The sequence below is a fragment of the Thermobia domestica genome, chromosome 16, assembly GCF_964235325.1.
Source record: "Thermobia domestica chromosome 16, izTheDome1.hap1.1, whole genome shotgun sequence".
Classification (NCBI taxonomy): Eukaryota; Metazoa; Arthropoda; class Insecta; order Zygentoma; family Lepismatidae; genus Thermobia; species Thermobia domestica.
Window position 1 is genome coordinate 161997827 of NC_137469.1, and position 288358 is coordinate 162286184.

The following is a 288358-nucleotide window of genomic DNA, read 5'->3' on the forward strand; positions in this document are numbered from 1 at the left end:
AAACATGGATAATCATAATGAAGATCAAACCCTAGGTATCTTATTTACTTTCAGAAATTTATTTAAATATATAAAAACAACAAAATTGATGCACCACATGCATGATGTGTATTTTATATACTTTGAATATTTCAGGTAAAATTGGATGTTTTTCTGTTCAAGATTCTAATTGTTTTTGTTCATCTACATAAAGCAATCAAGAAATGTGCTTCCTTTTGTATGTGTGCATGTTATTTGTTAATTTATGCTACGTTACACAATAAGAAAAATTACATTTTGTTATAATTTGTGTAAGAAAAAAAAAAGTCTTATGGATGATTGATGCGAATTTTTCTCGTATTGTTTTGTGTATTCTTATAAATTTTAATGTCTCACACAGCTTTTGTCGCATGTACAAAAAGTGTATATTTTTTTATTCCTATTCCAAAACTTTTGTATTTAAACGTGTAGCAGCTGCATTGTAATTCAAGAAGATTTGTACTCAGTGCTGTGGGGAAGATAAAATTCCGGGCGTGTGTGTGATTTAAAAAAAAATAATTAAAAAAAAAAGACAAAAGGAAAATGTCTGGTGATATTATGACACATGCCATCACTAACGAAAGTTTAATATACAGTATATATATATATATATATATTTAAAAATAAATATAGTGGAAAGAAAGAAACTATTTAAACAAGTGTTTATAAGGTTTTCTTTTCTTCCGCGTGACAGAACAAGTCTTGGCAGTGCAAACACCATTTGTGAAGGGATGACCTGATCATATCCTTACGTTGTGATCTGAAAAGAGAACTTGCCTTGAATCAATTTCTGAAGTGGCTCAGGTGTAACCTGTTTCAACTGTAGAATGAGCTTACCTTCTTGTACTCCAAGCCTCCTTCCCCCCTTTTTGTTTGTTATTTATTTATTTATTTGATTAATTTTTTTGTATGTTTGTATTCGTTATTTCTGTCCATTATTTGTTGGATAATTAGATATAGCAAATAGTTTCCGGAAGGGCTGAAAAATGACACAATTACTGATGTCTTAATTCGTTTATCGTGCAGTATCCTAATTTCTCAAACGTGTCCGTATATAACTATTATGAGATTTTTTTTCTAAATTTTATTAAAATTGAATGATCAAGTGAAATATTAGAATTTGTGAATATCTGTTGGTATGCGTTTTTTTTTTACGAAGATTTTTTTTTGTACAGGAATTTTTTCTTCATGTACTCTAGCGTCAAGGACTCGAAACAAAAACCTCTCATCCATTAAACAACACTCATAAGATGACATGATGTACAGAAAAGTCAAAAATTGTTACATAAACGCAGAACGTTCTATTTTGCATTCTGTAGTTTCTGGGTTCGAATCTAGCGTTGATATATTCCCATATGAAGTGTAGGGTGGGACCCAAGACTCCTTTCTTCCACCTAATATTGTGTATTAAACCTAACAGTGTGTTATATATTACGAGTAGTGTGCGTTAAGAATCCCATTCGGTGTTTTCAGCGCTACTTGTTGGGATTCTTGATGGCCCTAGTCTGGACCTCGGAAAGTAGTATTCTTTAGTATTAACAGGTAAACGCGATGAAAAATATTTTTAAATATAAACGTGTTCTCACAGATAAAATTCCAAAATCCTTTTCAGGCCTCTCACTTTTCTAATGTTTTCGTGACTTTGTACCGGTTGAATCTGTTGGTAAATAAGTAGTTTATCAATTCATTGAAAAGATCAAATATATATATGGGAATAAAATCAGGAAGAAAGCTCTTACAGATACTATGTACATCTGCGTTATTTTAGTTGGAAACACTGTCTTTCTTGACTTACTTTTTAATCTTTTTGACGAATTGATATTTTATCTTTTCCCTTTATAAGGAAGTGATGAATCTAGTTGCAGTTTGCAAAACATTCATTTAACATTGCTGGTAGCTGATGAGTTACATGATTTATTATTCTGTGTTTCCTTATATGTAGTGTCATATTTCTTACCTTCCGGAATTATTAAACAACTTCTTGAATTTTCTCATAGAACTGTGATGCTGATACATTAACAGATAAAAAATTAGACTCAAATATAAGTACCTGTTGGTTTCAGTATTAGTGACATGGTAATAATTAATTTTATTATTCGCTTAACATTGCAAAAACACATTGAACAGTAGTTTTAAAGTTTTCTTCTTCTGAATTTGGTAACTCATAAGAATTAATAGGTGAAACAAGATTCAATGTAATTCTTATTTCACATAGTAACCCGTTCTTCCGTTCTATTTTGGCCGATCTTTTTGTATCACTTGGAAGATTATATATTTCCTCCAGGAAGTAGTGGAGAAATTATGACGTTTTCACGTTCGTAATTTAGAAGCAATTCGGACACAGAACTTGCTTATTTATTTACTTTAAGTTTACTTCGGAAAGAGTAATTTATATTAAATCAATTATGTAGCAACCACCAAGGTGGATACTCACCCAATAAAAGTTCTGTCAATATTTTCGAAACAATAGGATCGTAGCGCTCTTAACTCGTTCTCTCTACATAATAAATAAATAAATAAAACTGCATTCAAAGTATAAAAAGAGCACATATTGGTACTTGTGTAGTGCCGTCAAAGTATATTACTTTTCTATGACATTTCGTGAACCCCATTATTTGCTTAGTCATGTAGTCCTGTTCTGCGAGTCACGTCTTTGGACCGCCTCGTAATTCATGCTTTTGTGCTCCTGTTCAGGAAAATGTACAAATTCAGCACTTAAGATCGAAATTAAATAGATTAGTATGTCTTTTTATTTATTGTGAGAACTGGATAGCTGTGTAAAACGTTCATAATGTGCGTATGATATCGTGTTCTGTATAGTTTTTCAATTCTCAGAAGTAAAAGAAATATTCACACACTATTTGATTTCGATCTTAAGTGCTGAAGTTTACTTTTTCTTCGGAACACAGGAAGAAGGACATGAAGTAAGAAACGGTTCAAACACAGTAATCTGGAGCATGGCTACATGACTTAAGCAAATCGGATTTACGAAATATAGTAGAAAAATAAATACCCTTTGACGCACTATACAGGTAACAATATTTGCTCTTTTATATAAATTAGTGCGTTAATATGCATACATTGATGCATTCAAAATAATTAATTCGCTCGACTTGGTCGACAGAAGTCTGTAGTGAATGTTTTGATAAAATTAATTGGAAGTATTCGTGATAAACAGGTATTATTTATTGTTTTATGAATAATGTTTACAGCATCACACATTTTATGAGATTTCAGTAATACCTTGAATTTATCAAGAATTCAGTATGCAAAATGTGTGTGTAAGTTGTCATTACTTCGTTCCATTTTCTTATATCGTTTCTCAGAACAATGAAAGCAGCGTCCAAGTTCTTTTCAGTTAAAATCTTGGCATGTGTATGTTAAAAAACAATTTATGCTTGCTTGTGTTTTGATTGCGTGGCACTGGTTAAGTTCTAAAGCAAAATAATAAAATGGGAAGAAATTTGTAAACAAAATATCAAATGTACATGTGTATAGATCTCTTATATATAAATATGATTATAATAATCTAGTGATTCTGACCTTGCAACACTGTTGTGAAACTCCTCTAAAGACTCCCATGCAATTAATGACAACATTGCTTGGTCAGAATATTGTATGATAGTTTCTTTTATGCTATCTTGTGCTCACTATGTGACTGCAAGTGGCGCGTGCAGTAGTCTCCTAGCCTTGTATGCTGTCAGCAGAATCAACTCCTTTGCTGGTTAACTATATGCAAGAACCAATACCAGTGATTTTTCATATGTGAAATGTGAGTTTGTGTGTGTGCGTGTATATATACATATATACATATGGATCTGTGGGTTATGTGTGTGTGTGTGTGCGCGCGAGAGAGAGAGAGATTGAACATATGTGTAAACAACAGGATTATTCAGTTTTTCTTTTGTATAATTAGAAGAAAAATGACAGAAATAAAATGCTATTTTATTTGTATCTATGTCTTATTCTGACATATCACTATTTTCAGGAAACAATGGAATGTTGATTTTTTTCTTTAGGCATTATCATTATTATTATTTTGTACTTCTTAATTGATGCATAATATTGTAATTTTATTTGTTTTGTTTATTTTCCTCTTAGTGTAGATTTTTTTCGTTCATAAGTTTTTTTATGAGAAAAATCAAAATAATTATTTGTAATTTTGCATAGCGCTTGTGAGAAAATTTATATATAATATATATATGTAAAATTTCTTTGATTGATAATCCTTAGAATATTAAAAAAGCAAGGATATTCGATAAATTGGCATGTGCTTTTAATGTAATATAAGAAAGAATCTTCTGGTTTTGTTTTCATTGACTCAGTGTAACTAACTGATATGTTCGCAATGAAATGACGATGTAATCTCTCTTTTAAAATTTTACAATGTGTAATATGACATGCAGAAAATAAATAAGTAGCTGTATTCAAAATTGAGACGGCGAAATATTGTTAGAATTTTTGACGAAACATCAAGGAAGTTCTAATGGTAATAACTTGAATTGTTTAGTTTGTTGCTTTTTCTGTTAATTTCTTCATGATTAAAATGTGAAACAGTTGTTGGAAAGTTTCTCTAAATAAAACTGTACAAAGATGTGTGAATACTTCATACAAATTATGGTTTCAAGTGGTACCCCGGAGTATTTTTTTTTTTTTTTTTTTTTGTTTACACTTTACTTCCTAGATAGTGAGAACAGAATTCTCTGTAACGAAACATTCTTGTTCAGATATACGCATGTTCCTAAATTAGTTACAAAAGAACCTGTTTCTGTCGGGTGTGTGCTTTTGTTCGCCGTTGTACCTTCAAACATTTTTTTTTTTACAAAAAAGAAGAAAACAGAAAGAAAAAAAATATTAAACTTAAGAAAACTTTCTTGTGAGCGACTGTTTAGAATGAAAGGTATCACCAGTGGCTTCCATCTTCTTTTCAGTAAAAATGTACTTTGTCCTTAATTGCTTGTGTCATTTCAGTCAACTTTTTTTTTTTAATGTATTTTGATATTTGTTGCTGGTTTTGTTGGATGTTTGAAAACATTAAGGGGAGAAAAAAAAAGTGAGCTTGAACGTGAACTAAGAGAAACTTATACTTCATTTAATGAGCATGTCATTCCAAACTTAATTTTTTGTTTTTCTTTGTTTTTTAATGAGTTAAGAAAGCAGAAGTATCTTTTTTTGAAAAAAAAAAAGAATAATTAATTAAGAAAAGAAAAGAATATTTTTAAGTGTAGTTTTTCAGAAACGAATCATGAGAAAACTCAAGTAAAAGGCTTCCAAAAGAAAATAAGAAAAAAATAAAAACTAGCACAATGTATAGTATTTTTTGAAATTGATTGGATGACCGCAGCATTATTCTAAATCTATGTAAGTAAATATATATATATTATTTGTGGAGTTACCATAGTCAATTTCTCTTTCCCCATTCAATAAAGTTCCAGCCAGTAGGAGTTAAAATAATGTTTCCTTTGTATTTTTTTAAGTTAAAATAAGGAAGACAATGCACATTGCCATAGATATTCAGGTTGCAATATTTAAACTGTATTTATTTACATTTTTGTATCGTCAAACTAATTGTAGCTGTGTCCTCTCTGTAGATAATACAAAAGTATGTGAACGAGTTGTTGTGATATAAATATTATATTATATAAAGTTTCATAGATGTTATGATTTTTTTCTTTTTCTATTCATTTAAAACACCAAAACAGTTTTCAGTATATAGAGTAATGGATATGAAAAGAGTTAATGATTTCTGAAACTGATCTTTCTGTTCCTGGTGTCCCACAAGTCACAGAAACTGATTATTTTTTTTACCCCTCCAGTATATATACGAGGAGCAGTCAAAATGTTTCCGGAATTTTGTTGTACTTCTCTATTACCACAATATAAGTAAACATTTACGTAATGGCCTTCAAAGTAGGCACCTTCGGAACACACACACTTGTTCTGCCGCTCTTGCGATTGCTGGAAAGACGGACAAAAGGTCTCTTGTGGTATCTTCCGTAGTTAAGCTGTTGCGTTGGTTTTCATGTCTTCTACCGTGACGAAACGGGTACCGATGCTGTTTTCCTTACATCATTGTCACTACAAACTGACTTTAAGGCTATTAAAACAGGTATCTGAAGGAGATTTCTCCAATTTGTATAAAAACTTGATGTGGCGCGTTGTTCGGACTGCGACAATGCACCAACTGATCACCACATACGTCTCCGTTTAACTACTCGTAAGCTCACTGTTATGAACTGCTCACATTTGTCATATTTATAATTTGGGAACCTAAGGACTATAATGTACAAGATTCATTGTAATGGCATCAAAAATGCCAAAACTATAACATTCCAGGAATGTGATGGCATCACAAATGCTAAAACTATAACATTCCAGGAATGTGATGGCATCACAAATGCCAAAACTATAACATTCCAGGAATGTGATGGCATCACAAATGCTAAAACTATAACATTCCAGGAATGTGATGGCATCACAAATGCCAAAACTATAACATTCCAGGAATGTGATGGCATCACAAATGCCAAAACTATAACATTCCAGGAACTTTTTGACTGCCCTTCGTATATATACAGGATAGAGCAAAAAAGGTAACCGAAACTTAGTAAACTTTTGTTTATTTATGCTTATCGCACAATGACACAGTCTACACACAGTCTGTCATGGATAATTACATATCCCATGCGTTCTATGATTGCCGACAACATACGAGAACACCGTTCAGAGATTATATCCCCAATTACTGATTGAATGTTCTCAGGAAGATCTTCTATAGTTCATGAGACGGAAAATGAAAAATGAAATATTTTAGTTTAACGCCTAACGATTATGCACTTTAGGCTAAGGGAGACAATGATGAAGACAAGTGAATGATGATGCGTACTTACGAGTAGCAGTAAGGTGAAGTGAGATCTGTCATACGATTTCTACACGCCAAAGAACAGAATGCAGCTCACGTTCATCAGAAATCGTGCGCCATTTATGGACCGACAGTAATGAATGAGGGGAAGATCAGACAACAGTGCACAAAGCACTGATTACTCTGACGAACCACTTCCTATATAACTAATGGAAATTATTATTTTTTTCCCACAATGCAACGAAAGTGATTCTGCGACACTACCGGCTAGAGTTGTAACTAACTGCATCATCTGCTACTGGCAGTAGATAAGTGTATCATTGGCTAATTCTATCAGATTCAGGCGCTCTAAATGATTTGATTTATTCTTGCTTTTAGTAGTTCGTAGTACCCAACTTCCTTGAGTGGTGGCGCCACGGTCTCCATAGTTTCAGCGGGAAGAGCAGCTGAAACCTCTGATACTATATAATTACTCTATGGCAGAAAGTTCGGGAAAGCTGTTCATGATCAGTGTAGAGGAAGGCCTAGTGTTTACAGGGATGATCTGATGATTGCAGTTCACAATGACTGAATTCGTGAAAGAGTTTCCGAAAACAGTGCATCGGATTGTGACTGACAAGCTGGATTATTACCAACTGTGTGCGAAGTGGGTGCCAAAAATGCTGACTCTTTGCTGTTGCTCTTTGCTCACAAAGAGCAAAGAATGACAGCTTCACGTAGGTTTTTGCCCTCCGAGAGGAGGGTGGAGATGAAACCTGGATATCGTACGCCACTGAAGAGTCGAAGTCCTGGTTTTCCTAAAGCGAAAAAAATAAACATCATCAGTTAACAAAATCGTGGCAACAGTGTCTCGGGACAAAAAGGGTGTGATTCTTTTAGAATACTTGGAACCAGGACAAACTATTATAAGATATGTGTATTGCCAAACACTCAATAATCTGCAACGTGTTATCCAAAATCGGCGAAGAAGAATGCTACACTCCAGGGTAATTCTGATCCATGGCAACACTCGCCCGACAGCTGCTCTTACTGTTGAATTAATGCAAAGATTTCGATGGAACTATTCAGTCATTCTCTTTATAGCCCCGACCTTGCCCCCAGTCATTTCTCTCTTTCTCTTTATGTGAAAAAGTGGCTTGTATCTAAGTGTTTTAACGACAGTGAAGTGCTCAAGACATCTATTCTAGACTGGTTGCACTCGGCAGATATTTACGGCTTTTTCTCTTTCTTCAGACCTCCACTTTTGTCATCAATCATTGAAACTACAATGCTATTATGAACAGTGGGTTCTCTGTTTCTTTATATTGACAAGTGTCCACTTTCCTAAAAAGTGTAAAAGGATCATAGCTTCCTGTGAACGAATACGAACGAAATTATTCTACTTTTATTCGTTTAATGCCATTCCAAGAAGGGACAGTTTGCACCAAACATATCCTTTTCCCTATTTAAGAGTTTCAAAAACGACGCCAGGTTATCAATGTTTCTAAAGTGTTGCCCCATACCACTTACACGATTTCCTTTACTTGCGTAGATAATATGAAGGTATTCCTCTGGCACATTTGAATGACGTCACATTTCCTATTCGGCCAAATCACGATTGGAGTCCAAGTGGGTGTGACCCACCTCGGGATGCTTGTGTTCGATTGACTTGAAATAACCTATCAAAATCATGTATTGATACACACAAATGATTTTAAATATTTTATTCTGTTCATATTACAAAATTGCTTCTTCCCCACATGCCTTGACCTAGCTCTGTGGCAGTCAGTAGTAAATTTAAAACTTCCGCAAGAAACAATATCTCCTGTCCAAGTGCTTAATACAGCTGTATCCCTATCTTGAGAGATACTATGTAAACTCCAATTGTAAAACCATATTTGAATTTTATAAAATGTTTTTGAAGTACTCAGTTTTGGAAGAGGCATAGTTTGTGCAGATCCATGATAATGTATATATCGTTTGTAGACCTTGCTACTTCTCGATCACGTTTTTTGAGTATTGAAAATAACTCTGTAGAAAACATGCTTTTCGGTACGTTGTCCACCATCACAAATGTTACACGTATTGCTTTTGGGACAAGCGCAAAACAGGTTAAATTCACTAAAAGACAACTTCTTGTTGAGCAGTAGCACGAGCTAGTTACAGAATTTCATAGACTTTCTTCATCGTAGTAGTACAAAGTCAAATAATATGTACGGATGACACAAAGTAAATCGACCAGTACCGAAAAAAACGCCGAGTCGTTTAACTTAATGGAAAATCAGTCCTGTGATTTTTTTTTTTTTTTTTTTTATGAAGCTAAATAAACTAAGCGTTCGTTTTGGTTGCTTTATTTTGTGTCATCCGTATACATAATTTCTTCTGCTTACTTTTAGCTATTTAGTATTAAAATGTTATATTTACCTAAAGAAGCGTGTGATAATGTGTTTTAGCTCAAAAGTTTTCTTCTCTTCACAAAAGGGCATTGCAGACATCCCTTGAAAAAGAACAACAGAGCAGTATTTTGTCAATACCATAACGCGCTTACCTAGTTTGACATTGTATGTAGCTGGGTAAAGGTGCTATGAGCACACATTTGTTACATGACACCTTCTTCCACAAACTTGTTTATCTGTGTAACATATCCCTTTCATTGTTTCGCAATCTCTTTATTTAGAGGAGGAATCACTTACATGAGGTGTTGTAGAGCAAGAATAACATAACACTTTCATCTACCACCAGAACTCACTCCTCCTCCCCCCAAAAGGTAGGCCTATAACATGACACCTTTATACTCGAAGCACTTCAATTCATGTTAAGGTCGGCAAAAGTATTTTGTCGAAACGTTGATGGTAGGAATATATTTTGCTTGATTTTGGTCAGTAGAGCATTCGTTTATGCATAATCATGACTTTACCTACACATTTACTTTGTGCAAATTGAGTGAAATTGCATCAATAGAAAAATACTTCCATAAAATTTTCAGATTTTTAAAAAATGGTTTAGGGGTCGCTGCCATGTTTTGAAATTTCAACATAATCGAATTTTTTAAAATGAAATTTCTATTAATCACACTGGTAAACACGAAAATGACATTGATTTTCAATGAAATTACCAAAATAGGACAGTACATTTGCCCTCTACTTTCATCTCAACCAATCAGCAGTCACTCATGGACCGCACAGGTTGCATGCTTACGTGGATGGGGTGCAAAGGAATGGCGTATCATCAAAACATCACCTATTAACGAATATTTTGTTATTAAATAAATCCAGGGCGCAAAAACGTAAGTACGCACGGGTCCAAAATACATGTGGGTCCGTTTAGTTTTGTAATACTTTACAGCCTGCAATAATTCGAGTGTAACCTTTGATTCTGTGTTTCAGTATACTTTTGCTCTGTAATTCTGCTTAAATTAAAGCCATACAAGAACAGTGAGGCATAGATCAATGAAGATGTATACGCAGTATTATGCTGCTTGTGACACAAGGAAAATTTTCTTTCAAAAGTTCAACCGTGGCATTCTTGTTTTAAACAATGACAAATTTTCAATATTGTCAACAAAGGTTAATAACAATAAACACACCGCCCTACAAAGAAGTAATTATTAACGTTGGGAATGATTGGATAGTCACAGCAGCGTTTACGTTGAGACAGAAGTGTTTCCTGTCCGGACTTGCTCCGCTGACTTGTAGCAGTTTTATACAGACCAGATCTTAGAACTCAGTTCCCTATTAGCTACTGTACTTTGAAGAGTGTGCAGTTTTTTTTTTTTTTTTTTTTTTTTATTATTTATAAAGAAAAATGTTCTATGTTATTCCTACAGACAATATATTAAATTGTTTGCAAAAACATATTATTCTAGTTTACAGTAATTTGTTAAAGTCTAATTTAGCCTAGTTTAGTGCACTAAAATTAATCAAAAGATGAGTTAACCCCTTGCCATATTTTGACGCGCTGGACGCGTTGCTTTTCACTTTTCACTTCCGTATTTTGACGCGTGTCACGCGTTCCGATTTTTGAGCGGCAGTTTTCGCTTGCTGTCAATAGACGGCAGAAGCTTAGGTTTCCTGTGTTTTGTGAACATCTGTTAGTTTAAGTAAGCGCCAGAAGAGGCATAGATGTTTGTTTTTGTTATTTACAAGACAAATTAAACAAGTGAATGTGTCAAGTGGAATTTAAAGATGGCTACGCGCAAGAGAGCATACAATGAAGTATACAGCATTGCAAAGAAATTCCGAAAAAAGTCATATGTGAAGGGGTTAAGAACCGAAGAGAGTTGTATTCTTTAGGACAAAAGTGCATTGACTGTTTTGTTAAGTGAGTGAGTTTGGAATTATTTCATGCTGTTTGGTGTTTGGACTTCGAGATATTTAAGAATGACAAGTAATAGTAAGAAGACCATTGCAACGAGAACATCTACAAATATTTGGCTTTGTCAAATCTTCACATCACTGAATGATAGAAAGTTACCATCTAAATAAGAAGTTTTTAGTGTTTTCCTTCATTACAAAAAGGACTTAAATATAAAGAACTCAGCTCACTGTGCTGCTAGGATGTGATTTTCAGATTTGGTAAAAGGCTAATATTCCTACAAAATTAAAAAAAAATAAAAATAAAATTGAAAATCTGTTCAAGGAGTGGCAAATGCTGAAGAAGAACCAAGAAACAAAGCCAAGCGCTCAGAAAGTTTGAAGAAGAAAGATGATGATTGGAAGATAGCTTTGGAAGATCTTTTTGACATTGCCCACGCTAATGCTTTCAATATCATGAAAATAATTTTTTGATATATCAGAGACAAAAAGGACGACCCGGTAAAATGGGAAATATTAATATGAAATTTGTAAAGACAGAAGCAAATTCAAGAGAGAGAACGTTTGAAAAAAATGAAAGAACGTGAAGAAGAAAATACAAGATTACTTTCTGAACGAACATCAATTCCTCCAGGTGCATGTGAGCAAAACAATTCAACTGAAAATGAAAGTAGTTCGATACATGAAGAAGTGGTTTCACCACCAAAGAAAAGAGGTAGAAAGAATACTTTAGACAGTAACGTAGCTGCAAATCTTGATGCAGCAAAGTTAAGTGACAGAAAAGCAGCTGTTGTTTTGACTGGTACACTAAAAGGTTTAGATACGACCCTTCCGAGTATAATGTGAACAAATCTTCTTTTCGCCGTCTTAGAATCAAAAGCAGAGAGAAGAGAGCTCAAGACTTGAAGAGTGAATTTTCAGTTAGACATTTCAGGTAGTGAAAATGTTGATAGATTAGCAATTATTGTTTCAGGAAACGGCATTGAGCAGTTATTAGCTGTTCCAAAACTTCAATCAAGAACAGGGGAAGCAATAGCTTGTGCTGTTAATGAAACATTGGAGTCCTGGAGAGTTACAGACCAAGTGAAAGTATGTGTTTTGGTACAACATCAGCAAATACTGGGTTACGTAGAGCTAAAGCAAAAGGTGAAAAAATAAATGCTTTGTTTGGCTTGCCGACATCATATCCTTGAAATTATGCTTGGGGAAATTGTTAGTAAGTCAATTGGAAGTTCAACAGGGCCTGACATCCTTACTGTTTAAGAGATTTAAGGGTTTGTGGAACTCGATTGACCATACTGATTCCAAACCCACCACATCTGACTTTTTACTTCATAAAAATGTTACCAACAGTGCAACAAATATCATTGAGTTTGCTAAAAAAAAAAGTTTCAACCACAAGAAAATTACAAAGAACTCTTAGAGCTCACAATCATATTCCTTGGAGAAGTTGCAGAAAGAGGAATACATTTTAGAGCTCCAGGGGGAGTGCATCGAGCCCAATGGATGACAAAGGCAATTTACTCGCTAAAGATATATTTATTTAGAGATCAGTTCAAACTTTCCAAACAAGAAGAAACAGGAATTCGTAACATTTGCTCATTTGTTGTGAACGTTTACGTTAGCAGCTGGTTTCAAGCACTATTTGCTTGTACTACCCCCCAGAAATGACTTGCAACTTTTGAGAAATTTAAAGGAATATAAAGGTGTCAATGAGGAAATTTCAAAATGTGTAATGGAAAAAAAATCTTCGAAATTTGTGGTACCTATCAAAAGAGCTTGTTGTTATGGTTGCTCTGACCGGTTTTCACCGGCCTGGCCCGAAATATTGCTATTACTTTGATTAAAGCTGGTGACCGGTATAAAGTTCTTACCAGCCCCATTATGACCGTTTTTTTTTTATTATTTGTATCTAGTTCGAAGTATAGATTTTAAAGGTAACACTTTATCTACATCCAAAACTGTCACCTTTCACCACATATCAACGATTAATATATTTTGTTCATCTGTTTAGATAATTTTAAAGAGATGACAGGAACTGTATCAGGGAAAATTTGAAATTTAATTGTAAAGAATTTTATACATTTAATGAGACTGAAAAAGACCCTCTTAAAGTAATTTCCTGTAAAAGTATAAGTTTAAAGAATAAATTTCGTTTTCCAAATCTAAAATTGTCTAGTAAACATTAATACAATTTTGTTCATCTGTTTACATTATTTTAAAGAGATGACAGGGATTGTATCAGGGAAAATTTGAAATTTAATTGTAAGGAATTTTACAGTATACATTTACTAACACCAGTTACCCGCTTCGCTGGGTTAAATTAAGAAAAAATAGTAATATGTTTTGTTAGACAGTCACTTTTTACTATTACTAAAGCGCCCCTTGATATTGGTCATTTTCGGTAATTTTTATATACTTCCTCTCCTCTATATGTTGCGGGCCACGGCATCGGAAGCGCCATTCTTCATCTCAGCGACCCCGAAAAGTACGAATTCGACACTGATATTGGTCATTTTGATTGTATACATTCCCTCCCATAATTTTTGATGGGCTGAATTTGGATTTAAATAGCATCAAAAGTGTCACTGTTCTTCTCAGCGACCTCAAAAACTATAGATTTGACACTAATATCGGTCATTTTCGATCATTTGTAAATGTCTTTCCCCTCCTTTAAGTTACATTGTCAAAGTGATATGACAAAAATAATCTCTTGTTCGAATTTCATCTAGGTTGAAAATTTGATGAAGATCGGTCCAGTGGTTCAAGAATTATTAAGTTTTATTTATTTTTATATATCTCCCTCTCCTACCACCTCCCCTAAGTCTATCGTCAAAGTGAATAGATAAATACCACCCCAGGCCCGAACCTCATCTATGTTGAAAATTTGATCAAGATCGGTCACATAGTCAGTCACTTTAATTTTCATTTTTTTCACATATATCTCCTCCTCCCCTGTGTTGCACCGTCAAAGTTAAATGATAAAAATTATCCCAAGCCCGCACGTCATCTATGTTGAAAGTTTGATCGAGATCGGTTGGGTGGTTCAAGAGTTATTAAGTTTTATTTATTTTTATATATCTGTCCCCTCACTCCCCTCTGTAAAATCTACCGTCAAAGTAATATGATAAAAACCACCCCAGGTCCTAACTTCATCCATATTGAAAATTTGATTAAGATCGGTCCTGTGGTTAAAGCGCGATGAAGTCACAAAGACAGTCACTTTTATTTTTAGTCTTTTTACATATAGTCTATCTCCCCCTTCCCCTAGGTTGCACCGTAAAAGTGAAATAACGGAAACATCCCAGCCCCGAACCTTATCTATGTTGAAAGTTTGATCAAGATACACTATGTGATCAAAAGTATCCGAACACTCCCAAATATTCGTTTTTCATATTAGGTGCATTGTGCTGCCACCTACTGCCAGGTACTCATTATCAGCGACCTCAGTAGTCATTAGACATCATAAGAAAGCAAAAGGGGCGCTCCGCGGAACTCACGGACTTCGAACGTGGTCAGGTGGTTGGGTGTCACTTGTATCAGAAGTCTGTACGCGAGATTTCCACACTCCTAAACATCCCTAGGTCCGATGTGATAGTGAAGTGGAAACGTGAAGGGACACGTACAGCACAAAAGCGTACAGGCCGACCTCGTCTGTTGAGTGACAGAGACGCCGAAAGTTGAAGAGGGTCGTAAAGTGTAATACGCAGACATCTATCCAGACCATCATGCAGGAATTCCAAACTGCATCAAGATCCACTCCAAGTACTGTGATAGTGAGGCGTGAGGTGAGGAAACTTCGATTTCATGGTCGAACGGCTGCTCATAAGCCACACATCACGCAGGTAAATGCCAAACGACGCCCCGTTTGGTGTAAGGAGCGTAAACATTGGACGATTGAACAGCGGAAAAACGTTGCGTGGAGTGACGAATCACGGTACACAATGTGGCGATCCGATGGCAGGATGTGGGTATGGCGAATGCCTGGAAAACGTCATCTGTCAGCGTGTGTAGTGCCAACAGTAAAATTCGGAGGTGGTGGTGTTATGGTGTGGTCGTGTTTTTCTTGGAGGTGGCTTCCACTCATTGTTTTTCGTGGCACTCTCACAGCGCAGGCCTACATTGATGTTTTAAGCACCTTCTTGCTTTCCACTGTTGAAGAGCAATTCGGAGATGGCGATTGCATCTTTCAACACGATCGAGCAACTGTTTATACTGCACGGCCTGTGGCGGAGTGGTTACACAACCACAACATCCCTGCAATGGACTGGCCTCACAGAGCCCTGACTTGAATCCTATAGAACACCTTTCTGATCTTTTGGAACGCCGACTTCGTGCCAGGTCTCACCGACCTACGTCGATACCTCTCCTCAGTTCAGAACTTTGTGAAGAATGGGCTACCATTCCCCAAGAAACCTTCCAGCACCTGATTGAAAGTATGCCTGCAAGAGTGAAAGCTGTCATCAAGGCTAAGGGTGGGCCAAGACCATATTGAAGTGCAGCAGTACCGATGGAGGGCGCCACGAACTTGTAAGTCATTTTCAGCCAGGTGTCCGGATACTTTTGATCACATAGTGTAGGTCCGGTGGCTCGAGAGTTATTAAGTTTCATGTATTTTTTATAGATTTCTCCCCTCCCCCTTCCCTAAGTTCTACCGTTAAAGTGATATGATAAAAACCACCTAAGGTCCGAACCTCATCTATGCTGAAAATTTATTTTAGATCGGTCGGGTAGCTTAAGCGTAATGAAGTCACGAAGATAGTCACTTTTATTTTTACTTTTTTTTTTTTACGTATATCTCCCCCTCCCCTTCGTTGCACTATAAAATTGAAATTAAGAAAACATTCCAAGACCAAACCTTATCTATGTTAAAAGTTTGATCGAGATCGGTTGGTGGTTTAAGAGCTTTATTCATTTTCATATATTTCCCCTCCCCCTCCCCCTCCCCTAAGATCTACTGTCAAAATGAAATGATAAAAAACTTCCCTCGTTCAAACTTCATATATATTGAAAATTTGATTGAGATCGATCGGGTGGTTCAAAAGTAATTAATTCACGAACATAGTAACTTTTATTTTCATATTTATTGTTTATATATATCTCCCCTTCCATCCTCTCCCCTACATTGCTCCGTCAAAATGAAATGATAAAAATCATCTCAGTAACGAACCACATCTACATTGAAAATTTGATCACGATCGGTCAGGTGGTTCAAGAGTTATTAAGTTTTATTTATTTCTTTCTGTCCCCCTGCTCCCACTGCCCTAAGTTGTACCGTCAAGGTAAATAGCTGAAAACACTCCCAGGCCAGAACCACATCTACGTTGAAAATTTGATTGAGATCGGTCGGGTGGTTCGAAAGATTGAGAGTCGCAAACATAGTCACTTTCAATTTTATAATATAGACTAGCCTTTGGCTAGCAGGGGGCTCCGCCCCCAGATCCCCGGGTTTGCTCGGCCTACGGCCTCGCATTTCTTATCTATCGCCCTTTGCATCAACAGTGAATTTCGTGAACTTGATCTTCATATTTCCTGAATCTGCCCATCCGGGGGCTTCGCCCCCACGCACTATCTTTTCTCGGTCTACGGCCTCACACCTCTTGAACGCACAATTCTATCGTTTCTTTTCTTATTTCAACTATCTAAAAGATAAGATTTTGTATCTGAAAAAAACTCCCATTAAAAAAGCATAGGAATTTCTTCATTCCCCTTTACAGCCCTAAAAAATTAAAAATATTTACTTTTGGCAATTTTCCTGTCTGTTAGTCCTGGAAGGTTACAATCATGCCAAATTTCATCATTCTAATCCTGCCGGAAGTGCCTAAACATTTTGAGGTGTAGATGATGTTCCATATAACATGGGAAGGATTTTTCACTTCCCTATAAAACTACTCTAAAATTGGATTTTTTATTTTTACTGATTTACTTAGGTAGTGCTAACGAAAACGTACAAGCATACCGAATTTCAAGTTTTTATTCCAATTCTAAGTACCTAAAACATGAGATTATAGGTTTAAAAAGGCTCATTTAAATAACATGGGGAACTTCTTCATCTCCTCTTTAGACCCCCTAAAAATTAAAAATATTCACTTTTGGCAATTTTCCTGTCGGTTAGTTCCGGAAAGCTGAAATCATGCCAAATTTAATCATTGTAGCTCTATAGGAAGTGCTCAATAATTTGTCAGCTCACGTTGTTTTATATATAGTTAAGATTGAGAGTGAAAAAGGATTTCTTAAAGCAATTTCCTGTAGTTGTAGTATAAGTTTAAAAAATAAATTTCATTTTCCAAATCCAAAATTGTCACGTAAAGATTAATATACTTATGTTCATCTGTTTCGATAATTTTAAAGAAGTGACAGTTACTGGTAAATACAATAAAATGATCAATGACGATTTCAGTTTCTCATTTATAGCACAATGTATCTATTAAACTTATTAGTGAATGTACTAAGGATATGTAGAATACAGGTGTTAATGCACTTTTATTCACGATAGTACATTTGCTTCCCATGCATGGATCCGAAAAGAGGTATTTCACACTTTCACCCATATCATGAGGAAATTTGGAAGTGCCGTTTTTTTTATTTCTTATTTTCCAGAGTTGGCATCCTACTTGTTGTGCTTGGTTTTTTTTATGTTCTTGAGGGAACTAAAAGGAAAATGTTGGATGCTTTAAAAAGAATTAAGACAAGGACGAACCATTAAAACGTGCCTAAATTGATCTTGATGTCATTCTTTAAAAGAACTTGCAAGATATTGTATCCAGTAACACCACGAGGTTTTCCAAATCCTGGATCTATAATCAGAAATTTTGCAAATAAATGTAACTGCCTGGAAAGATAGCGAATCCTGCAAGAAAAGCAAGACAATAGCTAGTTCACTTAAAGTTATTAATGACGTAACTGAATGTGGGGTTGCGCTGATGGAACAGTACAGTAAACTTCATACAAAAGATGAACAAAAGCAATATATACTCTTGTTAGTTAAGCAATTTAGAAGCAAGGTATTCGGACTTGAAGAAATCAACTTTGATGTCTTAAGATGAAGTAAAAACTGAAAATGTATTTTATTAACAATTTTTTAAAAAAAATATTATACAATAGCAATGCATTTACATGTTTATTAAATAAAACTTCTCTTGTAACTAAATTTTATTATTAATTCATTCCTAGCTTTTTAATTCATGCCGACCCCTAAAAATTAGTTTAAAAATAAAAAAAATACAGTAACTCTTTTCTATGATAGATCAAAATGGCAGGGTGCCCCAAAGAGTATTGGTAAAACAAATTTTTGACTTATTTAAGGACCACCCTTATATATATATATATATATATACAGTGAAACCTCTCTAAAGCGGACAGCCGTGGGGAATCAAAAAATGTCCGCTATAGAGAGGTGTCCGCCTCTATTTCAATATTTTCTTACGTAAATTAATAAACAAGGTAATATGCAATTCGATTTTTTTTTTTTTTTGCATGAATCACGTATTTATGAATATTACCAAAATGTTACTGTACCTGTTATCTTGTGTCATCCAATTCAAGGCACAACATGGGAATAAAATGTTATAGTTCTCTGCACTTTACACTTATTGCTACTTAATACGTTTTCGGTGTCTTGCTCTAATTTCTGAGTTAATTGCAGTCCAGCAATGACTTAACGGGATGATCTACCTTTTCTCGGCACAAAAATTTTTATATTGGACCTTATGGGGAGAAATGGCTACCGAATTTCCTCAGTTTCTAAGGAACTAGGTATTTCTAATGGGAAAGAAAAATTTTGCAGCATTCTACAGAAGTTTATTAACTGATTGAAATACTTAAATTGTATATTTGTCTGCTAGTTTAGCAGAAATAAATTATTAAAAAATAAATAAATTAGTTTCTTTTTATACAAATAAAAATATGTCTAACTTTGGAACCAATTATGGTAGAAAGATCAACTTTTTTTTGTTTTATTCCTTGAGAAGAAACGGCTCTAATAGTTTTAATCACAACCATATCTGATACGCCAATTAAGAAATAGTATTTTAATATAAGTATTAAAGCCCACCTGTCAAGAAATTTGACGAGGGTAAGGAATCCGCGCCCACCCTTTTCTTTTGTTTTCGTCCCGAGAGATATGAAGGGAAGGGTCTTCACAAATCTCTTTCAGCTATGTACACAGACCGTTTTCACAGCAGGTGTCAATGCGAATGTAAACATTCTGTCCTCACGTTCAATAGCCCAAGTTCGGCCACTTTCTCTCTCTCTCTCTTTTCTCTCTCTTCCGAGGAGGTGTTTCTACCCTATAAGAAAATTATAGATATGTAGAGAAAATGGTGATCAATTATTTCTGATAGCCAGATGATAGACAAGCATTCTAAAATGCCTTCGAATTCCAAAAATGTATCGACCATAATTTTACCATCTGGTTATTTTCAGGAGGCAAAAGCTATATTATTATTATTATTATTATTATTATTATTATTATTATTATTATTATTATTATTATTATTATTATTATTATTATTATTATTATTATTTGGAGTTAGAGTGCAAAGCCACGAAGATACAAATGGCTCCATTGGCTAAACATACACATAGCTGCCCCCATTCAGAACACCCCTTTGTGCGTTAGAAAACATGCTATAACAATGCGCCCCTCGCAAAAATCTAATTCAACTCTTATTGACCTCAGTAGCGCTTACTAATAGCGTAAATGCTATAAATCAGGCGTTTGCAAGTAGGAACAGGGATTGGCCGAATCACAGAAATCTTACTGTCGTCACGGGCTGTAAAAGGTAATATATGACATTTTCCCAAGAAATAATTATCGGACCTACCGTAGTCGGGTCAAGACTCCACTTAGGAACTAACAGGTGTGCTATCCAAAAATACATGTTTCAGAATCCTAAGATACTCACGCAACAATTTTTTATAGAGGGGCTTTAGCTACGGGCATATAATTTGAAGTAGTCACCAACTACCTCTATAAAAATCATTGCGGAAGTATATCGCAGGATTCTGAAATTTCGAGTTGGTCTATACTTTTTGTCTCGACTAGCTATATACCGTATATATGCTAGTCAGTGGCGGATCCAGGGGGCAATCGCCCCCTTCCCCAGAAGAGGAAACTTTCTTATTTTATATATATAAATAAAACCCATCCCAGAGTTTGGAGCTCTTAAAAGTACATCTAAGTAGCAGTATTACAACCCACCGCCCCCCCAGAAGTCCGTCCTGGATCCGCCCCTGATGCTAGTTTAATACTCTACGTTGAAATGTATCGTAACTCTGTCATTTGAAGGAAAAAAGGAAGAAGAGCTGTTGTGCAACATAACATGGTGTTGACATACTCAACCAAAACGACCAGAATGTTTCATTCGGGTAGGTTCAAGACGATTCTTAGTGCACGTACGGATACAACAGCTGTAAATTCCTGGATATTGTAGAGAGTTGTCACAGGAAAACATAAGAGTAGAACCTCTATTTTGAATTTGGTGGAGAAGATAATAGAGCAGAAACCTAGAGCTGCAGGTCCTTCAAGAAACTCAAGAAAGTAAAAGAGAAGAGACCCTAAAAGAGGCGCTTGTTTAAATGAGAAACCTCAAACTAATTTCGTGATCAAAGGTTTGCAGTGCTATCCTAGAAATGTTGGATATTACAAGTGTCAATAGTTGAGTAATTGTGTTAGAATCATGTAATAGTCTATTACAGAAAAAAGTCGATAGAAGTTATTCAAAGAATTCTTGTAATTTGTCAACATTATTTTCAAAGACGTAGCCTTCAATGTGAATCCATTACTAGAAAATAAAGATTATACGGGGGGACAGTCAAAAAGTTCCTGGAATATTATTGTAGCTATTTATTACCACGTACAATAGTCTATTACAGAAAAAAAGTCGATAGAACATATTCAAAGAATTCTTGTAATTTGTCAACATTATTTTCAAAGACGTAGCCTTCAATGTGAATGCATTACTAAAAATAAAGATTGTACGGAAGACAGTCAAAAAGTTCCTGGAATATTATTGTAGCTATTTATTACTACGTACAATAGTCTATTATAGTCTGCATATATACATATATGTTTGTATGTATGTATGTTTGTATGTATGTATGTTTGTATGTATGTATGTGTGTGTCGTGGATGAATAGTTACGCTCATCCCGTATAATCAAGGAGTCCCTTGTTTGATTCCCATGGAGACACAAGTGGTTCGGATCCTACGTTAAGCTGTAGGTCCCACCCATAGGACGTCATCATTCTGAAAGTATGTTCTTTTCTGCGTATCCTGCTTCTTGTTTCAACTCTTTAGGATAAATCGAGACTAACTGACAGTGCGTAGTCTTAGCGGGGTAAGCGCGGAAAACGAAAAAGTCAAAGAAAACAGGGCTTTGCTCCCTTGTCCCCATATAACAATGCACAGTATGGACACCGTTCCAAATGGGTCTTATATCATGGCAACATTTTTGTATAAGACAATTGGTGTGTGTCGTCTGCATGGTTGTCTGGGGACAAAAAAGGGCAAACATGTTTTTCAATAAATAAATAAATAAATAAATAAAAGAAAACGTGCATTTTTCAATTCCCATATCCTCGTCCTAAGAAGGCGCTTAGCGCAATTAGCCTAAACTTTAAATGCTTTGAAAGTTCGTTCTTTTTTGCGTATCCTGCTTCTTGTTTCAACTCCCTAGGACAGTGATGATTTCAGGGGGGATTCTAGGGGGAAATTCTCCCAAGAGCTACGAAATTCACCCTCAGGTGCTTGAGATCTTCGCAGAAATTTCTGTGGGGCACGCAATTTTTAGTCGCTTTCCCCCTCTGTGCGTGGTGCCTCCGGAGGAAATGATCTGAAATTAAGGGTGGCGAGCACCAAACTAGTGTAAATTACTCTTGTAGTAACTCTTACTTCTTTAGTCTGGACTACTTTAGTAAATTACTTCCGTAGTAATATACTCTTTTAGTAACTGTTGGAGAGCTCAATTTCTATTTACTTCTTTAGTTGTAACTAAAGTAGTAACGCCTTTTTACTAAAGAAGTAAACCATTTCTGCCCACTGCTGGCACGTGCATTTCGTTTCCTATTGGGAGCTGAAGCTTATCAGAAGAAGTGCCCATGAAAAAAGGCGTTACATGCGATTGTGGTGAAGAACAGCAGGTTGTTGGAAAAAGCAGACGAGCTTCATTCGTTAAAAATGCGTTTAATACGAGGGAAATATAATATAAAAATGTTGTTAATTGAAAGATAAAGAGAAATCGTGGAAGACCATAACCTTAAAATGGAAGTTATGAATAAGAACGAATTCAAGAACGAAATGGAACAGACTTCAGGTTCCGGTTCTTCAGGCAATGTGCTCCAGAAATTTATGCTTTTATAAATGAATGTGAATATATTTTATATGTATGAAACATATTCTTTTTGCTTGATATATTTTCCAATGGTTAATATGTTCTTGTTTTTCACATGACATAATATTTGTGTTTAAGCATCAGTACATTTAATTTTTCTAATTGCCACATCCCCTAATTGGAAAATAAAGAAGAAAGAAAGAAAAGAAAGAAAAAGAGAGAAACATAACTAAAATTATACATAAATAAAATGGGTGACATTTCACTGCAGTAGTGACGATCCAGTGCCTTATTTATTCATTTAAGAAGGAAAAGTATTTATACTAATTTATTATTTTACTAGCAAATTAGGTATAATTTTTCTGACAGCTTGTCCTGCAGCATCTGCTTGTGGCTGAAATGCATATTGGTTCATGCCATTCACATCCACAACACCAGTGTTTCTTCTAGACATGTTTTTTTTTTGGGGGGGGATGCCCCTCGGATGTTCTGAGAGTTTTCTCCGGTAGGAGACGAAAATAATACTTCTATAATATAATAATAAATAGAATAGTACCATGTAAAAATAATATGATCCCCTTCGAATACTCCCCTCCGGGACACTTTTTCTGAAAGAAACACTGCGCAGCATCAGGGTGAAACACACCTACTTCTGTTCCAAAGTTGTGCAGAACTGCAATATCCTAAATAACATTTCCACACATGTTTTGTTTATATCTCATTGTTTTAGTGAGAATTTGGAAACGGTTCTTCCAAACACAGAATGTACGTTGTATTACACATCTTGTAACAACATGGGCTTTATTGTAGCGCCCTACGGCTCCTGTCTGAGGTCGAAACATAGGAGTCATAAAATGTTTGGAGAGAGCATATCCACTATCCCCAACAAGCAACCCATTATATTGTTCGTTTTCCAATTCTGGAGGAATTCTACTATTGTCTCAAATGCGTGCATCATGCGTGGAACTCAGCCAATGGCTTACCACGCTCAAAATCTTCATATTGGCATCATAAATGATTTGTGTATTGATAGAAAAGAAATTCTTGTAATTTCTGTAAAGTTCTGCTTGTGCTCCAAAAGGACAAAGTATGGGTATAGGTACACAATCCATTCGGGAATCAACCAATTCGATAGAATTCACTTTTTCCTTTATATATATATATATATATATATATATATATATATATATATATATATATATATATATATATATATATACAGTAAACCCCGGTTAACACGAATTCCAAGGGACTGAAAAATCAGGAGTTCGTGTTAAAAAAATTCGTGTTAACCGGGGACCCAAATTTTATTATTCGGATACATTTTCTCCATACATACGCACTACAGTATACAGACTATACATACCACTACAGTATATTATGTATGCCATAGAAAACACTAGAGATGATATCGAAACGAGACTGAGTAGTCTCGATTCCAAATTCGAGACGAGACCAAGACTCTTGTCCGTCTTGATACCATCCACAGAATTGTATCGAGACGAGGCTGAGTTTCGGTCTCGTCTCGATTTCGAAAAGCACGGCTCGGTCTCAAATTCGAGTTAAGATCGAGACTAGTTTCGGTCTCGGTACCGTCCTCTGAAAAGTGAAAACACTACAGTAAGCTTATTATCCTATCTTCGAAGATAAAAAAGAAATCCACGCAGAAAATCCAGGTCAAGTTATAAAATTGATAACTCCGCTAGCAGGTTGGGTACCGCTAGTAATGGAAAGGTATTTATGACTGCTGTCACCAGTTTGGAGTTACAGGGGAGACAAGATGTTTTGTCTCGAGCTGTCGCCAGCAGCTCGTCTGCCAAACTCCTGCATGTTCAACACTAGACGGAGGACAGAATCAACACCTCATAAGGGAGGAAAGATACCTGTTTCTAGTTTTTCTCTTATTTACAAGGCAATTTTCGTCTGTATAAATACTGTATGACAAAAACTGATCTGGAGTAAAATCTGAAATAAGAAAAATGATCTGAAAAAAACTAACAAACAAAAAAAAACAAAGGATTGAAAGTTCGTGTTAAATGAAAACCTTTACTGACTCAAGGGACTAAAACTTAGTTCGTAATTCGTGCTAACCGAAATTCGTGTTAACCGATAAAACTTCCTGTAAGATAACGTACAGCGATGCCGGGACCAAAATTTTGTTCGTCCTAACCGAGTGTTCGGCTTAAGCGAGTTCGTGTTAACGAGGTTATGCTGTATATATATATATATATATATATGTAGTGGCGGATCCAGGATATTATCAAGGGAGGGGCTAAACCATAGTTTGCCGTTTTATCCAGTGTAAAGCAGGATTGAAGCCCATTTTATCCAGTGTAAACCTGAGCGTCAAGGGGGGCTATAGCCCTTATAGCTCCCACCTTGGATCCGCCACTATATATATATATTTGTTCTGTGGCGTGGACACACACACAGTAGCTTTAAGGTAATTGAACTGTCTATCACACTGTTAAAAGCTCTTCCAGCAGTATTACGATGTATGTTAATAAGATCCCCTGCTAAGATTTGATAAGTACCAGTGCGAAGGACTCGCAATCTACAAAGAAGTTGCAGCCTAGGAGACAAAGCACGGTTCCTGTCAGAATTATGCTGCAGTAACGGCTTCAACATATCAAGCAGCAGCTCAAAAGATTTCTTAAGCAACCCAAAACGCTCTTTGAAATCAATGTCACTATACATTACAAATGGGTTTCTTTTCTCCACTAAAACTCTCATTCTTGGGATGTCTACTTCTTCCTCCATCTCCATATATACTTCGTAGTCCAGGTAATCCATAGAATTCGATATTTAACACGTAGAAACCAAAGAATTCATCTTACTCTCTAACTTTACTCTTACTACTGCTTAGGAGTAAATTTTGGCCTTATTTACTCCTCAAGTTACTAATGTAGTAGCGTACTCTTTGATGGTGCTCTCCACCAGTTTTGGAGTAAATAAATTTACTACAGTAGTAAACGAAAAATTTACTCCTGTAGTAATTTACTCCTTTAGTTCAGTACTCTCGACTGGAAGTCGCCGATTTCCTTCTCTCTTAGTAACTTACTACTTTAGTTTCACTTACTCTCGGTTGGTGCTCGCCACCCTAACACTGCTATAGGATAATTAGAGATTGGATTACAGTGCTTAGTCTTAGCGAAGTAAGCACGAGAAACCAGAAATATCACAGAAAACAGGGCTCTTGCTCCGCTGTTCCCCCGTAAAAATGCACGGTTTACACACAATACAGATTGGATCTAACAGGGCTATTTAGAGAACGTTTTATAGAGCATTTGGTGTGCAGTGTGCTCTGCGGACAAGGAGGCAAAACCGTGTTTTTCATTAAAAAATGGAGTATTTTAAATTTCTCTCGCCCCCTCAGGAGACGCTTCTTCAATGAGACCGTATCCTGCCTTCTTCTCCCATTCTCTAGGCTCTAGGCCAATTAGGACTGACAGACATTTGAATAAGTCCATTACTTGGTTGCCTAGTAATTAGCCATCACATTGGATTTTGACAAATGTTCTCTCATGTTACCATGTAAAATATGTCTTGTCGTGATGAAAGCTACCAGAAAAAGTAGGTTACACTTAGTCCTGAGGAAGTACGCTACATCCTAGAGTAATGCGTGCATATACGTATTTGTAACTTTGTACGTTAATCGTTAGACAACAGTGTTGCCAGGTTGTAAGGTTTCTAAGTGGCAATAAACAATGCCATATTTAAATTCATCGGCCTCAAAAACCTATACTTTGACACCAAAATTATCTTTCTAAGTGCCTTGGTTCACGATCTCTCTCTCTTTATATATATATATATATATATATATATATATATATATATATATATATATATATATATATATATATATATATATATATATATATATATATATATATAGAGAGAGAGAGAGAGAGAGAGAGAGAGAGATTTACGTAGAGCGGCGGCCATATTGGAAAATGACGGCTACCAGGAAAACACCTCAAATTTGAAATATATTCCCAAGACATTAGATATAAAAAAAAAACTTAGGGGACATTTTTTTTACGGACACCTATATATGGGGGCCAGGACTTTACATTGTCGGAATCCTGTGGGGGCACACCTCTGCCCCCCTTCCCTTCGCCACTACTGTATGCTATAATATTTGTCCGGAAGGGGGGAAAATCCCAAAATAACAGCGTTTTCTGATATATACTGTTCTTCCCGCGCACTATAGAATGCATCTTGAACTTCCAGAGGTAACGAGGAAAAGAGTTCACAGCACATCGTCCAGTCTCTTAGTATGGAACCATTGGGGGAGACAAACTCTATAAAGCTAACAGTATTTGGCAGCTGACAGGTAATCTCAGAAACTGGTCGAGAACCTGTTTCATTCAAACATTCACTCCCTTCCCCCTCCATTTCACCAACCCCCGCCCTTTCCGCGGCCAAGCTTAGAATGGGGCGTGACTTACCCTCGTCAAACTTTGACAGGTGGATTTTAATACTTATATTAAAATACTATTTTTTAATTGGCGTATCAGATATGGTTGTGATTAAAACTATTAGAGTCGTTTCTTCTCAAGGAATAAAACAAAAAAAAGTTGATCTTTCTACCATAATTGGTTCCAAAGTTAGACATATTATAATTTGTATAAAAAGAAACTAATTTATTTATTTTTTAATAATTTATTTCTGCTAAACTAGCAGACAAATATACAATTTAAGTATTTCAACCCGTTAATAAACTTCTGTAGAATGCTGCAAAATTTTTCTTTTCCATTAGAAATACCTAGTTCCTTAGAAACTGAGGAAATTCGGTAGCTATGTTCTCCCCATAAGATCCAATATAAACATTTTTGTGCCGAGAAAAGGTAGATCATCCCCTTAAAAAAAAAAATAGACAATATGCGTATCCGTGGTCAAAAATACCAAACTTGTCTTCTGTTTGGTTAGAGATTCCAGCGGGACAGCAGAATGATGTGTCATTCCGAACAGTGGACAACTGTCAATCACTTTTGTTTCTGAAGCAGGTTGGGTGGGGCTGGAATGCAAGCAAAGGATGTAAGTGTGTTGTGAAACAGAGACCCTTCCTCTGGGATGCTCAACAGACAGTTGTCACACCCACACTTTCTTCCTTGGTGATATACGTATGGTTTACTAAAAGTGTATTTTTACTGCACGTTATAACTTGTTTCTAGAGAAAGTGTCTGTAATACGGAGGTAAATAATACCTATAAAAGACAAGAAAGTCTGTCCGTGTCCGTAGTAGAGAGTGTCCGCTTTAGAGAGGTTTGCCAATATGTTTTTTCCTATTACAGTGTTTGGGGATTACAAAATATGTCCGTTATGGGAGGTGTCCGCTTTATAGAGGTGTCCGTTAGTAGAGGTTTCACTGTATATAATGGTGAATGTGGTTGAACAAGCCATATGTGACGGTGTCGTGACTCAAACTAGATCCTGCAGATGGCTACGTAAGACAGTGACTTAGTGTGTGCGTTGTTATTTAGCTAAGCCAAACCATAAAAGTTAGTTCACGATTCATTCTTTCAGTCACTTGTATAAATAATTAACTATACTAAACACTCGTCATGACTCCGAACCATCTAATTCTTACCCAAATGAGAATCCAACTTGGACTTGTTCTCAGGCTTGATACATACACCAACCTTTTAATGTTATATAATATATTGGGTGTTTCAACTTTATCTATCTACTTGTCTACCTAGGTGCCCACACACACATTCAATATATTTTGTCAAGGTTTAACACCACAGCTAAAATGACCATTAAAGATGTAGGTATAAACCAGAGCGACTTCCCATAATTGAAATTTCATCAAGGCATTGTTATAATCGCTCCTGGCTGTTAACGAGGTAAATCATTTTAAGTATTATAATTTACGTCTACAAATAGGTTGTCTGTCCAGCCAGTGCCACGTCGCCATCTTTCGTGTCACCAAATGTAACATGAGTCTTACCTAGGAATTGAATAGCCCAATGTCACCGATTAGGAATGCTTTATGGAATCCCCACTTTCTGTGAAGATAACACTGCTTTTTCGGTAATACCACAATGTTGAAAAATCGAAATTTCAAGCAAAATTATCTTTGATAATTATTAGCTAAAGAAAATTAGGGTAAATGAAACTACGAGTATTTAATTGAAAGAAAACTTGTCTCTTTATAAGAAATGAAAGTCTAATAACAACCATTGAACAGTCAGTTGATTAACTTGAAAATTTGTATGTTGAAAAATCTTTCCATAGTACCGAGCAAACAAGAAAACTATATTTTGCAATTAAAATTTGATTGTTCAGAATAAATAGAAACTTTGTTAGAATTATTATTACTTCCCTATTTAAAAGAAACTAATATATATATATATATATATATATATATATATATATATATATATATATATATATATATATATATATATATATATATATACATACTCGTATGTTTATTTTAAATAGGAAAGTAATTATAATTCCATTCATTTAACAAAATGTCTGGCACACCAGAAATCTAAATATCTCTGCTATAATATGGCATTCAATACAGAACACCAATAACTCAATGCTGAGAAGCAATACACTACTCTTATAACTTCGTTGTACATTTATTCACAATTCATCTTTTAGATTTTCATCGGCATAGTATTATAAAAAATAGTTAGCAACTAAAATACGACTCGCTCAAGCCAGACTACTAAAACTTAAATTTCAAATTTTGCCACCAGTGGCGCTGTAAACGATTAACAAACCGTAGCGACCAAAGCTATTACTAATACTGAATCTCTTATGATTCTCATTGAATTTTATTTTTCAATATACACAAGAAAGTCAGTACACAAAAAAGACCAAAAATTGACGCACATCAAATCGAAGCAAAATCTGCAGCGTGGTTCGTGATAGATTCTGAGTCCTCCAATTTGACCGAGAAATAAATAAAATATTAGGAGTGGAAACACCGATTGTCCCCAGTCAATAAGAAATTCAAAGTGCAAACTTCTGCCGAGAATGTATTGCCTGTGATGGCAAGCATTTTCTAGAATGCAGAAGGTGTTATTAATTATTTCCTGGACAAGGGTAGCACTATCACAAGACCGATTTTCGCAAATTTGATCAATCAACTGCGAAATGTCATTGAACACAAGATACATGGATAATTGGAGAAAGTTTCCATCATTCCATCTCTCCATTTTCCATAATAACAATGTTCCAACACACACTGCTCTTCAGGCTCTGCAGAACGCGCGTTCAACATGTTAACTCATCCACAATACTCACCAGACTTACCACCCTCCGACTTTTATATCATCACGAAGCTGAAGGAACTTGGAACTTCGAACATATTTTCCGACATATGATGCATTCTTTGATGTTATGAAACGGTGTGACGAACAGGAAATATCCTTTTATTATGAGGTCATATTAAAGGTGGGGAAACGATATGATATTTTTGTGATCATTCTTTCGTAGGTAGATCCACTATCTTCAGCTCGACCACTCATATACGAGCATCTGTGTATGTGCGTGCTTATTACAGTAAACACAGCCCTAGCAGTGATAGTTGTTCGAGAACCCAATTCTCAATCTCTTCTAGAAATTTTCCATTCACAGATTGTGGAGATTCACACATTAAACTACTTTCTGAAATATTTGCTACGTTTGATTTCTCATGAACTATTGTAACATCACTTTGATGGAATCTCATTACATTAATTATATTACAGTCACAGTGCATTGATTTGGAATTCATATATAACTGAACATTAGACTCTTGTTCTTCAATTGCAGGTTCCAAATCTCCATCATTTAAAATTATATATACTATATTATTGTTTCTAAGATCAATTTGTAGATTTTGTGACGAATATAGGAAATCAATTGTTGTGAGTTTCTTTATATTGTTACCAGATACATTAAGCAAACGAATTCCTTTCCATTGCCTCCACTTTGGATGTATTCCGGAAACATTATTGTTTGGAATTTCAAAAGTTTCTTCAATTACAAGATTAAAATTTTCATATTTGTGAATTTGGTTATTTCCAATATTAAGACTGTTTAAGTGAAGAGTTACGTCGAATAAAACATTGGCGATATAATTAAACGACAAATCAATTATTTTAATATCTTTTTGAATGTAAAAATAAGCACCCTCCTTACATCTGTGAAACGTGTCATGTATTCCTGGATAAGGACTTCTTGAAGGTAACGTAATATAAAACAAATATGGAGCTTGCATAATTTGATTGTGACTTAAATCTAAATATCTTAAATTTCTCAAAGGAGCCAATGAATACATATGCAGACAGTATATTTCATTGTTCCGTAATTCAAGCGTTTGAAGCGAAGTTAGATTAACAAATATTCTGTCGTCTATCAAAGTATATTTGTTGTAGCTTAAGGTTAGAAAACGAAGTTCTGGAAGATTAAGTGTTGTTGGATGACCTTCTGAAAGTCTGTTGTGATCAAGATAAAGGGTTTCAATATTTCTAATATTTAACAAGAAATCGTCTGGAAGATCGTAAATGAAATTTGCACCTAAATCAACATCTTTTAAATTATATGCACTTTTCAGGAATTCAGATGAAACATATTCAATTCCACAGTTTCTCATTTCTATCGTATCAAGCATACCTATGTCACTAAACTTGATGCTATTCGTAATATTGGGAGCATAATTATACGAAATAGAAAGTTCCATAACAAATCCTTCGAATGTCAGGTTGAAGAGTGATAAGTTATTATTTGATATGTTAAAAGAAATAAGATTATATTTTGGAAACATAGCTATCCAATTATCTTCGCTCAAAGATAATTGAGTAAAGCTAAGGTCTAGAATAGAGATATGCCCGGAACCACTAAGTGCATTCGCGGGAAACGTTCTAAGTGGATTATTATTTAAATACAATACTTCTAAGTATAAGAGAGAATTAAAACTTTGGTTTGGAATTGATTTTATCTCATTATGAGATAAATGTAATGTTATTAGAGAAGTTAATGTTTTGAACCAACTTGGATTAATCATTTGTAGTTTGTTTTTACTTAGATTTAAATGTGTAAGTTCAGTAACGTCTTCAAATATACGTGGCGGTAAATCTTTAAGTTGATTATGATTAGTAATCCGTAAATAATATAGGTTGGTAAGGTTGCCTAACAAATCCTCCGGTATTTCTAATAGATCTGAATCCATAAGATGTAATTCCAATGTTCCTTCAGGAAATATGCCACTGTGAAAATTTTTAATATGCGTATATGATATGCTAATTTTCTTAATTAGATAAAAATTAGTTCCGCAACTGAAGAACATAGAGAGTGTTGTATTACTAAAATCTAACAGCTCATTGTTACTACCTTCTAGATACAATTCGGGATTATGTTTTGATTCAAGAACACAATTTGTAGAATCACTGAGCTCTTTCACGAATTTACTATTTATAATACAGTTCTGAATTATTATCTTTGTTCCCAATCTAACTGTATTTCTGATATCTTTTAACGACAGAAAAATGTTTCTAGGAATGTGAAAATCAGAGTTACTTAAACATATAAATGTGAAAATCAGTTTCAAATCTTCCTCATACGCAATAGCTGTAAAGTTATGACCACAGTTAATTTTGGAGTAATCGATAGAATGCACTATAACACATTGTTGACCTTCGTTCTTCATAGTCGTAGTGGTGCTATGTGGTGAAATAGTAATTATAAAGAAGAAAACGAGCCAAACGAAGGTATTCAATGAGCTCTTCATATTGACTCTTACGTCCATGATTTAATTGATAGTCTAATTTAACTCAGTCACTCCTACGTATCTTCAGACTCTGAGAAACCATCATTATCTGAAATAAATGAAATGAGAATTAATTTACATGCTTTATAGAAATTTGCATAACTATTTTAACTAAAATGTTACACATTTTTTTAATATTGAAATAATTAGATAATTAAATTGTTTCGACCAGGCCACAAATCACTTATACAACATGAAGTAAGTATCTTTCTTATTCGAAATTCGGATGAACAACGAATATTTGTTGTTATATGTACAAAATTTCTTATACGTGTTGCAGTAGATAACACTAGTTAAAAAATTTAAACTTTTTGTTTGTTACATGAGAAAAATCACCTGATCTTAAAGGAACTTTTTGCGCTGAATTCGAATATGCACTCGGTTTCTCTCCATCACGTACAGTTTTCCCGTAACAGAGGGATTTTCGGGAAATTCCCTCAAAAATTTCCCTTTTTCAAATATTTTATTCCCCTAGCTCCTGTCCCCTTACATATAGTAACATAGAAATTATACCCAAGTATACCTTGATTTATATTTAATAAACCCTAAAAGTTTCGTAAAAATCGCTTTGTTCTTTCTAGAGAAATAAATATATTTGTAAGTATACTGTGTGCACTGTTTATTGCACCTGATAGTAATGCTTTCAGATCTCCTGAGTTGGGGTAAAAACGATTTGCTTTATTACTACAAACACAGACATAAAAATGAATATTTACAATAGTCAACAACACACTTGTATTGCTCTCTGTAAATTAGAAACGTGTATAAAAATAGAATGTACTTCCAACGTATATTTTTTTTAAACGTACAGTATATGTATATCTTAATACACATATATACAATTCTCCAAGTTTTTTCGTTTTGTTCATGAAATGGTTATCAACATTTGTTATCAAATGTAACAGAATGCAAAAGAAAGAAAGAATGGAATACAGACTCATTGTTGACAACAATGAACTAATGCAGTCTGAATTTTCCACTACGGTATCGTTTCCCCCCTCCCCCCGCGCATTTCTTTCTTTCTTGTGTTCTTGACACCTGGTGAGGGAGTTTTGTACATTTTTATATTGACGTGTGGTTTAACACTACTTCACTTTCAAAGTTGTCTTTGCTGCTAAGAGTGCTTTCATGTTTGATCTTAACGGCCCAACCGTTATTATACCCAACTAAGACCAGAAGTTTAGTTTGTGATCAGTACAATGGCGTCAAGAGGACGGCGTTCGTGTGTTAACTCACCAAATAGTTTTTGTTATGTGTGTGGCCAGTTTGTAGTTAAAGGACAGTGTAGATCCATTACGCCATCGGTGAAACTAGCATATTATATATATTTCGGATGTAGTGTGGGAGATCAGGACAAAACTTGGGCACCCAACATAATTTGTGCGTTGTGCTACGTCACTTTACTTGCATGGGCCAAAGGGAAACGGAGGTTCATGAAATTTGCTGTACCAATGGTGTGGAGAGAACCCACCAACCATCTGGATGATTGTTATTTTTGTCTCACAGTAGTTAAGGGACATTCTATAAAAAGCAAATACACAATAAGTTATCCCAACGTTAAATCCGCAATTAGACCTATTCCGCACGGGGATGAACTTCCACTTCCCGAGCCCCCTACCAACTGGGAAGAGATATGGCCAAAAGACTCTGATGATGATCATGACCTTGATGAACCATCGACATCAACATATACATCCAAGGATCCAACGTTTAGGGATGCGCTCGAGTCGAGTCGAGTCGAGATTTAAGCCTGTCTCGACTCGTCTCGAGAAAATGTTGTCTCGACTCGAAAATATGGTGCTGTCTCGACTCGACAGTCTCTGTCTCGACTCGACTCGAATTCGAGTCGAGACGTCTCGAAATTCGAGTCGAGACAAAATATACGAGTTAAAATATACACACACATCAGCAAGACCGTTATGACTACCTACCTAATTGTTAGTATGTCCAACTTTTGGCACGAATAACAACGGCAACGCGTCTTGGCATGGTCGCAAGGTTCCTCGGTGGGTCGCTGGAGAGAGTTGGCACCACATATGCACACACAGATCATCTAATTTCCGTAAATTCCGGGGAGGGGGTGATGCACCCTCACGTTACGTTCAATCACATCCCAGATGTGATCGATTGGGTTCAGATCTGGAGAGTTTGGGGGGCAGCACATCACTTGGAACTCGCTCCTGTGTTCCTCGAACCACTCCATCACACTCCTGGCCTTGTGACATGGTGCATTATTTTGTCGAAAAATTCCACTACCGATGGAAATCATGGCCGTCATGAAGGGGGTGTACGTAGTCTGCAAGCAGCGTGCGACACCTCGGCCGTCATGGTGCTTTGCTCGAGCTCCACTGGACACTTGGATACTCAACTGAATGTTCCCTAGATAATAATTAAGCCACAGCCAGTTTGTCTCCGTCCCGCAGTACAGATCTCAAGGAGCTGTTCCCTTTGAACACGACGGATTCGCACCCTCACGTCGTCATGATGAAGAAGATATCGGGATTCATCAGACAATGCAATGCTCTGCCATTGTGCCAAGCTCTAGTGGTGATGGTCACGTGTTCATTTCAGTTATAGTTGCCGATGTCGTGGTGTTAACATTCGGCATCGTTAGGAGTGTTCGGTGCACTGTGTGTTCAGACTAGTGTTGTGAAGGCCTGTGATAAAAACGGAAATTTTGGGTAAAAAACAGTTTTTTTACTGTTTTCCCAAGCTGGGGAAAAAACGGAAAATTTGGGTATGATCAGAATCATCATTCTTGTTAATCACAGAATCATTTTAGTTAATATGTTAAATCAAACATATATTTCATAGAGATATCTTCATTGTTCTATGTAAAATTCCGGAAATTTTGAAACTATTAGAAAAAATCATTTCTTCGGAAATATTGGCAAAAACAGGAAAATGTAGTTTAAAAACTATTTGTTGGCCTGATGCTAGTGATCTTACTTGCTGTAACATGTCTGCAACATATACAGTGGGAAGTGGAAAATCCGAACTAATTGGGACCACAGGTATTCGGTTTTTCAAATTGTTCGGATTTTCGAAAATGACCAAGAAAATGTCTTTTAGGCTTACATATACTGTACGGTATGTTCTTCTATCGATACAGTGGTTATTCAGTACATACAGTAATTACAATACCGTACGTAAGGCTACTTACATTTAATGTTTCTGAAGAACTTGCTTGTACTCTAAGTCACACTCAAAACTTATAGGCCTAAGAAAAAATAAAAATAAAAATACATGACAAACAATTACATATAAATGAACTTTTGTAAAAACACTGACTTCACATAACGTCGATGAACACGCTATTGTTTGTTTATCGCTAGCATTAAGACAAAATGTAAAAACCTTCTAGGGACCGCGTTCGGATTTTTGACGTTAGGATTATCGACGTCCTAGTGTATATACAATGTATTTCGCTAACGGAAAAATACTTAGAGGAACAGGTTTTAATTCTACTTTACACACATATACCGCACAAGTGAGTAAATTTGAGCAGCGAGAAATATATTAAATGAAACTTCCGTTAGTTATTACAGACTAGCAGAATATCCGTTCTTCGCACGGGGAGAATACGTTTTATCTTTGGACACAAAGGGCACCAAAACTGTCACCAATGAACTTGTGGAGCCCCAAAACTATGAATTTGACATTCATATCGATAATTTTCAATTATCTTTACATGTCACCATCCTCCTTAGAGTACTAATGGGGCTGAATTTGTGGATTTAAACGGCATCTTCTGTTCATCTTAGCGAGTATGGATTCGAGGCCATTTTCGATCATGTATATATAAATATATGTATATACAGAGGCGGATCCAAGAGGGCTATAACCTCCCCCTTCACACTCAAGTATGCACTGCATAAAATGGGCTTCAATCCTGCTTTACACTGGATAAAACTGCAAACTATGGTCTAGCCCCTCCCTTGATCATGTCCTGGATCCGCCACTATATATATATACTGTATATAATGCTCAAAAAAATAGGGGTTCAGCTGAAATATCACACAAGACCTTAAGATAGTGTATGAATAAGCTTGTGTTTGATTCATATTATCATACAAGAAGGAATGCTTTAAGATACACTAGAAAAATGGGGCACATACTGTTGTTGGGGCACGGAAAACCTTGTTCACATGGCTCATGACTCAAGACGGTTATGTGTGCACCTCTCGAACTGCTCACAAACAGGCAAGGCAACAACACTGATTGTTCCTTAATATGTCATAGCCAACAGGGCCTCGCACCTGCGTGGTATGGATTCAATCAGATTATCGATGAGTTCTTGGGGGATGTTGTGCCACTCATCCAGAAGAGCGACTTCCAGCTCTGAAATGGTTGTTGGATTTACTGGCCTAGCAGCAATTCGTCTGACAAGCATTATCCAGACATGCTCAATTGGAACGAGATCCGGAGAGCATGCTGGCCACTTCATCCGAGCGATACCCTCAGCATCCAGCATCTCATCCACTAACCGAGCTATGTGAGGACGAGTATTGTCATCCATAAAAAGGAACGAATCACCAATGGCACCAGCATAAGGAAGAACAAGAGTTTTCGTGATCTCATCCCTATATCTGAGAGCCGTCAAAGAGCCATTTCGGATTATGTGGAGCTCAGTACGCCCACCAATGCTGATTCCTGCCTACACCATCAGTACACCACCATGATACTGGGATGTTTCTCGCACAAACATGGGATTGTGTCGTGTTCCACACTCTCTCCAGATGAGAACACGTCGATTATCAGGCTCTACACTGAATCGAGATTCGTCAGAGAACAAAACATTGCCCCATTCATTGCGTCCCCACCCACGATGTTCCTCCGCCTACGCTCTTTGATCAACACAGTGTCATGCAGTTAATGGGACACACACCATAGGCCTACGTGCGTAGAGATCACCTTCTCGAAGGCGATTGCGGACCGTTTGCGTAGATACTGTGCGTCCTGTTGTTGTTCGGAAGGCTCGCGGCAGCAGAGTTGTATTCTCACGCTGGTTTCGACGGGCTGTTAACAAGAGATAACGATCGTCTCTGACTTTGGTTGCTAGTGGACGGCCTTGTCCTTGTCTTCTTTGAACACTTCCAATTGTTTGAAATCGATTCCACAATCGGGAAATCACACTCTGTGCCACTCTTATGGCATGTGCCACCTCCCGCCATGACTGACCAGCTTCCAACCTCATTGAGGGCCGCGGTGGCTCAGTGGTAGGGCGTTCACCTCTGGTGCTTGGGGTCCCGGGTTCGATGCCAGCCCCTGCCAAGTGAACTTTGTGGTGTACAAACACCGTGTGCGTGTGTTTTCTCGGGGTTCTCCCGTTTCCTCCCACTTTCTTCATTCCACCCTTTCACTCATCTCTCATCATCACCGTCTCCTTTAGCCTAACCGGCATAACCGTGGGACGCAAAGCTTATAAAGATTTTTTTCCCGGCCCGCATACAATTATAGCTTAATTTGCAAATCATCGCAAATGGAAGTGTCACCATCGATATTAGTGACCGCGAAAACTATGGATTTGACACTAATATCGGTCATTTTGGATTACTTTTACATGTCTCGGTATCCGACCCCCCCCCTCCGGTGACCACCGGCCCGAATAGGGTGAATTTGTAAGTTAATGTGATCAGAGTTTCACCATTGATTTCAGCGACCGCGAAAACTGAATTCGACAGTAATATCGGCCATTTTCTACCATTTTTACATGTCCCTGTAAGCGCACCCTGAGACCCCCTGGTTCGAATTTTGAAAAAAAAAAAGATTCGTCTTGATCTGGGGCCTGGGCCAGGGTACCCCTGACTAAAATTTGGTAACTCTCGGTTTACTCGTCTGGTCCCCAGGCTGCATACAGACAGACAAACACAAACAAACTATTTATTTTATTTATATTAGACTAGATAGATTCTTGCAAATTATGCCAGATTTTCATATTATCTTTCCGAACTAATTTTAAAGACCCGCTCCTACTTATCTTTATATATACACACAGTATATCTATATTTATATCTATCTATATCTATATATGTATATAACAAACGCAGGAATTGCACCCTAAATAACGCTCCTGGAGGACCCCTTTCTCAAAAAAATTGCTGGGGAAACACTTGTAGAAACTTCAGTTTTCGTGCCAGACCTGGTGAAAAAAAAACTCCTTTAGCGATCGAATTAAAAAAATAGTTCTCCTCAGGTTAGTATTCACTGAGAATATTGTTATAAAATTTAAATTTTATGGGTAAATCAGTAGACTTTGAATACATCCACATCGTATCCACTGAGTTGCGAAATTGTGTACCTCCAGATATGGGTTGCCGAAGAAAATTTTCTAGGGGGCATCTTCAATGTTTGCTATATTAGTCTTTCATTTAATGTGCATGGTTTGTTATATTACGTATACGTGAGCCAAGGAGGTTCATTCTTATCAAACACGGAGATTATGAAGGAGCAGATCTACTGTACAAAATATAATAAAAAAATCTCTTTCGGATTTCTATCATCCCGCAGTCCAACCCCGAGACGGAAACATAAGAGATAGGCTTTTTGTTTTTAAACAAGATAACGTGCCTAGCGAATGCTTTACATTGTGAAGATTATATTAGTGAAAATTAAACGAATATAATTTTACAACTTAATATACATATCACTAAATGTTGAGCTCCCCGTTGCTATGTGGTTAGCGTATGCGCCTTTCTCGAACGAGGTTTGATTCATGGTAAAAGCTCATGTGTTTCAAATCCGACGTTAAACTGTACGTTCACGTCTTGTAGAGCTTTGCTCCTGAAAACGACGCTAAACTATAATCTAATTTAATATTACTAAATATTAAAAAATAATGACTTACCAAGGTGACGTCAATTTGGCAGTCATCAAATCCATTTTATACTTTCACTTAATCCAGTGGATATTAATATAACAATTACAAGGCACACGCGCATATAAATACTCAGAAACAAGTACATACACACGTACACATACACAAATATGAACCCTTCAAATCTATTTACATGTGGTGGACTGCGCTGCATCAAACACTGTTATCTTCATCATCATCTTCTCATGTATCTGCATTATTTGATTCATCCACAGATTTTTTTATTTGTACGCATCATTCATTTTTCCATTTTCGGGAGGGTTCAGGGTTCTTTCTTCATTTAAAGAGTCGGTTCTCTGTATTGGAAAGAGAATCAGGGGAGGAAGGGGAATTTATACTTTAAGAATGGATAACATTTTAAGAAATATATACAAAACATGCCGCTTCCGACGCAGCACTGAAGCATTTCTTTTAGCGGTCATACCCCCTCCCCTCTCAAGTTGTAAAGTGAGAAGGGACTGAAACATCCCAGACACTCAGGGTTCAGTTGACAATAATAAAACTATGGGTAAGTAAACATCTTGTACAGAGTCACGTTTTGCTTATTTTTGAACATTTCTGTGAATTCAACAATACAACAGCGGAAATACTAACTGGTTTTATTACTCCAACCATAGCTTTAACTAAGGGATAATTCCCAACGGTCAGTGATCCATCTAAATTTTCGTTCTTTTTCTGTTCTCCAGAGGAAAGAATGAGATTTTGCCAAGATGCTAAAGTCAAGATGTTATATGCTAAATGGGAGTAAATTATGCTAGATCTAGCACCAAGATGCTAGATATGGCTTCACTGGCGGGCTTCGATATCTACAAAACTTTCTGCCAAAGCATAAAATAAAACAATAGCACAATAGTTTCGATAACATATGTGTGGTCCTTCGGTAGGCTACACATCTGGTAAGAAGCTCATCCCAAAGAGTAGTTTGGACAAAAGACTCGTAGCCGGCTTGTATAGATAATTGAATTCAAATATTCAAGTATCCATTTACTGAATGCTCATATCGTGCATGCATGCATTTGCATGCATTATTAATTAAATAAATAAAGTACACACACACTTAATTATGTCAGTGATAAACGGTGTTTATTGAAAAAACCCTCTCCAAACAATGAAAATTAATCTTAGACTGGAGAAATGGTTATCCTTCGTTTTCATTATCATTTGGCCATGAAACAAACGTCTGACAGATATACAACCCCTATATACAACTATGTGATGTTGGAATATATAACTCGTAGGGTATGATGCTTTACTTTTTCAGAAATTTCAGTACTTCTAGTGAAATGAAATCTTTAGTTTTACGTCCCACGTTTATGGCGGTTAGGCTAAAGGAGACGGTGATGATGAGAAATGAATGAAATGGTGGAATGAAGAAAGTGGAAGGAAACGGGAGAACCCCGAGAAAACCCACGAGCATGGTGTTTGTCCACCACAAAGTCCACACGGCGCGATGTGGGATCGAACCAGGGACCCCATGCACCGGAAGTGAACGCCCTACCACTGAGTCACCGCGCCCCCACAGTACTTCTTGTGTACCCCTATAAATGTAATAAAGAACTAATGGCCATGTTTTTTTAATATAAAAATATTCAATTAGAACTGGACAATTTACATAAAATTTGGAATCGACAAATGAAAACGGCACGTTTCTTGCACTTGTAGGTTCGAGATCTCATTGTTGAAAGGATTGGAGACAAACATATAAACTTTTCTGTGAGGAGAAACATATACGCCTAAATCTAGTATTTTAAAATGAAATGAAATGAAATCTTTGAGTTTTACGTCCCACGGTTATGCCGGTTAGGCTAAAGGAGACGGTGATGATGAGTGATGAATGAAATGGTGGAATGAAGAAAGTGAGAGGAAACGGGAGAACCCCGAGAAAACCCACGCACATGGTGTATCTAGTATTTTAATATATAGATAACTAGCAGCGTTCACCCCGCTTCGCTGCGGTCACCCCGGAACGCAATAAACTTTGTTACTTAGATAATTTTTACTTTTTCGCTTTCAAGTGATATGATAAAAACCATAGAAGATTGCAGTAAATGTTAACATTATATCGCCTGTCATTTATGTTAACCCGCCCCGCTTCGCTGGGGTCACCCCGGAACGCAATAAACCTTGTTAATTAGATAATTTTTACTTTTTCGCTTTCAAGTGATATGATAAAAACCATAGTAGATTGCAGTAAATGTTAACATTATATCGCCTGTCATTTATGTTAACCCGCCGAGTGACACGGTCATGCGGGTTGCATATAAATACGTTTATTTTTACCTATGATGAACTAACAAAGGATTTGTACGTTATGGACACTTGAATGGTCAATTATCTCAAGACACTGGTAATTGAAAATTAAAGTGATATGATAAAAACCATCTAGGGTCCAAATCCTAATAACCCCCCAAAAATGAAAGAAATTGGTTCAGCCGTATTAGCGTGATGAGGGAACAAAGGATTTGTACGTTCTCTTTTTAAGATAATTGGAATAGTTTTATTTTCGAGTGCTATTTTTTAATATTCGCAATATTGAAATTTTTGAACTTAAATTTTTTGCGTGTTTGAAAAAAAAAGAAATATCATTACTAGTAAAATAAACCTAATACAAACATATTTATCTTTTCAATTTTTCCGGAAAATCGAAAAAAAACGTTTAAAAAAAATAGGTTCAAAATTTCCGGAAATTTGACAACACTAGTTCAGACACACTTGTACTTTGCCCAGCATTAAACTCTGATCTTAGTTCCGACGCAGTTCGCCGCCTGTTCTGTTTTACCAGTCTGCCCAGCCTACGACGTTCGACATCTGTAATGAGGTGGGGCACCCAACCCCTCGACATTTGGACGTCTTTTCCCCTTGGTTTCGCCACTTGCTGAAGACAATCACCATAGCACTCCTCGAACACCTGACAAGTCCTGCAGTTTCCGAAATTCTCGTGCCGAGTGTTTCTGATCGAGCACTTTCTTCAAAATAATATTAAAAATTATAGAAAAATTTTCGAGACATTCGAGTCGAGTCGAGATTTTTACCAGCTGTCTCGACTCGAAAATTCGAGTCGAGAAATGCGTTTGTCTCGACTCGTCTCGAATTTTACAAAGTGTGTCTCGACTCGAATCTCGACTCGAATTCGAGTCGAGTCGAGTCGAGATTCGAGACATGTCTCGACTCGAGCGCATCCCTACCAACGTTCATCCCTGACTGTGTTCGCGAGCCACATTTCATCCGGCAATGTGAACTTAATGACCTAGTCCGTGATTTGCACCTGACAAAACAAGAGGCGAAACTTCTGGGATCAAGACTCCAGCAGTGGAACTTATTGGATGCAGAAACGAACATATCAGTGTACAGGAAAAGGCATGTTAAATTTTCAAGCTATTTCTCAATGCAAGATAATGTGTGCGTATGTACGGATATAAATGGGTTGATGGCGGAGCTAGGAATTCCTTACGTTCCAGAAGAATGGAGGTTATTTATCGACGCGTCAAAGATCAGCCTTAAAGCTGTCCTTTTACATAATGGAAATAAAAAACCTTCTATACCACTTGCGCACTCAGTGAAGATTAAGGAATCCTATGACACCATGTCAACTTTGCTAAATCTTATAAATTACAAGGACCATTGTTGGCAAATATGTTGTGATCTCAAGGTAGTTGGTATTTTATTAGGACTGCTGTGCGGTTACACGAAGTACCAATGTTTTTTATGTTTATGGGATAGCCGAGCTGATGACAAACATTATGAAGTGAAGGAATGGGAGCCTAGAGTGAATTACGTACCTGGAGAATGCAACGTCAAATACGCTCCTTTGGTAGATCCTAATAAGATATTACTACCGCCACTTCATATCAAGTTAGGACTTATGAAAAACTTTGTCAAAGCCATGGACACATCTGGTGAAGGTTTCAAGTATTTGCGAGATAAGTTCCCTAACCTGAGTGATGCTAAGATTTCAGCGGGAGTGTTTATTGGTCCCCAAATTAGGAAATTAATGCTTGATGATAGCTTTGACAGCAAGTTAAACAGTGCTGAGCTAGCTGCCTGGACAGCATTTAAGTGTGTTGTGCGCAACTTTCTGGGCAATAACAAAGCTGAGAGTTACACAGAAATCGTACAGGACATGATACAGAAATACAAAGAGTTGGGCTGTAGGATGTCTTTAAAAATCCACTTTTTGCACTCCCACCTCAGCTTCTTTCCTGCTAACCTAGGTGCTCTCAGCGACGAACAGGGGGAAAGATTCCACCAAGATATAATGGCAATGGAGAAAAGGTACCAGGGACGATGGGATCCTTCAATGATGGGGGACTATTGTTGGGGTCTTGTTAGAGAATGCAACATTTCTTACAAAAGAAGGAAGTAGTGTACGTTTTTGTAACCCAATGGAAGTTTCATATATTGTGATAGTTTTGATTGTCTTTTCATGACCTTTTGGTACATTTGTATTATTGTTTATTGTAAATTGTCACACTTGTAAATTATATTGTATTATATTTTATATATGTGTTTGTGGTAATAAAGCAAAACGTTTTACCTCAACTTAAGAGATCTGAAAGCATTACTATAAGGTGCAATAAACAGTACACACAGTATACATACAAACATATTTATTTCTCTAGAAAGAATAAATCGATTATTACGAAACTTGGAGGGTTTGTTAAATATGAATCAAAGTATACTTAGGTATAATTTCTATGTTAGTATATGCAAGGGGACAAGATCTTGGGGTGTAAAATAAACGAAAAGGGAAATTTTTGAGGGATTTTCCCGAAAATCCCTCTGTTACGGGAAAATCGTACGTGATGGAGAAAAACCGAGTGCATATTCGAATTCAGCGCAAAAAGTTCCTTTAAGAACAGGTATTTCCTTTTATGTAACAAAACCTTTGTTAACTACTGTAATTCAACAAGAACTTTGCATTTATCGTTAGGGTTTCTAGGTACGTCTAACTACACATAAACATTCTGTTCTGGATTCTCCCTTTCAGGAGATTTATAAAGGAAGTCCCGGACTTAGAGCCCTGTGGACTACGTCACTATATTTGTTTTAATTATAAATTGTTTGAAATATAAATAAATGTACTAAAATGGCACGAGCCAAGATGGCCGATTTTGGCTTTGGGTACAAAACCTCGCGGCCAGAACCTCGCCGCCCAAAATCTCGCCCGCCGAAACCTCGCCTGGCCAAAACCTCGCCGCCCAAAACCTCGCGGGCCAAAATCTCGCCTGGCCAAAACCCCGCCTGGCCAAAACCTCGCCGCCCAAAACGTCGCGGGCCAAAACCTCGCCTGGCCAAAACCTCGCCACCCAAAATCTCGCCGGGCCAAAACTTCGCCTTGCCAAAACCCCGTCTTCCAAAACCTCGCGCCCCAAAATATCGCCATACCCAAAAACTTGCCTGACCAAAATGTAAATGTTCCAACAGATTATAAGGATGACGGTATAAAAGACGCTGTTTCAGTAGAAGTATCACGGGTATTTGACCAAGTCCCGCGATACCATATGAAAATTCTATTTCTGTATTAGAGGATTTCAATGTGAATGTAGGGCGACAGGATGTTTTTAAACTGGTTATGGGGAAAGAAAGTCTGCATAAGGAAAGTAATGACAACTAACGGGGTTAGTTTCGTGAACTTTGGAACATCCAAAAACTTAAAATTTTAACAAAAATTTAATATTTATGAAAGTATGAAATGATATATGAGTTTTTACGACGTCCCTTGATTATGTCCTGTAGGTTAAAGGAGACGTAGATGACCAGGATGAAGGAAATGATCGAATAAAGAAAGTGGGAGGAAACGGGAATAACCCGAGAAAGCCCACGCAAACGATGTTTTGTATCTTCTTCTTCTTCTTCTTCTTCTTATTATTATTATTATTATTATTATTATTATTATTATTAGTATTATTATTATTATTATTTGTAATGTGGAATTGCTAAAAGTTTCATTCGCGGCGAGGTTTTGGGTGGCGAGGTTTTGGCCCGGCGAGATTTTGGGTGGCGAGGTTTTGGGCGGCGAGATTTTGGCCACGCGAGGTTTTGGCCCGGCGAGATTTTGTCCCGCGAGGTTTTGGGCGGCGAGGTTTTGGCCACGCGAGGTTTTGGTCCGGCGAGATTTTGTCCCGCGGGGTTTTGGCCGGCGAGATTTTGAGCGGCGATGTTTCGGCCGCGAGATTTTGTCCGTATCCCCCGATTTTGCCTGTTTGAAATATAATTGTTTATCACACTATTAATGTTATAACGAAGGATAAGCGGCGCATGAATATATTGAGAATGAAAAACAGTATATGAAGATTGTAATAAATAATAAAATTGTCCAAAGTAAATATTAAAAATTGAATAAAAAAATGAGAGCAAAGCTCCCCAATACTTAGTGTTTACAGTGCCATCTCTTATCCTCACATAAACATTCTCATATTTATGTAAATTGGTTATAAATCCATACTACAAACAATTCGTTATCAAAATATACCAGTGGACATGTTCTTTAATAGCATTTTGCATTCCCACATATACTGATATAAATTATAACATATATATATATATATAAAATTTAGATATAAGAACCAATACATTTTATAACTGTAAAAACTTGAAAAGCTACAATATAAACAAGCACATTATATATCCTTCTTTTTCTTCTTTTAACAATAATTTTACATTACAATGATCTGGTAAGTAATACTGCAATTAACAAATCTTTCCAATCTCCCAACATTTGTTTCTCATACTTGTAAAATATTCTTAATACAACTAGATTTCGTATTGATTTTCTACGGATATATATATATATATATATATATATATATATATATATATATATATAGAGAGAGAGAGAGAGAGAGAGAGAGAGGAAGGTTACCAGAGAGCACGCACTTAATATTCATTTTCAAATAGCTCCGAAAGTAATGAACCAAAAATTATATAAATTGTACAAAATTTTAATTGAAGTTTAGGCTACATTGTAAGAAATAGAAAAGTTTACTACTAGATGTAGAAATGGAGATATACGTTAAAAAGTTAAAAAACTCAAATGCGTACTCTTAAGGACCAGTGTCCCAAAGAGTGCGTTTTGCGGTCCCTAAGAGGACGCACTCAACACCTATCATACTTGAAACCTAAACCCCTTCGTAAACTTTAATTTACCCTAAGGTTTGCTTCCAATTGTTCGTATACAGGCGATTCTAAACTATTTTGCTTTTGCTTCCAACAATTTTTTCATTACACGTCCATGTGGTTTTAAAGAATTTATTATGAACGTACACGAAATTTAAAACATTAAAGAAAATCTTCGTTTAGTTTCACCCGCAAATTATGATTTTTATGAGTAAAATTAATGATTTTTTAAATTCTTAGTTCGTGGTTTCATTACATTATTCCACCAACTGGAAAAAATCCTGAACAACACCTTTAGTGTATGTCTTTTTTAATTCTTAGTTCGTGGTTTCATTACAATCGTAATCGAAGCCATATTTCACTCAGCATCTTCCTCCAGAACACTTCCAGAATCTTTATTTTGATCATTTCCTCACTTCTTAGGACGACGACATCATACCTTGAAAGGCAATGGCGAACTACCGTGGACCAAGGATCTTGTAAAGCAAGATCCTTGCCGTGGACCAAAGGCCTACTTCGGGCAGAACACCACATCATCATTGTAATTTAAGAAATTTTGTGAATGTAAAATACTTCTTATATATGATTTACAGTTGGTGCTTGAATCGAAGACAAACAATTACAAATAATTCTACAATCCATTCAAACATCATATTACACTCCGAGAGTAACTGATGAGAATAACCACAGTCTGTAATATGAATGCCGCTACCCACACACACTATCAACGAAATTTTCCCAAGGAGTACGTGCGCATTCTTTGATAACTCACTAACGCGCACTCTTTGGGAAACAGCAGTCAACTCGAGTAAAATTCATCCATGTGGCTGCATATGCAAGACCCCCGAAACAAAGCCATGGTAAACAATTCTATCTGCACTCATGTTTCCTACCATGCAACAAGGGTACTGTAGTTAGCTGCTATATCAGAATAATTTCTTAACTAAGAGTATTAAAATATTACATCAAGAATTCAAAAAAGTTATTTTTAGCTGTATTTTCTGTTTGCAGCGATCCGTTAACTTCCCTTTTCTTCGTATCAACTATCACACAAAGACGCATCAAACAGGGTAGCAATAACAATTCTGAGTGTTTCCACTTCAGCGTAATTGGCACTGCGCGCTCTTAGGGCGTGCGTACTCTTTGGTAACCCTCCTCTCTCTCTCTCTCTCTCTCTCTCTCTCTCTCTCTATATATATATATATATATATATATATATATATATATATATATATATATATATATATATATATATATATATATATATTATTAAGCAACTGTGTATGGAAGAATTTTCTGGTTCCCGTTCCTCAAGGATATAGTCTGTCAGAAGAAGTTTAGGTAATCGCTCGTTGAGAAAGTTTTCTACACGTAAAGTACATGAAAAACTAGAAACAAGTCTACAAATTAAGGTAAAACGTTTTCCGCTCTAGGTATGACAGAGCTACTAGAAATGCTTCATTCTTTCACAAAAGGCTATATCCCACGTACATCAATATACTGTATACTGTACTCAATGTACTGTATATTATGAATAGGGCTATACAGTATATTATTAAACGTTCTACAGTACTTTTTATTTTTATTTATTTATTTTTTTGGTTTTGCATATTCTTTATTTTATGAGTAAAAAATGTCAAAAATATATTGTTAAAAGTAACACTTGATATCGATGGGGGAAATTGAATTAGTATGAAGTGTATAGTTTGAATCCTGAGCAGGAGTACCTTGATACTGGGAGAAGTACATTTCACTCATCCTTAAAATTTTGGAATTGTCAAAAAAAAATCGTAATTGTTCTCTATGACTCTTTGTAAAATTGGGTGATTCAACTTGTGTCTTTTCATGGATAGGAAAAATGTCAAAATTAAAATTTGAATGTTGAAACTTAGGTATGACTTACAGTATAAGGTTATTGGTGTAAACATTTAGAATTTGAAACCTGATAGGAAGTGAATAACATCGATTGATATAAAACTGCACTTTGAACTTTAGTCACAACTCATAGTCTATAAGGTTATTACTCTTGGTGCAATCTGTTAGGTTAATTTATACCTCTAGCTTTAAATTTTGGATATGAAACCTGATAGATAACCTATTGATATTCATAATCATTTCACATTTTGAACCGAAAGACGACTGTTATGATACCTTAAAACATGATACTTAATATTAAATCGATTGACAGGAAAGAACACTTTGAACTGTAGTCACAGCTCACAGTTTAAGGTAATTATCCTTGGTGTTGATCACTGGAAAGTTACTCTTGATGCAATCAGATTGGTTGATCACTTTCAAGCCTTTGTTTAATTTTTCGGTCACTCTTTCAAAATATTTGAAGCTAAAGATTAAAGTTGCGACACATAGTCTAAATTCGTTATCTCTTATGGAATGTAATTGGCTGATCAGTGAAAAGTTATTCTTGATGCAATTTGATTAGATGACCACTCTCAAATCTTTTCTTCGTATTTTTAAAGTGTTTCAAAAAGGTATGCTTAACAGGTTAAATTTTTTCATCATCACATCACGTGTGTTTAGAAACCGTAGACAAGCAGCCATGATAACGTTATGATGAATATTATTTCGAACGATTCTCATATATACGGATGATATGGTGACGTTACATAATTCTGGTGACGTTACATAAACTTGTTCTGACATGTATTATTGCATCATAATCACAAAATTTTCAAACTAAAACTTCTCAAACTGTGTTGTTGAGTTGACTTAGAGTTAAACGTCCCTTTCAGCACCGAGGCTATATAAGACGGGACCTACATATTAATGTGGACTCCGAACCACATGAGCTCCCGAATCCAGTCCGAGTCTCCCACACCGAAAGCGCATACGCTAACCGCTTAGCCACGAAGGACCTCTTCTCAAACTGTGATCGAAAATATTAAGCATAATTTTTAAGCGAAGATTTGAAAGTGAGTAACCATTTCCATTGATCACCCAAATCATATTACTAACTAACTAACTAACTCTATGGCCTATGGAACCCAGAGGTTCAATGCCGCGTTCACAAAAGCTCTCCACTGACTTCTATCCTTAGCTAACTGCATCCAGTTTCTACTCTGTATTCCAATCTCTGCGAGATCCATCTTAATATTGTCCTCCCATCTGCGCCTAGGTCTTCCTAATGGTCGTTTTCCGATTGGTCTTCCAATCAAAACTTTGAAAGCGTCTCTACTTTCTTCCATTCTAGCTACATGACCCGCCCATCTAAGCCTCCTAGACTTGACGACCCTAACAATGTTGGGTAAACCATATAAATTATGTAGTTCCTCGTTATGAAGTTTCCGCCATTCCCCATTCCCGTTCCTCTTGGGTCCGAATATTCGTCTCAGGATCTTGTTCTCAAATACTTTCAGTCTATGTTCTTCCCTCAGAGTAAGTGACCATGTTTCGCAGCCATACAGAACAACAGGCATGATTATCGTTTTGTATATTTTAAGTTTCAAATTCCTCGACAGAATTCGCGACGACAAGAGATTTTGAACCGAATAGTAACACGAATTCCCTGCTTTTAGTCGACATTTAATTTCTCCGTGAATATGATTTTCCTCTGTTAATATTGATCCTAGATATTTGAAAGTATCCACTTTATCAAAAGTATTATTTAGTATTTTAACGCATCCATAATTTGCTGTATTCCGGTCCCGACGCACTTCCATGTATTTAGTTTTCTCTGCATTTACTTCTAAACCCATGTCCCTGCAAGCGTTTAATAAGATCTCTGCATTTCTTTCTATTGTTCTCTTATCATCTCCTATTAAATTTACATCATCAGCATATGCCATAACCTGGTGAATACCGTTCAACTGTAAGCCCTGGTTGCTATCTTTGATTTTCCTTATAGCGTATTCCAAAACGAAGTTAAATAATAATGGCGACAACGCATCTCCTTGTTTCAGGCCATTTTCGACGTGAAAGCTCGTGGACAAAAAATTTCCTACCCGGACTTTACTTTGGGATTCATTTAAACATATCTTAATTAATCTAATTAGCTTTCTCGGTATTCCAAGTTCTGCAAGAACGTTGTATAATGTTTCTCTCCTAACCGAGTCGTACGCCTTTTTAAAATCAATAAATAGTTGATGTACCGGGATATTGTATTCCCACTTTTTTTCGAGTATTTGGCGAATGGTAAATATTTGGTCGATAGTTGATCGATTTCGTCTAAATCCGCACTGATAATCTCCAATAATTTCATCTGCATATGGGATCAGTCTTGCTAACAGAATATTTGAAAGGATTTTATAGTATGTTGACAGAAGAGAAACGCCTCGATAATTACTACAGTCAGTTTTGTCGCCTTTCTTGTGGATTGGAACAATGATTGATTCTTTCCACTCTTGTGGCAATTCTTCCTTGTTCCAGATAAGGAGAATGAGTTTGTGTATCTTGTTCCACAATTTTTCGCCTCCAGCTAAAATTAACTCAGCCGGAATTTCATCTACACCCGGAGATTTGTGTTTCTTTAATTTCTTTATAGCGGTTTCTACTTCCATTCGGTTGGGTTCTGGAATATACGGTTCTGCGGTGTGTATCTCCTTTTCTTCACGAACACTAGTTTTTGTTTGCGTGTTAAGCAAATCGTCAAAGAAATCTTTCCATCTATTTAAGATGCTATCCGTGTCAGTGAGAACTGTACCGTCAGATTTCTTTAATATATAAGCACGAGGTTGATAGCCTTTCTTAAATTCGTTGATTCCCTTATACATGTCCCGTATGTTTTTATTTTTACTATTATCTTCAAGTTCCTTAATTTTAGCTTTCAGAAAATCGCGTTTCTTTGTTCTAAAAGTTTTGGAAGTTTCCCGCCTGATATCTGCGAAATTTTGTGTAGTCATTTCATTCGGATTTTGTAGCCAGCGTAATTATGCCTGTTTTCTCTTCTCTGCTAGTTTTATGCATTCCTGGTCGAACCATGGTTTGTTCCTACGTATTTCCGCGTGTCCCAATTTTTCTTTTGCTGAAATTTTAATGCTATCTCTAATTTCAATCCAGTTATCCTCAACACTAGTGCACTCCGAATCTTCTAAAGCCGAAAATCTATTCGAAACTTCAATCTGATATTCCTCTCTTACCTGGCTCTCTTCTAATTTCTTTAAATTGAATCTCTCCGTTTTCGGACAATGAATATTACCTTTATTCAACGATAACCTCTCTCGTATTATCGCTGCTACCAGGTAGTGGTCAGTGTCACAATCAGCCCCTCTAAATGACCGGACATCAATTATGCTAGATTGCCTTCTTCTATCTACTAAAACGTGATCAATTTGATTATGTGTTTTCCCGTCTGGTGATGTCCAAGTGTATTTATGAACGTCGCGATGTGGGAATTTTGTACTCTTCACGATTAGGTTTTTGGATGTTGCAAAGTTCACGAGTCTAACACCGTTGTCATTACTTTCCTTATGCAGACTTTCGTTCCCTATAATCGGTTTGAAAATATCCTCTCGTCCTACCTTCGCATTGAAATCCCCTAATAGAATTTTCATATGGTATCGCGGGAGTTGGTCAAATATCCGTTCCACTTCTTCGTAAAAACTGTCTTTTATATCGTCATCCTTATCTTCTGTTGGGCATGTATATTTAAAACAATAATATCACACCACCGTCCCTTAAGAGTAATAAAAGAAAGTCTGTCAGTAACAAATTCAACCCGTTTAATTGCTGGTAATATACGTTTATGAACGAAAAACCCTGTTCCTAACTGGTGATTTTTATTTCCTTCCCCGTAAAAGAACGTAAAATTTCCGGAATTCTCAGATCCATTTCCTTCCCACCTAACTTCCTGAACTCCTACTACGTCCATCCTGTATTTCTCTAACTCCCTCGTTACGGATTTTAACGCGCCTACCCTATAAAGACTCCTAATATTCCATGTTCCAAATCTCATGTCCATTTTCTTTTGCTGAGGTCGTGCCAAGTTATCAGTCCTTGTCCGAGGCTTTTGTGAATATTTCTGAACAAGTGCTTTTTTTTTACAGGATGAGGTTGTTAGCCCTACCCAAACCCCCAAGCTGGAGGACCACTCCTAGTCGGCTGTCCGCGACTGCTTATTCAGTATATTCGCAGCTAACCTCTATATCTAGAGGCCTTCTCCTCGATCCGCAACCTGAGGACGCGCCATGCCGTGGTGATAGGAACCCACGTTACAAATCATATTACACAAAGAATAACTCCACGTTTCACGGTTAACCGTCAAACGTTATTCGGTTTCCAACTATTCGATAAACCAATAAACGGTTCTTTAACCACAAAGGAGTGCAAACATTTTCAAACTAAAATCTTCAAACTAAAAGAAAATTGCTCTAAACTGTTCCGATTTTCCTCTTACATTAATAATTCCAAAACAATTTTTTCTAACTAAAATTTAAAATATTGATAAAAATATTTTAATCCAAAATTTTTAAACTAAAACACCAAAACTAAAAATTATCAAATCAAAACAAATTTTCAAAATAAAAAATGTTCAAACTAAAAATTTTTTAAAAAATTGAAAAAATTAAACCAAAATTTCTAAACTAAAATTTTTAATGAGTGCAAAAGTTTTCAAAATAAAAATTTAAACTGTTAAGCATATATTTTTGAAGCATTTAAAAATATGACGAAAAGGTTTGAAAGTGATTGAGCACCTAATCAAACTGCATCAAGAATAACTTTCCATTGATCGGTCAAATAGATTGCACAAGAAATAATGAATTTAGACTATATTCACGAATTTAGACTATTTCGTAAGTTCTATCGTTAGCTTCAAATACTTTGAAACAGTGACCGAAAAATTATAGCTACTTAAATATTAAAATATCATAAAAGCATATGAATGGGAAATATGAAAAAAAAAGTTATGAATATATACTTCACTCTTACCAGAATTTCTTATGGAATTTATAGTAATGAGCATAACAAAGAACTTACGGTAATTTGTCTGAGAGCTTTGAAATAAACAAGCTGTTTGCATAAAGAATAAAAATTCAACGAAATGAAACTTCCACTTCCAACTACAATAGCAAAACAATGAAATGAAACTTCACTTTAAGCTATTCACAGTTGTGCTAGCTAGGGTAAAAGAGGAGATAGAGAATGATGAAAATGATATGAAGGAATTGGTGGAAATAAAATGTGGGGGGAAACGAGATAACCCCAACAAAATCCACGAGCACGATGTTGTTCACCACAAACGCTGGTGGAACCTTTGGAGCCAGAGTTGAGCTTTCTATCACTACGTCACCATGCCCCCTGCGACTATCCCAGAAGGGAAAAGAAGTATGGAAGTTACGTCGTGTTAGGCACGGCATTAAATCTTGGTATAATCATCATTTGTGGTCATAATATCAGAGACACGTTTGCTCATGTTGGCTACACATTGGAACACATTGCCAAAAGCAATCGGAAATGATTCCAGAGTTCCATGACGTGAGCCTGAAGAATTCCTGGTTCCGGTCCTGTCGACATATTTCCTACTCTTGAATCTTGGAAGCAAAAAGATTTTCTATGGCGTTATGATTAGATGTGGAAGGCTAATTATGCAGATCAGTTCAGGTTGATCATCGAACCATTCCGTTGTCTATCTTGATGCATGAACAGCACTATTGTCATATATAAAAATGAATTCATCTTAAAAAACAAATGAAATCCTTAATTTTTACGTCCCACGGTTATGCCGGTCAGGCTAAAGGAGACGGTGATGATGATAAATGAATGAAATGGTGGAATGAAGAAAGTAGCAGGAAACGAGAGAACTCCGAGAAAACCCACGAGCACGGTGTTTGTCTACCACAAAGTTCACATGGCGCGAGCTGGGATCGAACCAGGGACCCCAAGCACCGAAGGTGAACGCTCTACCACTGAGGCACCGCGTCCCTGAACTGATCTTATTACGGGAAATGTCTTCGAAGGGGTGGTAGTATTCTCTAGTAATTGAATATATGTTGCACTGGTCATCCTCCCAGGAACCGGCATCAGCTCACGTGGACCCGCAGCTGTCACATACTTCAAAATTGAGCTGAAACTCGGGCAGAGTGAGAAGTTCGAACTACGTGCTCTTGCTTGATATCGTGTTCAGCGTTGTCGGTATAATATTACACTTCCGTGTTGGTCGGAACGGAATTCCGTCTCGTCGGAGCAGATGACTAGGTTCTAATAGGCTTTAGGAATATGCATATTTGCCTTGTACTCGCCTTCCTTGTGCTCTTCTGTTAGAATAGTTTTCTTTGTGGGACGTGCATGTTGATTTCAAGAGGCTTGAGTCTTTCTCGAAGTTTTTCGTGTGAACCTCCATATTCTACTGCTTTATTTCTCAAAATGGATCAATGACTCAATGGCTGATTTTGCATCTACATCCTGTTGCACTGACCTTGCACGCGGCCGGCCACCTCTACGTCCTGACTTTATCCAATCCATATTTTCTTGCTCTGCATAACAATTCAGCCACTTACGAATTGTTCGAGGATCGCAACTAAAATCTGAATTTTGAGGATCCTAAGTTCGAGTATCGTGTGACAATGCTCCACTATTTGCTGCGCGACCAATAATATCACGTCGCTGAGCAGCGATCAGTTCTACCGAACACCGATTTGTGGTATGTTCTTGAGAGTATGCCACGGAACTTTTGTGCATAATGAACTTGAGGGCAATGTTGTCGGCAAGGTTAGGCCTATGCCTTTATTTTGCATAAAACGTATAAATAAACAAATAATAGTATGAAATAAATATATTTTATTTAGTTGTCTTTATCGCATGTGCGCATTCTATTAAGCTTATCTTCATCCCTGGATAAAATGTTGGTTTAGTTTAACAAAAGCAGATTTCGCTGTCTTTCTTTTTTTAAACTTTTTTTAACGTCTAGTTTATTGTGTTTCTAGTCATGGAAATACGAAACATAAATAACACACCGTTTTATGTTTGTTTCATTTCACCAAAACACCTTAGGTCTCTCCAGAATACTTCATTCAGTCTGTAGTATCTTCTTTGACTGTCAGTAACCGTAAACATAAATACCATTGAATGATACGCGTATCTGTCTGAAGGGAATGAGTAGCAACATTTCATAGAACAACATATTTACACTCTATATCCAAAATTGTCACTTCAAATATCAAAACCTATATTAAGGCAGGTGCACTAATTTCCACACCTATTAATCACTCTTACCGATAGGAGTGCTCGCGTAAGTCCAAACATCAGAAATCACAATACTGAAGGGAAATTGTCTTATTGGTGAAAAACACCTATCAGGTTTAAGTGAAGCTAAAATATGAACAAAATGCACGAATACATGAAAAAAAGGTGTACTATGCTTGCTGTAGCTAACTGGCAAATACTTTCATATGTGGGGGTTAATTTGGATGAAATTTGACCAGGAAGAAATTGAGGTTTAGACAAACCATACAACATTTTGTGAATGCTTGTGGAGTAGAACATATAAAATAAAAAAAGAACAGTGAGTTAAAGTACGCCAAAACAGTGTCAAAAATGCATTGACATACCGTACAAAGATAAAAAAGTAGCTATAGCTCATATGGTGAAGTCATAGATTGCTACCAAGGGAGTCGTGTTCAAATTTCGTTGTGGTAATTTTTATTATTTTTCATAGGAGTGAGCCAAATTTCATCAAAATTGAACCACTCATATACGAAAACATCATCTTGTAAGTGATAACAGTTTAGAATATCATCAGAAAATATGAAACCATCGATCAAACATGGAGGGTTAATTCCGAAGGATTCAGTATTTTACAGTGGCTTAGTTGCAATTAAATTTCTGAGTGTCGCGTGAAGAAGTTGGATATGTGTGAGAAGAAATATGAGATGCTGTGAGTTCAAATCCCACGTAATCAGGAGTTCTTTTCTCGCGTCCAAAAACATCAACAGGAAATAATGAAATAAACTAAAGCATTTCTCTTTGATACATTGACGTAATACTTACGTAAATATTAAATATTATAAAAACATATGAATAGGAAATATGTTAAAGAATGTTATAGATATATACTTCACTCTTACTAGAATTTCTTGTGGAATTTATATTAACGAGCATAACGAAAACACAACAAAAATCAACATCAACAACAAAAAGGAAGCACGGTAGTACGCACACTCTACTATCTATTTTGTTTCTTGGTATCCAAGATGACAATCGAACTTCAGTGAACTTTTAAGAAGACAAAAATTGTTACTAATAAACAAAAAAATCACCACATAATATACCAGGTTTGTATCTATGAAACTGTTCATGGAAGCAGTAATGTAATAGAGAATTAATGTAATGCGCTTGACGCTTATGCCAACCGCAAACAAATTAAAGTTTATAATATACCAACCACATGATTCTAGGGTGAACTCATGCCTAGACTCTGGAAGGATGACAAATGCAACCTACATTCAATTACTAGAGAGAATGCTACTTGCATCTTTTTAAAGACATTTTGCGAAAAAAGATGAATTCATGAATTCATCAAGACAGAGAAGAAAATGATTCAATGAACAACCTGGACTGATTTCCCTATATTGGTCTTCCAAATCTCATATTAACCTCATTAGGAACTTCTTCAGTCCCACATCGTGGAACTCCGGGATCATTTCCGATTGTACCCGCCAATGTGTTCCAATGTGTAGCCAACATGAGGAAACGTCTGTCTGATGTTATGGCCATAAATAGTGATTATATTCACCATTTCTTCTTAGTTCAAACATCTTATTTCTTTCAAAGCTTTCAGACAAATTATTTTTTTCGTTATGCTCATTACTATAAATTCCACAAAAAATTCTGGTAAGAGTGAAGTATATATCCATAACATTCATTTACATATTTCCCATTGATATGTTTTTATAATATTTTAATATTTACGTAACTATTACGTCAATGTATCAAAGAAAAATGTTTTAGTTCATTTCATTATTTCCTGTTGATGTTTTTGAACGCGAGAAAAGAATTACCTGTCATGCTCATACAAATTCAAGGATGTTATCTTTAATGTATTACCATTGTTTTATTCGTCTCCTTATTAAGAGTGAGTACGATACTCCAGAGAGAATAGAGCTATTCTGGTTATTTCTTTCATTTATACTCACATTCCTAGACAGAGACAACACATCCTTCCTCTGTTTTTAGTGTTCCTTCAAACAAGTTACGTAATGAACCTTAACTTTCGTTCAGGCAAACTCCAAATTTCATGTGACACGAAAACTTGTTGATTTTTTACCTTTCTTACTTGTGTTCAAGAAATAAAAAGAGTGCGGCGTGAGTAGCATTCGATCCGAGGACCTCAAGATTACCTTGCAATCCATCAGACACGATAGATAGAGGAGGAAAACTGATTGATTTGTTTCGGGAGACATACCCACATTACTCCGGTCACGTTGGTTCGATCTCTGTCCGTGCTAAATGAGAATTTACACAACTGATTCGGTCTCAGAATTTTACTCGTAATTTCGTCAACAAATTATTATTAGCTTTAACGCTTCATACACATTCATAAAGCATTAAAGGAATGACACAAATTATAAATAGTAATCGAACTTACAACCCTAGTCACAAGAACTATTTTATTCAAAATGTCATGTCATCTTCCTACCTAGAAGAAGGGCAAAACAAAATTCATTACTTGTATCAGCTAACAAAAATATATTTATACTCTATTTCTTGTTGTCATAAAATGATAGTTCTATCTGTAAATCTATAAACGTAATAATATTATTACTTCCATGTGTAACCAAGGAAGCATCTGACATATATCCCTTCTATTCTTGTCAATAACTTCGGCTATGGGACGTTTTCTTTCCTTCTTTTGTTGTTTTAAAAATAAAAAAGAGAGTTTTTGTAGAATATAGAGCTTGTAATTTTAATATCTATAGTGTAAATCGTTGTCAGCGACAACACACTAGACACTGTTTATAAAAAAGATCGATAAACGCTATTCACTACTTCATTGTCCACGGTTTGGACTGCAATAAATGAAAATATTTTTTCGCGCTAATGTGCCTGCCAAAGTGAAATGTTGTGTTTCTAAACAATGTGTTTTTCTCGTATAACTGGATAATTTTAAGAAGCTTTTATTTTGGTCAAAAAACAAAATATATGGTTTCAGCGGGAATCGATCTGAGGACTCCATGGTCTCGAGCCCACGTTTTTATATATTACCCCATGGAGACGCTGCTTACAAAGGAAACGATACTTTGAGTGATTTTTCGAGAGATAAAGTACTTTACATCGAACCTTTCTCGTTGTTTCGTTTTATTGCGTTCACTCTGTGTTTTTCGTAGAATGCATGATAAAGCAAATACATTTTTCTCTACGGTCTACAAGAATACTGTTTTAACTGATCAAAAAGTAGGAATCTACTCGCGAAATGGTATTTGGTAATGTGTAGCATTTTATTTTCATACCACGAGGCAGACGATACTATCCCGCGAAAAATATTCATTTATTTGTTTGACAGATAGTACATTTGCCAATTGCACCACATTCAAACCCTGGTGTGATCACATAAATAGTTAATGAATCCTTCAAACGTCGATATTCTACAATGACATAATGCAATAAATCAATAAGTTTTGATCGAATGGAAATTTGAACACGATTATGTTGAAGAAAACTACATTCAGATTCCTTGATTCGCTCTAAAAATATTGACTGAAGACCACATATGGCGACAAATATTTAGTGCCGCATGTACACTTAATTTGAAATTGTATAAAGTTAACGATGTTTCCTTCTCTTGCATTTTGTGTTGTTGTGGTAAGGAAGCATGGGAACGGAGCCAGAAAGTGCAATGACAGAGTAACGTGTTGCCAATTAGGACACAAAACAGTCTCTAAGGCTGATGCAACGGCGTCAGAATAATTCTTTAAAGCATCGGGGCGTTGGAGAAACAATGCTTAAATATTCAGAGCTTTAAGATAAAACGAGAACTGTAAAGTTTTAATCTGGACTCCTAAAGATGCATCACTTTCAAACTTCTTTATTTCTCTCACAAATTCAGTAAAAACTCATAAACAATGAAAAGTGGTGCTCGTTTATAATGTAGCTTTTATTATTATTATTATTATTATTATTATTATTATTATTATTATTATTATTATTATTATTATTATTATTATTATTATTATTATTATTATTATACACTAGTTGCAATGGCAGAATTCTTTACATGGTTAAAACAGATTTATGGAAAATATTTGAACCTTTTCCGTCTCTTTGGATATGTATTTCAAAGAAAGTTTGATAATAAAACCCTACAAAAAAAAAAACTTTATTTTACAGATAAATTTTGGACCCCTATATTCTCTTAGGATGTATCCACCTCTTCCTCCTAAAACCGGAAAATTTTAATAAATGCTGGGGCATATGTCTCCCTATTTTTAACGGGAACTTTATATGCCGAATTTAATCTTCCTAACTTCACGTGCTTGTAAGATTTTTTTTTTTTTTTTAATTTTGGCATAAATTTTCAACCCTTGTACTCTCTTTAGGATACACCCTTTAAGAGTCCCTATCACTGCGAAATTAAAATACCGCTAATTTTAGAGTAATTATGTGATATCATCAAATAGATGAAAGATAATAAAAAATTGGATCAAGACCTCCCTAGACAATATTATTTTGCATGAGGTATCGTTATCACGAGTCACCTAGTAGCTTTCCGTTTGCAGTTATTTCGAAACGCGAAAATAAATGCCGATGTTCTAAAATGGCTAGAAATCGAAAGCAGATAAATGAGTCTTGATAACGGTATCTCAAGCAAAATAATATTGTCTAGGGAGGTCTTGTTCCACTTTTCGATTATCTTTTATCTATTTGAAGATATCGTATAATTACTGTAAAATTAGCGGTACTTTAATTTCGCAGTGATGAGGCCTCTAAACTTGTTGAGGTATACACTAATTAGGGATGGCTAATTCCGGAATTTTTAATTTTCGAAATCCGGAAAGTAACATCGGAAAATTCCGGAATTCGAAAAATTCCCATTTCGGGTAATTCTGGATTTCAGAATTTTTCTGAATTCCCGAATTTTTCCGAAATCCGGAAAATGAAATTTCCGAATCCAGAAAATAAATTTTCGGAATACGGGAAATTTTGGTCATCATTAATTACTATGTTGCAAAATTCATTTCAAATTGTACAACTGTTTTACCATTATGCGATCACAAACAACAAGCAACTTAAGTTTCAATATGAAGGAAAAAATTATAGAAAATGCCTATATTTTGCCCTCTTAAACCAAGAATTTTTAAAAAAACGCTGGAAAAGGGGTTCATTTGTTTTTAACAAAGAGTTAATAATATACCGAGTTCCATCTCTAACTGTACGGGTTCGTGACATACTAAATTTTTCGCATAAGTTATGAGACCTCCCTTAGGATATGCACTTTAATGAAAGTAACATGATAAGATCCTAGTTCGAGATGGTTGATAATCAAGCCTATATCCAAAAAAATCATTTCAATGGTTCAGTAGTTTATCATCCACAAGACCACTTTTATTTTTAATATACAGATGCAAAGCTAATCAAATTGCCGGGGAATAGTTACTCAATTAAATGTAAAAGCATATATAGATATTGCTAACACAGTGATTACTCATAGTGCAGATTCCATTGTGTTTTCGCTTCGACTTACTTCACATTAGCTCGCTGCAGCGTGGGTGGAAGATGAAATCAGTCATACATTTTTTTTATATATACCAAATACTACCTAAACCTGCGCTCTCTACATAGCGTCTCATTCACATATGAGCATGAATCTCCTTGTCATTTCTCACAACATCTGCACATGTCCCTTTACAGAGACAAGTTAAAGACGTCTTGATTAGTGATGGGTAAATTCCCGGGAAGATATTTTTCGGGAATATTCCCTGGGAAGATTCCCAAAATGGGAATTTATCCGGGAATTTATGTACAATCAGAAAAAAATGCATTCTATTACGATATTATGATTTCAAAGTTGAATTAATTTTTATATCACAGCATATTATTACTGTTGTCTACAGAGGATTCTTTAAAATGTATATTCTGAACGGTGCTATGTTACTTTATTATATTTAGAGAGTAAGCATAAATGTATATTTATTTACAATATGTTCTATTAATTAAATATGTGTGAAAAAATTATATAGTAAGACCTAATACTGTACTTTTAAAACACTAAACAGTTTAAATTTATATGTAAGTGGATTTGCTCAACTTGACTCAGCTATTACTGATATTATAAACACATTAAATTTATAAATGTATAAACCAATTAGATTGGGTAAATGCTAGAAGATACATGTCTCACCAATTTATCAACATTTCCGCATACAGATTTCACAAAATTTTCAAGATATTTACTTATCTTTATATTTTAGCACGTACCATTGCCATACACGACCTTTCATTCTACCTATTTCTCGAAATTCCATACGTTAATTCACATGTAAAAGAAGTCCGAGTAGGCCTACCTCTTTAAAAATTCGAGTCAGAGAGAGGAGACAGACAGACGTCTATTACTAATTGTGGTTCAGGGTTTATTAATAGTACATCATCTCTATTTCTACATAATTCTAAATTACTTTACAAAATTGATCCTTTTCATCATTTGTAAATTAGTACTTTGTTAATTTTGATTGTTCTTTAGCATTGTGGGCCAGCATTTGCGCCTACTTTTTGCTATATTCTATTCCGATGCGGTTGTTTTATGGTTTCATACGTTAAATTACGTTACCAAAATATTAAATTCAGACAGCACTGCAGAGCGAGCGTTAGCGAATGAAGGCGGGTTAGAGCCCTGCATGACACGCTGTTTTCTATCTTCGTTACCAACAATTCACTTTCTTTTCTCATATAACTCACTTCCACTTACCTTTCCTTTTTATATAAATCCCCTACTGCCCTAAAAAAATTGTGTTCAATACATTCTTGACCACTTGAACATCACTATCAACTCATTTTTTCCGTAAATCATCCTACTTTTTGCTAGTTTTGGCTCCCCAATACTAAACAATTATCTTACCTTTTAGTGCAAATGTAAATGGAACTTAAAAAAACATATTATTATAAAGTACCGTCAAATAGTTTTATCTTTCTAACCTCCAAATTCTTCAAAACCTAGAAGTAAATCATAATATATTTAAATAAAGTAATTAGTCATATGGCTCTTATAATTTGGAAGATAAAGTAGAGAAATGGGAATAAATTCCTTTCCTTGAATTTATAGGCCAGGGAAAAAACCCGGGAATATTCCCAATTTTAAATTCCTTCCCACCGGGAATATTCCCCTTGCCCATCACTAGTCTTGATACAAATCGGCAAGGGGGTACCATAAAGAGGAGATTTTTTCCAATATCTCGCACGGTTTGCAAGATTTGAACCTACTTCCGGTCGGAGTTTCTAATTCATGTATGATCAGTATTTTCTTTCTTCTTGCCTCCAATATGTAATAAGCAAATACATTACATACACAATTAATTATAATGTCAGTGATATATGGTGTTCACTGGGCAAAACATTTCAAACAATAAAGATTCATCTTAAACTGGAGAAATAGTTTTCCTTGATTTTTCGTTATCATTTGGCCATGAAACAAACGCCGGAAAGATATACTAACCCCGTATACAAGTGTGTGGTGTTGGGATGTATAGCTCGTACGATATGATGCTTTACTTTTTAAAATTTCAATAGTCTCAATGTAAATCTAAAAAATGTAATAAAGAAATAACGGCTCTTTTAAATATTCAATATTATAATTGAACAATCTACATAAAATTTGCAATCGATCAGTGAAAACGGCATTTTTCTACAGCTTGTGGTTTCCGAGATGTCAAAAAATTGGCCACAAACATATAAACCTAGCATTTTAATATTATCATATAGATTGAAGGGATAGAAGAATAATGCCGTACGTGTTGTAATTTCTCTCCGTAACTTTCTAGCAAACACAAAATACTATTTGATGAACTAACCAATGTGTCTGGGACAGTCTTCATTATTGTCCAGTTTGATGCCCGTACTCATGACCCACAATTGATTAGAAAATATATTCTTTTAGGATGAGAAAGGCATCTACAATATCTTTTTCACTCACTAGAATTTTCAAAGCACTAAATAATTACGCGCAAAAATTTCATTATTAAAAAGAATCACACTCGTAATATTTGGGAAAAAAATTGGAAAGGTTGGAAGATGGAACTGATTAGCACCATTAAGAAAAAAAAATACTAGAAAATAGACAATTTCTGTCACCGGTTTCGATTTTTCAGTTCAAAGTTAAAATTATTCCACAACTATATATAAACTTATGTGTTTTATTATGTTTATCTGTTTTCTAACTTTTCCTGGAGATAATTTTTACATGTAGGCGTCTTAAACAAGTGAGAAGAAACATCCATTTAATCTTTCTTGAAGATTGATATCTTGAAATCCTAAATCTCTGGGCATTTCTTTATTTTGCACTCAGAGAGGAAGCAGCTCTTCCGATACACATCATGTCAAATGTTCTTTTAAATGTCAAACTGAATTTGAATTTCATAACCACAATATGTTATGATTAGGATTAGGAAATAGATTTCTGGGCTTTCAGTATCTATAGCCATGTTAGCCCGTCACATGTGACGGATGACGTCATTCGATGGTCACACTGCCTGGGGAGTTACGAAGGAAAAAAGGAATCGAGAAGCGGTCTCCAATCATTATGTGAGGCATCATCCCGACATTTGTCTGGTGCGAATGAAGAAAATCTCACACAGGATGGTTGAACTGAAAAAGCTTTTAAAGTTTGGATCAAGTTTCCCCATCGGTAATCGAACCCGAGACCGCTCGCACAATAGGCGAGAGAGTTAGAGACTACGCTATGTGGAGCCAGGTTACCAGGGCGCGTATGATAAATGTTATCTTCCTTTACCTTTATATGATAAGTTTATCTTATCTGATAAATGAGATAAATAAATCTACCTTATCCGATAAAAGTTAAAAAATATTGTCTCCCTGAAGCACATCAGATTTCTTCTGTAATATCTATATATAGTGGCGGATCCAGGATATGATGAAGGGAGGGGCTAAACCATAGTTTGCAGTTTTATCCAGTGTAAAGCAGGATTGAAGCCCATTTTATGCAGTGTATACCTGAGCGTCAAGGAAGGGGAGCTATAGCCCCTATAGCCCTCCCTTTGGATCCGCCTCTGATAGTATTGCAGAAAGGATTAGTATGTTATTGACAATAGGTGTTTTGAATGTGCACAACATCCTGATCTATATTAAGTAGGTGATCATTTCCTAAGACACTTTTACGAGCCGAGAGGGAGCCATTCAGGTATGCGTATTTCGTTGTTAGATGTGCGAAAAAAGATATTCAGATCTTGAGGAGACCAATCAAACTTTGGAATGACCCACTCCCTTGAAATCGGCGCCCATGATTCCTACACATTAGCAAACTACCCAACAGTAATCAGGCAACTTTAACGAGACACAAAAACAAAAGGACATTCACTAACATTTTTTTTTGGTTTACGTCCCACGTTTATGTTTCGAGGGTAAGGGTTAGGCTATTTGAGAAAGCGTTTTTGATGCGTTACCCCCTGTAGCGAACGCGGCCAAGGTGACTATTCAGTAATTTTACTTTCACCAAGTTGTAAATCATACTGTGAGCCAGTCAGGGTTTCCGGGTCTTTTTACCACGTCCCGGTGTGTAATAGCGGAGTTCCAATACTCTGCACAAACCATCTTCCAAGCAGCTGTTTCTTGCTACAATCCCTTTGGCTGGCAACACGTCTTTCCTTTTTTCCCTTCCTTTTGAAATCTTTTAAACAGCAGGCGGTCTATTCCGAAACGCACCAAATACGCTCGAGCTGACGTTTTCTCCGCGTTTTTATTGCTTTCACGCTTGTTATTAGCTATGGTCCGCGTATTCCAAGCGTACGCATGAGCAATAAATACGCTTTGCGATCGCCTCAAATAGCCGGGTACTAAGGGAGACATCGACAATGAGACAGATATCAATGACGGAACGAAGAAAGTGGGAGAAAACAGGAGAATCCACTAACATAGTATTTGTTCACTACAAAAGTCTCTTTGACGCTTGCTGGGATTGAATCAGGCACCTTATGCACCAGAGATAAGTGCATGAGCCACTGCGGGCCCTAAGATATAGTTGATTTGGCTTCTGAGTACCGGAAGTTAAGCAGATGAGAGGCAAACGTAAGCTATCTTCAAAACATCATGCAGAAAGTATGAACTGACTCGAGAAACTAAGCACCGCTAAACACACAGACTTCAAAATTCACCATACTTCTAGACATCATCGGAAACGTTTTCGATTATAGACATGCATGACGACACTTCAGGATATGCTAATGGAATACTGAGAGATTTCCAGTCAGAAGCACACATTCATGCACTTCCTCTCTGATCAAGACAGATATTGCACTAGTAGCTATATGATGTGCCTGAAACCCTATCTGCACTTCATTATACGGAACTATTACATCATTAGCACGTACTGACCGACTGGCAAAGGAGAAATAGCAGTGTTCATCAAACGCTACCTTCTATAAGGCTAACTATAGCTACCTGGAATATGACCCGAACCATACTGAACACATTGGGAAAATTTAGCAACATATAAAGAAAACACTACTACCGTCGACTTTCCCCTAACCGGGTCATATTTTAATATTATTGAAAGACAACACTAGGGATGCGCACGAGACGAGTCGAGACAGGATTTTCGTGACAAAATTCTAGTCGAGACACGGCTCTTCCAATAGAAAAATAGACTTTTTTCGAGTCGAGACATCACTTTTACAGCACATTTCCGAGACGAGACAGCCATAAATGTTGTCTCGTGCGCATCCCTAGACAACACACTAAACGTTTGTTTGTAAATAATTTAGAACAAATTACCAAAAAAGTATTTTATTTTCCTAATGAACCTTGGATGATTAAGGCTTCTGATAAGTGGTTGAGGAGTCAAGCCGAATTTCAACTTTTTAATCGGGCCTGTCAAACTACAACCTTATATAATAAATTAATCGGATTCATCAAACTTGATAACGTAACAACCATAATGAACTTTGAGTTGGCTAAACTAGAGAAACTCATTGCACTGGGTTTGTTGGACTCACCTGCAGAGTTAACTTCCCCCTTATGGAATGTTTACTAGGAAGAAATTTTTCTTTGGTGGGCCTCAAAATTCCTGTAATCTCACGATTGGCTGCATATAAAGATCACCAATTATTATTCACCAATTATTGTTTAGAAAAGGAATTATGCATATCATATTTCAATTCGTCCCCAATTAATTATGAAACAAGAGAACGATACTCGTTTATTTACTAATGATTGTGATATACTCAAGGATTACTTTTGTCTAATACAAACGATTCCTTTAAATGATATAAATTAACTACATTGCATTCGCGCACAACTTTCGGGAATAAGCACCAATATATTAACACGCTGTAAATGGACTTGTTTCCAATTATCAGATATGTTACCTTATGGATCCTTATCAATATGTAAATTTCACAGCCCTAACCTTATTGACTGATCACAGTGCTCATTTGCGAGTGACCTGCCCAATTGTAAATCTTCTACTCTTTGCCTCCCCTTCAGTGGGATTGCTATATACGGTATCGATATGTCACGTTTCTCTGAGGTCATGTTCCGAAACGTAAGCTTGAAATCAAAATTCCCATGTCTAACCATTACAAATAAACCTGCTAGTGTCTACCATTTGATACCAGTAAGCTGGTTGAAAAATTACCCTTCTACCGTTCTCGAAGAAATTTCGAAGTACCGGTACTAATTAACATTTGTAAACGAGAATTCCTCTATGTCTAGTCATAGAATAATCACAGTTATAGGTCTCTTAGTGAGTGCTCCAAACTCCACCAATATCACGACAATTTTAATTGCACTTTACATAATTAACGAAGGCAAGGGTCTGATTCCCCCAGCGTGCTGATCCGCTTTTCACTGCAAAGTGATATGAAAGTAAAAATTTAAGAAGGAAAACTCAAATTAGCATAGACAATCTTCACCTCTCTTCTCTCCTTGAGTATACTCAACTGTAAATATCATATAATGGTGACGTTATAATAATAATAATAATAATAATAATAATAATAATAATAATAATAATAATAATAATAATAATAATAATAATAATAATAATAAAAGCATTGTTCTATATACTGAGTGTATTGTTAGGTTAAGCTTGAGATAATAAATTTTAGCGTGATTACCATATATTTCTCTGATAAGTAAACAGCTAAGATAATGGATATAAGATAGTGGATAAATAAATAAATAAGTGAATTTAAGTGCATCACAACCAATGTAGTACCAACATTGCTTTCTCTATATATGAACTCCTTCGTGGTTAGCGTACGCGCCTTTGGTGTGGGAGACCCGGATTCGTTTCCCAGCGGGAGGTCATGTCGTTCGGATTCCACCTTAATTAGTAGGTCCATGTCTCATATAGCCTCGCTGCTGAGAGAGATGTTAAACTCAAACTCAACTCAATTCAACTAAAGATAATTGGAAAAGTGATTGCTGCAGGTTCCTTATGTGAGCTAGTACAATGGTAACGTTCCAAAAAATATAACTTAGTTGCATCTTATACGGATGTGGTGAAACAAGAATCTCTGCGTCCATGCTGTCAGGCAGGAACTACTACAATCACCAAGACTGGCACAATGAGTTATAGCAAATAATCACGCTAAAATCCTGACAATCAGAGGGCCTGGCACATGGCCATGATGAAACTGGTGACACAAACTGCAGGAAAAAAGCGAAGGTTAGGTAGAATCGGGTGGTTCAGTGGTAGCCCTCTCCGTTGGTCTAGTGGCTAGTAGGCCGCCTTTGGTGTACGGGGTCCCGGACTTGATTCCCGGTGGGAGAGCCTTTGGAATTTTAACTGTCCTGGATATGTAGGTGTTCGTGTCCCTGTCGAAATAGGTAAAGGTTAAAGAAGCCTTGTATACTAGGAAACTCGGGTGCTTAGGTAACGGAGGTATGATCGGTTGATCTTTTAGAAAAAAAGTGGTAGAGCACCCGCCTCTAATGCATGGGGTCCTTGGTTCCATCCCAGCTCGCGCCAAGTAAACTTTGTTGTGAACAAACACCGAATGCCGGAATGCGTGATTTTTCTCGGAGTTCTCCCGTTTCCTCTCCTATTTTCAAATCTTACTCTAAATTCAGCTAACACCGGCCAGTAACTAAAATGCTAAATTTTGAACGCACACAGGATTCAAACTAGAGGTCTGCACGGGCTCGGGTCGAACTCGGGCCTACAAAGCATATATCATTTCGGGCTCGGGCCGTAAATTTTTAAATATAAAATCATATTTATCGGGCCTTTCTGGACCTAACTTTGTAAATATACTACACAACGATATTTATTGGACCGTTCTTTCTGGAGAACTTTTAAAGCACAACTGAAATTAAACATCTAATTGCTATACAATTAAACCTCTAATACAATTGTGCGTTAATTATTAAGTTTCTGTAATTCGGGCTTATTTCGGGCTCATTTGATTATCACAGAAGCTCGGACCGGATTCGGGTCTAAATGATAAAATATATATTTCGGATTCGGGTCGGGCCTCACATTATAAATTCACGGGCCGGGCCGGTCCCGGGCTAAGATTCCGGCCCGTGCAGACCTCTAAATCAAACATCAAAATTGTAACCTCAGATGCCAATCATGTGGTTGAATGCACAGATAGGAAAACGACACAACTCTTCACACAGAAACTGAACCAGTTTTTTTTTTTTTTTAAACTGTATTGTACTGATATATCGGAATTCTATATAATTGCTACTTGTGTATTGTTTTATTAATGACTGATCTATATTCCATTAAAATCCAGATATCAAAAGGGCAAAATGCAGTGAAGGGCCGAGTGTACGATCTATGGTGGTAAGATGCAACAAGAAATAGGTAAATACAGTGTGATAGGAGTAGTCTTCCTAAGTCCTTTTAAGACTCTCCATTTAAATTCAGCAGCGATACAATTGTCACCGTATCTCTGAGCTTAATTATTTAATTCTGTTACTAAAAGAGGATATATCGATGCATGTTTGTTCATGTCTCGATTAGTCTTTCCTTCTTTCTTTAATATGCTTCTAACATCGTGTCATAGATTTGTCTAGTTTTATATAAATACTAGCCTTTGACTACGGCCTCGCATCTCTTATGTATCAACCTTCGCCTCAAGAGCGAATTTCCTGCATTTGCTCTTAACATTTTCTGAATTTGGACAGCTGGGGGCTTCACCCCCTGACCCTCACGTTTACTTGGCCTACGGCGTCGCACCTCTTAAACCCACAATTCTACCAAATTTCAAGTTTCTTTTCGTATTTCAACTATTTAAAAGATAAGATTTTGTATCCCAAGAAAATGCCTATTTAAATAACATGGGAATTTCTTCATCGCCCCTTTAGACCTCTTAAAAACTAAAAATATTCATTTTTGGAAATTTTTCTGTGGGTTATTCCCGGGAGGCTACAATCATACCAAATTTCATCATTCTAATTCTGCAGAAGTGCCTAAACATTTTGGGGTGTAGATGTCCCATATAAATAAGATGGGAAAGATTTATCAGATCCCTATAAAACCACTTTATAGTTGGAAATCTTTATTTTTAGTGATTTACTTAGGTAATGCTAACAAAAACGTACAAGTACATCGAATTTTAAGTTTTTGTTCGAATTCTAAGTATCTAAAACATAAGATTATAGGTCTAAGAAAAGGCCCATTTAAATAACATGGGAAATTTCTTCATCCCTCCTTTGGGCCCCCTAAAATTTAAATATATTCACTTTTGGCAATTTTTCTGAGGGTTAGTCCCGGAAAGATACAATCATGCCAATTTCAACTTTCCACGTCAACCGGAAGTACCCCTGTAGTTTTATGTATAGTTAGGACTAGACTTTGGCCAGCTGGGGGCTCTGCCCCCAGACCCCTACCTTTGCTCAGCCTACGGCCTTACACCTCTTAAACCCACAATTCTACCGAATTTCAAGTTTCTTTTCGTATTTCAGCTACTTAAAAGATATGATTTTGTATCCCAAGAAAACGCCCATTTAATTAACATGGAGATTTTCATTTCCCCTTTAGACCCCCTAAAAGCTAAAAATATGCAGTTTTGGTAATTTTCCTGTGAGTTAGTCCCGGAAGTCTACAATCATTCCAAATTTTATCATTGTAGCTCTACAGGAAGTGCCTAAACATTTTGGGATGCAGATGATGTTCCATATAAATAACATGGGACAGATTTTTCAGTTCCCCATAAAACCACTCTAAAGTTGGAAATTTTCATTTTTCGTGATTTTATTAAATAATACAATGGAAAACGTACAAGCATACCGAATTTCAAGATTTTTTTCAAGTTTTACACTACCTAAAATATGAGATTATAGGTGAAAAAAAAAGTAAATTTAAATAACATGGAGAATTTCTTCACCGCCCCTTTAGATCCACTAAAAATTAAAAATATTCACTTTTGGCAATTTTCCTGTGGGTTAATCCCGAAAAGCTACAATCATGTCAAATTTAACTTTTGTAATCCTACAGGAAGTGCCCAATAATTTGAGGATGTAAAAGATGCCTCATATAAATAACATGGGAAAGATTTTTCAGTTCCCCATAAAACCACTTTACAGCAGAAAATGTTTGATTTTAGTTATTTACTTAGGTAACGCAAATGAAAATATACAAGCATACGGAATTTCAAGTTTTTGTTCCAACTCCAAGTACCTAAAATATGAGATATGTATATAAAAAAAAAAAACGCCCATTTAAATAACATGGAAAATTTCTTCATGCCTCCTTTAGACACCGTAAAACTTAAAAACATTCACTTTTGGCAATTTTTTTGTGGGTTAATCCCGGAAAGATACAATCATGCCAATTTCAACTCTCCACGTCAACCGGAAGTACCCCTTTATTTTATGTCAGTTCATGTAGTTTTATATATAGTTACGTATCAAGATTAAGATAAGATATTCAAAGATTTTGACTTATAGTTTGTTATATACTTTTTAATGTTTTTATGAATCTAATATTATTAGTTACTATTAATAGCATTATTTGAATTTCCAACTGATATTATATGAGGAATTAGGTATTTATAACACTAAGAAAAAAAAAACTATGCAACGAAGTGACATACCTTTTGCTTCCTGCCTCACGGGCCCACTGTCCCACTGTCCTTTTGCTTCCTGCCTATTCTCCAACGACGATCCCGCTAAACTGACCAGTATCAGTAATTTCATTCCAACTCGTTTCTGCCCCCTACCAGAAGAACCTTGTTCCACTTCTATATTGAAAGAAGGCACATTTCCGGTTACAACTGATAGGAACCTTCTCTTCATGATGAGAGAAGGCTGCTATCGAAAATCCTGTGGGCGGTTATCGGCTGAACAAGAATCATACCTGGCCTTGCAGGAACCAAGCTTGTCCTACTCGAGATAACTATTTTCTGGTTCATATAACCCAACATTCTAGTTTTGTTGCATTTAGTCCCCCCCCCCCCATTCTTTCACAATTCACGAGATGCGAAATAATGAATGCGCCTTGACCATAGAGGATGGCTCCAATGGGAATTCCGTAATATACAATATTTAAATAAATTGTCCCATCGCCTCTGAAATTTATTCACGACACATTTAATATTGTAATCTGAATTATACACTAGTATGAATCGTATTCATGGGCGTATTATAATTATAGGCGTACTCAATGGCTAACAACATCTCTACAGCCAGTGCCAGAGTTAGATTTGATAGGGGCCTGAGCTATTGAAAGGGGCTCTTTATACGTCAAACTTTAGGGGCCCTTTGCACGTCAAGCTTTCTTTTTCAACGACAAAATGTCGCCGTTTTTTAGGTTTGAATATATTATATATGCTAATTTATGTTCCTAATGTATATCTAAATGGAAACAAGGGTCCATTACAAGCAGGGCTGGGAAACAGGGACTCCATTATAAGCGAGGCTGGATATCAGGGGCCTCATTACAAGTGGGGCTGAGAAATAAAGTCCTAATACAAAACACCATTGTTATATATGCGTTTCATCTTATTTGTTTTTTTTCTTTTTATTTGGAAATTACATTACAATCAGTTTTTTGTTTAAAATTTTTGGGCCCCCAAGCGAGGGGGCTAAGCTATAGCTTGTTTAGCTTATACGTAAATCCGACACTGTCTACAGCTAACTTATTGCTAGTCGAATATAGTAATGGAGATATCTCTACACATTGAATTTAGTTATGTTGTTTCTGTTGATGTATATACTTACATTCACTTCCACCTGTAAATGTTGTGTCGTCTACATCAAATAATTAAAGTATATCGACTGTAAAGTCAAGTCGGGCTGTTCAAGCCCCGATTATTAGTATATATATATACTTTAATTATTTGATGTAGACGACACAACATTTACAGGTGGAAGTGAATGTAAGTATAAGAGAGAGAGAGAGAGAGAGAGAGAGAGAGAGAGAGAGAGAGAGAGAGAGAGAGAGAGAAAGCCGGCCCAGGAGGTGTGGATACGTAATTCAAATTAGCGGTATAGTTCTGCTTTGTTAGTTACTGTTCACGAATTAATGTCGCTATATTCCTTGTTATATTCTTCCCTATATCATGATACTCGTTATTTTTATTATAAAACTTTTTTTAAATAATACAGTAATTTGTTCTTAGTGCACTGTATTATATTCCTATAGGTTCTTACGTGTTGAAATATTGTATAATTATTGCTAAATCGGCAGGCCATTAATTGTGCCTGTTGCATCGACACATGTGTGTCACTATTATTATATATCATTCTGTATATCAATTCTAAAATTTATGCACTTACAATTGTTTAAAGTATCATGATGTGGGAAGGCACGATCAAGTATGAAACAACATATATTTAATAGTTGTTACTTGGTATTTCTGTTTTGTATATTCAAATAAATGTTTTTTTTTTAAAGTCAGCAAGAAATATATTTCGATAGTCGAACCAAAGGAAGGGGTAGACAACCACCTATCACCGTCATCATATCTAGTGTTACTGTCTGCTTTTCTACGCCATCCAATGATATTACACCTTATTTGTATAGTATGTCATCCAGTTGTATAAATGTTCAGTGTTGTCCTTTGTGTTAGAGAAGAAACACCTCATCTAGTTCTTTTCCATGTGGTAAGGTGCCAAGAACGACGACACGTTTCCACGTTGGATAGCAATACATAGGCGTTGAATTAGGAAAGATGTTAAACGAATATCTCCAGTAACGATAGAAATATCAATAATTATTTTGAATTTTGTAAAAATAACATCATCATTATACCTAAACATTGTCACAAGGATGTTTCCTTGTTGACCCTGCATGTATTTTAACTATCATGCAATACAATTTCTCTGATCGCTCTTCCTCTAGTTATATACAGGGTGTTCCCCTATTTCTTATTGTATAATGTTGCTTATGTACGAGGAGTGATCATAAAGTGTTTAGTAACCTTCTCGTATCCGGCGACTTTGTTTTAGTTATCCTTCGAATTGATTGCTAAACTTTGCATATATCTCTTGATAATAGCCACTTTTATTCCCCTTTCTAATGTAAGGATCTCTTCCCTCCCTTTATTTACATTTTTAATTTTATTTATTTATTTATTGTTGAAAAAGAGACTTCTTAACCATAAGTCGGGGAGTATGTAATGGATTATAATTTTTGGTATTATTTAGTTTATTCAAAAAGAAACACTAAAGGATAATTGTAGCTTTTATAAAATACGCATATCATATAACTCGGGACTTGTATTTCTTTTGATTGGTTTGCGGAACAGTACTTTTACAAGTTATCTTCAAGTTGGCAAGTGCAGGATGGTGATGCATTGAACTGTAACAATGTCAGGAATTCCAAAAATAAACCTTACTTTCACTAGGGTAAATCACAACAGGTTTGTAATAATAAAAAAACAAATAAAAAAGAAAAGAAAAAATGAAAAAAAGAAAGAGAAAAGGGAAAGGGAGGAAAGACAAAAACAGAGAAAGACAACAAAGACAGAACCCAGAAAACGGAGATATGTTATTCACATAAGATTCGAGACCTTCCTGTGCCATTCCGCCTACCTGTGACCTACTATTCTTGGCTCATCATAACTAAACACGATTAAACAAGCCGAGAGAATAATATTGACCCGCCTCCTACCTACAGTATAATTCGACTCCCCCATTGCTATTACGTCTATTCTGACATTATTCGGACATTCACTCCGGGCCAACGCCTAATTTTTATAATATGAAACTTCAAGACAATCTGAACAATAATCCTTTTTCTGGCCTGCAGGCGACTACGCTGTATCATGTAATTATAACAAAATTTCTCTGTCTATAATCTTAACCGTTGCTACGACACTTTCTTTTAATCCCCTAAACATTAAAAGGTTTAAAATTCGGAAATTACTTAAAAGTATGGGTTCTAAAATTTCGCGTTATAAACCAGAATAAAGTCGCTGCCAATCATAGTTACATGTATTTGATCTGGTAATTACAAAAATAGTTTTCTTTTCTGTTTCATTTATTGTGTAGAAGAACAATCCAATTATCTTCTCTGTATTTTTAATTTTTGATTCATATATTCGTGTTATAATAGTAATCAAGAAAGTTTTGTTGCTTTTTCGCCCTCGAACATCGACATGTCACTTAAGACATATCTGGAAGATCAAAAATAGTCCCCATCAGCATCGACGACCTTCTGCCAACATTCTGGCAGGCAATGGATTCAATCGCGGTAGAACTTGGCTGGCCGTGAAGCGAAGAAGGTATCTGCATTTTGCACCTCTACTAGGTATTTGAACTGGCGTCCTCTAAAGTGACTGTCCAAGGAATGGAACAGGTAATAATCGTACGGTCCAATGTCCGTGGAGTATAGTGGATGCAATAGTGTTTCCCATCCAAGGCGTAGAATGGTGTTCCGGGACATCCTAACTACGTGGGGCTTAGCATTGTCCTGTTTCAGGAGGACCACTTTGTGATTCAGAAGTGCTGCTCCAGAGTTTTGAGTTTTTTCTTGAACACGGCTCAACTGCTGTACACTGTTGCATTGATGCTGTGACCAGCTGGTAGCAGTTCCCGATGCACGATACCGCGAGCAATCCACCAAACACACAGGACGACCTTCTTTTGGTGTAGTGCTGGTTTCAGCTGTTTTGGAACCGGTTCATGGGATACTAGCCAATGATGACGGCGCCGTAGAGCTTCGTACAGAACCCACTTCTCATCACATGTCAATACTCTGTCCAGAAATGGCTCGTTCCTCAGACGAGACACAAAGAAACACAGGTGTCTCCTCGCATTGCCTTCTGGCCCGGAGTCAAATCATGTGGGACCCATCGATTCAACTTGTAGTGCTTCTCAAGTTAATGGAAGTGCTGCCGAATGGTTTCTCCACTCACATTGTAGTTCTAGTTCCTCACATGTCTAGCTACTGTTCGCCTCAATTGCTGCCTAAAGATCTCCATTTTGTACATGTGTTGGTCTTCCGGAACGTGGTGCGTCTTCGAGTGTTTCGTCATCGTCCATAAACTCGTTAAACTACCGCTGCACTGTCCGCGTAGTCACGACATCCTCACCAAAGGCCTGGCATATCTTCCGCCCCGCTGCAGCTGAGCTCGTAGAGCATACACGCCCTTATGACGCTCTGTGGAAGTCCCATGTTCACTCTGTTCTCACTCAAGTTCACGGTGTAACTGAACTACCACAACCAGAAACTATGTTGGATATAGCCGCACCAACAACTGACCTTCGCCTTATTTCCATCCGCATTCAACTCACGATGTGAGGGCCAATTGAACACAGTCCTCCACAAAAAGCGACAGAATTTTCTTGATTACCTTTATATTTTATTTTCTATAATAAAGATTGTACTCATATATTAGATGGCGTTCTAGTATTATTTTAAGCAGTGCAAGTCTTAATGAAGCGAATTAGTATACTTTTATTTTTATTTATTTATTTATTTATTTATTTATTTTACATTTCCGAGCAGGACCACCTGTACGGAGTCCTGCGTTCGAGACTAAATGACACAGTTTAAGGTAATTGCCACAAATTGCTCTATACTAGCAAAAGTTTTGTATTAAATTTAACGAAACCATCCGCCACACTTTTTCCGCCGCTTCACGGTCAGCAACGAATGCCGTTTACTGAAGATAAGAAAGCCGGACTTTGCTCAAATGTTCGAATAGCTATTTAGAAACAATGGAGAGCTCTTATAAGTCAACATTGTAGTACATCGTTTCCTTAGGCAACGGTAACCACAGAAGCCCTCGATCTTAAAGTCATGAATTTCCACGAGAAGTTAGCAAAATCAAGAGACACATGCCACTCAGAAATGCTGCAGCAGATCCAGATACTATTCCATCAGAAAGAGTTAAGAAGAGTCCTGTGAAATTAGCCATCAAACTCTGCAGGACCTACAATACAATTGAATCGTTGAGTTCGAAAACCTGTCATCTCCAACGAAGCTAATTTGAGAGGAGTGACAAACAAAACTAAATTAATCAATATGTATCTGACATCTGGGTTTATTTCCATTTTTGGAAAGTAGAAAAATGTCAGTTCTACGGTCCGAAAATAAAAACAGCCCTATATACCAGATGAATATTGACTAATTCAGTTTTGTTTGTCACTTCTTTCTAATTAGCTTCGATAGAGATGACCGGTTTTCGAATTCAACGATTTAATTACACACGTAAGTCAGTATCTAACTAAATGTAAGGAAGCACTTGTCATCATACTACCTAAAACAGGAAAAAAATGCAAGTTTCTATAGAGCAATCGTGCAATTAACTTGCTAAGTCACTTAAGCAAAGTTATAGAGAGGATATTGTAATGTGGACTATTCTGGTACATTACAGATAGTCAGGTACTTATTGAACATCAATTTGGCTTTAGACCAGGCTTCAGTTTAAGTTGCCCAACTGACATAAAATGTAGAAAAGATTATAATTTTATCGTCAAAGTCCATACATTAGGGGTTTTCCTAGAATTCGAAATGGCCTGTTATGCAAGATGCTTTATCAACATTTCTTAAGCAGCCAATACCAATTTATTACCATCATTGCTTTCTGGCCGTGAATTCAGAGTTAAAGTTGCCCCATCATTCTATCACAGTTGGAGTAACAAGGTTTCTGCCTTTCACCAATATCACATTCAATCTAAAAGGCACATATTTCAACATCGTGTAACACGCTCTTAGCATGTTTTGTTGACGACACTGCTATTTTCACACAACACAAGAATATTATCTTCTCATAAAGTTGGCTGCAGAGACATCTTAGCCGAATCCAAACCTGGGAAACAAATTGGCACAAAAGATCAACGCCCACAAAGTACATCTGGTCCTTCCATTCGAAAAAGGCATCAAATACCAATAACATCACTTTGGAGGAAAACCAACTGAAACCTCATCCTCATGTTTGTTACGTAGGAGTCAGCATAAAACATTTACTCAACACGTCAGAAACTCAAGCAATCTACACACTTCCGAGATTCCGCCATTTCTCGTTTAGCGTCAGATTACACCTGTAGCATGATAATACGCAGACTCTAAGAACACATAGAACCATATACTATTACGTATCCAAAAACAAGCAGCAGCACACCAAGAACACCAACTATATAGTAAATGAGTATTTGAACATCTACATTTTAATACCATCAAACAATAACCAATAACCTTTTGGAGGTGCCTACATCGTTCGAAACATGAAATTCTCCAAGATGTTGGTCATTTAGATCCTCTACACCGAATTTAAGTATTACAAACACACCGCAGGAAGCATCTCATCGTTCAATACAAGGACAATGGAATTCCGACAGTTACGTTCCTGCCCCCACATCGTTTCATCAAAGTCATCTCACGATTTCCATCGCTACGGAAAGAGGCAAAGGTTTATCAATCCGATACTTACACCAACAAATAGTCAGGACAAAGTTCAGTTCGATATGATAGCAGATATGGAATTTCAAATATCTATCTCAACCCTATCTTGATCCAAACTAGTATAATCATAATCTCAATATCCATAGAGGAATAGAATCCAAACTACAAATAATGTCAAGAACGCTACACTGCTTTCTCATTCTTCTACTGCAGATGACTTAGACAGCGCAGTTTTAATCTACTCAATTTGCTTTTCAGCAGACAATACCCGTCTACAAAGACCAATGAAATTGACGAGTTTGGTCAGGAAACTTGGCAACATTCATGCCATCCAACTTATAAGCAATAAGTTATCAATCCTACGAATTTACGTGTTAAACAGAAATCAAGCTTCCCGTTCTCGCTGCATTGAATGAGCTAGTACACTTAAGCAAAAATATACAGTTAACTTAGAAGCCAGAACATAACTTCACCAGTTAATTTCTAAACTACTGCATGAGTTAACAGCACAAAACATATACTAAGACAATACGCATCCTATAGTCCAGATGTTTTCTTCAAGGAATAGCGCCACATTGCTGGATGATTATGTGCCCCTTGACACAACTGGAGGTGTTGCAGTATGGTATGATAAAAGTTGGAATGAAGTTAAACAGCTCTCCTGACTTGTCCAATCCCCGAACCTGACAATGATTATACCGCTGTGGTCTGTTTTGGAAATACAATTTCCGCCTCCATTCTCAGGGAATTGAGTGATCCACTTCACACGAAATGGTGTAATATTCCACTTGCTATTGCTACTATTCACAACTTCTATGACTATATTCCACATCGTATCAGAGACATTCTGAGTGCGAGAAATGGTTCAATACAATATTAATCCGGCAAATTGCACTTTCTGGAGGTGTTGTTTCGTTGAAAATGAAATGTTTTTTTTTTTTTTAAGTTTAATGTCCTACGATTGTGCCATTTAGATAAGGAAGACGATGATTAAATCAAGTGAATGATTATGGAGGAATTTGTGAAATGAGAAAGTGGGAGGAAACAGGAGTATCCCGAGAAAACCCGCGGACACGATGTTGTCTACTACAAACTTACTTGGTCGGGGATCAAAGAAAGGACCTCACACACCAGAAGTAGGCGGTCTATCACTGAGCCACCGTTCCATTAAATTGATAGATATACAGGGTGGACCATTTATCTTGATATGTTTTTGTAACTTTTAAACTAATAGACGCTCAAATTTTGTACTATACAAATATTGGTAGGGGGACGTTGTTTGACATACTCTCTGATAACACCAGGTTAACAATGTTGCCAATCCCACATAAAGTTTTTTTTTTTTTCAAATAGCACAACGTCAGGTTATTGTATATTTCAAATCTACATCAAGTCAAACGAAAACTTACAATATCATATTTGTTATTCAGTGTTGCAAACACTACAATGTCAATACAAACCAAGGACACTAAAGTATTGTAAACATAAACAGCCAAATTTTTGAGCCTTCTATAGCAGTAATATCGCAAGGAGCCTAAAGGGGCAACACACATTTAAAATACTTCAGTGTCGAATACTGTGATCACGATATTGTATATTTTGACGAGTAGGGACAGAAACACGAAGGATTGAAAATTTTACTTTTTTTCAAGAACTTTTCTTTCGAAAAACTGCTTAGATAAGTACTTCATCCAATTACGTAAATGCTTTTCAATATGTAATGCAATTTACAGCAATTTGATATCTGAAATTGTTTTGAAAGTATGCTAATAATATAAAAGTTTGCCATACTACTTGAAATTATGATATTTCGAGAAGTTGTAGGCTAATTACATCTATCAAAAAGTACTGTTTTAATGTTATAGAAGCAAAGAATGTAAAATATTGTTTTAAAAATTTCCCACAAATATGCAATTTAATCAATATATCAAATTTAGTCATGTTTTTTTGTATCTCCTGAAAGGGTCGAGATATCAAATTACTGTAAACTGGATTATTATCTTTATTTCTATTAAAAGTCATCTATATAATTGGATATGATATTTGTCTAAAAATGTTTGGGAAATAAACTACTTTGAAAAAAGCCAAACTTTCAGTTTCTTCTAACTTTGTTCTTATTTGTTTTAAGTTTTACGTCCAGGCTAGGCTAAAGAAGACGATGATGATGAGAAATTAATGAAATGGTGGAAGCAAGAAAGTAGGAGGAAATGGGAGAACCCCGAGCAAACTCACGCACACGGTATTTGTCCACCACAAAGGTTCACTTGGCGCGAGCTGGGATCGAGCCAAGAATCCCATGCACCAGAGGTGAACTCTCTACCACTGAGCCACCGCAGCCCCATTACTTGTTCAAAATAAATCATATGATGGTCATAGTATTGCACACTAATGTACTTTCGATGTGTATTATCCTATTCGTGTCAATTTCGTTAGTACTATTATAGAACCCTCCAAAATTTGATCGTTTTTCTATGTTAATGATACTGTAACATCCTTGGTTTCAACACTATACATAACAAGTGTGGTATTGTAAATTTTCAGTTTACATATAGATTTGAAATGTGTAATACCATCTGAAAAAATATAATTTTATATTGGGTATGTAACATTGTTAATCTGATTGTATTGCAGAGTATGTCAAATAATGTCCCCTTGTCGCTATTTGCATGGTACTAAATTTCAACGTTTTTTATCTATTAGTTTAAAAGTTACAAGAGCGTATCAAAGTAAATGGTCTATTCTATGTATCTATATTATTCTTCCCACGGTTATGCCCTGTAGGCTAAAGGAGACGGTGGTGATGAGAAATGAAGAAAATTGTAGAATGAAGAAAGTGGGAGGAAACGGGAGAGCTTCGTGGAAACCCACGCTCAGAATGGTTGTGCACCACAAGCCCACTTGGCGCAAGCTGGGACCGAACCAGAGAGATGGAATGGGTCGTGGGTCAACATGATGTGACCCATTGTGACCCATTATCCACCGTGACCAACTCTGACCCACCAACCCACTCTGCTCAGTGCGTTGTAGACATCTTCTGAGCACTGGTGAATTTGTCGACGTTTTACTTTCATTTTTCTTCCTCTTTCATTTGTTTCTATTTACTTACCTGAGATTAACATATCAAAGTCAAAAAAGAACTTGAGGCATTTTTGGATATTGATATTTGTTATTGTAATAATGCCAATAGGACTTACTACTTGGCTTTCGAGATACAGCCTGTTTGTTTTTATAGGAACTGACTACTGGAAAAAAAATATATTTTCGAATCACCTCAAATATATGAATTATTATATATAAAATTGAATGTAGTGTCATCATCACAGCCAAATTGCAAAGTCAAATAAAATGACTTTTGATATATAGCTAGGCCCCAATCCCAATTCGGATGTTATTATAACGGTTTCATTATATTACATACTCCAAGGGGGAGTGGGGGTCCGAATTTTTGCGAAAAATTGAATATCTCATGAGCTATTCAGCTTAGGCAGCTGAAATTCAGTATATTTAACAGCCTTGTTTTAAAGTGTAAACCCTTTAATCACTGGACATGAGGAAATGGATCATGGGTCAGAGTTGATGACAATGGGTTTTGATAGGTCGGGATGGGTCACAGTCGGTCACGACGGGTGGTGGGTCAGTGGGTCAATTTTTTATTGTCCCACGCCATCTCTGCCCCACGCACCAGAAGTGAACGGTCTACCACTGAGCCGTTAAGGAAGGTTTCACTGTAGCATTATGTACGATACTTACGCTGTAAATATAAAAGTGTATCATGAATATCACTCTTTTCTTATTCATATCCTGAGTCAATTCACGAAGCGTTGAGATTTCGTGCTTCTAAAGGAATAATGTTACCATATTGTGAATGTGTGAAAAGGAGGGACACTGGTAGAGAATTCTCTGGCCTTTCATTACATCTTCATGCATGTTCTATTTGCGTGTCGTGAATATTGATCCAGGGACAAATTTTGTCGGTCTTTCTAGAAACGAAAAAAAAGTTACAAAGCTGGAAAAATGACTGTAAATATATCGTAACTTTCGTGTATAGAGAAAAGTAATCAAGTTTTAACATTCTTGAACCAATACAAATGTATCATTCACAAAAATCAATGAAAATCACCGTACAAGATATAAAAAACAAGTAGTATCTAGTTTGAAATAATTATTACACGGTAATTTGTATCAATTACTTATTATAGTTAAATTTATCTTATTGTTTATATGTGGCTTTTCGTGGCAAAGTTGCTAACGTGCAAGGTCCTTGGTTGTAGTAACGTGGGTGTTAAACTCTAACTACATGGGTGGTCTGGGGCTCAAGGACATATTGAAGACATCTTATTGATATTAATCAACAATTTCACACTTCATAGTCGTAACTGCAATAGAGTATGAGTCATTTGTAGTTACGACTCTTAATCTAAAGTAATTGACAGAAAATTAGTCTTGCTGCAATGTGATTGGCCGATCAGTTTCAAATCTTTGTTTAAAGTTTTCAAAAGTTTTGTTTAGATTTGTTTAGTCTGATTTTTTTTATCACTCTTTGAAAATTTGTTTGAACTCCAGTACGTATTGCAATTACGACTCATATTCCAAGATCATCAGTGGAAACTTATCTTCGGTGCAATCCGATTGGCTGATTACTTCAATTTTTTTCGTTTAAAATTTTTGAAAAAGGCTTAAAATCTTATCTTTAATATTCTATAGTACTATAATGCACAAAATGATGATAATACTAAAATATGTAAAATGTTATTACAATGTGTTTCCTGGATTAGAAAATATTACAAGGAAAATGAAGGACACGGTATGTTGAATCAGGCACGTAGCCAAGGGGTGGGTCCGGACTCCCCCCTTTCGGAACCAGAAATGTAAGAAATTAAGGAAGGATGAAATAAAAAGAAAGGAGAAAAAGAAGAATCGGCGTTAAAAATATAAAGCTACAGCAAGTGTTTCGTTAATCTTTCTTATGAGGAGCTTTCTGTGGAGGAAACTGGGAGGGGGGGGGATTGAAAATAGATATTATTGGAACGGAGCATTCCGAATTCCATCTAGCTCCATGCTAATTCTATGAACTAAAAATGACGATCGATAAACCAGTTCTATCAGATAGAGTCTCAGAAGAACTTAAGAAACTCGGAAGATTATATATTTTTCAATACTATTATTTGTATTCTTTAACTCGAGATTCTACATAGTTCGTTATTAAAATACTAACATATCCTCATTTTATTGTCCAAAGAAACCAATGTATGTTTCCAGTAAAATAGTTTAGAATGATCGACCCCTGGTGTGATAACCGCAGTATTTCGTCACGGACCCCCCTATTACGAAATCCTGGCTACGTGCTTGGTTGAATCTTCAATCTTCATTACTATCTGAGTTTGTTACTGGAGTGACAAGAGTGGCAGCACGCAGTTCGATTAAAATCTCTGCAGGCCGAACAACCTTAAAAAGTATGGAGCACGTGGCAGGTAATAAAGGATTGCTGCGACGTATCAACAACATCCAACTGTACGTATCCCATTTGCACATTCACAATAAATACCGGTTTAGACTAGAATATCCAATTGTACTTGGAACTTAATCAATACAACACCTGCGTGTGTTTCTACTTCTTCTTCTTTCACCTCAACCATAGGTTGGTGGGCAACATGGAAATTTTAAAACTTTTCTCTTCTTTGGGATAGCTGCTTTATTCTTTGATAAGGGCTTTTCTTTGTAACTTCATCTAGATATTGTATCCCTGGTCTTCCTCTTTCTGGTTTTCCTTATGCATTTTCCTCTATGAACACGGTGATCCAGCCGGAGTGCCGAATAAGATGGCCAAACATGCTGTTTCTTCTTTTTCCTATTATCTTCATGATCTGTCGTCCTTCATTAGCTTCCTTTAGTACGTCTTCATTCCTTTTCCTTTCGGTCCATGATATGCGCAGCATTCTGCGCCAATACCATATTTCAAATAATTTTGGCTTGGATATTTCAGCTTTTTTCAATGTTCACGTCTCTGATTCGTAAAGCGCCATGCTCCAAAGCAGAATCTTAATAAATCGTTTACGAATGTCCGACAACATATTTCTTGATGTTAGTAGTCCTCTTCTCCTGTTGAATGCTTGTTTAGCCTGCGCTATTCTGGAACTTACATCTTTTTCATTTCTTCCGTCCGAGGATATTAGACTTCCTAAATAGGGGAACGTCTTAACATTTTCGATTTTCTTTCCCTCTAGCCATACGCTTGCCCCTTGCTGTCCTGTTCTTGTGCACTTCATCACTTTGGTTTTCTTCTTATTTATCTTCATTTTGCATGTTTTATCCAGTTGGTCGTTCAACTAATTCTTGGTGTTTTTACTAAAATGTCGATATCGTACATCGATTAATTTTTTTTTTCAGAAAATGGTGATTGATGTTGTTATCTTCGTTCATAATTTCAGCCAAGTAGGAAACTACCTGAGGCATCTGATAGAAACCTGTAAAAAAAAATTGTGTCTCTGTCATCTACGGAGAGTCTAGAATGCCTGCAAATGTGACATTTACGAAAGAGCGTGTACACCTGTTCCAATCATGCTTTTCTACTTCTAATCCTAATGTGTTCTAAGCGATGTGTTGTCGTTCCAGTTACTGAACTACCTTGTCAATGAGGCCATCGTTAGAATTAAGACGACTATTTTTTTTTTTTTTTTTTTTTTTTAAGAAAGTTATCCGGCATAACAATCCAAGTTGAGGACATAATTTATTGTCCAGTTGGTGATGTAGGAGACGGTACTTTTGTTCAAGAATACTATGAACAGGCTCAACGATGCATTGAATTTTTATAACGTAGCGGAGCCCTTACTCTTCATTGTAGATATTAAATCTTCTTTCTTCCAAAAAATCAGTTGCACCTTGAAAGCCGTGATCCACACAACAAATATCACCTTATGCCATGAGACTCGTTAGCCCGTTTGGATCTTGAACCACACATTTTACTATTGCTACGTCATTTATGTTTGTAGTATATGGCCCCAGCATATCTACAATATAACTAATTGTAGTACAAATAGTAAATGGCTTACATAGAAGCAACTTTTTTGGGGGGGAGGTCTAAAGTACTGTTTTCGTTGATACTCATTATTCCAACGCTTCCCGTGTCGAATATTATGTTCCATCAAGAATTAGTACCAAATGTCAACAGTATTATGAAGTTTCGTTGCCATAATAGACAACGCGCCTCCGAACCTATAGGGTAAAATGTCTTTTTCGAAGGACGTCATGAAGATGCACACATATCCGAAACTTGCTGTTCATTTTCCAGTCTAGAATTGCAGTTCTGACAGTATTCATGCCGGCCAAAACATGTATTGCGTAACGTGGGTCGCCTATCTTGTAGGCGAACGAACAGTGTCCCTACTTGCTTTTTATTATTTTACACCAACCCACCCAACCAGGTACATTCTAGGAACGTGCCATTTAAGTTCCATATGTACCGTTTACGTACCTGGTACTTGAAAAATGTACATTTCATATGCATAGCACGTGTCGCTAGGTACGTGCCTTTCGAGGAATTTCTGACACTTGAAAGGTACTTTTACATGCTTCACTGGAATGTGAGGAATGTGAATGGCACATACCCCATGTACCATGGCATGGTTGTGCGTAAGTTGCTTCGTATTGCGACTAGGGTTGCCAATTTAGCCACTTTGTGACGAGATCTGGCCATTTTGAGAACGTCGTTAGTCACATAATTTCCAAAGAGCCAATAGTGGCTTTTTAGCCATATGCTTTTCACTTCTATAGCCACTTTCTGAGTTTAGCCACATTGTAATATATTGTGTGTGTCATTTTGCAATTTTCTGACGTTTGATGCGTTCTCTACGTTGTAACATTCTAAACCCCACTGTCAGAATTGTCCTCATAAAATTAGCATTGATGGTTATATTGTGACGTTACACAGCAGAGAATTAGTTCAAAACCTGTACGTTAAAACTAGACGTTAAATAAAATTTTCGGGAAGACGTAAGTTTAAGTATAAACTAACTCCTTAAAGAAATTCAGCCTGATAATATAGACATCCTTCAGGAAATGTCGCTTTTCAGTGGCAATAAGCTTGAAACCGGTGAAACATCTTTTACTGATTTAGCTTCTTCTTTCACCTTCTGTGGAATTTGAAGATAATATCGACAAAATTGAAAATCAGTGGCGATTATAAATCTTCGATTGAAGAATTTTTGCAAGAAACTAGCTGAACCTGCGCTCTCTACACAGCGCATTATTCGCATATGAGCATATATCGCCTTATCATTCCTTACAACATCTGTACATGTCTCTTTACAGACACAAGTTAAAGACGTATTGATTTAAAAATAGCCAAGGGGTATCATAAAGGGGGATTTTTCGATTATTTTTCTGAATATCTCGCACCGTTTGCAAGATTTGAGCCTACTTCCGGTTGGAGTTTCTAATTCATGTACGACCAGTGTTTTCTTTCTTCTTGCATGCAGTATGTAATAAGCAAATACATTACATACAAAATTAATATATTGTCAGTTATATATGGTGCTTATTGGGAAAAACACTCCCCAAAAAAGTTCATCTTAGACTGGAGAAATGGTTATCCTTCCTTTTCCATTATTATTTGGCTATGAAACAAATGCCGGAGACATATACAACCGCTATATACAACAGTGTGGTGTTGGAATGTGTAATGATTAGGATGTGATGTTTTATTTTATTTTTTTGAAATTTCAACACTTCCAATGTACCCGTAAAAATGTACTAAAGAAATAGTGCCCATGTTTGTTAAATATTCAATTAGAACTGGACAATCTACATGAAATTTGCAATCGATCAGTGAAAACGTCATCTTTCTAGAGCCTGTAGTTTCTGAGATCTCATTGTCGAGAAACATATATGTGTATTTTAAAAGAGCTCCAAAGATGGCAGCACAATTCATTTGCATGTATTTCGGAGAAGGCTTACTAAAGGCAAAGGCCTTTGAACAATAATTTAAAAGGATAAACTTTGTGAAAAATATTTATTTCAGTAATTTATTTAAACTACACTCTTTTAAAAATATTTGTCTTTGTTATAAACGTGAAATCACAAATAACCGTAAATCAAAGGTTTGAATGCTAAGATTATAGGTTAGAGCTCGGTCGCTCGTAAATGTTACTGTAGTATTTTAATAGATAGTTAAATTGCCACACAGATGCCGGAGGAGGGCATATATTTTGAGAGTTAGTTGCTTGGCTTTTTTTAAAAGTACAAGCTTCTAAATTCGAACGTAAAAATGAAGCGTTAAGGTTTTAGTATTTAAGTACTCGCACCCCCAGTTGCATAGCACTGCCCTAAGGAACATTACTGACATGCCTAGTACATTCCTGGCACATGCCAAGTAAATGTGTCAAGTACATACACGGTACGTGATATACACATAATAGATACATTCCTCGGTATGTGTCATGCACGTACTTTTGGGCGGAAGTAACCTTATTCCTTACATGTGTATTTCACATGATTGCTCTATTCACGTACCTATCATGTATGATCTGTCAGGAAAGTAAATGTACACCTATTTTTCGAGTCTGGCATTCCTGCGCTCCATCCGTGGAGAGTAGGAGAATTAAATCAATCAAATGTTTACTGAGGGGCAAAAAGAAAAGCTTAATCTGAATAAGACATTGCAGAGGGGCACAAGCTGTGAATACGAATAGTGCATTGTGTAAATAAAGGACGACACCGAAAGAGAAAGCCAGAAACAGCTGTTAAACTTACAAAAAAAGAGTAAAAATTGTCGAAGTGGGAACATAAAACACAAATACAACAAATACGCCGACAACTAAACGGTCACCATGTCATGATCTTGGTGTAGTGGTTAAGGTGCTGGCTTACAAATGCAAAGGACGCAAGTTCGAATCCTCGGCAAGGACATTTTAAAAAATTTTTGATAATAATACATACAACTCATGAGAGATGGTAAAAGAGGTCGTATTTAGTTTTTCGTAGCAATTATTATTGGTAATTTTTAGTACTGATAATACTTTTTGTCTTTGCGTATTGCTTTTGTTCTTGTCTTCATTTCGAAAGAGAAGAATATCCGAACAAATGCCACCAAAATTCCTCATATTTTGAATGTAAACGCCATTTGCAATTAGTAAAGAATAAAAATTGAACGTTCCGAAGTAGCTGCAAAAAGTAAAAGGAAAAACATGGAAGTCGACCATACTCATGGTTACTACAAATACAATTTCTACATGCCTTACACCTCCCGACCACGTTTCTACGTTAGCAAGTAAGAGGCTTGTGTTTAGGTTAGGCTCGTCAATACGTTTTGCAAAGGTGCCCGGTTTAGCTCTGACGCACCACAGGTGCGAGAAGGGAGAAAAACACTTTTTCTCTCTCCCTCTGTGTGTCTATTTATCTATCTATTTGTATATATATAACGCTATTTGTGAATGCCATAACCACCCTAATTTTCAGCGGATTGAGACGAAACTTGACCCAAACATTAATTGTTGAAATATCTTGATGAGTTCGTTAACCAGAATAATCAAATGAAAATGTTCAAAATGGTGGCCCTTCAAACTCTTAAAAAGTTCCAAGGGAACCAAATTTCGCCCATAAATAGGTATTCAGAAAGTTTGAATAAATTTTCCTCTTTTACTGAAATATTTGTGTACAGAAACTTATTGAAATATTGGACCCAATTAATCGCCTAAAGAAGGTTCACGCCCTTTCACTACGGTCAGTTTTTTTTTTTTTTAGGAGGGGGTTATTTTCCTATTGGAACAAGATGATTGTTAGTGATGATATGAAATTACACATTGAAAGTGGAGTAATTTGTGTAACGTGTTATTTGAAAGAATAATATAATAAATGTGCATTCCTCTAACACAGAGAACTGTAAATCATGTATTTCGAGTTCGGAAGCCTGAATGGCGAGGAGTGTTATTTGATTTGCTTTTTAGTAACACATTACATTGCAAATAAAGGTAGGCAACATTAGTGGTAAGTAAAATAATAATAATAATAATAATAATAATAATAATAATAATAATAATAATAATAATAATAATAATAATAGGTGTTGTTTGTGGCAAGGCAATATCTTCCTCAGTTCTCCTTCAAACGTAATGATTGTAACGCCATATCTCCCTTACAAACAAAATATTAGCAATTTATATCGAGAGAACGGGAAACTGTAGAGCGATGGGACCAACGTTGGACAGTATGCACTCATAGTACTCAGAAAAGTAAGTGATTTCAATGCAAAATGAACGAAGAGTCATTGTCATGGGTACTCATGGGGCCACGGCAGAGCCCTCTTTAGGCAAAATGTCGATAGCTTATATCGAGAAAACAGGAGGTGATACTGGGATGGGACCAACGTTGGACACCGTGGACCCATAAGGCGCATCGAAAAAATTCGGGAGGCGGGCGCCAACCAGCCTTACTTATTTCCACATAATATAAAATTATATTGTCGAAATACACACACAAGTTAGCTACTAATATTTCATATTATTATTATTATTATTATTATTATTATTATTATTATTATTATTATTATTATTATTATTATTATTATTATTATCTACAGCGTCTTTTCATTACGTGAGCATGTTTGACATGAAACCAAAGAGAAAATCCATCCTGTAGCGGAAAGAAGCAATACTTTCTCTCAAATGGATAAAATATCAAGCCGAGATTGATTCGAACTCGCATGGACGGCGCGAAAAGCCAGTGCTTTGTCCACTATTTTTTAACTGACTCACCGAACGCGTTTCAGTAACTTACTTATTGCTAATTTTACTTGCTTCACTCGTTTAACTTGCTTTTTCTAATAACTTATAACGACAGGGACACGAACACAGAAACATCGAGAACAGTTAAAAATGATAGATGCTCTCCCGCCGAGAATCGAACCCGTGACTCCATACACCCAAGGCTCACGTGCTAGCCTCTAGACCAGCGGCAATGGCAACACTCACTTCCTGTGTCGTTAGGGATTACGACCACTGTATTGCCAGCTATCACTTCTGTGGGTTGTATACTATGATCACATGTTTCTTCTTTGCTGGAAGAGTAAAACCTACATTATATGTAATACATGAGGTATTTAGACCTACATGCTCTTCATATAATGTAATAAAAGGGTCATGGTGTCGGATTTTAATACATGACGTATTGCAGTATACAACATGCTTTGGATTACTTGTTTGTTTGTAGACAGCTACTAGCTTAGTGTTCTGAAAGGTTGTGTATAAACTAGGGATAGCCCGTTCCGGAATTATTAGTTTTCGGACTCCCGAAAGTAAAGCCGGACAAATTCCGGAATTCGGAAAATTCCAATTTTGTAATAATTTCGGAATTCGAAAAAATCCGGAATTTAGAAATTTCTTATTTCGTTAACATTCCGGAATTCGGAAAATCCGGATTTTTTCGAAAGTCGGAGGTTTTCTCAATTCCGGAATTTTCTAAATTCCGGATTCTTTCCGAGTTCCGAAATTCTTCTGAATTCCGGAGTATAACTGAATTCCATAATTTTGCGAAATCCGGAAAGTGAAAGTTCCGCTTCCGAAAAATGAATTTATTTTGGTTAATATGAATCGTGGCGGAAATAAGTCTTTGACCAGGTAATGGCGACTGCTTTGAAAGAAATGGGGAGTATGAGAATTCAATCTGTCATATTTGTAGTTTCGTGTGGAGAAAGAACGAGCTTGTGAACCCGTGGTTTAAGAAAAACTCAAGTTATTAATATAAACTTTGCCGACTTCATAAAAGAAATACGAAAGACATTTTGAATCGAAAAATATAACATACAAGTTTGCAAGCGGAGACAAAGAAACCTAACGTAACCAGACTAAAGACGGATCGTTTACCGCGTAGCGATCGCGGTTCAGTATTCAAGGTGCTTCTGCAAATGCACGTTGCAATTTTTTTTTCTTACTTTAGAATTTTTGATGGCGATTGATCAGCGATAACATACGTTTTATTATATTCAGATATTTGAATACTCGGATGTTTCAATACTTGAACTATCAAATCTTCAGGAATAATAATAGTAATAATAATAATTATTATTATCTCGTAGAAGATTAAAAGCTAGAAGCTAAATTATCGCTCAGGTCATACCATTACAAGGAGAAACGTGACATTTGGAAATAATATTTCGGTTTGGTTTAATGTTGCTCACGAGAAGAGGAGTTTCTCATCTCGTTTCTAAAACAAATAAAATAACATGAGAATTAACATTTTACATTCGAGATGGGTTAGGGCTAAATCAAAATTTTCGTCTCTCTTTGGAGATGAGAATCGAGACGAGACGAAAAGTATTGTAAACATTTCCCGTCTTGTCTCGATTCTCGAAATAGTGTATGTCCATTCTTTAAGTAACAATTGCTCTGTAGACTGAATCTCATAGGCTATTTCGTTACATTGTATTTCAGAGCTCATTGAATTATGCTCTGTGTAGGTATTTTTGTAGCAAAGCTTTTATATTTACCTCTGCATATTCTAAAAATTAGTTTATTATATGCCTTACTGTCGCGTGATATTCAGTTATATTTATTACAGTTATTTTCCTCAAAACATACTTTCTACATGAAACTTCAATAAAAGGTTCTAGTTTAAAATGTTGGTAGTTGCAGAGGTGTGTCTTGAAGGTACGGAACCCTTTCCCCGAAATCTCTACTTTTAAGTAAGTTTTGCCAAATTTCAGGGCAAGTTTAAAACTATTATTATTATTATTATTATTATTATTATTATTATTATTATTATTATTATTATTATTATTATTATTATTAATATTATTATTATTATTATTATTATTATTATTATTATTATTATTATTATTATTATTATTATTATTATTATTATATCAACTCCATGTATAATCTTTAAAAGATATACGGTTTGTATCTGAATAGTAAAAGCTAATTGACTGTCGATCTCGGTCGTCTGGAAGTCTTCAGGAGGCAAGGACATCGGTCACGTTCTGGGTTTGAGTTCCGAAGGGGCAAGTATTCGGGCTCGAGCAAAAAATTGTTAAAAGTTATAGGCTTCATCCAAACATATTCAAAACAGGTGGGACCGGGTTTGGGCTTGTCAACGGCTCGAGCGGCTCGGCTTACAGCTCATTCAATATGGAACCGAATCGAGAAGTGAGCCGAGCCAACAGCTCACCACACCGAGCCGATTTGAGCCATCGGCTTAGTTGAGCTGAGTCGAAACGTGCTGATGAACTAGTTTCAACTTAGCTGGCTCGAACCGGATCACATGAGCCGAGTAGGTGACCCATCCCAACCGAGAAAGCTCGAGCCATCGGCTCAATTCAGCTGAGTCGATGGCTTGTTCCAACTAAGCCGGCTCGGGTCATCAGCTCATCCCAACCGAGCCGACTCGAGCTGTTCGCTCAGTTGATACGAGCCGAGCCGGTTGATATCACTACCCGAGTTGGTCTTCTGCTTGGGCTCAAGAATTCGACCGTGCAGATCTCAGCCTTGATTTTAAGAACTACAGTATATACTTATATTGGTGATTACGACATTTGAGGCTGTCTCGTAATAATAATAATAATAATAAACTCTTGTCTTCTCGTTATCTAGACGAGACGAGATACACTAAAATTGCCCCACGAGATGCACTAAAATTACGAGATGAGACGCACCTCTGTCGTGAGCAACAACAAAAAGTTTTCCACATTACTGCTTACATTTCTCATGGCTTTTGCTTTCCAGTCTGATCAGGCCAATATTTCAAAACGAGTTAAAACGAGCTGAACGAGCGAGAGAGCCATTATCAAACTCAACTCAACTCGAAACTCGACCTCGAAAACAGCGACTTGGCTCGGAACTCAATTCAAGAAAATTACCTTTGACTCGACTCAAATTGTACTCGAGTTGAATTGAATTTTGGCTCGACTTGTGCTCATCCCTATTCGTGTTCGTATTTTATGTTTCCACTTCAACAATGTCTACTCTTTTTTCTCCTTTTACCTATTGTTTCTGGATTTCTCTTTCGGTGTCGTCCTTTATTTACACCGTGCACTATTCTTATTCCCAGCTTGTGACCCGCTTCAATGTCTTATTCAGTTTAGGCTTTTCTTCTTACATTTACTTCACATGTGATTGATTTAATTCTCACTTTCCGCGCACGACCGATGAAAATGTTTTATTATTATTATTATTATTATTATTATTATTATTATTATTATTATTATTATTATACTATTGAACTTGCACGGCGAAATTACTGTATAATACGATATCATTTCTGTAATTTTACTCCATTGTTATTTAGTTTATTAATGGGCACTAAATTGTCTCCAGATCAACAATAAATTAACTACGGCATTCACTTTGGTGGAAATATCATTACATGAACATGTTTGGAACGAACCAATAATCTTATTGCAATGATATTTCCACCAAAGTGCATGCCGTAGTTAATTTATTCGTTGATTTGGAGACAATTTAGTGCCCATTAATAAACTAAATAACATACAATGGAGTAAAATTACAGAAATGATATCGTATTATTCAGTAATTTCGCCGTGCAAGTTCAATAGTATAATAATAATAATAATAATAATAATAATAATAATAATAATAATAATAATAATAAAACATTTTCATCGGTCGTGCGCGGAAAGTGAGAATTAAATCAATCACATGTCAAGTCAATGTAAGGAGAAAAGCCTAAACTGAATAAGACATTGAAGCGGGTCACAAGCTGGGAATAAGAATAGTGCATTGTGTTAATAAAGGACGACACCGACAGAGAAATCCAGAAACAATAGGTAAACGAGGAAAAAAAAGAGTAGAAATTGTTGAAGTGGAAACAAAATACAAATACGAATAGGGATGAGCAGGAGTCGAGCCAAAATTCGACTCGACTCGAGTTCAATCCGAGTCGACTCAAAGGTATTTTTCTTGAGTTGAGTTCCAAGCCAAGGCGCTGTTTTCGAGGTCGAGTTTCGAGTTGAGTCGAGTTTTATAATGGCTCTCTCGCTCGTTCAGCTCGTTTTAACTCGTTTTGAAATAATGGCCTGATTAGACTGGAAACCGAAAGCCATGAGAAATGTAAGCAGTAATGTGGAATACTTTTTGTTGTTGCTCACGACAGAGGTGCGTCTCATCTCGTAATTTTAGTGCATCTCGTGGGGCAATTTTAGTGTATCTCGTCTCGTCTAGATAACGAGAAGACAAGAGTTTATTATTATTATTATTATTATTATTATTACGAGACAGCCTCAAATGTCGTAATCACCAATATAAGTATATACTGTAGTTCTTAAAATTAAGGCTGAGACCTGCACGGTCGAATTCTTGAGCCCAAGCAGAAGACCAACTCGGGTAGTGATATCAACCGGCTCGGCTCGTATCAACTGAGCGAAGTTGTTGTATTACTATACATCTGCTTCCGCCCCTGTCAAATCTGGTCGATCTCGTTGACGCGACATATTTGCTTTTTTATACCCCTATCTTCGTTTACTGAACAAAACAGTAACTATTCTGAAATATACTACTGCGCATGCCTCGTAGATAAATATTTCTGATGCCAATAGTTTCCGTTTTGTCCAAGGAATGTTCTTTTTCTTATTCCCAGCATGACCCTTTTATTACATTATATGAAGAGCATGTAGGTCTAAATACCTCATGTATTACATATAATGTAGGTTTTACTCTTCCAGCAGAGAAGAAACATGTGATCATAGTATACAACCCACAGAAGTGATAGCTGGCAAGCCAGTGCTCGTAATCCCTAACGACACAGTGGTGCCCTTCCCGCTGGTCTAGTCGCTAGCACGTGCGCCTTTGGTGTATGGAGTTCCGGGTTCGATTCCCGGCGGGAGAGCATCTATGATTTTTAACTGTTCCCGATGTTTCTGTGTTCGTGTCCCTGTCGTTATAAGTTATTAGAAAAAGCAAGTTAAACGAGTGAAGCAAGTAAAATTAGCAATAAGTAAGTTACTGAAACACGTTCAGTGAGTCAGTTAAAAAAAAAAAGTGGACAAAGCACTGGCTTTTCGCGCCGTCCATGCGAGTTCGAATCAATCTCGGCTTCATTTTTTATCCATTTGAGAGAAAATATTGCTTCTTTACGCTACAGGTAGTCCACTCTTTATATTTTTTCGCTGTCGTTCACAGTTAAAGTAACTGACTATTATTCTTTCTACGAATGATGGATCTTCTCTTTGGATTCATGTCAAACACGCACAGGTAATGAAAAGACGCTGTCGATAATAATAATAATAATAATACTAATATGAAATATTAGTAGCTAACTCGTGTGTGTATTTCGACAACATAATTTTATATTATTATGTGGAAATAAGTAAGGCTGACTGGCGCCCGCCTCCCTAATTTTTTCGATGCGCCTTATGGGTCCACGGTGTCCAACGTTGGTCCCATCCCAGTATCACCTCCTGTTTTCTCGATATAAGCTATCGACATTTTGCCTAAAGAGGGCTCTGCCGTGGCCCCACGAGTACCCATGACAATGACTCTTCGTTCATTTTGCATTGAAATCGCTTACTTTTCTGAGTACTATGAGTGCATACTGTCCAACGTTGCTCCCATCGCTCTACAGTTTCTCGTTCTCTCGATATAAATTGCTAATATTTTGTTTGTAAGGGAGATATGGCGTTACAATCATTACGTTTGAAGAAGAATTGATTAAGGTATTACCTTGCCACAAACAACACCTATTATTATTATTATTATTATTATTATTATTATTATTATTATTATTATTATTATTATTATTATTATTATTATTATTATTATTTTACTTACCACTAATGTTGCCTACCTTTATTTGCAATGCAATGTGTTACTAAAAAGCAAATCAAATAACACTCCTAGCCATTCAGGCTCCCGAACTCGAAATACATGATTTACAGTTCTCTGTGTTAGAGGAATGCACATTTATTATATTATTCTTTCAAATAACACGTTTCACAAGTTACTTCACTTTCAATGTGTAATTTCACATCATCACTAACAATCATCTTGTTCCGATAGGAAAATAACCCCCTCCTGCAAAAAAAAAAAAAAAAAAACCTGACCGTAGCGAAAGGGCGTGAACCTTCTTTAGGCGATTAATCGGGTCCAATATTTCAATAAGTTTCTGTACACAAATATTTCAGTAAAAGAGGAGAATTTATTCAAACTTTCTGAATACCTATTTATGGGCGAAATTTGGTTCCCTTGGAACTTTTTAAGAGTTTGAAGGGCCACCATTTTGACATTTTCATCTGATTATTCTGGTTAACGAACTCATCAAGGTATTTCAACAATTAATGTTTGTGCCAAGTTTCGTCTCAATCCGCTGAAAATTAGGGTGGTTATGGCATTCACAAATAGCGTTATATATATACAAATAGATAGATAAGTAGACACACAGAGGGAGAGAGAGAAAGTGTTTTTCTCCCTTCTTGCACATGTGGTGCGTCAGAGCTAAACCGGGCCCCTTTGCAAAACGTATTGACCAACCTAACCTAAACACAAACGTCTAACTTGCTAACGTAGAAACGTGGTCGGGAGGTGTAAGGCATGTAGAAATTGTATTTTTAATAACCATGAGTATGGTCCACTTCCATGTTTTTCTTTTTACTTTTTGCAGCTACATCGGAACGTTCAATTTTTATTCTTCACTAATTGCAAATGGCGTTTACATTCAAAATATGAGGAATTTTGGTGGCATTTGTTCGGATATTCTTCTCTTTGGAAATAAAGAAAAGAATAAAAGCAATACGCAAAGACAAAAAGTATTATCAGTACTAAACATTACCAATAATAATTGCTACGAAAAACTAAATACGACCTCTTTTACCATCTCTCATGAGTTGTATGTATTATTATCAAAATTTTTAAAATGTCGTCGCTTAAGATTCGAACTGGCGACCTTTGCATTTGTAAGCCAGCACCTTAACCACTACACCAAGATCATGGCATGGTGATCGTTTAGTTGTCGGCGTATTTGTTGTATTTGTGTTTTATGTTTCCACTTCGACAATTTTTACTCTTTTTTTGTAAGTTTAACAGCTGTTTCTGGCTTTCTCTTTCGGTGTCGTCCTTTATTTACACAATGCACTATTCGTATTCACAGCTTGTGCCCCTCTGCAATGTCTTATTCAGATTAAGCTTTTCTTTTTGCCCCTCAGTAAACATTTGATTGATTTAATTCTCATACTCTCCACGGATGGAGCGCAGGAATGCCAGACTCGAAAAATAGGTGTACATTTACTTTCCTGACAGATCATACATTCCAATGTACCTCGAGGAACATTCTTTACACATGATCAGTATGTACTTGTGTTGGGTGGGAAGTTGCAGCACAGGTATCGAAACATGGCCAAAATATATTATAGGTGGGTTGGTGCTGCTTTTATGGTGTAAAGTAGAAGATGATCTCTCGAACATAATGCAAAAAGATTTGAATTCGAATATTTTCGACGCGTTTTAGCTAGAAATTTGAAAATGAAATGAAATGAAATCTTTGAGTTTTACGTCCCACGGTTATGCCGGTTAGGCTAAAGGAGACGGTGATGATGAGTAATGAATGAAATGATGGAATGAAGAAAGTGGGAGAAAACGGGAGAACCCCGGGAAAACCCACGCACACGAGCTAGAAATTTGAAGGGCGAAACACATCGTTTCTTGTTTCATGTAAGATCCTTCCCGCAAAGTATATTCACTCTCGTAACTCAAGTTGTTTTCGAGATATGAACATTTTTTTTTATTTTCCAATTTTCAACAATAATATTGAAATTTGAAGGAATTTGAAGTTGATTTTCGGGCCAAAGTTTTCTTTGGATATGAGGTACCTTTGGTATACATATCACAAATTCGTGTAAACACTTTTCACCACCTTATCCAGCTATACCCTTTCTCAAAGTAATTAAGTGGTCAGGAAATGTGAAATTATAGTGCTCATCCACTGCTTCCATATTTTTGTGCCGCCAACAGCGTTTGCTTATCTGAAGTACTAATGACCTACCTTGTTTTTGTTGATGTTCATCATCATCGTCTTCTTCATAATCATCATTGCTGACAAGAATTTCCACTGGTACACTATAGTCTTCTACATCCACAGTTTCGCGATCATCAGCTCCTTTCTCCAAAATCCTGCTCCCAAGAGCACCAGTCAATGCGGAGTTATCCTCTACATCATCGTCCAAATCACAATCCTCAATATCTGATACACCCTCTTCCTAGAGAACTACAATATTCTCGGATGTTACTCGCCTCGACATAATCTAAAAACGAAACAAAAAAGAGGAATTTCAAATTAACAATTAGATTGACCTTGTAAGGTCTTAATAGTATATTACAAAAGTAATGTATTACGATCATTAATTCAGTCAAAATTTCATTTAGAGGAGCGCATATTGGCATGGTTGTATAGATTACTGACTACAAAGAGTAGGTAGTAAATAATACGTGTCTAGGGAAATGCATCAAAAAACTAAAATTTTGTCTACTTACTTCTGAAAAAAAGAGGAAAGTTTCCGCGGTTTTTTTTTTGTACATTTTTGAACAAAAAAATTCTTTATTGAAAATCAATTTTAATCAAGTACATATTGACCATTATTATCTATGACTTTTTGCCATTTTTCAAGTAGCTTCATAATTCCATCGCTGTACAACTTCTGTGGTTTATCGTCGAATAACTTGCAGTGGCAGACTGGGAGTATAAGGGCCCACCCGAAGAATGATGCTTAAGGGCCTTGTTAAATACCGAGTTGGTCTGGAGTCTGGACTGCCCTTTTAGGAATGAACCCTTAGCTGGAGACTTGTATGGTCAAACTTCGCCAGGCCCGCAACCAGCCACAGAGGTTTGGGGGGGGCATTAATATCTTAGGGGAGGCAAGTCATCAAAAAATCTCTTACAAATATCTAAATTGTGCTTTTTTAATTAATAATATAATTTTGTATTGAGGTCTGGATGGACCAAGAAAAGTTTAGGGGGCCAGGCCCCAAGCCCCCCCTCTGTTTGCGGGCCTGTCTCCACGAAATGTAAAGTTGTGTATAGGTATCTATAGCAAAGTATTAGTTCGCTTTATTTCTTACAGTCTGAAAATCTTTGCAATGTTTTGCTTTCTTCTGTGCATGCGCCTTCAAAGCAGCGACTGTTTATCCCTTTGGGGATCCCATGGTACAATTTGTACCATACGGGATGTTTCATGGTACATTGCGTTATAACTCTCCTATTTGAGCTTTTTCGTCTGTTTTTTTTTTCTGTTTTTCAAGTCCAGAGGCATTGTAGAAGACATTATGTATGGTTTCACACCTTCCTGCGTCGAGACATAGGTGATGACGTCATAAGTCTAAAATTTATATTTTCCTGTAATACTTTTTGGGGGGTTTATGTAAAGTATTTTCGGCGGGCTTATTTTTGCACGTAGAAGATTGAAATTTTGCACAAACATGCAGTCCACCAAGTAGTATTTACCAGATTTTTTTCAGATTTCTGCGTTAAAACAGGGGGGGGGGGATCCAGAGGGTCAAAAAGTTGAAAAAAGGGATATTTTTACCTAAAAATCCCTTTCTTTGCGATTTTCCCGCCTTAGATACATAATGGAGACAAGTGAATGGTACCGCCTGAAAGGCAGTTCTATTCTGAAGAGAATGATGTGCGACACATGGCCCTAGGGTAATTAGGGAAGTGTCAGGGAATTTTTACCAAAATATACTTCTGTATAGGGGAATTTTGGACATTTTCGGTATTATTTTTTGCGGGCTTATTATTGCACGTAGAAGATTGAAATTGTGCCCAAACATTCAGCCCACCGAGTAGTATCTACCAGATTTTTTTCAGATTTCTGCGTTAAAACAGGGGAGTACAGAGGGGCTAAACGTTGAAAAAGGGAAATTTTTACCAAAAATCCCTTTCACGGGATTTTCCCGCCTTAGATACATGATGGGGACAAGTGAATGGTACTGCCTAAAAGGCAGTACTATTCTGAAGAGAATGATGGGCGAAACATGACCCTAGGTTAATCAGGGATGTCTCAGGGAATGTTTAAAAATGTCCCTCTGTATACGGGAATATGGAACATTGTCGGTATATATATATATATTTTTTTTTTGGCGGGCTTACTTTTGCACCTGGAAAATTGGAATTGTGCATAAACATTCAGCCCACCGAGTAGTATTTACCAGATTTTTTTCAGATCTCTGCGTTAAAACAGGGGGGTCCAGGGGGACTAAAAGTTGAAAAAAGGATATTTAGACCCAAAAAATCCCGTTTTTCCTCATTTTCCCGCCTTAGATACATGATGGAGACAGGTGAGTCATACCGCCTGAAAGAGTATGAAAGGCAGTTCTAAGCTGAAGAGAATGATGGGCGAAACATGACCCTAGGGTAATTAGGAATGTCTCAGGAATTTTTTTTTTTTTTTTTTTACCTGAGATAATGGTGTTTTACGGTAATTTGGGGCATGGTGGAAATTCTTCATAAAATTTCTCCCGCACTTGGTATTCAAGATAGAAACTTGAAATTTGGCACATACATTCAGTATACCAAGTACTAATTATCAGATTTTTTTTATATGGCTACGTTCACACAGGCCGCTCCAGAGGGGCCCAAAATACGAGAAAAAATTTTCCCTCCGAAATTTTCCATTTGACATCATTTTTCCCGCTTCTGGTATATGGTATGAGCATGCAAGTGGTATCATTTGAAAGCCAGCTCCATTCTGAAGAGAATGAGGTATGAACCATGATCCTAGGATAAATAGTGACGATGAAGTAGCTGCTTGACTGAAAGTGTAAAAAATAGCCCAAAAAACCAGGTGCCGGAAAGGGTTATATTAAAGAAAATCTAAATTTGATACCACTGTATCTTCAAAATTATGGGGAATTTAATTTTCATGAATGGTACATGCAAATGAGTGAATAAATTATAACAAAATAATTTATTGCTTAAAATAATTGTATATCTTTGTAGATTTGTTTACATAATATATAATGAAGAACATTGAGTAACCATCCATTTATAGAGGTGAGAAGAAAGAAAGTAACATTTTGAAAACACTGAGGGCCTAATCCTGAGTCGTTTTGATGTATGATTAGCGTCATACTACAGGCCTGAGTATTGCAGGAAACACATGTTAGTCGAACTCTTTAGTATGCCACTAATCACGCTTCAGAACGACTCTGCGTAAGGCCCAGAAAGTTTAGGGAGACAGTTTTAAAACAAGCTGATAAAGTACGCTGAATTTGGTAAGAAATAACTTCTTATTGACTTCTTAACATTAATCAAATTGGAACATTACTATAATATATTAGTATTGCAGCCTAAAATATTTTTTTTACTAACCCCCGGTAGGAGTCACACTCTCAAAATCAAAAAAGAAGAACGGAACGAACAGCACGAACTTTTGATTTTAAAAAATCGCATACTTATTGACTACATAGAGCTGAGTAGATTCATATACACTTTTCGCCCATATTAATGAAGCAGTTTGGCGATAATTTTGACATGGTAACAGTTTTTAATACACGGCCGGTTGACAGTTTGAAGAATGGATACACCCTTTTTCCCGCATATTAATGACACAGAAGAAATACGATAATGTATACACCTGCGGCCGGATATTGTAAATGGACTAGAGAACATGACACATAATAAATGTTTTCCGGTGAAAGAAATGTTAATTGGACAAGCAGAATACAGAAAGACCTTTCGGAAATAAAATATGCAAATCACACACGTAGGACAATCTAATATATTGTTGGATTCATTAATATGCATCACATGTAACGCGGCAGCTGATGTTGCTCGTCGGAATGAGTGAAAGGAAGCGCTGGAACGTTCGAGATCTTTTTTTAAGCTTATTATTGTTGGAATAGGGGAAAGAACACTCTCGAAACTTCTGGAAAGATTTAAGGGTATATAAATACTGATGCATTTGCATGATGTGTACATTTACAAAGACGACTGCAGGAATAACACGTGTTAAGTTTGCGAAGAAGATATTTTACTACTAGGAGAGACTGGAAGATTGGTAAGTACGAACTTTGTAGTTTTCTTGTATTATACTTGTTTATTTTTATATAGGAAAGGGACATATTGTAATTGTTGGGAGTAAAAGGGGACGGAAATGTTTGTTTTATCGGAAATTGATTGCGGATTTTCCGGCATTGAAAATGATATGATTTGGTGTACTTTTATGGAATTATAACATGACTAAGATATAGTATAATGTAATATGGAGGGTAGAGGGAATCAACATTATTGATTGCACCGGAAATCGAATGAGTATTCTCCCAGGTGGAGAACCGTACGCTAAATTTTATGCTTGCAGTGTGAACTTGTTACTTATATATATAGTTATGAATTGTGTAAGACATAACAGGAAGTTAACAGAATCCGTATTGGGAATCGAACCAGCACTCTTCCACGTGAAAAACCGTACGATAAACCTTTTGCTTAGCAGGTGTTGTTACTTGTATGTAGCTATGAATAGTGTAAGACGTATAACTGGTATTTAGAAAGTATATGGTAAGAAGGAAGTTTTATTGAGTAGGGAGCAATGACACTGCCGGAACTCGAACCAGGGTTGTCCCACATGGAGAACCGTACGCTTGCTTGCACTGTAGACTTTTCAGTTATAAATGGTATATTTTTACTGTGTATGAACAAACTTATATTGGATAGGTAGTTAGCAGAATCTGCACCGCGAATCGAACCATGGCTTTCTCACATGCAAAGCCAATATGGTTGGGAAAGTTAGTGCTACGTTGAATATCATATTTGTAATTTGAAAAGTCGTAATACGGTAACTAATTACAGTTTTTTCTTTTCTGTTTTAGGTGCTGAAGCAAATAATAAGTGATAGAACCGACAAAAAGCAGAGAGCGACGAAAGACAAAGTCGGTTCTATCACTTATTATTTGCTTTCAGTTCTGGTTCGTATGTCCTGTCCCAAAATTCATCGATGGAGCTAATTCGTGACAAGAATTGATCGCCGTCCTGTTGCCAGCGTTCAAGGTGGTCGGAGAATATTGCATAGCGCATCCACATTTGAACTTTCGTCATTGCATGCGGTACCATTGGATGCGATTTTGCGTAGTTGAAGCTCATTACTCAATTATCCTGTGGATGGTGCGTTTCTCGATGCCACTTGCCTTCGCCAACTCCAGTAGCGTCCATTGTCTTCATCCAGGAGCTGCTCGATGGGGGCATGTGCCACGTCGGTCCGCACACTTACAGGTCGTCCCGAACGTTGCTCATCACTGGTCGGCACACGCACTTGCTGAAACTTAACTACCCACCGTGCTACTGTCCGGTATAGTAGAGCATTATTCCCAAGGGCTTCCACTAATTCACTGTGACATTCCATCGCATTTCTCCCTCTGAGAATAGCTATTTTGATGTAAGGGTGCTGCTCAACATGGGTTACTTCCATCTCGCACGACACTCACCAACTGACTGATTTCACAGCCCTCGCTGTGCTACTACCAGTTATCACAGAGCCATCTGTTGTTCTGAATACACACTATGCCTGCAGAACTTTGACACGACACATAGAAGTTTGTGATCCGCTCACATATCTGCAAGAAAAAAAATAGTTGCCATGACTTTTGCCCCAACCCTCGTACAATAAAAGCTTCTGCGCATGTATAAAACACATTTTTTCCCTTACATTTAATAAAGTGTTCTATGCATTTTGCGTCTTATATTACAATCAAATATTTTATTCGAATTCTCTGTTTAATAATATGTTTCAAGGCAATACAAAATAAATCTTTTCCAAGAAACAATTCGTTAATATAACATCATGATGTATGTTCTATTATTTTTCCAAATATACTCCATAAACTTATATTCCATTATAATAAAATACATAAATGGAAAAATATATTTGTTTTATTGTTATTGGCAATATATTCTACACTCTAATTCAATATAAAAATCTTTTACTCACACTAAGGTTACTTTTAACGTACTTTCGTACATTCTTCTTGTACATTTTTTACACCATATCAGTATATTTCCCAAAATCTTTTTCTAGTAAAATTTTTAATAGAGTGGGCCTGTATTCAAAGTCACACACAAGATCTCGGAAACGTCCAATAAAGTTCCATGTAATCAAAAACAAATGTCCATGCTTTTCTCTGTAAATTGATAATAATTCTTTACGAACCTCAACTTTTGTTATGGTTTCTATAGCTTTCCGTTCAAGAGATTCCGTATCCAACATCAAACAATCATACTTTAACTGTCCACCTTCCAAAAAACCGCATGCAATACAAATACATATATCGTCTGGTTTCCAGTATATTATACATTTTTATACAATCCAATGATGTACGTTCCACAGTACACTCACATGGAAAATTCAAAAATTCTTCCAACTCCCAATTCCGCACCGAGGAATTACTCACTGTTGGTGAAGGTGTAGGTGAAGGTGAAGGTAGGATATTCTTCTATTTCGTTTTCAACATCAAATAACGGGAAAACTTCTCTTTCTACTGGCGGAGGTTGCGGGCTCACCACCGGTTGGGATAAAATCTCTGTTCCCTGCAAAGATGAGAATTCTGTAAAATCACTTTCACCTCTTGTACTAAGATCCAACGGTTTCAGTGAATCCATGTTTTTTTAACCCAATCTATAACTCCTTTTCACTAAAAACCCACTATATTTCAACAGCAAACAATTCAGGAAAATAAGGTTTGTTCTCCAGTGTTTCTATTAAGTTTTTTATTTCCTTCACCACCTAAAACAATAAAAAAATTAAGAATTAGTTATTTGCTGTATTACGACTTCCAATTACAAAATATTGTATTGTATTGTATTTATTTCTTTTGTATGAACTTACAAGTACGAGGAATGTCCTCAAGTAAGTGTAACATGCGTCATATGTACAAAAAATTTACATGAGTAAAATAAAGTAATATTACCTTGTCATGATATTTACGTACTCCTCAATCGTATAACAAGAATTTTCTAATAGAAATAATTTTAACTTTTGTCTGAACCTTTTCATATATTCTTCATACTTTATATCAATAGGCAACATGTTATACAACTTAACACCACCATAACTTACACTTTTTTGATACATTGTTGACCGGTGATTATACAAATGAAAATCATTCTTATTTCGCGTATTATGATTATGTACATCCTTATTTGTTACGAATGCCGATGAGTGTTCTTTCAAATACAAAAAGAGACGATACAAATATAAACTATCCAGAGGAAGTATATTGACCTCCTTAAACAAATGTCTACAAGAAAAATTTGGCTTCTTATCACAAAGTATTCTTATGGCTTTCTTCTGAATTTTGAAAACATTAAATCTCTGACTTGAATTTCCCCAGAACATGATACCATATTGCAAGATAGAGTTAAAACACGAATGGTACAAGGTTTTAGCTAATTTTAAATTTACCTTCTTTCTAATAATCCTTAGTGCATAACATATTCTATTTAATTTATTAATAACTGACTCTATATGAAATTCCCATGTCATGTTATGATCTATAGTAAGACCTAAAAACGAACAGTGTGTTGTATAGTTAATTTTATTTTGGTTCAGATATAGGTTAGGGTATATTGGTTTACTGCCCTTATGAAAATTTATAGCAATGGATTTTTCAACACTAACAAAGATATTATTGTTCTTCATCCAAAGAGATACTTCACTTAGTGTTTGCCTAGCATTCTGTTCCAATAATTTTTCAGTTTTTCCACTCACTAGTAGAGTGGTATCGTCAGCGAAAATGGTGACATCTGCCGAAGATACGTTTTTTTCAAAATCATTAATATATAAAAGGAAGAGCAATGGCCCTAGAATAGATCCTGTGGAATTCCGTGTTTTATGTATAATTCATCTGATAAATAGCTTTCTACAATGTTATTATTCTTATGCGTTATTTCTACGACCTGCCTACGATTTTTTAAGTACGAACTAAACCAGTCCCTTGCTTTACCACGTATTCCACACTTCTCCAGTTTGTTCAAAAGTAAACTGTGTTGTACTGTATCGAAAGCTTTAGACAAATCAAGAAAGATTCCTATACAGTTTTCTTTCTTATCTACAATATTTCTTACTTTCTCAATGAAATTAAATATTGCCGTGTTTGCAGATCGAACTTTAAGGAAGCCATGTTGTTTTGTAGAGATAACATTTTCTTTCAATAAAAAAATAATTACCCTGTTATACATAATTTTTTCCAAAACTTTTCCAACGACAGGTAGGAGAGATATTGGTCAGTAGTTATTTATGTTTTGCTTTTCACCTTTCTTAAACAAGGGCTTAACTTTCGCAATTTTTAACTTTTCTGGATACTCGCCATTTATAAGTGATATATTTGCTAAATGACAAAGTGGCTTTGTCACCTGATTGAAACATCTTTTCAATAAATTATCTGAGATTTCATCAATTCCAGCTGTATTTTTGTTTTTGAAAGATCTTATTATATTTGCTATTTCATCTTCTGATACTGGCTGTAGAAAGATTGTTTTTCACATTTATTTGAACTTTGTTTAAAATTATTTACAGTAACTACTTTGTGGCCATTCTGTTTACATTTATTTACTTTATCATCATCCATAATTTTTGCGACAACATTTATAAAAAAGTTATTAAATATTTCTGCTTTTTCCCTTGGGTCTGATACACTGTTCCCTTCATGTATTATTGTATCCACATATGGTGTCTCTTTGCCACCATTTAGTTCTTTATTTATAATGTCCCACATGGTTTTAGTTTTATTCAATGCATAAGCAAGTTTAAGTTGGTAGTAGTTCCTTTTAGTCGTTCTAATTAGTTCCTTGTACCTTTTTTTTAAATTGTTTATAGTAGGACTTTGCACAACGTGTTTTAAAAACCTTACTAACTTTATGTAAATTTATGTTTGTAGCACTTGCTTTTAGTACTTCAGGAGTAACCCATTGTCCCTTCTTCTGGGATTTTAACACGAGTTTCATTTTAGGAAAAGCTATATCAAAATAGTAAGCAAAAAATTTTATGAATTCATTATATATATATCTTTTGCGTTGTTTAATGAAAGTACACCTTCCCATGTTTCGTGACTAAGTAAATAATTGAAATAATTGATATTCTGATTACTGAATACCCTTGTAACTTTGAACGTTTTTACACTATATTTCTTACACTTTTGAGTTACAGAGAAGCGTTTATCACATATTTCAGCAATCTGAGCTTCATGATCAGAAAATCCGGTACTAATCACTTGCGCCCTTGAGCTCAAGTGGTCACAGTTTAGAATTATCTGATCTAGTGCTGATATACTGGTTGGAGTTATCCTAGTAGGTTTATTTACTAAATGTTTTAAATTAAACGTACCCAATAATGTTTTTATCTTTACATCAATATCTTTCAAAAAATCCATATTTAGATCTCCTACTACTACTGGGCTGTATTTAGTACAACTATAATGTGAGAGTATTACTTCTAAGTTACGCACAAAAATTTCCACTTCACTATCCGGTGTCCTATATATACAGATTATTACAATTTTTTCCACTGGGAGCTCCAAAATACAACATTCAAAATTTTTTTCATCGTTTATATGTTTAAACTTAGTGCATTTTTTAAATTTTAAACTATGTTTTACAAAAATGCTTGAACCACCCCTTGTTTTCTTTTCTCGACAGAAACTACTTGCTAGCTTGAAATTTGGTAAATTTATAGCTTCTATATTGTTTTGTGCACACCAATGTTCGGTTATACAAATAATATCTACATCTTTCAGAATTTCCGTCAACAAAATTTCCATCGTTAATTGTTTCCCAATGGAAAACCCATGTACATTTTGATGAAAGATACGTAAGCCTACTCGCTGTGTTAAATTTATCCTTGAACTAAAAAAGAAGTGCTCTCATCCACATTCTTCTTACTTTGAGTTACTTCCCAAGGTATTGGCAACGCTGCTTGAGACCTAGATTTATTACTCATATCACTGTTAATTACATCACAAATTTCATTGCTTAACAATTCTTTTCCCCTTTTATTTAAATGCAAACCATGCCTTGTGAACATTTCTCTACCAAATTTACTTACATCTACCATTTTCACATTTCTGAAGCGTTTACACAAAGATTGCAGCTTCATGTTAGTGACCTTAGTAGCTTGATTTATACATGATTCTTCCATAAGGTCATACCTATTTGGAATATTTACTACCACTACTTTACAAATAGTGGAGTGTTGGTGTCTGATGAAGAGGACGTTAGGTCCTTGAAACTGTAACACATTGTAAGTATAGTTTTTAATATATTTCATTCTGCTCTGGTCAGAACTGTGTTTTATTTGTTAAGCTACTTATCCAGAGCTATGGCGTTTGTTCATTACCACTACTTTACAGTAATTTAACACAGTAAGCTTACCTCTAATTTTCTTAATAACTTCACTTCCTTGGTTACAAGCCACATCATTTGTACCGGTTAACATTACAACATAGTTTTTCTCCTTATTTGCAATTTTAGGGCTAATTCCACTCTGCACTTTTTGCTCCAGGCTTAATGGTTCTTTGTGCCTTTAATTTGTGTTTTAGATTGTGTAACTGTGTTTAGATTTGTGTTAATTTGTAACTGTGTTCATTTGCTCAGCTAGATCCCTCCCATTGCTATCCGCCTATACAAAAACTTGAGGTTCTGTTCCAGGTTTATTCCTTGCACTTATTTTCTTGTCTACCGCACTGAAGGCCGGATTCGTTGTAAGTTTGGCGTTATTCAATGTATTTCTTTTACTGTTGGTTCCGTTCTGTTTCAAACACTTTGAGTTGTTCATAGTTTCACAGTCAACATTCTGTAGAACACTAAATTTATTTTCACACACTAATGGAAATTCACACACTCTGGCGTCATTCCTGTATGAAATGTAGACCCCCTTTGTCTAGTACTTACTTTTGTCCACTCAAACTTCGATGGATTTTTCTTCTCAAGGTTTAGCTCTACTGCTTTAATTCTTTAATGTAAAGTTTCATTTTCTATTTTTAGTAGTTTTAAGTCTTCCTGTAGAACACGTATAATTTCTAGCAAACTATCGGTATCGCAAGTAGAAGTATCAATGTTTACTGGTTCACCATGTTCTGTGCATGTTGGGCAAAACCACTCGAGCTGTTCCTTCATTTTATGCTTTCTGTCACCATTATTGATATTTCCACACTTGAAATGGAACCATTTGTCACATGATACACACAAAATGCCATTTTTAACATTTCTCTTACACTTACCGCAGGTTTCATCACACTTTATCTTGATTTTATCAACAGTTTGAGAATTTACACCACTACTTTTGGACGCCATCTTGTGAATATAAGTATAAAGTATCCCTTTCAACTTCACTACTACATTTTGTTCTGGCTAATATGTTCAAACAATCTCGGGTCTCTTTTTATTGCATTAGCTTTCACCATGAAAAATCCTTAAGTTCAATCTACGGTAACGTTAAACGTTCTGTCGCCATATAACCTCATTGTTACACTAGCGTTTATGAAATAAAACACAAAAGTTGACAATAATACTAATAATAATAATAATAGTAATAATAATAATAATAATAATAATAATAATAATAATAACCGAATATTAGTTTATCTCTGTTTAATTAATGATCCAATTGAAATCCACGTCTTTCGTCGCTCTCTGCTTTTTGTCGGTTCTATCACTTATTATTTGCTTCAGCACCTAAAACAGAAAAGAAAAAACTGTAATTAGTTACCGTATTACGACTTTTCAAATTACAAATATGATATTCAACGTAGCACTAACTTTCCCAACCATATTGGCTTTGCATGTGAGAAAGCCATGGTTCGATTCGCGGTGCAGATTCTGCTAACTACCTATCCAATATAAGTTTGTTCATACACAGTAAAAATATACCATTTATAACTGAAAAGTCTACATTGCAAGCAAGCGTACGGTTCTCCACGTGGGACAACCCTGGTTCGAGTTCCGGCAGTGTCATTGCTCCCTACTCAATAAAACTTCCTTCTTACCATATACTTTCTAAATACCAGTTATACGTCTTACACTATTCATAGCTACATACAAATAACAACACCTGCTAAGCAAAAGGTTTATCGTACGGTTTTTCACGTGGAAGAGTGCTGGTTCGATTCCCAATACGGATTCTGTTAACTTCCTGTTATGTCTTACACAATTCACAACTATATATAAGTAACAAGTTCACACTGCAAGCATAAAATTTAGCGTACGGTTCTCCACCTGGGAGAATACTCATTCGATTTCCGGTGCAATCAATAATGTTGATTCCCTCTACCCTCCATATTACATTATACTATATCTTAGTCATGTTATAATTCCATAAAAGTACACCAAATCATATCATTTTCAATGCCGGAAAATCCGCAATCAATTTCCGATAAAACAAACATTTCCGTCCCCTTTTACTCCCAACAATTACAATATGTCCCTTTCCTATATAAAAATAAACAAGTATAATACAAGAAAACTACAAAGTTCGTACTTACCAATCTTCCAGTCTCTCCTAGTAGTAAAATATCTTCTTCGCAAACTTAACACGTGTTATTCCTGCAGTCGTCTTTGTAAATGTACACATCATGCAAATGCATCAGTATTTATATACCCTTAAATCTTTCCAGAAGTTTCGAGAGTGTTCTTTCCCCTATTCCAACAATAATAAGCTTAAAAAAAGATCTCGAACGTTCCAGCGCTTCCTTTCACTCATTCCGACGAGCAACATCAGCTGCCGCGTTACATGTGATGCATATTAATGAATCCAACAATATATTAGATTGTCCTACGTGTGTGATTTGCATATTTTATTTCCGAAAGGTCTTTCTATATTCTGCTTGTCCAATTAACATTTCTTTCACCGGAAAACATTTATTATGTGTCATGTTCTCTAGTCCATTTACAATATCCGGCCGCAGGTGTATACATTATCGTATTTCTTCTGTGTCATTAATATGCGGGAAAAAGGGTGTATCCATTCTTCAAACTGTCAACCGGCCGTGTATTAAAAACTGTTACCATGTCAAAATTATCGCCAAACTGCTTCATTAATATGGGCGAAAAGTGTATATGAATCTACTGAGGTGATAACGCATTTATCAGTCATGTCTTTGATGCGTTTTGCAATTCTTATAAAATATGTGAGTAATGAAATTCATTTATCAAACCAACTTTTACTGCAGCATTTTTCTAAAGACAGAAGATTCGCAATTTCATCGATAATTTCATCATTAGAGATTTTTTTGCAGAACATCCCTTTCAATGGCCATAAGCATAAATGATTCCAGAATATGATTTGACAAAGACGAACGCATACAAGTTTTAATTAATTTAAGATAACTGAACGCTCGCTCCAACGATACTTAAGTAACCGAAAAAGTTACCAATATTTGTAAACAGTAAACAGAGTTTGAAAAGTGGAAACATTCATGGTATATCTTAGTACTAACATGTAACAACACAAGTAATACTGCTTACACGGATGATTTTCGTTGCACATCTTATAAGACTGGCCTTCTGAAAAAGAGGCAATCCTTTCGCCCTCTGAGGCACTACACTCAGTAGAACTGTCACACTTCTGCAACACCTATGTCAAGTTGTATGTTAGTACAGTCTTTACTATTTGCTTTATCACAGTAGTCTGGCAGAGTTTTCTGGAGTTTTTCAAAAATGTTAGCAAAATTCAACAATTCAAATTTCAAATTTTGATGCTCAACTAAACATTTTTCAGCTATCTCCTGCAAAGCACCCTCTGGAATATCCTCATTTAGTAAATGAGTAAATCGGCGAGGATCAAGAAGGACGCATCAAAGATTAATTTTTTGTTGTTTGTAAATCTATCATTTAATCTACCCTGGATTTCGTCTAGCAAAGATTGAAATATACCAACACGGCAAACTGCTGCTTCATCTGGAAATTGTGTGTCTACCACAGTTTCGCCAAAAATGACTTTGTCTTTCGAGCTCGTTTCTTCGGAAATGTGCATTCTACCTCATCATCATAGCTTAATTTTTCTAGTACTTCATTCACATACTCAGTAAACTGCTTTCCTTGATCAACAATTTCTTCAAGCACCAATTTGTTCAACTCCTTTTTGATGCCCTCTACCATGTGGAATGCAGATAGCATATACACCCCCTTTGTCTGAAGGTACTTAAAAACTGGAGAAATTATATCAAGCAAGTGAACAAAGAAAATACCAAATACCACAGACTCGAATTTCAAGCAATATGAGATCAATCCTGAAGCCACTGCTACTACTTGTGCATCAAATTTTCCAGAACTTACAATTGCACACAATATAACAATTAATCAATATACACCCCACTCTCTGGATTACCTTTACATCCAAATAATCTCTCTACACCTCAAGTCTTCGACCACCACCGAATCCCTTCCCTAGGATGAATTATTCCATATAACACACGCATAAATACAATTCTAATTATAGAGGAAGTTCGGGTATTATGGAATAGTCGGATAATATGGAATACCTCATTATCTCGCCTGTGATGTGTTGCTTATAAGCGGAGAGGAAAGAAACTACTACCTCACGTTTCTATGATGCTCTGCAGTCAGTCTCCTTGTGATTGTGACATTCGTTGTGTTGGTAGACGTAAAAATCTGATTTCTTATTCTTGAAAACTTTCACAGGTAAATGTTTTACAACCTGTATTTCTCTATTGAAATGTAATAGAACAACAATTCTTTATTTACTATGACGTTGGATATACAGAGTGGTAGTTTGATAAGCGTCATTATCCTATACGCCTTCGAATGCGTTTAACAACTCTTTCGTTTCCAAGGTGGCGTGGAGGGCAATATGGAATACCCGCAAGAAAAGCATGGTATTCCGTATTCCGTATGGTATTCCGATTATAAAAATATCTATCGGTATTGGGCAATTAAACATAAATTTATGATGACAACAATGCTAAGTGTATTTTTTATTACAGCAAATTTTCTAATGATGCAAGGGATGAGCTTTGGGTCCAGCGTTCATCATGTTTAATGTGAGTACATAATGACTGTGCCGATCCTGAAACAGAGTATTATATTTATGACTTTTGCAAGCAATCACATTCAGTTATGGCTTGGCATTCAGAAGTTTCATATATTGTCACTGTACTCATTGTATGTTCCACAGAAAACTCATATCTTTTCTATATAGAAATTTGTATTCCATATTACCCGACTATTTCATATTACCCTTCAGAGTGGTTTCTTTACAAATCATAAATTTTGCCCACCCTTGTAACGAAACTTCTTTATCAAGATACGCATAAATAAAGCCAAATATGTAAGGCGTATACTTGTTTTCCTTTTTGTTTTAATGTGCAATTATTAACTGAGTTATAAGCGAAACAAAAACGGTATTCCATAATACCCGAACTTCCTCTATTATTTTTAATGTTACTCTTAGTAGTGCAACTAAGATCGCATGACCCCAATCCCCCCGAATTATTTGCAAATCGGCCCCCCTCAATATTCGTGCACTATTGTAAGGTATACCAATTAGAAACCCTATCTTGCAATCCTTCTTCCTCCTTATCGACTTGAACTTTTGAAAAAGTATCATTGCATCAGCGATGGAGACCTCCTTCTACCCGAGTTTTGAAAACAAGTAAAACAAAATAAAAATCATAAGTTAAAAAATAAAAAAAAATACAAGAAAGGAGTGGTGCGTTTCCATTGGGGTTCATTATTTTCTGTGTACTTTATATATACGATAAAAATAAATTGTCCCAATCTAATGCCCTGTTAATTCCCACAGCTTTGTAATGTCTTCGTTTGGATAAGAACATGGAGAATATTCCATGAAAATCCTCCTACAGTAGGGAAACCGTGTTAGATATGGAGTTGGAAATGCGACTTGTGGCATTGAAAAGAACCTGGTCTCCTCAGCACAGCAGTGATATTAGAAATCGGTCCCGTGGCCCGAAACCCAAGAATTCGAGCCCCATATGTTTTGGCTCAGGTCCCTTCTATTCGATATCAAATATATTGCAGTGTCCCTTACGACATGCAGCATCACAGTATTGTCTTGTAATGTTCCATTGAATAACAGACAGGATAATAACGAAACTTACTTTTGTCAGCAAAAAGGCTGGAGAATATAGCATATACATCGTTTGGAGCTCAATTTCTTGGGCTTTGGATTGGGTTTGAGCTTGGGTCGGATTTAGGTCATCACCAGTGTGCTCAAGGGAAACCAACCCTTTCCAATGCAACCACCCTAGTCCAAAAACTCCATGCTTCATTGGGGAACAGAAGGGACTCGACCCTATAGTTTCGGGCCCCTATATCTGGGGACATCAGACTTCGGGCTCGGTTTGTGACATCACCGCTGTACTCAGGGGACCACGACCATTGTCAACTTCCACGTCCAAGAACTACATTTTCATTGGTGAATAGAAGGGACCCAAGCTCGAAATTTGAGGGCTGGATTTCTGGAGCTTTGGGCCCGTTTTCTGACATCACCGCTGTGCTTAGGGGTCCATTATTTATCAACACCACTCGCGTCCAACAAATCCATGTCTAACGCGGTTTCCTTACTGTAGGAGAATCAGCTCCATGCTCTTTATATGTAATCGATTGCACATCACATTTTTGAATAAATAAATTATGAACGAGATTACATTTTCGAGTTAATAACTTACATGTATTTTTGAAACTTTTTAAATTGTCTTATTGATTTTTCAACAAACAAGGCCACGGGTTGGGCAGAGGCCCCCTTTCCATAGTGCCCCCTTCGCTAGTACTGTAGGCCCGTTAGTTACGCCACTAGTTACTATGAAAAAGAACGAAGTTTTGAATTAGTTATAACTAATCGAGCAATATCTTCAATGATTTTGCAGAGGGCAGGGCCCACCCGGAAATTTCCGGGTATCCGGCCGGCCCAACCCGCCACTGATAACTTGGCCAAGGGATTTTCAGCGACGCTTCAGTCGGCCATTTTTTTTTTTTTTACCATCAAGAGAGTTTTGCAGAGACCGAAACAAATGGAAGTCAGACAGTGCAAGATCCGAGCTATATGGTGGATGCATCAAAACTTCCCAATCAAGTTCCGTCAATTTGTTAGTCATCAAAGAAGTGTGTGGCCGCGCATTGTGATGATGGAGTACAATTCCCTTTCTGTTGGTCAATTCTGGTCTCTTTTTCTGGATTGCTTCGTTCAAACGTTCGAGTTGTGCACAATACAGGACTGAATTAATGGTTGCAGCAGCTCATAATGAACAATTCCTTTCCAATTCCACCAAACACTCAACATAACCTTGTTTGCTGACAATCCAGGCTTTGAAGTCGTTTATGGAGAGTCATCATGACAATGCGCGGCCACACACATTTTTGATGACTCGGAACAAATTGATGGAACTTGGTTGGGAAGTTTGATGCATCCACCGTATAGCTCGGACCTTACACCGTCTGACTACCATTTGTTTCGGTCTCTGCAAAACTCTCTTGATGGCAAAAAAAAAATGGCCGACCGAAGCGCCGCCGAAAATCACTTGGCCAAGTTTTTTTGACAAACCACTTAAGTTCTACACCGATGGAATTATTAAGCTACCTAAAAAATGGTAAAAGGTCAAACATAATAACGGTCAATATGTACTTGATTAAAATTGATTTTCAATAAAGAATTTTTTTGTTCAAAAATGTACCAAAAAACAGCGGAGACTTTTTATATGACCCTATAGAACTCACATACTTCAAGTTTACTGATAGCATGGCGTCGCTAGAATTTTTCTCGGGACAACCTTTCTTGAAGGGACAAATCTACCGTAAAGTATGCTATTTTGTCCCAAAATACCTCTCAAACGAAATGAAAATTGTATAAAAATCAGTTCATAAACGCAAAAGGGCAAATACCCCTCTTCCCCCTTTTCAACACACATGACTGTTACTTATGCTATTTTCGTTACGACAAACAACACAAATGACATTTCATTTTACCCCGAAATAATACGGACACTGGTACATTACTGCTTTAATTCAGAATAATAAAGTCCAGCCTTTAAGAGAGGGGGCTACCAAGTCCTCCAACACCCCTCCTCACACTACTGTATGGTATACGTATACTTAAACATTATTTATTGACATCACCTCAAATATGTTAATTATCAACCTAACAAATAAATATTTGTCCGTGAACCTGACCCCACCCACACCCGCACTAATTTTAAAACATATGCCAAAAATTAATGCCTAATTAGTCCTTACGACCTGCAGTGTTAAAAATTTGTGCTGTAACACAAACGTCAAAAAACAAAAAAGATTCTGGTTGGGGCTAGATTCTCGCTAGCCCCACTTACTCAACCGATTGAGAGGAAACCTATGCACAAAGTTAGTATTAAATTAGTGCTGACGATACCGCATAAAAAGAAAATTAGTGCTATTATCAGAGAGAATATACTATTCGAAAATCCTTAATGGCGGCATCATCAAAGAAAACAATCGATCCCTCATATCTGTAAGAGGTGACGTGCATTTTCTCACGGTGCAATCTCGCACGGTGTTCATTATCGAGCAATTTCACACGGTCCTGGTTATCGCATTAATCAGTCAGCAGGTGTGGTGCATTTTCACACGGTCCATCTGCAATCACGTGATTCACCCTGAAACTTCTTTCACTACAAGGGGAGGGGGACAGAACAACTATGAACTAAGTAAGAACAGAGAAAGAGCAAATACAAGTTAAATACGAACAATTGCAATTAATATTAGAGAAGGAGAGCTTAGAAAATGTTTCACTTTCACAAAAAGAATAATGAAGAAAGTAAGCAGAAATTAAAATAACAAAGAACAAGATAGATCAAAGAAATCAGCAAATAAAAACAATAGTAAAGAAGAAGAGAAAAATAGCATATACAATAAGAAATTGAAATAAATGAAAAAAAATAACAGAAACTATCGGAAATTGATATTAATACATAAAGAACAGCAAATGAAAATAAGAACAAATAAAGAATAATCAAAAATTAAAATAATTAGGGACAGAAGATAGAATAATCACATATTAAAATAAATAAAGAATAAAATAAGCAGCACATCAGAGAATTCAGACAGGTAGTTCAACAATCGAAGAAAAATGTGCCCACCCTAGAGCATAGAAAAACGTTGTGATTTGTAAAACACACAATATTAGCTCCATACTCCAAGCGGTTCTAAGAAGAACCTTGTCATCTTGTTATTTTCCGAGCGAACAGCACGTCGTTAAGATGGAACCTTCTACTTTTGTACGTCGTCAACCCATTTTTACAGTTCATAGCCCATTATCTTAGCTTTTGGAGATAGCTCAAGCTTCTCAAGCAATTTTTAAGGTCTGCGCCATTTTCTAGCTTCTCCAGGACTAATTGCAATCGTTCGTCAAGACGGATGTAAGTGAATTTTCTACGAGTCTAAGCCCTGTCTCGCGAAAGCATGAAAACTAGCTGTCGCATCTGCTTTTAATACACTCACAAGCTCAAATATATGTGGTGTACTCTTAGATATGGTGCGATTTAACTTATTGTGCCAACCCTCCACTGGGTTGTTTGTTCTGTGCCTTTGACCGTTGCAGTTCCATATTTCTCTTGGAACATTTGGATTATCCATCCATTGTTCAATGAAATAATCGTTGAACATTTCGATTTTCTGGCCAGATGGACAGTCCTCCATGACGGTGAGCCAACCTTCATCGATCCTGCTTGTTGGTATTAATGCCAATGCACTACACATGCGAACATGATGGCGTACATCTTCATTGTGGAGGTATTCTTCGACGAGACCTATACTCTGAATCTTCCGCCAGATACTCTGGTTGAAATGGTAATGGCAGCCGGAAACCTGTGAATTGGGAAACACTGCACGCAACGCATTGATTGCAGCAAGTTCAAAATCTATTTTTAACACTCGAGGTTCGTTCTGGCCAGACCACGTTTTAAGAAATGTAAACAGTTGTTCGTATGTTCGCTCTGTTTTATCTGGCAACAATGCATACAAGACCGGTACAACCAGTGTCTTATCATGTGTGCTTCCTATGTCTGCATGTATGGTGTATAACTGGGAAAAATACTTAAAGGAACTCTTGAACGTTCCGTCAAAAAAACATTGTTCGCTTTCCTTCAGTGCTGGTTTCAAACCCTCGTAACCAAAACACAGAATTCGTCCGTCTCCTTCCAGTGCGTCGTACTGTAAAAACGAGGTACCATCTTCAAACCGAATCATATAATCGGGAAAGCAGATATTTCTAGGAGTCGGTGCACCTTGATGTATGCCGGGTGATTTCCTTCTAACACCATTTAAACCCCCTTTCTTCTGATCATACGATGGTATGGAGGTTACTAGGTCCAGACCTTGATTAATTGGAACAGCCATTTCTTCTTTGAAGATAACAGACACTGGTGTAAGGATCTCGTCTCTTGCTCTCTCGTATCTCTTTTTTCTGAATCGATGTCGACACGATATTACAATGTCATTATTATTATCAGATTTCTCTTAACATTTTGGTAATTGTGGGCATTTCTGCTCTGGTGATCGGTTTCTAACATTATTGGTCGTCTATAAATTAGGAATTCTTCCATCTTCTCATGCAAAAGCCCTTCAGTTGCATAGGCATGTAAATGTATTGAAAATATAAACTAAAACTGGATTTATTCCATGTTGTAAGCATACATCTGAAATAAAAACTTATAAAATGTGCTGAATATGCTCTTGAGTACTAATATATGCTCTAACCTTTGAAATATGCATTTATATGCACTACAAAGCTTCAAATTCGGACTATATTATTATTTCTAGAAACCCCTACCAAATTTAACAGAGATGCATACGAGCAAACAATGCATTTGCATAAAAATCCGATGTCTAGTCATATTATATGAAGCCTTCGCGCCCCCCCCCAAAAAAAAAGAAAAGAAATTAAGAACATAAAAAAAGGAAACATGAATTTTTACAGAAAATCCTAATTCTATTAATACGATACTTACCCATACTGTATGATCCCTGTTTTCTCTCTGCATGTAGTACTGGAACCCTGCATGAACTAAGAGACGATTACCTCTGCTAGTTGTTATAAACTCCATTTCTACGTTGAATCACTATGTTCACCCAACAACGAAAACACTAAAATTAAGGAATTAGACATCAAGGGCGCTTCTTTTATACCCTATTTATCCCCCACCCTCCAATGACATGATTCACAGGTGTACCATGGCCATACGCACCTGCAGAGATAACTAAGCAGTAACAGGAAAAGAATAATCACAAAATAAAAGTTTATTTAACTCATCTTTCTATTTTTAAACAATGGGTTCCGACTTCATTAACAAAGTGCTTATTTTATTCTTTGCTGTGGAGAATGACTTTATTGTCCATACATTATTTCCGAAAATAGAGATCTTGATCAACTTAGCCGCAGAATGCCTTGAAAGTCGACCTGCAGAGACGATATCAATTTGGAGTGGAAACCAGTAACACATTTTAGTCTGTTTTCGCAAGATTATTTGTTTTTCTGAATTTTTATTTTCATGTACTTTAATTTGCTATTATTTTCGTTATTAGTTTTATTTTATTTTTGTAATTATTTTCCTCTTCTTTATTATAACGTGTGTTTGTTAATTTTTTCTTTTTTCTAGCTTCTCTAGTATTAATTGCAATTGTTCATATTTAACTTGTATTTGCTCTTTCTCTGTTCTTACTTAGTTCATACTTGTTCTGTCCTCCCTCCCCTTGTAGTGAAAGGAGTTTCAGGGTGAATCACGTGATTGCAGATGGACCGTGTGAAAATGCACCACACCTGCTGACTGATTAATGCGATAACCAGGACCGTGTGAAATTGCTCGATAATGAGCACCGTGTGAGATTGCACTGTGTGAAAATGCACGGAATCCTGTAAGATAATATCACTAATTTTCTTCCTATACGGTATCATCAGCACTGACTTTTGGGATAGTTTACAAAATTAGTGCTGCATTATTAAAAGTGGGTGGGGCTATCTTCACGTGAACTTGGCCCCACCCACACCGGCACTAATTTTAAAACATGCCAAAAGTTAGTGCCTAATTAGTACTGACAACCTATAGAGCCTAATGTTTTAAGAAAATGTGATGTTACAAAAACGTCAAAAAACAAAAAAAGATTCTGGGTGAGGCTATAAGATGAAATTTATACGCAAAGTTAGTATTAAATTAGTACTGAGGACACCGCATAGAAAGAAAATTAATGCTTTTTATCTTATCATAAAAATAAGGGATCGATCGTTTTCTTCGATGGTGCCGCCTTAAAAATTCTCGAATATTTAGACCTGCTATTAATAGTACTAATTTTCTTTTTATGCGGCATCATCACAGTAGCGGAACTAAGCTCGTAATATTAGGGGGCAAGAGGGGAGGCAAGAAAAAATTTGGGGAGAAGAGGCAATCACACTTGTTTTGCTTTGAATATTATTATTATTATTATTATTATTATTATTATTATTATTATTATTATTATTATTATTATTATTATTATTATTCACTGATTATACATAAAAATGTGGGCGAAGGAGGGGCGACAAAAATTTTTGGGATGGCGGTCGCCCCTCCTCGCCCCCCTGTAGCGCCGCCACTGCATCGTCAACACTAATTTAACACGAACTTTGTTTATAGGTTTCACCTCAATCGTTGAGTAGGTTGGACTAGCGTGAACCTGGCCCCAGCCAGATTTTTTTTTTTTACGTTTGTGTAACAGCACAATTTTTTTTTAATACTGCAAGTCGCCGTCACTACTAATTGGGCACGAATTTTTGGCACGTTTCAAAATTAGAGCTGGTGTGGGTGGAGCCAGGTTCACGGATATTGTCTCTGACATAAACGCGTGAGTCGTTGATTCCAAGTGGAATCATTATATTTTGGTAGCAAATATTCAACTTGTGTGTGTGTACTATACTCACTCATATCAAGTACAAAAATCTATTACTATAATATTTATACGGATAATACATACCTGCAATTATTTTCACAACGTTCGAAGGTCAGCTAGGTGTGCACGGGCCATGTAACTCCAAACAATGAAAAGTGTGTTCAAACTTTTACCGATCGTGGCGAAACTGTACACAGCTGCCATCAGTTGGCAAAAATTAGAACTACGACATACTTCGCAACTTGGAATCATTCGGCACGACATTTTATGCGCTATGAAAGTCAATAAAGTTGGTGATTCCAATTGGAATCATAGGGTCAGAAAGGGTTAAAAGTAGAATTTTGGAACTCGAACTTCAACTAACTAATAATGTCAGTAATTTTATTTTCAATTTTTGATAGTTTTGCATGTATTTCACTGACTTGTTAAAAAAGGTTTTCTCGAGGGGTATATTTACTGATTTAGTAGTAGGTCACAATTTCCTACCTTCTATTTCTATTGTTCTAGCTTCCAGTTGAAAACAAATCTACTTATCAAACGCGACGAATGGACTTTTTCCTGAATTGAAAGAGATTCTATTTGTCTGGGGTCGATTCGATTTAATCGACCTGTGTAGTTGGCTACTTGCACTGACGGAAAACATCTCGCCGGTGAAAACACAAAGTGGCGTAAGCCACTTTTCTAGGAGCAAAAACAAACATGGCAGATTTTTTGTTCATACATTTCGGTGCATGTTTAAAAATGTGTATTTGCATTTATATGTAGGAATATATAATAAAAATACATTTCTAAACACGCACTGAAGTATGTGTACAAAAAGACATGTTAATTGTTTTTTCTCCTGAGAAAGTGTGAAATGTGGCTTATGCCACTTTGCGTTTTTATCGGCGATCCATAATCGTAGAAGTTCGGTGGGAGACAGCGTTGTTCAGTGCCAGTTCCAATCACAAATGCTTTGGAAGTAATATCCTCTTTTAGAAGCAATTATATATGATTTCTAGAATTAGATGGGAAAAGTGAGTGTCTATAGCACTGTGCATCAGCAGTGTCGCTCAGGTGCTATCACCATCACAGCTCGAAACAAGCATGGAGACCAGGCCGACCTATTGTAGCTGCCAGACAAGATTAAGAAAGCAATTGCTCATGTGTTCGGATGCTCATATGAATATTTTTGCTTAGAAGCACCCATACTACAATTTCCCAGAGTATTGCTATTTCCTTCTAGGATACCCTATACATATCAATTCAAGGGAGTCGTTGTTGTGGCTTCTGGGAAAATGATCTAACTTCAACTGTTACATTTAAAAGACTCGATGATTGGAAGAGGTGTAAAAATTCCCTTTTGCACCGGGGCCCCAAAGACATTTGTTATGCCACTGAGAACAACCATAATGATAGAATTTCTAGAAAGATAGAAAATAAAGAGCATGATCAAAAATGTATTAGGAGGGTATTTTTAAAAATGATATCATCATCATAGGTATTCTGCCATTATTGGCAGGTCACTTGCTGCAACTGAAAAAATTCCATGCACCATGGTCTTCCTCTAACCTCTTTGTCTTCACGTACGATTTTCCTGTTTTGAAATCTCCATCAATTGTAGCCTCTTTCGCCCCCTTCCTCTCTTTCCTGTCACCACACCCCCTAGCACGTCCCTCATGATACAGTTGCTTCTTATCTGATGTCCTAACCAGTTTCTCTCCCCCCTTTTTAATAATATCTAATATTGTTCCTTTTTCCTCTGCTATTTCTAACATCCTCTCATTCGTTTTCCGCTTAAGCCAGCTAATTCTCTCCATTCTTCTTCACACCCACATTTCGAAAGCTTTCAGTGATTTCTCACCATTTTTATGTAATGTCCATGTTTCTGACCCACACAGTACAATACTCCACACGAAGCATTTTATGAGTCTTCTTTTTTCCAACTCTATTCAAGGTCCCACACAATAGTATTTTTTAGTAATTCCTCCTAAAAGCTTCTTTGACCATTCCTATCCTTGCTTTTATTTCACGTTCACATTTCATATCATTACTAATAATTCTACCCAGGTATCGACTAGTCACCTGTTCTATTTTATCCCCTCCTATTTCTATATTTGATACGGACTCCTTCGTTCCAATCACATGGACGGTTTTTGTCTTTCTAACATTTATTTTCATCCCATAATCTTCACAGCCCTTTCTCAAGTTTTCTTAACACTTTATTGATTTTCTTTTCAGATTCTACCACAAGCGCCATATCATCTGCAAACCGTATACACCTAATCATTCTACCTCCTACTGAAATGCCGTCTTTATTGTGTAGGCTCCTTTTCACTATTTGTTCTAGATAGATATCAAATAATGTAGGCGAGAGACAGTATCCTTGCCAAACTCCTCTTTCAATTGCACTCTGATCTATCATTTCCTCACCTATCCTAACACTTATTTGGTTCATATACATGGTGTCCCAGGAGGAAAGGGCAATATTTTGAGAAATGGTAGTATGGATGATTTTAAGCAAAAAAGTTCATATGAACATGGGTCCTAATCTCAACGGTCTGAGAGCTACAGGTTGGGAACCATTTTCGAGTTCATGTTGCTTATTACTCACCCTGCAGTCTATTTACTCTACAAAGGTGAAACATAGCGCATTTGAAAAGTGTTGGAATTGCCTTTGCAACGGTGTGCAACACGTGACAGTGGTGTCTTTGGAAGGGAAGTTATTGAGGGAAAATTGGTAATCAGTGTTGCCATCCAATTATCTTACATAATCTTAATTTCCCTCAATAACCCCCTCTTCAAAGACATCACTGTCACATGTTGCATACCGTTGGAAAGGAAATTCCATCACTTTTCAAATCCGCTATGTTTCACCTTTGTGGAATAAATACAGGGTGAGTAATAACCAACATTAATTCAAAAATGGTTCGCAACCTGTATCTCTCAAACCGTTGAGATTTCGACCCATGTTGATGTGAACTTTTTTGCTTAGAATCATCCATACTACCATTTCCCAAAATATTGTCCCTTTTCCTCCTGGGACACCCTGTATAAGTTTGTTATGAGTCTTCGATCTTTTCATTCTAACCCAACTTTCTTTAGACACACTTCATACTTAAAAGGTAAAAGTACAGTTAAAGCAAGCAAGAGAAACGCCCTTAGAAAACTACTAAACGATCATGAATCCAATTTTCACATTTAGTCGAATGATGAAAATGAGAGTCCTTAGCCTCGTCTAACTGTTTTACATTTTAAACCTTAATAACAGTATTCTTAAGTTAACTTTTTAACTAACTGCACAAACTCAAGTCCACAGATATGACAAAGGCAGTGAGCGCAATTGCTCATGATCATGTATAAGAGGTTATAACTGTCGTGCGTGCATAACCGCATGAATGTTGCTTCCGTGCAGTTATGAAAATTTTGTTATTTCTGCTGTGTGTTTGTGTGTGCATGTATCGGTTAAATCATGTGGGAATATGAGGTCTTATTGGATAAATGTAAGTGTAAATGAGGTGACCACGCTCTTGCGTGTTAACGTTGTTTAGTTAGAAAATGAAGCACAAGTTTGCATTATCTCACTTTGGCACGTAGCATAAGCTTTAGATTTAAAGATTGTTAGTATGCGTGTTAAACTTAATTACTTGATTCCAAATCATGTAACATGTTCTTCAAATCAGCTACAGTAATCTTTGAATCTTGATATGCTGTACTTGATTTTTTTTAATGTGCTACACAAGTGGATTTTCTGTAATTCGAGAATGCAGGAAATGTAAGAAGTTTATATACTATATGAAATGTCCATTCTCGTACGGGAAGAATAGGAAATTTTGAAACACATGTCGGAATGTCTTTAAACAAATTGATGCGATTTAAAAACCGAGCTTGAGGTGAGTACTATGTTCCGAAAGTCATTTCAAACGGTCGACCCCGAAAGCTATGAATTCGACATTAAGCTCAGTCATTTTGGACATTTTGTTTTTATCCTGTTTCCACCCCCAATCCCGATAGGGCTGAACTTGAATTTAAACGGTTTTCGGAGCGTTAGTGTTCATTTCAGTCCCGAAAACTATGGATTGTATATACACTAATATAGCTTGTTTTAGTTTATTGTTAAGTCACCAACTTCCAAAACTTACCCCTTGCCTTACTTTACTCTCGCCGTATTTGTTTCACCCAGCTGGCGTGCCCTTTCTTGCCTAAACTTATCGGGGGGCACCTAACAGCTTAACCACCCCGAAAACTAAGGATTCGACACTAATCTCGGTCATCTTAGATATTACTTTTTATCTCTTCTCATCTCCACGTCGATTGGTGCTGAATTTGGACTTTAAAGGTATCGGAGGTGTGTCTATTTATCTCAGTGACCTCGAATACTATGGATTCGAGACTAGTATAGCTCGCGCCGTGTGGACCTTGTGGTGGACAAACACCGTGCTCGTGAGTTTTCCCGGGGTTCTCCCGTTTCCTCCCACTTTCTTTATTTCACTCATCTCTCATCATCACCGTCTCCTCTGGCGTAACCGGAATAACCGTGGGACGTAGAATTTAAAGACTGCAAATTTATATTTTTCTCTCCTTTGTAAAAAAAAAAAAAAAAAGTTAGTTCTTGAGAGGTATTAATGCATTCTTTAAGACTGCCGATTCTAGCACAAAATCCCATTTCTTCATTTTCTGCATTAGTCCTATAGCCATAGACTTCTTTTCAGAATTGGAACTTCCCTTCCCACATGTCTCAAATAAGTTCGCTAATACTGCATAGCTTTTCCAAATTGAAGTTCCAAATTGAAGTCTTACAAGAGGATGGATGCTAGCCATCGGACATCAAAGACCTTCCTTATAAGTAATAAATGCATATCTAACTCCAATGTGATTTTCTCCAATTCCTTTTTTTTTAGACTCTGAAAAAAAAACATACAGGGTATCCATAAATACCTTAAAATGACTGACTAAATTTACAGTGTTGATCACATCATGTACTGCTAATTCCAACATGTAATTCATGCAGTGAATTATTTATATAATCAAATCATTTCCTACTACATCCTTCAATCTGGCAACTGCACCTCGATATGAACCTAACATATATGATGCACCGTCTGTTGCAATTACAATAGGCTTTTGCTGTAAAACTTCTTTGGACACTCCATATTTTGAAAAAAAAAAAAAAAACATTTAACCACAACTTCTGCAATTGCACTTCCTGTTGTGTTTTCGAATTCAATGATATCAAATAATAATAATAATAATAATAATAATAATAATAATAATAATAATAATAATAATAATAATAATAATAATAATAATAATAACATTAGGTTTCATTACATTGTATCCGAACATACAATACCGCTCAAAAGTTTTCGAACACCCCGGATTTCTGTAAGCATCTACTGTGATTGGCACGGACTGTGATTGATCATTTTGGCACGAGAAGTTTACCGCCCTGCATGAGAGGTACTTCCGCCTTTAGCATCAAATTTGACTACAGTTGAATTGAGATCTGAGATATATATATATATATATATATATATATATATATATATATATATATATATATATATATATATATATATATATATATATATATATATATATATATATATCAAATTGTCTTTTTCGGTTTCAATTTTAAGAATTATAAATTGATATATGATCTGTAGTACCTCTCAGATCTCAATTCGATTGTTGTCAAATTCTATGCTTTAGGCAGGAGTATATCAGATGCAGGACGACAAAGTTCTCGTTCCACAGTAGATGCTTACAAAAAAACCGAGGTGTTCGAAAACTTTTGAGCTTTAGTGTATATAATTAAACAAGATTTCTTTGAAACTGTTGTGGTCTCATCTATCATGATGCTAAAAAGTGAAAATCCTTTTATAATACTATCAATTAATTTTGCTAAGCTATTAGAATTAAGTGTGTGGCTATGAGTTAAAATTACTTTTTTGCAATGAATTTTCTATTAACAATTTTCAAACGGATTTACGTTTAGCACATTGAACTGAATAATTTGAACGATGTAACAAATATAACTGAGGGCAGGGGAAGAAATAGCATCTCCCCCCTGCGAGCTTTTTTCTGCCTTCCAGCCAGGGATAAAAGCTTCCCAGGAGGATTTACCCTTTCCCCATCCATGACCGTAATTCACATTTTCGTAGACTATTATGAGAGAAGGACAGAAGGTACACTGGCAGGGAAAACGGAGGGGAAAGAAAAATGAAATGAAATCTTTAAGTTTTACGTCCCACGATTATGCCGGTTAGCCTAAAGGAGACGGTAATGATGAGAGATGAGTGAAATGAAGAAAGTGGAAGGAAACAGGAGAACCCGAGAAAACCCAGAAGCACGGTGTTTGTTCACCACGAAGTCCACACGGCGCAAGCTGGGATCGAACAGGGACCACAAGCACCGAAGGTGAACGCTCTACCACTGAGCCACCACGCCGTTTCAGTGGCCGTACAGTTTTATAAAAGTTACCTGAAGACCATGATGCGTGAAAGATTCTCAATTAGGCAAGTTATCTGCCAATGATGATATATTACACGTAAATTTTGAGTTTTGGATTATCATGAAGGGTAAGGGGAAAAAACGAGGAATGTCCATGTATGTGCTTTTTCGGGTGCTTTGTCCTATCTGTTAGTGACTCTTGGTACTACTTGGCTATATATGCCATGCATACGTAGATGAAAAAATGTCCATGTAAAAAGGGGCAAAAGATGTAACTAACTCTATTCTTTTTACGCGCTTTTCAATATTAAATCGCAGTTTTTCTCGAAAATGCAATTTTGTGACATTCCTTCTTTTTTCCCCTTACCCTTCAATTGAAATTTAACATCCCGTTGAGCATGAGTCTAAGTGACAGAGGACCTATTGTTTAAAGTAGAATATAAACCATTATTTAGATTTGTGCCTACAACAAGCACTTTCCCCAAAAATCGAACCTGGGATACATACATAGAAAGCACTCCGTATGCTGTGTTCATGGTTTCCTTACAGGTTACAGAAAGCCCCTATTAGAGCGGAGGAAACAGAACTACAAAAAAAAAAAAAAAAAATCAGAGAATTTGTTAATAAAATGAATAGAAATTTCTTTAATTCTAACACAAAAATAATTTTATAGGAAACCAAAGGAAAAAATAGCACAAAATGTGGAAGGGATATGCGCACAAACAAGCATTTCTCTTCGGTTGGAAGAGTGACACTGTTCCTGGAAATTGAATGCTGTACGATAAATTTCCATCAACGATTTAAGGTAGGTTTTGTTTCTGCTCTTCCTGGTAGTAAGCGGCTATATGCTTGGATTGGAGATAAGGACTGTGTGGAACGTGTCATTATAATGCACGATACGGAGTCAATTTATATCCTTCGCTCGAATTGGATTTTTTTCTTTCTTTTTTTTTTCGTCTTGCAATAGCTATATAGGATGAATGGGTGAGATTATTGATTAGACCTGTCACTGACATCTTGGTCTACCCAGAGATCGAACACTGCTACAAAATCTGTTTTATTGTCTATGGCGAATTTCTTTCGAAGTTTCTTTTCCTTATTTGTTCAGAAAATTTCTGATAGTTTAGTATTAACTCTTCTTTATTCGGAATTCTGTCAAATGGAGGCACGGTGGCTCAGTGGTAGAGCGTTCACCTCTGGTACGCAAGGTTCCTGGTTCCATTCCAGCTCGCGCCAAGTAGGCTTTGCGGTGGACAAACAAATTGTTCGTGCATTTTCTCGGTTCTTCCGTTTTCTCCCACTTTATTCATTCCACTATTGCATTCCTTTCTCATCCTTAACGTCTCCTTTAGCCTATCCAGGATTTCATTTTTTAAAATTCTATCAAAATTACGGGGAACATGGGTAGCTCAGTGGTAGCTGGTGCGGTGTAGTTGACGAGTCTGAGCAGTACCAGATTTATATATAAGCTGAACAAGCTATAGCTTAGGGCCCCACTCTGTTGGGGGTCGCAAAAATTTAAAGAAAACAAATGGATATACCTCTCCAAATTAAGATAAAAACTAAAGAAAGTAAAATCTACATACAGCAACTATTTGATTCTGTGATGTAAGTAATGAGGTATCTCCTGCTAGTCTGATCTCTTTTAAAATGTCAGTTGACAAAGGACAGCTGGACATAAAAAAGACCCAATTACTTTCAAGGGGGCGCGGTGGCTTAGTGGTAGAGCGTTCACCTTCGGTGCTTGGGGTCCCTGGTTCGATTCCAGTTCGCACCGTGTGCACTTTGTGGTAGACAAACACCATGCTCGTGGGTTTTCTCAAGGTTCTCCCGTTTCCTCCCACTTTCTTCATTCCACCATTTCACTCATTCCTCATCATCACCGTCTCCTTTAGCCTAACCAGCATAAACGTGGGACGTAAAACTTACAGATTTCATTTTATTTCCAATTACTTTCAATAGCTTAGGGCCTCATCAAACCTAAACCCGGCTCTGGGTCTGAGATGTAAGGGTGAGGATCGTGAGGTGAAACCCATTCCGGGTTCGAGTCCCTGAGAGCATGAACGTTTTTAACTGCCTGGAAGTTTCTGTGTTCGTGTCTGTCAATCTTGTATTAAATAAGTAAAAGACACATGGCGTAACAGCCCATTTAAGAGCCTGAGCCGCTCCAACGCCATCTGTCAGCGACCGGTTGAACTACGTCCAGCCTAGCGACGAGTACGTGATCAGTGCGGCTGCGTTGTCCTGTCACTAACCGGCGTGTCAGGAGCTTTCTAGGCTGTATCGTCTTTCATTCTTTCTTGACCTAGTGACTCCCCAGTTTTCCTCACGACACTCGATGGACGCCGAAAATTGGGAAGCACCGGCTGGGAATCGAACTCGGGACCACGCCCCATCAGGAAGTCGAGGTTGTAAAGAGGCAGCCGGCACCCGTCCGCGGCGGCACGACAATCTACTTATTCAAAGTTGCCGACCTTCTGCCGAGGCGGCAAGCGGTTGAAAATCGTAAAATAAAATGCCCTTTGCCGACTCTTTGCCGACTGTTGCTGACCGTTAGACTCGGCGAAACAGTCGGTAAGAGGCCTCTACCGACTCCTTATGCCGACCTCTTTTCGTCGGCGGCGCCGGCGCATTTACTACGCCTTTAGGGCTGTTTTCCGACTGCTCGGCAAGGCAACTATTCGTCTCGGTCGAAAATCGCGCGGAAAGTCGCCTGTGTCCGGCGCCGGCAATCCGACCGCGGCATGTGGTCGGCATGGACAAATTGTCCGACTATAGGCGGTATGATCCTGATGGGGCGTGGACGTGAGTCCAACGCTCTAACGTGTCCACTAGAGTGCAGTGTCCCCTTTGTTGGATTACATAGGAGTATTTAGACTATTTAGAAGACCATGAAGACAAGTTTCGGTTGGGACGAATAAAAAGAAGTAGCCTAATAGGAGTCCGTAGTTCGATTCCAGGCCATGTGACTTTCTGATGTACAACATCGTGTCCAGGGTTTTCTGAAGGTTCTGTCGTTTACTCTCATATTCTCTTTCTACCAGTAGCTTTATAATTATCCACTTTTATTAATCACCCGTCTCCTTTATCCTATAGCGCATAAACATGAGAAATAAAACTAGAAATCTCACTTCATTTCATTCTGTATTAAAATTACTAGTGTTGATGATATGTTGTGTATCATTTCCAACTAATTTGATGCACTGAAAGAAGGTATTATTTTAAATCTTGCTGTGAGACGCTTTGTAATGGAAAAATGAAATGAAATATTTAAGTGTTACGTCCCACGGTTATGCCCCATGGCTAGGCTAAACGAGACTGTGATGATGGAAAGTGAACGAAATGGTGCAATGAGGAAAGTTGGAGGAAACGGGAGAACCCCGAAAAAACCCACGCACACGATATTTGTCCTTCACAAAGCTCACTTGGCGCTAGCTCAGATCGAAGCAAGGATCCCTTGCAACAGAGGTGGACGCTCTACCACTGAGTCACCGCGGCTCCGCTTTGTAATGGAATCTGGTCTTAGAGACTAAGAACGAATAATACTAGCGTTCATTACCTTTGTTTATTAGTTTCTAGGCTGGACTTTGTTATCTTAATTACGAGTCAAGTAATTTCGCCACTACAAGTTTCAATGAAAGTGCACGGTTCCTCAAACTTAGTTACATTTAGAGCAAAATGGCCGCATGTTAGGTAAAGAAAACATCAGGCAACATATATGTTTAAGGTTTATTTTTATGGATCACACCAGTGGGCTTCATAAGATAGTAATATTACTACGCCTGTTTGACCGTTACTCCACATAAGAACGAAAGCAAATTTTTGAATTTCTTTACCAATCTGTAGCTAGAGCGATTATCTCAACCGAGCTCATTAATGGAGCTGAATCGATTAACATCTTCACTGGTAACGACGACATTAATGGTGGCCCTCTATATCCCATTCATTCATAAAAAGGTACGTTTCATGCGACGGTAATACGCACATCAAAACATGTAAGAATTGAGGGTTGCTTAAACAGCTAGGCAAAATGTTTAGATACACTTAATCCTCATTAGAAACGAAAGCCCCTTCATTCATAAATGTACGTTTCACGAGATTGCTTAGCAGAGTATATATATTTTTTATTCATCCATTAATAGATTTTTTAAAACATACACTATGTGATCAAAAGTATCCGGACACCCCCAAAAACATACGTTTTTCATATTAGGTGCATTGTGCTGCCACCTACTGCCAGGTACTCATTATCAGCGACCTCAGTAGTCATTAGACATCGTAAGAAAGCAAAAGGGGCGCTCCGCGGAACTCACGGACTTCGAACGTGGTCAGGTGGTTGGGTGTCACTTGTATCAGAAGTCTGTACGCGAGATTTCCACACTCCTAAACATCCCTAGGTCCACTGTGTCTGATGTGATAGTGAAGTGGAAACGTGAAGGGACACGTACAGCACAAAAGCGTACAGGCGGACCTCGTCTGTTGACTGACACAGACCGCCGAGAGTTGAAGAGGATCGTAAAGTGTAATAGGCACACATCTATCCAGACCGTCACACAGGAATTCCAAACTGCATCAGGATCCGCTCCAAGTACTATGGCAGTTAGGCGTGAGGTGAGAAAACTTGGATTTCATGGTCGAGCGGCTGCTCATAACCAACATATCACGCAGGTAAATACCAAACGACGCCTCGCTTGGTGTAAAGAGTGTAAACATTAGATGATTGAACAGTGGAAAAACGTTGTATGGAGTGACGAATCACGGTACACAATGTGGCGCTCTGATGGCAGGGTGTGGGTATGGCGAATGCCCGGTGAACATTATCTGTCAGCGTGTGTAGTGCCAACAGTAAAACTCGAAGGTGGTTGTGTTATGATGTGGTCGTGTATTTCTTGGAGGGGGCTTGCACGTGCACCCCTTATTGTTTTAAGTGGCACTCTCACAGCGCAGGCCTACATTGATGTTTTAAGCACCTTCTTGCTTCCCACTGTTGAAGAGCAATTCGGGGATGGCGATTGCATCTTTCAACACGATCGAGCACCTGTTCATACTGCACGGCCTGTGGCGGAGTGTTTACGCGACCATAACCTCCCTGTAATGGACTGGCTAGCACAGAGTCCTGCCTTGAATCCTATAGAACACCTTTGGAATGTTTTGGAACGCCGACTTCGTGCCAGGTCTCACTGACCTACATCGATACTTCTCTTCAGTTCAGCACTCCGTGAAGAATGAGCTGCCATTCCCCAAGAAACCTTCCAGCACCTGATTGAAAGTATGCCTGCGAGATTGGAAGCTGTCATCAAGGTTAAGGGTGGGCCAAGACCATATTAAGTTCCAGCAGTAACGATGGAGGGTGCCACGAACTTGTAAGTCATTTTCAGCCAACTGTCCGGATACTTTTGATCACACATAGTGTATAAATCAAAATTTACGTGTACTGTAATGCTTATGAGGTGCTGTTGGTGCTATAGATAGGTGTATAGTTGTACTACCGCCTATTTTTTAAACTCTAAAAAAAAGTTTTTGAAGTTTTAGATACTGTTTAAATAAAAAATAAACTTAACATCTTTACCACAAAACAATATTGATACATCACTCAAAAATTCATATTTTAAAAAAAAGTTGAAAGAAAGAGAGAAGTTCATGTTCATAGTTGCACGAGCGCTGCAACTACATCGAGTAACATTGAATATACAGCAGCGAACTTATCGCTCGTATCTTCTTGAATTATATAGACAAGTGGTTATGTCACTTGATAACTACCATCAGCTACGACTGTCCTAATTTCTTTAGTTAGTTTCACTTGACTTTTAAGTAGGAAAAGAGGAGAATGAATGATCGAGATTCTCGATGGGGGGAAAAGTCCGAGCGTGCTGGTGGTTCATATAATTGAATTCTAGTTATTTTCACGAGAAAAGAGAGAATGTTGTTTAAAAATGTTCTCACTCTGTTTTTAATCCTTCTATAATACAAAAACACAAAGTTAGGTAACATGCATTATTGTTTAGCTTTACGGTAAGATGAGGAAATTTTGATTTCTTTTTAAAAGAATAGAAAAGGGACACACTGCAAGCGGCCATAATTTGACAATTAATCTAAACCCTGTTCGGCCAAAGCTCTAAACTGCGATAAACAAAGCCACGAGACAGTATTATCAAAACACACGTGTATAATTCGCGCCTTCCCGTCGGGAGTGAGAGTGATACATCAATAGTCAATCGTATTTGTGACAAGCGGAAGGATACAAATGTTTTGTTTATCGGAGTCAGTGTTCGTAGTTTGAGGGAAATTTCCCTAATCTAGGGAAATTTCATAGGTAAATTTAGCAAAAACGGAAAAAGGGATTTTTTCGATAAAACGTGAAAAATCCAGGAAAATTCTCGCGTTGACTGATTGGCCAATATAAACGTTTAAAGTTTTCTTTGTTCTTCAGAAATAAACCAAAACAATAGCAATAATTTGTGTATGTTTCGTGCGTGTGTGTGTCTGCCTGTTCAAAGTATCATAACTTACACCCATGGGCGGCAATTAGGGGGGGCAAAGGGGGCAGTTGCCCCCCCACTTTTTTGTAATTACCCATTAATGTATATAGTTTCATTTGGAAATATAAAGTTTTGTATGTATTATTGGTTCATAGAATAAAAATGGTGACATAAAATATTTGTCGTTCCATGAGTACGTATTGGTTGTCTTCCCGTGGAATTAAGAAAGCTACAGGAATTGCGTTTGAACTGCCACTAAAAATGGACCAAAAATTAACCTATTGGAGCGCCACAATTCGAGCGTACTTTAATTTCTTCTTGCAAGGGCTCGACATGTTAGTCAGCCGGTCTGGAACTAATTGAGATAACATTTCGCAAGAAGAGAAGTCCTTCACAAGTTATTCTTTAATTGTACAAAAATCAACAGTTACTAAAATGTATTTTGTTCTTTCTAATAATAAGGAATATTTTGATTTGATTTTTTTCAGTTTAACATCCTGTTCAGCAGCGAAGTTATGTGAGACGTGGACTTAATGATCAATGTGGAGTCCGAACCACGTGAGCTCCCCCCGGGGAATCGAGCCCGGGTCTCCCACGTCAAAGACGTGTACGCTAACCGCTTAGCCACGAAGGAGCTCAGTAAGGAATACCGTATTAATTTTGCAGTGTAATATAGGAGTTTAGGGGTGTACATATACAGATTTGTATATACAATTAAATTTATCAAATTTAGTATAATTCTAGGTTTTAGAATTATTATGTATAACTGAGATGTGGAGTGACTAAGTATTGCTGAGTTTTGATATATTCCAAGAAAGTGAAAACTGTACTTAATGGCAGCGAACATGTTTCGGGAAGCTGCAAAAGTATTTCTTTAAATGTCGTAGCATATGCTTGTAGTATTCACTATCATCCTAAGAGTAATAACACATATAATAGCATGCGTGGAATTAAAAATATAAGTTGTTCATTAATTCCCAGTTTCAATATAACTTTTGCAAAACAAGCCTCATTATTCATTACTATGATTATTTGATTAATATTATCCTTTCTGTTTATTTCTTTTGCAAATTTGTTATTAAATATGCCCCTAATCTGATCACACAATTTTTCACACAGATATTCATGAGCAAGGAATCAAATCTCTTCTTACACCTTCGTTGTTTAAGAGTACAAAGGGCTAGTGTCTACTTGCGTTTCTCTTGTCAATTTACTTAATAAAATATGAAATACGATATACGGTATTTTAACTGAAAAATATAGTATCCTATTAGTTATACAACCTTTCGTGAAAGTGTTACAAGCAACCAGGAAAACTAACATTGATATACAAATATTCAGATCATGTCTTGCCCCCCCCCCCACTTTTAACGTCCAACCGCCGCCACTGCTTACACCAGTTGTAGGCTGGGCGTATTTGTATGTAATTTTTTGTTTAAAAGTAGTGAAGGAAAAGTTAAAAAAAAAAAAGCAAATAAATAAAACAAATGTAGTTGGCACTTCCTTTATTATAACTAAATTGATCTTATAAATTCTGTCATAGGAACTGGACTCTCAACAAACTAGGGAAAACTTAATAAGAAAAGGGAAATTTTTCTATCATTCGAGAGAAATTTTCTTAAGAAAACCTACGAACACTGATCGGAGTTTAGAGCTTACGCTGGACAGGGATTAGTCGTTGTTATGTCGTTACTCGTGCCAATGAGAAAAAAAAATTCATTTTTTACTTTACCTTTTAACATCAATTGGGGCGCACAAAATTTAAAATATTTCCAGACGAAGATTCAACTATGGCGTTTAAGAACGAATAAAAATTACACTTCGCACGGGCGCACACAAAAATGTTGATTGGGAGGGCTCCAAGTATGGGAGGGGGTCCAATACAAGCCACTACGTTTATGTAGTATAGAATGGATATTATTCAGCATACAAAAAGACGATAAGTAATCGTAAAATACTTCTCTTCCCCTTATATTTTCAGAAAAAAAAAATGATAGAACTAGTTTGTTTTTATGAGAGAAAGAGTACTTAGGGTGGGCCGAAAAAAAATTATTGGAATTTCGATTGGCCGGGTTGCGGAAAAGTTGCCTCGTGTTAGTGGTAATCAACACACAAAATTTGGATTTTTTTGGTCATCCCCTTCCTTTGCCTCATAGAACTTGAATATTTTATAGCCGCAGCTATGCAACCCGCACGACCCCACGTAGGAAATTGTGCTGAACAGCTATAACCTTTCGTTCTTTTTCACACTGAAGCGCTCTGAGGCCGAAAATAAAACGCAAGATAAAAGTGAGATGCGATATTGTTCCTATGTGGTTAAAAATTATAATCAATTAGACGAAGAAATTGTATTGATGTTTTCAAAACACATTATGAATATAGGACATGAAAAATTGTTGATAAACCTTCCGTCGTATCTCTTAGCTCGTCTTGGCATATACCCTCCGAAACTCCTCAGAACCCACCACGAGGAGCTGGCCGGACCTGACAAAATTGTGTTAAAATATTTCAGTAATGATCAGCAATACCTTTTGGACATTTGCCGAGCCGTTTTAGAAGGTTTGTGTCCGCTAGACCTTCTGAAGGAAAGCCTGGACCAATTGTCATGTCCCGATGGTTAATGACAGCTTCTCGCATTCTCCAATTATATACTTGTACCGAAGATCCCGAAGAAGCATTTCGTTGGCTCGCACAGTATGTCAGCAAAAGTATTTACACAAGTTTGGTTTGAAATAAAGCGAAATTCTTCTCTCTCTCACCGACGGGACGAGACACTTGCGGCTACTCGCTCGATCTACATCCTTTCTTCCAGAGGAATTAAGAAGAATCCTTTATATTGTGATTAGCTGCAGCGTTCACTTTGCCCATCCGGAAAACTTGTTGTTGACAATGATCACCGACAGGAACCAGAACCTCCAAGTTTTAGGAGGGAGAAAAATAATAATAAAAGTATCGACCAAGAAAGAGATCAGAATGAAATCTTTGAGTTTTACGTCCCACGGTTATGCCGGTTAGGCTAAAGGAGACGGTGATGATGGGTAATGAATGAAATGGTGGAATGAAGAAAGTGGGAGGAAACGGGGGAACCCCGAGAAAACCCACGCACACGATGTTTGTCCACCACAAAGTCCACTTGGCGGGGGCTGAGATCGAACCCGGGACCCCAAGCACCAAAGGTGAACGCTCTACCACTGAGCCACCGCGGCCCCCGAAAGAGATCAACTCTACGTGAATTTGTTCCGAAAGTAAACTAACGCAAGTAAATATCATGAGATGAGCGATTGTTTCTCAACGGATATCACGAAGCCACCATTAACAAGATAATTTTCTTTGAGCCAGATAGAAGAAAATATTATAACGATGGCTACAGCTTCTGAGGAAATTAAATGTTTTTCGTGTCATACGCCAGCGGTGGAGAGGATGATAGAACTAGTTACAGAAGCATTGGCGGATTAAACAAAAAGTCTTAGGGGGGCTCTTTATTGTAGAGTGGGATATGTTCCCCAAAATCCCCCCCAAAATAAAGGTTGAGTTGATTTTGAGTTTAACGTCTCTTTTCAGCAGCGAGGCTATATGAGACGTGGACCTACTGATTAACGTGGAATCCGAACCACATGAGCTCCCGCCGGGAATCGAACACGGGTCTCCAGCGCCAAACCAAAAATAAAGGTAAAACGGATTCAGGAAAAGAGGGTGAAAGATATAATTGCTACGGAATTTACAACACAATGCCCCCTCCCCGAAAAGATATCCCGCCTTATCATTTTGCGTCAACTGCAGAGTCATTTTGAAGTTATGATTAGCGTCATACTAAAAGCCTTACTACTGCAGGGAACATATGTTAGTCGAACTCTTTAGTATGGCACTAAGCACGCGTCAGAACGATTCAGTATAAGGCCCATTCTGTCTACAGGTCTGGTCGTGGCAATGCTTTACTAAATATTTCGCTAGAAAAAATATCAGGTTAAACATATTTTAGAACCTCATAATGTCTCTGTATTTTAGTAAAATGAATTCAACAAAAGGACAAAAGAACTTACAAGTTACAACGCAAAACACGCTTTTCGGCGAATACCGCACAAAGCGTATTTGTCGATATAATACTGTCGCTATCTACGACAATGTCCCTATGACATTTAAAAGTGCTGGTCCATTCAGCCGCTTTTCGCCAGAACGAGATCGCAACCACGTTTTCAGTCGGTGCAATGTGGATTAAGATCGTTCTGCACTGGCCACGCTCGAATGCAGGGTTACAAGTTGAGTTGATGTTGAGTTAAACGTCCCTTTCAGCAGCGAGGCTATATGAGACCTACTGATTAACGTGGAATCCGTACCACAGGGTTACAAGTATGCGCAGCAGTTTTCGAATAGTCACGTGAAGATCTTCGTCGCTGGTGGTCAAGGCCTCCAACGCAGTCCGTGACAGAGTTTCACCTTCTTCTTTAATTCTCTTTCATTTAGAAGTGCAGATTGCAAATTCAGAACTAAAGAGGGAAAACAGCATTTTTTCTTCAGTTCCGATAGTTTTGTAAAATCTTTCTGCTAGAACGCGGAAGTTGTTGCTCAGAGTTTAGTCAGTTGCGCGTGTTGGCAATAGAATGTTGAGTCCGTATACATTGAAAACTTCCTGCGCAAGACGAGTTTTGAGGTCTTCTACAACCGACTCTATCAACAGAATATATACAGTTCTTCAGTAGTAAGATGCCGTGTCATCTGGCCTGAAGTTCGTACAATGTGTTGTCTTTGGGTGAGATAGGAGTTTGAATCTGCACGTCGACACTGGTAACCATTCTGGATATTGCTTCGAAGGTTGCCTTGAATTCTTTGCTGTTTGAACGCTTCTTGTTTAATGCTGCGATAGTGTCCTGAATGGCATCTGACGTTGCGTTCATGTCTAAATTTGTCTTCTGCAAAAGTCGATTGAGGGAAGGGTTATCGTGAGAACATCCTGAAGACACGTAACAGTTACGATAAACTCACTATCGTGCATGGCAGAAGAAAGTGCCCATGCTTTGGCTGCTGTATCTAACTCGGATCACTTGGAACACACTGTAGAACCTCATTTATTTATTGAAATTTCACGTGAAATTATAACACCGCGTCGATCCGTTCAACTCATCTCGTTTCACACAATGTCTCCAACTGGCCACTAACCATAAGCTTAAGAACAGTATTACGTTTTGACGATGCGGTGAAAAACGTAATGATCTCTTTCGTTGTTCCCAGACAGTTCCTCACGCACTGTACTGACGAGGACCTGAAGATGGACAAGTTTAGACGGTGACTGCAATATGAACAGTGCAGCGCGTTTAAATCCTCCTTCTGGATCTCCTGCACTGTCCGGCGACTTTGAGAGGTAGTGACAGCGCAACCATCTGTACCAATACCAACGCAGTTTTTCGGGTCGAGTGAGAAGTCTCGTAGCAAAGATAGAACAATTTCTCCAATTTTCCCTCCAGTCAGTGAGAGTTCGGGCGGTTTTGCGTCTTCGGATTCCGAGCTCGAACCAATGTCCTCACCTTTCAGCTCTGCTGATCGAGGATCATTGAAACCGAAGCAGCCTTCTCTTATTTCACCCATGTGTTCGTACCTTAGAATCAAAGACAGCTGAGATGTGTGCGAAACGACCGTAGTCTCGTCAAACATAATAGAATAAAACTGATCCTCTCGCACTCGATTGACAATTTTACAGACGTGATTTCTCATCCCCAACCCTCAATGAGGGCATTTTGTGTGTTTTTATTGGCAAATATGGTCCTTTTCGATGCTTCCTTCCAGTGATTTTTTAAGAGATCGTCACTACAAGCCATTCTAAATTTGAGCAATTCTCGAAAAATGCCCTCGTTGAACTTAGTTTCTGCACTGTCACCATCTGAGGTCCAATTATTCGCACACGCACCGTCCTTGTGCAAGGGCGCCGATCCTGGGGGCCGGGCCCCCCAAATCTCATGTGGGCCTCCCTATTGTATTTATGAATATACAATATTTGACATAATTTGAATGCAATTTGTCTTAAAATTCTCATATATATAAATTCTGCATCTGAATGGTCCCCCAAATTTACGGAGAAATCGGTGCCCTTGTCCGTGTGGCCTTGAAAAGCAATGCCTTGCCTTCCAAGGAATATCACATTTCCCAACATTAATTTCAGTTTGTTGCGATTTTGGATGACTTGTGTCTTGACGAGTTGATTTGATTCTCGACTGGTTTCACTGGTTCCCAGTAGTTTTTCAGAAACGCTTTTCCGACCTCAAGAGCGTTAATGTGATATTGTGCCTTGTTGTGAGTTTCTAAAATACCGTAGAAAGTAGCGAATTTCTTCAAAGGTTTAATCTTAAGAGTTTGGAGAGGCACGTTTCTTCGATAGCCCCCCCCCCCAAACCCGTTGCAAAAAGTGAGCAATATTTACTAAAAAGATCCCTCTCCTTATGGGAAAGAACCAGCCATGGATATTTTTCCAGATGTTCTGGTCTCAAGTAACATCGTCCTTCTTCCTGAGATTTATCTGATATTATGACTCGAATTATCGTTAGACGGAGACTATTTTTAAATGGAATTTAAAGAATTAACCCTCTTTCGAAATAATGCAAGAATGATCCCAAACTTTCGTTCGTGTGGCGGTAAGTTACGAGCGGCAGTGTGTGCAATTTTAATATTTTTGAAGGCTCTTGGGGGGGGGGGGCGATCGCAAAATCGTGGCAAAATTAGTCTCGAAGAAAAAATGCAAAAATTGAACTCCCAGCGGGACTATCAAATGAAAATGAGCCAAAAAAACGAAAGCAAGTTGGTGGGTGGGTGGAACTCAATTTGCAGACACCTCCTTGTGGTGGGTTCTGGGGAGTTTCGGAGTGTATGTGCCAAGACGAGCTAAGAGATACGACGGAAGGTTTACCAACAATTTTTTATGTCCTATATTCATAATGTGTTTTGTAAACATCAATACAATTTCTTCGTCTAATTGATTATAATTTTTAACCACATAGGAACAATATCGCATCTCACTTTTGTCTTGCGTTTTATTTTCGGCCTCAGAGCGCTTCAGTGTGAAAAAGGTTATAGCTGTGCGAAAGGTTATAGTCTCGCGATGTCCGCTCAGTTATTCGATTTCTGTGGGCGAAGCAAGGTAATCGCGGCTGAAATTCACTAGCAGCTGGTAGAGGTTTACGGAGAGACTGTAATGTCTCGTCAGCATGTTGTAGAATGTTGTCGAAAGTTTGCAGCTGGTAGAGATGACGTCACCGACGAGGAATGCAGTGGCCGACCCAGCATGGCATCAACAGATTTCACACCATCGACCACTCTCCCTACAGTCTGGACCTCGCTCCAAGCGACTTTCACCTGTTCCCGCACTTGAAGGAGCACCTCAGAGGCCATCGCTTCGCTTCAGACGCGGAGGTGAAACACTTCGTGACAACGTGGCTGAACATGCAAGGGCAGGATTTTTACCAGGAGGAAATTTTCAAATTCATCCCACGATGCGATAATTGCTTCAACCGATATGAAGACTATGTCGAAAACTAACTTCATGTATCTGTTGGCTGTATTGGTTGTATGAAATAATATATACATGTTTCACTGCAGGGTTTGTAACCTTACTTTCTGATCACTTCTCGTACTTAAATAATTTACTATATGTACTATCTGTTGGCTGTATTGGTTGTATGAAAAAATATATACATGTTTCACTGCAGGCTTTGTAACCTTACTTTCTGATCATCCCTCGTATCTCGAATTTGAAGCATTTATTCTCGCGACTCCACACGTTTGAAAACACTTCCATTAGATCCAGAATCCTCAAATTAGTATAAAAAGCACAATCAGAAATTTATCAAATCGTGAGCATTTTTTACTAGCTTTTTTGTTGTTTGTTCCTTTTAAATTTAACATCAAGGCTTTCCAGCATTTAGATTAATACACAAAATGTGTATTTACAGTTTCACGTGAGACTTGAACCACATGACTTCTCACCGACAATTAAGAAGGCTTTTCCACACGAAATACGGAACATTCATGACTTCCCTTCCATGGTATGTAAGCTTTCCATGCCAGTTCTGGATTTCTGTACGAAAATCTAAACTAGGCCTCATTTATCTCTTCGCTTTTACGAGGTCCCAGCCGCTATTCCCGGTTGGAAATCATCGAACACACTACTGTATTTCTACGAGAAATATGTGCGAATTGTGCATATTCTAATCTTACGGTCTTCTAGCTGCAAGTATCCGGCGTTGCCAGGTCTTAGCTCAGAACCCGGATAAAATGACTAAGCATCCTTCGTTTCTCGGTCTTAACTCAGGACCTGAATACGAGAGACAAAGTCCATTGCCAAGTATTTATCCTCTGATGCTATGTAATCCCGCATACCCACAAAGTAATGCCGGTTGCATACAGACACGGCGTTCTTAGAAACCGCCAGATGAAGCTCCCTCGTGGCTAAGCGGTTAGCGTATGCGCCTTTGGTGTGGGAGACCTGGGTTCGATTCCCGGTGGAAGCTCATGTGATAACTTTAAGCTGTAAGTCCGCGTTTCAAATCGCCTCGTTGCTGAAAGAGACGCTAAAGTCAAATCAAATCTAAAAAGAAACCGCCACAAACGTACATACATATTCACCCGCCGCAAATTCCTCGCCCCCCGAGCCGAAAATTGAAGTAGAACCTACATCGTACACCCTTAGAACTGGTGACACATCACATAGACAAACAGATACACATACACACCCATCATCTTAGATTACTATCAAAACAGAAATAAAACATCCCTTTACAACTGTTTTGGACTATAGAGAAAGGCATTTAAGTGACGACGGTGGTCAAGTAACCATTTTTTTTTGGGGGGGGGGAGAAGGAAATGTTTTTTTTTTAATTTTTATTTTGACAGTTGCAATTTGAAAGCCATACAACAGAGGCTACTAACCTGGAAGAAAAACAGTTGTGGCTTATTTTCTTCCGTTAGTTTTCTGCGCTCAGTTGCTCCTGACTGATTATGTGCGCTCATGTGGCAATAGAATATAGGTTGAATTGAAACGACTCTGCTTTCGTTGCGAAATGAAACATTACTCCCAGTGAGTTGATTACATAGTGAGCAAAAAGTTTTCAGTGAAATGGACAACAGTTGTTTGTGTTCTGGTGATTTTATTCAACTTCTACTCATCTATAATACTACACATTATTTGTAACTATATTGTTATACTCTGATCAGGTAATGAATTTCTTCATTTCCAGTGAGTTCTGTGTGAATTCTTAAGTAAATAAGATTTTTATTATTGATTTGTGTAAAAAAAAAAAAAAAAAAAAGGTCGGTTTGTTTAAATCTGTTATATTTCATTGTGTACTGGCGGTAATAGCGTAGTGTATTGTCTTTTTAATATGCAGAAAATTGGTTTAAATAGTGCTTTCTCCCTATGCGGCAGAAATTCGTCCTTGATACAAATTTTTCTTTAGCAAACATTTATTATAAAAACACTGTTCACATGCTTTGAGCTATCGTTTAACAGCTTTATTTGTGTATTTTGTCCTAAATAGCAATTAGTTGCACCTAAGAGCGCACGCACGGGGGGCACCTGCTGCGAATCCCCACCCCAAAAAATTCGTGCAGTTTTACTATACGGATCCATAGTATAAGCAGTAATAGGAGTAGGAGTAGGGGTAGGAACGGGTTAGAAGCCCCGCAGGGATTCGTTGGATTCTGTTCTCGACATAAAATGGACAAATTAAAGACTTCCCCAAAATTTTCTGTACATTTTACAATCTGTGGATCCGTATAGTAAAACTGCACCAAAAAATTTCTAACTTAAGAGTATATTTGTACACTTTCTCAATATAAAACTATACGGGCCTTATGCAGAGTCGTTCTGACGCGTGATTAGTGCCATACTAAAGAGTTCGACTAACATATGTTTCCAGCAGTAGTCAGGCCTTTAGTATTATGCGAATCATATGTCAAAATGACTCTGCATAAGGCTCTACATGTTTAACATGGAAATGATTGATGTAGCTTGAAACTTTGATCGTACACTTTATCTTTACTCTTTCTTTCATGAAAACAATCTAGTTGCTTTCTTTCTTTCCTTTTTTCTTTCTTTCTTTCTTTTTTCTTTCTTTTTTTCTTTTTTTTCTTTCTTTTTTTTTTTTTTTGAAAATACAGTTGGAAATATTTTACAATTACGTATCGTCTTTTCGAGTGCAGAATAATACTTACATACGTAGTGGCTTGGCTTGTAGGATTGGACCTTTCCGAATCTTGGACTCCTCTCAACAAAAAATTCTGGTGTGCATCTACTTCCGTCTTCACACCCAGAAAATTGACTAAATCTAAACTCTAGCGGGGCCACGGTGGTTCAGTGATAGAGCGTTCACCTCTGGTGCTTGGAGTTCTTGGTTCGATCCCAGCTCGCGCCAAGTGAGCTTTGTGGTGGACAAATACCGTGTGTGTAGGTTTTCTCGGCGTTCTCCCGTTTCCTCCCACTTTCTTCATTCCACCATTTCACTCATTTTCATCATCACAGTCTCCTTTAGCCTAGCCGGCATAACCGCGGGACGTAAAACTTAAACATTTCATTTTCTAAACTCTAGCCTTGATGGTTTACAACTAGGAAACCAAAGTCTGAACACCATACTATTTTATTATGCATTCTAAGCTCATCAAAGTTTACCAGCATGAGTTTCCTCCATTACGTACAATAATTATGTTCTATTATTTATGGCTCTCCGTGCCTAGTCTAGTGGCTAGCACGGCTGTGTTTGGTGCATGTGGTGCCGGGTTCAATTGCTAGTGGAAGATTATTAAAATTTGAGAGGGTTACGGTGGTTCGGATTCCACCTTAAACTGTAGTTCTATATCTCATATTGCCTCAATGCTGACAAGAGACATTACATTTCAGTAGAAAACAACATGTTTTGTGATTGATTTCCTTTTTTAGAATTATCACCTGAAGGACGATAAAATAACAAGAAAAACCTGGTTGATGCCTTGACTGCTGTTATATCAAAAGTATCGCATGCGGTCACGAGGCTAAGTTCTATTTGAAATAAACGTTTCTAGGCTACCAAACCACCGTTTCAGTTCATGAAATATATCGTAGGTTTAGGCCTATCATGATTTAGGCCTATCATAATGTTTGTACTTCAGAAAGTTTTTATTTACTAGTAATTTGTGAATATTTCACCTATGTAGAACTTTAAGGGATATGGCTTTGCAGGACATTTAAAGGATGTACCCCCAAATCAGCTCCTTCCCCATCCCCAAATATCTTAGGAAACTAAATATTTACGAAATGATGAACGACATATAAGATTAGTATTTGATATATTTGAAACATCATAGAAGAAAATACAAAAACATTACGTATGAGAAAGTGTTATTTTCCCTGCTTAATTTCTTACTCTTATACCGAGAATTTGTTGTCTAAATTCGTGGAGATTTTAAAAGTGTTAATTTGCAGCCCTTATTTACTTTAATGATCCATTGATTGGTTGGTTGATTTTGCTTTCTGTTTTTTATGCATGATGATTATGAAGGACAGGATCTGTTATTTATGTAAACTGCGACCCACTCCAGGACTTGAGTTCGGTGCAGTCATTCAAAATCTCACATTGGACGCGCCTTCCCCAGTTGCATGACAGTATCCAGAGTGCGAATTACCGGGGAGGATGAGGGGAATTTCCCTCTCAATCACATTTTGTTCCTGCCAAAGAAGTCAGCTGAAGTATCCCCACCGGGGATGCTCGCTTTCCCCCCCAAACTGTGCTTAGTATATAGATTTCAATATGAGTAGAAAAATTATCATATGCTTGTGATCATGGCTATCGCTCGGGCCTAATTATTAAGTAAATGAACTTTAGAGAACTACATTTACAAGAGTGAGTACATTTAAACACGTTCAGAAAAATTTGGTGAGGTGTGTACATGTCAGGCAATATATAGTACATAGTTATTGTCAGCAGATTTACTGAATAATTAAATCTCTTATTTATTAAAGATGTCATATTTATGTGTGTGGGAGGTAATATATTACTGTCTCATTTTGAAGTATTGCACCTTTAGAATTTACGTCCTGTTGGCCTAATTTTATCCCCCCCCCCAATATAGATGATCTAATTCGCACACTGACAGTATCTCACATCTCAGCGCGTTGGATGACAAAACGATGCCACAGGTCTGATTCTGGTTTGAAGGATCGTGTTGTATCCAAATGCTTAGCAAGTTTCCTTTATGGCTGTACACTTAGGATATGCATCTTGGCACAAGAGACCCGGGTTCAAAAAATGAAATGAAATCTTTCAGGCTAAAGTCATACGATTATGCCCGTTAGGCTAAGGGAGACGATCATAAAGGAAAGCGGATGGTAATGGAAGAATTGGTGGAATGAGCATGTAGGGAAGTGACCCGAGAAAACCCAAGGACATGATGTCCACCGCAAAATTACTTGGACGGGAATCGAACCAAGGATCCTACGCACTAGAGGTAAATGTTCTACCACTTTTTTTTTTTTAAGTTAGCTGACTCACCGAACGTGCTTCAGTAACTTACTTGATCTACGTATTACTAATTTTACTTACTATACTCGTTTTAACTTGCTTTCCCAATAACCTAGAACGACAGGGACATGAACACAGAAACATCGAGGACAGTTAAAATCACAAAGGCTCTTCCACCGGAAATGAAACCCGGGACCCCGTACACCAAAGGCGCACGTCCTAGCCACTATACCACTGAGCCACCTTGTCCCCCCACCTGAGTTCGAGTCCCGGTGAGAGCTCGTATGATTCGGATCGTACGGCTTCGATGCTGAACGGCACGCTAGAATCCAAACCAACCTAGGAATTCAATTCTTAGCGTACTGCTCCGGGGTTCAGTTCTCAGAATTTTCGATGTTTATACATAGTCGTAAAGTAGTTCTATTAAGAAGTAAATCACTTAAATTAGAGAACAAAAATACTGTAGCAGGAGACTGATGACCTGACTAAGCATACCAAGATGAACATTTAACATCCAGTTAGCATTGCTGTTAGTGGCTTTCAGCAGTATGCTTTTATTGGGGGGAGGGAGAAAGGAAGGAGGACAATATTTTAATTAGTAATAATTATACTTGGCTCCATAGCTTGCAAGGGGAGCGTGGTAGTTAAATGGTAAAGCAGATGCATTGGTCCCTGGTTCGATCTCCGGTCTGTTTGTGGTGGACAACATCGTGTCCGTGGATTTTCTTAGGGTTCTCCCGTTTCCTCCCACAATCTCACCCCGCCTATTCTTCCACCATCATTCATTTACCTTACTCATCCGTCTTCCTTAGCCTAAAGGACATAATCGTGCGACGTTAAACTGAAAGATATTTCATTTTTTTCCATAGCCCTCAAAATAGGCTTTTTCTTTATTAGAGGCCGGATGTTAGGCAAAATGCCTATTCTTTAATATTAAAGATATCATCAAAAATAATGTTTTAAAGTTTATGTGGGGGGTTATAGTTTAGATTTAAGCCAATTTCATTTTGCCTATTTTGCCTATTTCGCCCCCTTACTGCCTAGATAATTGCTTTAGTGCCTAATGTTGCCTCTTCTATGCGTTTTCTTCAAAATAAGCCTACATTTGGAAAATATATAATTTATATAATATTCACACTCATACATATTAGGTGTTTGTAAATAGAAGCACGTGGTACATTACTATATATATTCCACTTAAAATATTAACAAACAGGTATCATTCTATATTCTTTGAACATTACCTATGATTTGAATCTATTTTTTAATTGTTTTGAGTATTTATCTTCATTATTTCAAGTTACATTTTAATGCCTATTTTTTTAAATTTTAAGTGCCTATTTTCCACGTTTTTAATGCCTAAACATCCGGTCTCTAATAATTATTGAATTTGCGTACACTACTTTTGAATTATTCAGTTTAATACGCTTAGTTAAAAATACGAATAAGTTTAATTAAACGTTTGGTAGAAATTTACCAAAAATATTTGTGAAGCGGCAATGTAATTGTGCATGGATATTTACAACATTGTCATTGAATTAAAAGTAGTTTTAAAACCCATAATAATAAGAAAATAATATAAAATGGATCATGGAAACATAGGTAATCATGAACGCTCTAACATTGAGCTCCGCGGTCCAATCAGGATTATGATTGGACCGCGGTGGCTCAATGGTAAAGCGTTCATCTCTGGTGTATGGGTTTTCTCGTTTCCTGTCACTTTTTCTTTTATTCCACCATTCTCATCACTGTCTCGCTTAGCTTTGCTCGGTGCATACTTGTGGGACGTTAAAGGCAATAATTATTATAATCCTGACTGACTTCTATTTATATTCAAATAAAACCACTGGTGCAAATCCCGGGGAGATGAGGGGGACATGTCTCCTCCAATCTTGAACCTGGGGGACTGTTCCCCCAATAATCCGATTTGAAATGTGTGGTTTTTTTTTTTTTTTTTTTTTTTGGGAGAATTGTGATGATTTGTGTCCGATTGCCACAAAGGAAAGTGAGATGAAATTTATGTCCCTTGCTGTGTAATATATATAAGAGATTCACCTCAGAAATCAGATTCATCTACCGTAATATGAGTCTCATTCCCTCCTTCAGAATAAGTCTCAAATCTGCCCACCTCCAAATGTTAAAGACAACTCTACTCCCCCTGATCCCCCACAACATTGTTTTTCAACTTCATAAATATTTTAAACATCGTTTAAAGAAAAAATGATTATGGAAACAGTCTTATCTGTTCCCCCAATGTTGAAGACAGATTTGCGCCGCTGAATAAGACACATGAAAAGTTAATGTTTATGCGAAGGTGAATCTTCGGATTGTTTAAATCGCAAAGTTTCTTTCTGTCCCTAACCAATATGGCTGATAAAAACCATTTCTGTGACTTCCAATGGGTACAAACAACACAAATATTATAGAATACCATACATAAGCGTTGCTCAAACTGTAGTTAGCAAGCTACAAGTTTAATTTCACAATGACTAGACAATATGACAAATTAACAAATTGAAACAATATTACAAAAGTAACATCAACTTAAATTTATGTACTAATCACATGACTTACAGAAACTGGCTCTCACACAAGCACCTGTAGATGTGAGCACTTATCTCAAACACAAATACAAATACGTTGTATTTGAATTAGTGTTGTGAATTGCATTGCCTCGTACTGGAAGATGAGACTTCTGGAAATACGAAGCCCTATTACCCTTGCAATATCGGCATGGGCGCCCGAAAGGGAGGGCAAAGTAAGGCCCGAGCCCCCCTCTGGCTCACGAAAATGTATTAAATTTCTTAATCCAAATAAAAAAAATCCAAACGTAATTTAGCAACCTGAGATTTGAGCCCCTCCCTAGAAAATTTTCTTTGGGCGCCCATGAATATCGGGTATGTTCAACAGTAGAGGAAATCTGGAACTCTGATTTCCAATGAGTAATATTTTTTCTTTGCTATGGAATTTTGTAAAAGTATTTTCATTTCATTACTAGCAGCGTTCACCCCGCTTCGCTGCGGTCACCCCGGAACGCAATAAACTTTGTTACTTAGATAATTTTTACTTTTTCGCTTTCAAGTGATATGATAAAAACCATAGAAGATTGCAGTAAATCTTAACATTATATCGCCTGTCATTTATGTTAACCCGCCCCGCTTCGCTGCGGTCATCCCGGTGCTGGCATATTGTAAAAGTGTCTGTAAAAATAAGCAAATCAATTAAAAAATTTTAAACAGAAGATTCAAGCTATTTTCCGCTGTATATCGCCTGTCATTTATGTTAACCCGCCGAGTGACACGGTCATGCGGGTTGCATATAAATACGTTTATTTTTACCTATGATGAACTAATAACAAAGGATTTGTACGTTATGGACACTTGAATGGTCAATTATCTCAAGACACTGGTAATTAAAAATTAAAGTGATATGATAAAAACCATCTAGGGTCCAAATCCTAATAACCCCCCAAAAATGAAAGAAATTGGTTCAGCCGTATTAGCGTGATGAGCGGACAAAGGATTTTGTACGTTCTCTTTTATATATATAGATATTGTTATTCGTTAATTTAGTATATAGGCCTCTTTCTAAGTTTGTATATAGGCTTATATATACTTCTATACATCTGGAATTTCCTATGTATCTTTGTAATTTCTACTATGTTTATTGTAATTGGATCACAAGATCCAATATATTTCAACTATTTTTTTCTTGTAGGCCTCATATCTGGAGAACTACATATAGTGTAGCCAAACCCAAACTATCACTTAACTCAGTAGGATATGCATATTCTGTAGAAAATAAGAAAGTTCGTTTTAAGGGCCGTTCAAAAATTTTGTGTCCTCTGAGCCAAAAAATAATTCTTGACCAAGATCGCAATCTTTTGATCATTTTCTTTATCATTCCTAAAAATCTTGTTTTTCTTTTCTTTCAATAAACAATAACAAGACCACAAACGATCCTCGAGGTATACTCCTGTGCCCTGTCAGATTGAACATTATTCCAAATACGATAATTTATCATATGGCTGGTTCCGGAGAACAACCGACTAAGTCGATATTTTTGAAAATTGAGATTTTACAGGTATAAGCTTCTTTTGATGAGTTCTACATTGTGTAGAAGCGGCTAAGACGAATACATAAAATTGAGGAAGTTACAGCATTTGGTTATGTCAAAATTAGCAAGGTAACTATTGTAAAATTTACCTTTTAACTGCCCTCCTGTAAAATTTACTTTTCCCGACTTAGCCGGTTATTCATTGGACCCAGCCATATATAACGTTAAGAATTTCAAGCAGGCAAGACTATTAGACAAATAATAGATTTTTACAAAACCTCGAAATCGGCGATTTTACCCAAAACTCTTGTTCGTGTATAACAGCGTTTCCCAACCTTTTTCAACTTGCGGCACACTATAGGTATAACTTGAATTCTCGCGGCACACCCATATATATACCGTGGTATTTTTATGTGGTTACTGATCTCCTTACAGAGAAGAAAGCTCGATCACTGATTTTCCCCCGTGGTAAATCATTATGCTTATTTTTCATTTTAACTTTAAAATAGTAAACAATTGCAATGAAATATAGGACTGGGATTTTTAAAAATAAATACACTTTCTCTTTCGAAAACTGTATCTAACCTTTAACTAAAAGGGAAGATCACTAAATAACGAATAAATAAACAAATCTCCTATACTTTTAAAACACAAATATAGGTAATTTGTATGCATATTTGCTTTGTTGAATTTATTGGAATGATATGTTAAAATTTCAAGTTACGAAATAGTCTGCAACAATAAAGAAGCAATAATGGGCATGACAATGATAAATACATTTTCCAACATTAAAAATGTACAGAAAAGTAACACAATATGAAACTTAAAATTGTAGATTTATAGTAGAGGTTCATAGTAATGTGAAATACAAATATACATTTTCCCCTATGTCTTGCAATTTGATTCCTATAGAATTAATAATTTGTTTCGATTTCCTCGCGGCACACCAGCGGCCCATTCGCGGCACACCGGTTGGGAAACGCTGGTGTATAATATGCTTACGGCAGTGCAGGCTAGTTTTCATTTTCTTCGCGGAACTTGGCTGACATGCACTGCCATGCATGTTGATTATACAATTTTATAAGGTAAAGATTACACTGTTAAATACAATATATTTTGTGAAAAGACCCCTAATCGAAGCAAATCGAACTAAAATTTGTATTGAGTCAATAGGGAGTATTTTGCTAAGAAATATTTTAATTGTATTGAGTCAATAGGGAGTATTTTGCTAAGAAATATTTCAATTGTATTGAGTCAATAGGGAGTATTTTGCTAAGAAATATTTCAATTGTATTGAGTCAATAGGGAGTATTTTGCTAAGAAATATTTCAATTGTATTGAGTCAATAGGGAGTATTTTGCTAAGAAATATTTCAATTGTATTGAGTCAATAGGGAGTATTTTGCTAAGAAATATTTTAATTGTATTGAGTCAATAGGGAGTATTTTGCTAAGAAATATTTCAATTGTATTGAGTCAATAGGGAGTATTTTGCTAAGAAATATTTCAATTGTATTGAGTCAATAGGGAGTATTTTGCTAAGAAATATTTCAATTGTATTGAGTCAATAGGGAGTATTTTGCTAAGAAATATTTCAATTGTATTGAGTCAATAGGGAGTATTTTGCTAAGAAATATTTCAATTGTATTGAGTCAATAGGGAGTATTTTGCTAAGAAATATTTCAATTGTATTGAGTCAATAGGGAGTATTTTGCTAAGAAATATTTCAATTGTATTGAGTCAATAGGGAGTATTTTGCTAAGAAATATTTCAATTGTATTGAGTCAATAGGGAGTATTTTGCTAAGAAATATTTCAATTGTATTGAGTCAATAGGGAGTATTTTGCTAAGAAATATTTCAATTGTATTGAGTCAATAGGGAGTATTTTGCTAAGAAATATTTCAATTGTATTGAGTCAATAGGGAGTATTTTGCTAAGAAATATTTCAATTGTATTGAGTCAATAGGGAGTATTTTGCTAAGAAATATTTCAATGCTGAAAGCTGCAATATACCGTTAGCAAAACTAGCGTTGAGCATTCTAGTAATTCATTTTTACTGTAGCTTCTCAGCTGAGTAATAATACATGATACTGAATGAAACTTACTGTATATTTGCAACTATCTGAATAATAAAACTGTTTTATGACTGCATTGTTTCCACCTGTCTTTGTGTTTGCTATGCGTTCATTGCTATCAAATGTTGTTTGAAGGCTATAAAACTGCGTTTGAATGCATTTAGCTTGCAATAAATGAACATCCAACTGTGATAATAAACTGAAGCAGCTACCACTCAATCACGCTGTCGTAAAATGGGGGAAGAATGGCTGAAGGAGACGAAAAGACCTTCTGATCTCATTTTATGGCTTCGAGTATCAATGTGAAGACAACGTGTAAGCAATTGAAAACAAATATTCGTACAAACGGATCCAATTATAGGTGTAAATAATTTGTAAGTAAATCTTTCTGAAATATTTCCTTTTATTTTCGTTCTTTCTTCTTTTTGAAAGTTATTCAATTTGTTTACTTAATCTTTTTTTTTCTTTTTAAGTTCTTCCTGTGCTCTAGTAGCAATGATCCGCACCATGTAATTGTAATGTTATTCTATTAAGGTTATAATTGTTCTAAGAAAGCACGAATTTCTGTTTTGTTCGATTCGAATCACAGATTAATTCTATTCATACTAGACGGATGGTCAATGATGTAACTAAGGGAGGGGGGAGGCTTATACCCCGGGCGCCGGATTGGAACGGAGCACAACTGGGCAAATAAATATTTATTTCTCTATAAGACAAGAAAAGGAGATTTAGGATACTAAAGATCATAAAAATTAACTCAGACACTTAACAGGATAACAACGACTCACCAACCTTAGGATCATATTCATAGAACATAAGTTAGCTTCAAAGCTATCTTTTGAGGACATTATAAAAACTTTTGCAGCCAAAATAGCCCGCAAAGTTAAATTTTAGTTCCAGCTTTCTGTGTTTTCATTTAACTTACATTGATTTAAGAGATTCGCAAAATGTCCGAGCATAATAGGGCCTATTGGAGACAATAGCTTGATTGTTTGTCATAATTAAATATTTTATTCTAAAGCAACAGACTGATTCATTCTACACATATGCAATTCCGATATAATTCCAAAAACAGTGCAGTTGTTATGATAAGACTGTAAGAATATGTCAAGCATGGTACTCTCAGATTATTTGGTAATCAAATACTAATTTATTTGGTGTTTTATTTTCTACTAAAAGTTAAATTATGTACTGCACTTTCGCTTGAAGAAAAAAATGCAATTGGAGAATTACTGTGTGATGCCAATATCAGGTGTAGTCGGGGAGCGTTTTGGTTCGATTGGTCAGGGGGGCGAGTTCTTGCCCCGAGCAGCAACTAGCCTACTGTAGTTGCGTCGCTGTGGACTATTGTTACAGATCTACAGTTCTATTACAGTTAACAGTTCTATTTCACTTTCTATATAAAATACAACGTATAAATGAGCCTCAATATGTCATCTCGTATTAAGTTATAGCTAAGATTTCGCAGTACAGAGCCATCAAAACACGATTAACAAGATCTAAACTGAGCATAAACCTAAAATATTAGTTTTCCAACTAGATGCATTTAGAATATTTTTTTAGAACTATAATTATGACCCATATAGTCATAGTCATTCGTTGGACATGCAAGCAAGATGCACTCATCCATTGCAACTGCACCATTTAATTCATATTTTAAAAATCTTTGTGCATTTTCAGAGAGAAATTTACAATATACAATAAACTTGTTCATAGCTAGATGGTTAACGTTCATGCCTTCCGTGCGAGAGACCTGGATTCGATTTCCAAATTAAGTTCATGTGGTTTGGATCCATATTAAGCTGTAGCTTCACTTTTCATACAGCCTTAGTATTGAAGAGGGACTTGAGATCCTGAGACGAATATTCGGACCCAAGAGGAACGGGAACGGGGAATGGCGGAAACTTCATAACGAGGAACTACATAATTTATACGGTTTACCCAACATTGTTAGGGTCGTCAAGTCTAGGAGACTGAGGTGGGCAGATTATGTAGCTAGAATGGTAGAAAGTAGAAACGCTTACAAAGTCTTGGCTGGAAGACCAATCGGAAAACGACCATTAGGAAGACCTAGGCGCAGATGGGAGGACAATATTAAGATGGATCTCGCAGAGATTGGAATACAAAGTAGAAACTGGATGCAGTTAGCTAAGGATAGAAGTCAGTGGAGAGCTTTTGTGAAAGCGGCATTGAACCTCCGGGTTCCATAGGCTATAGAGTTAGTTAGTTTTTATTGAAGGGGAACGTTGAACTAAAGAAAAAAATAGTATTTTTTCTTTCTTTTCTTGTTGTTGGAAGAGTGGTGTCAGAGGTCTTTGAATATACTTCATTTCATACATTTTGGTTTAAGTCCCTAATGTAGACAGTGTTGAATTGGTGTCTTCCCGTTGTGCCTACTTCCCGTTATGCCTACAGGCCCTCCAGCACTTTGTAGAAAATATTTTTAATGATCTTATCTGTAGGCAGAACGGTAATTCCCGTTGTGCCTACTTCCCGTTCTGCCTACTCTTTCGAGACGGGGAATTCTGTGCAGGGAGGGATCTTTTCTAGGGATTTTTTCTTTAGTAATTCTAATAGATTCTCCTACTTTCCACTATTTCATTCATTTCTCATCATCACCGTCTCCTTTAGCCTAGCCAGCATTACCGTAGGACGTAAAACTTAAAAATGTAAATACTAAATACCACATATCGTCAATATACCCAATGTAATTTAAATAAAGATCTCATAATCGTTGTTCAAAATGTAAACAGTATGCAACCACATCTATGTAAGCCATCAAGCCTATTACACGTGGTTCCAGCCTTCCTAATAATCGTAAATATCTGTGATTTTATTCTGTATGTGACCACACAAATAGCATTTTAATTTCGATTATTTTACGGTAAAAATATTCTGTGAAATGTAATGGAAATTCAGAAGGAGCCTTCTTTGCGAATTTCTCAGAGTTTTCATTCTCACCGTCGTGAGTAATCCGATTGGGTAGAGAAGCGTGATTATCTAAGCAAACTCATCACCAACAAAACGCCGAACACGTATTTCATACTTTGACCGTTTCTGATTTTGAAAACACTCCTGTGTAGACTATAAGTCATTACTAGGCACCTTGCTTATCACACTGACACTAACAAATCATATATAATAACTTTTTAACGTAATAAGTAAAAGTTTGTTGTGATTCTTATTGAAACGTTTATGTTGCGAGCGGAGCAAGCAAGAAAATTTTTATCATATCTATTTCTTTGCAAACTAACAATATTGATTTAATCGGACGCCAATACGTTTTCAGGGCGACGCGTCGTTTACTGACTTCCCATATTTTTTCTTTCTTCTTGCTTGTTCGGCGACCCCTACTATTAGCGCTCAGGGCAACAGCCCCGCTCGTTCCCCTCTAGCTACGCATCTGATTACTATAACAGTCTTATGTGTTTCGTTGGGTTTTCAGTATTTAGAAAATGTTATTTCAATAAAGTGAAGAATTATATATAACATTTTAGATGCATGGCCGCTGAAAAAAAAAAATCTCTTTATTAAACTGCAACTATGATTCTGTTCCTTGAATTTTGTCAGTTTTATCAGAAATTTTCCATGGGTTTTGTCTTGCATTCGCAATAATCTGTTTCGTAATTCTAAGAAATTATGTAAGAAGAATAACTATTTCTTCAAGTTTCATCATAAATTTTAGATGTTATTCTACTTTTTCTTCTGGGAAAAATTGCTGGGATATAGTTCTGTTATTAGCAGGGTTGTTTGCATCTACTTTAGTAAATGTAAGTAAGTCTGTTTCGTGTTCGTTTCAGATACAATGTCAAACGGGTTACTGGCAACTGAATCAATCAATTCGAGGAAAGAGATATGATGGAGACAAACACTCTTTTTAAAGGCCGCCTTATGCATCCTCTTGCGTTGTTTGTTTAATAGTTGGCCAGACATGCCTTGGGGATGTGAACTGTGGCATTTTTTAGTACTGCAAGTCTTAGCATGCTGGAGGTAAACTACTGGAAACCCAAATAAAATTTTGTTCTGAAATTGCTTGATATTAGATCTTTTTTTTTTTTTTTTTTTAATGTTTGTTTCACATACAATGTCTAACATTCTTGCAACTGAGTCAACCAATTTTCCATGTACACTGATGAAACTTGTAGAGGTGGTGGTTGTTTTTACAGAAGCTTTTAGAAATACTAAAGAAATATTCCCTACAAAAATTCCTCCCTGCACATAATTCCCCGTCTCGAAAGAGTAGGCACAACGGGAAGTAGGCACAACGGGAATTACCGTTTTGCCTAGAGATAAGATAATTAAAAATATTTTCTTTAAAGTGCTGGAGGGTCTGTAGGCAGAACGGGAAGTAGGCACAACGGGAATGAACCGTTGAATTCAGGTATGTTCAAGGGGATGCTAAGCCCCTTCTAGAATATATATGCGCCCCCCTAGAATATCTACCTACATGTATTGAAATATCTTTTTTGTTGTTGTTGTTTATTTGTTTCGGAAATAAGAAGTCTTAAAAACAAAGACTTTTTTTAAAAGAAAATTAGTTTGTTCTTTTGCCCAACCTAATTGTTCTAATTAGCAAACCGCGTTTTCATATAAAGTCCAGGTTAAATAAAAACTTGGAAATTAAATACTAACGCACACAAACGCTTTACAACATTAGTTAGGTAAAAATGGTAATATGTTGGTCATTGCAACCGAGCAGACAATAACAAGTCGCAAGTTTTGTTGCGACAGATTCCTGCTGCCCTATTGCAGTCTAGAACAGAGCCCCCTTTAAATTTTAATTGCCTCCCTTGTACAAAAGTCTGAATTAAACACTGAATGTAGATCTACTGCTTCTCACACACACTAGTTGCTTTCCTTGCAATCTGCCCAAATTTTATATTTGTTAAAATAATGGGCGGCGATTAGGGAGGCAAAGGGAGGCAGTTGCCCCCGCACTCTTTTGAAGTAACCCATTAATGTATATAGTTTCATTGGTGTCGTCCCACTTGCGACATTCCTATTAGCGACAGGAACTGTTAACTGTCCTATGAGCGACCGATTCGATCTGTTAACTGCTCTATGAGTCACCGATTCGTTCATACTAAGATAATGGAAGAAGACAAGGTTCTCTCTTCTTTAACTTGTTTCATGCCAATGCGATTTAGAACCTAACAAAATGTACTATGAAAAATTTCGCTCTACCTGAATTTAATACGTGAGACTATTCTCAATACACTAACAATATTTTATACGTTTTTTCTAATATTATATTTTTGAATTACTTTCTATGAATACACTGACTATATCAAGGGGAAAACTAACTAAATATTTAGAGTAGCTCCGCCTTTGTCTATGATTCTAATATAATTAAAAATGTCATGTTAAAATGATGCGGAGCATAAGTTTAGATTGAATATGTTTATGACATAAGAAAGAAATCAGAAAGAAGTAGGGGCGCCCGAAGAAAATTTTCTAGGGAGGGGCATCTTCATGGTTGCTGTACCATGTCTGGTATATCTGGTATTTAATATACGTGGTTTGCTATATTACGTATACATTTTCGTGAGCCAGGGGGGTTATCCCTGCCTTCCCATCGGGCGCCCATGGAAAGAGGGTGTTCACCACTTGAGGATATCAAAGAAATCTAAGAAAAAAAAAACGTATTCGAAGAAATTATTACACAAGTTACAAATCTCTCGTAGGACTTAACAGTTCGTCTAGTTATGAGATTATTTCAGATTGCTATACGACAAGCTTTTATATATAAATCAAAACAAGGAAGAACGGCAAATTAAGCAATTAGTTTACGTTTTGGTAGCTTACAATAGGGAGGAAGGTAGTTTAAAGAGTTTGTTTACCTTTTGAATTGTTTAGAGTGAACTGCGTTGTAATGTGTGAGATTGGTTGAGAATAGCCAATCAGATGTAAGGGATCTCAAAAGCTGTCTTTTATCATTGACTTTTTTTTTTTTTTATTCAGTGTCTTTGGAAGTCTAAAAAGTAGATAGTTGGCGAAACTGTTACACGTTTAAGTTTTTCAAAATAAAATATATTACTGTGTTTAGTGAGTAATTAGATTTGAATCAAATTAAGTACAGAAAACAAAGCTTTTGAAGAAAGGGAATATTACAACTGGATTTTCAATAATTACATAGGAATATACTTTTCATGGAAATGTCCCTGTTGTCTCGGTAAGTTATTTGATATGTTTTATGTCAAATCTAACTCAAAATTAAAATAAGATTTATTTGCACTCACTGTAGAGGGAAAATATATTTGATGAACTGTATTACTGGCACGTACATTTTTCGTAGCAAGGTTGTTCGGGCGTTAATAACACCAGAGGCAAACACATTTCACGAGAGGGAATCATATCATCTTCCATCATCTCCATGTAAATGAATCGGTCGCTCATAGGACAGATAACAGTTCCTATCGCTAATAGGACTGTCGCTTCTGGGACTAATTCGTTTCATTTAGAAATGTAAAGTTTTTGTATGTATTATTGGTTCATAGATAAAATGGTGCCATATATTTGCCGTTCCGTGAGTACGTATTGGTTGTCTTCCCGTGTAGTAAAGAAAACAAATGGAATCGCGTTTTAATTGCCACAGAAAATAACCCCAAAATTAACCTATTGGAGCACAACAATTTCAGCATACTTTCACTTTTTACAGCCGCTTTGAAACTAATTCAGAGAGCATTTCGCAAAACAAGAAAAAAAAAGTATTTCACAAGTTATTTTTTTAATTGCACAAAAATTGGCAGTTCCTAAAATGTCTTTTCTTCTTTCTAAAGTAAGGGAAAATAGCGTAATAAGAAACAACTTCTATCTTTTCCATTGTTTTGTAGTGTAATATATGAGTGAAGTGGGTGTTAGGGGTGTACGAGTGTATATACAATTAAATTTAGTGAATTCAACATAATTCCAGGTTTTAGTGTTATTTTGTATAATTGGAGTATAGAGTGAATCTAAGTATTGTGTTTTGATGTGCTCCAAGAAAGTGAAAACTGCACCTAATGGCAACGAATATGTTTCGGGCAGTTGTAAAAGCAAATATTTCTTTAAATGTCGTACCGTAGCATATGCTTGTAGTATTTACTGTCTTTCATTTTCTAAGAGTAATAACATACATTTAATAGCATGTGCGGAATTAAAAATTAAGTTGTTCATTAATCCCTGTTTCAATATAACTTTTGCAAAACAAGCATCATTATTTATTACTATGATTAATATTATCCTTTCTATTTATTTGTTTTGCAAATTTGTTATTCAATAATCTGATCACACAGTTTTCCAGACAGAATTTTAAAATGTTCATGAGCAAGGAATCAAACCTCTTCTTACACTTTCGTTGTTTAAGAGTACAAAGGGCTACTACCTACTGGCGTTGCTCTTGTCAATTTACGTAATAAAATATGAAATACTAAATATGGTATTTTAACTGAAAAAGATAGTATCCTATTAGTTATACAACCTTTCGTCAAACAAAATATTAGAAAAAAGCAGGAAAATTAACATTTATATGCAAATATTCAGATCATGTCTTGCCCCTCCACTTTTAACGTCCAACCGCCGCCACTGGTTAAAATAAAAGGTTTCCTGCATGGGATTTAATCTTGTGGCGCTGATTAATAATAATACAACATACGGTACTGTTTCCACAACAAAAATTATATTAAAGTATTAGAACAGTTGACTATTTCAATTTTTTTTTTTTTACTTTGCATGTATTTAGATGCATAAGGCATAGGCCTACACATACATAGACTACATAGTATTCAATCAAATTAGTAATATTTTAAATATATATTTTGAAATTAAATCTTGCAATTTTACCTTCCACAGTTTTGCTGGCTAGGCTAAAGGAGGCGGGGATGATGAAAAATGAATGCAATGGTGGAATGAAGAAAGTGGGAGGAAATGGAAGAGTCCCGAGAAAACCTACACACACGATATTTATCCACCACAAAGTCCACTTGGCACAGGCTGGGATCGAACCACTGACCTCACGCACCAGAGGTAAACGCTTTACCACTGAGCCTCCGCAGCCCCCATATTGCATATTTTATAGGGTCTACATGATTTAAATTGTCTAGCTTACTTTTTATTAATTAGATATGATTCGCTCTTCACTATAAAAAATATTTATATTACATTATTAAATAAAAGAAATAATGGTGCATCTTCCCCTTCGAATAGCTGCATCTAGAGTTCCTACTTTTTGCTTTGGAAAGCTGACAAACCGCATGAAGGGTTCTGACATTTAGCTTTGGAAAGGTGATAACACTAGTTTCCTCCTTCCATATTTTTTCTTCATCAGTTCTTTTATAATAATTTACTTTTATATTAATCCATCGTCTCTTTTTGACTACAGACATAGCCATTGGACGTAAAACTAAAAATTTCACTTAATTTTCATTTCTAGATCAATACAGTTGGAAAAAATTCACATTTACGTTATATTTCTGCCCACTCAAGCTAATCCAAGTTAATTTCTGTTTTCTATTTACTATTTTTTTTCCTTTATAAAAATTATACCAAGTTATTTCTCTTTGACATTCTGACATGCAAAGCGTCAATTCAATATATGTTGACACATGTGTTTCATTTACCACGCAAGACGCACGTAATTGAATGAAAAGAGTCCCAAGGTTAGTTCAATTCCATGCAGCGCATCAGTCACAGCTTGCTAATTTCTTAATGACACATAATTACGTCAGGGCTCATGACCTTTGTCTCGTGGTGAGGAAACATGCTATAGTTTCTGTCTCGCTCTTGTGATGAATGGGGGTTGAATTGGTCGTTGGGTATATATCACTGCTTTTGCGTCAAACAACCATCATTCAATTCATTCGAGAAAAGTTATGCGAAGAGGAAACGAGAGTTCCAATCACTGAATGGGATACGTATTTACTGTATTTATCTTCCAACTAGGGTTGGCTACGAGGCAAGAATTAAGACTGCCTCGTCTTGAAAAGAAGTCGTGAAAGTAATGTCTCGACTCGGATAATGTATCTGCTCCTATTGGATCAATTGTGTCTCGTCTCGTCTAGTAGGTAGCCCTACTTTCAAAACATTTCAGCTATTGTCTTGTATTGTTTGAGAGTCCCGGCCAAAGACAGGTTTTAGCCCACTTACCCTAACACAATTAGATGAAGTTACTAATCTAGTAGAGCAGGAATAGAATGTCCAATTACTTTCTTCTCTGTTAAAAAAAAAGTTAAAGATGGGAAATTAAGGACTGATGGGATAGTTGAAGATGAGGATTGTGGATAGTACAATTCACGGCTTAGAAATTGTTATCAAAATTTTAAGTCCAAATTAATGACAAACTCCTCCTCCATTTGCTTATGCATTCAGAAACACACGTCTAGATCGACTACTTGCTTCTGGTATTCAATCCAATTCACCCCCTCTTCCACCTCTCCTTGTCTAAAGCAGTATGTAATGTAAAACAAGCAATGGCACTGGCAATTAATTAGAGTAAAGGCGTAGGCGAATCCGGACAGGGAGCCGCGGTGGATCAGTGGTAAAGCGTTCACCTCTGGTGCATGGAATTCTCGGTTCGATCCCAGATCGTGTCAAGTGAGCTTTGTGGTGGACAAACACCGTGTATGTTGGTTTTCTCGGTGTTCTCCCGTTTCCTCCCACTTCCTTCATTCTACCATTTTATTCATTTCTCATCATCACTGTCTCTTTTAGCCTAGCCGGCATATCCGTCGGATGTAAAAAAAACTTAAAGCGAATCTGGATAGTTAAGATATTTTGTATTCTAGCCATCTTATTTCAGCGGGAGGCATTTTGTTCTGATCAAATATCCTTTGGAGTTTAGTTTACACTAGAGTTTTGAATGCCTGGGAAAAAACCGGAAACTTTGGGTAAAAAAACAGCTTTTTACCATTTTTCCCGAGCTTGCAAAAGAAACAGAAAAAATGGGAAAAATTTAAATTCTCGAATATTTTACTACATTATGCTTTTAAAATGAAAGCTATTTTATATTTACTAGTTTACAGTTAAGATCATTAAGTATTTATGTTTCTTGTATTAGAAAAGGGAAAATTTGTGGCATCAAACATATGAGCACCACTCATCCAAACACTTTAAAGTTAGCACCGTGGCAGAATGGAATTTAGGCTACAAAGATACTAAAATATAATCCTAGTTAGATAAATTAATATAGACGCATTTAAATTATCTTAAGCAATCTTGTGAAGTTCCCGTTTTATAGCAGGGAAGTATTAAAATAACGGGGCCGGAATCATTTTAGTTAATACCAGTAATACCAGTATCTAATATACAGAGTGTCTCATAAGTCCGTTTACATACGCAATCTCGGTAACTATTGAAGATACGAAAAAATGATAAGAGAGCAATGTTATTGGAAAGTATCTGTTTTCAATCTAAAATGTTGGAATTTTCCGAATTGGACCGACCATTTGGGCTCTACACTGGTATAGCGCCCAATGACAAAGAAAAATGCAACGTTGCCATATCTTTGTTGGACTACAATGAAGGAAAGATTGTGTAGTTTGACGTATCCTGGACCAAGGAGAATCGAAGGAGCGACCACAATGAAGGATATTAAGGAGGATCACAAGTGACGTCAATCCTAGGCAGTGGCACCATCAGAAGGCAGGGAGCAGGTACCAAAAATAAATTGAATAGAATTTATTCACGGCAAACTGGTATTAATGGCTACGTTATGTCAACGAAACTAGACAAGAGCAATTGAATAAAATTAGAAAGGGCAAAATTCAATTCAATTCATAACCGTGGGACGTAAAACTCAAAGATTTCATTTCATTTTTCATTTACTTGGGGAATTTCCTAGCATCAGTGTTGAGCAATGAATTCATAGTCAACGGTAGTTCCAGCTACCAAAATTTGCCTTCCCGTCTGATGAGGATGCCTATGTTGTGTGTATGCTTACAGGGTGTCCTTACAGGGTGTGATTGAAAAGTACCGGAACTTTTCCCGCCGCGCGGCTCCCTGGCGTTCGAAAAATGTGAGGGGTGGGGGAAAATGTGCGCGGGACCTTCCTCTTTCAAGCGGAACTTGGCCCAGTGCGCTGCGAGCAGCGGTTGAGAAAGCATCGCTGTCCGCGCGAACGTCGTTTTGGTCGTCGGTCACGTTTTTTGAGCGCCGAAAATGGAGTCAAAGATTGACCAACTCTACGCCATCAAGTTTTGTGTCAAACTAAAAAAGATGTTCACCGAGACCCAGGACCTGCTCAAGGAAGCCTTTGGGGAAGATGTGATGTCCCGTACTCGGATCTTTGAGTGGCACAAGGCCTTCAGGGAAGGCCGGGAGGACGCCGATGACGAACCACGCTCTGGGAGGCCGTCGACGTCGAAGACCGATGAAAACGTCGACCGAGTTCGCGAATACCTGAACCTGGACCGTCGGACAACCTTCCGGGAGATCAGCTAAGAATTTAATTTGACATACTATGCAGTGCAAAAAATTGTGACGGAAGAATTGAACATGCGGAAGGTGTGAACCAAACTGGTCTCCAAATTGTTGACCGAGGAGCAAAAAGAACTGTGAGTGAAAATGAGTCGTGAAGTGTTGGATTGTGTGGAAGCCGACGAAGAGTTATTAGACAGTGTGATCAGTGGTGATGAAACATGGTGCTACGAGTACGACCCCTCGGTGAACTTGGCGTAGCGTTGGTCAATCTTCGACTCCATTTTCGGCGCTCAAAAAACGGACCGACGACAAAAACGACGTTCGCGCGGACAGCGATGCTTTCTCAACCGCTGCTCGCAGCGCACTGGGCCAAGTTCCGCTTGAAAGAGAAAGGTCCCGCGCACATTTTCCCCCACCCCTCACATTTTTCGAACGCCAGGGAGCCGCGCGGCGGGAAAAGTTCCGGTACTTTTCAATGACACCCTGTATGTATATTTGTAGGCACCTTTTACAAAAACACAGTCTAAAACAGGATTTCTCAATCTGAGGGTCGCGAGAGGGTTTCATGTGGGTCGCGAAGATAAGTAGAAAAGATAAATATAATTAGAATCTAATACCGGATATTACTCAAAGTGGCAGACTCTCGAAAATTAAAATACTCAATAACTTCTTTAAGAATTGTCCGAGTTTTTGAAATCAAAATAGAAATCACTTTACTTTTTCATCATATGACCCAAAATTAAGGGAGTTATGAAGTTTTAGAATTTTAAAACGGCTTCCATTTTGAAACATGATGACGAATGGGATTCGATATTTGTAATACAAATGAACTGACCAAATTTGGTTTTAATCTATTCACTTTTATGAAAGTTACTGCATCCACTATATACAAGAAATGGATTCTACTATTATAGAAATAGATGGATATCGTGAGATCTGTGCAATAGGTATGTTAAAAACTCACAAAAGCTTATTACAAACCAGAAATTATAACGGGGTCGCTGGTAAGAGAGTGTGATAAAATGGGAGTCGTGATAGGTATTAGGTCGAGAACTACTGGTCTAAGCCACTTTGATCTAACAGATTTTAAATGAAAATGTCCGAAATAACTCCAATGTAAAATAGATATCCGGATCCACTTGACAGTTATTGTCCATATTCGCTCCTTTTGAGCACCGTTAACTTAATTTATCACCAGAAGGGGCGTCGAAGAGTAACTACGCTCTGACCTTGACGTAAGTAATTAGCATAAATAACTCCTTACTGACAGAATCGGGATTCTGAAAAAAATAAATTATGGGCTAGTAACACATTGAGAAAGGCTGTTCAGAAATTAGAAGCAGCAAATTTTATGGCGTTACTTACCTTCAGACTTGTTTTTCACACCGTACTGTTGCGTCACTCTCCCTTCCATGAAGTTCAACTCTACTGACTGAACGTGAAGGGAAGTACGGTGCTTCAACTGGCAAATTCGTGTTGCGCTCCGTATTTTGCTCCCAAGAAAATGTTCAGAAACCTTAGAATGCCCGGATTCGCCCACCTTTACTATATTTATTGTTTTGTGTGGATATGAAATAATAAAATATATAATTTTTATATATCAAATACATATATTACGGAAGTTGGAGAATAAATGTTTAGAGAGCTTCAAAATGTGGTGTCGGAGAAAAATGGAAGAGATGAAACGGACAGTGAAAGCAACAAACGAAGATGTTTTAAAACCGATAGGAGAGAAGAGGACACTTCTAGCCAGCATCCTTCGTAGAAAGGCCAATTGGATTGGACACATCTTGCGAAGAAAATGTCATACCGTCAAGAAGGAAAGATGGAAAGAAACCAAGAAATAGGAAGAACACAACTGATTGACGATTTGAAAAATAGAAGAAAATATTGAGAGTTAAAAGAGGAAGCTGAAGATCGAGAAACGTGGAAGGAACATTTCCAAACCCAAATCTAAAATTTTAAAAAATAAAACATTAGTAATAGGACCTGCCGAAAGGCGTACTTAATAATCAAATACGTATAACAATGAAAAGTTAGATAATGGAAAAAGTAATGACATTTTTATTGCCTAAGATGGTATCTGGTGTTAAATATGTTAACATGGGGTTTTATTATTATTATTATTATTATTATTATTATTATTATTATTATTATTATTATTATTATTATTATTATTATTATTATTATTACTAAGCCCTGAATGTATAATGTCGTCTAGAAACAGGGAATAGGTATTATGCGGGCTAGGAAGTGAACCTAAGTTTTTGACAAAAACACAGGAACTTAATTTCGGACAAGTTTTAATTTCCTAACTTGCATTGTAAGGAACTGATGTCCAGATCATCTTTGTCTTTCCATTTTTTTTTTTTAAAGTTGTAAAGCAAAGACTAATTTTCTTTCACCATGTCGGTGAAAAACAAAAGGACATAGCAAAACAATATTTGTTGGACAATGATGCACATGTGCTATTTATGTACGACTTACCCTAGAACTTAAAACTATAGCAGGACCGGATGAACCCGTCTGGAGGCACGGGATTAGAAAAAATAATGTGGCCCCTGCTGACTTCGCCTAACACTTTTCTGTGAAAGTACTGTAGGAAAGTGAAGGAAATATGTTTCATATTTTTGCTCATATTTTATTTTATAATGATGATTGTATCTTTGTGATTCTTTTTAAATAGTCAGTTGGTATTTTGATCAGAGTAGAGACCCCTGTCCATCTGGAGGCCCGGCTGCCCCCCTTTTAATCCGGCCCTGAACTATAGGACAGAGAAATGAGTTTTGCTGAAGTTTCGTGTTTTTGCTAGTTACATTATTTTCATAAAGTAAGCTGGGGTTTTGCATTTCTAAAGCACATTAAAGTTAAGCTGACCAAATATCCCGGATTTACCGAAACAGTCCCGGTTTTCTGCTAGCTATCCTGGTTGTTTGGGACATCCAAATATTCCGGGCTTTAAAAATATTTGTATGCGTAAAACTTGGTTTCAGCTTCAAGCTGCCCACCGAAACTAGATAGATGTCTCTGCTTGTCCTTGAATACCTACTTTTTCTTAGTAGAGAAATGTTCGATGATTTTGAATGATTTTTTCTCCAACCCAGCTTCTTTATTATAAAATTCAGGCTGACCAATTTGATGTGTATAACAGAACTACCGTAAAATGTAATTGCAAGCAGAAAATATATCAAAGTTTCTAGTTTAATTGGAAACCTATGTGAAAGTTTAATCAGTAGGAAAGCAAATGGTTCATAGCCTCTGTTCAAGATCCTCCAAGGTACATATGAAAAGGTTTCATCACTAACTAGTAAGACTAATAAAAAAAAATAAATACTCACTGTTTCTTTCGTTTTGATAACTGTGTTGATTATATAGGTCTATTTATTTATTTATTTTTAAAAAATATTGCCTCCTAGAGTGATATGTATCAACAGTGAAATCTCCCTCAATGACCACCTCTCAATAACGAACATTTCCACAAAATGGACACTTTTTAGTCGCGGCAAAATGTATAATTATTATTATAGTATAGGATCTTTTCTCTAGCGGACACTTTGATATGGACAGTCTTAATTTTACCCTCAACCTTTCAGTAGTGCGAACGGTCCAGGGTTCGATTCCCGGTGGGGGAACTCGGTCGACAAAATGTAAAACGCTTTTTCAGGCCAGCCACCCTGAATGAGGTTTTCCTGGGTTTTCCTCATTCACACCAGGCAAATGTCGGGGTGGTACCTAACCTATAGGTCCCAGGCTGCTTCCTTCCTTCCCTTTCCCCGGATAGTGTGCTCGCCGAGGGACGCCATCCCTCATAAAAGTTACGGGCTAAATGGTCTTAGATGCCGGAAGCCCAGAAATCGAAATCCTCCTCCTCTTCCTCAACCTTTCAGTAATCGTTTCATAATGAACAGAATTTGTATTCTCAATTCATACGTACAGTATTTAGCACAGAAAATACTTTCAACAAATTGAAAATGAAACTTTACTTGGTATCTTCATGATCCAGCAGTTAACAAGGAAATTCCTATCAGAAACTAGTATCCACACGATTACACGGCAGACACTTATTGCAGACTTTTTCCCTAACAAATTCATAAACCGTCATGGTTGGTTAGTTCTGTCTACAGGCCCGTATCCTGGGGGGTCTAGGAGGGCCGGGTCCCCCCTAAATTTTTGCTGCGCCCTAAATTTTCCACGGTAGGCTTGCAAATGAACTATGATATGGTGATGAACTATAATGTGGTTGGATCGGGCCCCCCTAACTTCAGCGTCCCCCTACATTTTTGGGCTGGCTATCGACCTGTCTGTCTATATTTTCATTTTTTTATTAATAATGACCTCATTGGGTTACTGAGGTTTTTTTAAATACAGTTCATAAGTGAATTAAGGGAGTTTACAGAGGTATGACTCATAGAAATATCAAACAATCTTTTCGTAGTTCGCGTTCATATAAACATATTCGGTGATACTATTTTTTTTTTCAAATGGAAACTTGCCCCCTCATTGCCCCTGTAATTAGAAGACTGAGTACAGTACTTCGATATTAACCTTAATATATTTAATGTATAGTGCATACAATTATCGCACGAGCTGTATTTTAAATGTGTGTTTCCTCCCTTTAACGGACAGTTGTCATTTATGGACAAATATTCATTCCACATTGGTGTCCATTATTTAGAGGTTTCACTGTATTAGGTTACTCTTTGATTATGAATCTTTGATAAGATTAAATGAAGATATGTTCTTTAAACAATTTCCAGAGGGTCCGATTTTTCAGTTTGAGAACAGGTTAGGCTGATTTAAGTGTATTATTTCCATATGTTTTAAAATGTCTAAATACACAGTCTCTTTGTCAGTTTCACAACCAGATCTCAGCAACATATGGGGCCTTATGCAGAGTCGTTCAGACGCGTGATTAGTGTCATACTAAAGAGTTCGACTAACATATGTTTCCTGCAGTTTTCAGATCCTTAATATGGCGCTAATCATATGCCAAAACGACTCTGCATAAGGCGAATGATGTCTAATCCATAATTTTGCGATGCACCTTTTCGTTTCAATCATCGGCGCAAATCTGTCTTCAACATTGGGGGGGGGGGGGGGACGGGTAAGACCGTTCTCATATTATAACGCGAAAAAAACTGACTGTAATAATTATCAAGGCATCTCTCTTCTGTCAACATCCTATAAAATCCTTTCAAACATTCTATTAGCAAGATTTACCCCATACGAAGATGAAATTATTGGGGATTATCAGTGCGGATTTAGACGAAATCGATCAACTACCGACCAAATATTTACCATTCACCAAATACTCGAAAAGAAGTGGGAATACAATACCCCGGTACATCAACTATTTATTGATTTTAGAAACACTTACGACTCGGGTTAAGAGAGAAACATTGTACAACATTCTTACAGAATTTGGAATACCGAAAAAGCTAATTAGAATTAAAGCATGTTTAAATGAATCCCAAAGTGGAGTCCGGGTAGGAAAATTTTTGTCCACGAGCTTTCACGTCGAGAATGGCCTGAAACATGGAGATGCGTTGTCGCCATTATTATTTAACTTTGTCCTGGAATACGCTATAAGGAAAATCAAAGATAGCAACCAGGGCCTACAGTTGAACGGTATTCTCCAGGTTATGGCATATGCTGATGATGTAAATTTAATAGGGGATGATAAGAGAACAATAGAAGGAAATGCAGAAATCTTATTAAACACTAACAGGGACATGGGTTTAGAAGTAAATGTAGAGAAAACTATATACATGGAAGTGCGTCGGGACCGTAATACGGCAAATTATGAATGCGTTAAAATATTAAATAATACTTTTGATAAAGTGGATAGTTTCAAATATCTAGGATCAATATTAACAGACGAAAATCATATTCACGAAGAAATTAAATGTCGACTAAAAGGAGGGAATTCGTGTTATTATTCACTTCAAAATCTCTTGTCGTCGCAAATTATGTAAAATATATAAAATGATAATCATGCCTGTTGTTCTGTATGGTTCCGAAACATTGTCGCTTACTCTGAGGGAAGAACATAGACTGAAAGTATTTGAGAACAAGGTCCTGAGACAAATGTTCGGACCCAACAGGAACGGGAATGTGGAATGGCGGAAATTTCACAACGAGGAACTACATAATTTATACATATTACCAAACATATTAGGGAAATCAAGTAGGTTAGGTTAGGTTTAGGTAGGAAGGTTATGTAGCTAGGATGGAAGAAAGTAGAAACGCTTTCAAAGTCTTGACTGAAAGACCAATCGGAAAACGACCATTAGGAAGACCTAGGCGCAGATGAGAGGACAATATTAAGATGGATCACGCATTAATAGGAATACAAAGTAGAAACTGGATCCAGTTGGCTAAGGATAGAAGTGAGTGCAGAGCTTTTGTGAACGCGGCATTGAACCTCCGGGTTCCATAGGCCATTAGTTAGCTTACGAAGCATGAGTAGATGCCTAGGCTGATACTACAAATAGATAAAATGGGCATTTACTGAAAAGATGGGTTCTACTGACATTGGATAGTCTATATACTCTTCGTGTGCTAGGGTCTAGGGGAGAGGAGGAGATAAGATTTCACATCAGATTACGTCATACACAGTCGCACACCTTCATTTTCATTAAAAATGGAAGTCAAGAGAAACCAACTACATCTCACTTTCTTTTGTGGAAGTGGGACACAAATCATCACACTTATCTGCAAAAAGCACTTTTCAAATCGAATTATTAAGAGAACCTCCAGTTCCAATGTTGGGGGGATATGTCCCCTCCATTTCCCTGAAATTTGTGCCCGTACCTACAGCTGAGACAACTTTCCAGCATGAGAAGAGGGGCATATCCTCCTCTTGCATTTGTTCAATTTGTGCCTCAGTAGCGGAAGTGGAATTAATACATATTGATGAGACTACTAAACGCACTATAGCACGAAGTTCAGTTTGAAATACTACAGAATACGATTCTTTCTTTTAAGAAAATGGAAAAGCCAAGATAAATCAATTTCATCTTACATTCCTTTGTGGCAGTCGGACACAAATCATCACACTTATCCCAAAAAGCACTCTTCACGTCAGATTATTGGAGGGGACAGTCCCCTCCAGGTCCAAGATTGGGGGGACATGTCCCCCTCGTCCCCCCTGGGATTTGCGCCAGTGGTTTCAATCGCAATTCTATCATTTTGTCTATCAAACTGTAACACGATACCGCTCTAAAAAACACTAATGGAAATAAATAAATAAATCAATCTAATTGTCAATTTCTCTCTTTATACGTACAGGATGAACCTGAAGATGTGCACAAACTCCGGAAGGTGATTCGTGACATCACAAGAGAACAAAAAGTCCTCTTACATGTTAAATTCCGCATCGTGTACGAGTGATAGGGGTGCCAACTTGGAACCGACAATCGAATCTTAACAATTGGAACGGAACAGAAACATCTCCACATACGAGGAACTGCGGGAAGTGATTCGTGACATCGAAACTAGTTAACTGTGGTAATGCAAAATGGGGAACATTAGGCAGTTGCGCAAACACAGGTAGTTTGTGCACATCTTTTTGTTCCTTTCTTATTATCAGGATTCGATTGTCGATTCCAAATTGGCACCCGTGTCACTCGTAAACGACGCGGAATTCGACAACATACAAGAGGACTTTTTGTCTTCTTTTGATGTCACGAATCACCTCCTGGAGTTTGTTTAATCATTCTGTAAACTATCTTTAGGTTAACCAACACACAAAGTATTATTATTATTAGGTGTTTATCATAGTAATAACATTCACGCACACATTTTCTTTTCTTAAAAGGTTTAATTTCAAGATTAGTGATAGTCATATTTTGAAAGTTGTTCATCTTGTTTTGGGATGGAAATGTCTTGTTCAATATTTGTCCAAACTCTATAGCTATCTCATGTAATACATTTGTTATCACTTCTATTTACTTGTTCTTATGTAGTTCTATAAGATAAACCAATGACCTCCTTATGTTCTGAAACTAGCAACAATAAACCTATTCGTATGGTGAGCTATTTAAACTGCTGATAAAAGAAACAAGAACATCAAACGTAAACAATATAGAAAAATCAACGTGAAACTTCTCATGAGGATAGGATGTATACCTAATTAATGTACGTATTTGTTGCGGACTACATGCAATTACCATATACAGTATATAGGGTGTTCCCGTGAAGCAGTGCAAAACTCAGGGGGATGAAAAATGATGCCAAAAGAAATAATTTAAGGATACGAACATGTGCCCGGAAATGCGTGGGGCCGCCGATAATTTGTCCCAACGGTACAAAAATGGCCATAACTCGAGAAGGAAATGTTGGATTAAGGTCGGGTCAAAGGTAGTGTGCGTTATTTTTACCTGCAGATTTCAATAATGTTAAAATGAATTGAAAGCAGGGCCGGCGCAAGAGTAGCTCCCAAAAAAATATAGGATACTTCGAACATCTCCAACAAATGTGCGACTGGAAATTGGTAAATGTGTCCATAACAGATATTTCGGATAGTCATGATGCCACTGGCTTAATTATGAGCTGCACACAATAGAGGTCTGCACGGGCTCGGGCCAGGGCCTACGAAGCATATATCACTTCGGACCCGGGCTGGGCTCGGGACGTAAACTTTTAAATATACAACAATATTTCTCGGTCCTTTTCGGACCTAACTTTGTAAATATACCGTACAACAATATATATTGCACCGTTCTTTCTGGAGAACTTTTAAAACACAACTGCAAAATTAAATCTCTAATTGTAAATAATAATACAATTTTGCGTTAATTATTAAGTTTCCGTAATTCGGGCTTATTTCGGGCTCATTTGATTATCACACAAGCTCGGGCCGGGCTCAGGCCTAAATGCTAAAAACATATTTCGGACTCGGGTCGGACCTAACATTGTAAATTCACAGGCCAGACCGGGCCCGGGCTAAAAATTTCGGCCCGTGCAGACCTCTAGCACACAGTAGTATGTTGTGAAAGAAATAGGTACGTACGTGATGGCGACGGTGCACGTGGGAAAGATGGAGAAAGAGGATGGGCAATCACAAAAGAAGAAATATAAGGTGAGAAACTGGCGACAGTACAATAATTACACGGTATTAATGTGAAAGAAAGCCGTAGGAGGAGGACAGTAAATGTACCGCGCAGAGATGGAGTGTCAACAAAAACGTGACCCACGATCCACTCTGACACACCATATCATATAAATCGATTGATCCAGTTTGACACACGAATTCAATATTGTACGCAGTGGTGCTATTCTAATTTTTAACAACCGGTTCTCTCATATATATATATATATATATATATATATATATATATATATATATATATATATATATATATATATATATGGAGAGAGAGAGAGAGAGAGAGAGAGATAGTAGATGGATAGGTAGATAGATAGATATAAATTCTATTAGGAAACAACCATACAAAGTAGATAAAAGCAATTTTCTACTGGATACCCCAAGTAGTCAGTAGCGACCTTCACAGTATCCTAACACAAGGTGGTATGACGAAATTATGTACGTAGTATTGTGAATATTTTGGAAAAGAGTTGTCCGTCAGAAAGAATTGAAAAGACTTTAATCCAGCAATGGGTCGACAATTGTGGATAATGGTGTTTCAAATATAAATAATGTTGTTTCACAAGGGTTATTTATATTTAACCTTCACGTTCACCATTTCACTCATATGATCCCAGTTCTCACCCGATATCTGAGCATCATTCTTGATATCTCATGCGTGTATGTGTGTGCGTGTTTAGGTTTTGGTGTAACAAACGGTTCTGCGAACTCAAAATATTATAACAACCGGTTCTAGCGAACCGGCTGAATAACACCACTGATTGTACGAGTGAGTCAGTTTTCGTGGTGGGTCATCGGTCATTATGGGTTGCGTCATTTCTCTGGTTAGTGTTAGTCCATTGTGATTCGTGGATCATAGAAGGACTTAGGTTCTCGTGGGTCATCACAGTGACTCACAACCCACCGACCTACGCTCAAGCTTGTCTTACTTGACCCACGGCCACTGACGCATTCCCAACTCTCCGCGCAGTCGAACGCAAATGATTCTGGTTAGCTGCATGTTGGTCTACTTGAAATTATGTTAGTGTATCACGAAAGTCTTACAGACGACGTTTATCGCGTGTATAGACAAAAGCAAGTGATGCAGTTATTTTCTTACACGTAATAGCTGTGAACACATTTTCTGTTTGAAACAAGACAAACACAGGGAGAGTGAGTAAAGGGCCTGTAGACGACGTGCCAGTCGATACCAACGATAGCACAAATGTAAGCATGCTCTTTCCAGGGGTGCCCACAAGGGGGGGCTATGACGCAAACTGCGTCATTGAAATATTTGGGGGGTTAAAATCTATATAAATATGTTTGCGTCATATTAATCGAAAATATTTTTTTTCATGGAAGAACACCTATGGATAGACAATTGAGGGGGGGTGCGTCATGGACATGAGGGGGGTGGGCACCACTGCTCTCTCTACTGCAGTTCGAAAGATTCTCGTGTCTACCGCATCAGCTGTCAGTTGCCTGTGACGTGTTTCGTGAAATGCGGTTGATAAAGCGTGTTTTGAGTTGGTTAGTGTTGATAGGCTGGTGTCGTGTTCGTCCGGTTGTAGTTCGTGAGAATTCCCTTTTCAGTGCAATGGAGTTTGCATTTGACGAGCTCGCAGATGGTTTTTCGTATGGAATGGCGAATGGAAATAGCCTTGAAGCGGAGAGGTTATATCGTGCATGATTTCCGCAAAGAAGACATCCCACCCGTTCCATATTCTCGCGCGTTTTCTAGCGTTTTCGAGAAACGGGACAGCTGCGACCACAATTTCGCGGCCGCAGGGGACACAGAACTACCAGAACGCCTGCCTTCGAAGAAGAGATGCTTCCGCGTGTGGAGGAGCAACCTTCACCAAACACTCGGGCCATAGCACATGACATGGGTGTGGCACACAGTACTGTGTGGAAGGTACTACATGAACAGAAATTGCATCCCTACCATCCACATAAAGTGGAAACACTGAGTGCAGCTGATTTCGACTCTCGTGTCGTATTTTGTGAATGATTTGCACAGAACTGTTTGACCGAACCTCAATTTCATGCCTTGTTATTGTTCACCGATGAAGCCTGTTTCACCAGAGACTGTGTGTTTAATAGTCCTAATGGTCACTTGTGGGCCGCCGAAAACTCTCACGCAACAATTGTACGGAGGCATCAAGAGAAATTTGCAGTGAATATGTGGGCAGGCATCGTTGTTGACTACTTACTAGGCTCTTATCTTCTTTCTCCACGCTTAACTGTACCAGTGTACGCTGTGTTTCTGCAGCATACGCTTCCAGAGCTATTAGAAACTGTCCCGCTTGTTGTTCGACAGCAGATGTGGTTTCAGCATGACGGAGCGCCAGCTCACTCTGCTGCTGTTGCTCGTGCTTATCTCGATGAAACATTCCCAGATAGGTGGATCGGGCGAGAGTGTACTGTTGCATGGCCCGCTCGTTCTCCGGACCTCACCCCACCTGATTTCTTCTTGTGTTGCTACATGAAAAGCCTTGTCTATGAAACTCCTGTAGAGAGCGAAGAGGACCGCCTGGCACGTATCCTCGCTGCCAGTGATATCATCCGAATCACTCCAGAGAGATTTTTGCGTGTACGACAAAGTTTTCTCCGATGCATGCATCGACGCCAGGGGACGTCATTTTGAACATTTACTGTGAAACTGCACATAGTAAGTACAGTCCCTATGTTTTATGTACAGTACATTTACGATGTTTACACGGTAGAGTTTATTTAACTTTGTCCTAGGAGCAGTGTCTAATTTCTTTGTTCTGTGCTGTGTGCCAAATGTATTCGCCTTCTTTCTGTACGATACCCAAGGGATTTTGCAGCCATCTTTCTTTGTCGTCTCATTATACGTTTTCTGCACACATATGACGTCCTACACCGAACCAACTTCCCGGAAGTTGGTTCGTCTGCGCGGGCCGTCACCATCACGTACATACCTGTTTCTTTCGCAGCATACTACGCCCTGTATAAATAGGATCTTGATACGCCTTTAAATACAAGACAAAAATACAAGACAATGTGTTTTTTAAATACAAGACAAAAAACGCCGAAATTCTCTATAATTCAAACAATGCCCCCATGCCGATATTTAAATGTTAGCGGTTTCTTCCATTAATTTACAAATTCCAAGGTCTTATCAAGATACAGTATATAAAGGGTGGACCATGCCAATTCAGCACAAATATATAATATCTCTAACCGTTTCGGAGATGTGAAAAACATTGATAAATGTTTGCAACACTGCTGAAAATGGCGTATTTGTGGAAATTATTGAAAATTATTGTTGTGTCCTTTTCTAGGGCCGTAACTTGTGGGGGGCAGGGGGTAACTGTACCCACAGGAAAGCTCCGAACCGTTCGAGGGGGGGCATTTTAAGAGAGAATTTTCTTACTCCATATACGACATGAACATGAAGTTATAAATGAAGTATCAAACAGGTTCACTACATTGCTTAAACAAAACAGCACACAAAAGATCAATAAAACAAAAATGAGTCGTGGGCCCACTTCGGTAAAAATATCTACTATTAAGGGCCCTAGAAGTAATATTTATTCGTATGGCTTTGAAATTTGTCAATATTGTCCCCTTAATTAATTTGTCATGTATGGAACGGGCCCAGGGGCGTAAGTTACGGCTCCGAAGACCTTGCCGTGCGCGAGAGGGCCCACAGACTCTTGTGGCCATAAAGAGTAAGAGAAATATGGAAAGAGGGGGCCCAAAAATTAGAAAAACAACTTTCCTAAGGGGGCCCAAATACGCGTATTAGTGCTTTCCCTCCCCCCAGAAAAATCTAAGTTACGGCGCTGCCCTTCTCTTATTTATTTATAACAGGTTTCAGAAACAGCACTAGGCCATTTTACACTGAAAATTTTAACAATTTTGATAGCATTAGTATTAGAGCAATAGCTTTTAGTAGCTATAATTACAAGTTCTCGCAATTATACGATTTAATCAGTGTTGCACACTTGCGCAATATTTTTTTTTTTTATTTCCGGAACGGTTAGAGATATCGAAGTGCTGTAAACGGTAAAATAATTTACACATCCATTATAAACCATACATGTAACTAGATATGACACTTATCTATGCATTTTTCGAAATAAAGGCTTTCAAAAAAATATAAAAATTTCAAGTCCTGGTAATTTCGTTCCTATTCATTCGAAACAAAATATACCATGACCATGGTACACAACACTAAAGTACTTTCGATGTGCATTATCCTATGCATGTCCGTTGTGTTGTACCAAGAGGCTTCCGATCTTTGGATGTTTTTCATACTATACCATCCTTAGTTAGCAACACTGAATAATAAGTGGTATTTTAAATAGAGATGAGCAAAACCGGTTTTCATAAAGAACGAAAACCGACGTCTAAAAAAACCGAAATCCGAATAACCGTAATTTAGGTTTTCTCCCAAACCGGTTCGGTTTTCATCGAAACCGGTTTAGGTTTTCTCCAAAACCGATTCGGTTTTTTCCACCGAAACCGGTTTAGGTTTCCCCCCCAAACCGGTTCGGTTTTTAACCAGAACCATTTTCGGTTTTCTTCAAAACCGGTTCGATGAAAACTTTCGGAAATAGGGATGCGTTCGAGTCGAGTCGAGACAGAATTTTCCTGACAAAATTCGAGTCGAGACACAGCTCTTCCAATAGAAAAATATATTTTTTTCGAGTCGAGACATCACTTTTACAGCACATTTTCGAGTCGAGACAGTCTCAAGTCTTGTCTCGTGCGCATCCCTATTCGGAAAACAAAAACAAAATTATTTCTGTGGAAACGGAATCGGTTTCAGGAAAACAACGAAACACTATTCTGGTCAGAAATAGAACCAATTTTGAAAACAAGAACGGAACCGGTTTTGAAGAAAACCGAAACCGGATCCGGCGAAAAACCGAACTGGTTTTTGGTGAAAACCGGTTTCGGTGAAAAACCAGTTTTTTTGAAAATTTTCGAAAACCAGTTTCAGTTTTTCTAAAAACCAAAAACCGAAGAAACAGTTTTTGTGCCCATCACTAATTTTAAGTTTACGCTTAACATGTTGATTTGAAATATGTAATAAGCTGACGTAGTGCCATTTAAAAATACAACTTTAAATTGGCAACACTAGTCCCCTTTCTTATAGTTGCTTCGTGCAAAGTTTCGGTTTTCTCTCTCTTTTGGTTTGTCCGTCATAGCGAATGATAAAGATAAATCGTCCACCATATATATATATATATATATATATATATATATATATATATATATATTAGTGCTGTTGAATTTTTGTGACATTTGCGGTTTTCGGTTTTTGAGAAAACCGGTTTTCTGAAAACCGAAAACCGCAAAAGCGGTTTTCAAAACCGAAACCGCAAAAGCGGTTTTCAAAACCGAAACCGCAAATGCGGTTTTCAAAACCGAAACCGCAAAAGCGGTTTTCAAAACCGAAACCGCAAAAGCGGTTTTCAAAACCGAAACCGCAAAAGCGGTTTTCGAAACCGAAACCGCAAATGCGGTTTTCAAAACCGAAACCGCAAATGCGGTTTTCAAAATGCTTCGAAAACCGAAACCGAAACCAATGTTTTTAATTACACCTTTTAACAATTGTGAAAGCATCTATCGATCGAGACAATTGTATTGATTTATGTCTGTGTTTCAACTTTTTTTTTATTTGCTCCCGTTTCTTCCCACTTTCTTACGGTTTAGAACTCCGTAAGTACTGATGTGAACTTGTGTTACAAATACTGACCTGGTATCATTTGCATTTTTTTTTTAGTTACTTCTTTGATGACACTTCCAAGGTACTTTTCGGTTGCAGGGAAGCAAACTGGACCACCTGATTTTTATATATTTTGTAAAGTAGAGCACGAGGAACACGAATCTTAAGGAATTTTGACATTCCGACTTCCCGAACTCGAGATACTAGAACTTATACAGTAGTTTTACATAGTATGTATAAAATTAACGAAGAAAGTTCTGTCGCTTTTTGACCTATCACATTAGAACATCAATATGTCACCTAAGACCAGGGGTGTAGCCAGCAGGTTTCTGTAGGAGGGGCCCGTCGCTTTTGAAGGGGGGCAGCTACAATCTAAAAAAAAAAAATGTGTTACAGCTAGTGTTTTTGAAGCCTGAAAAAAACTGGAAAATTTTGGTTTCCTTCCGGAAAACTAAAAACACTGTTTTAGCTTATTATTATTATTATTATTATTATTATTATTATTATTATTATTATTATTATTATTATTATTATTATTATTATTATTATTATTGTTATTATTATTATTAATAATAATAATAATAATAGTAATAATAATAATAATAATAGTAATTTCATAAATTATATTACAGATAGTTTATATTATGTTTAAGCAACAACTACTGCCCCCGACCAAACATTATACCTTTGTGCATAACTATTTCAATACACAGAACCGATCTATATAGATAAACAAGAAAGTTCTATCGCTTTCTCACCCACCACCTCCGGACATTCATATGTCACCTAACACGTATCTGGAAGATCAAAAATAGATCGACAACCTTCTGCAAACGTACTTGAAGGCCATTTATTCCATCGCGGTAGAGGTTGGTGTTCCGTGAAGTGAAGAAGTTATCAAGTGGATTTTGCACCTCTACTTGGGATTTGAGCTGGCATCCTTTAAAGTGATTGTCCAAGGAAGGGAACAGATGATAATCGGACGGTGCAATGTCCAGGGAGTATGGCGGATGCAATAGTGTTTCCTATCCAAGGAGTAAAATGGTGTCCCGGGTCATCCTAGCCACGAGGGGCTTAGCGTTGTCCTGTAACATAAGGACCCCTTTGCGATTCAGAAGTGCTGGCTCCAGAGTTTTGAGTTTCTCTTGAACATGGCTCAACTGCTGACAGTACACAGTTGGATTGATGCGATGACCAGCTGGTAGCAGTTCCCGATGCACGATGCCACGAGCAGTTCATCAACACACAGGAGGACTTTCTTCTGGTGTAGTACTGGTTTCGGCTGTCTTGGAACCGTTCATGGGATGCTAACCAATTATGACGGCGCCGTGGAACTTCGTACAGGACCCATTTCTCATCACATGACAACACCTTGTCCAGAAATGGCTCCTTCCTCAGGCGAGACAGCAAAGAAACACAGGTGTCTGCTTGCGTTGCCTTTTGACCCGGAATCAAGTTATGTGGGACCCATCGACCCAACTTCTAGTGTTTCCTCAGGTGATGAAGGTGCTGCTGAATGGTTTCGCCACTCACACTGAATTGTCCCCATGCCATAAGCGTCGGTGGACCACAAATGGGCAATTAGCGACATCACGCCAAACATTGGCGGCGCCGCAGCGACGATCCCCGGTGGCCCCTCTACCGTTTTGAAAATTATGCCACCAGCGGCAGAGATGCGACAAAACGCCAATGAACCACAAAATTACTCCCCCAAAATGTTAAATCGGCTATATGTGTGATTTAGTTACACTAAGGTGGGTCTAAAAAACACTTTTAAAAAGTACCAAAAAATTACCCCGAATGGAACTCAAACCACCAACCTTATGATTACTAGGCAAGTGTTCTTCCTACTTCGCTACGATCGCGATGAAGGAAACGTCGCTTGTAAAGGGATAAATCGTTAAGATCTTTTTAATTTGGTCAATCACAGTGCTCCTTTAACCGTGTATATTCGACGATAACTGTTTGGAATTAGATAAAATGTGTTCGCCATGTAATTTTGTAACAAAATGACGCGTGCCTATTTACTTTATTTCATAGTTCTCGCATACTCACTTTCTAATAATCGACGACAGTTGTCATCTAAATTCATACAATTATCGCACTTATCTCAAGATTTTTCACGTCATGATGTTGAGGCAGAGGTTATTCTTGACCCTCGGAGCTCACTTTAGGATCAATTCGTCAGCAAAAAATAATATATAATAATAACCGCATGCACATGACTGGCGACAATTCGTGTTGGTCCCTTCACGATTCTCCGCGAAGAATCTAAGAAGTGCGGACCAAGACGAAGTTCTCGCTGGTCGCTGCTACGCGGTGGTACTTCAACACCCCGACGCGAGATATATGTTTCGACTCGACGAAACCCGGCCGCCAGTGAGGGCCAACTATCGCAGACCTACGCAAAAAGCGACAGAACTTTCTTGGTTACTTTTATACATAAGACTGATTTTCTTTGAAATTGCACTTAACTTATTTTAAGATTTTCTGAAAAAATGTTTATTTATTATTCATGACTAAAAAGACATAATTATTTTATTAACAGCTATACCTCACTTCCTGTTTTACACGAAATAGCATTTTAAAAAGCGAATGAAATCCAAACTGAAAAACTGAATAAAAACGTTGCTTTTCACCAAATTTTCCATCTGATAAAAAGTTTTCTTGAAACACTAATTACAGCATATAAATAATATAATGTACTTACGATTTAGTATAGTACCATTGTTTTATGATAGAATTTATAGTGGGGGGCGCGGTGGCTGAGTGGTAGAGCGTTCCCCTCCGGTGCTTGGGGTCCCTGGTTCGATCCCAGCTCGCGCCGTGTGGACTTTGTGGTGGACAAACAACCGTGCTCATGGGTTTTCTCGGGGTTCCGTTTCCTCCCACTTTCTTCATTCCACCATTTCATTCATTTCTCATAATCACCGTCTCCTTTGGCCTAACCGGCATAGGCGTGGGACGTTAAACTCAAAGATTTCATTTCATTTCATAGAATTTATAGTACCTTGTCAAAACGTTCTTGTCTTCAAACTGTCAAATACAAATCGCCGTAAATTGTGTAATCTACTGTCACAAAAAGTATACCATACTATTTTCGGATCGCTATAAGGAAGAAATACCATACTATTTTGTGATCGGTATGGTAAAATACTATTTTTCCATACTATTTTACCGTAAATTATTAATTATATGTAAACATTGTTATTTTAAATGACTGAAGCGAAGTAATCTCACGATGATGTTTTAACATCTGGTCATTAGGGGGGCCAGGAAATCATTTGGGGAGCTTGGCCCCGATGGGCCCCTCTTGGCTACACCCCTGCCTAAGACGTACCTGGAAGATCAAAAATAGTACCCATCAGTATCAACGACCTTCTGAAAACGTTCGGGATGGGCATGGATTCCTTCGCGGTAGAACTTGGTTTGCCGTGAAGCAAAGAAGGTATCAAGTGCATTTTCCACCTTTACTACGGAGTTGAACTTTAGTTCTCTAATGTGAGTGTCCAAGAAATGGTTCAGGGATAATCTGACGGTGCATTGTCCAGGGAGTATGGCGGTTGCAATAGTGTTTCCCATTTAAGGCGTAGGATGGTGTCCCGGGTCACTCTAATCATGTGGGGCTTAGTGTTGTCCCGTAACGGGAGAACCCCTTAGCGATTGAGAAGTGTTTTGAGTTTTTCTTGAACACGGCTCAACTGCTGACAGTAGACAGTTGCATTAATGTTCTGCTCTGACCAGCCGGTAGCAGTTCCCGATGCACGATGTCGCGAGCAGTCCACCAAACACACAGCAGGACTTTCTGCTGCATTACTGGTTTCACCTGTTTTGGAACCAGTTCATGGGATTTTAACCAATGATGACGACGCCATGGAGCTTCTCATCACATGTCAACATCCTGTCCAGAAATGGCTTCTTCCTCAGACGAGACAGCACAGAAACACAGGTATCTGCACGCGTAGTCTTCTGGCCCGGAGTTAATTCATGTGGGACCAATAGACTCAAATTGTAGTGTTTCCCAAGTTGATGGAGGTGCTGCCGGATGGTTTCTTCACTCACATTGAATGTTAGCCCCAGTTCCTCACAGGTCTCTCCACTGTTCGCCTCAATTGCTACCTGAAGATCTTCATTTTGTACATGTGTTGGTCTTCCGGCACGTGGTGCGTCTTTCGTGAGTGTTTTGTCACCGTTCTTAAACTTTCTAAACCACCCTTGCACTGTCTGCGTAATCACGACACCCTCACGAAAGGCCTGAGATATCTTCCGCCCCACTGCAGTGGCGTTTGATCCAAGTTTGAACTCGTACAGCATACACGCCCTTATGACGCTCTGTAGAGGTTCCATATTCACTATGTCCTTACACAAGTTGATGTTGTAACTGAACTGCCACAAGCAGGTAGAATGTTGGATATACCCACACCAACATCTGACCTTCGCCTTTTCTCCATTCGCATTCAACTCACGGTGTAAGGATCAATTGAACACAGACCTCCACAAAAAGCGACAGAACTTTCTTGGTTACCTTTATATATCTCACAGGACATAATATGTTTCGTATAGAGAATATATCTATATTAAACTTAGTTTTAACATCTCGAGCTCCGGAAGTCGGAATGTCAAAACTCCAGATTCGTGTTCCTCGTGATCTAGTTTACAAAATATATAAAAATCAGGTGGGGTCCACTTTGCTTCCCTGCAGCCTACTTTTCAAACGAAACTAAGTCTTCCAGAGTGTACATTTTGCTTCAAACTGAGTTCTGCCCTGGCTAACATACGTAAATTCGCTTCTATAAGTGTCGTTAAAGTTACACTTAAAATTGTCGTTCGGCATTCTTGTAGCTTATGAAGGCATGAATAATTCAAGTATGTTTGTCACAACATCTACAAAAGAATATTCATTCGTATAGAACCTCCAATACATTACATTAAAAACACATGAATTACACAAAGAAAACTATTATGCATTAGAGCAGATCTCTTATTAGCGAATGGCCCTACACTCATGCACTGCTCAGATAGCTCACAGCCTGAGCCTGAGCGCAAGTCCAAATTTAACTCAATCGCGATTAAGATTGTCAAAGGTGTAGCGGCCTACGTTGAATATACCAACACTTTATTCACTAAGTCGCCTTAGATTTTTCTCCAATCCCAAAAAGCGGGTGGTTTTTCGTGATTAAGATAGCGAGGGACGAATATAGGACCTGACAATCGGGTGGTACCTGCAAAAATCGGATAATATGACAACACTAAGCTAAATAGAAAATAAGGTATATCCCTATTTAAGATCACTACACCTGCAACTCATGAAATCCAATTTGAAATCTCATCCACTTAGACTGAGATCTTTAATATTATCATTACTCTTTCACTTTGTTTCTAAATAGTACTGCCACTCTTTCTTTTGTTAACAAAATAAAAAAAAACACCACCTCCCTTTCTTAAAAAAAGAAAAGAAAAAAATTAGATCGCAATACACAATTTTATTGTTGATTTGTTGCCACTCCAATAAATGTGAATGTTGTGGTTTTGCATGTGTTGACTGGTTTCTTATCGCAAGTCCCAGACACCTGCAATAGTTCATACGTGAAGGGAACACCGATCATATTTTATTCTATATCTTTTTACTTCCCAATAACGATAGCCGTGCCTCTTTGTGAGAAACTGCAACTTATTTTTTTTATTTTATTTTGCCAATTGTAAAAGAATACTAAACAAGAATTTCCCTACACGTTAAGACATTTTAAGAAAAAATATCTTCTTTCACCTCTGCATATTTTGAGCATTTTTTCCCTACGCCGGGGGAAATTTCCCTCCATCTGGCAACTGTGAGCCGAAGATGGGAAAGATTCTTTGCTGTTTCCTCGTCGTTACTTGATATTAGTGCTCTCGAATTTTTGTGACTTCTGCAGTTTTCGGTTTTTGAGAAAATCGGTTTTCAAAACCGAAACCGCAGATGCGGTTTTCAAAACCGAAACCGCAAATGCGGTTTTCAAAACCGAAACCGCAAATGCGGTTTTTAAAACCGAAACCGCAAATGCGGTTTTCAAAACCGAAACCGCAAAAGCGGTTTTCAAAACCGAAACCGCAAATGCGGTTTTTAAAACCGAAACCGCAAATACGGTTTTTAAAACCGAAACCGCAAATGCGGTTTTCAAAACCGAAACCGCAAATGCGGTTTTCAAAACCGAAACCGCAAAAGCGGTTTTCGAAACCGAAACCGCAAATGCGGTTTTCAAAACCGACATTTCGGTTTTATGAAATTTCACTTTTTTCAAAAACCGGTTTTCGGTTTTTTCAAAAACCGATTTCGACAGCACTAATATATATATATATATATATATATATATATATATATATATATATATATATATATATATATATATATATATATATGTATGTATGTATGTATGTATGTATGGATTGTGTGTATGTCTATGGTGGCTAGGTGCGTATGTGAGTGAAATTCATTCTACTCTAGGAAAAAATATTCAATTCGCTGATGATTATGTCACTTTTTCGATAACACTGCGTGTCGAAGTTTGAGATGGATTTAGAGAGTAGGTTCATATAAAAAGAACTTTCATTGGTTGGTTGCTTTTGGAGTATAACGTCTCTTTTAGTGCCAAGGCTATTTGAGGCATGAACCTACAGGTTAATATGAGATTCAAAACGCATGAACTAGCACCTGAATCGAATTCGGGTCTCCCACGTCAAAGACGCATGTGTTAACCATATAGCATAGTGATTTTGAATCTGAAGTCCAGTTTCCTGTACCTCTTTACTGTCCAAAAATTATAATAATCACAAACGGACAGATAATATAAAATCAATAATTATCCTGCTTTGAAATTGCATTTCCAGGAATATGCGGTGTCACTAAAATTGAGTAACTATCATAATTGCAATTTTGTTAAAATTGTATGCATAAAGTAGGAAACGTGTTCCTATTATTCCTCAAGTAAATAATTGATTTATACAACTGCTTTGGATATTTAAAAATGATGTGTAAAGAACGACAACTAGAATCGACCAACAAAAAATAAATTACATGAAGAGAGGAATGCGATATGCCATTCTTCATATGCGTGGTTAAACACATGCATGTTTTCTCTAACAGAGTATCAGGCACCATAGAGCTTATTAGAATTTCAGCAGATGTTTTGTTAAAAGCATCTGGTTTGTTGATTATCTAATGCATTCTTCAATCATAATGTGACTCTTACTCAAGAAATACATTTCCGTACAGCACAATACTAACGCTAATATAAAATTTAAGCATATAAAACTCAGTAGTTGGTTTTTCTATTGATAAACTTTTACTTTCGAAATAGAATATATATTCATGTGTACAGAAGATACGTAAGCAGGAATTACGTAACTAAAGCTGTCAGCGTGTTGTGCTATATTGAGTGTTCAAGCAAAACAAATATTGACTATTCAAACACTTGACTACGTAGCTGTATCAAGAACAGTTATTTATTTTCTCTCAATTTCTTAAAATTGAGAACCAATCAAGTAACTTCCAACAAAATCTTGGTCATTTTTCCAGTGATGTAACTACGGGAGGGGGGGGGGGCAAACGGGGCTTGTGTCCTGGGCGCCGGATTTGGAGGGCGCAAAATTGGGCAAATATTTGGAGATGTGTTTTGGTTTTGTTGGTCAGGGGGGCGCTAAGGTGAATTCTTGCCCCGAGCCACACCTAGCGTATTTACGTCGTTGCATTTTCTTTGCAGCCATTTTTTTCTTGGTCCTTTTGCTAGATCATATCACGAAAGAATGTGAACAAATGAACATACTAAATTTTTGTTTTTTATCAAAAAATCCAACCCATAGTTGAGGCTATGAAATAATTATAACAAGAAAATGCGGAAAAGATTAGTACCGACCGCACTAAGCTTCATTTTACTAATTATATTGTCCTATATAAGAAATATAAAAATGTAAAAAAATATTTTGATTAATAACAACTAATCCTCCCCAGCAAGCATCTGACTCCTCAGCAGATTGACTTCACACTAACGATAATTATTAGCATTACTTTTGAATTATTAGGAGCGTGACTGACATTAGACGTTTTGGTTTTATAGCAAGGGTAGTAACTAATATAAGAAGTTAGCCTAGGTATTATTAGCATCACACTTAAAAGTAGTAAAACAATAGATACAGTCTGCTCCTCAAACGGTTCGTATTTTTCTTATACAATACCTATATTATTATTATTATTATTATTATTATTATTATTATTATTATTATTATTATTATTATTATTATTATTAGTAGTAGTAGTAGTAGTAGTAGTAGTAGTAGTAGTAGTAGTAGTAGTAGTAGTAATAGTAGTAGAAGAAGAAGAAGAAGATATAGTTTGAGTGAATGATGTGACACTGACACGACATAGAAGGATGATTTTCGAGAAATTGTGCACCTAAACATTTGGTGACCTTCCCATTCCACCCCCTTCGAGCCTGCTGCTGGCACAAAGAATGTATTTTCCCATGAATAGTTAAAGTTAGATGTTTCAAGAAACAAATGTGTGTGATTCTAATGTTTACAAATATTTGAGAAACGAGGTGTTTCATTAACTATTTCCAATCAAGTAAAAGTTTTTTTTTTTTTTTTAAGTTTGACTTTACGAAATAGAAAGTTGTTCGCTGCTTCTATTTTCATGACCATCCGAAAAAAAAAAAAAAACTAGACTGAGAGAAAGTTATCCTGTCAAGGATGAACATTTTCTTCCCAGGGGGTGATAATATTTCGTCAAGGAGAGAAATCCCTGGCATCTTCCCAGGAGTATTTGGGACACTTGGTCTGACTTTTGTGCCTCTGGATTCCTGGCTCAAGTCCCATAGTCCCTGAGTCAGAGTCCATGGTCACGAGTACGTATAATTACCTCCTCTAAAATTTGGCAATCGGTACATTGACTCACACCATTGACCCACACCATTTCGGGAGGAGTGTGTTGGTAAACCTTCAATTTTTGGAAATTGTGAAAACTCAAAATTCGGAATAGGACGGGATATGTACCCCTGTAAATTGGTTGGACTATCTCGTTCCCTTTTATAGGTAACAAATTTTATGACTGAGTTACGTTTTCAAATCCCAAGGTTCAAAATGTGAAATACCTAGTTATTGTTCTTGTATATCAATTGATTTTAATCATTATCTACCAGGTTTTAAGTCCTAAACGTATAAGTTTTAAAGACATAGAAATATGTGAATGTGACTCAGAACACATGAATTAGGTTACGAATATGTAACAATGTGAAGAGATATTTGGATGTGACGTGGAAGAAATTTAGTTCCAAAAATTTGGGAAGATTACCTTGAACCAAGTACATATGAAATGTTCAACTTTTCAAATGCACAAGGGTATCTCATTAAAATTCATCTACGACGATTAAAACCAATAAAAGTTTCTCTCCAATTCATAGTTACAAATATGGTTCCTAAATTTTTAGAGATAAATCTGGAACAGATATATGGACAAAAGCAATGAGAAAATTATTGTACTGATCATAAAATAATAAGGTCTAAGATGATTTAACAAAATAAAAAATACCTCGATAGATAACAATTACCAAGTTTTATTTAAATCTTCCCAAATTTAAGGGATGATCTAATGCACCCATATGAAACTTTGGAAGGGACATTATCAATGTACCCATGATCTATGAAATAAAATGAGTCTCTGGATTCATTAATAATGATTATGTGCAGTGGCGTATTTACGATTTTGTATCGGGGGGGCTTTGCTAACTTTCGGGGGGCTTTGCCTGAAAATGTGAAAATTCTGAAATATATTTCATATACCTTACTATAGTAAGTAAGATTTCGGGGGGGGCTTAAGCCCGGAAGTTCCCCTAAATACGCCACTGATTATTTGTTACAATAAAACATCCTCTTGGGGTACAACATTCAAAATTACCGACACATCCTAACTCAAATTTTCCGCCAAAATATCAAGTGTTCCTTACGTATATTTTCGATAATTTTCTACCCATAGAAGGAGACAAGCAATACCAACCAAATATACAGAAGTATACAGGGTGGATCATTTTTCTTGATACGCCCTTGTAACTTCTAAACCAATATACAAAAAGCGTTGAAACTTTATACCATGAAAATATCGGACGCAGTACATTATTTGACATACCCTGTGATACTATCGATACGGTTATTATAGCTAGAACCGAAGAAAGACTAGAGGAGATGATTGACAAAATAGTTGACATTGGGAAACTTTGTGGAATGGAAATCAACATCGAAAAATCGAACGTTATGAGAATATCCCGAGGGAACGAGCTCTTACAGTTCAGAGTAGAACAAAGAGAACTTCAAGAGGTCGATAATTTCAAGTATGTGGAAAATATTTTGACAAGAGACATTTATACACCAAAGAGGTCAGATCAAGAATTGCCAGCCAAAAAAGTATTTAACAAGAAAAAATCACTTAAATAGCAGGCTCAATATTGAACTTAGGAAGAAGTTGATCAAGTGCATTGGGCTATATAATACAGAGACTTGGACGTTATGAAACGTAGAAAAGAAATATTTAGAGAGCTTCGATATATGGAGTTGGAGGAAGATGGAGAAGATAAAATGGACAGAGAGAATAACAAACGATGATGTTTTAAAACGGATAGTAGAGAAGAGAACACTTCTAGTCAGCATCATTTGTAGGAAGGCCAATTGGATTGGACACATTTTGCGAAGAAATTGCCTTCTTCATTCCACCATAGAAGTTAGAGATGCAAGGGCTCGGGAAAAAACCGGCTTTTTTGGAAAAAAACTCGGTTTTTTCTGCTTTGCTTTTTTGCTTCGGAAATTTTGGGCTTTTTTCAAAATACTGCTTTAAATTGATAAAACAGACTTTGTATCGCTTTTCTATAACACAAAAAATCATTTAATTAGTGGTTGATGCTGATAATAATATAAAACATCGAAAATAAACTATGAATTTCGAAAAAATATTTCAAACAATTTTTCTTCAGCATATTTACATTATGAATTCCACAGGATTAACCAATGTATATAATAAGAATTTTTTAACCTCCTATATACAAAAGTAAGCAGAGTTGGCAAGAACCGTGGTTGTTTTTGAAAATGCCAAAACCCCGTTTTTGGGGGGATGTTTAAACCAGGCTTTTTTGGTTTAAACCAGGCTTTTTTGACTTAGATTTTTGCTTTATGTATTTATATTACATATTCACAGAAATAGCCTAAGTTTGTTTCGCCTTGATGTTATTATGCAACAGCGGGGTTATGCTGGAAGAACTCCCATAAGCTTAAAGAAGTGCGGTCAGTAAATTTCTTAAGTTGAGAATCTCCCGCCCTAGCCATTGGGAAAATCCCGTCATTACTTGAAATGTAAGACAATAACGGGAAAATCCTGTTATTGCTTTGCATGTAAAATTTAAAGGTCAACGTACCATAATCAGTACGCTAAAACTGAGGTATTAAATTACAAATTTAGTACCGGTACGTAGATATCATTGAAAGTCCAATCCAAGCTAATGTTGGAAGCTAAGTAGGCAATCGATAAATTTTGCCAATTTCTATCAATATATATGACAGTATTAGGGTTCGAGTCCTGGTACGTTCCCACAAAGGAAAGCCATTCATTACAGTCCTGGGTTCGATTCTCGTCTATCCCTGTCTGTTTTCATATATAACAGTACTGGGTTCGATCCAGGTGCGTCTAGTAGGAAGGGAGAGAAAACATGAGGATTTTAATGAACCTTTTCCTAATTAAGGATTAATTAAGCCGTATTTACTGGCCCGTATGGCCATATTTTGGTACTAAACGAAAGGGTTAACCTGGAATATAAGGATATTTTTGCATATTAATTAGGTAAAACTAGGTCATTTTAATATTTTTGCATATTAATTAGGTAAAACTAGATCATTTTTAATGATATGCATGAAAACTAGAGCATTTTAAGTGGGCGTGGCATTTTGATATCATTTTAATTGGAGCATAATTTTTTTAATTATTCATAGCATGCTAATGTATGCAAATTTACCTGAATCCTGATTAATATTAATTTTTTGTTAACCCTTTAACTATTTTATTGACCGGGGTTTTATATACTATAATACATGTATAAATAAATAAATATAATATTTACTTACCGATGACGTCACCACATCCTTTGGAGAATCACATTGAACGAACTGCTCCGATTCTTTACGAAGAACGGTGATACCGGAACCGGATTTACGATTCCGAAATATTTATTGTAGAGAAATTTATAAGACTAGCACATTAAGTATTATTAAAAGAGGTAAAAGTATATGTACTATTGTCAAATATTTGATATGATATAGTATATGTATTCTTCCTTTATCTTATATTGAATACACATACTTATTGGATGTTTATTGAATATATATGCATAATACTTAATTAAAATGAAAGAGCGTCACATAAAGTATTATTAAAGCATGTAAAACGTATATGTATGATCGTTGAATACTTGATATGACGCAGTATATGTATTCTTCCTTTATCTTATATAGAATACACATACTTATTGATATGATATCTATTATTGGATGTATGGGAATAAAACACATTATTAAAATTGATACTATTTATTGTGTTGTTCATTGTTTAAATACAATATTGAAATTTTCAACAACAAAAAATCAATAATTTTAGTTTTTCATTAGTATATTTTTACATTATTTATATTTTCAAACATATATTTACATGAATTACTTTTCATTAATTGTAGTTTTTTTCATGCATTTGCAACGGTGGTACTTTTATTTGTATATTTCCTATAATTGTTGTTTTATTTGCGTATTTACAATATTGATATTTTTCAATTCTATATTTTCAATATTAATGTTTTCATTTACATATTTACAATTTACATATTTACAATTTACATATTTACAATATTTACAAAACACTATTTACAATATACACTTTAATATCAGAATAATACGTGAAAATCTATTTGCAATATATAAAAATTAGGTGAAAATCTTATTTGCAAAATACTATATTGTTTACAAAAGTGGGTGCGGTACAGCGTAGGTGATATAGGGATGATCAGTACTTGCGAGCGTAAAAGGAATCTTATAGTTTAGAATATTTATATGCTATATCCAGGTTGAGATAACGAAAATGTGTGATTACCCTAGATGTTTTCATACCATTTACACTAATATTTACATGTGCTAAATAAATAATTATATACAAACGCACACACACTCACACAACGCATTACAGGACAGGACTTTGGCTTCGATAACCATAAGGGATAGTACGATAGTCGGTAATACTGTCAGGGTTTAAACGCTGTCTCTTGTTATTTACTTTACGGTGAGTTTTTGTCTCAGGTCGTGATACAATGCTAAACCCAGTTTTACGCACAATCCTCCCTGGGAAGTTTAACTCTTTTTTCTCAATGTCATCGCGAACTAAATCATAAAAATGTTCAAAATTAATTTCTTCCCGCGTTCTACTGTCCAAAGTGATTCCCCTAATTTTATATACATAATCAAAATTCCCCGTCCCAATTTCTTTTAAACGGTACGCGTAATTTTTAGCCCCTAAGCCAATGAACATGTCAATTTCCCACCCTTCTGGAACTTCATTAGTTAGCTCTCCCAAGTAGGATCCGGTTGTAAGCTTGGGCTTAGCATCACGTCTTTGGACATACATAATGCTGTCCGTGTCACAATATAAAACATTGTTTGGTCCTGCTGCCGTCAATAGGTCATGAAGCCGAAGCCTTGCCCATGATGTAATAAACGCGGCAAGTACGACATTCGAGAACTTCCACGGTTTGTTTTCGTTCTCGATGTCCTTGTATGTGACAATCAAGTGTTCGTCACCAAGGGGCGTTACAGTTTGCACTTCATATTGCGGCGCCAATAGGTATGTAAAAAATGTTTCTGGATTGTCAACAATTTTTGTCTGCGGTAAGTCTGTTCTCTGACCCCATTTTCCATACAGCGAATTGAGGAATATCTTAGCGATATACCTCAATCCCGGGTTCGATTCAATGTTTTCTTCTGTTAACTGTATGCCTTCATGGGCATAATAGTCTGCAATATATTTTTGCTGGTCTCCTTTGCTTTGACAGTGAGCAGGAAAACCTGAGGCTTCCTGCTTCATTTTTAGGAAGGAATTCACGTAGTCTTTAAACAGACTATTTGAATTATCCTCCTCGCCGCCAACCAGGTTAAATTCCCAAATTTCTATAATTTGCAGTATTTTGTATCCGGCTTGTATTGCTTTGTGAAGCTCGGGGGTGCAGAATGTACCAGTAATACTCCTGTCCTTATCGCAGTGCATGCAATTGTTGACATTTTCCTCCTCCATACATGTCTGGCACAGTCCGAAAAGTAATCGTCCGCCACCCACATATGGAAGAATCGGAAAATACAAATCATTTGGAGGCATGATGGTGCATTTGACTAACCCATGGATACTTTCCACGTCTGGAAAGTCTGGCCCCTTGTGTATTTTTGGCATACCTACTGGCAGCGGCTTATTAGCCATTACCCACGGGTAGAGACTTGTAACATCCAGATATTGAATGCTTTCCTCATCAGTGCATTCATACAACGCGTTGAAACATTCTGTGCGACCACCATTAAATGCATGCTTGGGGATCAAATGATCGACAATATCCCTACATTGAGTTCGAATGAACTCTTGAATGGACTTGTCTTTCTTCACCTGATCATCCCATTGGCATTCCCACATTTCAATGACATTAAGTCCTCGGCTACGTAGGTAATTTAATTTAATGATGGTTGCCTCATAACGTTGTTGCATAATTGCATGATGAGACGAGGATTCGTCAAGTTGTTCGTAACGTAATTCAGGATAACATGATTTACACGAGTGCCAGTAACATCCCATGAACTCAAAGACAGTCTTACTAGATGGTTCATATCCATCGACCTTATATTTCCCAAATCTTCTTTCGGTGCCATTTTCCGCAGACTGAATTTCAGTACCTCTTGTTTTCTTTAAATACCGCAACCATTGAAGTGCTTTTACACTTTGCTGATCGCGATAATCAAATCCAAGAGGTGGAATCACACCAATTGAATCTTTAGGTAAATATAGGGTACAATAGACATGCATAGCAAGACTGGCTATTGTGCTTGAAGAAATGAAACACTGGATACCGCCAGTTTTCTCTTCGATCAGGTCTGAGAATTTTATGACACCCTCAGCTAAAATTCTTACGTCATTACGACAGTACGCGAGCATCTCTTTTTGGAGATCATACTCCTCGCCACTTGCAGCACGTTCTTGGTGCCAGGCGATTAACTGTCTTTTTTCTTCGGGGGACAAACTGTCGGGATCAAAATACTTAAGATCCGGAATTTTGCCTATGTAATTTTGATTAGCGGGTGTATTAAATAAATATGGAAAAGATCCCTTCCTTAAATTACCGCGCAAGCCTAAAGTATTCGGGAGTTTTGATAACCTAACTCCCATGTAAAGATAACTATCTCGAAACACAATATGACCGTTCCCGACTTTCAACTCAGTAATCTTTTGCCCCGTCATTGTTAGATTTACAGAAACATGCTCGGTCTCTATAAGATATTTAGCTACAAAATGGATGTCATAACGACTCCCATTATGTGATAACACAATGACCTTCTCAAACTCTCGACGAGGTGTTAGCACAAACTGAACAAACCCATCTAGAGTTTTAAAAGAAAACTCACGATTTCCATTTTCATCCCCGCATGTTTGACATAACTCATCCAATGTGTTATCCTTGCACGAGTGACAAATTACCTGTGCACACACAAGATTTACCTCATGCTCTTGTTCCCCATTAGCATTCATATCCAGTAGCATAGTCTCTACGTCGAATATTATATACAAATACTTTTCAACCCGGGTAAGGCTTTGATTCTGAACATAACAAGTATGGTTTCGATCTACATGCATATTGCATGGTTTACACAACCGCTCACCACACTTGTGCTCAGATTTGCGACGCCTTAAATCAAACAATACGCCACAATCGTTACAAACCTTGACTAAGTCGCATACACTCTTGCCACGTTTTGATACATCTTTATGATTGCTGAAACACTCATTCGATGAAAACAATCTATTGCAATCACTACATTCGCGTTTAATGTCAGAGGTAGATAATTCGTGATACTTATCACAATACATGCACTTGGATTCACATTTGTGATAAATACCAGACTTATTATACCCCTGCAAACAATGTTCGCAAAAACCATCTGTTCCCAAAAGTTTACGAACGCTTCCAATTAATTGATAATGCGCATCTTCAAACAATAAATATATTTGCTTTCCACCCTTTATATCCGGATATAGCACATGGAATTCCCGACTATTAAGCTTCCTTTCAAAGACAATAATTTGGTACTTGGATGTGAGGTGGTTTTGAATTTTCTTTACGTCTTCGAGAGTACATCCGTTTTGCGCGCTAGCTTCAATTCCTAATTTTATGCATAATTTTATAGCTTTCCTTAATAAACGTTCAGGATTCTTTTTCAATTCATATACTTGATGATGATTTTGATCAGCCCTTGCCATCCCAAGAATTACACTTTTTGGGAGACAATATACATCCTTCTCCATAGTAACCAATTTATCTTCTACAAATTCACCCAATGGTGCATATTTTGCAATGGTTCGATTCCGTCTTTTACCTCTTCCCTTTCGGAGATGCACACTATGCACCTTAAAGGTGACGTCACCTCCAATTAGGAACTCCTCATTACTGTTGAGGGTGTTTTCTACTACGGAGAGGAGGGCCTCCGGGTTCAATTGCGATTTTTTGCGCCAAGGCAAATAGATAGGCTTATTTAACTTCGAGGCAGTGCTCTCGATAGTCATTCCTACAAAGGTGTTCTGATCAACATCCTTTAATGTATGGGCCAATACGAAATCAAACAAATCTCGTACGTGTTTTTCCGGGTCTTCGATTCCATTACTACCCATACACTTAATGGTTACTTCCTTTCCCTTAATTCCAAAGTACGCATAATTACGGAATGCACTCTTCACAACTTGAAACTTTGACACACCCGTACCAAACATTGTCATAGGTGATTCTTCAGAACTCGGGCCAGCCAAGTTCACAGGTTCACCTAATAGCTCGCCAGCGATTTCCGCAGACAACCCACTAGTTTTACCTGATGAAATCAACTGTTTGAGCTTACCGCAAGCCTGATTTTTTATATCACCCACGCGAAAGAACCCTGTCCAATAAAGGTCGGTAATATCGGCAGCAGTTTCACACCCCGCCAAAATAAGTTGCTGAGCAATCCCATAGTGCTTAAATAATGCTTGCAACAGTCGATTATATTGCACATTACGTACACGCACCCCCATAGAATGATATTTTTCAACTACACGTTTCCATGTATAATATGTAATATCTGGAGCGTCATATCCACAACGGTCCTGAATGGCCAACAGATCATTGAGTTCCTTAAGATTTTGTATGAGCGCCATCTGTAACCACAATATTATATTCCTCTATAAGAATATATATAAAATACTATCTTCCTAAGTTACACCAGTATATTTGTAAAATAATATTAGATTAACACTATATATTGATATTCAGTACACTGTACTAAAAAGATAGTTAATAATTCCTCTTGTAAATGATATTATCTCGTAACTTTTATAGTTACCGATGATCCAGCTGAAAGTTTATCGGCAATTACACTAATACTTTCCGATAAGTATATTGATAAATTTTCCGTAACTTTTGAAATTTACCATAGATATTCTTCTAAGATTATCGGCAAATCCTTAAACACTTTCCAGTAAATGTAATTTATAATCTAATGTAATAAAATTTTCTTCAAGTTAATTGATCCACGCAACGTACAGGCAGAAACGTCTTCACTGTTTCACTGATTCTTCAATACTGACTGCCTGCGCAATTCGACCTCTCTTATATACATGTAGACTATTACAAATTCCAAGAACTCCACACGAAGTTTCCCGAAGATTGTCAAGGTGTTCGAAAATCAGCTTACTGATAATTCTTCTTGAAGTTTGGTAACTAGAATTTTATGATATGATCCGCAATGTGTTTACCGAAGATATACTTCAAAGTTTAACGGTAAATCCTTCACTACTTTCCGCCAAAACAATTTACAATATCCCGTAATAAACTGTTGATCACAACACGGAGACTGCAATCAGGGACGTCTTTACCGTACAAATTCTTCTGCTATACTGACCGCCGCGCAATTTTCCCGCCGTTATATAGACTTAGTTATTACAAATTCCAAGAATTCTACCCAATTCCAAGAATACAACACGAAGTTTGCCGAAAATTGCCGAAGATTCCCGATATTTTCTAAAATAGCAATCCTATACTAACACTGCTTATTGGTGATTAAATGTTTATCCACTCAGTTTCCGATAACACTAAATGACAAAATCCTGTAATTTTTATCTAGCTGTTGTATGTTTACAATTATAACTCGTACTGTTCAATCAAAAACGTCTTCACCCTAACAGTGCTTCTTCTAAACTGAGGCCGCGCCGATTTCGCACGCTTTATATAGGCGCGTAACGTACTCTCGTACCCAGACGCATTCAGTTTGTAATCTCGTACCCAGACGCATTCAGTTTGTAATCTCGTACCCAGGTGCATTCAGTTTGTAATTTCGTACGCAAATGCGTTAAAGAAAAATCTCGTATCCATACCCGTTACAATCTTGTGTTTATCACATGATAAACTAGTAATTATTATAACTTGTAACTTAAACGATAATCAAATATTAATTTCATAAAATAAATGTTTTTTTCAAACGTATAACTAACAACATGTATAACAGAAACAATTTATTAAGAAGTTCACACCGTAGCTGTTCTACCGAGTATGCTTTGGCATACGAATCAATAAATAATTAGTATTTTTGAACATTTTAGTATGCTCACACGAAGTGTTCGAGTAATTTATTACGAGAGGTTAAATAAATAAGGAGTTTTCGTAGAAAGCGATTCATTAAAAAGATACGAAAGAAAAAATTTATATTCTTCCAACGCTGTTGTTCGTAAAACTTTTACAAGAAGCGTAGAAACCGATTCATTAAAAATTAGAAGTTTTTGTAACAATCGATATATTTACAGGTTCACAGCGTAGCTGTTCTACCGAGTATGCTTTGGCATACGAATCAATAAATAATTAGTATTTTTGAATTTTTCAGTATGCTGACACGAAGTGTTCGAATCATTTTAACAACGAGTATGCTTTGGCATACGAAGTACTACATAAGCTGAGTTTTCGTAGAAAGCGATTCATTAAAAAGATACGAAAGAATAAATAATTAATATTCTCCCAACTGTGTTGTTCGTAAAACTTCTACAAGAATCGTACCAATTAAAATTGCGTAGCAAACACAAACAAAAGAAGAAAGAAAGAAAATAGAATAAAGTTAGTTATCTAGTTAAAATATAAAAAGAAAATAGAATTAGTACCAAACAGAGACAACAGAAGAAAGAAAGAAAAATAAAATCAGGTTAGTTATCTAGTTAGTTAGTTAAAATATAAAGATCATGAAAAAAATTAGCAGCAAACACAAACAGAAGAAAAGAAAGAAAAATAAAAGAAAAGAAAATAGCATAGCATAGCATGGTAAGAAAATATAAAAAGAAAGAAAACATTTTAAAAAGGAAAAAGTTTAATACCAAACACAAACAAAAGAAGAAAGAAAAATAGAATCAGGTTAGTTATCTAGTTAGTTAAAATATAAAAAGAAAATAGAAATAGTAGCAATCAGAAACAACAGAAGAAAGAAAGAAAAATAAAATCAAGTTAGTTATCTAGTTAAAATATAAAAAATATAGAAAAGAATTACTACCAAACACAAAAAACAGAAAAAAGAAAATAAAATCAGGTTGGTTATCTAGTTAGTTAGTTAAAATATAAATAGCATAGAAAAGAATTACTACCAAACAGAAACAACAGAAGAAAAGAAAGAAAAATAGAATGAGGTTAGTTATCTAGTTAGTTAAAATATAAATAGCATAGAAAAGAATTACTACCAAACACAAACAGAAGAAAGAAAAATAGAATAAAAGAAAAGAAAACCAAGATCGTCAATTATTACAAATCACTTCAAGAAAATAACAAACAGAAAAAGTATAACAAAAGAATTAATAGGAATAGTATAGAAAAATAGCAGAGATTAAATGAACTTAAAACCAAATAAAAAGGTTAGAAAAATATAATTACTTTAAAATAATTTATGTATCAGTTCACACTCAAAGAGTGTTCTGAATTTGCAAAAAACGAAATATTTATTGGATCACGCTGTATAATTTTATTGGATCCCAACATTTTATCAACAAGTTTGTGTAACAAACGATAGAATACATAAACAGAGTTTCTGAAAGGATTTTTAATGTATTCACAATCATAGATTCTTCAGAGCTTCCATAGGAATCGTACCAATTAAATTTGTAAAAAAGCAGCAATAAAGGAATGCATCATGAAACAAAGTAACACACATATTAAATATTTTTGTGATAATGTAGTTTTTATGATACGATTTTAAATTCTGTTTTAATATATTTTGTAATGCATGATTTATTTATTACTAAAAAGTTAATCACTTGTAATGTTAGTCTTCATTAAGTAACTGTTAATGATACTTTTATCTTCTAGTTTGATAGCCAGTTATATTCTAACTGATAAAATTAAGAATGTCTTGTAGTATTAAACTTTACAAATTTCTAATTTACTTGTAGCGATACTTTGAAATTGTTATACGTATAAGGAATGTATTTACATTATACTAAATTAAAAAATACAAGTTTAAAAAACGAAGATGCAATTTTAAAACAAAAATGCAAAACATAAAATTAAAAATGTAGAAATGTAAACTAAAAAGGTGAGTTCATAAAATGAAAATCTAATTTTCAAAATTAAAAAATACAATTCGCGAAAATGAAAATGCAAATTTTCAAAATTTAAAATAAAAGTTAAAAGCGAAAATGCATTTTCAAAACAAAATGCATAATGGAAACTTAAAATTAAATTTGCGAAATTAAAAGTGTAACTTTGAAAAATAAAAATGTTTTGAAAAAGTTTTTCTGCGCATGTTCATCAAACTATGTTAATTGTAAAATTCAATTCTTCATAATTGTGTTATTTTGTGTACTTAAACCTTTTATATATTCTTTATATTTGTTTTTTCATTAGGTTAAAATCTTGATATTTTTTTTATTAATTCATCTATGTAACAAAATATTTTCTGTTTATTAACAACTTTTAAAGTTTGACAAAAAAACGTGTATGAACACTTACCGCCGCTGGGCAGACAGGAAAAACCTTATCTAAATGTTCTTAGATGGTGTTACCCGAGTGTGGTAAATTCACAGTTGATGAAACACGTGAATGCTGTAATAATAAAGAAACAATATTACTATGCATGAAAATTATATTTCAGAATGTAAATTTTGAAAATCTATATTACTAAACTATATGTTTGGAAGATAATTTTTATGTAATGAAAGTATTTCATACATTAAATGCGTGCTGTCGAAATTTTTGGTATGCGTTTAACTTACACGTAACATGTAATGAAAATATTTTTCTTGTAATTGTATATTTAAAATTAATTTGCATGTAATGAAAGTATATGATGCGAACATTTAACTATGTTGCATGCTACAATTTTTAAAGGAATGCATGTTAAAAAATATTTAAGCATGACAAAACTTCAAATCAGAAATAAAAATTTAAATGGCTGTTAACAACTGCATGCTGAAAGTTATTGATGACAAAATTTCAAAGCAGAACAAAAAATTAAACTGCTGTTGACAGCTGTATGCTGAATAAACTTAAATGTATATTGTGAACAAAAAAAATAAATTCAAAGAAAGATGTATTCAAGAAAAATACAAGCACGAAACAATTTTCATGACAAAAACTGTATGTTGTAATTGGTATCATGTTACAAAGTTTATGTTGCGCAAAACAAATGCATGATCTTAAAAATAACTGACGCTAATAAAAATAATTTGAAAGTAATCTGCATGCTACAAACTTTGTTACAAAAATAATTCATGTGAAAAAAATTTCTTAAGCACAAACTATTAAGTAAGTCGTCAATGATACTTACTTTTCTTCTGTGAACTTTGATACTTTGGAATTCTGAATTCCGTTCCAGTTTCTACTTAGCAGTTGTTTTAAATCTCCAATTATTTGCTCTGAAAGAAAGAAACATTACTAAGTAATACTTGTAATTTATTTTCCTAATATTTTTTATGAATTGTTTCTTATTTTTATTCTCTCATTTTCATTAAAGAAAATTCGTCTTATTTTTCTTGCGTGTTATTTCAAATAACACATACTCCGTAGAGCAGCTATGCTGTGAATATTTAAATGTTCAATGAAGCTAACTTAACCTAACTGAAGCTAACCTTTCTTTCTTTCTATTTCTACTTGTTCTTTCAATGTTCTTTCTTAGATGTTTGACTATTTCTACTTGGTCTTTCAATGTTCCTTTCATAACTTTGACGGATCGTTTTCAGTGAAATCTCCTTACTTATTGGATCGTTTTCAAAGAAAACTCCGAGGAACTATGTTCAGAAAACACTAATTATTTATTCTCTCGTCTGTTAGACAAACTCATTTTTTAAAATTTTAAAGAGCAAATTTCATTTGAGAACTTGTAAATAAATCGCTTCCATAGGAATTTTAGATAGTTCGTTTTACTACGTAAACTCATTTATTTATTTATTTATTGGGTTGTATCTTTTATTCTCTCGTATTATTAACAGATTCGTTTTCTACGAAATCTCATAAAGAGAAACTTGTTTCGAAAATACTATTGTGTGTGATCCTACTAATTATTTATATTCTCCTAATAAATTAGACGGAAGAGCAACATAGTTGCGAAAGAAGAAAAATGCTAAGAAACATACCTTTGGTAGCAGAAAGATATCCTGTTCCTCTGGTACTTCTGATGGTCAGTTATAATAGTTCCACAAAGGGTAACCTAAAATATAACATAACATGTGTTAGAACATATGTAATACTAAGAATATCTATGTAGTATACATTATAGTATATAATCTTATACCTTACTACGTGCGTATATAATATGTATAATTATACTATACACTGTATATTTATATTGTAGATTATGTATGTATATTTATATGCTACAGATATTTGCATTAGACACTATGTATATTTATATGTTAGTATACAATATGTTGTCATATGGATATTGTTGAAATATAGAATATGCCTAATGCGTATATATAATTTGAAAAAATGCTGTGATCAGTAACATTTTATTAAATGCGTCAAATGATATATTTCTAAAGTGGGTATAAGAATATAGCTTACATTTGGTTTTTATATAAGATGAGATTAGAATGAGCTAGTTTTTTTCAGTAGTTTATATATAATGATACTTTCAAATAGGAGTATTACAGAATACAAAGCTAAGAAAAAACAGTAGGGGAGGAGCCAATCAAACGGAGTATATGTCAGTAGGCACAGGAGATGTCAATGGAATTTTTTGTAAGTTCCGAGTGTTCTAATGAGAGACCTAAATGGAACTATTATAAAAATTTTACGAATACATAGTTAGAGTATAAAGAATACTAAGAGAAAGTTAGAAAAGAAGACATAAGAAGGAAACTTGATTTATACACAGAAACAAAAGCATTCATAAAGACAGATGACAAAACCTAAGAAAGAAACTTGAAGTATACAAAACAGAAAAAAACAAGAAAAGTTACAAGCACAGATAGAAACATAGAAGACATAGGATAGCCGGACAAAGAAGATAGGCGATAAGAAATAGCTTGGGTTAGGTTAAAGAACAGAATAAAATAGCAGGCATGCATGTTAAGAAATACCAGTAGTAAATTGGTTAGGGATTCAGCCAAGTAGTAGTAGTAGTAGTAGTAGTAGTAGTAGTAGTAGTAGTAGTAGTAGTAGTAGTAGTTAATATGGGATAGAGGTATCTAATAATAGGATTGATAACAGACATAGAATAGCAAATAAGGGGCAAAAAGCTTTTCAAATACATTAAGATTAGTTCAGGATAAGAACATTCCAAGAAAAATCAAGTATGAGGTTCATATTGGCTAATTAACAAATAACGAAGCCTAGAAACTTTACTTAGTTGCATTTATAAGAAAAAAGCAAGCAGAAAAAAGGCACAAAGAATATATTGGGTAGCAAGCACAACTAAAAAGTAATAAGTTACATTAAGAAGAATGAAGCGTGCAATCAAGGACACTATTATCAAAACCTTAAATTAATTCAAAATAAATTATTCAGGTCATCTAGGTTAGATCATACCAAAAGCATCAAATACGAGTCAAAGAATTCAACATGAGATCACTAAGAAAAACAAGCAAAAAAATCTACCAAGAACCACGAATGACGAGAGACAAATAATACCAAGCACAGAAATAAGTTAGAGCATCTTGAAAACCAATGTAAAGGCATACTACTAACAAAAAAAGAGAATCAGGAAAAAGTTAACTGAAAATACAGAGAAAGATTACTTAGAAGGCCAAGTGTCAAAATTAGGGTAGATTAAATTGTAGTAGCTTAAGGTTCCATAAAGTTGTGAAACTCAACTTCTGTGAAACTCTTCATTCTATAGAAAGAAATACATACATAAAAGTGAAAACAAATAGAGGATACGTAAAGAGAGAAACATACAGATACTAGACAAGGAGAGAGAGAGAGACTCAAAACAAGTAGAAAAGGAAGATAACATACAAACTACAGCTATATATGTGTAAAGAGAGAGAGAGAGAGAGAGAGAGAGAGACTCAGAACAATTAGAAAAGGAAGCCAAAATACAAACTACAGATACTCAAAACAGGGAAAGAGAGAGAGAGAGAGACTCAAAATAAGTGGAAAAGGAAGACAATATACAAACTACAGATATATGTGAAGAGGGAGAGAGAGAGAAAAGAGGAAGAGAGAGAGAGAGAGATACTCAACCAATCAGATACACAGTAAAATACATACAGAAAGTAAAAGAAAGCAGGAAGGAAAACATACAAACTGCAGATATATGTAAAGAGGGGAGAAAGAAAAAGAGGAAGAGAGAGAGAGGAGAGAGAGATACCCAAAACAGTTAGAAAAGGAAGACAACAACAAACTACAGATATATGTAAAGAGGGAGAAAGAAAAGAGAGAGAGAGATTCAAAACAAGCAGAAAGGAAGCCAACATACAAACTACAGATATATGTAAAGAGGGAGAGAGAGAGAAAAGAGGGATAGAGAGAGAGAGAGAGATAGATAGATACTCAAGCAATCAGAAACAGTAACAGAAAGTAAAAGCAAGCAGAGAGGGAGAAATTTTGCTTAGGCATGCAAGCAAAGGTGTGCATTACAAAAGGAAGAAAGTAGGTCATTCGACGTATGCTAAGTCAGTTACATTAGGAAAGCCTAGATCTTAGAAAATGTAAATTTATTTATATTTATTACCGTCAAGCAGTATTGGATATCAACCAGTGACTAACAAATCAAAGTGGCAATTCGTTAAATTAAGTTTTCGTTCAGAGTTGGAAGTGAGAAAAATAAGTGTTGTATAGCAGCGTCAAGTGATGTTTCAGTTGAGGATCAATTACTATAAAAAGCAAACCGGGAATAATATAAATTAAATTTAGTTCGCGTTAGGAAATAAAATCAGGAACAATAGTGGTTAACAGAAAATGAAGATTTATAGGCATGAAATCATATAAGGAAAATATTTATCATCATGTGCGACAATGAAGGAGAATTATATTACTCAACAAGATAGGTTAGGTTATGTTAAATTAGGAAAATAAGTTAAAAATCAGTTAAACATACACTACTAATTTAAACAAAAGGAAAAATAAACTATCTAAAAGCCTAGTTGAAAAGACAGCAATTACGTACATCAAATCAGGACATAAGTTAGGTAAAGTTTAGTTAGAAGTCAAAAAATAGTAATGTCAAAGTAAGACAAAGGGTACATGTAATATCAAGAGGAAAAATTCAAATTCATAGAAAACGACAGTTGGATACCATGTCGTACCAGCCATATGCTTATTCTGACATATTCAATAATTAGTGTAAGTCAACGTCACCTCTTTATGTTTATTGATATTACAAAAATATTTCCCTTGTTATGCTTCTTCATTTGTGTCTTAATTTTATGTAAGGATTAAGTTTTTAGTGTCAAGTAACATTTCCTTATCATCAAATTCTCATTTGGTTGCTATACTAAAACAGGAATCCAACACTTCGTAACATTTCCTTATAATCACAGTAATCTATTTTCTCCATACTCACATTTCGTAAAAGTCCTTGCAACACAAACTGAATCATTGATACAACTGTTATACCATTCTATGTAGTATACGAACATGGATATCATTTGTTAACTCCCTCCCCATAGTGTTTTCGCCCCTAAATCTAGTATTCTTTCTTTATACTAGGAATACCTAAAATAATAAAGTATTAATTGCAATTAGGCTTGTTACCATTACAAACCAAAAGCAGTCAAAATAAGTATAAAGCGCGTCATACTTTTAACTCGCTATATAGTGAAAGAATTCTTTAATAAAGATTCATAATACTGATAGCATCCTACTTTTTAATCATGAACAACCAGTCACAGAAACTTCTGAAAAAGCCAAGCAAACGTTTGACTGGTGCTAATTAGAAACTTCTCGGCCGTAAGTCAATAAAGTGTGTTATTCATAAACAATTTCTTAAGATTTTTAGCAATCAATAAAAGCTTCATGGGCACCCGGAAAATAAAATATGTACTACCATGCTAAAAGAGGATAAGGTAGAAGGTAAATCAGTAAAAAGAAGACCAATAAATAATATCTAGATGCAGTCAGCAAAAAGAGCAAAGCTCGTGAAAAAAATATATTTGTTATTCTCCATACCCACATTTTGCAATATGTATGGTGCATCAATTAATATACTTTTCCCCTCGCGGCGCTAGGTCAATAGTTAAATCAAAAATAGAAATCCCTTCGTTTGAACTCTACATCCATTTGTCCCGCACCATACACCTATATTCTCCACACCCACATTTGAAAGATTTGTCTTATATTCAGTAATTACCATGTATCTCCCCCCTAGAAGAACGCATAAATCCGACAATTACTAGATTAGATCTTGCTATCTTTAATTTTGGATTCCTACATTTTTTAAAATCAATCCTTATTTCATGTTCAATACATCTCTTTATCAAAGAAATGAATTACTTTCCAATATACACGCCCCCCGTCAAAATACCGCTAGCACCGTATTTCCATCTCATATGAGTAAGAACTCTGTTGATTCCCTGCTCTAACAATTACTTAATAATTCAGTTCAATGCAAACTATCGCGGGTCTCTGAGGAATTACCAAACCTCTTACGTGCAGTGGGATAGGGAAGGAGGGCAGAGGGGCCGGCTGCCTCCCCAAAGAGGTCCGACAGCGTACTTTGACGTTTGTAATTTTTTATATATTTTTATGTTTATATATATTTTTTGTTTGTAATGTTACTATATGTAACTATAACACCAGTTGGGCCCCACAAATACACATCCTGGCTACGCTACTGCTTACGTATACCGCAAACAAATAATAGCTCCCAAAATGCATTATTAAATTAATTTCCATTGCAACCAAGTGTCCGTTTTTCCTCTCGTGAATTTTTTTCCCTCCTTAGCATTGCTTAAAGGAGTATATACGTACACTATTTTCCAATAATGACTTGCACACAATAATTTAATTGATTTTTACTTTATAAAATCCGTCTCTTCTCCTCCGTCCTCCTGCCTTTGATACACTCAAAAAGTGTAAATACCTTTCAAGTCAAACTTCCTATGTTTCTTTCTCAATATACCAACGTAGCTATAATGGTATTAATACTTATTGTAATTAGTTCAGCTTAGTTACTATACAGAATAAAAAAAAAAACTTTTATCCATTCGTTCTCCTCCCGATCTTCCAAAGAAAAATGTACAGAAATTCAGTTTTAGTTAGCTTGACTAATCTATCATCGTCTCAAAAGAAATACATTTATTATTCAGGATTTAATGAAGGACGGGGTAATGCCCAAATAACACAATATTCTTCTTGGCAAACAAGTAAGATAATCCTACAATTCCTACTCCTGTTATACATTACCTTTGCTCTCCATACAATAAACAAAGAAGGACCCCGCTCCCAACAACAATTTCTAACAAAGTACTACAGTTGATATTATTCAAATTTTCATCCCAACCTCAATATCTCTTCTAAATCATGTAGCCAAGCTATACAAAATGTTCCACATCTAAATAATTTAGTCAAGAACAATAAAACAATATTATTTTTTAGAAAACCCGAAATTATGACATTAAAACTTTGCAATGCAGCGTTGTGCTGATACAGTACGTAGCCTAAAATACATTTTCACGGCATATTACTTAAAAAAAATATTTCACATCCTACCAAATCATATTAAAATGGAAAATAATACTACAGATATTAGCAATAAGTTTCTGTCTTCCTCTTTTATCTATTTGTATCTATTTCTGCACCATTTATTGTAAACAAGTAGGCGGATTAAAATTTTGAGGCCCCCCAATCTTACGAATAATTACAATGCGTAAATTTTCTTGGTTGTTTCATAGGCTTATCAAAACTATACTATAATATTTTAATGTGCTCCAAGATTACAATAATTACATTCATTATTAACAGTTCAGTGCATGTATATAGTGTAACACGCAAATGCCAGATACAAACACCCAATCGCAAACAAAAGTATCGCTAGTAAAAAGACTTAGCTATAGTAATACCACAAGCGAAAAAAATACCATCGGTCTAAAACCTATAATACTTGATTAGTTAGTATTAAAAAAAAATATCTGGGGTGTCCCTGGAGTCTGGGGTATTCGGAGCCTGGCTCTGTTCCTAATTGTAGGATCACACTTTTTAAGCATATCATTTTCATTGATTTTCAAATGACACGCAATAATGTCTACTACGCTTTTCTCTTTCCAATTATTCTTCTCATATAAAGCAGGCCATAATCCAATTTCTCTATTACGCTTAATGATTTTATACACCACTACAATAAGCAGCATTTACTACAGATGTCACGAGTAAAATATACTATGTGTATCCGTTATAAAAGTGTTCTTACAGTGTGATTTTCGAAAAAAAAAAAAAAAAAAAAAAAAGGTATCTGACAGTTCCAAACAATGCCATACTCTATCTAAAATACATTCTATAGCATGTTCTCACTTTCAACAATATAGTAAGGGGCAAAAAAATGTACAAACATAAATAAACACCTCCCCCTCAGATTTTGAAAATTCAATTACAAATATAAAAAAACCTAAAATTTTCACTTCTGTTTCCTCTCGTAAATCGTATATTGTTGCTAAAAAGAGGCATTACTCCTGTCTACAATTAGTTTCAAGAGTAAGCACTAAAAAATTTTAGACCTGTGTATAGCAAGCAAAAAGTTTCCAGCAGCGGCGGCTCTTGAGGGCACAATTCTAAGAAGCCAGTGTTTCTTTAAGTAACACAACACCGGCTAAAGCCAGTGTTTCTCAAACATCGGCTAAAAACTATGTGCTTCGCAAACTATGGTCCTCATATATAAATACAATTTAGGTCCACGTCTCATATAGCTTAGCTGCTGAACGTTAAGATAAACTGAAATTAGATCAAGTAACACTTATTGTACACAAACATAGCTACCATTCCCAGCAATAGTTCAGATCTCAAGATATATATAATATAAGTTTGTAAATATAGGTCCGCGTTTCATATATCTTACGTATTGCGCAACTCTTAACGCCCGTTTATTTGATGTCAAAATTGATTCTTACTGATACAAATAACCGCTATGTTAAATATATATCTTCCAACATTATATCTATTGTAGTTTTCAATGTAAGCAGTCACAAATTCCAATCGCGAAAATCAACCAAAACTATAAAAAATATTTCAGCCTTCTTGTATTTACACTACGCAAATGTTGGGATGGTCCCAGGTCAGTTCCATAATCATTTCTTTCCTCCTCAAATACTATATTCAACAACCGCCTTTCGCCATATACATAAAGACTGTATCTAAATCGTAGTATATTTAAGTTAATGTGGAATCTTAATTCTGCAATATCCTAACATTAAAACTTAACTAAATTAATAAAAATAATAACTTACCTTACTGGTTCAAATATGGACCTGCCAATAAAGGCAGAATACCTATGATGATAATGATGACTGGTTCAAACTTCAGTCCTGAGACACAAGTATTTACAAACAGCAAAAACACAACTTCACACTCACACATAAACAGAAATAATCTTCTGACTTTCACAATCCAGTCTTATATAAGGAAACGGAAAGAAAGAAAAAATCATCCTATACCGTCCTTCAAAGAAACAAAGGGAGTATACAACTTGTTCCAGTCTCAACTTCAAAACAACAATTTAACACAACCCCCTGCCTTTCCTGATAAAACAAGACATGGCAAGTTAATAATGCAATACAAAAAAAAAAAAAAAAAAAAATGAAAGTCCCACTAAAAAGAAAAAAGTGGGCGCGCAAAAGGTAAAAAATCCTGTTCTTCCTTAAAGTGAGCAAGAATAAAACACACCTCCAACTAAACAAGCTGAAAAAAAAATAGGGACAACAAACAATACTTAAAATATAACTTTTCTCCTTCTTATCCTCCCTTAATGATCCAAAGGTTTACAACAGGGTCCAACAGCTACCTTAATTCCCGCCAGTCATTTTTCCAAAAGTAATTCACAGCCTGTTATTTCGTTTCCAAGGTAACTTGAGGTGAGTTATTATCCAACATTTTTTTAACCCCACCTCTTCTCTCTCTCTTTCTTCTTTCAGAAAACGTTTCCCAAAACAAAAAGGGACGAGTAAAATTTCTTTATGACTCTCATATGCGTACAATAAAAAAAAAATCGTAAAAGAGACAATATGTAACCTTAGTTTATCTTTCAAATACTTCAAAGAAGTCATATTTCTTCAATGGAAGGGTCTCATATCAGTAAAAAATGCAGCGTCCCTAAACTGCCTTTTCTCACAGTACACAAAAAAACAGGAATCCTAAATGTTGGAATTCCCGTTAAACTTTACTTAAAAAATATATTGCCTACCAATAATACCTAAGATAATACGCACTTTCTCCAGATGAGCAAAATAACTTCAAATTGCTATGTCCATTCAAACTAAAAAATAACACATTACGAGATTTACGTCAAACGGTATTCGCAATTATTTCTTCAAGGACTCGCTAAAAGAAAAATAAATTCTTTGCATTTCTAAAATGTTTCTCAAACAATATAAGCGATTGCCATTCTCCAATCAAAATTCTAGTGAGTCTTAAAATAAAAATAAAAATGTGTGTTCCTATCGCGCCTAATTGTCAAACAATCAAATTCTTCAAAATTCTTTCGCAGCTACACGGTTCCAAATCATAAAACCAACAATATATTTTCATCAAATACATGTCACATATGTTCCAATACTTGGAATTTCATCTTTGTACTCTCTCTCTCTCACGGACTTGTCAAAACAAGCAGAAATAAGCTTTCTGTTCTTCAGCGGTCAAGTAGACCTGATGCTACCTGACTTTATGAAGCTACATTAAGTTCTAAGAACACCGTTCCCCCTCTAAGGGTCTCCCTATATCCGCACAAGTGTCAATCAATAACATGGTTCCATTATTTTCCAAGGTTGTCGGCATACCCTTTATCCTCTCGTCCACACACAAAAAAATGTTCCCATTCACATTTTCATGTAATTCAAAAAAATGCCGAAAGAGGGCCTGTCATCCTCAAACTTTTTACTCTCCGACGGCAAAAATCTTTGGATTCGGTAAGTTTTACGCAACATAAAATGAAAAACATCTAGTTTTAACAAGCAAATCTTTCCTTCTTTTAAAAATAGATGGTAGTACTGTTCTTTTTAGCCTTTTATATAATATATTTCAATCAAGTAAAGAATAATTACGGAATAATTTATTTTCTACTTTATTATATAATATTAAAATCCATAGAAAAATTCAGTGATTAAATAAAATGTCAAATGTACTCAAACAAAGATAAGAAAATAAAGTAAGCACAGGTATAGGATCCATCATCAGAAATAAATTTGCAACAGGTATAGTACGAGGTATTGCGAGTACGTGCATTTAAAAAAAAAAAAACTCCGCGATCGCGAGTCCGGTTCCGGTATCACCGTTCTTCGTAAAGAATCGGAGCAGTTCGTTCAATGTGATTCTCCAAAGGATGAGGTGACGTCATCGGTAAGTAAATATTATATTTATTTATTTATACATGTATTATAGTATATAATACCCCGGTCAATAAAAAATAATTAAAGGTTTATCAAAATTAATATTAATCGCGATTCAGGTAAATTTGCATACATTAGCATGCTATGAATAATTAAAAAAAAATATGCTCCAATTAAAATGATATCAAAATGCCACGCCCACTTAAAATGCTCTAGTTTTCATGCATATCATTAAAAATGATCTAGTTTTACCTAATTAATATGCAAAAATATTAAAATGACCTAGTTTTATCTAATTAATATGCAAAAATATCCTTATATTCCGGGTTAACCCTTTCGTTTAGTACCAAAATATGGCCATACGGGCCAGTAAATACGGCTTAATTAATCCTTAATTAGGAAAAGGTTCATTAAAATCCTCATGTTTTCTCTCCCTTCCTACTGCGTCTCACTCCCTATCGGGATAAACCCTTTTGTTACTGTACGTGGTTCGTGTCCTACGGTCCCAAAGTGGGCTTACGCATTTACTATGGTCTGGAGTTCGATTCTCCACCGCTCGAATGTCTTCTTTAGCATTATCTGGTGGGTTTGATCGACCATTGCAACTGACCATATAGCCGTCGGACAACAGGTTCAGAGTTCGGTCAGAACGTTACGGGAAACCGGCACAAAGTTAACTCTAATTGTATTCTATAGCGCTAATGCAATTTATTAATGCATGTATTACTAAGTTGCATAGGCGCTAATCGCTCGTGCTGTAAAGAAAAATTAATTAGATTATTTCTTAAAATAAACATATGTAAATTTAAACCATAATTATTATGTTGAAAGGATACTCGAATTTCTATCTTTGCTTTTAATTCACAACACTAAAACTTTATGAACAAATATTACACAAACAGTGGCACTTCACTTTTAATAACCAATAATTTAGACCCATTTAATAAGAAAGACGCGGATGTCGCGGTAGACACGAATCATTCGTTACATTTCGTCACATGGTTGATTTTGTTATTCACTAGCACTGTTTATTCACTGTGACACCTGAAGAGGAATTGTCATTGGTGGCTCCAGAGGGTATATCCAAAAAGTTGCGGGTTGGTTTCCACTCATCTTCTTTAAGGCGAATTGAATTGCATGCCGTTCTCCAATTCCATACTGCCAAAATCACTTTATTTGTACTTGTTAACAATATTATTCAACGTCGCTCGTTCATTTCGGTGGTTCGTTCTAGTTTCTAAGTAGAAGTTTACTAAACGTATGCAACAAATACTTCATTTTTGTCGTATGTTTGTACCAGCTAATTCATTCGTGGTTGCTTCCCCGTGTACGTAAGTCAGACTAAAGCACCTTTTCTTTCCGTCTCGTTGTGTTGCTAGGCAAAAGAATCGGTTTGCTACGCAGTTTGGTGATGTCAAGAGCTAAAAATAGCTATGACAGCCCATAGACAGGAATGTTTTGAGACGACGTTTGTCCATTGTGCTGAATTTTAGCTCCTTATATGGAAAGGAGAGAGGAAGTCTGCGATCTCCGTGGCAATTGAGACGCACAAACATATATGCACATTCGTTTGTTGGCTGAGAGAAAAATTCTTGGAAGCACTATTAAGCGAGGTTCATTTAAAAAGTTAAAAATTTTCTTCTTAAAAATTGACTGAGCTGAACCGTATGGTTACATTGGCGCTCGGCAGGACATTTGTTTTGAGGGAGAGAGAAAAACAAATAGAACCCTGCAACACTGATCACTTCACCATTGTCACTAAATTTCTTCCATTGGTCCTCAAAGGGTTAATATCACTTAACTCTTCTCGTGACGATATAACGAAAAATTTTCAAAGTTTTTTCGGAAATACGGTAACGAACACGTGGGCCATACGAAACGAATTTCGGATTACGGTTGGGCCATAATTTCAATAAAGTTTATCAATGTCTTTCATTTTATTATTATTTGTTGTTTCAAAATATTTAAGTGCCACAATTTCAAACACATCAAAATATAAACAAAGTTATTGTTATTTTCTTTCGAAATATCACATTTAATAATTGAACAACTAATTACTGGCATTGTTTACCATTAAACATAAAAACATTACAAGTATATTGAATAATCATTGTAACCTAAAATATTTGCTAATGTAGTGCCTTGTACTCTTAAATGTACCTTGAATTAATTATCTAACTATTATCGAATAGCATTCATTTTCAATATTTGCTTTCATTGAAAACAACTTCTAATATTCTTGAAAACTAATACAATGACTGTATATCTGCTTTCATTTATCAATATTATTATTAGTAGTATTATTTCAATTACCATTACTACTATAAATCAAATATATAGCACACAAATTAAATTCAAGTATCAGCACACGTAAATATTTTTAAAATATTGGTTACAGTATGAAAATTTTTACTTAAATCTGCAACAACATTCAATATCATGATATTTACAATTATTACATTCCGGTTAAAAATTAACCAAGAATGGACTGAGCAGTGGATGGTTTGTCAAACCATTACACTTTTCAAAGTGTCTGCCCTCCAAAATTTCGAAGATACCTACCCACATTAAAATGTCATTTATTTCCATCCCCGAAGCAAAGTGAAAAGATAGGATATTTGGGTAAAATTAAAAAATAATATAGAAGGGACTAATAAGAAAATTGCCTACTCCGGGCATTACATAATATGAGTAACCCAAAATATTGGAAGAACCTTTGCTTCAATGTCTTCAAGTTAAGACTTGAAATGTTTTCGTATTCAACGAAAAAATTACTACAAAGTGAATGCAACAATAGTTGCTCACAATTAATACGTACATAACTTACTTGATACTTATTTATAGTAAGATGTCTCATTGTATATTCTTTTCAACTTAACAACGCGCCTGAAGGTGGGTACAAGTGTAAAACCATACTACTACAATAACTTACCACACCAAAATTCTAGTATCCTCAGCTGATTAGTAATCCCAGAGGCATACTGATTGGTTAAACAAATAAATTGATATTACACATCGTAAGTATACATTACTATTAATTGACGCATGGTTGTTGTTTAAAATTGAAATCTTTAATTCGTTAATTTAAAGTATGCTTATTCAGGTTTTATTACCAAAAGATTTCTTACCAAAATATTTAAATTCGTGGTTCAAAACATTTTAATTTTGTAAAATTGCAACACTGTAATAAAATATTTTGTATGGATTTTCTACGTCTTCACCATTTAAACTTATTTCCTTTCACTGTATTTGAGAATTTTTACTACGCAAATTTACTCTTGCACTTCGAAAAGAAACACTATATTTTCTATGATTCAAAAAATTAAACTTCGTTATAAATACGTTAACGAAAAAATATACTATTACAAGTAATTTCGTATTACGTAGGTTTGAAATATCAAGATTTTTTTTTTTGAAATATCAAGACCATAGCAAGTGTCGGTTTTCTAATATACAAGCAGTCCGGCATAACAAAATTGTTCGTTATCCTACACCTACTCGAGGTTTTTTCAACACAAAAACAATTTTCAAAGGTTTCATTTGCCAATAAACAAATAGCGTGAATGGTTTCTCAACATGTATGACTGCTGCATAGCACAAGAAATTGACTAATTTATCACTTTTTGAGTTGCAATTACTTTTCTTTTGTGATAATTTTCGCTGTGCACCAGTTTTACGGTATTCAGAGTATATCCTAGATTGCATTTTTTGATTCACTAGGTTTTTCCATTTACCTGTATGCTTAGCTTTTGTTATGACGTCACGATCAGCTGATGGCACATCACTGACAATAGTTGGTGATTGACATTTAATTTTACTGTTACGTTCACTTTCAGATCGCTTAGACGTAAACAATTTATTCACCCGATTACCACATTCTTCCTGAAAAGGTTCGTGATGTTTGTTTGTAGGTGATGAATGGTCAGCACCTGACCTATTTACTGCGCCATGGATCGCTAAATTACTAGTGTGATTTGATTCAAAATTTTGATCCCCGTGATGCGACAACACAACTTGACATTTACGATTACTTGTCTGAACATTAATGCGACTGTTACATTTATTTCTGGAAGAACATTTACGAACATACTTGGAAAATTTTGAAAAACAATACAGCATACATTTAACTCTTTTTAATTTCCGTCTGACTTTACGTACTTTCTTTTTATGTTGCCGGTGCCTTTTGCCACATTGAACCTGTAAACTATATTTTCTTGCCCTTTGACAAACAACATTTCGTAATTTACTAAAATATTCTTGACAGGTTTTTAGTTTCTTTTCCCACGTTATTGAGTTATGTTCATTACCATTAGGCCTACCCGGCGTAAAGCCGTTTGTACTATATTCTAAATACACAATTAAAGTGCAAGTAACTATGCAAAAGGTGACATAATTCATTTGTCCTATCTGTATACTTTTAACTTTCAACTCACAGCTTAAAGAACTACTATTCTCTTGACAAATCTCTACAACCCTAACAGACACAAAAAATAAACAAGTTTTGAGAAACGGAACGCATTCTAATTTACTGGTTAGCAAGGTGCCATAGAGGCGATTTTCCTCTAATAAACATACACTACAAGACTGCGTGGGCAGGCCGCTTTTGCCTTCATCCTCAACACAATTTATTACAACTCTAATAAACCTTTCTGTAGTGAAGCACGCATTGCATCCATGAATGCATTTTTTTGTTCCTTTACAAAACAAACAAATGACAGCTGGAACAGCTGATCGCTCGCTCACACACAGAGCTACGCTAGACGTGATCGACTTGGTTGGTAGGGTTTGCAAGACAGCTGGGTTGTTCTTCTTTTTTCTTCCTACAAAACTATTCGACAGAGACAAAACAAACTCTTTGGCTTGGCCTAACTCAATGTTAACGTGACTGACCACAGAAATGCTTTCATTTTCTACCTTTAATTCACTCTCAGACATTTCTTCAACCTGTTCAAATTCATTGTCAAGAAATTCAATATTGGCTTGATTTACTACTATAGGTGGTGACTGAGACCTAACACATGGCAAAATAGTACAAGTTTCAACACACTCATTTTTCACTGTTCGTGCGTATGCTTTCTGAGCTACGGGGGCAAAGTCCCACAAAATACCTTCAAACTCACGTTCAACAAATTCTAAATTACTTTCAGCAAGTTCTATTTTTAATGGTATTGTTTTACTTTTACTATTCTCATGATCTTGAAAATTTTTTAACTCATTAATTTTCACAGAAGGATGCGCAAAAGTTGCAGTTTCGAGAGGATCAGCAAACCTAACCCGTTTTGGTGGTACAACTTGACAATTTATTTTCTGATTATCGCTGGAATCCCTGTTACAACTAACATTGTATTGCTTTGAATATCTTTTATATATTCTTTCAGCTAACCTTTCTTTAGCAGTACGTACAATGTCTGAATTTTCATAGTGAACTTTCAATTTACCTTTAATGTCTGACAAGGAAATAAATTCTGATTCAAGAATACATTCATCTTTGACCTTTCGATAGAAATCAGATTTGCGTATTTCATGCATTTTAGCAACAATTTTATCTTCAATTTCAGCCCTATATTCTATGTTCCTTTCCAAAAGAGATTTTGCAATTTCCTGTTTAGCTCTTTTACGAATTTTGCAAACTTCCTGGTCTACTTTTAAGGCATTTTCGACTTCTGACAATGTAAAAGGTTCTTTTCTATATCTGAACTGACTTTCTACTATTAAATACTCTGTTTCTTTCCATATTTTTCGCATTTCATGCAAGACAGGAATTATTTCTCTATTTACGGACATGATAATTAATTTACTAATGCCAGAACAACAAAATTAAATAGCACTAATAAGGCACTACAATTTACCTAATCAATAAAATACAATTAACGTCGCCTTTATGCGGTTTTACCGAACGTTCCTGTGCTATCGGGCGCCATATTATGACAGTATTAGGGTTCGAGTCCTGGTACGTTCCCACAAAGGAAAGCCATTCATTACAGTCCTGGGTTCGATTCTCGTCTATCCCTGTCTGTTTTCATATATAACAGTACTGGGTTCGATCCAGGTGCGTCTCACTCCCTATCGGGATAAACCCTTTTGTTACTGTACGTGGTTCGTGTCCTACGGTCCCAAAGTGGGCTTACGCATTTACTATGGTCTGGAGTTCGATTCTCCACCGCTCGAATGTCTTCTTTAGCATTATCTGGTGGGTTTGATCGACCATTGCAACTGACCATATAGCCGTCGGACAACAGGTTCAGAGTTCGGTCAGAACGTTACGGGAAACCGGCACAAAGTTAACTCTAATTGTATTCTATAGCGCTAATGCAATTTATTAATGCATGTATTACTAAGTTGCATAGGCGCTAATCGCTCGTGCTGTAAAGAAAAATTAATTAGATTATTTCTTAAAATAAACATATGTAAATTTAAACCATAATTATTATGTTGAAAGGATACTCGAATTTCTATCTTTGCTTTTAATTCACAACACTAAAACTTTATGAACAAATATTACACAAACAGTGGCACTTCACTTTTAATAACCAATAATTTAGACCCATTTAATAAGAAAGACGCGGATGTCGCGGTAGACACGAATCATTCGTTACATTTCGTCACATGGTTGATTTTGTTATTCACTAGCACTGTTTATTCACTGTGACACCTGAAGAGGAATTGTCATTGGTGGCTCCAGAGGGTATATCCAAAAAGTTGCGGGTTGGTTTCCACTCATCTTCTTTAAGGCGAATTGAATTGCATGCCGTTCTCCAATTCCATACTGCCAAAATCACTTTATTTGTACTTGTTAACAATATTATTCAACGTCGCTCGTTCATTTCGGTGGTTCGTTCTAGTTTCTAAGTAGAAGTTTACTAAACGTATGCAACAAATACTTCATTTTTGTCGTATGTTTGTACCAGCTAATTCATTCGTGGTTGCTTCCCCGTGTACGTAAGTCAGACTAAAGCACCTTTTCTTTCCGTCTCGTTGTGTTGCTAGGCAAAAGAATCGGTTTGCTACGCAGTTTGGTGATGTCAAGAGCTAAAAATAGCTATGACAGCCCATAGACAGGAATGTTTTGAGACGACGTTTGTCCATTGTGCTGAATTTTAGCTCCTTATATGGGAAGGAGAGAGGAAGTCTGCGATCTCCGTGGCAATTGAGACGCACAAACATATATGCACATTCGTTTGTTGGCTGAGAGAAAAATTCTTGGAAGCACTATTAAGCGAGGTTCATTTAAAAGGTTAAAAATTTTCTTCTTAAAAATTGACTGAGCTGAACCGTATGGTTACATATATTTAAGCAATATTGGCTTCTTTATAAAACAACACGCATTTAGGCATGTAGAAATATAGAATTTGGTTTGTTTCGTATATTTAGGCTTAACATCCTTACAAAATACCGAGGTTATCAAGGAGAAGACTTTCGCTTAAACTGACATCCGAACCGCTACTTGGGTTACGCATGAAAGAAGGATTGTGGTTCGACCGAGAATTGAACATGGGACACCTTGATTAAAAGGTGAAAGGGAAATAAAACTATTGCAGGTAGTTTGATATCTGGAAACGTTACCATGAAGTTCACACGATTCGCATTTTTCATTCTTTTTATTTTTGTGGTTTAAACCAGTTATTAAAAAAAATGTTGGTGTAAATCAGCCAGCCCTAAAAGTAAACACTTCTTTTTAAAAATACACAAATAACTAGCAAAATAGTATGTAGTATTTTTACTTCAAAATATTCCATACCCTCTTTTTGAAACAAAATAAAATTAAAATAAAACATAAGAGAAATACTTAGATTTATATGATACACTTAAAGGCTGCACATCTAGAGCTTTTGGTTCTGTATATTCTTGAAATTCTACAGTTAAGTTTTATAGAACCACCATCACAGTTTACCCAATCCTCAAGTTTTCTGAATTTTTAACAAGAGGGATTCAACATATCATTACGGACCCCCCCTACCCAAAAAAAAAAGACTACGGAATATATTTAAGTTAAGCTAAATACAACTGCACAACAAACATGACTGAGTGATTAGCTTTTGCGCTTCTATCGGGAAGTCCGGGATTCAACCAGCATTCGACCATTCTGACAAAGCTTTTCTTCATTCCATCTGTGAATGTAGAAATAGTGCGTGTACTGTGAGTTGGGCGACTTCCTTTTTTATTGTTTTTAAATCGTTATTATTACTAATTACCAGCAGTGACGGTTTTGCGAAGGTTAGGGGGCGGTCTTTCGGACTGAAGCCCGTTCCCCAAAGTTACGGAATGTCTGCAACAAACGAAATATCTATTATTTATGCCTTTACTCATAAACTTTAAGCTCCCGTCAAATAAAAATTACGAATGTTTAAAAAAAACTAAACATTAGTAAGAAACCCTTCCCAAAATACTTTTCTAAATCCGCCACTGATTCTCAGTATAAAATGATTTTTAAAGTTGTATCCGGAAGATTATTGCTAAACATATAAACGAAACGAAATATTAGTTATGCCTGTACTCATAAACTTCAAGCACTTCCCAAATAAAATTAGGACTTTTTAGGAAACGAAACAATCAGAAAAAACCCTCCTAAAATACTTTTCTAAATCCGCTACTGATTATTTGTATAAATTGGTATTCAAGGTTGTGTCCGGAAAATTATTGCTAAATCACTTCACAGCTACAGTATAACAGAAATGTGGAAGTACGGTTTGACGGATATATTGAAAAACGTACGCTTTGACGGATAAATAGAAAAACGGGCAAGTTTAACTTTTGCGCTAGAAGCTAGAGTACTAAAAGCTCTTAGAAATGAAACACGGATGACAAACTAGAGAAGAAAAAAGATATTGATAACTCAAAAGTTAAAATAAAGTTAAATAGCCTCTAAAATTACCCTCAAATACTACATTCTTCATGTTAGCTTTAATTCGTAAAACATGTGCTCCATCCATCTTGATGGTGAATTTCAGAGCGAAATATCACATTCAGGTCATGGAATTTTTATCTAACTATAGAATATACTATAAGAAAGCTATTTAGATAGAAAAATCATGAAGTTGAAAAAAGCCAAAATTTCCAAAATTCTCGTTTTTTTCCCAAAAAAGCCGGCTTTTTATGTGAAAAAAACCATCGATTCAAAAAAGCCGGCTTTTTTGCATCTCTACATAGAAGGAAAGATGGAAGGAAAGCAAGGAATAGGAAGAAGAAGAACACAACTGATCGATGATTTGAGAAACAGAAGAAAATATCGGGAATTAAAAGAAGAAACTGAAAATTGTAAAACGTGAAAGAAACATTTTCAGACTTAAATCTAAAATTAAAAAAAAAATCATTAGTACCAGAACTTGACGAAAGGCAGAATACTTAATAATAATAATAATAATAATAATAATAATAATAATAATAATAATAAAATAATAATAATAATAATAATAATATCAATTTAGCTGCGTTGTCAACCCAATATAAAGTTTTATTTTTTCAAATGACCTTGTGTCAAGTTATTGTACGAAAGTCAATAAAAGTACATCCGAAATTTATATTTACAAATATAGTTCCTAAATTTTAGAGAGGAATTTGGAACAGATGTACATGGACCAAAACCACGATAAAATCACTGTACTTACCGTAAAACAATAAGGTCTAAGATGATTTAACTAATAGAAAAAACGTTCATAAAAACAATTACCAAGTATTATTTAAATCTTCCCAAATTTAAGGCTTGTCCAATGTACTCATGTCAAACTTTGGGAGGTCTTAATATAGGAAATACATATGTTAAGTGAAACCTTAGAATATCAGATTTGTTATTCAGTGTTGCAAACCAAGTACTCTTACAGTATGACAAATATATAAATTTTGAGTTGAGTTGATTTTGAGTTTTACGTCCCGTTGAGCAGCGAGGCAATATGAGACGTGGACTTACTGATTAACGTGGAATCCGAACCACATGAGCTCCCACCGGGAATCGAACCCGGGTCTCCCAGGACAAAGGCGCGTACGCTAACCGTTTAGCCACGAAGGAGCTCTATCTAAATTTTGGTGTCCACTATAGCAGTAATAATGCAAGTAATACAAACGAGGCAATCCACATGCAAAGTAATGCAGTATGTAATACTATAATCATAATATGACTGATTTCGAATGAATACAAGCAAAGATATAAGGAAATGAAATACTATAATCATAATATGACTGATTTCGAATGAATACAAGCAAAGATATAAGGAAATGAAATACTATAATCATAATATGACTGATTTCGAATGAATACAAGCAAAGATATAAGGAAATGAAATACTATAATCATAATATGACTGATTTCGAATGAATACAAGCAAAGATATAAGGAAATGAAATACTATAATCATAATATGACTGATTTCGAATGAATACAAGCAAAGATATAAGGAAATGAAATACTATAATCATAATATGACTGATTTCGAATGAATACAAGCAAAGATATAAGGAAATGAAATACTATAATCATAATATGACTGATTTCGAATGAATACAAGCAAAGATATAAGGAAATGAAATACTATAATCATAATATGACTGATTTCGAATGAATACAAGCAAAGATATAAGGAAATGAAAATTTATTTTTTTTCAAAACCCTGTGTGGAAAATCTGCCTAGATAAGTACCTTACTAATCAATTGCATAGATGGCAAAAATCATAATGTTGACTACAATAACTTATCTCCAACCGTTCTAGAGATATGGTAAATTGCTCTAAAGTTTGCAACACAGCTTAAAATGATGTAATTCCGGGAATTTGTTGCAAGTACACCTACAAAAAAGTATTGTTGTATTATGGAAGCAAATAAATCAAAAAACTGTTTTAAAAATTTCTCACAAGTACGTCATTTTAAACAATATTTTAAATTTAACCATTTTACCATATTTCCCGAATGGGTTGAGATTGCTGTAAACGGCATTTTATCTTTATGTCTTTTGAAAACCATCTATGTAACTGGGTATGATAGTTATCTCTGTAAAAAGTTAAATATTCAGTTCTTTGTTTCTACTTGTTAAAAATACGTCATATGATGACCGTAGAATTCGACGTTAATCTACTTTGGATGTGTCACTTGCGTAATTACTGTTGTCGAACTTTCGAAAATTTGGGTAATTTTCGATGTTTGTGATACTATTGCATCCCCAGTTTGCAACACTGCATATTCAACATAAAAATACACTTTATCTTGAGTTGGCAACACTGGTTATCTGGTGATGCAGAAAAGTATGTAAAACATTGTTCCCCTGTAGTCAAAAGTTACAATGGCGTAATGGCCCACCAAGTATATTCGAGTTCCAAAGAACATTCAACATTTTTTTTGACAATTCCTAAATTTAAGGGGTGGTCCTATGTACTCCCATGCACAAAAAATATTGCGCGTATACTGTAACTCACGATTTTTCGCAATTATTCCATTTTCCTTATGTTTATGGGTAAAATTCAGTTATTAGTATGTGGAGATAATAGAAAGCAATCCATCTAAGGAGATATTTCCAAAAAATATAATAAAATAATAAAAATATAAGCAAAAAACAAAATTATGTTCGGTTTTGTGTATACTGGCAATAATGTTTTAGAGGGATTTTTTGCAGTAGCACAGCACGATTGCAGAGGGAATAACTTTAGTTGAATCAAGGAACTGGAAAGTGGACTAATATATTGCATTTATTGGCTTAAATCTAGGGTGTAAATTGTCTACCAAATATAAATTAGCTTCTGTAACCAAGATGTTATACGGAAGTATAGAAACAAAGAGAAAAACTGTTGTCTTAAGTTTGGAAGTGACATGCTCTATAGCCATGAGCATTTATTTGTTAAGAAAAAGACAGGCAACAAAAGGTAGTCTGTGTGGTCAAGTGGGTAGAGTGGCGGACTAGTAATTCTTATATTGTTTTGACACCAGATCGAATCCCATGCGATCCCATCCAATTTTTTCTTTAAAAAACATTGTAGAAAGTGTATAATTTTTATGTTAATAAGAACCGAAACAATATAATAATGAAATAACTTTTTGTTTTTTCTGATGACGTGTTTATTTAGAATTAGTGTATGCTGTTGTATAGCTTCTTTTATCATCCTCTTTTCTTGAAAAAAAAAATTGTCTCCAATAAAGTATGAAAAATATATATAGACAGAAACAGACATCTTAGTATCAAACGTGATTAATCGTGATGAATTAAACAAGTTTCCCGTTGTTAAAAAAGAAAACTATAGAAAATTATTGAATTTGGTCTTTAGGTTTTTAGCATGCTATATATATTCTTTATAAGACTATACTTTATAAGGGAAGATGTGCGATCATACCCACAAATTTAGCTAGTGAGTGAAAGATGTTTTCGGCACAAATATTTTACAGGTTTAGGTGCATGAAACACCAATACGCCATGGTCTCGACCTTCGTTTATTCCACATTATTATCCGACATATCATAGCAGGTAAAAAGCAGCATCAATTGGCAAGAAGAACTGCAAGTTGTGGTCTGTTTTCGATGCTCCGGACTCGATCGCCTAGCACGCCCGTCTATACCATGACTCATACGTCTATCATTCAGTGCAGGCACGTATCCAGCTTTTCTTTTCGGAGGGGGCCCAACACGAATTCTCGTAAGCATGTAATTCTAATGTTTCAAAAATATCAATAATAATAATAATAATAATAATAATAATAATAATAATAATAATAATAATAATAATAATAATAATAATAATAACACAATGCAACAGTTCTGTATTTCTCTTAAACGTTTCTTACTTTTCATTTATGAACCGGTCAAACTGCATTGTAACACAAACGAAATCAAAAAATATTTTCTAGAGACATGTAAGGAAAACTGTCTGCTACGTATATCACATAAAAAAATAGCAAATGGCTATGAGTGTATCGTTCTAATACAGTAATGTTATAAACAAAACGGAAACGAAATTATAATCCCATTTAAAAGTGTGCTTTAATTCCACCTGGTTTCAATGGCATTACGGTATATTCTTACAAGTAACACTCCGATTTTGATAAAATTTGGCAGGTAGATACTACACATAAAATAAACGAATACATGTTTCTTTTTTTCTGCGGATCCCCCACCCAAAATTTTGAAAATTGACGCCCGAAAGGCAAAAACAAGTGGACCAAAGTGAACGAAATTGTGCACAGATATGGCAGACGTAAAATGAAGGAATACGTGTTTTGTATTTTCCTGGAAAAAACGGTTAGGTGGGGCACAGACTCCTCCAAACCTTTGATCACGAAATATCAAAAGTGCTAGTAACAATATGTCAGATGTGTGTAAAGGACGAAGAATTCCAACGACACTTTGTGTATATACGATACGCAAAAACTAAACGAATACCTGTTTTTTTTTTATTTTCTGGCGAAAAAATGGCTTTTGGGGGCAAAAGCCCCCATCCAAAATTTTGAATGTTGATGCCCGAAAGGCAACAAAAAGTGAATCTAAATGAAAGAAATTGTGCCCAAATATTGTAGACGTAAAATGAGGGAATACGGGTTTTGTATTTTCCTGGAAAAAAGAAAAGAAAAACGTTTGGGTGGGACACAGACCCCTCCAAAACTTTGATCGTGAAATATCAAAAGTGCTAATAACAGTATGTCAGAAGTGCCCAAATTTACATGAAGAATTGGAACGACACATTGTGTAGGGACAATACACAAAAAACAAACGAATACGGTTTTTTTCTGCGAAAAAATGGTTTTAGAGGGAAGAATTCCCCACCCAAAATTTTGAAATTTAAGGCCAAAAAGGCAACAAGAAGTGCACCGAATTGGATGAAATCGTGCACACATATTCTAGACGTAAATTGAGGTAATTGTGTTTCGTATTTTCCTGAAAAAAAAAAAAAACGGTTGAGTGGGGCACGGATCTTCTTAGTTGGTTATTACGAAATATCAAAAGTGCAAATAAGTATACGTCAGAAGTTCCTAAAAGTATGGAGAATTGCAACGAAACTTCGTATAGGGACAATTTGCAAAACAATAAATGAAATGTGTTTTAATTTGTACGGAAAAACAGTGTTGGAGCCTAGAGCCACTCCGAAAAAAAAAATATTACCGTAAAAGTGCAGGAAGGAGTGGACCGAAGCAAATGAAATTGTGTGTAGATATTGTATAGACTGTATGTAAAATAAGGACTTTCGTGTTTTTAAGATGTCCCTATCAATTTTGGCACATCAACAGAAAACAGGAAATTAATCGGCACGTGTTTTTGTTTATGCGGAAAATCATTGTAAGGGTTAAAGTTGCCTCGTGAAATACTATAAAATACGCTATACTGTTTGTGATTGTTGTTGATCTGCCAAATTTGAATAAATCTGATGGAGACACTTGTGAAACAGGAGAGGCTTTATTTATCATATCTAATATCTATAGACAATTTCATTGGTTTCGGTCCACTGCTTCCGACACTCAACAGCACGGTCCACTCAACAGTATTTTTCTTTTCAGGAAAATACGAAACACGTATTCCCTCATCTTACCTCTACAACATTTGTGAACAATTTCATTCAGTTCGGTCGATTTCTTCTTCCCTTTCGGGCGTCAAATTTCAAAATTCTGGGTAGGACCTTTTGCCCCCTAAGACCGTTTTTTTTTTCACAGGAAATAAAAAAAGCCGTATTTGTTTATTTTTTGCTTATTGTCCTAACACAAAGTTTTGTTCCAATTCTTCATGTAAATTTGGGCACTTCTGACATACTGTTATTAGCACTTTTGTTATTTCATGATCAAAGGTTTGGAGGAGTCTGTGCCCCACCTAACCGTTTTTTCCAGGAAAATACGAAACCCGTATTCCCTCATTTTTCGTCTAAAATATCTATGCACAATTTCATTCACTTCGGTTCACTTTTTCTTACCTTTCAGGTGTCAACTTTCAAAATTTTGGGTGGGGGCTTTTTCCCCTAGAACCGTTTTTCCGCAGAAAATAAACAAAAACCGTATTCGTTTATTTTTTGCGTATTGTTCATACACAAAGTGTCGTTGCAATTCTTCATGTCCTTTACACACATCTTACATGTTACTAGCACTTTTGATATTTTATGATCAAAGGTTTGGAGGTGTCTGTGCCCCACCTAACCGTTTTTTCCAGGAAAATACAAAATACGTATTCCCTAATTTTACGTCTGCAATATCTGTGCACAATTTCGTTCGCTTTGGTCCACTTGTTTTTGCCTTTCGGGCGTCAACTTTCAAAATTTTGGGTGAGGGCTTTTGCCCCCTAAAACCGTTTTTCCGCAAAAAAATAAAAAAAGCACTTATTTGTTTACTTTATGTGTAGTATCTACCTGCCAAATTTTATCAAAATCGGAGTGTTACACTGGGGAAGTGTTACTTGTTAGAATTATAACAACAACGCATTGCCCACAGTTTGAACACTGACTCAAAGTAATCTATTATATAAAAGAGAACGCACAAATCCTTTGTTAGCTCATCACGCTAATACGGCTGAACCAATTTCTTTCATTTTTGGGGGGTTATTAGGATTTGGACCCTAGATGGTTTTTATCATATCACTTTAATTTTTAATTACCAGTGTCTTGAGATAATTGACCATTCAAGTGTCCATAACGTACAAATCCTTTGTTAGTTCATCATAGGTATAAAAATAAACGTATTTATATGCAACCCGCATGACCGTGTCACTCGGCGGGTTAACATAAATGACAGGCGATATAATGTTAACATTTACTGCAATCTACTATGGTTTTTATCATATCACTTGAAAGCGAAAAAGTAAAAATTATCTAAGTAACAAAGTTTATTGCGTTCCGGGGTGACCGCAGCGAAGCGGGGCGGGTTAACATAAATGACAGGCGATATAATGTTAACATTTACTGCAATCTTCTATGGTTTTTATCATATCACTTGAAAGCGAAAAAGTAAAAATTATCTAAGTAACAACGTTTATTGCGTTCCGGGGTGACCGCAGCGAAGCGGGGTGAACGCTGCTAGTCTGATATAAAAGAACCTCAAAAGGAAAAAAGTAGGTTTATTAAAAAGTGTTTGAGGTTTGGAAAGGGGCAGCTTCCAGGACCTCACGCTGGATACGTCCCTGAGTCAACGCATTATATTTGTTTCTTGCAAAACATGATTATTAGATGAGTAATATGTAAAATTATATCATAGTTTGACTTTTAATAGGTCTTTCCTTAACACACCCATATTATCCGGCATTCTGCCTGTCTGTTTTATGTCGGATAAACGAAACTCTACTGTATTTCCAAAGATAGCATATACACAGGGGCTAGCGGTCTGCACGGGCCGGAATTTTTAGAACGGACCCTGCCCGTCCCCTTTAATTTATAATCTATAGGCATTAGCGGATTAAGGGCGGAGCCAATGGAGCCCAGGCTTCGGGACCCCAAGCTCAGAGGGCTCTTTAAAATCCCTCTGTTTAACAGTAAAATATAGTAATCAACTTATATTATAGGCTCCAGACCGATGCTAATTTTTTTCCGCTCGTTACGCTCGCGGTATCGCTAGATTTAAGTCTTTCCATCAGCAGCATTTAACTGTTAATAATGAATGCAATTATTTAATTGTTAATAATGGATTTAACTAAACTAATTATTGTAAACTTGGAGCACATTCAAATATTACAGCATAGTTCTCGGTAGTTCCATAAACCTATGAGGCTGTGGAAGCCAGCAAAGAAAATTTATGCACTGGAACTATTCTTAACATAGGGCCCCCTTAAAATAGTCGGCTCTAGGTCCCCAAAAGCCTTAATCCGCCCATGTCTATAAGCAATATTTCACGAAAAGCATGTATTTTTTAACAAATGTGTTTGTCATCAAGTTTTCATAAAGTAGTCCCTTTCTCCTTTAAGCAATTTTAGAGGCCACGGTGTTTCAGTGGTAGAGCGTTCTCCTCTTGTGCATGGAGTCCTTGGTTCGATCTATGCTCGCGCCAAGTGAACCTTGTGCTGGACACTGTGTGCGTGAGTTTTCTCGGGATTCTCCCGTTTTATCCCACTTTCTTCATTCGACCATTTCATTCATTTCTTATCATCACTGTCTCCTTTAGCCTAGCCGGCATAACATGGGACGTAAAACTTAAAGGTTTCATTTCAAATCATTTCAATCAAAAAACAGTTGTAGGAAGTATGTAATTTCGAATAAAACAAACTACTATATACAATTCTGAGTATATTATTCTTTTATGAAATTCTCGCGAACCTTATTTCTAAATCGAAGGGTAAGAAGACTAAATTCACTCTCTTATTGTTATAGATCCATTTCAATTGAAGCAGTTGGAATAGTTGGAAAAAATTAAAAAGCCATACCCTATATTCCAGTGTGGCACAATTGGTATAACGCGGCACACTGGTGTGTCTAGCAAAGTGAACAGTGTGACGCAAACTGTTTCCTATTATTTGCAAGAATATTTGTCGAGTTTCTGTTATTTATTATTATTATTATTATTATTATTATTATTATCAACGATTCTTCCATGGACAGCTGTCTGTATACGGTTAAGCAACCACAAGTATCACATTGAGGGATAATGCAAAAGTCTATTTGCTTGTATATTCTATCGGGAATAACTGCATCCGTCTAGAAAGCTAGGACTAACAACAAAGGGATCCGATGTTCTGACCGCACACCGCCCCAAATCGTGAGTGCTACAAGTTCTCTTCTACGCCTTAGCACAATAAGGGCTGTTGCGTTAAGGGAGAGAGAGAAACAACTTAATTCCATTGCAGTTATATGCTTATTAAATGTTAACTTATGTTTATAAATTATGTAAATGATCGTATCGTTTTCTGTTTATTATTATTATTATTATTATTATTATTATTATTATTATTATTATTATTATTATTATTATTATTATTATTATTATTATACATTTCTTAATAGGTTGATTGCCACGTGTATGGAATTCCATACACACGGCTCTCCTGTGCAGCAGAACGTGATGATTTTCCATACGCAAACAATGTAGATATTCCAAGTTTGTTGTGTTCGTTTTATAGGTGTGTATGTAATTAGATACATATGGCGTAGAAATCAAAATTTAATATCCATGCCACGTATATGCAAAACCATACACAAAGAAATTTATGAACAAAGACATTGAGTTTCAGTTTATCGTCTCGTTCAGCAACGAAGCTATATGAGACTTCGGCCTACTGATTAACGTGGACTCTAAACCACGTGAGCTCTCGCCGGGAATCGAAGCCGTGTCTTCCACGCCAAAGGCGCATGCGCTAACCGCGTATCCACTAAGGAGCTCATGAACGGAGACATTTATGGGCTAAAACAAAGGCGAAAACAAAGATGTGTGATGTGATTTTGAGTTTATCGTCTCTTTCAGCAGCGAGGCTATATGAGACGTGGACCTACTGATTAAAGTGGAATCTGAACCACCTGAGCTCCCGCCGGCCGAAAGCAAAGAATGTTCATTTCAATGCAAACCTATGTAGGCCTACGGACTTCAATATTCGCCCTCAAACGAAAGTGAAGACTATCCATGATTCGCAGTATTAAACTCTCTCTCACCTCTGTATTCTCCTAACATGTCTCCCAGCGATTACAACATTTTTTGGCGTCTCAATCACTTCTTATGTTAGTAGGATAGCTTTACCTAGAGGCCACTGATTAACCTGGCATTGTATTTTTCACTTTTTTACCTTTGGAATTGACAATCATCGTTTGGACATTTCAGTCGCACCTACCTAATATTAACAATGTTTCTACGATAATTTCGTAACATTGTATTATTTCTTTGTTGATTAGCTTGGTTAGGCTTATTTAAACACTTTTTTTCTTTGCACCGACGTGTAACATCTCTTGGACGAAAATACACTAGCTCTCACTGGAAATCAAATCCAGAACCAATGCACTTGAACCATTTGACCACAACAAGGCACATTTAAAAAGAGGTTTCGATTTTGTTCGGAAAATTGTGATTAGGTGTAACATTAAAAATACATTTAAGAAAGGGTACGGAGCAAACGCACTGTACTTTCTCGCTTGAATTTCTTACACTGACTCGTGTTAGGCTGCAACTATTATTGAAACATTTATTTGGGAAATTGCGAATAAAATAATATTTTGGAAAACTTTGCTAGAAGAAACTTCAGGCCCAAAAGTAAAGTACCCATAGGTCATATTTTGGTTAGAAATAACTTGATCCATATATTGGAATTATTAAGGATATAATTGTATGCGAACTATAAGCAAAAGCGTCTGAGTAATTTCTGAGAAAATCATGAAAAAAGTCACCCCAAGAATAAATTATCCTTTGTGGATCTTTTCAGGACAAACAAGCTATGCTATATTGTTAGTGTTTTCATAAAACATTTATTTATGAAATACGAACACAATCGCCTGAGTCGTTCTTGAGAAAATCGCAGGGTAAAACTTACTGTCAAAAATATTACAGTATACCACTTCTAGATTTTCCGGATGAGGGAATTATACCATATAGCTAGGTTATTTATGTAACATGTATTTATAAAATATGAACAACAAACATCTCCTGAGTTGTTTTTAGGAAGGTCATCGTTAAAAGCTTACCCCCAAAGGTAAACTCTTCTATCTGTAATTTTGACAGTATATCGAATAATTTTTAAGCAAATCGTCGGGAAAAATTTCACTGTCAAAGTAAACTCTCTCTTTTGGATTTTTCTTTTCGGAACAAGCGAGTTATGCATATTGTAAGAGTGTTACAGACAATATTTTTACTGAAATTAGAAGAAATTTGTCTCAGTTATTACTGAGAAAATTGTCAAAAAAAATTCCACCCTTGAGAAAACCACTTCTTCTGTATGTTAACGGAATAAACGATTTATGCTGTATCTTAGTTTATTAATGAAACATTTCTTTACGAAATATGAACAAAATTGCCTGAGGCATTAATGGGAAAACCATCGGGGGAAAGCTCACCCTAAGAGTAAACTACTCCTTCGAACGAGTTGTCATATTGTTAGGTTATTAATAATACGTTTATTTATGAAATGTGGTTGAGAAAATTGTGGAAAAAGAACGCATACCATACAGTAAATTACACCATATATATTTTCTCAGAAAAAATATTCATATACGGTGGATATTTGTTAATAAAATATATATTTATAAAAAGTAAATAAAATCGTCACAGCTTTTTTTTTCTTGAGAAAATTGAATTATTTTAAATTTTAATCCTTCAGTAAATTACCCTTACTTTTAGGTGTCGAAGGATATAAAATTCGAAAGATAGTATGTTATTAAAACGTTATGTCTAGAATTCGGTCCAGATACGTTGAACAGTATGGCCTCTATTTGAGTGCATGTAAAAGCGTGACGAACCGAGAGACGAATAGATGGACAGACATCGAAAAATAATTTTTTCGATATGTAGGAGCATTGTAGCTTGAATTCATTGAAATCTGGTATTCGGTTTTTATAACTATCACCACACTTTCTTCTTTCGTCGCTCGACTGTGAAAACGAATAGGCCTATACCGACACGTAAGGTGATAATTTGTAATCCCAAAAATTTAATTTGTTATGTTTAATGTGTTGTCACGCTAAAAAAAAAAAAAAAAGCTTATGCATGTTACATCATTTTATTATCAGTTTTTCACGCTACTGTATAATTCGGTATGATTATAATTAATACCCATGGCATCTTTTGGAAGCATTCGTGTTCCTCACAAATAGAGCTGTTAATTTAGTTTTGTTTAAAGAAAGCATCCTTTATTTCCTTACACAGACTTATGATTGCATTTGTTGCATTTGTGGATATGAAACAAAAGGAGAGAGAGAGAGAGTCAATACTCTAAAAAGAAACACACACACTGAAACACTAGAACAGTAATTTAACATCAGCTTTTTTTTTTCATGACAACGAGCTATCGCTGTGACTGTGTTCGCCACGCTGTGTGTAAAGCAGCAAGTCGCGCATGTTTTTTTTTTTTTTACTGTTCCTGACTCACAGACACTCGCAGTGAGTTGAAGTTACTTCTGCTGACGGAGAGGGAATGATTAAGCATATCATACCATAAACTGAAAACAATCGCTATTAGTAATAATACACTAATTCTAAATAAATACGCCATCAGAAAAAACAAAAAGTTATTTCATTATTATATTGTTTCGGTTCTTATTAACATAAAAATTATACACTTTCTACAATGTTTTTTAAAGAAAAAATTGGATGGGATCGCATGGGATTCGATCTGGTGTCAAAACAATATAAGAATTACTAGTCCGCCACTCTACCCACTTGACCACACAGACTACCTTTTGTTGCCTGTCTTTTTCTTAACAAATAAATGCTCATGGCTATAGAGCATGTCACTTCCAAACTTAAGACAACAGTTTTTCTCTTTGTTTCTATACTTCCGTATAACATCTTGGTTACAGAAGCTAATTTATATTTGGTAGACAATTTACACCCTAGATTTAAGCCAATAAATGCAATATATTAGTCCACTTTCCAGTTCCTTGATTCAACTAAAGTTATTCCCTCTGCAATCGTGCTGTGCTACTGCAAAAAATCCCTCTAAAACATTATTGCCAGTATACACAAAACCGAACATAATTTTGTTTTTTGCTTATATTTTTATTATTTTATTATATTTTTTGGAAATATCTCCTTAGATGGATTGCTTTCTATTATCTCCACATACTAATAACTGAATTTTACCCATAAACATAAGGAAAATGGAATAATTGCGAAAAATCGTGAGTTACAGTATACGCGCAATATTTTTTGCGCATGGGAGTACGTACCTCTCCCAAAATTTGAGAGAGAGCACATGATGATACCTGTATTGTACTCAAGAGAATGAGTCCCGATATTCATCGATATGATCATATGTTGTAATTAATATTATCAAAGAGGATAAATTTGGCTAATAACCTACCATGTAGTAATACGTATTGCTTAGGTTTATATATATATATATATATATATATATATATATATATATATATATATATATATATATATTTTTTTTTTTTTTTTTCATACAAGGGATCAAGCAGGTCCAATTAAACATACAGCGGTATATATTCGAGTTCTAGGGAACATTTATCAAATTTTGTTTTCTGACAATTTCCAAATTTAAGGGTTGGCCTAATGTACCTTTCCCAAAATTTAAGAGGAGTGCAACTCCTATATCCATGTTTTGTGCGAAAGAATTGATCCCTGTATCGATCTATAAGTCCATACAATTCAATATATATTAGGACATAAACCAACCACGTGGCAAGTACATGACAAATACATATATATACAGAGTTGACGAAAACTATATATACAGATCTGCATCTATCAAGTATGACATTTTGATTGATTAATATAGTGAATTTATTTGCTTTGGTTTGTTCCGAGCTTAAGATATAAGTGAAAATAAATTAAAAACAAGTAAGGAGGAAACTAAATCAATACCTGTATGAATAACAATAAGTAAATGTTTTAAAATGCCATGAGCCGATCAGTACGGGACTGTACAGGACTGTATACCTACTTTTGGGCCACCCTGTGTATTTTCACTTTCTTACTCATAGAAGGGGACAGACAGGACCAACTAAATTTACAGAGTTATGTATTCGAGTCCTAAAGAACATGTCCCGAATTTTGTTTCTTGACAATTCCCAAGTTTAAGGTGTGGTCTTATGTACCCCTCCCGAACTTTAAGAGTGATGTGTCAATTTACCCATGTCTTATGTAAGATAATGAACCTCTATTTTATCCATACCATATAAGGTAATATAGTCTCTTCAAAGGGGATAAAATAGTTCAAAAACCTTCAAAATTTTAATTTTTAGCAGTTTTCTCACTCATAAGGAGGAATAAGGTGGACTAACTAGATTTCCAGGGCAATTTCCAAAATTAGAAGGTAGACCAACGCACTCCTTCCGAAATTTGAGAGTGTGTTTGAATGTATCCATTCTCAAATTTTAGAGGAGATGGACCTAGTACCTCTGGACCATAGCCCCTGAGACAGGTATCCAGGGGCATAAATGTTATACCAAGTGTTCCAAATAGTACTCCCTCTGTCAATTCCCACACTGCTATTATTCTATCCAAAGCCAAACCACTTCTTGAACTTTTTTTTTCATTCATGCGCTTGAAAGCGGAATAAAAAATCGAGATATTGAAGTTGTGAATAAATAAATAAATAAATAAATAAATAAATAAATAAATAAAATAAATAAAAACAAATATGTCTATCAGTACTAATGTGGCAATTGAAAAATAGAGAAAAAGACGATTGTATGGAGAAAGCTATATTGCGTGAGCGTCCACTATAATCGGCAGTATATTGAAACCATGGATCTCCACATATCTTGAGCATTGAGATAATATATAGACCTATATATATATTGAGGTCTATATATTATCTCAATGATCTTGAGACATTCGCATTTGAATAGTCGCAGGTCACTTAAATAACATTTCTAGAAAGTTTAAGTGCGTTTGCACGAGCATTTAAGCAATTTGTGAAAGCCAAAGGCTTATTCTTAATTTTCTTTATTGAGTTCAGTGTTGAGTTCAGACTTTTGTAAATACAAGAGGGGGCAATAAAAATTTAAGGAAGGCTCTGCTCTAAATTACAATAGAGCAGCAAAAATCTATCGAAACAAAATTCGCGACTTGTTACTGCCTGGTCGGTTGCAATAACAAACATTGCCATTTTTCTCTAAGAAACGTTGTTAAGCGTTTGTGTGCGTCTGTATCTAATTTCCAAGTTTTTACCTAACTTCAAGTTCATACGAGAAAGGAGTTTCTTAATTAGAACAATTAGGTAGGGCAAAAGAAGAAACTAATTTTCTTTTAAAAAATCCTTGCTTTTAAGACTTATTTCCGAAGAAAATAAACAGAACAAAGTAAATATTTCAATGCATGTGTAATTATAGATATTCTAGGAGGGCACATATATATTCTAGGGGCGGCGGTAATTTTGTCACCGGAGATTTCGTCACCGGAAGTTTCGTCACGGTAATTTCGTCACCGGTAATTTCGTCACCAAAATATTAGCATGTAGGTAATTTCGTCACGGAAATTTTTACACAGTAATTTCGTCAGTAGAAGAACATAATGTCAACTTCAGCAAATGTTAAAAGCACAGCCAAATGGACCTATAACGGGTTTGAATATCATTATTTACAAATATTAGGATTTGCCAAAATCAGAATTTTACGAAAATTTTCATCGTTCTTGTATTGTTCTGTGAGTCTAAACTCTTGGACCTTCCTCCATGTTGACTACGTCAGGTGAAAAGAGGCCATTGAAAGAATATTATATTTCAACTCTGAGTAAACATTGGTAAATAGTTATTGGAAATCTGTTAAGAAAGCAAATTTATATAAAGGAAGAAAAAACAAATATGTCTGGAAGTTTCCTTTAAATAGCGGGGACAGGTATTCGACCAATCAGAGACAAAGATTTGTTTACGTTTCCCAGTTTTAGCCAATTACACATCTTTCAGGTGTATTTGCTCTGCTTGCTATATTTAAGCACAGAAATGCTCACAGTGTAGAGTGAAGTTCTATACAGAGAGTAGTTCATTGTGATCGTTTTATTAGATTGAAGTTGAGGCATGGAGATTATATCTACTACACGAGGAGGAGAAAAATTGTGCTTTGATGGCCATATGTACATAGGTTCAAGAATTTGGACCATAGGTTCAAATGGCCATAGGTTCAAGAATGGCAATAGGCTTTGATGGCCATATGTTCAAGAATTTGGACTTACAGAACGATACAAGAACGATGAAAAGTTTTGTCTGTTTTGCGGGAAAATGAACGGATTAGCATTTCTCCCTATAGCGGATATGCATCGAGGAATACAAATACTAATGGAGGAGGCTTCGGAGGAAGAGCTGGAACTTCTAGACTATTTTGATAGTACTTACGTGTCCGGCACATATCGCCGTGTTAAAACTCGATCTGGAAATATTCGTTTACGCAATGTGCCCCCTCCTTATCCTCCAGACACCTGGAATGCTCACCAAGCCACCCTGAACAACAATCCTAGGACAAATAATATTTGTGAATCGTGGAACCAGAAGTTTCATCAACTGGTAGGAATATCCCACCTAACTATTTGGAGGTTTATTCAAAGCAACAGTTTCAACTATGCTTCATCAAGATGCTGTGGGCCAACCACCAAAAAAGAAAACTAAAAGAGCGTTTCAGACTTTGCAGAAACGGCTCCAGTCTTTGTGTTTAGCGTACAATGCTGGAACTAAAAGTTTGACAGATTTTTTGCTTGGCGTTTTATTTAATGTGATGCATAGTAGAAAATGAACATGTAAAACGCTTATGGTATTATAACGACTTACATTTTCTTTACTATTTTCTGTTTGGAAATTTTGATATTGGCAAAACATAAAATTTGTAAACAGTAATATACAAACTCATTAGGGGCCATTTTGCTGTGCTTTTAACATTTACTGAAGCTGGCATTATGATCTTCTACTGGCGTTTGTTCTTGCGTCGAGTATCCGAAACTTCGATTTTGCAGAGTACAATACCAACTGAATTGCTTTTCAAGTTTGATTAAGATCAGGTAAGCTTTTTGGTCAGTTAGTTTGTCTCTGCTTAGTTCAAGAAAGATGAAAAGGTAACCGTGACACAATTTCCATGCTAATTAATATTTCTGTGATAGAATTACCGAAAATTTTCTCTCTTATCTCAGACATAATATTTAAAATAATAAGTAACTATTTATTTAATAATCTAAGCAATTTCAAAAACTTTTTCGAGTTTATTCATTGTGTCATATTCAATAAGACACTGGTCATTTTCGGTGACAAAATTACCGGTGGCCAATTTACTACGTCAAAATTTTCGGTGACGAAATTACCTACATACTAATATTTTGGTGACGAAAATTCCGGTGACGAAATTACCGTGACGAAAATTCCGGTGGCGAAATTTCCGGTGACGAAATTACCTAAGTTCATATTCTAGGGTGGTCAGCCCCCCCCCCCTTGAACATGCTTCAACAGTGATTGAGTTATACCTCATTGAATCGGAATCTAAGCCATCCACATCTACCATTCATTAGTGGGCCTTTTAATTTTAACATGACATGATTGCTGCTAGTTTATACGCTTAAAAAATATAGAAAAATTTAAATTCTTTACTGACATCTTTCTTCCTTATAAAGTGAGGTTAACAAAATGTGAAGAGACATTCAGTGGGAGAGCAGTGGTTGGTTCCATCCTTGCAGGAGTAATTGATTCCAGTAGTACAGTGGTACCTCAGTCGTAATGCCAGTGCTTAGTGTATGTGAGTCTATGTGTGTAAGCGCATTTATTCACCATGGCAATTATTAATACGCTCCATGATCTGTTCCTGGCAATGCCATTTACCAATATTGCACTAATTATTGGATTTGGGACGTTCATAATTATTATGTGTGGACGCGGTTTAGATTTTTTCCCTTACATATCCATACTACATACAAAAGAGTAAAAGTGAATCCTCATCAACATAAATACTATATAAATACTAATACAGCTAGAAACATATTATCTGAACAGAAAACTCCCTTGTCATGAAAACAAGTGATAAGAAACGATTTTTGAAATACATATCCTAAGGGGAAATAGGGTTATTTCCTCAACTGTCTATTTCCCCAACTTTCCAGAAAGGTGTCATTTCCTCAAGTGCTTATCTTTCTTCTTAATCTGATGATCATTAACCAAAAGGAGGAGGACAACTGCTGAAATTCTTATCTAATACAAGAAAGAAGAGGGATGATATTTCGCTTCTGGCTATTTGAGCTGTTGCTGATAACTAGGGTTGCAGGGTGTCAAATAAAATCATACTTTATCGAACAAAATTGCATATAATGTTACCAGTTTTATATTAATCCAACTGAAAATGAACGTAAGGTATATCTGAAGAGTGTGAAATGTCTGTTTTACAATGAATTCATTGAACTGTTCTTTAATTGAACTGTTCTCAAGGTAGAATCACTACACGGATTTGTTCTTTAAATCCCTAAACATCTAAAAGTGCTGGGTAAAGTATTGTGATATGGAACAAATCACACGGACAATGAGAAGTTACACTAATCAATTGCCGAGTTTCTATTGACACTGTTGGAACCATGTTCCTCCAATATTTGTTGAATAAATTATATATTATTATCACTTTTGAAGGAAATGATCTATTTTAATTCAAACTTTAGTTCATTGGTCAAACTTTCCATTGACACGTAACCTTACTAGTAGTTCTGTATAAGACCAAGTTAAAAGAGTGTGAGGTAAACAGTTTGCGCTGCTCTTTTCAATCGTGAGATCTTGGATTCAAATTTCAAGTCTGTGTATCCTGATTAGGCAGGCTAATTTTCTCATTCTTAACACGATGATACCTTCCTTGCCGGCTTTTCCCCAAATTTTCTTTTACTTGTTAATCTTTCAGAGTGAAAAGATTTTCCGATTGTATCTGAAACTGAAAGTAAATAGTTTCCTTGAGCGCTTAAAACTTTGTACTCAGAAGAAACATTATTTCTATTATTAAAATCGCTTATGTCTTCAGTGATTTGAAGCTGTAACTGTCGGGAACTTACAGTTGTGTCGTACCCCAAAAGTTCCATAATACCTATTTATTTATTTAAATTTATTTTCATCATTTGAAAACACGACAAATTCTAATGAGATTAACGGTTTTCTTTTAAAAGCCATTCGACGTAGAACTGATGTTATTCTACATTTTTAAATAAATCTAAAGTACGCAAAAGGCATTATTATGCTTTATAGAACTTAGTGATCCAAAACAGTGCTATTCAACCTTTTTTCTCGGGTACCCCTAGACACAATTCGCCATTCAATTGTGTATTGAAGCTGTTTAAAAGAAATTAAATCGAAATAAACATATTAAACTTAATACACGTTTTGTTAATTAAAAAGGGGACAAAGAGAGACCCAACAAAATGACAATCTGTGGGCCAATCAAAAAACTATTTACAGGGGGATAAGTGCACATCCGAAAAAAATAATATGAGAAATTTCAAAATATATGGGGGACATCCAGTTCTACTGAGGAGGATTTTCGCCTCATCCTCCCTGATAATTTGTACACTGAAGACAGTGTTAAAAATGCAAAAACTAAAAGTAACTTTAGACCTTGCACTCAAAGATAACTGAGCTTGTTTCCAGAACGCCAACTACTCTATTTTTGGTCGAATCTTCGAGAGTGCGAGAATCAGAGCTGATTTTGGATTCAAGGAATTTCTGTGTTTCGTTTTCATTTATGTTAATGCAGAGAAACCTGTTCACACAAATATGTTGATGGAATGGAAGAAGTAGTGAAATAGCACTGTCACTAATTTCATTTTACTCTTTTCGAGCATAAATACAAAAATCACAAATTGAAAAGTTATCGAATTTAATTTGCAGTGAACTACCAATATACATTTGCAGCAGACTCCCAGAAATAGCATTATGTACCCCCAGAAATATCTTCGCGTACCCCCGGTTAAATAGCACTGATCTAGAACATGGGAAGCACTAAGAAATATAATAGTAAGAGATTTGATATGGTATATTTAGGTGCTAAGCGTAAGAAGATAAATTTATGAGGTCATAACATTATTATTGAACATATAATAATAATAAATAATTTATGGGTAGCAATCCTAGGGTTTTATTTACAGAAAATCTATCCTGTATCTCATTCCGTCAACTAGACCAAATGATCTTGTGATGCATGTACATTATTTGGTCAAAACAATGATAAATGTTTTTAAAAATAATAGTGTGACTCAGTTTTATAGAGATCTGTATTACCAGTGTTCGAAATGGAAAAAAAGCAGAGGCGGTATGTTTTATTATGATTTTGACTCAACATATCTGTTATTTAAATATTGTCTTGATCACTGAAAAAACAGAGATCCTATGTCCTCATTACTGAAAAAACAGAGACGGTTTGTCCTCATTACTGAAAAACTACAGACGGTATGGCATACCACCGTATACTGTCTCACTTCGACCACTGTGTATTACCATATTATTTTGTTTTCAATACTGGAGAATTTACTATAGTTTTCTTCAATACAGCTGTTTCGAATTATATTAGGCACAATCCAAGAAACTAATATGATTTACTGAGGCAATCGTGCGTATAGGACAATTTATTTTAAACAATATCGCCTGTAATTATTTATTGAGTATTTAAAGAAACCTTTTGATTTGAATGGTTCAGATGCAGACGATATTGTTTAAATACTCATAGCCTTCGTAATTCAAAAATGGGATACTGAAAACGTGGAAACTGCTATAATTGAAAAATGAAAATGAAATCTTTAAGTTTTACGTCCCACGTTTATGCCGGATAGGCTAAAGGAAACGGTGATGATGAGAGAAATGAAGAAAGTGGGAGAATCCCGAGCAAACCCACGAGCACGGTGTTTGTCCACCACAAAGTTCACACGGCGCGAGCTGGGATCGAACCAGGGACCCCAAGCACCGGAGGTGAACGCTCTGCCACTGAGCCACCGCACCCCCTGCTACGATTCAATTCTAAATTGAAAGCTTGTGTAGTCTATATAGTTGGGGAATATTCAGATGTCCTTTGATATAAAAGACCTTCATTCTTAAAATTTAATAGTAAATGTTTTTCTAACCAGTGGCAATATTGTATTTATTTTATCACGTATAAAAATCATATTCCCCATTCTGGATATTGGGCAAGATTTGTATCTCTGTCTTCGATTTCTAGTTCATGATCTATATCAAGATAAGGCACTTGAGGAAATGTCCCACATTTTCTGGGCTTGAGGAAAACGTACTTGAGGAAATAACCCGATACCTCCTAAGGGAGGTTAAACGGGGTTCAGTTCTATTTTCCAAGAATGAAGTTAAAACTTGATAACTCTAGGTAGATAAAACTTGCCACACGAGCTTTCCATTAGAAATAACGAACACGTGTTTCAACATTTTTCTGAAATTCCGCTCTTAAGTAGGGAAAAGGCGACAATTTCGGTTACAAATTTCTACTCTATTATGAAACCAGGGGCGGATCCAGGACGGACTTCTGGGGGGGGGGCGGTGGGTTGTAATACTACTACTTACAAATATTTTTAAGAGCTCCAAACTCTGGGATGGGTTTTAAATTTTATATAAAATAAGAAAGTTTCCTCTTCTGGGGGGAGCGATCGCCCCGATCGCTTCCCCTGGATCCGCCAATGTATGAAACTGCCAAATGTGAGAATTCATTCAAGTTTAAGGTTTGAAATTTGGCATTTAGAAACTATTAATTGAAAATAAGAGTACATGTTTCGACAATCCTCCTTGTAATGGAAGGAAGCAACTTCTATAATAGTAAAATTTCCGATTTTTATGCAGAAAAACTTTTATGCGTATATTCGTTTAAGTTAGGATTAAGAAGTATCGTATACAAACTTCTAATTGAAAATAATCGAAAATGTCTTTCAGCCTTTTCAAAATTTCGGCTCCTAAGGGAGCAATTTCCAGTACTGAAGTTTTCGATTCTTTATTCAGAAAATGCTTAATGTGAGTATTCGCTTAAGTTAAGGCATGACATTCGATAATTATATAAACTTATAATTAAGAAAAATGAGTAAACCGATGTTGCAGGGTTTTCGACAATTCTGCTTCTAAACGGGAAAAGAGAAACACTTTTTACAATATTCAAATTTCCGGTTTTAACCTTTATTCTTCCCCCGTGAACATTGGGCATTTCTATTTTTTCTATTAGACTTACTGTATAAGCACTCATCATTTACTTTAGGTCACATGTTTCAATAAACACCTCATAGTCGAAATCCATTGCAGGGGGGTTAGGAAGCCGTTTGGGGAGGCGGAACTGAATTTGATGCCCCCTTGCGGAAGTACACCCCTAACCGAGTATATGTAGTCGTCATCAAATAAATAATTAGTAAAAATAATTAGATCGAGATGTAGAAAATCTTAAATGTTGCATGCATGAGAAATGGATAAGTTCGGAAAGGAATCCTGTGGGCAAAATGCCTTTGCGTAGACAAAGAACAGGATATGAGGATAAGAATCAAGGAAAACCACAATTCCTCATTGGATTGGCTTAGCATAGGATAGAAAAAAATCTATGTCCCTAAACCCAAGGTTTCTTAAGTCAATATGACAGCCTACAGTCTGATTTGTAATATTGAACTTACTGGGAAAGTAAGAGGGATGGCAAATATTGCAGTGCCCAGGAAACATTGAAACAATTAGAATCAGTGACACAAAAATAAACCGTATTAGTAATTGGTGTCAAAAATTTACGTCGAATGCAAATTTACAAGGGTTTTTGAAGTACTATTTTCACTCTATGTATTGAGAGTCCACTGGGCAAAATCTTGTGAAATCACTAATGGGTATAAAAAATGAAAAGACGGCAACCGCTGTCCTGAACGAAACACTGGAGAAGCATACTTAATTTGAAACAAAAAATTCCTTTTCTTATTTTGTGATGAATCACTACCCAAAGTCTGTCAGTTTTATAAACCTTATAAAACTCTCTACTCTTAATCCACAATAAGTAGCAAAATTTATTATTAGCTACTAGCAGCGTTCACCCCGCTTCGCTGCGGTCACCCCGGAACGCAATAAACGTTGTTACTTAGATAATTTTTACTTTTTCGCTTTCAAGTGATATGATAAAAACCATAGAAGATTGCAGTAAATGTTAACATTATATCGCCTGTCATTTATGTTAACCCGCCCCGCTTCGCTGCGGTCACCCCGGAACGCAATAAACTTTGTTACTTAGATAATTTTTACTTTTTCGCTTTCAAGTGATATGATAAAAACCATAGTAGATTGCAGTAAATGTTAACATTATATCGCCTGTCATTTATGTTAACCCGCCGAGTGACACGGTCATGCGGGTTGCATATAAATACGTTTATTTTTATACCTATGATGAACTAACAAAGGATTTGTACGTTATGGACACTTGAATGGTCAATTATCTCAAGACACTGGTAATTAAAAATTAAAGTGATATGATAAAAACCATCTAGGGTCCAAATCCTAATAACCCCCCAAAAATGAAAGAAATTGGTTCAGCCGTATTAGCGTGATGAGCTAACAAAGGATTTGTGCGTTCTCTTTTATATAATAGATTGAAGAAACGATAGTGTCTTTTTTGTTTAATGTCAATGCTTACTGTCAGGATATGCTAATATACAGTTGATGCATTTATACAAGTGATGAAAGTAATTTCGTTTACTTTTTTCGTTTGTACTGCTGTTCTCAGTTACTTATCCAGGAATAAGAAAAAGATGCAATTGCATTCTTTGTGCCGTACTAACTCGCAACAGAACACGATAACAAATAACAGTACGATATGCTTGAATAATTCATATTAAAGAACTTACGAAAGAAATATAATCTATACATACTTCCAGAGAAAGAAATGTAATATATTCGTACAGTATAGCTACAAGTTTTGCATTATTCAAAATTTAACAGATAAATAAAAATAAATAAAACTTAATAACTCTTGAGCCACCCAACCGATCTCGATCAAAGTTTCAACGTTCGGGCTTGAGATAATTTTTATCATTTAACTTTGACGGTGCAACGTAGGGGACGGGGAGAGGGTGGGGGAGGCGGAGATATACGTAAAAAATATAAATGAAAGTGACTGTCTATGTGACTTCACTTTTGAACCACCTGACCGATCTCAATCAAATTTTCAACACAGATGAGGTTTGGGCCTGGGTGATATTTATTTATTCACTTTGACGATAGAACTTAGGGCAGGAAGTTGGAGGGGGAGATATATAAAAATAAATAGAACTTAATAACTCTTGAACCACCTGACCGATCTCAATCAAATTTTCAACACAGATGAGGTTTGGGCCTGGGTGATATTTATTTATTTATTCACTTTGACGATAGAACTTAGGGCAGGAAGTTGGAGGGGGAGATATATAAAAATAAATAGAACTTAATAACTCTTGAACCACCTGACCGATCTTAATCAAATTTTCAACACAGATGAGGTTTGGGCCTGGGTGATATTTATTTATTCACTTTGACGATAGAACTTAGGGCAGGAAGTTGGAGGGGGAGATATATAAAAATAAATAGAACTTAATAACTCTTGAACCACCTGACCGATCTCAATCAAATTTTCAACACAGATGAGGTTTGGGCCTGGGTGATATTTATTTATTCACTTTGACGATAGAACTTAGGGCAGGAAGTTGGAGGGGGAGATATATAAAAATAAATAGAACTTAATAACTCTTGAACCACCTGACCGATCTTAATCAAATTTTCAACACAGATGAGGTTTGGGCCTGGGTGATATTTATTTATTCACTTTGACGATAGAACTTAGGGCAGGAAGTTGGAGGGGGAGATATATAAAAATAAATAGAACTTAATAACTCTTGAACCACCTGACCGATCTTAATCAAATTTTCAACACAGATGAGGTTTGGGCCTGGGTGATATTTATTTATTCACTTTGACGATAGAACTTAGGGCAGGAAGTTGGAGGGGGAGATATATAAAAATAAATAGAACTTAATAACTCTTGAACCACCTGACCGATCTTAATCAAATTTTCAACACAGATGAGGTTTGGGCCTGGGTGATATTTATTTATTCACTTTGACGATAGAACTTAGGGCAGGAAGTTGGAGGGGGAGATATATAAAAATAAATAGAACTTAATAACTCTTGAACCACCTGACCGATCTCAATCAAATTTTCAACACAGATGAGGTTTGGGCCTGGGTGATATTTATTTATTCACTTTGACGATAGAACTTAGGGCAGGAAGTTGGAGGGGGAGATATATAAAAATAAATAGAACTTAATAACTCTTGAACCACCTGACCGATCTTAATCAAATTTTCAACACAGATGAGGTTTGGGCCTGGGTGATATTTATTTATTCACTTTGACGATAGAACTTAGGGCAGGAAGTTGGAGGGGGAGATATATAAAAATAAATAGAACTTAATAACTCTTGATCCACCTGACCGATCTTAATCAAATTTTCAACACAGATGAGGTTTGGGCCTGGGTGATATTTATTTATTCACTTTGACGATAGAACTTAGGGCAGGAAGTTGGAGGGGGAGATATATAAAAATAAATAGAACTTAATAACTCTTGAACCACCTGACCGATCTTAATCAAATTTTCAACACAGATGAGGTTTGGGCCTGGGTGATATTTATTTATTCACTTTGACGATAGAACTTAGGGCAGGAAGTTGGAGGGGGAGATATATAAAAATAAATAGAACTTAACTCTTGAACCACCTGACCGATCTTAATCAAATTTTCAACACAGATGAGGTTTGGGCCTGGGTGATATTTATTTATTCACTTTGACGATAGAACCTAGGGCAGGAAGTTGGAGGGGGAGATATATAAAAATAAATAGAACTTAATAACTCTTGAACCACCTGACCGATCTTAATCAAATTTTCAACACAGATGAGGTTTGGGCCTGGGTGATATTTATTTATTCACTTTGACGATAGAACTTAGGGCAGGAAGTTGGAGGGGGAGATATATAAAAATAAATAGAACTTAATAACTCTTGAACCACCTGACCGATCTCAATCAAATTTTCAACACAGATGAGGTTTGGGCCTGGGTGATATTTATTTATTCACTTTGACGATAGAACTTAGGGCAGGAAGTTGGAGGGGGAGATATATAAAAATAAATAGAACTTAATAACTCTTGAACCACCTGACCGATCTTAATCAAATTTTCAACACAGATGAGGTTTGGGCCTGGGTGATATTTATTTATTCACTTTGACGATAGAACTTAGGGCAGGAAGTTGGAGGGGGAGATATATAAAAATAAATAGAACTTAATAACTCTTGAACCACCTGACCGATCTCAATCAAATTTTCAACACAGATGAGGTTTGGGCCTGGGTGATATTTATTTATTCACTTTGACGATAGAACTTAGGGCAGGAAGTTGGAGGGGGAGATATATAAAAATAAATAGAACTTAACTCTTGAACCACCTGACCGATCTTAATCAAATTTTCAACACAGATGAGGTTTGGGCCTGGGTGATATTTATTTATTCACTTTGACGATAGAACTTAGGGCAGGAAGTTGGAGGGGGAGATATATAAAAATAAATAGAACTTAATAACTCTTGAACCACCTGACCGATCTTAATCAAATTTTCAACACAGATGAGGTTTGGGCCTGGGTGATATTTATTTATTCACTTTGACGATAGAACTTAGGGCAGGAAGTTGGAAGGGGAGATATATAAAAATAAATAGAACTTAATAACTCTTGAACCACCTGACCGATCTTAATCAAATTTTCAACACAGATGAGGTTTGTGCCTGGGTGATATTTATTTATTCACTTTGACGATAGAACTTAGGGCAGGAAGTTGGAGGGGGAGATATATAAAAATAAATAGAACTTAATAACTCTTGAACCACCTGACCGATCTCAATCAAATTTTCAACACAGATGAGGTTTGGGCCTGGGTGATATTTATTTATTCACTTTGACGATAGAACTTAGGGCAGGAAGTTGGAGGGGGAGATATATAAAAATAAATAGAACTTAATAACTCTTGAACCACCTGACCGATCTCAATCAAATTTTCAACACAGATGAGGTTTGGGCCTGGGTGATATTTATTTATTCACTTTGACGATAGAACTTAGGGCAGGAAGTTGGAGGGGGAGATATATAAAAATAAATAGAACTTAATAACTCTTGAACCACCTGACCGATCTCAATCAAATTTTCAACACAGATGAGGTTTGGGCCTGGGTGATATTTATTTATTCACTTTGACGATAGAACTTAGGGCAGGAAGTTGGAGGGGGAGATATATAAAAATAAATAGAACTTAATAACTCTTGAACCACCTGACCGATCTTAATCAAATTTTCAACACAGATGAGGTTTGGGCCTGGGTGATATTTATTTATTCACTTTGACGATAGAACTTAGGGCAGGAAGTTGGAGGGGGAGATATATAAAAATAAATAGATCTTGAACCACCGGACCGATCTCGATCAAATTTCCAACCTAGATGAAATTCGAACATGAGATGAATTTGTCATATCACTTTGACGATGTAACTTAAAGGAGGGGAAAGGCATTTACAAATGATCGAAAATGAGCGATATTAGTGTCGAATCTATAGTTTTTGAGGTCGCTGAGATGAACAGTGACACTTCTGTTACCATTGAAATCCAAATGCAGCCCCGCAAAAATTGTAGAAGGGGAGGGATATATATATATATATATATATATATATATATATATATATATATATATATACAGTAAACCCTCGTTAACACGAATTCCAAGGGACTGAAAAATCAGGAGTTCGTGTTAAAAAAATTCGTGTTAACCGGGGACCCAAATTTTATTATTCGAATACATTTTCTCCATACATACGCACTACAGTATACAGACTATACATACCACTACAGTATATTACGTATGTCATAGAAAACACTAGAGATTGTATCGAGACGAGACTGAGTAGTCTCGGTTCCAAATTCGAGACGAGACCAAGACTATTCTCCGTCTTGATACCATCCATAGAATTGTATCGAGACGAGACTGAGAGTTTCGGTCTCCATACCGTCCTCTGAAAAGTGAAAACACTACAGTAAGCTTACTATCCTATCTTCGAAGATTTAAAAAAAAAAAAAAAAAAATCCCCGCAGAAAATCTAGGTCAAGTTATAAAATTGATAACTCCGCTAGCAGGTTGGGTACCGCTAGTAACGGAAGGGTATTTATGACTGCTGTCACCAGTTTGGAGTTACAGGGGAGAGAAGATGTTTTGTCTCGAGCTGTCGCTAGCAGCTCGTCTGCCAAGCACCTGCATGTTCAACGCTTGACGGAGGACAGAATCAACACCTCATAAGAGAGGAAAGATACCTATTTCTGGTTTTTCTCTTATTTACAAGGCAATTTTCGTCTGTATAAATACCGTATGACAAAAACTGATCTGGAGTAAAATCTGAAATAAGAAAAATGATCTGAGAAAATAAAAACAACAACAACAAGAGATTGAAAGTTCGTGTTAAATGAAAACCTTTATTGACTCAAGGGACTAAAAATTAGTTCGTAATTCGTGCTAACCGAAATTCGTGTTAACCGATAAAACTTCCTATAAGATAACGTACAGCGATGCCGGGACCGAAATTTTGTTCGTCCTAACCGAGTGTTCGGCTTAAGCGAGTTCGTGTTAACGAGGTTATACTGTATATATATATATATATATAAAATCAAAATGACCAATATCAAGGAGCGCTTTAGTAATAGTAAAAAGTGACTTGACTAACGAAACATATTACTATTTTTCTTAATCTAACCCATCGAAGCGGGTAATTGGTGCTAGTATTAAATAAATGAAAAATATTTTGTTACTATTTTCGATAGGGTCACATTAATTACAGTCCTGGCGAAGGAGCCGAATAGTTCGTGAATTATAAAGATTATTCACTTTAGTGATGAGCAAATGCAAGATCAAGACCAAGACCCGGGTGGTCTTGGTTTTGGTCTTGCATTGCAACTCTTGGTCTTGGTCTTTGTTTTGCACACCCAGTGTTGGTCTTGGTCTTGGTCTTGCATGCAATAGTCTTGCATTTGAGAAATCTCAAACTTTTCATTGGTAAATTTTACTCTATATATAAGGGATAAAATCTACAATGCGCCAATAGTAACAGAAATACAATGTATGTTTCTAAATGTAATATTAATAGTTTACCTTCGTGTAAGTATGATGATAGTGTACAACATAGGCGATGACCTTTATTTCTTTTTCAGTGGGTGCCCACACTTCACTACTTATAAGATAAACACAACGTTTCGTTTCGTAACCTTTTTATATTTTTTAAACAGATCCAATACTCGACTGGTTTCCAAACTGGAGAGGCTACCCCTTAGACGCATGAAAGAAAATCAAGACGGCACAGATTTTTTTTTTTTTGTTTTTAACCGATTAGCTAATCTTTGTATTGAACAAACTTTCAATTAAATACTCAGATTCTGTTTTACTGATTCCAATATGTACTCTATGGGGCAGAAACATGGACATTACTAAAAAGCGATGAAAAAATTGGAGGTTTTCGAAACGTAGGTATGGAGAAAAAAAAAAAAAGAGAGAATTAGCTGGGTTGAACGGAAAACGAATGACGTGTTAGAAATAGTAGCAGTAGGGAAAAAAAAGAATTTTAGATATAACTAGCTGAACCTGCGCTCTCTACACAGCGCATCATTCGCATATGAGCATAAATCTCCTTCTCATTCCTCACAACATATGTACATGTCCCTTTACAGACACAAGTGAAAGACGTCTTGATAAAAAAAAAAAAAAAAAAAAAAAAAAAAAAAATCGGCAAGGGGTATCATAAAGGGGAGATTTTTTTCGATTATTTTTTCTCAATATCTCGCACCGTTTGCAAGATTTGAGCCTACTTCCGGTTGGAGTTTCTAATTCAGGTATGACCAGTGTTTTCTTTCTTCTTGCATGCAGTATGTAATAAGCAAATACATTATATATACAATTAATTATAATATCAGTTATATATGGTGTTCATTGGGCAAAACAATCAAAAAATAGAGATTTATCTTAAGACTCGAGGAGAAATGGTTATCCTTCCTTTTTCACTATTATTTGGCCATGGAACAAACACCTAAGACATATACAACACCAATATACAACATCGTGAAGTTGGAATGTATAACGCATTGGATATGATGCTTTAGTTTTTTTTTTTTTTTTAATTTCAACGCTTCCAGCGTACCCTAAACAATGTAATAAAGAAATAATAGCCGTGTTTTTTTTTAAATATTCAATTAGAACTGGACAATCTACGCAAAATTTCCAATCGATCAGTGAAAACGTCATCTTTCTAGAGTCTGTAGTTTCCGAGATTTCATTGTCGAAAGGATTGACCACAAACATATAAACATGGTTTAAAAGAACTCGGAAGATGGAAGCACAACTCACATGCATTGATTTTAGAGAAGGCTTATTAAAATACAAAGGCTTTGAACAATAATTTTATATCATAAACTTTATGAAAAAGATATAGTTAACTAATTTAGACTATTTAAAGTAGAAATACTTAAAATGTTTGTCTCTGTTAAACGTGAAATCACACATAACCGTAAATGAAAGATTTGAAATCTAAAGTTATAGGTTGGAGCTCAGGCACTTTTAATTGCTATTATAGTATTTTAATAGATAGATAGATTAACAAGAGGAAGAGGAGCTGGTTAATGAGGGACGTGTTGGAGGGTAGGTGGAAGGAAGGAGAGGGAGCGGGGAGGCGAAGGAGACTGTAGTTGAAGGAAGGTATTAAAACAGGAAATTGCTACGTCAAGACGAAGAGATTATCTGAGGACCACCGTACATCGAAGTTTCTCAGTTGGAGCAAGTGACCTGCCAATAATGGCAGAATAGCTGTGATGATGATCAGCGCCGTAACTTAGATTTTCTTCTGTGTGTGTGTGGGAGGGGGGCAAGCATTAATACGCGTATTTCCCCCCCCTAGAAAAAGTTTTTCCTAATTCTTGGGCCCCCTCTTTCCAGCTTTCTCTTACTCTTTATGGGTCCCTCGGAGCCTATGGGTCCTTCCGCACGGCAAGGTCTGTGGGGTCGTTAGTTACGCCCTGGGACCGTTCCATACATGACAAATTAATTAAGGGAACAATATTGACAAATCTCGAAACCATACTAATAAATATTATTTCTAGGGCCCCTAATATATATCAAAAGTCATTTTTGTTTTATTTACCTTTAGTGTGCTGTTTTGTTTATGTAATGTAGTGAACCTGTTTGATGCTTCATTTATGATTTTGTGTTCGTATCGTATATGGAGTAAGAAAATTTTGTCTTAAAATGGACCCCCCTCGAACGACGGGAAGCTTCCTTGGGAAGGGGGGAAGTTGTCCCTCCTGCCCCCACAAAGTTACGGCCCTGATGATGATGATTATATGGTTAGCAATATTGACCAAAAAGAGAGAAAAAATTAAAATAACATTGATTATAATCAAACCAGGTTTAAAGAAATCTGCAATATCTCGAGTTTGCTCCTGCTATAATGGAAATAATTCCTGCGCTTCGTTCTTATGCACTGCAAAAAGATTTTTTCAGTCCCGAAGTGTTTCTGTTTTTCACATTTATTGCCACTTTATTCTTCGATTTTTTTTTTTTTTTTTTTTGCATATATGCATAACCCATAGGGATGCTCCCCTCTCCCGCAACAACTTCGAAGTACACATGAAATTTACTTTTTGCGCTCGCCACTTGAGCTTTTTATTTTGCAAATTGCTTCTTACTGGACGTTTGTGGCGTTTCGTCAGCATACTGTCTGAGGCAAAGCAATCTAAGGGTGAAAAACAAATCCCTCTTTTGCTATATTTATTCCAGAATGAGCCCAAGGGCGCCAATTTTTCTGTAAATTTGGGGGGGGATATTCAGATACAGAAGGCATATATGAGGATTTTAAGACAAATTGCATTCAAGTTATGCCAAATATTATATATTCTTAAATACAATAAGGGGGGCCCACATCAGCTTTCGGGGGCCACGTTCCCTGAGCCCCCTAACGATCGGAGCCCTTGGATGAGCCGACAAACTTTACCAGCTCGAAGGTCAAAGGTTTAAGTTTATTCCAGATAACACACACATGTAGAATAGTGTTTCAGATAACACACAAATGTAGAGTTCCCAATAAGTAATCATTGTTCAAAAACGCAGGAATGGTTCATAACCCAGCACCAATGACACATTTCTTTGTGTGTAACAAGCTTTGATTAGAGTGATACTTGTGTTGCTTGCAAACAAGTAATAACTACGGAAAACGCGAACAACCGATTCAGAAAACGACCTGTAACCATATTCTACAGGGGCAAATCAACTCACACGGATTGCATAAACTACTGGGAACACATTCACTCCAGCTGTATGTTCACTGAAGCCAAGAAATTCAAGTGAAAGATGTAATGATTTTTTCCCCTTTTTACATTCTATAAAGAAAGTTCAAGTAGTATCGGTATTTGTGCAAGACTCTTGCGCAAGAGTCTTGGTCTTGGTTTTGCATCGGGCTTCCTGGTCTCGCCCTGCAAGCTTTCAAGAGACCATCCAGGGTGCGTGGGTGGCAATGTTAAAGACGTCGCTTCAACAGTACAAATGCGCAAAAATCCATTGGGCTGGAGTTTGGGTTTTTCACGGGAATGCCTTCAAACGGAATGACACAAATTCCTAATTCCTCTGCCATTTCCTGATACAAACGTAGTGATGTTCTGGCAGTATGTGATTCGAAGCCTTGTCCATATGGATCATCACCTGGTTTGCGTCTATTCCATGCAATTGTTGAATGTCTCTCAGATAGATGTCAAAATGACTTGCATTCACCTTCACATTTTCGTCCATCTTGCGTATCATCAACTTAAGGCGGATTTTCATGCCCGCGTTAGAACGGAAGCATCACATGTAGCGTATTCACCGTAAATTATTTTCGTTTTCATACATCCGTGCGTGTATTGCGCCAAATTACTACTCCCTAGCTAATGCGCATGCGTAAAATAGAAAGTTTGCGACTTTAGTTTGTGATAATGGATTCCCGAAGGAGAGCTATCGTTTTAGCTGGAATATATTATATTTCAAAACGCCGCCGTCGGAAGTATGTTAGGAAAATGTGGTGGGTTCACCCAATTTTCCAGCTTCGACGAGAATACGGAATATACAGGAACCTTTTCTTTGAATTAAAATCCGATTCGGATAAATTTTATAAAACAAATAAAAATATTTATAAATCATACTAAAGCAGTTTCAAATTACATTGCTTTTATTTTATATAGGAATTTATAATTTGTACATACCAGTTATTGTATGAACTATCTATTGTTCCCGGTAGTACAACTAATTAACTACACAAATATAAAAGTACTAACCATCGATACCAATATTCTCAGCAAGTTGATGCCATGTTTTTGTCCTTAATACTGAATCCTTGTATTTCGGATGCTTAAGGTTGTACAAAATTTCGTTTCCTCTTACTTGCTCTACGAGCAGTTCTTCAAACGTTGTTCTTACCTCCGCCATGTTAGTCAGTGAATACAATAGTGTACGCGCGCTACTTCCGTCAGGATTGAACAAATTTCTACTCTGACGCGAGTGTAGCGCGCCATCTCCGATGCGTGATTTCATTGGCTGTTTAGCACAATCGCTCGCAACTCACGGAGGTAAAGGACACATGAAAATCCGCCTTAACCCTCATATGCGAATCCCGTAACAACCATAAAGCCACGAGGGAAACTTTCCCCGTAAAGACGAACAAAGTTTCTGCATCTCTTGCAGTCAATATCACGGTATGTGATCTCCCGAATGTGAGCACCATTGTGACAACTTTCTTCCATTTCAAACCCGCCAGGTACTTCTTATACAGTTTCCTGCACTTCATGTTACATTCGGCAGCAGACGCGGTAGCAGATTGGTACACAGGCCTTCCACACACACTTCAACCTGAGGTACTTGCAAATTATTTTGTTCATAGCTAACGGTGCGGGGTAAAATCTGTCCCATATCACCTTGCGTCGGGGGATTTTCTTGGATCACCCTTAGCTCTACAGGTATCACTTTGCTTGTAGCTCTTCTCTTGGTGGTTTTCATAGGTGAATGTTTCGCAAGGGGAGCCTATTGTGTGTAACGGGCCACAAGAGCTTTCGCAGTAGTCACCTCGAGTGTTAACCCATTCTCCCGACACTGTTTAACAATGCATACGTACGAAAACAGCATGTAAAACGGCAATTACATAACCTCCCAATACCGGTTGATTTTCGGCGCCATTTGATAACATTCAGTACCAACACTCACGTACCTACAAGGTCAGACACAACACTGTTCCCGCCAGCAAACCCAAAGTATCAGTATCATATGTCAGGTGGCAGCACTGAATCGAAAATGGTCGGATATAAAGCGAACAACCTTCTGTATTATGGATTCTGAAACAGAAGGGTATTTGTGTAAATATATAAGGAGATGTAACGTGTTTGAATTGCCACTTCTTTATCTGATGAATAAAGAATGCTTCACTAGGAATCATGAACTAATATCTATTATTTTAGTAAAGAGTCGCATAATACTAGCTTTCGAGTGACTAGGGACTTTGCCTCCAAATCCCTGAATTTGCTCCGCGTAAGACCTCACATCTCATATTTATATCCGCCTTTGCTTTCGTTCTTCGTACAGCAAAACCACGTTTATGGCATTATCCTTTGTGGAAAATTTAAACCCATTTCACTTTAGAAAAATGAAATGAAATCTTTGAGTTTTACGTCCCACGGTTATGCCGGTTAGGCTAAAGGAGACGGTGATAATGAGAGATGAGTGAAATGGTGGAATGAAGAAAGTGGGAGGAAACGGGAGTACCCCGAGAAAACCCACGAGCACGGTGTTTGTCCACCACAAAGTTCACTTGGCGGGGGCTGGGATCGAACCCGGGACCCCAAGCACCAGAGGTGAACGCTCTACCACTGAGCCACCGCGCCCCCTATTTCACTTTAGAGTACGCATTTCAATCAAAGTGAAGTGATTAAAAAAAAAACCACATGGGCCTAAATGCTACCTGTATTGAAAAATTCAGTTCAAATAGTTCACTCCCGTTTTCTCCTGTTGATTAGACTGACGATCTTGAAGTCATTTTCACATATTGAGAAAAAAATAGAAATAGCGTCTCTTCCCTTGTTAAAAGCGGAATTTCGGGTAACGCTGTGGTATACGTGGCCCACTTATTTTGAATGAATAGTTTATATACCAAGCTTCATATCTCTAACGTGTCTGTAATCTTAAGTGATTTCGAATAAAATTAGGATTAGGAATATTTCTGGCCTTTCGGCATCCATGGCCATGTTAGACCATCACGAATAAGGAATGAGGTTTCTCAGCGATCACACTACCCGGAGACAGCGCCATAACTTAGATTTTTTTTCTGGGGAAGTGCAAACATTAATACGCGTATTTACCCCCCTTAGAAAAGTTGTTTTCTAATTCTTGGGCCCCCTCTTTCCATCTTTCTCTTACTTTTAATAGGCCCCCGGAGCTTGTGGGCTCTCCCACATGGCAAGGTCTGCGGTGCCGTTAGTTACGCCCCTGGGCCCGTTTCATACATGGACAAATTCATTTAGGGAGCAATATTGTCAATCCTCAAAGCCATACAAATATTATTTCTAGGGCCCCTAATAGTAGACATTTTTTTTTTTTTACTGAAATGGCCCACGACTCATTCCTGTTTTATTGACCTTTTGTGTGCTGTTTTGTTTATGTAATATACTGAACCTGTTTGATGTTTCATTTATAATTTCATGTTCGTATCGTATATGGAGTAAGAAAATGGACCCCCCTCGAACGGCGGGAAGCTTCCCTGGGGGCAGTTCCCCCTCCTGCCCCCCACAAGTTACGACCCTGCCCGGAGAATCGGGAAGGAAGAAAGGATGCGGCCTAGAATTATTATGTTAGATATCATCCCGGCATTTGCCTATATGAATAAGAAAGACCCATGAAAACTTCACACAGGATGACTGAAATGAAATAGTTTCTACATTTTTTCGACCGAGTGTCCTTACTAGAAATTCTAAAGGTTTTGAAGATATGGCCATCTTATTATAACAATTGCAACCGCTACACTTTTCTTTTTTCTTGCGTTCGAAGAAGGGAAGAAAAGGTTGAAATATAGGTGCGAGGCAGTAAGCCGAGCAAATTCGCGCGTGGGGGAGGGGCAAAGTCCCCAGCTAGCCGAAGGTTAATATAATATAAAATGTCCAAGCTGACAGGAAAATGGTGTATTCCATATTTCATAAACATAAAATAGTTATTTTAAATATGTGTATTGGATGAAATTTACTTTTTCAGCATTACAATAGTGAAAACAATATATGTACAAAAGAGCTTTAAAAACGAAATAAACAAATTAATAAATAAAAAAAATGAAGTCTACATCTCTAAATTTTCATCAAACATATTTTGTCAACATTATCAGGTTTAGATAGGATCCTCAATTAGTTTTTTTTTTTTTTAATTCTCTTTTATGCATAGAAAATACTTTGGTAGATGAAATTGAAAATTAGAAACTGGAATAAAATCATTTCCGCTACTCGAATCAGTGAATTTGTTCTGTTGCGCATTTAATTTAAGAGAACTCTGGAGGCAAAAACTTACGTACTCAATTATCACCAATTTATCACTAGAAAAACAAAATATCTACATTGATTACAACTGTTAAATCGATACATTAATTTCTTTCTCTTTTTGGCACTCGTGTTTCTGTTTGCGCGAAATTTGTCGGTATTTCCCTGTAAAAGTCGATATTAAATCCCGCAGTTGCGATACTAGTACCCTCTACCGGATTCTACTAATAACAGCTGAAATGTGAAAGTATGGAAATTTCAGCAGTAGTATCGATTGCGTCTCTTATTGGTGAGTGGTTTGAGTACTGCCCAATGAAATATTGAGCACAGTGTTCAGGAAGATGGCTGCCCTGCCGTCTCCGACTCAGGTACGTAGAGAAATTGATGTCGGAAATTTTAAATGCAGTTCGTTGGGAGGATTTTGGTGAAGTGTGAATTACTGTAGCATGGAGTAAACAGTTTTGCCACATGTTGCGACTTCAAATACGTGTGTTAATATTGATGCCGGTAGAACGTGAAACCAACCTGCCCTGCGTGTGTGTTCTGTATATAAGCCTAAATGTCGAACTCATGTGACACGGCGATTCTCTTATATGTACTAAGATTTTTTAAAAGAATATTATATTCACTATTCTGTATTCCGAATGAATTTATTAGTGTGGAATATTTTGTGACCTAAATGTGAGGACCTGTCGTGAAGTAATGTCATGTTAGTGAACGTTCAATCAATTGTTTGAAAAACCGTCTAAACAAAATATTTATCGTGAGATCAGAATAAGTTAAATACCGTTTTCTATAATAAAGCAACTTTATTAAGTTAAGTTCTTTTGTGTGTACCTTTTTTTTATATTATTATTGGAGGGGTGTGTCCATTAGAGGTCATTAGTGCAAGGCGTTGTGTTCAGCGAACTGTGTCATGTGCAGTGGGTGTTCATTACTTTTGGAATGGAAATAATTGTTTCATGCCTGTACTTTACGTTGACGTTCACTTCTTTCTTCCTCAATAACGTATGCAATAGGGAATTCGGAGTTTTGACATGTTACATGTGTTATTTGTGGTTAATTTTCAGTCTAAGGTGGTCATAAGCATTAGCGACTTCGGAAAAATAGTAGTTGATTACTAGCGTGATTTAATGTTCCGATTCACTGCTTTGATAGGAAGTGATTTCATTACATGGTGAAACCCGGTAATCGAACAACGAATAAATTAAAAAGCATAGAAAACCACCTCTGGCCATTAAATTTAATAAATATTCATATCGTCCAGAAAGTAAAGTAAATATATATAATTTGACGTTGGGCCAGAGGAACGTCATGTACTATTAAATATCAATAATGTACCAAAATTTGGAGCAGCTAGACGAAAATCCTCATGTCTATATGATTAGTATGGCATGGGACACTAGTGTTCGGTTTTCGACAGGAGCTCATTTTCGAATTCGACGTGATGGTGAGAGTCCACATCTCATCTTCGCTGTTGAAACTGACGCTGATCTCTGGTCCAACCAAGATAGAGAGCAAGTGAACTCTCACTGACGAGCTGTAAAGAAACTTACCATTTTAATCTAAAATCTACCATTTATAAATTAAACGATTGGAATGGTAATATATACTTACATGTGTTGAATTTACGTCGCTCACGTGTAATTAACTTTATTCATAAACGTATGAACGACTTATCGTCCTTTGTACTTGTCTGTTGAAGAATTTTAAGTTGATTCGTGGACTCGCATTAAGGATGATATTCATGTCCGTGCGAAGAAAACGTATTTAGGAATTTACTCGTCAAGAATAACTTGAAGCATTGTTGCTCTTCAGTGCGTGTTTACATGTGCTGTTAAAAATTTTGGAGAAAAAAAAATCCAATTTCAACTTTGGGATACGCGCATTTTAGTTCATTGGTGTATAGATTGCTGGGCATATTCTGCTGGTTATAAATAATTGGTGTTGCGTTTTGTTCCGCAATTGTTAACTGGAAGTGCTTGAAAAGCTGAAAAAATTACAGGAGGCATAATGAAATAATTTTGGATATATCATTCTCATGTTTACCGTGGAGTGTTTAAACTCAACTTTACTCTTTTGCGACATCCTTGTTTAGGCTCATATCTATCGCCGCTTACGCGCCTGGTCCCTACGTACGCAATACGCATTGGCCCACCTGCTACACGCTGGCTCGGTTAGGTGCGATTTGTTTTTAGTAGCAACCTAGCACAGGTTGGTAGTTTTCACGGCATATGTTCGTATGTTGAATTTATAGCCATAACGGTTAGGCTCGCCTAAATCCAATTTGCACGGAGTGCATCCAGTACATGATATTGCGTAAGTATGTAGGAGTAGGAAAGGGTGAAACATTGTTTTCAAGCAATTTGTTGAGAAGGTTCTGGAATACAGGTCCCCCCGACAAGGTTCTAGAATATAGGTCCCCCTTCTCGTTGAGCTGTAATAAAGACAGAAAACAACGTGCCCTGCTTGGTTCTAACCCACCTTCACTCGCTAACGCTTGCTCGGCAATACTATGTGGATTAAAAATTAAGCTTTGGTACAGAAAGGAACCAACTTAGTACTGTGTTCTAGAACCTTTCCGGTCCCCCCATATAGGTTAGTAGTTAAGTTGGTTCCTTTCTATGCTTAAGTTTAATATTTAATTCGCGTAGTATTGCCGAGCGAGCGTTAGCGAGTAAGAGCCCCGCAGGGCACGCTGTTTGCTGTCTTTATTACAGCTAAGTGGGATGAGGGACCTGCGTTCTGGCACTTCGCCCAATTTGTTAAGTGGAATATTTTGGATCATACCCTTAAATACTATAACTGACCCTTATATATAACCAATAATTTCTTTCCATCAGGATGGTTTTTCGTTGTTGCATGTATCGAGTTCATATGTAATGTATTACCATCATCGTAGTTAAGCATTGTTAGTCCGGTGCTGAATAAAGGTCTCTTCTCCACAACTATCTTCGGCAGTTTCTTCCTAAGTTACTCCATTATTAAATATCAGTACGAGGGTGGGCGCGAAAATTTTATTTTAGATTGTAAGGGCATGTATGTTTGCATAATTTCAATATTATTGCTCCGAATCATAAAAAAAGTTAATAGATTTTAATGGTGTATATTTTTGCGTAATTTTTTTTTTCTCGAATGCTTGCACTCTTCACAGAAATAAGTATAATGTGAAAAGGCTCTAGGGCTCTAGACAGAGACTCTAGAACACTTAACTCGCTAGAAGTTACAGTACGTTCTTGCTAAGTATTCATAAAGTTTACTAGTCAAAATATTTTATTGCACCATAGTATTTAACATTAGAACTCCTCTGGTCCGTCACTCAGTTTGATTCGACCGTTCATAACAATAGATTTTAATGAAAGTACTAGTATGACTTTGTCAATGTTCCGACCGTCAGTGCAACACTGGAACAAGTTATGCCTCGATCGATTTGGAAGAGTGTAGGCTTTCAGTTTACGTAACGAACGAGACATTTCTGAGTACAAAGGAAAAATAATTGAGGGATATTTAAGAAAATTTCCCTTTAAAAGTCCCTTCTCGCGATTCTTTTAGTTATTATGTGGCAACACTGCTAACTAGGTGAATAATAAAATGCATTTATGTGTCCTATTCTATGTTCAACTTAAACTGAAACGTTAGTCTTGATCCATCCAATAGCAGCAGAGGAAATATGTATTTTATAGTCTTCACAATTTTCATAATAATTGATTTTTATCGAAGTATAAGTATGACTTTGTGTCAATGTTCCGTTTCATTTTTCTATAGAAAACAAGTTATACGAATTATTTTAGTTTATTTTCTCATTCGTTATATTATGACAGATTCCCAATACCGAGAAATCCCCCAGGAAGGTTTTATGATTTGTTCGTCCATGGTATAATAATTTCAAAGCAATAATTTTACTGTTGTGCGGTTACATTATGTTCCTTTGAAAATACTTGTTGTTCTGCTATTCTACAATGAATACACTTTCAAACATGTCTGCTGATATGTGAAGTTATCAAACAACTCTCGAAGTTATTGCGTTGGGCATGTATTCCTATTACATGTGCACACAGATAATCGCACTTAATATAGTATGTAATATGTAGTTTTTTAATTGCCGTAATATTAAATAATTTGTCACATTCTTTGTGTTCTTGTCTGTAAGTTGATAATAGTAGCACATTCGCCCTGAAATCCACGTGTTCTCAGTTATTCTGGAAAAGAATGAGAAACAAAAAGGAGCCATTTAGACAGACGACAATTGCAACAAGAAAAGGGATTACTGTTGTGAACAATAGAAAATTCCGTGTAATACACTACGCATAAAACAAAACTGAAACAACGACAAACTAAAAAACTTCCATAAGAACTTTCAGGTCAAAGTACTGCGGCAAGAGACTGACACTGTGCAAAACTGCACCGCTCAACATCAAATTGCATCCAAATTCCTACAGAATACGACACAAACAAACACGGTCTATCCCTAGGACTACCCAAGTTTCATAAAATTACCACGATTGCTAAGTCAGCCTACTGAATCATGTGTTGCGGAAAATTGTACACTCTTAGTGGATAATTCACCATATTTGGAGCGTACTGCTATATGGCAGTATGTAGCAGACATCCTGTTTAACAAGGAGCAGTGCGTATTTGGCCAGAAATATAGCTAAAATTGGGATCACGAAAAAAGGGAAAGGGTGTTTCATGGGAAACTCTAGTGACATGTGTCACTAGAACAGCTGAACGTGTCATTAAATAAACACCTATTCGATAGGAAGACGAATCACTACTGTTACAGATTCAAGAAGTGGATTTCATAGCAGCCGAAATGAGATACCACAACTTGTACCATATCGTCGAGCTGAAATTGTTCATGGAAGAAACATACCTAAAGATAAATTCATTGAAGGCACAGTCTGTGCAGGTATGTCAGTAAGTGTTTTAGTTATTGAAGCAGCTTTATTGTTACTACGAGCTTTTATTATTCACCGTGGATAAGCGTCATATCTTTCGTGGCTTACCACGGTAAAATTGCTACATGCCGTGAGCTTAGACTTACATCATCCTCTTTTTTAGTTTATATCTGTCCTTTTAGCTGCAAGTAATACAGGCCTAAGTCTTCGGAAAACCTGTGGCTCGAAATTTTTAACGCAAGGTGTTTGTTCAGCTGCTTCAGGTGTACCATGGTTGATGTCAAAAAGATGCTCCTAGGTATAATCGTCAGATATCTCACAAGCAGAACAGAATTAATAACTTCACTCAACCATACGTGCCACTCTTCATATTGACAAATATTTAGATTATAAACAATGTATGATCGTGTCACCGAAAGCGGTGATGACCTCCAGCCATCAGTCATAAATGATTTATCTGTGTTGTTCCCCTTTTGATGTGATAATTTACAAGGATTTGCATATCACTTCCACTTAATAGGGTAAATATAAAGTGTATGAGACATAAGGTAAATCTCATCTCTTGGAACGTAGCACTCCCGCTGTGGGCGGCCACGAAGGAACTCACACCTGTTCGTGGTGATTAAGAATAGCTCGCAATAACAGTAAATATGTTTCAATAACAACACTTAGTCATACCTGCACAGACTGTGCCTTCAATGAATTTATCTTTAGGTATGTTTCTTCCATGAACAATTTCAGCTCGACGATATGGTACAAGTTGTGGTACCTCATTTCGGCTGCTATGAAATCCACTTCTTGAATCTGTAACAGTAGTGATTCGTCTTCCTATCGAATAGGTGTTCATTTAATGACACGTTCAGCTGTTCTAGTGACACATGTCACTAGAGTTTCCCATGAAACACCCTTTCCCTTTTTTCGTGATCCCAATTTTAGCTATATTTCTGGCCAAATACGCACTGCTCCTTGTTAAACAGGATGTCTGCTACATACTGCCATATAGCAGTACGCTCCAAATATGGTGAATTATCCACTAAGAGTGTACAATTTTCCGCAACACATGATTCAGTAGGCTGACTTAGCAATCGTGGTAATTTTATGAAACTTGGGTAGTCCTAGGGATAGACCGTGTTTGTTTGTGTCGTATTCTGTAGGAATTTGGATGCAATTTGATGTTGAGCGGTGCAGTTTTGCACAGTGTCAGTCTCTTGCCGCAGTACTTTGACCTGAAAGTTCTTATGGAAGTTTTTTAGTTTGTCGTTGTTTCAGTTTTGTTTTATGCGTAGTGTATTACACGGAATTTTCTATTGTTCACAACAGTAATCCTTTTTCTTGTTGCAATTGTCGTCTGTCTAAATGGCTCCTTTTTGTTTCTCATTCTTTTCCAGAATAACTGAGAACACGTGGATTTCAGGGCGAATGTGCTACTATTATCAACTTACAGACAGACAAGAACACAAAGAATGTGACAAATTATTTAATATTACGGCAATTAAAAAGCTACATATTACATACTATATTAAGTGCGATTATCTGTGTGCACATGTAATAGGAATATATGTCCTACGCAATAACTTCGAGAGTCTTACGCCAAGCTCTTACTTAGGGAAACAATATATATCGTACATTCATCAATAATAATCAGTTGGTAACTGAATATTTCCCAGCAATGATTGACTCTGTATGCTTAGGAAATGTAATGGTATTGACCCATGGATTGCTCCGTTTATTTTCGAATAATATTTTACACTCTGTTGTTTTATAAGGGCCATTTTGATGAATCAATCCACCTTGTGCTAAAGGCGAACCAATGATGTAAAAAAAGAATAAGCAGCTTCAGGTCCTCCCAAGATCCAGTGAAATTAACTAATCAGTAGCATTAGCAGCTTGGAGAGCAGTGAGAAACTATTGCTTCATCGTGTTGAATAGCATGAGGAAGCTTCTGAATGTTTGGATGAGACATCCCTACCAGATGATGAAACTTCTGGTTTCATGATTCGCAAATATTGTTTGTTCAATAATTGTTATTCAGGGTGCCTTGCTTAACAATCCCTTGGTTTTCGAGGGATTTAGACGAGGGACATTACAAAAGCAAAAGTGCAGGGCACGTAAGTACTATCAAAGTTGGTCCAAAACTTGCTGCTTTTCTTCGGAAGCCTGTCTTTGCATTCTCGGTGAATATCTGTTGTAGGAGGAAATGCTAATCCGTTCATTGTCCCGCAAAATACATGAAAATCCTCGTCGTTCCTGTACAGTTTGGTGTCCATGCTTTGGATCTTTCTCCACGCTGATTCAGTCAATTAAAAATTGGCTACCCTGTGCACCAGTTCAATTTTCAGAAATTGTTTTTACATCCTGCGTTGCCGCTATCTCAGAATCCACGGCCTCAGATGCAAAGGCCGGACATCTACCAACTTCACTTAACGTGGCAGTTCTTCATACGAATTCTGTGTTTTGTTCTCTACTAGAGCTTACATCGTTGTAACGGAAGTCTCTCCTTTTGGAACCCGAATGATATAGATTTGAAGAAATTTGTTAGAGCCATTGAAAAGTTGTCCATCATTCATATTTTGATTCTAGTTCTCAACAGTTGTCATAAAATAGAAAGGGCTCTGGATCCCTTTTCGTAGTTAGCATCCCATTCTTATATAAAATAAAGTACGTGTAAGCATGCGTGAATTTGTAAAGCAGTTGGAAAATTTCGTAACCTCCTGTGTAACGGTTACACGGGGGTTACCCCCAAGATTTGAGACTCGATAATAATTAAGTCTTAACAAGAACATGACGCCGGACAGGCTGTTAGGAATCTGGACAAACAAAATAGTTATTTTTTATGCAACAGTCGAAATACCTATATCTTATTACTAATTGCTTAAATTAAATTAAAAATAATAAATAAATTAAAATAAACGAACATGTATAATACTTACTATACTGTTAGAGCTATATTTGTTTTATAATTTTGTATTGTTTTCTTTCGATCATTACACTATGTTTATTTCCGGTGATAAAATTACCGCCACCTATTCCTGCCTAGCATTAAGATGAAAGTAGCACATTACCACAGTAAGCCAGAGATTCCGGTGTTTCTCAGCTAAACCTTTTTCTGTTTTTGAATTTCATAATTTGCAGGCTAGCTTGTGAACAGAATGTGATAATTAGAGAAACAAAATCTGAGAAATAGCTATTAGTGTTAAGATGGTCAAAACTCGTATTAACGAATCAGCATAGTGCACATTCTTACCAGTTATAAAAACATTCAAATATCAATATATATATCGTTTGATATTTAAAGGTCATTTACAACATGGAAGTAGTTTACTGAAGCATTAGGGCAAGCAAATTCGCATATATATCAAAATAGTGCAGGTCATCAAAGATAATGAGAACTTATAATTTCGTATAATCTAAAGTAGTTGATATATATATATATATATATATATATATATTTAAGTTCTCGTTGTTAACGTTTTGGAAGTTTAGTTAAAAGTTACGATATAAAATTATTACTACATATACGTACTTCGAAATATGTTAAAATACATACGAACGTGGTTACTCTAGGGGAAAAAGAAAGGAAAAGAAAAGCTGAAATTCTGTATTAAAAGACATACAGTAGTTAAATTACAATATATTTATTTTTCTTGTATTCTGCATTTTGGATTAACATTGTTACTCCAACACCACCTTTTGATCTTCCTTTTAACCTTTCAGAGGCAGTGCTTATTCCGTAAACCTATTTTGACCTCAGTAGTCTTTCTAAGCACCGTACAAAACCCAATAGGATTTTACAGAATATTGTAGAGACTTGGATTTGTTTATTACCACATTTTTTTCTTGACGGTAAACTACTACTGTTAATTAACTTCAATGTGACGAAATTACCCCCGATTTCCAAATATATGGATTGAACATATTGTGTCTCTCAGAAAACAGGTAAGGACGGTATTAACTCTAAAATATTCTGTTTTATTTTGTTAATTATGCTTTTATTTTAAATTCAAGGTGTTCTAAGGAAATTGTATTACTCCGTCCTCCTTCATTTCTAGGTTTTCAAGTTGTAGTCAAAAATTTAATTGATGTGTTGTTCACTTACAGATGAAGTACTAACGAAGAGCTTCAGTTCTATTACGCACAGGTAATGTTCCAAGAATACATTTACATTGCATGACAATGGGATATAAAGCTAGTTGTAAACGACTGGGGAAATAACAAATTCTGTACTATTTAGAGCTTGCAGCTGGTCTGTTGTGTAGTTAATAGTATACTTCAGTTCATGAGATGGATACTTCAACATCTTGTACATTTAGATACTTTTTTTTTTTTCGCATTTGTCGGATTTTTTTCTTCTAACCGATGTGTGGTCTTTACAGGTGGCTGGAAGCCATATGAGAATATATGAGGCATATTATCAACAGGTGAGATAGTTTCAGCATGTAATATGGTATTAAAATTATTGCTGTCTATGTGACATGGCTGTGTATGTAGATAATGTTCTATAGTAGTAAAAGTCACAAGGTTTGGTTATGTGTTAGTTCGAAATTCCTGTTGTTATTCACGCTAATCAAATCAGTTCATTAATACGGCTTGAGGCGGTTTAGTAAATAGTTCAGAAAAATTGAGTTCAAGAGTCTAGTGTACAGAACTCATAGAACGAAGATGCAGAATGTTCAAATTTCTCAGATCTTGCTTACTTGTCTGCACCCATTCCACCTTTGATCACGTTATTCGCTGCATAGTAACAAGTACAGCCTTGCCTTATACCTTCAGTTTCCGGGTATAAAGTAAGACTGTTCTTCCTTGAATTATGTACCATACAGCATCTATCAGCAAATAATCCAGGATTACCGAACTCGAGAGCCAATCTATACATTTTATTCCGTAAACTGAATTGGAAAGCCAGGTAGCGATCCAAAGATTGTCACTGCCCATAATCTTGACCCAGATATTCGATATAGTCCGGCATAGTAGTCTTCAGACACGTTACATTTAGTCCACCATCATGTCGGGCATAAAGTCAGATGAATGAAGAAGCTTCTAAAACTGTCACTCTTGTCACAAATTGTTCCTCAGTAACTAGTGACATGGTTATTTTCGATTGATACATAGTATATGCAGTGGTCATTGATTTCAAGATACTGTATTATTTTGTTGGAGGCTAATGTGCAACCCATGGAATCGGACAATTTCGTCTTGCCTTGAAATTCCGGTTTTCTATTTGGATAATATTTAGTAGCTATGAATAGTTGAAAATGTGGTTCGGACAGTGCTGAATCAATCTGTGTAGGAGTGAATGTACTAAAGACTAAATACATTTGATAGGTAGAAACCGAACTCATGTAACTAACGGAACTATTTAGTTGAGAACTTGGGTATAGCTATCACAAAAGAGAAACATGTTAATTGTAACAAATACATGATATTACTTTCTGCGACAGATTTTATCATCGAGTTTAATATCGAAGAATTTAAAAATGAAAATATGTAGAACAGTATAATTTTGTCTGTTGTGTACAGATCGGAAAGTCTGTCGTTAGTTCGTACTATTTACGATGGAGTGATAATTGTTGTGCTTCGAGGAAAATTTTCGGGGTAAATAAACAAATGGGAGGAATCGGAGAAGGTTACACGACGCCGAACTCTGTCATATGTATTCACCATATATATATATAAGTATTAGTCGAAAATTTGAAGTAGGCGGTACACGTTGCTTACTGGGAAAATAGGCATTGGTGCATTAGTAAGCTTATTGGTTGGATAATATCTACAAGAATTGTTTTAGGTACGTTCAGAACATTGGAGGAAAACAAGATATGAGGTAGGTGGGATATTGCCATCATGACTGGGTTTGACTAGCACTAGCGAGGGCCGTGATGGCAGAATGGTTGATCACTCACTCCTGGTGCAGAATTCATTGGTTTGATTCCAGCTCGCGCCAAATAGACTTCTGGTGGACAAAACACATTTTGCGTGGATTTTCTCGGGGTTCTGTTTCCTACCACTTTTTATGCGAATATTATCAAAGATTTCTCATTACCATCTTCCCTAGCTCGAAGCATAATCGCAGGACGTTAAGCTGAAGAAAGGAAGACTTTAGCAGGCTTTTTTTGCTTTTTAACGTTGAATCTTGAGGATTGCTGGTCGTAAAACTGAATTTTCCATAAGCTCAGATGTTTGTTACCCGTTCTGTTTTTACTGTTTTGAAAATCATGGAGATTTGATAATTACTCCTTTTAGTGGCTCATTATTCAAAATTTGAAAGTTTTATTTAAAAGAGTATTTTAGTTACTGAACGTTATAGTGACTTGCAAGGATATTCGGAATCTTTAAAAGTTGCACGTGATTTTCTAGTAAAGTGAAATATCAGTGGTTGTACAAGTAAGCAAGCATTAGTTTTTACGTAATGGTTACTTTCTAGAACTACTGTAGTTACCAAGTTATATTTTTGTGCGTTATAGTATTTTATTAATATGGAAAACTTAATTTGACTGTAGCTTTTCAGAGTAGATGTTTAGAGACTCACAGTCGTGCATGTTTCACAATTCTGTAACATATCTAGAAATTATATGAAATAATATCAGAAAGCAGTATATACCATAGTTTAGTTACAAACTGAAATCCATCCCAGTTGTTCCACGTTTTACCCTCTTCTGATACGTGATTGATATCCGGCAAAATGTAATGTGGTTTGGATCTCACGTTGAGTGGGTAGGTGCTAGTCCTTTGCACCCTTAAAGAAGTGGACGTTACTAAATCTTCAAACTTTTAGCCGTAAGAGAGTCACAGGTTTATTGGTGCAAAAAGGATTCATTGCTATATCCTACGGAATAGAACAGTATTCAGTCAGGATTGATGCTTCCCACTTGAATTAAGTTTTGCTTCATTATTATATTTCACCTTGGTATACCTAAAAGTCTTATCTCCACGGGACTGCCCATCTCAAACCCTATTGAACGCTCTCATATTTTACATGGGAGTGACCACCTCCGTTTAATGATTAGAATATAGTTGCAGCGCTAACCTTCAAACATTCTTGAATGTTCGTGTAATGTTTGTTTTTTATGATTATAGTTTCTATTTAATGAGTCCATAAATGGATTAATTCAGTCTTGTGAGGGTATTGTTGTAAAAGCACGTTCGAGAATTGCTATGAAAAGTAGTGCAAACCTAGTTGTTTTTAGGGTTTTAACTTAATAATCACATATACATGAAGGCGTACTGTCCCACTGATGATACGTATATTTGTAATTTTCTTCAGTTATGACTATTGATAATATTTTCGCAAATAAAGCTACATTTACAAGTTCAGTAGCTGAAATGCCTGTTCTTCGCACGGGGAGCATGCGTTTGTGGGAAATATTTGAATCCTCTTCCTCCTTAGAATATTTAAACGGATCAGACGTTTTCCCGACTCAGAAAATTATGAATTCGACATCTGTCATTTTTAACATTTTATTTAAAAAAAAAAAAAAAAAAATCTTCCCCACTCTACCTTCTATAGATAGGGATGACCTTGGACTTAAAAGACATTGAGAGCGTTGCTATTCATTTCAACGATCCCGAAAAATATGAATTGGACGTTAATATCGGTCGTTTTCGATCATTTTGGTGTATCACCCCCTAGTACTCTCTAGGTATGCTAGGGTTCTTACTTTCACAAGGGGGATGAGTTTAGACTTAAAGGGCACCAAAACTGTCACCTATTAGCTCGTGGACTCCGAAAACTATGGAGTCGAGTTTAATATCGGTCATTGTCGATCGTCTTTGTCTCTCCCACTTCCCCGTTAGTTTTTTTTTTTTAAATACCCAGACAGTACTCTTTTCCAGGTTGAAATTGCTCCAGACACTTCAGAGTTAGGGGCTGGTATATGTATACAGGGTGTTTCAAAACAACAACAACGTTTGGGAGGTGATTCCTGGCACCAAGATAAGACAAAAAGTATAGACCAACCTGGGTTTACAAATACTTCCTTTCGGACTTATAGGCTGCCGAAAACGTGAAAAAACGACATTTAAAGGCCCATAGCTCAAAAACTATGGGGTCTACCATAGTGGGGCCAAGACTTCACTTAGGATCTATTATGTGCCCTATCCAAATATCCATGTTTCAGAATCCTAAGGTACTCACCAACTACCCTTATAAAAATTGTTGCGGAAGTACCGCAGGATCCTGAAACATGGATATTTGGATAGAGCACATACTAGTTCCTAAATAAAGTCTTGATTCGACTACGGTAAATCCAATAGTTTTGAAGCTATGAGCCTTCAAAGTTCATTTTTCATGTTTTCGACAGCCTATAACTCCGAAAGGAAGCATTTTTCTGCACCCAAGTTGGTCTATACTTTTTGCTTTATCTTGGTGTCAGGAATCACCTCCCAAGCGTTGTCGGGGTTGTTTTGAAACACCTAATATATATATATATATAATATAGGAAGGAAAATAATGCGTTGGAATCAAAGTTTTGCGACCAAGGACTGAATGGTATTGTTTTTGCTTTGAGTTTCTGAAATATAAATATCATAGAAATAGTGGTGTCATTACTCTTCATACAGTAAGAATTTAAAACAAGAATGATTTTAATTTGAAATCGTCGTTTGAATTTGAACGACGTCGTATCCGTTGAGTTCAAAATGTACTTCGTCAGTTGTATGGTCGGTTCGGGTTTCTTGCTGTAATTGTTATTTCTTGTGCAGTCAGTAGGTTCGTAATGTTATAAAAAATCTTTGATTTGTGTGTCATATTTCAGTGAAAGCTGTAGTTGTGTTAACAGCAAATATTGCGATTAATTTGAAAAACTGTCTTTGCGGTATTAAGTGCTGATTTGATTAGGTGAATGTGTGAAGGTAATAAGTGGATACATTTCTTGTATTTGTATAAATGGTTAACTCCATTCTTCTAGTATCTTTCCAAACATTACAAAAGTACCTTCGAACGACACACATAATATTATGAATATGGAGTTTTATATACATATCTCAAAAACAAGTAAATAAAAGCCATACCGGAGCGTCACACTGATTCAGAGATGTTCTGAGTTCCTTTATGATGCCAGATCAACACCAACAATTCGTTCCTTCCAGGAATCGAACATTCGACTAAGCATCGAACTCACGCGAATCAGATTTGTGATAGTATGTAGATACAACATAATCCAGGCTGAAATAGGCTTGGAAATATTTTAATTGTTAATGCAACAGTGTCATCTACACAATATACTGTCATTAGTATTACCTCTGCAATAGTGCATCGTTTTCCACTTATCGTTAAGACATTCGTCAGCGTTGTAGTGCATGTTGACGTTTCGTTTGAAGGTACTTAAAAAAATCTCTTCTGTTACAGGAGTACATACGCTAAATAGTTCACTGTAGAGAAATGCATGAAGTAATTGCTAATAACTAAATAGTTAATTCAGTTAACGTAACGTACTGGAGACGTGTTAGCAGAAAATTGTAATAAGTGTGTTTACGAACGTAAATATAACCAGCATAAGTTAGTTTTCGTGTTTAGGAAAAAGTACTTCCATGTTGTCCTGTAACAGGAGAGATTTAAAGGAAAAATCTTCTTTGTTCTTGTAGTGTCATTAATAATATTTCATCCTAAACTTCAAATAAATCTTGTGTATCTTCTGTTAGCTGGTTTTCCCACTTGTTTTGCATGTGTTGTAGATTTTTCTTGAGCAAGTTTAGTTACTTCATGAAATGATGATAAATATAATTGAATATTCGTTATATGTAAAATAGAATGTTTGTGTTTTCTTTCTTTGTGTAAATGCAATGGACTCCCGATCATCTGACAGTGTTATTTCAACAACTGTCTATTGGTGAATCATAGTATTATGCAGCATTTGACTTTGAGCATTTCTAAATTAAATTTGCATCGTTCTGCGTCAGTTTTCACCGCTGCCCAATTTCAGCAGTAATATTTTACCAATAATAAATTGAAATACTGATGAATAAATAATCGTAAAATTAACTGACCTTTTATGTATCAACCTTACTTTTTTTTTTTTTTTGTTCCACATTTTCTCATTTTGTATTTTTATTTTTTTTCTGGTACCGCGAATGTACAGGTAACTTTAGGCATGAAGTAGCTTTATCTTTTCTTCATAACCTTCAGTTATCTGTGTGGAGAGAGAAGTGGAATGAAAGTGCGTGGAATTAGATAAGATGGAATTAGTATAAATTTTGATTGTAATGGTGAATTCATATGCTGGAGGAATCAAAGAATATTTCTGTTATATTTAATTCATGGTAAACCTACTGAAGAGGTTGAGTCTTCAGAACACCAATTAATACTGTCTTCTTATAAGTGCTTGTGTGTTTCCAAATCAAATTAAATGATTTCTTGTTTCTAAGCTACATGTATTTCTTAACGCAAATTCTTATCTCTCTCTTTGTCGGGTGATCGGATATCCAGTATTAGTTTTGTGTTGGACATTGGTTTAAAATATAAGCTTGAAACTTCTAGCCGTAGAAGAATTTATCTGTTCATTCATATAATCGAAAAAGATATCTGTCTCAGAGTAACTATAAATCTCGTAATTTTTTATGATTATTGAGGGAAAGAACTCCCTTCGATATTCAGATAATAAAATAAATTATGTTGGAAACCACGGTATGATGACATCTTAAATCAAGTCACCAATTTACCTTCGTTCTCCAGTTCACCTAGAACAACCAGATAAACATGGGTACAGTTCCGAACAAGGAATGGTTAATATGATTCGCATGTAATCTAGAAGTACATAGTTTTTCATTTAAAAAAAAAAGTCCTTTAATGAGTCTTCTACTAAACCCACTGTTCACTGATGGAATCTATATCGTGTAATCAAAACTGCAAAATTTCAATATAAACATTTTAAGTTTACTCAATTGTGATTGCTGTTATTTGGCAATCGATTTTTCCATAAACTGAATAATAAAAGTAGAATTACATTACTTTTTTTCGTGTTACTGGATTCAAATTTATCATTTAGGGTTTTTTTTTTTTTTTTTTTCTGACAGGGTACATAATGTGTTTCATGACTATCCTGCGAACTCCTTACGGTGATATTGACTGATAGAACCGTGGAATACATTCGTCAATATAATAAAGCACTCACCGATTTGCATTCCTTAATGCAGAATAAACTTCCGATATTTCGAATACATACTCTAGTATATTTTGACGAGGATAAATTAAGCTTTATACATGTTGTTCCTTAAGAGCTTCACATACTTATTGCTTGTGTATGAGTGCACATTTTGAAAATTGTAAACCCAATAACGTATTTTTATGTACAGTATAACCCACACTTGCTCCACTCTAAATTGTTGATTTGTGTACTTGAAACTACGTTACTGGTTTTACAGTTTTCAAAATGTTCTCTGATACACAAAAACAATAAGCGTATGAAGACCTCAAGATAAATGTACAGGAGGTTGATCCGTGTATATGAGTCCACTTTTAAGTATTCACCCCCTGCTCAGAATCGACCGATCCAAACGATTCATATAGCAGGGTAAGTTCGGTGTATGTGTATCATGGCTTGGCTCCCAATACGAACCGGTTTTGTGAAGGCTACGTCGTACTTTTCCACGCCAAGTTTTCTGTGACAGAGATTCAAAAATAGTGCAAGGAAGATGGGTGTACATTTTTTGAAGTTAACGACCATCAAGGACTTAATTAATCGACATGAACACCACGACGTTCCAGCACTTCGTTCACCAAATAAGGGTAGTAGAAAGCGACCATTTACTGCGGTGACTCCACCCGTAGCTCGGAAGTTGCACAGAATGGCCCTGCAGGAAAATCCTCCTACATAGCATGTGATAGTGAAACGATTGTACGTGACAGTCACCTGTGAACAGCAACCCACATGTCAAATTAAAGCTCCGGATGGTGTTCAAAAGTCGTGGGCATATCCTTACTGCGGCCCATAGGAAGAAGAGACTCACTGTAGGCGCTTCTGTAAACGCCATATATCTGGGGAAAAGTGGAATTTTTTGCTACACTCGATGAAGCCTGGATTTATCTATCAGATTGTGGCAAAATTCGAGACGTAAAGTATACTCCACGAGACGCAAAAACCTTTCCTGACTTCTTCCGTCAGTGCAAAACAAGTTTCTCGAAGGGATTTGTGGTTGTCACGGGATACTGCTGTGAATACAATGATTCGACGGATGCCTAAAAACTGCAAAATCAACTCCGCATTTTATCAGCAACATACCCTCGCATTAGTTTATACAGAAAATCTACCTAGTTTGTACGGAAATGCAATGAATCAAGTTCGTGTGCATTTGTATAAGGCCTCATTACATACATCCTCTTCTACACAGATTTCTGCAAAAGATGTCGGCATCCAGGTTACTCCTTTCCAGGACATACCAGTGAACTAATCTGATGCCAATCCCGTGTATTTTTGCTAATTTGACTTAATGAAAGGAGCTCTTGCATCTCATCATGTCAGCACTGTTACTGGCCTCTAGAAAGTTCGCCAGGAGGCGTGGCTGAGGATTCTCGTTCCTGTACTTTAAAGGAGCTTTCTACAACGGAGGTTACGATGCATGGCTATTGCCAAAACGCATGGTGCTCACATCAAGGGAACCGATGATGGTCCAGTGGTTTTTCCTAAGGTAAATGAGATGTCGGAATCGGACACAGACAGACAGATCAACCGTCTGTATTAAGGTTTATCTATCTAGACAAAGGATAGTCGAGTGTGTCCGAAATATCGAAAGTATACTGTGCTTTAAGGAATACAAAAAAGTGAGTACTTTAGTTACATCCTTACGATGAATATATTTTGTTAAACGAAAAAGAAAGAGATCGTAAAAAACAGGATTCGGAAATATATCGCCAAGGCAATCAAATGTGAAACACATCCAAATAGCAACAATATTTATTCTTTCTGAATAGTCTTGCTTTCGAATCCTGCTGCGTCTGTGGAAGGGTTTAATGTTACATTTTTATGGGAATGAGTCCTGCTTATGCAAGAGGTACATCACATCAAGCGGTGCAGTTCCCTCTTGGAGCTCGTAATTTCTTAACAAACACTGACATTATCTTCCTGTTGAGATTACGATGGAGGCAACAGTGCGGCGGAAATAGGCGTCTTTCTGGGTAAGCCTATAGCATGATGCGTGGTCATTTGAATTTTCAAAAACTTGTTTTTGGCGGGTAACCAGGCAACTGATCAAAGAAGAAAAAGAAAAAAGTAGAAGCAACGTCTTTGTCAGTAACTCAAGGAAGAGGAAAATATTCTTAGTAGAATTTATCATTACAAATCTCAAGCAAATGATCATGTAATGTAATGCAAACTGCCTTTGTTACTTCGAGGTAGTAATTTCAAGCATACACTCTCGGCAAAGAATGTGTTGCTTTCATAAGGTTTGGTGCTAGTCCATTTTATAGAGGCGAGTTGTGAATGACAGTGTTACGTCATTATTTAGGCCTGGATTTTTATGTAATATCAAACAGCAAAATATGTACATAACAATGTAAAAAAAAATGCCCAAAATATGCTACTAAATATGTAATATCCAGAGAATATGTAATATTAAAAAAATAAAAAATATCTGCATATATAAGTTGTTTAAGCATATGTATAAAATAAAGAATGAATAATATTGTGATCTGCAACTTTCCAATTCAAACTATAATACTACGAATTCCTTTGAACAAGTAACTTCCAAAGTATATTTTTTTAAAAATTATACACGAACACACACTATCATAAAAACACTGTTTGTCAGTCCCTTATATATGTTAAAAACAATGTACACCCTCCATTCCAAAAGAAACCGAACTTTTGAAAACAAATAGTACCACTAGTGCCATTTGTTGTAATATTTTACCGGTAGATGGCGTAGTCCCTCATTGACAACTGGTATAAATGTCATGACATTTGGATGCACGGCAACAAAGTTATTGCGTTTCTACTGTCAGTGTGTTGTGTACATCGGTCGGAAAATGAGTTTCAAACAACGAGCTGCAATTGAGTTTTATGTTAAACTGGGTAAAACTTTTAGTGAAACGCACCAAATGCTACAAAATGCATATGGTGATGAGTGTCTATCCCGTACGCAAGTTTACGAGTGGTTCAGGCGATTCAAATCGGGTAGAGAGACTCTGGATGATGATGAAAGATCAGGCCGTCCCAGAACCGGATTATCGGAAGAAAACATCGAAAAAGTGTGTGAATTCATCAAACATAATAAAAAATCGTCGGTGAAAGTTATTGAAATGGAATTAGGCATTCCTCAAACAACCGCATACCGCATTTTGACCGAAGTTTTGGGCCTTAGGAAGGTTAATTCGCGGTTTGTACCACACAAACTCACCGAAGACCAAAAAGTTGATCGAATTGCGCATTGCAAAGACATCGTTAAAAGTGCTCGGCAGGATCGAAACTTCTTGAAATCGATTGTAACTGGTGACGAGACGTGGTGTTTTGAATATGAGCCCGAAACAAAGCGGCAAAGTGCTGAATGGAGAGCGCCGGATGAAGGAACACTCCAAAAAAAAGTCGCTTGGTGAAGTCAAAAGTTAAGGTGATGCTGATTTGTTTTTACGATTCAAAAGGATTGGGCGTCATGAAGCGTTTGCTGGCAAGAATTCGTCGTATTCGGCCCGAATATCGCGAAATCGGCAGTTGGACTCTTTTGGACGATAATGCACCATCACATCGTTCGCGACTTGTAACTGAATTTTTGGTCAAAAATCACATTATTCGGTTGCATCATCCGCCCTATTCACCAGATCTCGCTCCGTGCGATTTCTATCTGTTCCCGAAACTGCATTTGGCGATGAAAGGAAAGTGGCACGCATCGATTGATGCCATTGAGAAGGCGACGACCGCCGTCCTAAAGACCATTCCAATAAAGGACATGGAGAAGTCGTTTGACAACTTGTTGGAGCGTGCAAATATGTGTATCGATGCAGAAGGGGAATACATTGATTAATAAAAATAATTTGTTCCAAAATGTACATTGCTTTTATGTTTTTTTTTTTTTTTTTTAAACGTTCGGTTTCTTTTGGAATGGAGGGTGTATTGTACAAAACTTCACTGCATAAATATATATTGCAGTTTTTTGTCGGCGGAAAATATGCGATTCAATTTGATTTACAATGCACAATCAAGTACTTCTCGATGTTTGAGTTCATTGATAACAGTTTGTCGGAGACTGTTCTTATACAATGAAAAGGATCTTTCAACATCACATGATGTAGGGGCGTATTTCAACAAGGGACTATTTTTTTTGGGGGGGGGGGTATATCTTATGGGATGGGAATTGCGACTTCCCCACATACTATCAAAGGCTTCATATCCAGAATTTCTCTCCAAAACCAGCTCAAACGAACACATGTCTTTGAAAAATTCGTTCGTTGTAGAAGCCCCCTTCTGCATTTGGGTCAGAAGAGTTTCCTTTCTACCGGAACGCAGTTCCTTGTTTATAGTGTGGAGGGCGCTTCTCTTATGTTGCTCCAACGGCGATATCATAGAGCAGCCGAGCTTTTCTCACATGCTGTACATCCTAGGACTTTACCATCAGTTGTAAATGCTACATCTAGTCCAACTCACAATTCTAATTTCGCTAGTAGTGAAGACGCGGCCGGTGCCATCTTATTGCCGTTATATGGTAAACATCGTTCAGAATGCCAGTCACACCAAATTCTGCACTCACGAGTCCACTAATATGTCTACTGTTTGAATTTCTGTCTACTGTTTGTATTCGAGTACAAAAATGCAGTCAATTCGTTTAACTAAAATAAATCAACAGCAACTTCAATACGATTGCGAATGTCTTCTAATGGGTACTTGAACTACAATCACGATGAACAAACTGCTCTGGCTATTTAATTATGCAGTGGTTCTATGTACGACATTCTACCAGACACTATGAGACGATTTGAATAAACGAAGCAAAACTAAATTCACTATGGGAAAGAATGTGAACTGCACCTGCCAAACTAAGAATATACATTATTTAAACGTGACAACATGAATGAATGCGCCAACAATCAGTAAAATCAAAATAATCCGAGTTTGGGTCAGTTTCCCTTTGTCCCCCGCCCCCCCCTTACATATGGTCTGCACCGTCTGGTTGCCCATCAAATATTTTTCTTTGATAGTTATTTTCTTTTCTTGCCGTTCAAATGTCAATTGCAGCGTTCTCTGCAAATTAGTCAACAATCTTTGAATTCCATTTTTCAGCGTGTTTCTATCTCCATCTGAATTTCACAGGAGCAGAACACGTTTTGGCTTCTGTGATCCACTGTTAATCATTCCCACGGTCACTATATATTTAAGGCATGCTTTCCCCTTATGTTGTTTTCCCTCCACAGAAAGATGAAATAAATGTTTGTTCCAGGTACGATAAAATAGCAAGGATACCAAATATCACTTCTGTCGCTTTAGGCATGACTTCGGATACCTTTGTGCAGGGGTGGATCCAGAACCGACTTCGGGGGGGGGGGGAGTTGTCACACTGCTACTTTTAAGGGCTCTTGGATGGGTTTTATTTATATATATATATATATATAAAATAAAGTTTCATCTTCTGGGGGGGGGGGCGATCGTCCTCCCTGGATCCGCCCCTGCCTTTGTGTGTTCCATGCACCGCCTAAGAGAGAGAACAGTCCGTGAGTGGTGGTTCTATCACATTACTTGTTCTATTCACTTACATTCTTTGAAATCTGCGCGAAAGCTGAAACATTCTAAGTACAAATCATTTCTTTTAACGGTAGCGATGAAAAGACAGAATATTCCATGGAATTAACCTGTCCATACTCTATAAGGTTGTCAGAAATAGAACAAATTTGAAAGAAGAAACCGAGCAACTGGCTTTCTTCCGTTTGTTATACTAATAAGTAAACTTTAAAAATTAATATTCTTCGCAATAACGCAAAATATGTAGCATCACAAGAAATATGTAACATTGTGTGAAATAATGTAAAATCAAATTTACATATATCAATGTAAACGTCTTGATCGATATATATCTGCATTCTTGTACAGCTACATACAACCAATTAAAATATGTAATTACATAAAAGTCCTAGGCTTAGTTATTACTGTCAGGTGTTCTTGCAGCTATCGGTTGGAATAGAAAATGTTCAGAATTACTTAGTAGAGGCATTCTATCACCACAATGCCAGGTTACATACGGCAGATAACCCAAGAGAAAATTAGAATTTCAAGTATCAGTTTTCAACATCATAGATTTATCCCTGAGTGATTTTCACTTGTTAATCCACACAAATCTCAGCTTGTATTGAGAGATTTTGCGAATAATGATGATGAACGAAAGTACTATTTTAAGGCAGCCAGTCATCCAATGTTCCCAGATATTCCTCAATGAGATAGTACCAGTATAAACACATACCTAATAGAGCACATGTTTCCATTTTTGGCTCTACTAAACATGACAGAGCCTCTAAATTACACACATTGAGTATTTCTTAGCGAGCTAGCGACCTCACGTTGAACATAAATCATCTTCCACCTTGTATAAATGAGGTTTTTGTTCCCAAAATTATTTTGTAACACAATATACAATTAAAATATGTTCGATGTTAGAGAATTCCACTTTTTTTTAAAATAAAGGTGCCGGTATTAAAGGTAAGGTAAAGGTTCACTTTAGCGTTATTCACTGTGCACTTTCAGTAAACCTTTTCCGCCCAGCCAATTTTCTTGTCTTGTAACTTGTTTTCAACATTTTTGTTCGTTTATTAATACTATAAACAGTTTTCATGTGCTATAAGCGATTACTTGGACGAATAAATGCATGCGTTTCGGGTAAATAGTGATAAATTTGCGAAAAGTTGGTGTATGTATACGTTCAGACATAGCTATATGTGAAGCGGATAGTGTAGGAGCGCTGAAAAATTCTGGTTCCCCAGATAACATTTGCGCGGATTGATCGCTAGTAGGCAAGAATGGTAGAGACTGTCTCTGTGTGATCTAGATTTTATATGCTGTTCGTTGCAACTTTTGTGGTCGTAATGCGGACCAAAGTTTTAGTTTGAGAAGCAACTCGGGAATCTTGTAAAGAGATTCTGATTTTTGTTCTGTATTGAAAGACGAATCGTGCGAGAATGGAATAATCGGTCAAGAACTTTCAGAATATTGTACTATGAGTTAAGATGGTTTGTTTTTTGAAGTATTATAGATTTGCGGGAAAGATGCATTTCTCAGTACTCGATCAACTTAACCTCTTAACTCTTGGCGGTAGAAGATTTTCTGCTTCCCTGTAATGGACTGCCAGTTTGAGATCTTCTGCAGAATTGCCAACTCTGAAAGAGCATTTACTGCTACTATTCATTCGTATAAGCTCATATAATCCGTCATCTTATGAAGGTGTATTCGTTTCATTCTCCCCTCCCCCTCTACCCAATCACAAAAATATAAGTATGAGGTACGAGTTTACTTGTTGTCAGATTAGAAACTTCCGATACTAGTGCTGAAAGGGTTTTCGTAGGGTGCCGAGATCTTGCATCATGGCAGTGCTAGCAAGTGTGGGGTCGTGATGGTTATACTAGAGAATAGGAAAACTTGTGTTACTGAATAGACGACATTTTACTGGTATAATGAAGATACGCGGCAGTCGACAGCAAATTGGCTCATTTTTCCTAAACTCCTTTTTGCCAATAACTTCGAGACACGCAAGGACGGATTTGACATTTTTTTTTTTCGAAGAAGGGCGTAAATTTCTAACGAGAAACTTTGTAGGGATTTCTGATATTTTAATGTTTTTATTTGATTTAAATGATTTTATTTTTTGTTTCGAGAATATAATTCTATGTTGTGTATCGCAGGAGATACGCTGTTTTTTTTTTATCATAGATAACCGAGTTTGGTCAATATTTATCTGTGTAAGTTGCCTTCTCGGTCTAATGCTTTCCATCTGCTTTTACTAATGCTGTTATTCTGACAATTTCAGGTGGATCCAAGTAATTTAGGAAGTATAGGTGCAATTGATGCTGCCAAATTTCTTAAAAAATCAGGTCTTTCGGATGCAATACTCAGTAAGGTATGCTCAGTAAACTTTAATGTTTTTTTATTAATTAATGTCTGAAAAATATCAGTTACCTGTATCGTCGTCAAGATCACGAAAGGGCGTAACTAAAAAAAAAAAAAAAAAAAAAAGCCTTTTTAAGATAAGTCCATTGGAGCATGGGCAACGGTGGTATCTTGTTACTCTCAAATCGGCATGGCTCAATTCCCATTAGTCTCGAAATTATAAGTAAAAAAACAGAAAGAGCTCAGCCTTCAGATCACTAAGAGGCGTAAATTAAGTTACACCTGTTTATGATCGTGATTTTTCCCCCCAGAAACAGTGTAAATTGATTTACCCCTATCGGATTTTTAATTTTTATTTTTCCATCAGTAAAGTTCTAAGTTTGTTTGCCGGTACCAGAACAAACAAAGGCTTACTTATTCAACAATAGACTTTTTCTGTGTGTGTGCACCTTGGTTCAAACCATGCCACATATAATTGTTCGAAACTTTGCGCGCTAAGTTGTTGGCAGTGCTCTTTCAAGATTGCCGTGGTTAATCCAATGTTGGTAGTTCATTTTGTTCCGTTCGTTGAAGTGTTAAGATGGACGTTCTAGTGCAATGGAATGACGGATCAAAAACGTAATTCCTTCGACAGAATTACGTTGTGTGGACAAAAGAAAATCTAATTTCACAACTGGATCATTAGTGAAAATGTGGCATGACAGCAAATTATATTATGGGCGTGTGTCGGACACTGCTACTGCCACAAATTCTTTGTAAGAGTCGTGTGAGCCAGAATCCCAAGAGAATTCAAGTTCGTAGTCATCTGCAGATGATCTTCCATTGATTCCAAGTAAAGTTCTCCAGTGTAGTGATGCCGTGCCTCTTCTGTCTCCAAATATCAAGAAAAGGATGAAGAAAGTCCAACGGAATATTCTAAACTCTGTACGTTATCGACAATTGTTACCACATCTGAGTCTCAGTTAGCTACTACTTCAAGGAGCTGTCGTAACTTTAGAAATAAAACACCAAAACTCTACAGAGAAGAAATCAGAAGCGATGAAGATAGCTGGTGTGAAACTGGTGATGATGAAAATAAAGACCCATCTTACATGAAAACTTGTAGTGCAAAAATGTGCGATGAAGATGCTGTAAGCACCTGCAAACAGTGTAATAAACATGTTTGCCGCTTACACCTGCAGAGAAGCTATGCCCTTCACTTCAATTAATCACCTATGAAGCTCACAAAACAAATCCAAGAACAAAGAAGTACTTAAGAAGAGTGCCGAATAATTAGGATCAACTTCTTCTGAAGTATCAGCTGTTAACATTTAGAACGAGTACCTCGGTCAGGGTTCATCCCGAGAAAAAAGGTAGGAGAACAAGAAGAGAGTAAATAAAGAATTAATTGCTAAGCAATGCCAATTAACTGGGGAAACCATACATAAAGCTAATACAACGAATTTAGTATCGCCATGCAGTGTTGGTACTCGATGCATTGGAATATTTTGCCAAAAAAGTGGGAGAAGATGTTCTGCTTTCAGTGATAAAGAAACAAAAGAGAATACTTGCATCATTTTAGGGTCTGGGAAATCTCAAACTTCAAAGGAAATTTATCACCAGACATATTTCTTCTTCTACTCCCAAACAGAAGACAGCGAAACATGAAATATAACGGCAAATGGAAAAAATAACCGCTTTAATCTTCTCGTTTCGTAAAGATTAGGACAATCAGACCAATGTAGGAGTCTTGCAGAACGATTACTTTGAAAGCCCGACAGGTTTCAGCTGAAAGCAGTAGTATCAACATTCAACATCTTAATAATGAAGCTATGAAGATATCAGAAACAAAATACCAAGACACTCTCACAGTGTTCGGGTTCAGTGTTTATTATCACGTCACCAGAATTTGTAGCATTTTACCTGACTATCACTAGAAAATTAGTTGGAGACATTATTGAGGTTTTTCTATCTTTTATAAATTGAGATACTTTCTTTCACAACATTAGAGTGTAACTGGTTTAATTTGCATAAGTAAAGTATGTAGCTAAGGTAAATTTTTTTGTGTTTGTACTAAAAGATATTATCAAAGCTGTACTTTGGAATTTCTAAAGTGTGAAATTATAGATTACAGTAATAATAATAATAATAAACTTTGTGATGGAGTAACACCGCGTATATGTGCTTTTTTCCCGGGTACTCCCTTTTCCTCCCACTGCGCTCATGCCACCAATCATCTTATTATCCATCCAACCTAGCAGGAGTTTCTAATGCCTTTAAAAGATTAAATTCAAAATTAAAAAAAATCTGAAATATAAATAAAAATCTAAAAGTTGGCATTGATTCCTGTAAGCAAAGTTAGATAATTACATCAATATTTATGTATTCTTCATCATGTGACGCTACATAAATCACACAAAATTACGTATATATTGTCTCGTAAGTAAATGTTTTTTATGGAAAACTCCGTGTATTACTTAAGCGTAACTTGATAATGTGTTCGAATTAAGAAGTTTACAAAGGGGCGTATCTCAAATAACCGCAATTTTTTTCCGAGACCGACATAGTTATAATCACAACGTATCACGATTAGAGGGTCACTTCTTAAGTCTCCAACCCAATTTTGGACGAAAAAAGTGTGATAAGTAATTAATGAGAACTCAAGCTCTCCTGAAAAAGTGCTAAAACTGAGTTACACCCTTTCGTGATCTTGACGACGGTATATCATATATGCACTAGGGCCCACGCTGTTTAGATTTTTTTCCTCTGTAATTATACCTTGTCATATTTTTTTATTTTAAAAAAAAAATTCAGTTTTCGTGTTAACATTAAGATGATAAGAAAGTAGGATATAGGATGTTTTCACTGGGGTTTAGTTCTACACATTTTGATTCGACTAACAATAGACGAAAGTAACGATACCATTGATACAATATGGGGAATTTGTATGATGTTGGGCGTCCGTAATAATTTTACTATTCTGTCTATTTAAAAGTGGTCAGATATAAGAAGACTGTTACGTACCTAGTAGATAACATTAATCACCGTTTGTTGTTATCCCATATCTTAACCTGTAATTAGAGTGTAGAATGTAGTGAAACAATATTTTTGGTGTTTTGTTAATAGTGGTAGTGGAGTACTCAGTGAGACAGTGTGCAGTATCTTGAAATAATATTTTATTGACTGTTTATTTTCAGATATGGGATTTATCAGATCCAGCTGGTAAAGGTTGTTTAAATAAAAGTGGGTTTTTCGTTGCGTTGAAGCTTGTGTCGTTGGCTCAGAGTGGAAGAGAAGTAAACATGGTGAATATTTCACTGGATACGCCGCCACCCAAAATGGTATGAGCTTTCAATCTTCAGTAGTTGTTATTAATTGTTGAATAAGTAACCAATTTGCTATTTAATATTTGTTTTACGTCATACAATTTCAGGTGACAGTTTAGGATCGGCATTTAATGGATTGCTTTTGTGAGAACATTCGTTAAATAATACTAACAGCTCATTAAAATTCGAGAATTACAGTAAACGTTTCGGGCATTTAATTATATGTTGAATGTCATTTTAACGAAACGTTAGAATTTATTCAATCGAGGCTTCAGGATTAGGAGCTTAGATAATTTGAAATATATTGTTGCAAAGCCCAAAAATGCCAACAACTAATATACGAACTGTACGTATGAATTGTGATATAATTCTGATGGGAGCGCGTAGGATTTAGATCGCACGTAAACGTATATGTTTCATCTCACAGTTCGGTGCTGAAAAGGAACTACGGAGATAATTCAAATGTTATATTTATGACTTGAGTACTATAACTACGTTTGGTGAGCGGTAATACAACGAGAGGATGGCACGTCTACAAGACAATCAACGAAACTCTGTCAGACTAAGTGGTGTGGTATTTAAACGATTATACGTAGATATTTAAAGGAGTATGTGATATTTAAAATCAAGTAAGCAATAACCAATCTTTAGCGGTGAAAATTTAGTGAAAAGTAACTTTTTAGTGTGTGAATAGGAAAGGTTGGTTTAGTTGATGTAAGTGTGTTACGGTTCTTGATATGAAACTTAGGTCTTCGGTAGGGTTGCTATTCGTCCCGGAAAATCCGGGAGAGTCACGGAATCGAGATCTGCGTCCCGAAAATATTTCTTGGGACGCTTAAATGTCTCGGATTTCAGCGAAGAAGAAAGGAAGAGATTATAGTTTGCTTTTTTCACAGGATTAGGTGTATAATTATTCTCTTCAACTTCTGACGTAAGCATACATACGATTTGTTTGTTAAAAATAACAGAAATAAAGTAGAAATTCAACGAAAGAAGTTCTTTAAAGATAATAAACGCCGCCAGAACATATTGTCAATAAATTAACCGTTTTAAAAAAAAGAATACAACACGAACAGACAAAACGTGTAAAAGGTAACATCATACCTTGAATGGGATAAAACAGACTTAAAAAAAACTTACCAGTGGGAAGGGGGTAAATCATTTGTTTACATTTGATTAACTAGGGAGGAGAAGGTGTACTAAAATGATGAGAAGTGTGATTACGTAATACTTGGACAACTCTATCTAATGGGAGAAAGTAAATTAGTATTTAACATTTCTTTTCAATTTAAGCATTTCAAAGATTCTCGTAATTTACTAGCGTCCCGGATTTTCATTTTTGAATTATGGCAACCCTAGTCTTTGGTTCATACAGCATGCAGCAGACCATCAGTTTGTGGACATGTTGTGTAGACATGGCTTTTTTTCTCCAAATATCTCTCTTAACTTCAGTGCTAACAGGCTGATAGAATGAGGGTGGGTTTATTTTTCGTGTGTTTCGCGTGATGGAGAATGAGTGTGGCTGGGTATCCCTTGTCCCATGTGCTTCTGAAATATGAACGTTAAACTAGAATTAAAGATATACGGTTAATTTTATTCACTAGTCAGTTTACGGAAGCTGTTCCGCATATATATGACCAAATTGTACTTACTAAATAGTTACGAAAATCAACGATGTCAGGTGTGTCATTGCTCAATGTATCTTCCCCGGTTCCGAACGATAGCCCGGCTACGTAGTTTCCATTGCAGAAGGCTCCGATGTGGAAAACTATGGAGGAGTCCAGTTCGATTCCTCTTTCACAGCATCCCAGAGCCCAGTCACAGTTGTCACACGTCTCCTGGCCAAAATCCTTGAAGCAATCCAGACCCACGAAAGTCCATTGGACTTGCGTCTGAATACTTCACTGGTATCTCTTTGAAAGACAGCTTGTATTTCAGTGACCGCCTTCATATTCTAGTAGAATGCGAGGGACAATCTTAAGGTGAATAATAAACCTTTGTCTTGATGGATGCGAACCCTGTTGATATCGCTTACGCACATTTCTAGTAGCTTCTACTTGTAGATCGAACTCAGAATATCTCCTCGTGGTAGTACTGCGAATTGATTCTGCAGTTCTTGATACTGCGAATCTTCAGTTTGCCTCGGTGACAATAACCTGCAACTACCATTAGTCCTTTCGAGAAAGCCTCTTTGCATGCTCGGATCCACTTTGTGAAGACTTCGCGACTTTGTCTCTGTACAGGGTGGCTTTCAGTTTTTCGCAGTCAAACATTTTACACCTACACCTCGTACAATGTATCGAGCACCACCACCTTTGTTTTGCTAGATGCCATTCGTGTTTCCGAGCGGTACACTTTCTTCCCATCGGTGGACATCGGGAGGGTTGAATACCACTAGCGTTGAGTATCTTTTCAAAGTTCAGTCGTTGGCGCAAGGTGGTTGACAGTTTCCAAAGACATATTTAGACGATTCATCATCTGTTTTTAGATCAATGATTCTCTTTCATAGCCATTCTGCGCATTTTTGCTTGCATGGTGGTTGTGATTAGTGTGCACGACCATGTTCTCGCCCCCCTTTGTTGGAAAAGCGAATGCTGGGGTCACGCCATCTTTATATTTACTGATCATATTCTTGATTAAAGTCAAACTAATGCCACAGCCTTTGCTCTTATACTGCTGATCATAGAAACACTAAACTTCTTGTTGTAAAGGATTACAACATAATCCTCCCAAAATATTATACGATGTACTCCTCCCGAAAGCTGCCTGTTTGGGCGGGATTTTCGGCTCAGCGAGAAAACACTCACAGCTCTCTCACTACACTGACCAAATCTGGCAAGTTGACTTCTGTGTGCGGGGCGCGTTTGGTCAAACACAAGGGGTACATCCTTTCTGTATTCTTAATTTAATTTTGTTGTCTTAATGTCTTGTAAAGGAGTTCTGGTGTAAAATATATATAATGTCTTAAATAATCGAATCGTTTTAAATTAAAAAAAAAAAAAAAGTTGTTTGAATTGTGTATCACTAAGAAAAATAAAATTTTATTATTAGATTTTTTTTTTTTTTTTTTTTTTTTACCTGGATATACACTTTGCAAATTATACACTATATAGTTTCCAATTTTCTGCTGGAGTATAATTAAGACTGATCTCTACTCTCAAGAGATAGCATAAATTGAGCCATTTTTTGCTCCTTGATATATGAACCCTTTATGTCTATTAATATTGCATTTATCTTTGTATTTTCTGTTTGTTTTGATGTGAAATTACTATATACACGTACGTGTGAATCAGTTTTGGGGGTTTTAGTACATACTTTGTTAAAAGAGTTGTGCATTATGGTTACGTCCCCCATTATTACACTTAGTAACGGAAAATACCGACATCACTTTGCAGCTTAGACCAAATGGACTATATTAAAGGTAGCGTTTGAGACCTTGGCATAATGTGTATTAACTATCTGCTATTAAATATTATTTCTATTATTTCTGTTACACAATGTAAACAAAAGATACAGATAATGTTAGTGAAATAACACTAAAGAGAAACGTAAATTTGAAATAGATTATGATAACATGATCAATTGTACATACTCGAAATTAATCTTGAATGTGAAAACTTGTAGGTAGAAAAGTAATAAATCACTAATTACTACATCAGTTCTAGATTAAAAATTATTACTCAAGGTAATCGAACTGTGATGATATGGCAGATTTTTGCTAGTCATATATTTTTCCCCTGTTAATTTCAGAAATATACAGGTTCTTGTTTTATTAGCCTACTTGAGCTTGTATCACATATGTACCATATGTTCAATAGAAAGTTATTTTAATTATAAGTTAAGGTTTGCACTTCCTTTATGAAACGTTGTTATGTAAAATAATAATAAAATAAAGTAACATACGTCAGCGCATTTAAATTTTATTATAATACTAATTTCGATGTCTTGCAGGGTTCCCACCCACCTGGCAATTTTTAAAAAAAGACTTGTCAGGGGATTCAACATCTTCATAAAAAGTTCTAGAAAAGTCAGGGAATTTCATGGAAAGCTAAAAAGAACGTAGAAAAGTTAAAGAACTTTAAGTACGGATTTTTACTTCGCAAAACGCATTTTTCTTGCTTATAAAATAAATTAATTGGGAAACATCTCTAGCTACACAAATTATATACTGTATCTACGTGTACGTACATGGTAGATGACAAACCCCTAGTTGTTTCTTTCTTTTTTTAAATTTTCTTTTAAATAAACATATATAGACCTGGTAATTTGGAAATTGTGACCTGAAAAAGTCAATTCGTGCTCGCGAGATAAGGTGAAACCTTGTCTTGATAATCACGATTGACATCTTCGTTGAGACCAACAGTACCTTTGAAATTGTAAAATGATTTGCTGAATTTTATATATTCCGTCTTTGACATTCATCATAAAAAATAATGAACGAGAACTTATTTAGGAACTGCAAACACCACTGGAATTCTCAATGCACCTCACAGTACAGGGTGGTGCAAAAGTGTTGAAAAACTGTAATATGTGGTTAACGCTGCAAAATATAACTAAAGTAACAACGTTGGTGGGGAATAGGGATGAGGGAAAATGTTCGAAGACAAATCACAATGACATTGCTACCATAAATTTTACGGAGTTGTCTTAAACGGAAACCATAACATGTGATGTGCCATTGTAATGACAAATTTTCGTAGATATAGTGCAGGAATTTTATGTCAAAATTAGGGTTTTATTTAAAAAAAAAATCATACAAGCAAGGAACTTTGCACAGTTGTAGTACTTTTACCTCCTCATCAATATACTAAAAGTCCCCTAAGATTCATCTTGAGCTTCGTACGCCATATTGGAAAATGGCCGCCGATTTTAAGTTTTTCGCCGATAACTCCACAATGAGCAGAGATAACGTAAACTATAAAGAGTGATGATATGTAGAGAATGGAAAAACACACATTTTGGTGTATAATAAATCTCTCTCTCTCTATTCATTCAGGAGATATGAAGTTTTAAGTTATGGGAACTTGGTTATT

The 288358-nt window shown here is 36.3% G+C and overlaps 4 protein-coding genes across 12 annotated transcripts in view; 2 read left to right on the forward strand and 2 right to left on the reverse strand.

Annotated features, from left to right (window-relative positions):
* LOC145673496 (zinc finger SWIM domain-containing protein 5-like) overlaps positions 1 to 5679 on the forward strand; it is a 384102-nt gene extending 378423 nt beyond the window's left edge. For both annotated transcript variants that reach the window (XM_081743256.1, XM_081743258.1), the window contains exon 18: positions 1 to 5679. This exon is cut by the window's left edge and continues 5931 nt beyond it. The gene's annotated coding sequence lies outside the window, so the exon portion shown is untranslated.
* A 23263-nt stretch (positions 5680 to 28942) lies between these two features.
* LOC145673497 (uncharacterized) lies at positions 28943 to 165360 on the reverse strand. 4 transcript variants are annotated; one of them, XM_081743260.1, is made up of 3 exons: positions 165302 to 165360; positions 98169 to 98427; positions 28943 to 32329 (listed from the first exon to the last, which is right to left on the reverse strand). In XM_081743260.1, exon 3 carries the CDS (start codon positions 32257 to 32259, stop codon positions 30028 to 30030), a length of 2232 nt encoding a protein of 743 aa, XP_081599386.1. In that variant the 5' UTR covers positions 32260 to 32329; positions 98169 to 98427; positions 165302 to 165360; the 3' UTR covers positions 28943 to 30027. The 4 variants fall into 4 exon arrangements, with proteins under 4 accessions (XP_081599386.1, XP_081599385.1, XP_081599388.1 ...); XM_081743259.1 differs by lacking the exon at positions 165302 to 165360 and adding an exon at positions 121113 to 121293; XM_081743262.1 differs by lacking the exon at positions 98169 to 98427.
* A 25180-nt stretch (positions 165361 to 190540) lies between these two features.
* LOC145672685 (uncharacterized) lies at positions 190541 to 196213 on the reverse strand. The gene is made up of 3 exons (XM_081741849.1): positions 194155 to 196213; positions 193009 to 193806; positions 190541 to 190545 (listed from the first exon to the last, which is right to left on the reverse strand). The coding sequence occupies exons 1-3, from the start codon at positions 196211 to 196213 to the stop codon at positions 190541 to 190543; spliced, it is 2862 nt and encodes a 953-aa protein (XP_081597975.1).
* A 60158-nt stretch (positions 196214 to 256371) lies between these two features.
* Positions 256372 to 288358, forward strand: part of LOC145673498 (uncharacterized) — a 154541-nt gene continuing 122554 nt past the window's right edge. For 3 of the 5 annotated variants that reach the window (XM_081743263.1, XM_081743266.1, XM_081743265.1), the window contains exons 1-4: positions 256377 to 256486; positions 265390 to 265434; positions 279941 to 280030; positions 283197 to 283340. In XM_081743263.1, coding sequence (XP_081599389.1) covers positions 256460 to 256486; positions 265390 to 265434; positions 279941 to 280030; positions 283197 to 283340 — 306 coding nt within the window. In that variant the 5' untranslated portion in view covers positions 256377 to 256459. Of the gene's footprint in view, positions 256487 to 265114; positions 265155 to 265389; positions 265435 to 279940; positions 280031 to 283196; positions 283341 to 288358 lie in introns of all 5 variants that reach the window. The other 2 variants (XM_081743264.1, XM_081743268.1) reach the window with 2 other exon arrangements.

Coding starts and splice junctions, on each gene's coding strand:
- LOC145673497 (XM_081743262.1), bottom strand. CDS start 32,259: ATGGACGTAAGAGTCAATATGAAGAGCTCATTGAATACCTTCGTTTGG.
- LOC145672685 (XM_081741849.1), bottom strand. CDS start 196,213: ATGGCGCTCATACAAAATCTTAAGGAACTCAATGATCTGTTGGCCATT. Junction 193,807..194,154: donor GAATACTTTAGGCTTGCGCG/GTAATTTAAGGA, acceptor ATTTACCTAAAG/ATTCAATTGGTGTGATTCCA.